General features: G+C 46.6%; 12 protein-coding genes and 1 non-coding gene across 27 annotated transcripts; 6 read left to right on the top strand and 7 right to left on the bottom strand.

The window, feature by feature from the left end:
- Positions 1-17,006: 17,006 nt before the first annotated feature.
- On the top strand, positions 17,007-21,020 carry mylpf (myosin light chain, phosphorylatable, fast skeletal muscle). The gene is made up of 7 exons (NM_203827.1): positions 17,007-17,045; positions 18,278-18,373; positions 19,155-19,230; positions 19,621-19,725; positions 19,878-19,956; positions 20,478-20,526; positions 20,627-21,020. Exons 1-7 carry the CDS (start codon positions 17,043-17,045, stop codon positions 20,729-20,731), a joined length of 513 nt encoding a protein of 170 aa, NP_989158.1. The 5' UTR covers positions 17,007-17,042; the 3' UTR covers positions 20,732-21,020.
- Positions 21,021-24,373: 3,353 nt separating this feature from the next.
- qprt (quinolinate phosphoribosyltransferase) lies at positions 24,374-31,655 on the bottom strand. Of its 2 annotated transcripts, XM_002940590.4 has the most exons (6): positions 31,049-31,655; positions 30,432-30,545; positions 29,038-29,336; positions 28,494-28,768; positions 27,859-27,990; positions 24,374-25,216 (listed from the first exon to the last, which is right to left on the bottom strand). In XM_002940590.4, the coding sequence occupies exons 3-6, from the start codon at positions 29,321-29,323 to the stop codon at positions 25,001-25,003; spliced, it is 909 nt and encodes a 302-aa protein (XP_002940636.2). In that variant the 5' UTR covers positions 29,324-29,336; positions 30,432-30,545; positions 31,049-31,655; the 3' UTR covers positions 24,374-25,000. The 2 variants fall into 2 exon arrangements, with proteins under 2 accessions (XP_002940636.2, XP_004918164.2); XM_004918107.4 differs by lacking the exon at positions 30,432-30,545 and having other exon boundaries at positions 31,049-31,175.
- A 543-nt stretch (positions 31,656-32,198) lies between these two features.
- dctpp1 (dCTP pyrophosphatase 1) lies at positions 32,199-36,234 on the top strand. 3 transcript variants are annotated; one of them, NM_001007936.2, is given in 4 exon segments: positions 32,199-32,238; positions 33,599-33,684; positions 34,497-34,607; positions 35,210-36,234. In NM_001007936.2, coding segments are annotated over 4 exon segments (459 nt in total). In that variant the 5' UTR covers positions 32,199-32,226; the 3' UTR covers positions 35,460-36,234.
- Positions 36,235-43,899: 7,665 nt separating this feature from the next.
- Positions 43,900-82,832, top strand: itgal (integrin subunit alpha L). 2 transcript variants are annotated; one of them, XM_031893535.1, is made up of 30 exons: positions 43,900-44,274; positions 44,352-44,469; positions 48,217-48,299; positions 51,339-51,403; positions 55,108-55,222; positions 57,637-57,770; positions 57,977-58,122; positions 59,075-59,222; positions 61,229-61,373; positions 61,500-61,567; positions 61,672-61,798; positions 63,890-64,038; positions 64,648-64,785; positions 64,858-65,061; positions 65,965-66,086; positions 66,178-66,323; positions 66,486-66,640; positions 66,721-66,834; positions 67,576-67,640; positions 67,823-67,964; positions 68,038-68,130; positions 69,460-69,539; positions 70,260-70,337; positions 70,756-70,828; positions 71,928-72,035; positions 72,120-72,194; positions 72,266-72,346; positions 73,327-73,422; positions 77,900-78,010; positions 81,760-82,832. In XM_031893535.1, the coding sequence occupies exons 1-30, from the start codon at positions 44,028-44,030 to the stop codon at positions 81,880-81,882; spliced, it is 3,549 nt and encodes a 1,182-aa protein (XP_031749395.1). In that variant the 5' UTR covers positions 43,900-44,027; the 3' UTR covers positions 81,883-82,832. The 2 variants fall into 2 exon arrangements, with proteins under 2 accessions (XP_031749395.1, XP_031749396.1); XM_031893536.1 differs by having other exon boundaries at positions 72,120-72,170.
- Positions 82,833-83,472: 640 nt separating this feature from the next.
- LOC116407616 (coiled-coil domain-containing protein 42-like 1) lies at positions 83,473-92,605 on the top strand. Its single transcript, XM_031893291.1, has 7 exons — positions 83,473-83,575; positions 85,989-86,085; positions 86,738-86,842; positions 88,405-88,605; positions 88,689-88,889; positions 90,136-90,294; positions 92,423-92,605. The coding sequence occupies exons 1-7, from the start codon at positions 83,517-83,519 to the stop codon at positions 92,546-92,548; spliced, it is 948 nt and encodes a 315-aa protein (XP_031749151.1). The 5' UTR covers positions 83,473-83,516; the 3' UTR covers positions 92,549-92,605.
- A 576-nt stretch (positions 92,606-93,181) lies between these two features.
- rnf40 (ring finger protein 40, E3 ubiquitin protein ligase) lies at positions 93,182-111,116 on the bottom strand. 3 transcript variants are annotated; one of them, XM_004918105.4, is made up of 20 exons: positions 111,013-111,116; positions 103,756-103,985; positions 102,755-102,922; positions 101,952-102,120; positions 101,113-101,334; positions 100,785-100,903; positions 99,915-100,061; positions 99,147-99,221; positions 98,868-98,987; positions 98,578-98,757; positions 97,723-97,858; positions 97,500-97,621; positions 96,819-97,174; positions 96,474-96,591; positions 96,162-96,311; positions 95,373-95,585; positions 94,994-95,119; positions 94,733-94,873; positions 94,547-94,648; positions 93,182-94,290 (listed from the first exon to the last, which is right to left on the bottom strand). In XM_004918105.4, the coding sequence occupies exons 2-20, from the start codon at positions 103,885-103,887 to the stop codon at positions 94,114-94,116; spliced, it is 2,973 nt and encodes a 990-aa protein (XP_004918162.1). In that variant the 5' UTR covers positions 103,888-103,985; positions 111,013-111,116; the 3' UTR covers positions 93,182-94,113. The 3 variants fall into 3 exon arrangements, with proteins under 3 accessions (XP_004918162.1, XP_004918163.1, XP_002940628.1); XM_004918106.4 differs by having other exon boundaries at positions 97,509-97,621; positions 101,113-101,337; XM_002940582.5 differs by having other exon boundaries at positions 101,113-101,337.
- Positions 111,117-111,233: 117 nt separating this feature from the next.
- ccdc189 (coiled-coil domain containing 189) lies at positions 111,234-118,626 on the top strand. The gene is made up of 10 exons (XM_002940583.5): positions 111,234-111,395; positions 111,542-111,573; positions 114,835-114,900; positions 115,169-115,338; positions 115,480-115,550; positions 115,654-115,770; positions 116,301-116,370; positions 116,801-116,875; positions 117,195-117,269; positions 118,415-118,626. The coding sequence occupies exons 1-10, from the start codon at positions 111,345-111,347 to the stop codon at positions 118,594-118,596; spliced, it is 909 nt and encodes a 302-aa protein (XP_002940629.2). The 5' UTR covers positions 111,234-111,344; the 3' UTR covers positions 118,597-118,626.
- Positions 118,627-118,772: 146 nt separating this feature from the next.
- On the bottom strand, positions 118,773-128,831 carry phkg2 (phosphorylase kinase, gamma 2 (testis)). 2 transcript variants are annotated; one of them, NM_001078819.1, is given in 10 exon segments: positions 118,773-119,053; positions 120,005-120,667; positions 121,295-121,420; positions 122,243-122,396; positions 122,519-122,638; positions 122,764-122,927; positions 123,645-123,710; positions 124,168-124,222; positions 124,304-124,479; positions 128,556-128,789. In NM_001078819.1, coding segments are annotated over 6 exon segments (651 nt in total). In that variant the 5' UTR covers positions 128,651-128,789; the 3' UTR covers positions 118,773-119,053; positions 120,005-120,667; positions 121,295-121,420; positions 122,243-122,396; positions 122,519-122,543.
- Positions 128,832-133,083: 4,252 nt separating this feature from the next.
- On the bottom strand, positions 133,084-140,485 carry tmem265 (transmembrane protein 265). The gene is made up of 3 exons (XM_031893596.1): positions 139,980-140,485; positions 136,261-136,494; positions 133,084-135,285 (listed from the first exon to the last, which is right to left on the bottom strand). The coding sequence occupies exons 1-3, from the start codon at positions 140,001-140,003 to the stop codon at positions 135,133-135,135; spliced, it is 411 nt and encodes a 136-aa protein (XP_031749456.1). The 5' UTR covers positions 140,004-140,485; the 3' UTR covers positions 133,084-135,132.
- A 4,598-nt stretch (positions 140,486-145,083) lies between these two features.
- On the bottom strand, positions 145,084-183,700 carry srcap. 2 transcript variants are annotated; one of them, XR_209044.4, is made up of 33 exons: positions 183,451-183,700; positions 172,494-172,692; positions 172,205-172,402; positions 171,039-171,224; positions 169,952-170,092; positions 168,012-168,237; positions 167,430-167,629; positions 167,226-167,292; positions 166,307-166,396; positions 165,730-165,834; positions 165,404-165,588; positions 164,868-165,045; positions 164,659-164,795; positions 164,350-164,519; positions 164,059-164,251; positions 163,187-163,323; positions 160,827-161,013; positions 160,411-160,580; positions 160,132-160,334; positions 159,852-160,001; positions 159,584-159,748; positions 158,133-158,384; positions 156,445-156,615; positions 152,194-156,344; positions 151,804-152,075; positions 151,094-151,296; positions 149,894-150,063; positions 149,477-149,673; positions 148,342-148,456; positions 148,104-148,229; positions 147,800-147,961; positions 147,630-147,713; positions 145,084-147,544 (listed from the first exon to the last, which is right to left on the bottom strand). It is a non-coding gene; the product is annotated as a Snf2-related CREBBP activator protein (transcript). The 2 variants fall into 2 exon arrangements; XR_004220383.1 differs by lacking the exon at positions 158,133-158,384.
- A 16,362-nt stretch (positions 183,701-200,062) lies between these two features.
- fbrs (fibrosin) lies at positions 200,063-217,937 on the bottom strand. 7 transcript variants are annotated; one of them, NM_001126586.3, is given in 20 exon segments: positions 200,063-200,981; positions 201,092-201,272; positions 201,516-201,599; positions 202,501-202,569; positions 202,923-203,043; positions 205,962-206,033; positions 206,517-206,540; positions 207,095-207,160; positions 207,239-207,334; positions 207,890-207,934; positions 208,142-208,323; positions 208,687-208,928; positions 209,028-209,274; positions 209,440-209,488; positions 210,150-210,179; positions 210,470-210,505; positions 211,051-211,125; positions 214,458-214,628; positions 215,958-216,985; positions 217,228-217,786. In NM_001126586.3, coding segments are annotated over 19 exon segments (2,685 nt in total). In that variant the 5' UTR covers positions 216,216-216,985; positions 217,228-217,786; the 3' UTR covers positions 200,063-200,344.
- Positions 217,938-218,284: 347 nt separating this feature from the next.
- erich1 (glutamate rich 1) lies at positions 218,285-219,392 on the top strand. The gene has a single exon (NM_001126542.1). It carries the CDS (start codon positions 218,395-218,397, stop codon positions 219,307-219,309), a length of 915 nt encoding a protein of 304 aa, NP_001120014.1. The 5' UTR covers positions 218,285-218,394; the 3' UTR covers positions 219,310-219,392.
- A 6,632-nt stretch (positions 219,393-226,024) lies between these two features.
- prr14 (proline rich 14) lies at positions 226,025-234,616 on the bottom strand. The gene is made up of 9 exons (XM_002940585.5): positions 234,476-234,616; positions 232,252-232,453; positions 231,370-231,407; positions 231,190-231,257; positions 230,037-231,105; positions 228,546-228,678; positions 228,286-228,401; positions 227,161-227,232; positions 226,025-226,764 (listed from the first exon to the last, which is right to left on the bottom strand). Exons 1-9 carry the CDS (start codon positions 234,526-234,528, stop codon positions 226,503-226,505), a joined length of 2,013 nt encoding a protein of 670 aa, XP_002940631.2. The 5' UTR covers positions 234,529-234,616; the 3' UTR covers positions 226,025-226,502.
- Between the last annotated feature and the right edge of the window lie 2,231 nt (positions 234,617-236,847).

Consider the following 236,847-nt stretch of genomic DNA (forward strand, 5'->3'; position numbering starts at 1 on the left):
TTCCTTGGGCCGGGTTGGAGCTGCAGAGTGCCATTGAGCCCTATGGGAGACTTTCCTTGGGCCGGGTTGGAGCTGCAGAGTGCCATTGAGCCCTATGGGAGACTTTCCTTGGGCCGGGTTGGAGCTGCAGAGTGCCATTGAGTCCTATGGGACCAGCACTGTATATGATTCATAATTGCCTACAAGATTAGAGTTTTTTCATTTATTCAATATGTCTCCTTTCAGTACAAAAATGCAGTGTCTAAACCACCATTCTGCAATGGCCATTATACTGAATCATAGGCCTATATGTAGAATGGCCAAGGTCAATATAGTTCCCTGTTGTGTCATTGCAAAGTGCAACTGCTGCACAAGGTATTTTAGTAACTATCAGCCTGAGTAGTAGTAACAATGCATGTGGTAAGAAAGCTATAAAGCTAGGAATGCTGGGAATTTCCCATATTTGTGTTGACTTCAATGAGCTGGAGCTACCACATTGGTTGCCCTGAAGAGTGTAGCCAGGTTGTCATGAAGAATGCTGTACTTCTGTGTAGTACATAAGGGCATATGAAATATAAATACAGTATAAAAACAGCCCTCCCTTTATATCACACATATTTCTCTGGCTGCAGCTAATTAAATATGAGCCTGAAGCACCCACATGACTTTTCATTGCTGCTGTGCCGAAGCACCAACATCAGAGGAATCTCAAATATTAGCCTGCACTTCCCCAGGTCCTGAGGTAGGGGGCGCTATTGGTGAATGCCTGCTGTGCCTTTTTACAGGGCTGCAATAATGTACCGTTGCACTGAACCTATTTGTGGCCCTTATAAATCCCAATATACATACATAAAGAAAAAGAAAAATATATTTTATTTCATATTTCTTTTCTAGGTCCCGTACTCTACTGGTTGCTATAGCCAGTGTCTCTAGCAACCAGAAAGCAGTTTAATCCTTCGATTTTGACTACGTGTAATCACCGGCCTGCAACTCTGTAGCCAGGGTGAGCGAGACAAGAGCTGAAGGCAGACAAAATAGAGACCTGCACGGATGAATGAGACCGATGACTTCAGGCAGTGACACGCTGAGGAATGCATTAGAAAGCATCAGACAGGCAAATGGAAAAGAAAAAAAACATTGTGGACCTGAAATGGCAAACGGGAGAGGCAAGTTTAAAAAAAGAAATAAAAATACCGGAAAAATTCTCTGTTAATTATAAAGTAAAAGTAGCAGGGATTCATAGAAATCCATTTAGTCTGCAGCATGCATTTGTGCTTATAACCAATCAGCCTTGCAGCATGTGGATGTGTTGCTTGGCCGGCGTTAAAGCACTGAGGTAGGGCTCCTTCTCCCCTTACATAGCACCCAGTATTCTCCTATAAATAGCTTCCTGCTGGAAATGCATTGTGCAGCCTGGGCTGAAATCCCTGCATTCCCTTATTAGGCACATTTCATAAATCTGATTTTTTTTTTTACACTGGGCCTTGGGAAGCGATGCAAGGGGATGCTGGGACTGCAGCACAGCCAGTGCCATTATCTGTGCATCTAATCATGTGACAGATTGTCACACAGGCAAAAACCTCTGGAGCGTTAGTCACATTAGGAGTACTAAGGGCTTATTTACTAATCCCATGGGTGCAACTGCAAGAGCCCTAAGTGGCACAAAATGTCACCCCATCTACTCAGCATTTGCCCCCATGTGATTTTTTTGCCCCAGATTAAAAACTTGGAAGCAGGGGTGGATTGGCGCCTGTCAGCAGGCAGTAAGTATAGGGCTCCCTAGCACCCATTAGTGCTCCCTAAGTTGTATGGGTTTGGGGGAGGGGGGCATCCAAGACCTTATGTATGCAGGGCTGGGGAACACAGGCAGCATTCTATTTCTATTTGTGAGAAAGGCTGGGTCTCTGTGCTTCGTTCTGGAGGGCAAATGTGCATCTCTGTGGGTGATAAGTACATGGTAGGGTGCAAAGTGCAAAACAACATGGGGCTTTTACTAAACTTTGCACCCTGACTTACTTGTTGTAAATTAGGCCCCTAAGTCTCAGGGCACATTAGGAGTATTAGTTTCTGGTCTCATTAGGAGTATTAGTCTCTGCTCTGCTCATATATTATTAGTCTCTGGCCACATTAGGAGTATTAGTCTCTGGCCACATTAGGAGTATTAGTCTCTGGCCACATTAGGAGTATTAGTCTCTGGCCACATTAGGAGTATTAGTCTCTGGCCACATTAGGAGTATTAGTCTCTGGCCACGTTAGGAGTATTAAACTCTGGCCACGTTAGGAGTATTAAACTCTGGCCACATTAGGAGTATTAGTCTCTGGCCACATTTGAGGTATTAGTCTCTGGCCACATTAGGAGTATTAGTCTCTGGCCACATTAGGAGTATTAGTCTCTGGCCACATTAGAAGTATTAGTCTCTGCTCATATTAAGAGTATTAGTTTCTGGTCACATTAGAAGTGTTAAACTCTGGCCACATTGGGAGTATTAGTCTCTGGTCAAATTAAGAGTATTAGTTTCTGGTCACATTAGGAGTATTACATTCTGGCCACATTAGGAGTATTAGTCTCTGGCCACATTAGGAGTATTAAACTCTGGCCACATTAGTAGTATTAGTCTCTGGCCACATTAGGAGTATTAATCTCTGGCCTCATTAGGAGTATTAATCTCTGGCTACATTAGGAGTAATAATCTCTGGCCACATTAGGAGCTTTAGTCTCTGCTCATATTAAGAGTATTAAACTCTGGCCACATTAGGAGTATTAGTCTCTGATCACATTAGGAGTATTAAACTAAGTATTAAATTAAGTCTACTAAAAAAATAATTTAAAAATTAATTAAACCCAATAGAATTGTCTGCCTCCAATAAGGATTATTTCTTAGTTTGGCTCAAGTACAAGGTACATTGTTTTGGGAGTCAGAACCAGCTGTGCAGAGAATATAAACAGCCACTACCAGTTCCATTTGCACATACAGTAACATATACAGGAACGTGTATAATGAATATATATGGAGTAGCTGCTTAGACTTTCATTTTCTTTGATTATGCAGAAAACCAGTTTGTGGGTGGAGCCTCCTATAACGGCACCGGCCTCCCCAACCTCAGTCCTGATTTTAGCGTACTCTGGCTTTCCTTCCCATGTATAGCATTTCATAACTGCTTCAGCATTGTGCATATAAATACCCCTAAAACAGCTGGCTCTGTGCTCAGAAGCTCAAGTGACAGTCTGCCGGGCGAATCTGCTGGGCCTGCCACCTCCAAGCTATTTCTGATCCTCCTACTGCTTATTTACTGTGTATCCCTGTCCACTAGAGGTCCAGTTTACTGCCTTTCAACTACAACTCCCAGCATTCCCCATCAGCCACGAGGGGGAAGCAGTTGAAGGCTGATTAATGATGCTTGGAGCTGGGGGAATCCTAGGAGTTTCTCCAAATAGCATAATTATTTGCTATTGCTTGATAAGCTGCTCTAGATACACCCCCCAATCTGTATCAAGCCACGCCCATTTTATGGCAAGTCCCACCCCTTTGTGGGTGTTTGCAAATAATACATATTGCTAGAATATATCCGTCCAGATTTGGTTGTTAATACATTTGTGCCAATAGGGGATTTGCACTGGTGATACATGCACCTCGGTACCTAAGTACATGTTAAAGGGGACCTGTTACTCTCAAAATGAATTCCAAAATCTTTTCTATCATGTTAGTTGAGCAAAATAAACGTTACTTACACCATATAAACGATTTCATTTTTTTCCCCTTCTGTCTTGGAATTTACAGTCACAGCCAGCAGGCCGGCACTATTTTGTGAACCCTGTTATTAAGCTTTGTATTCCCCCATAATCTTATATCTAGGTGATATCTAGGAAGTGCCGAATGGAAAGTGAAAGTAATTGTAATTAAAAATCTGAGCTGTCAATCATATATTGCCTGTGGCATAGAGGCGGGGCAGGCAATATATGATTGACAGCTCAGATTTTTAAATACATTTATAACAGCTTTTTATGTGTGGGTGATAGTTCCCCTTTAAGTACCTAGGCCCCTGCAAAATCTATGACCTGCACCCAAGCCTAACCTGCATCTAGGGACCCACAACCCACAGGCCTTGTACCCTCTTTCCTCAACCCGAAACCTATTGATGACATCACATTGGGGGAGGGGCAAGCCACTGACAGGAAAACTACAGAAAAGGGGGAAGGCTCACTGGTCAAGCAACACCAGCAGCTGGGCCCACCACCTGGCCAAATACTCTAGAACAGGGTTGGGCAAACTTTTTGGCTCAGGGGCCAACAGACGGGCCGGGTCAGGCAAGCGTTACGCGTGATGAGACTTGCGGAGTCGGCGGGCCGGATTAAAAAGCTGAACAGGCCAGATGTGGCCCGCGGGCCGTAGTTTGCCCACCCCTGCTCTACGACAACCATGTTTTGTGACCCAAACCCGCTAGAGCGGCGGATATTGGATACACCTGTGGGTCGCCAGTTTGCACCACAATCTGTGCCTACAAATCAAGCCCCAGAATATCCCACAGCTCCCAGCTGTCCTCTTCCTGTCACATGACCAGAAATGGAGCTTGTATTACTGCAAACTAGAATTACCACATATTTTCTAGAAAAAAGAAATGACCACCCTTCCTATATTTTAATCTTTCTTCCCTAATAATAAGTATCATTTGTACCGGCCAGGCCAATAGAATATCAGTAAAACTTGCTACCAATCAGAGCAGAGTTTAGATATGTTTATATATTGCTGCTTTCCCTCCTGTATGTTATTACAGCAATATAGGAACCGCAGAATTGTATATTCACTTCCTGCTACTTTGTACTGTACAGACTGTTGTAACTGTCCCCTTGCAACAGAAGCACAAGGAATACAGCTGCCCACGCGCAAAAACCACACTATTTGAAAAGTTCAAGAATTAAATAATAAATGCAATGAATGGAGCCCTACAAGTTGGGGGCGGGAGGCCTTCCCACACCCCTCTCTAATCAAGCGCTAATTAACACAGCTTTTTCATCAGTGCCCCATGCAGGGTGCAAAGTGCAAAAACATGGCCATTTGCTGCCTTTTTGTAATGTGTGCACACTGCATGGGGCATTGCAGACGAGACCTGTGTAGGGGCACTAACAACAGGCCTGCCCGACCAATATCTGGCCTGAAATCGGGAAGATATCAATCGGGCAGGTTAAAAAATGTAGTCGGATCAACGAGCCGATGCGGTCCCCGAACCAACTGTGCCTATTACCGGCGTACTAATTAGATTGTGTGGCCCCAGGGCCAAACGACCAAATTAGCCTGAATTCGCCCAATATCGCCCACCCGTAGGTGGGGATATAGGGAGAAGATCCGCTCGCTTGGCAACTTCGCCAAGCGAGCAGATCTTAACATGAATGGCCACCTTAACTCACTAGTCATTAAGAGGTCTCTGCAGATTTGTAAGGGGAGGACTGAACCAATGGGCCTATGCAGTTGGAGTGCTGGCCCAGTGGGACCTTTAGACTTGCTCAGTCTGTGACACCGGTGTAACTACCTAGAAGGCATGGGTTGCAACTGCTCCAGGTCCGTACCCTAATGGGGCCCAGCAGTGGTGGCGAATGGATATCGTATGGAGCCCAGTTTCAAATTTTGCCCTCTGGCCCATGGATGTATAGCTCCATTACTGGTCTGTGAGGTTGTTGTTGTCCATACATGGGCCAATAAGTTGCAGATTCAGTCTGAATTGGCCGAGTCAGCAGCCCAAGCCAAACGTACACGGCCAATTTTAGTCATACATCCCAAATTTGGCCTAAATATGCCTTTAGGCTTGGCAAGTGGAACGGATAGAGGATTTATATGGTCGAAAAGCCATGTTTGTGTACTAACCAGACTATATGGGGTATCCCAGTGATGCCACAAACATTAACAAGTTGGCAGGGTCTTGACCAACAGGAAGCCATATTCTCTGCACCTCCTATTCACTGGTGCGCACCTAATAACTGTCTTATTTTGCACCACAAAACACCAGTTTTTATTTTATAAATTGACTAACGCAGTGACAATGAGACAGGAAACCTTGCTTGTCCTTAATATGCACTCTATTTATAAACTGGTGTATTTTGCCTTACATAGACAGGCTACTACAAGTAGAAACAGGAAAGCTATAACCAAATTAAGGAGCAAGACCTCAGGGGACTGAATATGTGTCCTTTAGGTTTTGTTGTTGTCTTACAGCTGTTGATAAACTACAACTCCCAGCATCCCCACTTGCAAAGAGTTGTAGTTCAGTTGGTTACATTTGATAGAAATGCTCCTCCCCCATGCCAAACGTATTAGTGCCTACTCTAAGAGCACCCCTGTGTTTAAGCAATGGCACAGTACAATGCACTTCAGGAGTCACAGGAGGTGCTGGAACAGCTGACGGGGAGGGAAGGTGACAGCTGAGATGGTTCCACAGAGCTAAGACACTGACAGAAATACTCCAAGGGAAAATATTGAACGTAACCCCCCACCAGAGCTGAACACACACATACATGCAGGGGGCTATGTATAGACTAGCCATAATTTCAGAATTGCAGTTCCAGTCCCACCTCTCTATGAATGGAATCCCCGAATACTTGTTATTGCTGCCCCTGGAATTGTCCCATTCTTTCCATGACTAGTGTATGTGCCTATAGTAACAGCAGGGATAATAGCCTCTGGGAAGGGACTGGGGCTGTGGGATAGCAGGTATAGTAGGGAGAGATGGTGCCTATAGTAGCAGTGGGGGGGGGCATAATAGCCTCTGGGAAGGGACTGGGGCTGTGGGATAGCAGGTATAGTAGGGAGAGATGGTGCCTATAGTAGCAGTGGGGGCATAATAGCCTCTGGAAGGGACTGGGGCTGTGGGATAGCAGGTATAGTAGGGAGAGATGGTGTCTATAGTAGCAGTGGGGGGGATAATAGCCTCTGGGAAGGGACTGGGGCTGTGGGATAGCAGGTATAGTAGGGGGAGATGGTGCCTATAGTAGCAGTGGGGGGATAATAGCCTCTGGGAACGGACTGGGGCTGTGGGATAGCAGGTATAGTAGGGAGAGATGGTGCCTATAGTAACAGCAGGGATAATAGCCTCTGGGAAGGGACTGGGGCTGTGGGATAGCAGGTATAGTAGGGAGAGATGGTGCCTATAGTAGCAGTGGGGGATAGTAGCCTCTGGGAAGGGACTGGGGCTGTGGGATAGCAGGTATAGTAGGGAGAGATGGTGCCTATAGTAGCAGTGGGGGGATAATAGCCTCTGGGAAGGGACTGGGGCTGTGGGATAGCAGGTATAGTAGGGAGAGATGGTGCCTATAGTAGCAGTGGGGGGATAATAGCCTCTGGGAAGAGACTGGGGCTGTGGGATAGCAGGTATAGTAGGGAGAGATGGTGCCTATAGTAGCAGTGGGGGGATAATAGCCTCTGGGAAGGGACTGGGGCTGTGGGATAGCAGGTATAGTAGGGAGAGATGGTGCCTATAGTAGCAGTGGGGGGATAATAGCTACTAAGGAAGGCCAGACAATCCTGCTCACCTTGGGCACATTCCCAGTGCTTACTATGTACAGTACAGTATGGGCAGAATCCCAGTCATGTGGCTGCAGGGATTTGGGTGCAGTAAGTACAAACAGGCCCAATTCTGGGTTATTTTTGGCTTTACAGCAGTAAAGTTATGCAGGTCTGGAATGAGATTCAAAATAAGCCGTGAGGTACAGAGGCCCAATAAATAGTGACTGTGGCACCTTACAGCAGTTGGCATTCACCAGAGGGGGGTGGGAGTTTATCTTTAGATAAAATACAATAGACAATTCTTCATTTTTTATTTTGTATATTTTATTTGCCTTCCTCTTCTGTTTCTTTCATTTTGTGGGGTCACTGAACCCCAACAGCCATAAAACAATTGCTCCTATTTTTATTACAGTCTCTCATTCAAATGGCTGGCTGGTTGTCAGGGTAACTTGGACCCTAGCAACCAAATAGCTGTTAAAATTACAAACTGAAAAACTGCTGAACAAAAAGCTAAATTATTCAAAAACAATGAACAATAAAAGATTAAGACCAATTGCAAATAGTCTCTACATCATGCTAAATTATAAATCAGTTTCTGTAAGGCAGAAAATAAGTGATTTGCCACCATGGGTTACTGGGGGCACAGGGAGTAACTATAGAGCACAACCTTCCTGCATTGTTCCCTTTCTGCAACTCTAGTCCCTCCCCTGATGCTGACATAAGCACTCCCTATGACATCATAGAGCTTCATGCTGATGCAAAGGCAAAGCCTTAGTAAGTGAGAGATGATTAGTGAGGGGGGGAGGGGCCCCAGTGCTGCTCCCATTCATGCTCCATCCCATGTCTGGTATCTGACTGCCACCCGCCAATCTGACACTCACTTAGCTGAGTCTGAGTAATGCGCCTCTGGCTCCTCCTACATTCAGCCGTTAACCCCTCATCTACTATAAACTGCCTTGCTCTGTCTCACTATCTATCTGTCAATTATCTATCTATCTATCTATCTATCATCTATTATCTATCTATCTCCCTCTCTATCTCTCTATCTATCTATGTAACTATCTATCAATCATCTATCTATCTCTCTATCATATATCTATGTAACTATCAATCGTCTGTCTATCTCTCTATCATATATCTATGTAACTATCAATCGTCTGTCTATCTCTCTATCCATCTCTCTATCATCTATCTACCTATCTATCATCTTTCTTCTTCCTATTTGTCTCTATCTATCTATCTATCTATCATCTATGTAACTATCAATTGTGTATCATCTATCTATCTATCTATCTATCTATCATCTATCTATTGATCTCTATCATTTATCTATGTATCTATGTATCTATGTATCTATCTATCTATCTATCTATCTATCTATCTATCATCTTTCTTCTTCCTATTTGTCTCTATCTATCTATTTATGCATCTCTATCATCTATCTATCTATCTATCTATCTATCTATCTTTCCTCTTCCTATTTGTCTCTTTCCTCCTATTTTCCTGCACTGGCATTAAATTCTCTGTGAATATAACAAATAACTGCCCAGTTTACAGAATAAATAAAATGCACAATATATTGTATATCACTGCACTGTTACTGTTATATGAAAGCAAGTAATGCTGTGCCGTATTGGCTTCATGCGCTGGCTGCTGGGAGCTCCGAGTACATATAAATGCAGCTATGTTTACTGTATGACATGGCCAGAATTGGCACTGCCCAGGCATTAACTGGATTGGCTGGCTATCTCTGGCCAAAGCTTCAAATGCAAAATAGAATTCACCCAGTGACAGAGGCCACACTGAGAGTGCTCGCTATAGGGTTATTATACTTACTGTATCACTAGCACAGAGTATGTTTGCTATACTCACTATAGCTGGGAGCCTGTTCATTATACATAATTACAACTGTAATCATCACTATAATCATCTCATGTTATTATAAAAAACAGTTCATATATTATACTTTTTCTATTTTTCTTTTTCTAGAATGATATGTAAGCATGCTCATTATACTTATTCCTTACTAGTAGGAGGAGTGAGCCTGCTCATTATATCCATTACTAGTAGGAGCAGTAAATGTGCTCATTATACTTATTCCTTACTAGTAGGAGCAGTGAGCCTGCTCATTATACGTATTCCTTACTAGTAGGAGCAGTGAGCCTGCTCATTATACGTATTCCTTACTAGTAGGAGCAGTGAGCCTGCTCATTATACTTATTCCTTACTAGTAGGAGCAGTGAGCCTGCTCATTATACTTATTCCTTACTAGTAGGAGCAGTGAGCCTGCTCATTATACTTATTCCTTACTAGTAGGAGCAGTGAGCCTGCTCATTATACTTATTCTCTACTAGTAGGAGCAGTGAGCCTGTTCATTATACTTATTCTCTACTAGTAGGAGCAGTGAGCCTGCTCATTATACTTATTCTCTACTAGTAGGAGCAGTGAGCCTGTTCATTATACTTATTCTCTACTAGTAGGAGCAGTGAGCCTGTTCATTATACTTATTCCTTACTAGTAGGAGCAGTGAGCCTGCTCATTATACTTATTCCTTACTAGTAGGAGCAGTAAGTGTGCTCATTATACTTATTCTTTACTATAAGCAGCAGTTAGCCTGCTCATTATACTTATTCCTTACTATAAGCAGCAGTTAGCCTGCTCATTATACTTATTCCTTACTAGTAGCAGCAGTGAGCCTGCTCATTATACTTATTCCTTACTAGTAGGAGCAGTAAGTGTGCTCATTATACTTATTCCTTACTAGTAGGAGCAGTAAGTGTGCTCATTATACTTATTCCTTACTAGTAGCAGCAGTTAGCCTGCTCATTATACTTATTCCTTACTATAAGCAGCAGTTAGCCTGCTCATTATACTTATTCCTTACTAGTAGCAGCAGTTAGCCTGCTCATTATACTTATTCCTTACTATAAGCAGCAGTTAGCCTGCTCATTATACTTATTCCTTACTAGTAGCAGCAGTTAGCCTGCTCATTATACTTATTCCTTACTATAAGCAGCAGTTAGCCTGCTCATTATACTTATTCCTTACTAGTAGCAGCAGTGAGCCTGCTCATTATACTTATTCCTTACTAGTAGGAGCAGTTAGCGTGCTCATTATACTTATTCAGTTACTAGAGAGAGCAGTGAGCTGGGCATCCCATGACCATACAGGTGCCATATTTTATCACTAACTATTCCTTCTAATGACAGTTGTACCTCTCATGCACACACAGCACATACAGAGCTAATAAAGCCCCTGAGAATCAGCGCACAAATAGAATAGGGAGTCGAAAAGGTAAATAAGGAAGAAACCATCATATGAGGAGAAGATTCTTTTATTTTAATAGGAATAGCAGCTACCAGGGGCCCTGGGACATATCCATTTTACATTTTTTGAGCTCAAAACATCTTCTTCATTGTTTTGTTTGTGGAACTTAGTGTGCACCGGGCATTGGAGAGGGGGGAGTGAATAGGAGGAGTGTGTGAAAGGAGGGAAATGGGGGGCAGAAGGGGTTTAAAGTGATAGACACAAGCACAAGGGAAGAGGAGAACAGTGAATGGCATCAGGGGAGAAGAGAAATGGCCGAAAGGGTGTGAAATGAGCACAAGGAGAGAGAAGGGGAAGGTGAAGGGAGAGGAAGGCCCCACAGGAGAGGGGGAAGGAAAGCAGGAAATGGTGCAAGGGTAGTTTCAGACAGGAAGAAGAAAGTCTTGCGCATGGGGACACCAGGAAATGGGGAAAGAAATAGAACTGCACAAGGGGAGAAGGGAGAGGAAAGGGAATGGACCAAGAGAAAAACAGAAGGGGGAGAAGGATATGGAAGGGGGGTGATATGCATGAGACTGGGACATTGGAGGGGGGAAATAAAGGTACATTTGCAAAAATTGGGAGGGGGAGTAAGGGCAAAGGGCAAGTCAGGGAGAGAGGAGGAAGAAAACATAAAGAGTGGAGAAAAGGGGGAGTATGAATGTCACATAGAGAGATACAAGAGGAGAGCACAAGGGAAAGGGAGAGGGGAAAGGTGAGAAATAAAACAATTATAAAATAAAAATATAAAAAAGTTAGAGAGAAAGGTACTGTACATGGGGGAAATATGAAGAAAAAGGAAGAGAAAAGAGAATCAAAAGGAAATCAGAAAACTGATTTTATTGGTGTCGCATTTACTCCCTATTTCATCCAAAATGTGATTCATGTGAGAATATCTGATTGGTTAGTGGCCCGTAGCAAACTCCGCCCATGTAATTACATATTCCCGCCTCGTAGGTTTATGAAAATATATCAGCTATATCTGAGCTCAGGCCCCAGAAACATTATTTAATTAATACTTGGCCAAAAGATTATATTATGTTATGCCAAACTGGAATATACATATCAGTAAATATTGCCCTTTTACATCCTTTCCCTTGAGCCGCCATTTAGTGATGGGCTGTGTGCTCCCTCAGAGATCAGCTGACAGGAAGTGATGCAGCTCTAACTGTAGTGTGGGAGCAAAAGGCAGAACTCTGTCCATTGATTGGCTGATGGGGCCTAGCATGTATGTGTGCCTTGGCTTGTTTGTGTGCACTGTGACTCCTATGATCCCAGGGGCAGTTTTCTATTTAGGATTACCCAATGGCACATACTACAAAAAAAAGTATATTTGTATGAAAATGGTTTAGATAAAGCAGGGCAAATATATTTTTTTATAGGCCTACATGGTTTGAGTGTATAGTTTTCCTTTAAAGGAGAAGGAAAGGCAGAAAAAGAGGATCGTTGGGTCATACATACCCAGGGCCAGTGCATTTTTCTGCTAATGGCAGCACCAACCCAGGGTCTGACACTTTGGGACCCCCAGTGATTAGACCTTTCCTTCTTCTTTAATGAAAGAGGCAAATGTTCCCTGCTGTACAAACCTTTATACAGACCCTGGATAGAAGTACAAAGGGCACTAATGGGGTTTTCAAAATAGGCCCTGGTAGGCCCAGAGATAGTGAGTGTCTATGGCATCTTACAGCAGCCCCTCTGGCATTGGCCCAAACCCATAGATTGCCAGTCCGGGCCTGGCTACAGGTGCCAAAGCATTCCCCTTAGTGCTAGCTCAAAGAGCATGCCCAGCAGTATATACACAGTGTTGTAACACACAAGAGCCACAGATACCTTTAAAATATCTTTATCAACAATACTTTGTGATGTCATCAGTTGTAACTGGTGCCTAGTTATGTCATCAGTCGTAACTGGTGCCTAGTTATGTCATCAGTTGTAACTGGTGCCTAGTGATGTCATCAGTCTTAACTGGTGCCTAGTAATGTCATCAGTCGTAACTGGTGCCTAGTGATGTCATCAGTCGTAACTGGTGTCTAGTGATGTCATCAGTCGTAACTGGTGTCTAGTGATGTCATCAGTTGTAACTGAAGCCTAGTAATATCATCAGTTGTAACTGGTGCCTAGTGATCTCATCAGTCGTACCTGGTGCCTAGTGACGTCATGAGTCGTACCTGGTGCCTAGTGATGTCATCAGTCGTAACTGGTGTCTAGTGATGTCATCAGTTGTAACTGAAGCCTAGTAATATCATCAGTTGTAACTGGTGCTTAGTGATCTCATCAGTCGTACCTGGTGCCTAGTGACGTCATGAGTCGTACCTGGTGCCTAGTGATGTCATGAGTCATAACTGGTACCTAGTGATGTTATCAGTCGAAACTTGCGCCTAGTGATGTCATGAGACGTAACTGGTGCCTAGTGATGTCACTTGTGCCACATTAGTCATCGGAACTTGTATAAGAAAAAATATAATATACCCTTTGTGTATATGTGCCCCCATTTCCAACCTTGTGCCTTTATATGGTCATGTGACGTCTGCGGCTTATATTATCCTTATCTTTTACAGCAGGAGGTACATTATTCTCTAAATAAGCAGAATGACAAGGGCCATAATGTGTACCCCACTGTATGTAGGGGTGCTGCACAAACAGAATGGCCTGCTATCTACATTTAGATACATACATAGCTATAGAAATACAAAGTTGTACATTGTAAACTACAATTCCCAGCATCCCCTGAAAGCCAAAATCTGTTGGGGGTCGCTGGTATTGGCGGTCTACAACAGCTGAAGTTTGATAGTAAAATGTTTTTTTAGTATTAGGACTTTGTTTCCCAGCTCCCACCTGTCCTTACTGTGCCAGTCACCCCCTCCGCTACTGCCAGCAGCCCTCCCCTACTCACAGGCAGATATTTACCAACCCACAGCTAAATACTCAGGCTCGTTTAACCTACATTGTGCTGATATTATTATTATTATTATTAGCAGCAGCAGAGCACAGGAAAGTCAGTATTAGACCCCAAAGAGATGGCCACTCTGTGCTCTCCCCCATATTTAAGTTTTCTAAGGGCTGCCTCTTGCAATAAAATGGCTCCTCTAATGCCAACATATACTTCTACTATACTGCTACTATAGGCACCATCTCTCCCTACTATACCTGCTATCCCACAGCCCCAGTCCCTTCCCAGAGGCTATTATCCCACTGCTACTATAGGCACCATCTCTCCCTACTATACCTGCTATCCCACAGCCCCAGTCCCTTCCCAGAGGCTATTATCCCCCACTGCTACTATAGGCACCATCTCTCCCTACTATACCTGCTATCCCACAGCCCCAGTCCCTTCCCAGAGGCTATTATCCCCCCACTGCTACTATAGGCACCATCTCTCCCTACTATACCTGCTATCCCACAGCCCCAGTCCCTTCCCAGAGGCTATTATCCCCCCACTGCTACTATAGGCACCATCTCTCCCTACTATACCTGCTATCCCACAGCCCCAGTCCCTTCCCAGAGGCTATTATCCCCCCACTGCTACTATAGGCACCATCTCTCCCTACTATACCTGCTATCCCACAGCCCCAGTCCCTTCCCAGAGGCTATTATCCCACTGCTACTATAAGCACCGTCTCTCCCTACTATACCTGCTATCCCACAGCCCCAGTCCCTTCCCAGAGGCTATTATCCCCCTACTGCTACTATAGGCACCATCTCTCCCTACTATACCTGCTATCCCACAGCCCCAGTCCCTTCCCAGAGGCTATTATCCCCCCACTGCTACTATAGGCACCATCTCTCCCTACTATACCTGCTATCCCACAGCCCCAGTCCCTTCCCAGAGGCTATTATCCCCCTACTGCTACTATAGGCACCATCTCTCCCTACTATACCTGCTATCCCACAGCCCCAGTCCCTTCCCAGAGGCTATTATCCCCCCACTGCTACTATAGGCACCATCTCTCCCTACTATACCTGCTATCCCACAGCCCCAGTCCCTTCCCAGAGGCTATTATCCCACTGCTACTATAGGCACCGTCTCTCCCTACTATACCTGCTATCCCACAGCCCCAGTCCCTTCCCAGAGGCTATTATCCCCCTACTGCTACTATAGGCACCATCTCTCCCTACTATACCTGCTATCCCACAGCCCCAGTCCCTTCCCAGAGGCTATTATCCCCCCACTGCTACTATAGGCACCATCTCTCCCTACTATACCTGCTATCCCACAGCCCCAGTCCCTTCCCAGAGGCTATTATCCCTACTGCTACTATAGGCACCATCTCTCCCTACTATACCTGCTATCCCACAGCCACAGTCCCTTCCCAGAGGCTATTATCCCACTGCTACTATAGGCACCATCTCTCCCTACTATACCTGCTATCCCACAGCCCCAGTCCCTTCCCAGAGGCTATTATCCACACTGCTACTATAGGCACCATCTCTCCCTACTATACCTGCTATCCCACAGCCACAGTCCCTTCCCAGAGGCTATTATCCACACTGCTACTATAGGCACCATCTCTCCCTACTATACCTGCTATCCCACAGCCACAGTCCCTTCCCAGAGGCTATTATCCCACTGCTACTATAGGCACCATCTCTCCCTACTATACCTGCTATCCCACAGCCCCAGTCCCTTCCCAGAGGCTATTATCCCCCCACTGCTACTATAGGCACCATCTCTCCCTACTATACCTGCTATCCCACAGCCACAGTCCCTTCCCAGAGGCTATTATCCCTCTGCTACTATAGGCACCATCTCTCCCTACTATACCTGCTATCCCACAGCCCCAGTCCCTTCCCAGAGGCTATTATCCCCCACTGCTACTATAGGCACCATCTCTCCCTACTATACCTGCTATCCCACAGCCCAGGTCCCTTCCCAGAGGCTATTATCCCCCCACTGCTACTATAGGCACCATCTCTCCCTACTATACCTGCTATCCAACAGCCCCAGTCCCTTCCCAGAGGCTATTATCCCCCCACTGCTACTATAGGCACCATCTCTCCCTACTATACCTGCTATCCTACAGCCCCAGTCCCTTCCCAGAGGCTATTATCCCCCCACTGCTACTATAGGCACCATCTCTCCCTACTATACCTGCTATCCCACAGCCCCAGTCCCTTCCCAGAGGCTATTATCCCCCCACTGCTACTATAGGCACCATCTCTCCCTACTATACCTGCTATCCCACAGCCCCAGTCCCTTCCCAGAGGCTATTATCCCCCCACTGCTACTATAGGCACCATCTCTCCCTACTATACCTGCTATCCCACAGCCCCAGTCCCTTCCCAGAGGCTATTATCCCACTGCTACTATAGGCACCATCTCTCCCTACTATACCTGCTATCCCACAGCCCCAGTCCCTTCCCAGAGGCTATTATCCCACTGCTACTATAGGCACCATCTCTCCCTACTATACCTGCTATCCCACAGCCCCAGTCCCTTCCCAGAGGCTATTATCCCACTGCTACTATAGGCACCATCTCTCCCTACTATACCTGCTATCCCACAGACACAGTCCCTACTACAAAATGCAGTTTGCTGTTTGCACAGTAAAACATATATCTTTGCTGCACTATTAGACTTTCCCACGGTCTTTCAACCTACATCTATTGCTCTTTTGGCCCTCCAAGCAATGGAGGAAGGTGAAATATTTGTTTGCGGAGACTACAAATTAAATACTTTGTATTAGAGAACATATAGAATCTTCATTATTTTTTTATTTTTGCCCCCAGTTTTGCAGGGCCTCGGAGTTGTGCCCTGGCGTTTAGCTCCCTAGGACAGTTGTATACAGTTCAATTAACTTGCCTTTTGGGTGTTTATACTCTTATGTGCATAACACACCTTCTCTGATTGCTGTGACAGCTACTCAGCCCCCCTTAGTTCTCTGTCGTTTATCAGACACCCTCGGTCTAATTAATTTCCCCTTTATTCTCATCTCCCCTCCACCCTTTCTCCCCCTCCTCCTTCTCTAGCCCCCCACTTGCCTATCAGCTCTCCACATCCCAGTCCAGCAGCTGTTCCCTTCTCTCCTTGTGTGTCCAAGAAAGGAATCAGAAGACGCCTTGAGAATCCACATCTATTTTGGTCAGGACAATTTTGTCCCCGGTTCCTCCCATCTCCTCCCTTCTCCTTGCAGCCAAAGTTGAGGATGAGGCTAAAGTTAGAAGCTACGTCTTGATGCGGAGGGGTATATAATCCCACCCTGTGGACCTTCTTCCTATGTCACTCTCTCCTTCTGATCAGGACAAGCACCAAGCTCAACCGAGGACATGGTGAGTGCTAGGGGGTCGTAGCTCTTAGACTGCTCCATTGGCCCCAGCATGTGAGGATGGCAGTGTCTGGATCCTGAGAGGATGGGGAACCTTATCATTGCAACTGGATTATAAGAGGGAAGAGTAAAAAGAAAGGAGTGAACAAGTGGTTGAAAGATGGGAGAGATGAAGAAGAACTTATATTTGTAACTCCTTTGCTTTAACTAGTAAGTGGGTAGAGCTCAGTGGGCGCCCAGCTCTTCTTCTCTGCATAGTAGAACTCCTCCATAAAGATGCCACCTATGGTGTTTAGCCACTTTTCAGCAGCTAAAAAATGGCTCTCATTGTTTCCAATGCAGTAAGTCTCATGGCTTGGAACTTATATTGATTACTATAACAGAAGCTTCCTCCGTAGAAATCAGTAGCAATGCTTGCTCAGTAGATGGTCTACTGGTGCCTACTGAGTAGAAAGCAAGCAATATGGAAGCTTTTGTGCACATTATGCAGAGAAAGACTAAGCTGTAAGCTCATTTAGCTGTGTCCACATACTAATTATAAGTGCTGCATGTTTCTCATTAGCAAAAAGGAATTGTGATAATGGGGATAAGTGGGGGTCAAAGAGGGGAAAAGATACAAAAATTTATTCCACCTTCTGGCTGTAGGATGCATTAGAGAAATGTAACCTCGTTGCAAAAGTGGAATAACTGGGGGCCCATCTGTGTATGTATAAGAACCAGCAAGCAAGGGAGAGGGGAAAGAAGCGGGCAGAGGGGGGTAAGAGAATGGGAAAGCCAGATTAAGTGTTCAGGGAATCACATTGGGTGAAGAGAATAAATTGCTACTCTGCAGCCCAATTCCATTGCATGATCTCTATAGCATTTTCTATGTTGGATAAATATGTTTCCAAGTGGACTGTGCCCTGTATTGGCATAGAATTCTGCTGTGATGCCTGTACCCTACTGTATCTGAGAATATTCTGTACATCTAGCTGTGCAGGTTCTATCTCTAGAACCCTTACAGGGCATTTACTGTGCACCTGGTTACATCACTTATCCCAAATGCTGTATATTTATATATTATTAGAAGTAATCCAGATGATCCAGGAAGCTCACCCCATTGTCCAAAATTGAAGAGTTTAAAACCAAACCAATTCCTCCAGTTAATATTATAGTTACAATGACCCCTACATATGTCCCCTAATACCCACCCCCCCCCACTTGCCTCCGCTTATGTCCTCTCTCCCCCAACCACAGGCACCAGCAAAGAAGGCCAAGAGAAAGGCAGCAGAAGGTGGATCTTCCAATGTGTTGTCCATGTTTGACCAAACCCAGATCCAGGAGTTCAAGGAGGTGAGTGAACTATGGGAGTGCGGTTACTTCTCATATACAGAATTGTAAGGGTGAGGCTACTATTATACACTATAGGAGTAGTCTTACCCATGATGCACAGTACTATAAGAGTAGTGTTACCTATTATACAAGGTAATGCATAAGTAAGCTTACCTACACTGCACATTACTCTAGGAGTGGGGTTATCTATGATATACATTACTACAGATGTAGGGTACTATACACTATTAGGTTTACCCATAATGCACAGTATTGAAGCAGTAGGGTTACTTCTATATAGTAGGATAATGGTAGCTTTACAAGAAGGGTGGTGCACAGTAGGGTTACCTTACATAGTAGAGTACAAATACAGAATAGTAGGGTTTCCAACACAGCACTACATGAGTAGGGTTACCTTGCCAAACAGCCATGCCTGGCCTCATTCCCTTGCAGTTGTCCTGTATAAGGAGAAAAAAAAACATGTAATTCCTTGTGACTGCTGGTTCTCTCCAGGGGATCCTTCCCATTCAGCAGAACATGAGAGAGATGGAGACAGGTGTGGGCTGGGTGAGGGGGTGCGACCAGAGCCAAATATAGAACCACCATGGGCAGATGGGCTCTCAGTATGAAAGGCAAAGACAGGGACCCCCCCACTATCTTGTCATGGGGGATAGGAACAAGGGGATGGGGGAAAATACTAGAATATTTGCAAGGAATAAAGGGTTATTCCAGCATTGGGTTTGCAAGGTGCTTTATGCTCAGTTTCTTATGTCCCATGTCCTTCTCTCCGCCTCATCCACAGGCTTTCACAGTGATTGATCAGAACAGAGACGGCATCATTGACAAGGAAGACCTGAGGGACACATTCGCAGCTATGGGTGAGCATTTCCCAGCAACATAACATTCAAGTGAAGGCTAAAACCTTACTATAACCGTAAATCAACGGTTCTGTGCACTTATGGACCTTTACTCTCCAGTTATAGACAATACCAATATGTGCTCCCTATAAACACTCAGAAAATATTGGGCTGCGACAATTCATGCGACTTGTTGGCAATGATTAAGTCTAAGAACCAAACCCAAATTTTCAAAAATATATTCCATTCTAGTCAATAGTGCGGAATCCCTTGCAAATGTCCAGGTTCCGCACCTTGTAGACCTTCCTCAACCATTGCTCGCAGGTTCTTGAGGATCTAGAGAGGCAGGTGTTCCCGGTCCCCCATTCCTTCCCTTACTTATGTAGGTTCCCATCTCTTCCCCATCTCCAGGCCGCCTGAACGTGAAGAATGAAGAGTTGGAAGAGATGGTCAAAGAGGCATCTGGCCCCATCAACTTCACCGTCTTCCTGACCATGTTCGGCGAGAAGCTCAAGGGTAAGGGACAGGGTCTTGTAAGATCTTATTTCACCTAAACAGCACCCCCTCTAAATAGTCCTCTGTGGCACAGTCTGCCCCCTACTCCCATAGCATCATTTTCCCAAACTTCAAGCTTCAAAGCTAAGTCTCTATCTAATTTTTCGTTCTAGGTGCTGATCCCGAAGACGTTATCACTGGGGCATTCAAGGTGCTTGATCCTGAGGCCAAAGGATCCATCAAGAAGCAGTTGTAAGTACCCCTTCACATTGCTACCACACACCCCCTTCCAATTACCCCCTATGTTCCATAGGTATATTATAATCACCCCCACCCCTGCCCCAGTTTCCTCTGTAGACTCTCTATATACTTCCCATCCTAAGATGACTTCTGGCTTCTTCCCAAATCACTAGGAGGCAATGTAGTCCTTCTGTTGGGCGAACCTTTCTTAATATCTAGTAACCACAACCATATTTTGGTTTTCATACAGCAGACAGCATGAATATACTATAACTATACATCTGTAGGGGGACCTGCAAACTAATACCTAGTAGTCATGTCAGAAGGGGCCTCATGTATTCCATTTGCACTGGAGTTTCTGATGGTGGCCCTGTTCCTGCTTCCTTGGGCCCTTCCATGTATTTCATAATAGGGGGGGCATTATTCCCTGTAGAATGCTTCCCTCTACTCTGTAGACCTCAGTTTATTCCACCTAATTCTGCCCCAACTCACAAACCACTTACTGATCTCTTTACTTATCTTTTTTATTCCAGCCTTGAGGAACTCCTTACCACACAGTGTGACAGATTCACCCCAGAGGAGGTGAGGGTCGATGCTAAATACCCTGGCAGGGTTTGGTGGGCTTCTATGCTAAGGGTATCAGTCCTTTCCTGACTAATCTTTTTTTCTCTTTGGCTGACAGATCAAGAACATGTGGACAGCGTTCCCCCCTGATGTTGCTGGCAACGTAGACTACAAGAACATCTGCTATGTCATCACCCACGGAGAGGACAAAGACCAGGAATAAACAGGCCCAGTCTTGCCCTCCTGATGGAGGGGGTGCGCCATCACGCCCAGCACCAACCTTGCTGTATATTGCGTCTTATTTTATAAACTCATCCCATCAGAGACACAACTGTAATTTATTTCTTCTAGGGGTGGTCTGAAAGGGGACCCCTCTCTGTTGTTCTTGTCCCCTTTCTCGCTGTCCCTTTCCCTCCTCTTTTACCCTCCCTCACATTTCGCTCTTTGATGTCTTAAACTGGAACTCTGGAGCCCTCAAGGGAAGAACAATAAAGTCAACTTTTTATTCAAAACAGTGATGGAATTTATTTGTATTTCATTATGTGCCCCAAAATGGGCCTCCTTACCCCCACTTAATACCCTGGACACCATAGAGTAGCACTGTCTGGTTTCACCACCCCTCCCTCTGGTTTAAAATGGTATGGCTCTTGTTGGTCCTTCTATAGACATTGGGTTAGGGGGACCCAGGTTACATCTCAGTGGGCCCAGTTATTATTAATTCATAGGCCATACCAATATGTCACCTATAGCGGGTCCAAAAGAGAGCCAAATGGGTAAAGGATACAACACTAGGGGGAAAAGGTTTACTGGTATCCCAATGTTAGTAATGTTACAAATTCCATACGGAACATGGTGGTTATACAACAGACTCCATAACCCCAATGATAAATCATATAGAACTTTCACATTCACATATAGATTCACATATAGAACATTCACATCATCACATTCACAGCAAACTGAATCAGTATAATAAATGGCTACGTAAGCGCAATACACAGTACTTTCAGTTCCATTGAGGGTTAATGCCTGCATGCCTCTAGGATGTATGGGAAAACAGCCAAGACATTTATACATTTATACATTAAATGGGATCATATTGATCCCCACGGCCGGCACTGTCCCTCCCCTCTGCGGAAACTAAAAGCTGACGTAATCCCTCGGGACCATCATTGGCACCAAGCAGCCCAGACTCCTGACAAATTGCCACTTTCTTTCCTCTAAGTGCCAGCCACAAGTAGTGCAATGTATTACTCATGTCTGTAGCACTGGAACTGCACTTTGTTCTTGGCACAGGGGGTTCATTTTGGACAGTGTCGGACTGGGACCCCAGGGGCCCACCAGAAATCCTAGACCATGGGCCCACTCTCCAGTTTTCATCCACTTCTTACTCAGTCTTTATATTTTTCTTTATATACTATAATCTATTCTTCTGTATATTTAGTTGTTTTGTTCCCATAGAGAAATAGGGAATGCCTATAAATTAGACCAAATGGCTAGAAGCAGGAGGGCCTACTGACACCTGGGCCCACCGGGAGTTTTCCTGCTATCCCTGTGGGCCAGTCCAACACCGATTTTGGATCACGATCCACAGGGAAGGTAGGGCGAAATCTGGGGGCTCTGGGGACGGTCATGGGAGGGGTCCCAATCACTTGTTTATTGTGGCCCCAAGATTTCTGATGGTGGCCCTGGAGAGCAGTACCATGAATAGTCTGGACTGGGAGTCACAATAGGTTGTGGCATTCCAAGAGCACAGAAGCCCCCCAGTAGCCCAATAAATAGTGAGTGTCTATGGCACCTTACAGCAGCCCCTCTGGCATTAGCCACAACCCACAGGTTGCCAGTCCGGGCCTGGTCATGAAATCATGGGCATTTTTTTCAGCTGAAAGCCTGTACAGCAAACCCACCACAAAGGTAACAAATAACAAGAGCAGGATAATTGCCAATGCCCAGGATATACATGAGCCAAGCCGATGCATCCCATAATGCAAAATGCTGATATAAAGAATTATTAATTATTCCGCTGGGTTTTATGGCAGACAGCGGCGGATTAAGAGCGAGGAGACTGGGGTGGTTACGATTAGGAGGGCCCCGGGGGGCCAGGAAGGAGTGTATCGCCAAGGGCTCGGGCGAATATCACGGCTTTCTTGACTTCACTTTAGGGCTTACTTCCCCTTCAAGTGGTAAAATGTACTGTTACTGGAAACCACTTCAGAGGTTCAGTACAGTGTGGTCAGCTGCCATTGCTTAAATTCCTTACGGGGAGACTCGTATCTGTCATCAAGCTGTCGCTTTCCTTCAGTTTAATATCCGTGCCTCCTCAGCCCCCTCTCTACTGCCAACTCAGATTAGCGCTGCTACAACATGTCCGTGCAGAGTCTTTAAAGGGCAACGAAAGGTTAAATTACAGGAAGGGCATAGCAATAGCTAATGTGTTCCCCAGTGATCTGCCCCTTGGGCTATAGTGGGGTGACTGTTACCCCAATGTTTCTATATATCTGTAACCTTGTTATGGGCTAAGGGGGCCCAGCCTGAAGGCCAGTTAGGGGGGGGATTTGGGGTGAGTGCTTATTTGTGCCCTGGGTACCCCTGGAACTATAGCAGGGTGACTGTTACCCCAATGTTTCTATATATCTGTAACCTTGTTATGGGCTAAGGGGGCCCAGTCTGAAGGCCAGTTAGGGGGGGATTTGGGGTGAGTGCTTATTTGTGCCCTGGGTACCCCTGGAACTATAGCAGGGTGACTGTTACCCCAATGTTTCTATATATCTGTAACCTTGTTATGGGCTAAGGGGGCCCAGCCTGAAGGCCAGTTAGGGGGGATTTGGGGTGAGTGCTTATTTGTGCCCTGGGTACCCCTGGAACTATAGCAGGGTGACTGTTACCCCAATGTTTCTATATATCTGTAACCTTGTTATGGGCTAAGGGGGCCCAGCCTGAAGGCCAGTTAGGGGGGGATTTGGGGTGAGTGCTTATTTGTGCCCTGGGTACCCCTGGAACTATAGCAGGGTGACTGTTACCCCAATGTTTCTATATATCTGTAACCTTGTTATGGGCTAAGGGGGCCCAGTCTGAAGGCCAGTTAGGGGGGGATTTGGGGTGAGTGCTTATTTGTGCCCTGGGTACCCCTGGAACTATAGCGGGGTGACTGTTACCCCAATGTTTCTATATATCTGTAACCTTGTTATGGGCTAAGGGGGCCCAGCCTGAAGGCCAGTTAGGGGGGGATTTGGGGTGAGTGCTTATTTGTGCCCTGGGTACCCCTGGAACTATAGCGGGGTGACTGTTACCCCAATGTTTCTATATATCTGTAACCTTGTTATGGGCTAAGGGGGCCCAGCCTGAAGGCCAGTTAGGGGGGGATTTGTGGTGAGTGCCTATTTGTGCCCTGGGTACCCCTGGAACTATAGCAGGGTGACTGTTACCGCAATGTTTGTATATATCTGTAACCTTGTTATGGGTTAAGGGGGCCCAGCCTGAAGGCCAGTTAGGGGGGGATTTGGGGTGAGTGCTTATTTGTGCCCTGGGTACCCCTGGAACTATAGCAGGGTGACTGTTACCCCAATGTTTCTATATATCTGTAACCTTGTTATGGGCTAAGGGGGCCCAGCTTGAAGGCCAGTTAGGGGGGATTTGGGGTGAGTGCTTGTGCCCTGGGTACCCCTGGAACTATAGCAGGGTAACTGTTACCCCAATGTTTCTATATATCTGTAACCTTGTTATGGGCTAAGGGGGCCCAGCCTGAAGGCCAGTTAGGGGGGATTTGGGGTGAGTGCTTATTTGTGCCCTGGGTACCCCTGGAACTATAGCAGGGTGACTGTTACCCCAATGTTTCTATATATCTGTAATAATACATTAAAACACATTACTTTTGCAGTGACATCTTTAGTATCTACAAAGCAACAAGAAAATAACATATGATAAGTTCAAAGCATAAACAGGTAGTTGCTCCAGTCAGCAGCACAGTGGCTAGAGTCTGTAGCTCAGTGGCTATAGTCTATGGTTCAGTGGCTAGAGCCTGTGGCTCAGTGACTAGGGTCAGTGGCTAGAGTCTGTGGCACAGTGACTAGAGTCAGTAGGTCAGTGGCTAGAGTCTGTGGCTCAGTGGCTAGAGTCAGTAGGTCAGTGGCTAGAGTCTGTAGCTCAGTGGCTATAGTCTATGGTTCAGTGGCTAGAGCCTGTGGCTCAGTGACTAGGGTCAGTGGCTAGAATCTGTGGCTCAGTGGCTAGAGTCAGTAGGACAGTGGCTAGAGTCTGCGGCTCAGTGGCTAGAGTCAGTAGGTCAGTGGCTAGAGTCTGTGGCTCAGTGGCTAGAGTCAGTAGGTCAGTGGCTAGAGTCTGTGGCACAGTGGCTAGAGTCAGTAGGTCAGTGGCTAGAGTCTGTGGCACAGTGACTAGAGTCAGTAGGTCAGTGGCTAGAGTCTGTGGCACAGTGACTAGAGTCAGTAGGTCAGTGGCTAGAGTCTGTGGCACAGTGGCTAGAGTCAGTATGTCAGTGGCCCAAGTCTGTGGCTTTCCTACGGAGACCATGGCTGAGTTTTAGAGAGAAGTCTATGCTGGGTGATCCCTGAGTGAGGCATCCCATAGACACCATGTCCACATGAGCCCCCAGAAACTGTTGCAAGTTGGTAAATGTGACACCCCCACTGGCCTCTATCACAACGGATGGATAACTGGATTTGACGGCAAGTGCAGCAGCATGGAGGGCCTGCAGGAGAGAGAGAGAGAGAGAACATGAGACACTGAGAGACGTTAAGGAAAAGGGACATTATGATCAAACATGAGCCTTATTTATCTGCATCTTTGTGTTTTATTATTATGGGAGCCCCTCCCACAACTCATAAATACATGGGGGAGGCCAAAGGCTTTTGGAGATTTTGGAGGAGCTGGGATCAATGCAATGGCCTAGGTCAGGTTTTGGAAACCCTACATGGTGTAGATCACCTTTAAATCAACTTTCAGTATTTGTAACTTCAATAGCTATCTGGTTGCTGGGGTTCACTTTACCCTAGCAACCAGGTAGTGATTTGTGTGAGAGACTGGAAGGTGAATAGTAGGGGGCCAGAAAAGATAGAAAGATAAGTAATAAAGAGTAACAATAACAATAATGTTGTAGCCTCACCCAGCAATCAGACAGCAATTCAAACTGCAAGTCAGAAAGAGGCAGAAAAGAAAAAATAAAGACCAACTGAAAAGAATAGGACATTGAAAAATATACTAATATACTGGGGTTGTTCACCTTTGTGTTAATCATAAGTATGATGTAGAGAGTAATATTCTGAGACAATTTGCAATTGGTCTTCCTTGTTTTTTATTATTGGTAGTTTTTTTTAATTATTTCAGTTTCTGTTCTGCAGCTCTCCAGTTTGGAGTTTCAGCAACTATCTGGTTGCTGGGGTCCAAATTACCTTAGCAACCAGGGAGTGGTTTGAATGAGAGACAGGTATATGAATAGGAGGGGGATTGAACAGAAAAATAAGCAATAAAAAGTAACAATAACAATATAACTGGAGCATCACAGAGCAATCGCTTTTGGCTGCCGGGGTCAGTGACCCCCATTTGAAATCTGCAAAGAGTTAGAAGACTGCATATGATTTAAAAACTATGAAAAAGAAATAATAGAGACCAACTGAAAATCTGCTAAGAATTGGCCATTCTATAACATACTAAAATGTAACTTGAATTTTTACCTCACCTTGTCCATTAAATAAAGCGATATTGTCCCAATCTCCCCCCACCAGTAACGACTTGTGACCCCCCTCTACTTAAGGAGGAGCTTATTTCCTTGTGCAGAAGTGAAGCCTTTTTTTAGCCCAAATGTTGACTCATGTGCTGTAACGTCTCAGGGTACCAAATGGCCGACAGTAAAACAGAGACCTGCACTGTGGCTTTTAACCCTGGAGATGTCCTGACATGAGTTTTCCCAGCTGTTTATTTCAGCCACTTGTGTCTCACGTGTGAGGTGTAAATTGCACAACTTTATGCCTATAGAAAAATGCGTACTTACCCTTTAAAATGACCACAAACCATGTATAAAATAAACACCTGTGCAAGAAGGAAACACATATATGTGGCTGGGGGGCTAGGATAAGGGGATACAAACTTTCCCTAAAAATGTATAGCTCCTTTACGCCCCCTAGCTCTCCAAAATGGGTATGCCCACCTACTGAGACTGGAGAACAGGAAAACTGTGTTTGAGGGGCTGCAGCTCCATCTGGGGAAATTCAAAGCCTTCAAACAAATAATTAGGAAATTGTTCAGAGTGCTCTTCTAAACACTTTTGCAAGTGACATGAATTATTTTGTTTTCTAGTTTTCAAGATATGACCAGTTTTTACACAGTGAATATAATGAATTTGAAAGAAAACAACAGAGCCATTTGCTGTTCATTTTGGCAGCCTGTACACAGTCGGCAGAAAATTAAGTTAGTGAGGAAAGAAAGGTCATGTGATGATGCTCTGCTTAGAACTGATCAGATACTGTATATGTCAAATGGTACCTCTCTGCTAGGGTTGCCAACTGGCCAGTATTTAACCGGCCTAGCCAGTAAATCACCAGATCACAAATTTACCAGCAATATACTAGTCGGTAAATTTGTAATGGCCTATAAATTCCTCCCTTCCCTGACCATCTTCACTGCTGACCACCCTTAGGGTGAAGACACATGGAGCTACTAGTAGCCGCTACTTGTCGTGGCTACTAAAATAGACAATGCTGATCATTTACTGATAATTGTCTCTACGTGTGTTTTAGCAGAGGCAATTCTCAGTATTGTCTATGGCAGGGGATTTTCTGTTGTTTAGTAGCCGTGACAAGTAGTTGCTACTAATTAGCTCCATGTGTCTTCGCTCTTATAGCTATGGGCCCACCTCTGCTTCCCCTATAACCCTGCACAGTCTGTCCATTTCCCTGCCCATTTCCCTGCCCATTTCCCAGCCCCATCCACCTTTCCCTTGCACCAAAGCTCCGCCCCAAATATGTCATGGTCCACCCCCCAACCCAAAGGCCGGTATTAGTCAGTGGCAACCCTACTTTCTTCTCACTTACTTTGTTTTCCAAGCAGAGAAACTTCACCTATCTTACTAACTTAATTTTCTGCTGACTGTTGACGTTTGGCCAAAGAGACCAGTAGGTGTAGTTTCAAATTCATTATATCAGTCAGGTAGGCCATCATAATGGCCCAATATAGGGGCCAATAAGCTATTGACTCTCGTCTAAAGCGGCTGAGTTGACACCTGTACCTTGCTGAATGTGAGTGCAACCTCTAGTGGAGAGTCTGCAGACCTGCAGCTGAACGAAACCCCCAATTCCCATCATTCTGAGATAAGTATAATTAAGAGCTACGCGGTACCTCGGGGGGCAGGTTATCGAGCATGACAATATCTGCTCCTGCTGCGGCCGCATCTAACGCTTCCTCCAGGGATCTGCATTCAACTTCCACCTTCAACGTTTTCCCAGCCAGAGCGCGAACACCATCAAGGGCCTGAGGGTCAGAAGAAGACTGTTTGTATGAACGCATATCTTACAATTTAAAGGGGACCTGTCACCCACATATTAAAATCTGTATTATAAAAGACCTTTAAAAATGAAAACCAAAGTTTTTTTTAATGAAATCATCCATACCTGTTATAAATGTATTTCAAAATCTGAGCTGTCAATCATATATTGCCTGCCCCGCCTCTATACCTGCAGCATAGAGGCGGGGCAGGCAATATATGATTGTCAGATATCACCTAGATGGAAAATGTATAAGATTTTGGGATAATACAAAGCTTCACAAAATGGCGCCGACCTGCTGGCTGTGACTGTAAATTCCAGGACTGAAGGGAAAAACATTATATAGTTTATTTGGTGTAAGTAAAGCTTATTTTGCTCACCTAACATGATAGAAAAGGATTTGGGATTATTTTTTAGGGTGACAGGTCCCCTTTAAGTGCATGGACCATAAGGTTGAATTTGACTATGATTTGCAAGCTATTTCTTCACCTCTTTGACTCCTCCCATGGCCCAGACGTGGTTGTCCTTTAGCATGACCAGATCAGTGGTCCCATATCTGTGAGTGCCAGCTCCTCCCACCAACAGTCCATACTTCTCAGGCAGGCGGAACCCTGGCGTAGTTTTCCTTGTGCCGGTGACCAGCCCTGGCCACCCTGTGGCTTTTGCTTTCCGTGACGCCTCCCTTGCCAGAGTAGCCACTCCGCTGATGCGAGACAGAGCATTCAGGGCAGGGCGTTCCGCCAGCAGTAAATCATTCACGCGACCTGGAATAAATGGAACAACTTGGTGAGCTTTGCACAACCCGCAGCTCCTTTACACTTTCTGTTGGTCTGAACTTTCAGGCTGGTCATGTTCTTGGTGTTACTGTTCCTTTAAGTCAGACTAGTGCTGTGACCCATAGTACTGTTGTAATTTTCTAACTTGTAGCAGACTGATAAAAAACTAATTTCTGATTGGCTGCATCTAGCAACGTAACTATTACAAATGAACCCCTAAGTCAGTCAGTTAGCCCCCGGCCCAAGTGTAAAGTCACCTTTGACAGTAGCCACCCTGGTGACTGGTTCCAACCATTCTCCATCTCTGTGCTCCCATTGGACAGTGCACCCAGCTTCCTCACATACTGCTTGGAAAAATGGCCCCCCTGCCAGCACGCCTGCAGATTTGCACAGTAGCACGGCCTCTTCCTGTCCACCCTGATTACGGCGGGAAGCTGCCCAGCCCGCAATATCTAACCAGGGTGCGTCCTCGGCCAACCAGTCACGAGCAAACTGCTGCAGGCGGGGTTGGGGTAAAAGAGTGGTAAGATCATGGCAGTCCATCGTTGTAGTTACTCTACAGCAGAAGGGGAGAGAAATAACGTCAATTTCCAACATAATGTTTTCTCTGTAGGACTTTTGTGAAAAACTCTTAGTGCAAACTCCATTCCATTGCCACCCTAATGCATACACCTACCCACACATGCCAGCATGGTGCTTATGAATTCCAGGCGTCTTTTGCCCATAGCCTTTTATGCCCCAACCATGCCCCATTACCCCCCAGGCTGCTAGGCCAGGGCCCTTATTGTGCTCCAAGCTCTGCCCAATGCTGCCTGTTTTTGACATCATTTGTGAGGGTTTCAGATCTTATATAGCCCACTGGGCACCTAGCCCAAAGTTCCAGGGAGATTAGTTGCCACGTGACAAATCTTCCTTGTCGCGGGCGACTAATCTCCCGAAATGCCATCCCACCGGCTGGAATGTAAGTCGCCAGTGGGATGGCATACGCGGCGCCGAAGTTTCCTCTCAAGGCAACTTTGGCGATTTCGGCAAATCGACGTGCCGCGTATGCCATCCCACCAGCAATTTACATCCGGTGGGATGGCATTTCGGGGAGATTAGTTGCCGGCGACTAATCTCCCCGTCTGTCATGGCCCTTATAGAGGACAACCAAGTCTATAAGAGCTATAACTGCATGCAGAACTGCCTATTTCCCATGGTCAGATGTAGAAAAGTAGGGCTGGAATAAATCCACCGCACAGCAATTGCTTCAAGTGTGTGCAAAGGTGGCCTTACACTGTGCCATCTGCTCTTTTGGTGAGGTCCAAATGAGCGGATCTTCTCCCAATATGCCCACGTACGATGGGTGATATCGGGCTAATTCGATCGTTTGGCCTCCTATGGTCAAATGATTCAATTAAAATGACGGCTGTCATAATAAGGACCGTATCAAAGAGGCAATGCGGTCCCCGATCCAACAAGTAAATCAAACCTGCCCAATTTTAGGTCAGGTAGGCCTGTTGGGGGGTTCCCTCAGATTGGAGGGTGCAGGACCCACCGGGGCTTCTGCCTCAAGGGCCCCTGGCCCTCGCCGCCTTTACCCCCCTCCCACCCGCAGAGGCCACCAACACCCTCCAACCCCCTACCCTGAGTGCTCCAAAAAGAAACTTACCAGCGGCGTGTCGGGGGGAAGGAGACAGTGGATCGCGGGAGCACGGAGAGATAAACTACCGAATCGGTCTGAAGGACCCAAACCGGCAGCAGAAATCTACCTGTGTATGGCCACCTTAAGAAATAATAATATACCAATCAACAGAGTGGGTTAATTATAAATACAGATTCAAGACTTTGCCCCAGAATCACACCACCCCTACCTTTATGCACTATCTCCCAGCACAGAAATGTTCCCATTAAGCTGGCCATACACGTGGCAATCCGACGATGTTTCGTACGACCATCGGTCGCACGAAACATCGTCAGATCCGCCACACACCATTCAGGGCTGAATCGGCAGGTAAGGAGGTAGAAACAATAGGATTTCTACCTCCTTCTGCCGATTCAGCTCTGAAGGGAGAATTTTGGTCAGGCGCCTTCTATGGCGCCCGATCAAAATTTTCTAACCTGGCCGATCGACGAGCCGACCGATTTCAGCAGCTTCCTGCGACATCGGTCGGCTCGCTGACATACCATACACGCACCGATTATCGTACGAAACGAGGTTTCGTACGATAATATCGGTGCGTGTATGGCCACCTTTACTCCTAAAAAGCCCCCAAAATGTTCTCTTACCTGTGTGACTTGTTGTTGTGCTTCTTTCCCTCACAATCACTGCTGTATTTCTAACCCGCTAGTCCCTGTTATCAGAGAGCACACAGACCATTGCGCAATCCCCCAGAGGGGTCAGAGTTCAGAGGTGACTTGCCACTAAGCTCATACACAATATAAAAGGTCATGTTTACACCGTTGAACTGGGAAAGCAAGTTCCGCTGCTGGTTTTTATTTGATATACTGATTTGTTTTATTTAATATAAAAATGGAAAACTTTTTTTAAAGGAGAAGTAAACCCATAGTTCTATTATATTTTCTATTGTTGTAGAAAATATGCTTGAAATGCAGTAAAAGCAATAATCTAAAGCCGCTCTCTATTCCCCACATACCAGCATTCTCCAATGGCAAGAAGTCTTTGTGACAAAGGGTCCCCAGTGGGACACCGCCAACATTAACCTTACAATTAGGTTTGATTTAAATCATATAAATCTCCCTGTTATCAGCCATTTCTGAAACATTGGGGTAACTATATTGGGTGTTGTTGGGGTAAGCTGGGGAAACCATACAGTTACCACATACTCCAGAAAAAAAGATACCGGCCTATATTTTTCCCATGTTCAACCAATAATTAACATGGGCATCAACCATTATTTTTCCCAGCTGAGCCAGCAAAATACCAGCATGGCAACCCTTCCATAGCAACGTGCTCCTGTCCCAACAAAATACATCTATTTAACCTGCATGGTATTGGGAAAGCCAAGCAATTACTGTTGTGGGATGTGGGTCCCTGAAATAGAGGAGCTGCGATTCTTATAGTGATGGCGGATCCCAGAATTCTCTGGGTCAGTGAGGAGTTTTTTGGGTGACATTTTATGACAGGGAGGAATTGCATGATGTGGAAAATGAGCTATAATATCGTTATGGTGTCTGGCTTTATCATAGGGACAATCTTACTGTACTGATAACTAGAACTGTTAAACAGAAATTGTTTACACAACAGTAGTAAAATGAGAAAATTGTGCTTTATTTCCCCCTGACTGGAGCGCCCACTAGGAAAGCCGCCGCTTGATTGGAGCAGAAGCACTGTGTGAGAGACGAGCTCTAATTGGCGCACACTGTGGCGCGCTATGCGCTGATTGGTGAGGGGGAGAATATTTGAGCCCGCCCCCCCAACAGGAAGAGACTGGCGATACACGTGTATGAGGATGGAGGTGACTGATCATGATTAGATGCTGTGTATTTTGCGATTTAGTAGGTGGGACGGGCTTTGCCTTCATATCATAGGATCTCATCGCTTGAGGTCTGTTACATAATAATAATAAGGCTGCTAGTAGTCTGGCCGGGAAAACTACAACTCCCAGTGTCCTGTAATGTAATGTAATGTTTGATGAGCAGGCAGTATATAATATATAACATATGCTATTATTAACCTTTTCAAGGCTGGGCTATTTTCACTGAACTCGCCTCCCCCATTCTTTATAAACAGCAAATTGTTCAGAGCTCCCTGTTTTTGTTTTAACTAAAACTCTTCTATCTCTAATGGCAATGGCACACAGGGAGAGTAGTCGAAGCGGCACGTATGCCTTCCCATGGGTGACTTACTTTATTTCCAGCGGGAAGGTGTTTGGGTGCCCGCCGTATCTGAGATTTAACTACAGGCGACTGATCTCCCCATGTGCTGTTGCCCTAAGCAGCAACCTCTCAGCAGCTCGTTATTGGGATCTTCTACAGCAAGACACACAGAGCTACTAGTAGCAGCTACTTGTCGTGGCTACTAAAATAGACAATGCTGATCATTTACTGATAATTTTGTCTGTGTTTTTTGGCAATTCTCAGTATTGTCTATGGCAGGGGATTTTCTGCAGTTTAGTAGCCATGAAAAAGTAGCTGCTACCAGTAGCTCTGTGTGTCTTCACCCTTGTTTGTTTCACAGGCCTTTAAATTTAGATCCTGCATGGAGGGTCCTTTAATCTTTAGTTTCATGCTGTAAACCTTATTTAGTGAATTTCGTGCATATTATAAATATCTAGCCGTTACATTAGGGAATCAGACTTGCAATCTTCTTACCAACCCACCTTTGCAGTCGGGGTATGTTGGGAGTTGTATCTGAAGCACTGGATCTCTTTGGTTGGAGCAAGCGAATGGGAAGTATGGCACAGGGGTTGGGTCCGTGCTGTGTTGGACGGAGTTGCCAGCGGCCTATCAGAAAACCTTGGACCATAGGCCCACTCTAAACTAGTATTCCTCCAAGTCTCTCTTCTTCCATCTTTTTCCCCATACAGAAATAGGGAATGACTATGCAATTTGCCAAATAGTTAGAAGCAGTGGGCCCCACAGGCGGGGAGAGCTGGGCCCCACAGGCGGGGAGAGCTGGGCCCCACAGGCGGGGAGAGCTGGGCCCCACAGGCAGTTTTCCTGGTGGGCCATACTGCTCCTCTCATTGCACTAAATTGTTGGGGATGAGCCTGTTGTGCATTATCTCGCCATGTTGCCCTGACACTGCTTAGATTCCCATTTGGCCACCTTTCATCTTTACTCCGCTGTAACCACTGTTTCCTTTCCTGCTCGTAGGGGATTCCAACAGAGAACAACCACGGCCCTGCCAGAGACTCCACTACAGAATTCCGCTTCAGTAGCTCCCCGACCATGGAAGACATGTAAGAACGGGAGGGATTATTATGGCCGGGAGGGAGGCTTTGTTGTTATGTTACACTACTTACAATAACTATAAATGTTTGGTCATATTGTGTGGCTTTTACAGAATAAGCAGATGGCAGTCTTGTTTGTTCATGTTTAAAGGAAAGGTAAACCTTCAGAACAAATAAATGAAATGGCTCAGAGCCTTTTCTGAGCACTTTTGCAATGTACATTTTTTTTTTTTTTCAAGTTTCTAAGAGATTATCAGTATTTACACCGTTAATATAATGTGTTTTAAAATAGCACCACCCTCTGGTCATTTTTAAAGAAAATGTTTTGTGATGCTGACTGGAGAATTGGCAGGAGTCTCTTTGCTCCCTAACTATATTTTACTGCTGTACAGTTGGCTGCAACCAACAGGTGGCGCTGTTTCAAATTCATATTGGTGTAAAAACTGCAAATCTTCAACTAGAAGAAATTGTGTAAATTGCAAAAGTTCTCAAACGAAGTTAATATGAAGTGCAGTTCACCTTTAAATTAACTTTTAGTATCCTGTACAGACTATTTTGAGACCATTTATAGTTGGTCTTTTTTTTTTTTAATTGGCGGTTTTTGAATTATCTCAATTTTGTTCAGTGGCTCTCCAGTTTGGAATTTCAGCAGCTATCTGGTTGCTAGGCTTCAATTTAACCTAGCAACCAGGCAGAGGTTTGAAAGAGACAGGGATATGAATAGAGGAGGGCCTAAATAAAAAGATAAGTAATAAGTAACAAATAGACTTGGACTGTGTCTGGCACATTCTAATCCTTTGTGCCTTTCCTCCCACGCGCAGCCGCCGGCTCCAGGCCCAGTTTACAGCAGAGAGAGACTGGAACCAGTTCCACCAGCCGAGGAACCTCTTGCTCGCTTTGGTCGGAGAAGTAGGAGAGGTGGCCGAGCTTTTGTAAGTATAATTGCCCATACGCCCCCCTGTTGGCAGAACAAAAGAGCAAAGACCACCTGACTAGGCACTATTTGGACTATTTAGGTTCAAGCCTCCCTGATGCCATAACAAGTGTAGAGCTAAAGAGTTCCAGTAGTATATTTTGGGGTATAAACTCTAAATACATTGAATTAAGTCTAAAACAACTGGACTTTTCTGAGTTTTTCTTGAAAACGTTTCACCACTCATCCGAGTGGCTTCTTCAGTTCAAATGACTGGTATTACCGGGGAATTCCCTACCAGTCATTTGAACTGAAGAAGCCACTGGGATGAGTGGTGAAACGTTGTCATGAAGAAAAAACTCAGTTTTAGACTTAATTCTACTAGATACTGTATAACATGACCTGGATGAATGAGAATCTTCATAGACATATTCTAGATACATTACGTTCTCAAATACGTTCTCACCTCAAATCTCATTTTAATTGGTCTTTAGCAATCAGCTGTGCTTCTGGGGTTTCACCTGTGCACTGCAGTGGGATTATTTTACTATGTTCCCTGCTGTTAGTGGCAGAGGCCCAGCTTTCCCCACTCATTTCACTCTGTGACCTCTTGTGTTGCAGCCAATGGAAGGGAGAAGTGGCCGAAGGTCTCCCCGGATGGACCCCGTCCCAGCGGGAAGCCCTGTCTCATGAACTCAGTGATGTCCTGATTTATCTCCTGGAGCTGGCGGAGAAATGCCATGTGGATCTGCCACAGGCGGCCCTTGCCAAAATGGAACTGAATGCCAAGAAATACCCAGCGGGACGCGTGCAGGGCAGCGCCAAAAAATATACAGAGTACAGCACTGAGGATGGCGAGCAGGGACATTAACTGCCTGGGAATATGCTGGGCATATGACGAAGGTGGTTGGGGGTGAGGGATACCCCTAAGGACTGTGGCACTAGAAGCTCCGCTGTACACTGGCACTTCCACAGCTATAGTAGTGCAACGACTGTAGGGTGGCTCTTTTTATTATGGTGGGTGGGGATATATAGGGAGGGGGAAATCGCAATGGCCGCCTCTTAATCTGTTCTTACTTTAACCTCGTTTTAGAGTTGGACTTTTATTATTGACAAGTTTTTATTTTTGTGACACCCAATCGGATCGCTCTCATTGTGTTTAAAATGTTTTTTTTTTTTTTTTTTTTTTATACTTGCAAATCTTGTTTCTAACCTTGGATCCCCCATATGTTACTGAGCCACAACTCCTAGTGTTAAGCTATTGATGTGTACTGGGAGTTTTAGTCCAGTAACCTCTATGGAGCCAAGGATAAACAGACCAGCCCTGCCAGATGGGAGGCAAATGCTTGCTGTTGCCCGTGCCAGTAAGGAATGGGTTAAAGTGGCCTGTCGACAGGGTGGATTTTATTGCCCTGTCCTGTTTTTGCTTCTGACTTGCCCAACTAAAGATTTTCCCATGGACGTCGGAAATCCTGTTGGTTTAAATGTATGTAACGTTTTTGATGCTTTGCATCTTCACATTTCACTTTTATGTTTTGAGCATCAAATGCGTTGGAAATCCAGCAGTTTTTGTTGATCTCGGTGACGCGTGGGTGCAGCCGGTAACCTTGACTTCAGTGCTTTATTAAATGCATCTGTTGGAAGCAGTTCTGTTCTTGTGTATTCAATGGGGTCTGTCCTTATGGATGCAAAAAAAGTGGGTGGAATGATGGGATGGGGGGGCACAAAACATAAGAGAGGCTTGGTTTGTAAAACCCTGTCTTTTGGCTATGCCCCGCCCATTTAGTGAATGAACAGTTCCTATACCCCCACTGACATGGAATTTTCCATGGGTTTATTTACGTAATTGCCCAATCTAGAATTAAAAAACTTTCTATTTTCAAAATTTTTTTTACTGCAATTGCCAGCCACCAGGTGGCGTTCTTGTTACATGTAATGCTTTTAACCTTGTAACCTGTGCCTTTCTATCCTTTTGTGTAGCTTATAAACTAAAGTAGTATTTCTGAAGCAAATGTACTAGTCTTACCAGTGAAGGGCAATCCTTTTAAAGGAGACATATAGGATAAATGGGGGGGACCGTATCTGTAAAAATGGCCCCTTTATTGGAGCTCCCTATAGATCCCTGTCCTGTTTGAAATGAGGGGTGGGCGTGTCCTAACAGTCCCTGCCAGAAGCAGAGTAGGAGAGGGATAGCCAATCACAGGCCTGCAGTCACACAAGCTAAGACAGGCTTCAGTTCCCGATCGGGTCAGCCTAGCTGCTGATTGGTTCCTATCCTACAGTGCAATTTGCTGAGTGCCACTGGCCCCCCTGCATAGCCTGGGAAAGGAGGCAGCAGGAAGTGGGACAGGTGGGCGGGGCTAGTGGAGTTTTGGGGGAATTTCTCAATAAATAAGGTATAGCAGACAAGGCGGTCCGGGCCCCCCCCCCTGCGCCCCACCAGGGCTGCTGGTTCCCACACATGCCCTCCAGTCTAGCAGCCAATGAAAAGATGACGCTGCTGGTTTCCATAGAAACTCTGCTCCAGCTGTGCACTCTGCTGTTGAAATATGATGTTCTTTAATAAACCTGACATTACAGTGCTCAATTCAATCAGTACTTTGTAATCAGTCAGTTCTGCCTGTGTAAGCCTGCATTTTTAATTGCGCACATGCACTGTTTGCAGATGAAGATGTAATGGTGCTGGCAAACAGAGGGGACATATGCAATATGAATGGGTGTGGTTTGGATGGGGTAGAGGTGTCTGAGTTATATACAGGGTTGGAAAATACAGGGTTTATGTGGCTTTTAAGCTCCACCCCTTTCACAAAATGGCTCCCTTCCAGCTTGGGACCCATGACAGCAGTACCTTCCCCCAATAAAAGGTCTGAATGGTGGTTTCATGATCCAGAAAAAAAGTGATTCCAGAGAGAGTTAAGGTGCCCATACACCTTCAGATCTCGCCAAGCGAGCGGATCTTCTCCCGATATCCCCCACCTACGGGTGGCCGATATCGGGAGAATCCAGGCTAATTCGATCATTTGGCCCTGGGGTATAGGCAAAGTCGGTCCGGGGACTGCAACGAGCCAATGCGGTCCCCCGATCCAACTAGATTTTTTCACTTGCCCGATCGATATCTGGCCAATTATCTGTCGGACAGGCCCATCGGTAGTGCCCATACACGGGCCGATTAGCTATTGAATCGGTCTAAGGGACCCATATCGGCAGCTAGAATCAGCCTGTGTATGGGGACCTTTAGGAAACATAAGCAAAGAGCTGATTGGTTGCTGTGGGCAACATCGCCTCCAATGTAAGCAAATACACCCTCTTGTGTATGGGCTGCTCTCTTTCCCATGTCTGTTTTGCAGGGGCCCAGAGATAACAATGCAACTCGAAGAGCCCTTTTTTTTATTTGGGTTAAACCCGTGCCCCCAGGTGGCCATCTGAAGGAGATCAGGCCAACTGGCCTCATTTACCATACCTAGCCAGTGAGCCAAAGCCCCCAGTTAATAATAGTCCATTCCATAGATACCGGTTATTTAAAGCTAAACTACCTTAATAGGAACAGCCTGCTGTCTTTTTTTTTATTTTGTTCCCACCCATCAGATTCTGAGAAGATGCCTGGGAACGGAACCTTGTACTTGCTGCTTTAGCAACCTATAAAGATATATATCTGCTGCAATAGGTTATATTAAGCTTTAGGGAACTCTGTTGGGGGGGGGGGGCTTTGCATTTGAATCAACAGGAACTAAGAGAATCATAAATTTATCAGGAACCGTATATTCGGCATGGAACTGCTGCTTATTGTATTGCTCCACTTTTGAAAGAAAAACATGACACTCGTAAGAACCATTTCCCGGCCCTCGCACTGACAGGCAGCCCCTCCCCCTACCTTGTTCTACTGTGAAGCAATGGACTCTGGGATGAAATTCTCTGCTTTCTATACTGGGTAGTACCCAGAAGTCATCACTTCACAGTATAAAAAGGTGAGGGGGGGATTGCATAACAAGGGTGTGGCTGTACTGGTTCCTGCGAGCACAGGCAGACTATCATGGCTTCCTTTCGGTCTGTGGAATCGGGTATGTCTACTGGGCAGTTTATCCAGATCCAGGTTGACCTGCTTTGTTTTGTGTCATCGGCAAACACCAGAACTTTGCTAACAATGCCGCCCCCCCAAAGTCATTACAGGGTGGTTGCAATTAGCCTTAACACTGTTTTATTATTACAGAGAAAAGGGAATCATTTAACCATGAAATAAACCCAATAGGGCTGTTCTGCCCCAATAAGGGGTAATTATATCTTAGTTGGGATCAAGTACAGGTACTGTTTTATTATTACAGAGAAAAGGGAATCATTTAACCATTAAATAAACCCAATAGGGCTGTTCTGCCCCCAATAAGGGGTAATTATATCTTAGTTGGGATCAAGTACAGGTACTGTTTTATTATTACAGAGAAAAGGGAATCATTTAACCATTAAATAAACCCAATAGGGCTGTTCTGCCCCCAATAAGGGGTAATTATATCTTAGTTGGGATCAAGTACAGGTACTGTTTTATTATTACAGAGAAAAAGGAAATAATTTCTAAAAATTAGAATAATTTGTTTAAAATGGAGTCTATGGGAGATGGCCATTCCGTAATTCAGAACTTTCTGGATAACAGTTTTCTGGATAATGGATCCTATACCTGTATTATTGTTACTTTTTATTCCTTATCTTCTAGTTCTGTCCCTCTCCTATTTATATTTCAGTCTTCATTTATATCACTGCCTGGTTGCCAAGGTAAACAAGACCCTAGCAACCAGAGAGCAGCTGAAATTCCAAACTGGAGAGCTGCCGTACAATAATTCTGCCTCAGAATATTAATGTTTGTCATACTCAATGTTAATGTAAAGGTGAACAACCCCTTTAATGAACAAATGACATAAAAATGGACTCAGTGCAGAACCCTGTGACACTCCACTAAGAACTCTACTCCAAGTAGAGAATGTACAATTGACAACAACCCTCTGTACACAATGCCACTGTATCAAAACCCAAATAAATCTATTGCACCCCCTCTATCCAACTTCCGACTTGCAACTCATTATAAAAAGCAATAAATGCTTAAAACAAACCTTCATATAGTTTCCCACTACAGATGTCAGACTTACAGGCCTATAATTTCCTGACTGAGATCGTTATCCCTTTCCAATAAGGTATTTTACATCAGAAAACTGTTGTTTGTTTCATTTTAAGGTCAAATATCCTCCTGTAGTCTATTTATTAACTGCCAGTGCTGTTTTTGAAGCGATGTTAGTATATATATATTTTTTTTTTTTAAGAACATGAATATTTTCTATTTTATTTTTTAGTGTATAGAAAATCAAAATATGATTTTATTCTTAAAAATGTTATCCTATGTTCTTTGTATTTTGTAATTTTATTTCATTAAAATTTCCCCAAGTTCCTGTAATATCATTGGTAAACTCAGCTGTTTTGACCTGACATTCTGCTGACAGTGTGTAAAAGGAACTTCTGTGGTATATTGGTTAAGTCCAGTTCCTGATGGTTAAGCTTCAAAAGGCAGCCCCCCTCGTCAGTGTAGTTAGTTCTTGGTTTACCACTCTGCATTGAGCAAGACCAGGGCTGCCATCAGAAATCATGTGGCCCCTCACAACAAAATTTTCTGGGCCCTCCCTCCTCCCAAGGCCCCCCCCCCCATGGTCCCTCACCCAGTTACCCCACCCATCAGTACAAATGACACACATACATTGGTAGCCAGGGCCCCCCTAAAAAATTGGTAGCCAAGGGCCCCCTAAAACATTGGTGGCCAGGGGTTACATTTTGCATTGGTGCCAGGGCAGGGACCCCCTAAAACATTGCTGGTCCACCCCCAGTGTCTTCATACTATGGCCACCTCCCCGCTCCCCCCTACATCCTCCAGCTCCCCCCAGCATTCTCCAGCTCCCCCCCAGCATCCTCCCCAGCATCCTCCAGCTCCCCCCAGCATTCTCCCCAGCATGCTCCAGCTCCCCCCACCATTCTTCCCAGCATCCTCCAGCTCCACCAGCATCCTCCAGCTCCCCCTAGCATCCTCCAGCTCTCCCCCAGCATCCTCCAGCTCCCCCCAGCATCCTCCAGCTCTCCCCAGCATCCTCCGGCTCCCCCCAGCATCCACCCCAGCATCCTCCAGCTCCCCCCCAGCATCCTCCCCAGCATCATCCAGCTCCTCCCCCAGCATCCTCCAGCTCCCTCCAGCATTCTCCCCAGCATCCTCCAGCTCCCCCCACCATTCTCCCCAGCATCCTCCAGCTCCCCCAGCATCCACCCCAGCATCCTCCAGCTCCCCCCCAGCATCATCCAGCTCCTCTCCCACCATCCTCCAGCTCCCCCCACCATTCTCCCCAGCATCCTCCAGCTCCCCCCAGCATCCACCCCAGCATCCTCCAGCTCCCCCCCAGCATCCTCCCCAGCATCATCCAGCTCCTCTCCCACCATCCTCCAGCTCCCCCCAGCATCCTCCCCAGCATCCTCCAGCTCCCCCCAGCATTCTCCCCAGCATCCTCCAGCTCCACCATCATCCTCCAGCTCCCCAGCATCCTTCAGCTCCCCCCCAACATCCTCCAGCTCCCTTTTTCCCTCCATCCCTCCGGGTGTGTCCTCTTGCTATGTCCCCCGACTCCCCACTACATGCACATTTTTTTAGGGTTGCGCCCCGTGTGTAGTGATGTCACACTTACGCACAGGGCGCAACCAATAGAATTATCCGCTGACCACCAATGACAGGGCCCGTAATTCTTTAAAGGGGGCCCGAGCAAAAAAACTGTATCACAGCCGGGCCCCCTTTAAAGCGAGGATTTACAATAGAACATTAAGAGGAAGCTGATCGAGGACCACATCCATTTGTTGTTGAGGCTCCCAATTCGATGGCGCCTGTGCCCGCTGTTGTAATTCAATTTAATTAGCCCAAAGGATTTAATAAGCCCAATATTGCCCACTATTAGTTGGGCCCAAGAGGCCCGAAGGTGAAATTCATGAGTCACAAAGGGAAGATTGTGGGGGGGTGTTGCATTAGCATGGGTGGATAGGGGGCATATGCAGGTTCTTATTGGTTGGGTTCATCTCCTAGGTGGCCTGAGGGTCTAGTGGGCTAATGATTAGGGCACCCTGGGAGGGAGGAGCTTAGTAGCATGGGGTCCCACTACTACTGATGACGGCTCTCTCTGACGTTCCTGGGACAGTCACAAAAGATGTTTTACTAATAGTGAGAATAAATAGCAGTAATGAGTTGCTCGTGCTATTGAGATGTGCTGTCTTTTAGCAGCTGAGCTTTTCTGGAGCAGCACTTGAGGGTTTACACCTCAGCCCAGAGCCCCGGTACCGCTCTATACTACTAGCTGGCTGCCCCGCCCTACAGAAGTGTTACCCTCAAGTGGTTCTACACTATCCCCACCCTGGCAGCTGATAGGATGGAGAGGAAATACCCCATACGATACTCCGTTTAGCACAAATACACTGTGGGCAAAGTGATTAGTGAGATATATATTCCATTTGTACTGAGCACAATGTTTCTATCAATTATACATGTTGGAGAATAACACTCTTCGGGTCTTCAGGAAAAGACTGGGGCCACACCGCGGATCCCTTATTCTGTATAAATAGTAGCCCAATACATGACTCTTGGGCAGGGAGCTATCAGTAATCAGGGTTGTGGGCCAATACAACAAGTAAATGGGGCCCCAATGGCAAGAAAATGCCTCTAGCACGCAAAGCCATGCCCCTAGTCCAATCCTTCACCCATGATCCCCCCAAACCCTGCCCACTACCATGCAAGCCCCACCTTTCAAGTTCACTTTTCCATCTTTGAGTCCTGTCCTACCATGGGGCCCCTGACTGCAACTCCCCCTGTACCCCCTGACCGTGGCCCTGCTCTTGAGTTTCGATACCCACACTTGGGTGTTATAAAGAGACTTCTTAGCAAACTTCCAGGAGAACATGCATCTACCCTAAGTCAACGCTCTTCATAGTGATGTATGGGTTGACCTGCAATCTGCAGGACCCACTGGTTTACCCTTAGGTCAGATGGGTTAGGGTTGAAATCTGGGCAACCATTGCGGGTTGGGTGCGGGCCAGACTGGGGTAATACACATGCAGAGTGGAAAGACGCAGGTACAGCTTAGGTGTGGGACCTACATGGCAACATTTCATGGGTTAGGTTGCTGCGTGTTAGGGTCGGTGTGGGTTGAGTTTTTCCCTGAACCCCACATCACTACCACTTGAGTCTTTCTGTTGTTACCACCCTTGGTGGAGTCAAAGCCATCCCACTCTGCCTATTCCTTATTAACAGGTCCCCTTGTCCAAACTTGGGATTTCTTCGAGGCCTCCAGCTTCAGGGCACACCTTTCCTTAGACCTAACTGGGGGCTACAACCCCAGGCTCTGGAGTGTATTCCTTCTATTAAACCCTGGCCAGTCAACTCCCATTATTCCCCCCGCCATCAAAAACTCCACCCCTAACATCATCAGTCCTGGCCCTGACCTCCCCCAGGCCGCCCAAGTCTTGATGGTCTCCAGGTAAAAGTTGGCAACCCTATAGCTCCTGCAGTTTTGGGTTTTCCTAATGGAGAGGGACTATTGTGTTTTTTCAGCCCAAATTAACTATGTAACTACCATTGTACTATTGATGATGAAGGTGAGTGTCCCAGAGAGGAATAATCACTACTTTGTTACTAGTCTGTGCGTTTGGTTTTCTGACATGGTTGGGTAAATATACAAGGTCAGACTTGCACAGCTGGATACTGGGGATACCCCCTTGCATGTTAGTGTAAGCTTCACTGTAGACAGGGACGGATGCAGTGTCGGACTGCCAAGGGCCCACCAGAAACCCCTCTTCTCTGTTCATTCACTTTCTTTAATCTCTTAATTACTTCTTTTTTACATACTATTATCTATCCTTTCCTCCATTTCTTTTGTTTCTTCTCATATAGAAGTAAGTAATGGCCATGGTACAGGCATACAAAGCAAATGGCTGGGTGAGCAGGAGGGCCCAACGACCCCTGGGCCCAACGGGAGTTTTCCTGGTATCCTGGTGGGCCATTCCGACACTGACCGGATGTGTATAATAAATAACACAATATACAAATAAAGCCAGGTACAAACAAGGTTATTTCCCTTCTTTCCCCTGTGGATCTGAACTCATGGACATAAAATGAAATTATCGGAATGGGGCGAAGCTTAACGTTAATGTATATGTGTCTCCCCGCCTCCCCCAGGGCTGCACGTGGGCTTACACTTCTTTCTGACTCACTTTCCATCCTGTTCCTCTCGTTAATCTCAGAAACACATAGAATGACCGTCTCGCTGCTGCTTTGCTTATTGTGGATCCGCTCACCTCATTGCTAACTGGGAACTTTTATATTTAAACTTCTTTATTCTTTTTAATTTTCCGCTTCCATTTCTTTACCCTTGGGTCTCTATACATGCTGAGCGCTGCTCTACTGCTGCTGTCTCACTCACACTTCTGCTCTCCATCCCACACACCCACCAACGCTCTCTCACACTTACGGTACTGTATCTGCCCCCCCCCCCCATCAACCTGTTTCCTTCCTCTGTTGCAAACCACAAACTTTATGCCCTGTTTGTGCTCTCAGGCTGATCACCTTTCTCACTGGGTCTCTCTCGCTGGCAGAATGAGGCATCTTCTCTTGGGACTTGCTCTGCTCCAAGGTACTTACCCACACATCTCCCCCTTTACTTTCATCTCGCCTCTCATGTGCCTCACTATTGAATTTGGCTTTTTGTAGAGTTATGCGTCTGCCTGGGATATAACCTTGCAACGTCTGCTGAGAAGGAGTTCTCTGGCCAGTCCAGCGGGCAGTTTGGGTACAGAGTGAGACAGTTCCACACAACCCAAGGAGAGAGGTGAGAAATGAATTGTTGTAGAAGTTTGGAGGCTAAGGTCATTATGGGGGTGCTGGTGTAAATGGCTGAACCTTAACTGGTGCAGAATGAATTAAGACTAAATGGAGCTCTAAGTAGAATAGGTATTTGTGGACACAGTTAAAACAATATATTGTCATGGTGGATACCCTGCTGGTTCAAGCCCACAGCATTGCTGCAGCCTAAGGGAAGAGACTCACTAACATCGTTATTTGCCTTCCCTCAGTCAAATACTAGACTTGATCCTGTGCCGCCAGTAATGAAACAAAAGCCAAATATATGCTTCACAGTGCTCCTTCATCTGGTGCTACGTCTGGGCTGAGATGCAAAATTTACTCCTGGCATTTCAAGAACACAATGTCCCCAACAGCCCCCAATAAAACAAAGGGGTCTACTGCTGCTTAAAGTAGCCCATGGGACATTCCCCAGGCTTTCCAGGTTGCCAGTCTAGGCCTGGTTGCTGTAACTTGGTTCACTGCCACTGTTGGGGTTCCCTTGGAGTTATGGGGCCCTTAGCAGGTCCTGAACCAGTAAGGCTGGAAAGGGCTATGGGTGAAAACTAAACAGTAACCCAAAAAGTTTAATCCTAGTCCTGGAGGACCCCAGGGCAGGTTTAGGCAACATAGGGGATGTGCTTGGGCACAACATGGGGCAGATTGGATGCCTGTGCCTCCTGGCCTTCTCCTAAAAATGATCCTATACATGTTTCTCCTTGCCATTCCATCAACCTCCCCACACATAATTAGAGGCCAGATAACCCCAAAATGCTTGAGTTTTTGGTCTGAACTTTTGTGTAGACCAGTGGTTGTCAGAATTTTCAAAACCTGTGGGGGTCAGGCACCCCTTAGTCTACATCAAGGTTACAAGCACAGCCAACCCTAGTTTAAAGAATATCCAGGGCAGCACAAGGGTTTTGGCCAAAGTCTTCCTCTGTCAACTGGATTATCAGGGGTATCTAAAAAGGTATGGGGGGGGTTTCGCAGTTTGGGAACCACTGATATAGATTAAGATTAAAACTTTGGAATGGTGTAAGGCAGGGGTCCCCAAACTTTTTAACCCGTGAGCAACATTAAAATATAAAAAAAGTTGGGGAGCAACACAAGCATGAATAAAGTTCCTGGGGGTGCCCAAAAAAGGCTGTCATTGGTTATTTTGTAGCCCCTATTTGGATTAGCAGCCTACAGGAGACTCTGTTTGGTGGTACCCATAGTCATTATGCCTCCAAGTTAGAAATTCAAGAATGAAGACCTGCTTTGAGGCCACTGGGAGCAACATCAAAGGGGGTGGTGTGCAACATGTTGGCCCCGAGCCACTGGTTGGGGATCACTAGTGTAAGGAAAACATGGGTGAAAGTGAAAGAGTATATATTGAGTATACCATAGGGTGGTGGCTGCCTGACTATTTTTGACTTTAGCCCACCTTGGAGGTCCAACCTTTGTTCAGCGACCCCCTTAGCTCAGTAAAAACATTGCTCTATCAAATGTTCATAGATAGTTCCCTGAATATATAGGACAGATAAGTGCCCAAACTCCAATTTTCACCCTTAGTGGCATTCTAGCTGAGCATTCAGGGGTATTTTGAAGAGAAAATAGGCATTATCTCCATATCTCACCTTAAATTAACTCCACGCTCCCCACCACTCATCTGCTGCTTTGACTGCTGCTCCAGGGGGTTCACTAGAGGGTTCCATACTTTGGAAAGAACTGCGGGAGAATGATATGATACAGATTGGATTTAATTGGATTGCGTTGCATGTTGGAAGCTGACTAAGCAGTAGGGGTAGAATGTACTGTGGCACTAATGGAAAAGAAGGAAGTTTGGGTTTTGAGAGAAGAGATTTATAGATATATTTCATGGGCACAGGGGAAGTAGTGAGGGGTTGGGGCTCTAAAGAACATGTGACCACAAGCCACCGGTTCCTCTGCATCTGGAAGGTGAGGGGCTTAGGGTTGAGACTTCTGTGTGGTTGTGGGTTCTTACTTGGGTGGGTATTCTTCTTCCAAATAGCATGTTATTTGTGTACCCATGTACTCACCTTAGTGGGGTTGGTACCTTATAAATATACAAACGGTTCTAATACATGTGCTCCAGCTGGTGTCAATCATTTTGTTGCCAAACTGCAGTTTTTTGTCAGATTTCCTTTGTGGTCAACTGTAAATCACAAGTTGTTTTCAAGCCAAGCGATCAGATAGGAAGAGGAATCTCTTTGGTTGTGTTTCTTGCGGGCTGGTGTTGTGTAGGCCGCACCAAGCGTAGGCAAGTAGCATTTTGCGGGATTGGAACAAACAATTCTTTCCACTTGTAATGAAGAGGTTTAATCAGTAAAGCAAGGCTGTGTAGGCTATGATACAACTGTGGCAAAGCCACTCTTCATGTTTGGTGGGTAGTGTGCCAAGCAGGCAAGTTTTGCTCATCACTCACTGTGAAATGCCAATGCACAATACCACATGTAGTGGTTGAGGGATATGGGTAGATAAAGGGGTGTGACTGCTTAAGGGCTATAAGAAGTGTTGGCATTGGCCAACTGGAAATGCACAAAGTAACGAATAAGCCCTTTATATAGCATCTTATGTGATCTATAAGTGCTCCTCAACTGGAGAAATGCACAAAGTAACGAATAAGTCCTTTATATAGCGCCTTACGTGATCTATAAGTGCTCCTCAACTGGAGAAATGCACAAAGTAACGAATAAGTCCTTTATATAGCATCTTATGTGATCTATACGTGCTCCTCAACTGGAGAAATGCACAAAGTAACGAATAAGTCCTTTATATAGCATCTTATGTGATCTATAAGTGCTCCTCAACTGGAGAAATGCACAAAGTAACGAATAAGCCCTTTATATAGCGCCTTACATGATCTATAAGTGCTCCTCAACTGGAGAAATGCACAAAGTAAGGAATAAGTCCTTTATATAGCATCTTATGTGATCTATAAGTGCTCCTCAACCGGAGAAATGCACAAAGTAAGGAATAAGTCCTTTATATAGCGCCTTATGTGATCTATAAGTGCTCCTCAACTGGAGAAATGCACAAAGTAAGGAATAAGTCCTTTATATAGCATCTTATGTGATCTATAAGTGCTCCTCAACTGGAGAAATGCACAAAGTAACGAATAAGCCCTTTATATAGCGCCTTACGTGATCTATAAGTGCTCCTCAACTGGAGAAATGCACAAAGTAACGAATAAGTCCCTCTATATAGTGCCTTATGTGATCTATAAGTGCTCTTCAACTGAAGAAATGCACAAAGTAACAAATAAGTCCTTTATATAGCGTCTTACGTGATCTATAAGTGCTCCTCAACTGGAGAAATGCACAAAGTAGCGAATAAGTCCTTTATATAGCGCCTTACTGGGGTGGGGGGTCCCCAGGGTGGCAGTCCCAGTAGGCCCTGGACATCCCAGTCTGACGCTGCAGAGAAAACACAATTAAACATACAATGGGATGAGTTCTTTACTCACCATTGGATATGAGTATGTTCTAGAAACAAAAAAAATCAGAAGAAAGTTCTGAAGGTGAGCGGTTTTAAACAAACAGATAAGAGGATTCAGAACAAAGTGTGGAGGTTGTGCAGGAGAAACATCTCCCGGAGGGAGTAGTTGCAGGTAACTCCATGTGTCAGAAGTTATCATTTTCTTGGTCTCCTGGGGTATCCCCCTAACAGAGGTCTTCTCCATGTGGTTCTCCCTTGTACCTACAATTCCATAATGTGCTTTTTATCTCTACAGGATCCTAGTGGGAGATCCAGGGTCAGGACAGATATACGCCTGTGATGTCGATAGTGAATCATGTGATGTCATCATAGGGGCCAGTGAGTAGATCTGGATCATACTTACTAATGCCAATTATGTATTAATGGCTGACAAATTGTATAAAGGTGCTGTATTGTATTCAAACTATGTATGTAATTATGAGAATGGTAATAGAAAGTTATATCCTTCGGAATCATAGGTTTTTGGCTACTCTTCTGAGCTGGTTTCCATTGGACGTTGGAATATTCGCTCTCAGTCAGCTTTGCAATTCATCCCACAATTGCATTGAGGCAGCCCAGTCAGTCAGTTTTTCAACTGCCATCTTAGCAAACCCATTCTGTAAGGGCCCACGTCCTGCTGAGACACGAAAGGGTCTTTCCCAACCTGAGTTTGTTCTCACTGGAACCAGGGGCCCTATCCAACCATGAAAAACAGCCCCATAGAATTATTCCATCTCCTAGGCAGGTAGGGTTCTTCAAGCACCCCCAAACCCAGGCTCATCCACAAACTGCCAGTCGCTTAAATGCCATTCAGCAATTCCTGAGGCATCCAACACTGCCAGCTTTTTAAAGGTGGCCATACACGTGAAGATCCGCTCACTTGGTGATGTTGCCAAGCGAGCAGATCTTCTCCCGATACCCCCACCTACGGGTGGGTGATATCAAGAGAATCCAGGCTAATTCGATCGTTTGGCCCTGGGGACAAACAATCGAATTATAATGACGGGTATAGGCAAAGTCGGTCCAGGGACCGCATCAATGAGCCGATGTGGTCTCCGATCCGACTAGATTTTCTAACCTGCTCGATTGAGATCTGGCCGATTCCAGGCCAGATATCGGTCGGGCAGGCCCGTCGGTAGTGCCCATACACAGGCTGATTAGCTGCTGAATTGGTCTAAGGGACCGATATCGGCAGCTAGAATCGGCCCGTGTATGGGGACCTTTAGATAAATGGCTTTAGATGGGCTTTCCATATACATTTGGACTTATAGTGTGCAGATATTTTGTGCCATGAGGTGTATTTTGGCCTTCAGGTCATCTTCTGGGATCTTTTATGTCTGCAATAGAAAATGTTCTCATCCTTGTGTTTAAAGTAACAATATGAACCTCCTTTATTCAGTAGTTTGTGTTAACTGGTCTATTGGCTAGTCTATATCGGCTGCTATGGGGCCCTTCACAACTTATAACATCTCTGCTACCAGTGGCAACTTGTAGTGATGGGTAAGTCTACCTGAAATCTGTTGGACCTGTGTTTACCGGCAGGTGGGGTGGGTTTGGGCCAACAAAGTGCTCCAGGTGCCTGCGGTAGGCTTTTCTTTCCACCTCTGGGCACATCAGCGCACATATTTTAACTACCTTTGGTGTAGGGTTGCCTTCCGGATTTGGCCCGGACAGCCCAGATTTCAGAAGGGCATTCCAGGCCAAAACTGCCTGCCTGCGGTTTTCCTAATGTATAAAGGTGGCCATACACGTGGCGAGGTCGCCAAGCAAGCGGATCTTCTCCCGATATTCCCAACTACGGGTGGGCGATATCAGGCAAATTTAGGCTAATTCAATCGTTTGGCCCTGGTAAGGTTGCCACCTTTCCCCCTGCCGAAAGCCGGGCAGGGCGGTGGGCATCGACATTACAGCGATGCAATGGAGCCGTGATGTCATGGGGTGGGGCTATGACATAGCCATCGGCAATTGGCCAATTGCTGCATTAATCTAGGAAAGGCCTGTCTGGTTTTAAGGTGGCCATACACAGGCCGATTGTAGCTGTCGATATCAGTCCCTTGGACCAATTCGGCAGCTTATCGGGCCGCGTGGGGGCAGCAACGAGGGGCCTGCCCGACCGATATCTGGCCTGAAATTGCCCAGATATCGATTGGGCAGGTTAAAAGATTCAGTCGGATCAGGGACCGCATCGGCTCGTTGATGCGGTCCCAAACTGACTGCGCCACCAGGGCCAAGCGACCGAATTAGCCTAAATTCCCTCGATATTCCATGGATGGCTACCTTAAATCTTTTAACCTGCCCGTGCACTTGTTTCATTTTGGGTGTATTTTCCCTTTAGCCATTTGAGTAAAGTATGAGAAAATTGATAGCACACAAAAATAACCTGAGTGTGTCCAAACGGTAAAGGAAACCTCAAAGGGCCTGTGGTTTGAACTTTTGTGTTAAATAAAAAAAGGTGTGAACATTTACTAATGTACAGCCCCATTAACCACAGGGCAGATCAGCAGAAATAATACCAAATACGCTGTATAATTCAGAGTGATCCCCAACCAGTAGCTCAGGGGCACCATGTTGCTCCCCAACCCCTTGGATGTTGCTCTCAGTGCCCCCAAACCAGGGAGTTATTTTTGAATTCCTGACTCAGGGGCAAGTTTTGGTTGAATAAAAACAAGATTTCCTACCAAATAAAGCCCCTGTAAGCTGATAGGGTGCATAGAGGCTGCCTAATAGCCAATCACAGCCCTTATTTGGCTCCTCCATGAACTTTTATGGTGCTTGACTGTGGCTCCCGAGTAAGAAATGTTGGGGATCCCTGCCTTATCAGCTCTGTCAGGAGTAAGGCATGGGGCTCCACATTATGGAAAGACAAGGAAAAGCCCATGTCCCAGGCATTCTGGATAATAGATCCCATATGATATAATCATATAATAATGTGATAATGATATAACAGAACCCATGTGATCCCATGTGAGTTTGTTGCTAGAAAACTCTTATATCAACTTGTATTAAGCCTTCTAGGCACCCCATGATGCAGCACTTCTGCGTTCTAACTCTCTTCATTGAGTGAGTGATTATTATGGAAGGGTGAAGCTGGTCGATAGGACATTGTCCACTGGCTCCATCAAACTACTTCCTAGGGTTCAGAGAGCCCAGTTAAATATAATAGGAAAACCCCAGTCAACTCCTTCAGTCTAAGCCCTATCCATAACATCTCTATGGGAATGAGAGACAGCCCGGAACAGCAAGCTCCGACAGTCAGGGTTCTGTACCTCGTTAGGATTGGATTCTCATGATAATAAGGATGTATGGGATTAACAAATTGACCGAGGTTCTTAGCATTCACAGATGCCAGTGCAGTTAATCTTTCATCTTCCCTCCTAGACAAAACGGATGCCTCCAACCTTGGTCTGACATTGGAAGTAGATCCATCCCACAACAAAAGTATTGTGAGTATGATCCATCTTGCAGAAAAAGTATTGAATGTTTCCCCCTAAGACAAGCACTCAATTTTCCCAGGCCTCACCACCACAAATGGTCCTGCTTGAACTTCAAATGTGGCCTATTGCCCATAGCACCTTACCCCTATTCTCCCAGTAACCACCTCAAAAGAGAAAGAAAGTCATTTTGGCACAATAGCCACGATAGTGCTACCTAGAACGCTATATTTATTCTGCAGGAAGCCCTAGAAGCTCCCTCTGTTTGTCTAAGATAGCAGCTGGCATTTTAGCTCGGTCTCAGTAGCTTCAGTGCTGCAGCTCTGGCTGCTGGTAGCTCAGATTACACAGCACAGTTGGGAGGGGGAGAGAGATGAGGTGGGAGGGGGAGCAGGAGGAGGGAGGGGGATGAGGTGGGAGGGGGAGCAGGAGAAGGGAGGTGGAGAGCGAGGGAGTAGAGAGCTGCGCAGACTCGTTCCGTGCCCTGAAGGATTTTTCTGAGAGAAGGAAGTCTGACACAGAAGAACATGTGCACACAAAAGAAGAAAATAAATCCTGTGTTTCTTTTGATAGAGGACTCGGTGCTTATGGCTGTGTTTCTGCTAAAGCTCACTTAGCTTTTACCTTTCCTTCTCCTTGCAGCATCAGGTTGCTAAGTTCTAAGATAGGAACTGCTCACTTCTCAGCATGTCAAAGACCACACGTACAGACACAGGACTCGCAGGAGCAGGAAGTCATGTTTATAGCAGCAGCCAGAAGTAAAACCACAGATATGTGTCACAGCTTATTGTGCAGCAAAGGTGACACAATTATAAGTAGAACTCCTTTTATTAGCGAGAACATCATATATCATGGAATGTCTGCAGGAACCCATAGGGGTGCAAAGAGTTTCCATGATCTCTTGGCAATTTGTACTAAACTGTCACATTATACATGGTTCTAGAAGCTGAATTCAAAGCAAACATCAACCATTCTAGCCCTTGTACCCCTAGTGCAAATATCAACACCCAAGCGCACAGGCCAAGCTCACTGAGTGATACCAGGGACTCTGCTGCCACTGTCATTCAGAAAGGGCAAAGTAAACTGTAGGCAAAACCACATAATATATTACAGGTATAGGACCAGTTATCCAGAATGCTCGGGACCTGGGGTTTTCCGGATAAGGGGTCTTTCCGTAATTTGGATCTCCATTCCTTAAGTCTACTAAAAACTTAATAAAACATTAATTTAACCCAATAGGGCTGTTCTGCCCCCTATAAGGGGTAATTATATCTTAGTTGGGATCAAGTACAGGTACTGTTTTATTATTACAGAGAAAAAGGAATCATTTAACCATTAAATAAACCCAATAGGGCTGTTCTGCCCCCAATAAGGGGTAATTATATCTTAGTTGGGATCAAGTACAGGTACTGTTTTATTATTACAGAGAAAAGGGAATCATTTAACCATGAAATAAACCCAATAGGGCTGTTCTGCCCCCAATAAGGGGTAATTATATCTTAGTTGGGATCAAGTACAGGTACTGTTTTATTATTACAGAGAAAAGGGAATCATTTAACCATTAAATAAACCCAATAGGGCTGTTCTGCCCCCAATAAGGGGTAATTATATCTTAGTTGGGATCAAGTACAGGTACTGTTTTATTATTACAGAGAAAAGGGAATCATTTAACCATGAAATAAACCCAATAGGGCTGTTCTGCCCCCAATAAGGGGTAATTATATCTTAGTTGGGATCAAGTACAGGTACTGTTTTATTATTACAGAGAAAAGGGAATCATTTTTAAGAATTAGAATTATTTGCTTATAATGGAGTCTATGGGAGATGGCCATTCCGTAATTCAGAACTTTCTGGAGAACAGGTTTCCGGATAAGGGATCCCATACCTGTATGAGATTTTTGTTTTCAACATTGACAACAAGACCCTAACCGTATTTTCCCTGATGTGGTTGGAGGTTGCCCTGTGCGGATCTTGGTCTGAGGATTATTAAACAAAGTGAATATTGAGACGGCAACGCTGGGGCCAAAGCGCTGGTTAAACATTGGCTGCGTCAGGAACTGAGCGAATACAAGTGGTCTCCACCAGTAGATGTAACTTCCCACCACTAGATTTTCTAAACCGACAGAGGTTTTGTAACCATAACCATGCAAACCCCAGTATAGAGCTCTGAAAATCTGTTTTCATTACAAAGCAATGGGGGAGGCAACGCTCGGTGATCTATTCACATAAAAACCACCCTGCAACCAATGAAAACCCACCTTTCCAATATCACAAAGAATGGGTATCCCTCATTTGTATCAAGGTTCTATTGCCTATTTAAGTCCCCTGTTAGGGTTCAGGATATTGCCAGAACCCCCATTAGCCAATGATAGGGTAACGGATATATAAACCCATTGATATATTAGTACTTGTATCCTTGGATGTAAGAATATCAAGGACAGTAAATAAGTGTTCACTCAGTCAACCTGTAGGACCTTCAGTTTCCCAGATAATCTAGGGGAGAAAAATCAATATTTGCCCCTAAGTCACCCTGATTGGTCATCAGGCTCAACCTGATTGGTTGCTGCTCAAGAACCCACCAGGGGGGCAGATCCAGACCAGCCTTCCAATAACATTATGGCAAGCAATATAAGCAATAAGGAAAGATTATGATAGAAGGTCAAGGTAGGAGCAGTAGGGTTAGATGGATACAGTAGGGGAAAATTTTCATCATTAGGTCAACATGGAGATAGAAAGGCAAGATGGAGACAGTAGGACAAGATGGAGACAGTAGGACAAGATGGAGACAGTAGGACAAGATGGAGACAGTAGGACAAGATGGAGACAGTAGGACAAGATGGAGACAGTAGGGCAAGATGGAGACAGTAGGACAAGATGGAGACAGTTGGACAAGATGGAGGCAGTAGGACAAGATGGAGACAGTAGGACAAGATGGAGGCAGTAGGACAAGATGGAGTCAGTAGGACAAGATGGAGACAGTAGGACAAGATGGAGACAGTAGGGCAAGATGGAGACAGTAGGACAAGATGGTGGCAGTAGGGCAAGATGGAGACAGTAGGACAAGATGGTGATGTAAGGGAATCTGCATTATAGGAAGATGGCAACATTAGAGGAGAATTACGCAGTAGATGGCAAAGTAAGGTCATCCACTGTGTGCAAAGAAAAGGCATGTCAGAAAATATCCACAATATAATAATAATGTACCCCCTACTGTAAATGATAAGGATATTAGCAGTCACTGAGGGGTTCTGTGCCCATATAAAGGCACAAGGCTGCAGGCTGAGTTATACAGGGAACTCTGAGTATCACTCATGTATTATAAGGGATAATGTACCCCCTACTGTAAATGATAAGGATATTAGCAGTCACTGAGGGGTTCTGTGCCCATATAAAGGCACAAGGCTGCAAGCTGAGTTATACAGGGAGCTCTGAGTATCACTCATGTATATAAGGGATAATGTACCCCCTACTGTAAATGATAAGGATATTAGCAGTCACTGAGGGGTTCTGTGCCCATATAAAGGCACAAGGCTGCAGGCTGAGTTATACAGGGAACTCTGAGTATCACTCATGTATTATAAGGGATAATGTACCCCCTACTGTAAATGATAAGGATATTAGCAGTCACTGAGGGGCTCTGTGCCCATATAAAGGCACAAGGCTGCAGGCAGTTTCAATATATATATTTATGAAAAATATCTTATTAACCCCTATAGGTGTGTGGTCCTGGCAAACCCAGAGATTGTTACCAGACGCCCTACACGAATGGGGAATGTTACATGATTGACTCCAGTCTGGCCACATCCAAAGAACTCAACCCCGGCCACCAAGGTAGGATACAGGTTTCCAAGAACTTTCCCTGACTGCTTGGGGTTCTTCATAATTCTGTCTCCTTCACTGTCAGACAAGGGATGGCCAAACCTCAGCCAAACTGTCAGCTGGATTGTGACTGGCTGATGCAGTTCCAATAAACCACCGCTCCTCTGGCTTCAGCTACACCAGCCAAGGTTAATGAAACCATTCTCTTGCGCAGAATAACATTGTGCAACAGCTTTTAGACTTCCTCTTGTATCGGTTGTGAAAATAGAAGTTCCCCATGGGTTACTTAAGGCAGCAAAGAGAAATCAGACAGAGTCTGCCATGTTTCCATTGTGCTTCAACAGTTGACCCCAAAAAGTTATAGGGTAGGGCTGGATGGGCATTGGCCTGGACCTGAGATCTCTGTGTTTCTTTGATTATTCTGTGCTTGGGGGCCACATTGGGCCATGAAATGTTGGGGGCCAGTGGAGCAATAGAAAGAGAGGTGAAAAGGCGGGGTTACACCATTAGTCCCATGGAGAGAGGCAGGGGCTATTTGGCCACCCCGCCCTGGAACCCTGTGCCGGCTGCCAACACCTTGTGTAGGGGCCCCACCAAAATGGTCCCAATTGGGCCCCACAGTTTTTAAGACCGGCCTCCCATAGAAAGCCCTTTATTCCAATGTACTTTTTAACTTATACATTTGCATCAGCCATTCAGCTACAGTTCCAATAATATATGGAAAATATCAGGATTATCTGTAAGAACAAACAGACATTCCTCCCAAATTTTAAGAAGTGCCCTTCATGCTGGGTGGCCCCAGTCAGTGAGACCCTTCCCCACAGTTTGGTACGTTGTTTAGTGACTCCCTACCCAGGGTCTTGGCATTGAGGGAGTAAATAATGTCCCAAACTGTGGGTGGTCATAGGCCTTAGGGCAGGGATCCTCAAACTACGGCCCATGGGCCAGATCCGGCCCCCCAAGGTAATTTACCCAGCCCCCACTGTGTCCCCACCCCTGGCTACTACCTGTCTGCAGACGCAGCAGGGAGCAGGGAGCCAGAGGGCACAGCGGAGAGTGGGGGAACAGGGAGCTGCAGGGCACAGCAGGGAGCTGAGGACACAGTGGGGGAGCAGGGAGCCGGAGGACACATTGAGGGAGCAGAGAGCCAGAGCACACAGCGGGGAGTGGGGGAACAGGGAGCCGGAGGGCACAGCAGGGAGCCAAGGGGCACAGCAGGGAGCTGAGGACACAGTGGGGGAGCAGGGAGCCGGAGGACACATTGGGGGAGCAGAGAGCCAGAGGACACAGCGGGGAGTGGGGGAACAGGGAGCCGGAGGGCACAGCAGGGAGCCGGAGGGCACAGCAGGGAGCCGGAGGACACAGTGGGGGAGCAGAGAGCCAGAGCACACAGCAGGGAGCAGGGGAACAGGGAGCCGGAGGGCACAGTGGGGGAGCAGGGAGCCGGAGGGCACAGTGGGGGAGCAGGGAGCCGGAGGACACAGTGGGGGAGCAGAGAGCCAGAGCACACAGCAGGGAGCAGGGAGCCGGAGGGCACAGTGGGGGAGCAGAGAGCCAGAGCACACAGCAGGGAGCAGGGGAACAGGGAGCCGGAGGGCACAGTGGGGGAGCAGGGAGCCGGAGGGCACAGTGGGGGAGCAGGGAGCCGGAGGGCACAGTGGGGGAGCAGGGAGCCGGAGGACACAGTGGAGGAGCAGGGAGCCGGAGGGCACAGTGGGGAGCAGGGAGCCAGAGGACACAGTGGGGGAGCAGAGAGCCAGAGCACACAGCAGGGAGCAGGGGAACAGGGAGCCAGAGGGCACAGTGGGGGAGCAGGGAGCCGGAGGACACAGTGGAGGAGCAGGGAGCCGGAGGGCACAGTGGGGAGCAGGGAGCCAGAGGACGCATCGGGGGAGCAGAGAGCCAGAGCACACAGCAGGGAGCAGGGAAACAGGGAGCTGGAGGGCACAGTGGGGATCAGGGAACCGGAGGGCACATCAGGGAGCAGGGAGCTGGAGGATGCAGCGGGGGGCAGGGAGCTGGAGGATGCAGCGGGGAGCAGGGAGCTGGAGGATGCAGCGGGGGGCAGGGAGCTGGAGGACACAGCGGGGAGCAAGGAGCCGTAGTTTTTGGATGCAGGGAGAGGGCAATAGTTTGAGGACGCAGGAGGGGGGCGTAGTTTGAGGACTACAGTCCGGCCCCCCAACAGTCTGAAGGACGATGAACTGGCCCCATGTTTAAAAAGTTTGAGGATCCCTGCCCTAGGATCTAGGACTCATGTGCATGTTACATAATTAAGTTACATAGTTAAGTTGGATAAAAGACCGAAGTCCATCAAGTTCAACCCTTCCAATGGTGCAGTATTATTTACATACCAGGAATAGGTAACTGCTAAGTAGTTGCTATGGATTTTCAGCTTGTGAATAACCCCATTAATGTTCTTGCAGATTGCCAGAAAGCCGAGGTGGATCTGTGCTTCATGGTAGATGGTTCCAGCAGCATGGGGGAGATAGAGGTCAATATCGTAAAGGAATTCATGAAAAACGTTATAAAGAGCCTGGAGAATGAAACCAGTGTGCATGTAAGTTCCCCTAGGGCCAGTTAGGGTGAGATGCATTGTGGGTACTTACGGTATTTAGGATAATTCACACACCGGACTGGAATTGGAAGGAGTTTTGGGCGGATGCCTACTTGCTTCCTGGTTACTTTAGAATTACACCACCCCCTTGGGACCCACGTGTCCCTCCAAAGTCCCCTAATCATTATTGACATTCTTTTTTTTTACAGTTTGCCGCCATCCAGTTCTCAACACACCCAAAGACAGAATTTACATTCGCTGATTTCCAGAAAGATCGGAATCCTGATGTTCTTCTGGCTAATTATAGGCTTTTGAAGGGCTTCACCAATACCTACAAGGCCATTCAGTACACACTGTAAGTACATACGGGGTTAATGGAACCCCAGCAGCATTGCTTTTAGCACTGGTTACATTGGGTAATCCTAAATAGAAAACTGCCATTTTAAGAATTAAGGGCCGCCCCCTGGGATCATAGGATTCACAGTGCACACAAACAAGCCAAGGCACACATACATGCTAGGCCCCATCAGCCAATGAATGGACAGAGTTCTGCCTTTTGCTCCCACACTACAGTTAGAGCTGCATCACTTCCTGTCAGCTGATCTCTGAGGGAGCACACAGCCCATCACTAAATGGCGGCTCAAGGGAAAGGATGTAAACGGGCAATATTTACTGATATATATATTCCAGTTTGGTGAGATTCTTTAATGGGTCAATATAAACTATCTGTTGGTTAAATATTCATTCTGGGGGTATAGTTTCCCTTTAAAGGAGAAGGAAAGGCTTAATAAAGAGTTAATCCCAAGCTGCAGGCATACCTTCAGTTCTCTCAATAGTGCCCTTAAGTCTCCCCATATTTCACCCGTTCAGATGATAAGAAGCCAAACAGCTGTGTAAAGAAAGTTCCCATAATGCCTCACTCCTGCATCGAGACCCAGACCAGTGAACATGCTCAGTTAGTTAGACTATGAGTCAGCTTCCTGCTGATTGGCTCAGATCCACATTCCTAGGGGGGGGGGAGTAAGTTCTTAGCATTCTTGGGGGAGAGGGGAGAGAGGAGAGAGCTGCATGTCTCTGGCAGAGGAAAACAGACATAAGAAATCTTTTGACAGTTACTGTGAGTGCTTATGGCTGTATTTACATAGACCTTTCTGATAAAGCTTAGTTTTTACCTTTCTTCTCCTTTGAAGACTATAGGGGCATTATTGAATTTATATATAATTGAATGTATAAATCTGGACAACGGTTAGACCAAACTTGGGAAAATAAGTGACATGTGAATATCTTCTTATGTGCCATCCCTACAGAGACCATATATTTACAGAACAAAATGGCTCCCGGCCCAGCGCTAAGAAGGTTCTCGTGATTCTCGCAGATGGTGAAAGCACAGACGATGACACTACAAAGGCAATAGAGAAGGCCGATAAGGCTCGAGTGTCTCGCTACATCATTGGGGTGACAAAGCCTACTGGATACATTTCCTTGTCTTTATCCATTTGTGTCTCTCTTATGGGGTTGCATAAAAGGTGCAAACTCTGGGCAGGTCTAGTAACCTACAGCAACCAGTCAGATTTTATATTTCAGACAACTGCAGTAAGTGCTACATGCTATGGGTTACCCGGCCTAGGGAAGCGTTGCACGTTTTATTATTGCACCCCACTAATATGTGAGTCTCACTGTGTCTTTTTAGCAATTCACTCTTAGTGTGTAATGCTTTTCTATCACTGTGTTGTTGTGTGATGTCTATACACTGGTCAAACTGGTTCTGGTTCTGCTCTACTTACTGTCATATAATAAGGCATTCTCCAGCATCACTATTCTGCACAACCCTCCTCCCTTCCTCAGGCACCAGTGTATGATATCATGCACATTCTATTCTGCCATTGGCAGCAAATGTCTTTGGTGACTTCATCCCATGGTGCCTTCTACTTTCACCCAATCTTTTATAGGTGCTCCACCAGACCTTCCACACCTTCAGTTTTAAAAATGTTCCAGGGCCCCTTAAGAACCCTCAGAGACACTCTAACCCTAAGGCTGTTGCTCAAGTGATGTGCAGAAACAAAGCCACCAGGCCATTACACTAATTTTTCTATACCAACATATTCTTGGTCCCCAAAATTCACCCAGTTTTAGACTAAGCTAAACTAGTTTCTCCAGGTTTCCATGTTCAAAGTGAAATCTTTCTGCTCGGTCACTGGCAATGTGGACGTTTTTGGAACCCATCACCCCTTGGCCACCACCCCTACTATTCTGGCGTTTACCTAGACATAGCACAAGATCTTGTTCATCATTCTGCAGGAACAGGTTTCAAGCAATCCAGACATTGGAACCTTCATTCAGGCAGCTCAACATTGACCCATACGGCAGGGGTTTCCTTCCATAAGTGGTTTCGGACTGTACATCAGGAGATTGTGTTGCCTTCAGAGAGACTTCCATGGATAAAGTCAATATTTTCAAGTTTTCTTCACAATACAATCTTTCCAACCTTTCATCTTCAACAAGGCTTTTTTAATAAATAGGCAAAGGGACATTTCCCCAGCACACACCATCAGACCTTTCACCTGACTGAAACATCTGCTTTCTATCAGAATTATGTTGTGCCAAAGAATCTTTCTAGTAAAGTGCTGGTATATAAAGTGGAGACGTTTTTTTCTTGCAAGATACCCATCTTGTGGTTACGTTTTACTTATTTCAATAGCTATTGGTCGAAAATGCACCTGGGTCACATGTGGACTTCATTAAGCATAGACCATTTCTTCATGACATGCTTTATTATATTCAGGTTCACCTTCTTGAGGGCCATATAGTCAGAACTTCTTTAGGGCTGTGCGGTTCCACCATGACAAACTATTGACCTGAGCCCACTGGTACCAGGCAAAGAACAATAGCAAATCCAAGTATCATTACCAGATCTATAAGAGAAACCACCCATCTCACTCATACCCATACAGGAAAGAAGACTCTATACGCTTCCACGTCTCACTCCACTTGAGTTCATCCTGGGCATTACATGAGTTTTACAGATCCATCTATGGCTTACTGACTCTTACTTGTGCTTCTTTCTGACCCCCATGTACCACACAGTTCAATTTATGAATTATTCCTCTCTCTCTCTCTCTCTCTCTCTCACTCTCAAACACAACTTTTGTTGTCTCTTTACCTCATTTGTGTCTGATTTGTGTCACATGTACATGTCCCATAGACCCAACAGAAAATATAGAGTAGGTAGGTGATACCTTTTATTGCCTAACTTAGTAAATTATAAAATGTGTATACAATCACTTAAGCAGGGACCTAAGTTGTCCAAAAGCCTCTACTAAGTTACTCTATATTCTCTGGTTTGATCTATGGCTAACATCGTACAATACTCTGCCAACTGGTTGAACACCAAGTTTTGTTGTGTCCCCCAAGTCTCCATGATTCTCTGGTTTATGTTTCTTGTCTCTTGGATCATCTTACAGGTAGGTCAGAATTTTAAAACCGAAGACTTGGAAGCATTTGTTTCCTGGCCTGCAAAGGAACACACAAGGACCATTGAGAAATTTGATGCACAGCAACTGACTATACTCTTTGCGGAACTGCAGCGCAAGATTCTTTCTATTGAAGGTGAGAGACTTCATGGCACCTAAGAGACTGCAGTTTACAGGGGAAGGCCATAATGCTCAGGGGGAAATGCTGAGAGGCTGCATTGAGTTTATATAATATAAATATTATCATTTGTCATGCCCTTAGGTGCAGGTCAGGGGACGAAATTTAAGCGGGAATTTTCATCCGCCGGTCTCAGCTCTGCGGTGCTCCAGGTGAGAGGAGCGATCTGGGGAGGTCTGGAGAGCCAGAAGCCCACTGTCCTTAGATTAGACAGTGAAACAATCAAGGTAGCACCTCATTGGCTTATCTCTTGCAGGACATGGTCATGCTGGGTGATCCTGGAGTCTATGGGTGGTCTGGAGGATTGCTGGAACTCGAACTCTCTCACAAAGAACTATTCATCAACATGAGCCAAGAAGATGGCAGACATTTTGGATACCTGGGTAACAGATCAATGCAGTTAAAGACACAACACATGGACCTTCCCAAATAATTACTCTAGAGCCATAGGGTCTGTAGTGTAATGCATAGCATATCCATTGAGATTAACCTACACCAGCATCTTGAAGCTCTCTGCAAGCGTATAAAGTGTCCTTCTTAGGCATTTGGAATAAATAAGTAGATTATGGCCTTTGCAAACATCACCTAAGAACTGGTATAGCACTCATGTAGGGATCCCCAACCTTTCTTACTCGTGAGCCACATTCAAATATAAAAAGACTCGGAGAGCAACACAAGCACCATAAAAGTTCATGGAGGAGCCAAATAAGGGCTGTGATTGGCTATTAGGCAGCCTCTATGCACCCTATCAGCTTACAGGGGCTTTATTTGGTAGGAAATCTTGTTTTTATTCAACCAAAACTTGCCCCCAAGTCAGGAATTCAAAAATAACTCCCTGGTTTGGGGGCACTGAGAGCAACATCCAAGGGGTTGAGGAGCAACATGTTGCCCCCGAGTCACTGGTTGGGGATCACTGATCTAATGCAACACAGAGAAAAAGGCAGCTTTGATTAGCCATGTTTAAGGTAAACAATAGATATAGGGAAAACACAGAAAAGTAAGACTAGCTGGAACCAGGTGCCAAAGAACAAAGCAAAATGTAGTCAACTAAGAGCCAATGCAGAGGTCGAGGCAGGAGTCAGAGGTTCAAGAGAAAAAGTCAGGCTGAGGTTGATGCAGGAGTCAGAGGTTCAAGAGAAAAAGTCAGGCTGAGGTTGATGCAGGAGTCAGAGGTTCAAGAGAAAAAGTCAGGCTGAGGTTGATGCAGGAGTCAGAGGTTCAAGAGAAAAAGTCAGGCTGAGGTTGATGCAGGAGTCAGAGGTTCAAGAGAAAAAGTCAGGCTGAGGTTGATGCAGGAGTCAGAGGTTCAAGAGGAAAAGTCAGGCTGAGGTTGATGCAGGAGTCAGAGGTTCAAGAGCAAAAGTCAGGCTGAGGTTGATGCAGGAGTCAGAGGTTCAAGAGAAAAAGTCAGGCTGAGGTTGATGCAGGAGTCAGAGGTTCAAGAGAAAAAGTCAGGCTGAGGTTGATGCAGGAGTCAGAGGTTCAAGAGCAAAAGTCAGGCTGAGGTTGATGCAGGAGTCAGAGGTTCAAGAGAAAAAGTCAGGCTGAGGTTGATGCAGGAGTCAGAGGTTCAAGAGCAAAAGTCAGGCTGAGGTTGATGCAGGAGTCAGAGGTTCAAGAGAAAAAGTCAGGCTGAGGTTGATGCAGGAGTCAGAGGTTCAAGAGAAAAAGTCAGGCTGAGGTTGATGCAGGAGTCAGAGGTTCAAGAGAAAAAGTCAGGCTGAGGTTGATGCAGGAGTCAGAGGTTCAAGAGGAAAAGTCAGGCTGAGGTTGAGGCAGGAGTCAGAGGTTCAAGAGCAAAAGTCAGGCTAAGGTTGAGGCAGGAGTCAGAGGTTCAAGAGAAAAAGTCAGGCTGAGGTTGAGGCAGGAGTCAGAGGTTCAAGAGAAAAAGTCAGGCTGAGGTTGAGGCGAGCATCAAAGGTTTAGTCAGGCAAAGATCATAGCAGGCAGAAGGTAGCAAAGGTCAAACATTCTGGGTCACAATAGGAGAAAACAACTGAAGGAACGGTGGGAGTCACTGCAGAGACCATAACTACTGATCTAGGCTCGTCTGCCTCATGCGCCAATAGTGCAAACACAGGAACTTGTAGTGACTTAACATAGAACTGATGCATAAGCAAACCTGTGTCTGCCTGTGGATTTGGATGCAAGAATAAAAACGCGGAAAGAGGCGTTCAGGTCTTGTAAGATATTTGGTAGACCCCAGACGAAGGTTCTCAGATCAACCCACTGTTTAGGCAAATACATTGACGGCAGTAGTAAGCTGTAACCCTAACATTAATGAGGTCATATTCCATAGCTCCCATACAGACAAACTAATACACCAGCTGTATTAAGACTATTTCAATGAAGGACAACATAATAGTTCAGTACATGAAAAGCCCATAACATGGAGATGGAAAGGAAGATGCAAGAGACAACCCCCTAGAAGTTAAATATTTCCATTACAATAATGTGCTATTCTCTCAATACAGGTTACTCTGTGAAATTCCTACGAGCACCGGGGAGAGTTTTCTGCGTGGCAGGGGCCCCCAGATACCAATACCATGGACAGGTGACATTACTAGAGAAATCCATGAGTGAGACAGGATGGGAGGAGATAGATGGAGTGTATGGAGAACAGGTGAGAGCCTTCTCTCGATAGTAAAGATTAATTATGTAAATTTCACCTCTGAGCTCCATGACCTGTATGAAAGATGGTTATGAATAGGGTTGCCACGTCATGGAGGCGGGCTGTGCCATCATGGGGGCAGTGTAATGACACAGCGATTGGCGATTGGCCAATTGACGTCAATCTTTTGAGAATCCTGTCTGGTTTTCCAAACTGGGAAGGCAGGTAGTTTTGGCCAGACAGTTGGGAACCCTAGTTATGGAACTCCAAGGTGACTTAGAATATCCTTCTACTTTACAGGGGGTCCACTATTTACTATATAGCGCTATTAGTCAAGATTCTACTGTAAAACTGTACCAAAAATGTATAGTCTTCCAGATTCAGTGACAAAATAGGGACCTCTGTTCTTTACATTTTTTTCTTGTTGAAGCTCTTTTCTTATTGAGTTTCCTACTTACTTGCACCACAAATGGTTGTCCATGACCATCTTCCATCTTCTCTCTTTTTCTTCTATGGTACCTTAGAACCTTTTCTCAGTTTCTGGCCGGCTGCATATCCAGACTAATTCTTTTGTACTTGTATTTTTCCTACTAACTCCAAACTCTTTCTTTTCTTCCCCAGTTAGGATCATACTTTGGCGCAGAAATAGCCGTCTCTGACCTTGACCAAGATGGCTTCTCCGACCTTGTGTTGATCTCAGCCCCTCACTACCAGGAAGAGAGAAGGGGAGGGCGTGTGTATGTCTATATCTTCACAAATGTGAGTAAGGCTCAGATTAAGCTTTTCCCATCTGTTAAGGAGTTTTTGACTAACTGGCTTTTGTTGTACTAGGGTTCCCTCCAAAGCTCTGGCATTCTCCTTGGGGATGTCGGCCACCCATTTGCACAGTTCGGTGCCGCCGTGTCAGCAATGGGAGACCTGGATGGAGATGGTCTCTGCGAGGTGGCAGTGGGAGCACCATATGAGACTGAAGGCAGAGGAGCAGTCTATATATTCAAAGGCAAAAACACTGGGATTCAAAAAGCATACATCCAGGTACAAGCTTGTAATACATTCTCATGGGTCTCACTTATTCATTTGATTGTGTATAAGGAATGTATACTAGGATATGTCATAGGGGGAAAGGGAGAAGCTCATTAGAATTATATTGAGGCGCTCTTCTACCACATGGTAAGGTGTCCCTATAAAGAGAGTTTATGCTCAAGGTACATATGGACAGTCTAGCTCAGGGGTCCTCAAACTTTTCAAGCAAGGGGCCAGTTCATGGTCCCTCAGACTGTTGGGGGGCCGGACTATAGTCCCCCCCCACTCCCCACTGCATCCTCTCTCTTCCAGCTCCCCCCACACCGTCCGTCCTCCCTCTCCCCCCTCCCACTTCCTTCCAGCTCCCCCCCCACTCCGTCCGTTCTCCCTCCCTCTCCCAGCTCCCCACTCTCCATTGAGTCCACTCTCTTCCAGCACCCCCTTCTGCTCCCACTCCGTCCGTCCTCCTCTTCCAGTTCCCCCCGCTCCGTCTGTCCTCCCTCCCTCTTCCAGCTCCCCCTGCTCCATCTGTCCTCCCTCCCTCTTCCAGCTCCCCCTGCTCCGTCTGTCCTCCCTCTCCCAGCTCCTCCCTCTTCCAGTTTTCCCCCCTGCTCCGTCCTCCCTCCCTCTCCCAGCTCCTCCCTCTTCCAGCTCACCCCCCTGCTCTGTCCTCCCTCTTCCAGCTTTCCCCCGCTCCATCCGTCCTCCCTCTCCCAGCTCCCCCCTCCCACTCCCCGCTGAGTCCTCTCTCTCCACTGCCAGGGGTGAGGACACAGCGGGTGCAAATTAGCCTAGGGGGCCGGATTCGGCCTGCGGGCCATAGTTTGAGGATCCCTGGTCTAGCTACTTATGATTGCTTTAAGAAAGACCAGGACTCCATTCCTTACACCTCTCTTGGTCTAATTTTATCCTCAGCGATTGGTGGCTCCTCCAGGGAAAAGAGGCTTTGGTTTGTCCATCGACGGTGTGCTCGACATGACGAGGGATGGCCTTATAGATCTCGCCGTCGGATCATGGAATAATGTCACCCTCCACAGGTTAGAGGGAACCATTTAGCCAGTCACATTGTGTATTAAGTATAAACTTGAGACCAAGTAGACTTATCCTTTTTTCAATTATATCACTCAGGTCCAAACCACTTTTCAATGTAACGGTGAAGATGACATTTGACCCTCCAGAAATCCCCACCCGTCATTTGGAAAGTACCAAGTGTGAGAGCAAAGTGACGCTGCAGGCTTGTGTGCACCTCACAAGACTTACACCTCAATATACAAGTGAGAACATGACTTAGGCCTACACATACTTGGATGATGATTAGCATCTTCTAGTCTGCACAAAATGATGATCCTAGTTCAGTTTATGATTGGACTCATTGGGCAATCGGTTCATTGAAGAAATGAAAGTTCTAACAAATTGCTTTACTGTCTCTAATGCAGACCCCGTGAGTGTTTCTCTTGAGTGCGATCTTTCTCTGGAAGTGGGGCGCGTCTTGAGTCGGGTCTCTTTCGAGAGCCAAGATAGAGAAGTCAATACAACGTTTAGTTTGAAAAGCGAAGGTTGGCAATGCCAGAATTTCACCCTCTTCCTAACAGTGAGTTCATTTGTAGAGGGCAAGCAGCCTCGGAGCCATGGTGGCTAGTTGCCTCTCCCATATTTTTATCTGTGTTACAGGACTGTTCCATGGAAGATATCAGCCCAGTTCAAGTGCTTATGAATGTCTCTCAGATAGAAGACGGCTCTCAATGGGTTTTATCACAATTCAGCAACCTTAAAGATGTTTCCCAGGTGTGTATGATGCTCCACAAAGCACATTGGGAAAAAATGTTGAACTCCTGTGCTCCATCTTCTCAATGGTAGGAATACCCAAAAACTAAATGTGTCTAGGCTGAACCATTTGGGGTCCCCAACCTTTGTTACTTGGCTTTCTTACTAGGCTTGGAGAGCAACACAAGTTCATGGGGCCTCTATGCACCCTATCAGCTTACAGGGGCTTTAATTGGTAGGAAATCTTGTTTTTATTCAACCAAAACTTGCCCCCAAGTCAGGAATTCAAAAATAACTCCCTGGTTTGGGGGCACTGAGAGCAACATCCAAGGGGTTGAGGAGCAACATGTTGCCCCTGAGCCACTGGTTGGGGATCACTGATTTACAATATACAGGGCTACCCTCATAATGACACCCAGAAATCTACAGGTATCTGTAGGAGTGCTCATCTTGGGGTCATTCAAATACAAATAGTGGTGCCTGACAGTGTTGCAAGTTGCAAAGGTGGGCAAAGTACAGTCTGCTCATAACTTGTACTTGGTATCCACTTTCTTTATGGTCTTGTAGCCTTTGTGTCTAGTCTCAGGCAAATATAGTTCCTGGACCTTAAAAGCCAGAAGAAAACGTTTAGGTGGTAACAAATGATCTCTCTCTCTCAGTTGAACTGAAGAAGCTGCTCGGATGAGTAGTGAAACGTCTACAATGATTACTTAACAAGTCCAGTTGCTTTAGATTTATTTATACTAGATATCTCTCTCTCAGCTCCCCCTTCAGGTATGCGGCGGCAGTGACGTCTGCACTCCCAATCTCGTTGTGCGCTTCCATAGGTATGTACCTGTAGTCTAGCTCTGAGCGTGGGACTATAGGCAGTCTAATGAGACAGACATGATTTAGGCACAAATAATAGGACATATGCTTTCATTTATATATATATATTATGTACCAAACAGGAACTATACATAAATAAGTATATTTCACTGTTTCTCACTCTTTTTCCTTTCTGCAACAGTGTCAAGCCATTGGTTGTACAGAAAGTTGATTTATATTCATTGCAACTGCAGTTGCAGAACTTGGGCGAGATTGCTCTCGGGGTCAGCCTCAACATCACCTGTCCACCTGGACTGTCCTACAGCAAGAGTAACGTCACCGAGGTAGCAAAACTCTGAGTAGGGACTGGTGTTTAATTCATAGTTATATGGAACTAACATAACTTGTATTATCTAGTCTTCAAGGAGGACCCTTTTGAGTTGCAAGGAGTCTGAGGCACAAAATCTAATCTGTAACTTTAGCCCATCTTCAATGAAATACAAAGAATGGGTAAGATGGATATATAAAAATGATATGGGGGGTTGTAAGAAGAAGGACCTGAGGGATAGACAGAAAACAGAGATATAGTGGAGCAAGGAGAGTTGAAGGTTTAATGGAGAAGATGGAAATCAGAGATGAGACAACAAGAGAGAAAGACTGGGGCGTAGCATTGGGGATGCATCCACTCTATGGTTTTACTGGTGTAAACCCAGTACAGGTATAGGACCCATTATCCAGAATGCTCGGGACCAAGGGTATTCCGGATAAGGGGTCTTTCCGTAATTTGGATCTCAATACCTTAAGTCTACTAAAAAAGCAATAAAACATTAATTAAACCCAATAGGATTGTTTTGCATCCAATAAGGATTAATTATAGCTTAGTTGGAATCAGTTACAAGGTTCTGTTTTATTTCTACATAGAAAAAGGAAATCAGTTTTAAAATTCTGAATTATTTGATTAAAATGGAGTCTATGGGAGACAGGCATTCCGTAATTCGGAGCTTTCTGGATAACGGGTTTCCGGATAAGGGGTCCGATACCTGATATTACAGGTCTCCCTTGCAACTTCTTGGGACTTATGAGGAGTGTATGCTGATTGTAAGCTGTGGACTTAAGGTAGCCATACACGGGCCAATTGTACCTGCCAATATCGGTCCCTTATCGGCCTGTGTAGGCAAAGCAACGATGGGCCTGCCCGACCGACATCTGGCCTGAAATCGGGCAGATCTTGATTGGCCAGGTTAAAAAATTTAGTCGGATCGGGGACCGCATCGGCTCGTTGATGCAGTCCCCGAACCGACTGTGCCCATTACCGTCCTTATAATTCGATTGTTTTGCCCCAGGACCAAATAACTGTATTAGCCTAAATTCGCTCGATATCACCCACCTGTAGGAGGGGATATCGGAAGAAGATCCGCTCGCTTGGTGACCTCGCCAAGCAAGCGGATCTTAATGTGTATGGGGACCTTTACTTGTGATAACAAAAAGTATTGGGGTAGAAAGGTCTCAGGGACCAGGAAAGGTTGGGGGTTGCTTTATTTGCAGATGATCAGGTAAACAGGAGAATGAGGCTTGGATAATTGAAGACAATTGAGCAGTAGGCAGTAGGCAGTTGAGGAACAGCCACAAGAAAGGATTAAAGAGTTACCTTTCTGTAAATAGAAAAGGCATTAATGGTGACAACAATCCCATCAATTTGAAGAAGCAAAGCTTGTAGGTAACAATGATAGTATTTCAGCAGAGACAAGAGGTTTATTGTTCTTGGCTTTTACACATTAATAGGGAGGCTTTGACTCTACAACAGGGCGTCTTTCTGATGGCCAAGTATTTATTTTCCAGGTTAAGATTCAGATTATGTTTCATATTATCACCAGCGTGCCCTGGCCAAGTCAAATACAGATTGAAGCAACTGCAATGAGGTGAGGTGTCATTTGGTACAAACAAATACAACCCTGATTAGGAAAAACAACAAATAAACAGCTTTTGGCTTCTACACAAGCATTGGCAACTGATTATGTCTATTACTCCCACAACCATCCCTTCCAACGGTGATACAAAACATATAGGTTCATTTACAAAGATCAGGGCAGGGTGCAAAGTGCCTTGTTTTTGGCTATTTGTGATACTAGAATGGAACACAAAGGACCAAGCCTTCCTTTGATAATAGAGACCTGCTTTCCCCAGTAACGTATTCATAGGGGCCATATGGGCATCCTAGCTCCCATGGCACACGTTGGGTAGCACCAAAGGTGTTTCAGGAATAGTTCTAAGGACTCTCATAAGAGATCTCCAGGCTGGCTCCCACAGTTATTGCCCTGGCAAGGTTTTCGTCAGTTCTTTTAATAGTTGTAAAGGATATTTGCCATAAAGCAACAATCCACAGACTTGTGACCTCCAAAATTCCAAACAGCTGAGGCCATGAGTGCCTATTTACTATATCCTCCATTGTAGAAGAGAGGTCTGAGGGTCCATGAAAGAATATTCAAAACAAGATGGAGATATCTATCAAAAGACTAAAACATTTCCGTTTTCTCAGTGACATGCCCATATGCCATATGGATAGAGGGGGGGACATTTTCTAACCAAAGCCTCTAGTCTGAGAAGGTTTCTCATTTGCTCCTATAACTTCTGTTCCCCAGTAATAACCAGGAAAATGAGACCTCAAACAGCAGCACAACCATTCAAGTCCTGTATCCAATTGATATCTTCACTAAAAGGTATGTACAACCTGGCTATGGTGCGATTTGGGGGATATCAAAGAAATGGGTATGTCATAGCCCTTAAGGTGCAGAGTCTCCCTCTGGGACACCTCTATTACAGGTCCCTCATCCCAACCCTCATCCCAACACCCTAACCACACAGAGGAGTGCAATATGAATGTACTGGGAGAACAACAAAGTACCATGTACAGAACCCAGGGGCCCCAAAAGTCTTTTTTAACCTGGGGGAGGGCACAATCTAGGGACAATATGAGCCTAGTATTTAACAGGGAGAAACTTGGTCAGTTTTTGGCCAATATTGCATTGCAATCAGAAGGGTAGATATAGTGAAAGAGAAAAAGATAATAGGGGGATACACAGAGCAACAAGAATTCTCATTGGAGGATGTATTTATTGGTATATATTTTCATTGCAGTCTGGACAATTCCACAAAATATGTAGAATTCACCACACATGACCAAAGCATCAATGTGACCCACCACTACCAGGTAACAGTCTGGAACAGTCTTGTGTAAACACAAGCAGAGAGCTGGTAACCGTTGAGGGGACCTCCCAGCCACAGAACATTCCCCCTAATTCTCTCTCGTGTACATCACAGCAGTGCACAGGCCTCCCATGCTGCCTCACTGTAGACCCCATAGGTTCTTTCTAACCTACTTCTGAACCCTACTGTCTCTAACTACACACCCCCGGGGTCCTCGTCAGGGCCACAGGCTGCCTTTGCCGGAGGGAAAGCTAGAACCCAAACCTCCTAGCTAGTCCTACCAAGGTGCAGCCTCCCATCTGCTCTGGCTGTAAAGTCTGCCCTGCCTTTAGATATTGGCAAAAATGGAAATTCCTGGCCCCTGCATATCCTTATATAGGCTCCTCTGGGAGACATCCCCTAAAGGCCTTGAGCTCAAGGGTTGGTGCCACCAACTATTTGCAATGAAATATAGTGATGTTTCATCTCCTTACAGATCAATGGTGTAAATATGAAGGGACATAGAAGAATGACATTTTCACATGAATTTAATAGTGGGAAAAGAATATACATGAAAGGTTTTAGGAAATTTGTGGTTCTAAAATGGATCTTGATAGACCCATCAAGGGGGTAGCTAGAACAGGACAATGCTCTGTATACTACTGTTTAGAACAAAGGAGCCCTAACCTTTTATACCCCGGAGCTACTTTTAATTGTAGATGGGGAGCCCCCTCACTTGCCTATCTGCCCCAACTCAACGGCACCATCTTCCACTCCACTTCCGATCACCCAGGAACTTGGGTACAGCCAGAGCAGATTCAGAGCCAGATTTCCCCATTGTCTCTTGCATAATACACAGGTCCTAAAATATCTTAATGTGAAAAAGAACAACTGTTAAAGAAACGTGCATTAAATATACAAGTGTGTTCAACCTACATCACTTTGGACCCACGTCTATGCATTCTTTGGTTTGTAGAAACATCCCAGGATATACCTCGATCTACCCAATACCTTGATCTCCCCGAGCCACAGCCAGTCAGCTCTTAGTCATGTCTCTGATCCAATAGTGTTCCTTATAGCCTTCTAGCATTGACATTTTCTTGTCTGAATTCTGCTTTGCCCAGATCCAGAACTTACAGCTCAGTAACGTCCCAACCAAGGTGACCATTTCTGTGGTGACGCCAGGACAGCTGCCCCATGGCCTACGGTGGGACGTAAAAAGTGTCTCCGTGGTGAGTGCAAAGTTATTGAGTTTCACTTTAATCTTCACAATGAAACCTTAATGGGTTTTGAAACTCTGTGACCTTCTACCTCAGGGCCAGGATATTGTTTGTGATCCCAAGACTCCAAACTGGACAACTTCAAAGGTTCCACAATCTGCCTCAGATAAGGTGATATATTATTCTCCAGTGACAGAGACGGCCTTGAGCAACACAGTGTCTCATACTTATATCATCCACAGATATTTGAGTGTGAGGTGGGAAATCTGACCTCTATCGGCATACGAGTCATGGGAAAGCTAAACATTACTCAACCATGGAAGGTAATGGAACAACTGTGCTACTGCCTGTCCCAGGCCTTATATTATTATCACAGGTCAATAGCAAATTAGTGGGAAAACTTGACAGCAGATGCTTTTAAGGTCCTTAAGTTGACACCTAAAGTTCCCCATACACATGAAGATTTGCTCGCTTAGCGAGGTCGCCAAGTGAGCGGATCTTCACCCGATAGCCCCACTTACGGGTGGGCGATATCAGGGAACATGTAGGTGCCAAACAATCGAATTCTAATGGCGGCAATGGGGCAGTCGGTTCGGGGACCGCATCAACGAGCTGATGCGGTGCCCAATCCGACTGAATTTTCTAACCTGGCAGATCAATATCTGGCCAATTTCCCCCTGGGAAAGGGTCCTGACCCACAGGTTGAGAACTGCTGATCTAGAACTTCAGAGACAGATCTAAAGGTCTGGTCATAGTTAAAGTGCCCAGGGGTCTTCTTTATCAAGGCCAGCTCTTTGCAGTCAACTTAAATTTGGTTCTCTCATTGAGTTTAAAAACTTGCCCTTATGGCACAACATGGGTCTCAGTAACAATCACCACGATCCAAGAAATCTGGCCTTTCTGCGTATATTAGCAGAGGAAGCCCCACTGAGGGAATCTCCTGTGTGCTGGTTCTATTCACAGTATCTGGAGTTGAGAGTGACGTTGGTTACCTGTAGTGCCTGAAATGCGTTGCTAGACAGTCTAGATCAGCGGTTCTCAACCTGTGGGTCGAAACAACCCTTTCACAGGGGTCGCCTAAGACCCCCGAAAAACACATATTTCCAGTGGAATAATTTTATGGTTGGGGGTCACCACAACATGAGGAACTGTATTAAAGGGTCGCGGCATTAGGAAGGTTGAGAACCACTGGTCTAGATGTTACCGCTTTGATACATGATTGGAATAATGCAGGAGAGCAAACAGGGAAAACAAAATAGTATAACAACAATTTTCTAATATTAGCTCTCTGTGTTATCCTTAGGTACCCACTACTGTGAGTGTGAACAGTTCCGTGGCCGTCCAGTACAATATGAGTGTGTTTCACAGTAAAATGGGTGAGACCTTCCACAGATCACAGGTACATAGGGGCTTGTTAGGAGACGGGCACAGGGCAAATAAAAATGGTTGGTTCTCTCTAGTTTATGTGCCTTGGCAGAGTAGAAAAATGTCCCTTTGTTTAATAGCACTCACCCCAAATCCCCCCCTAACTGGCCTTCAGGCTGGGCCCCCTTAGCCCATAACAAGGTTACAGATATATAGAAACATTGGGGTAACAGTCACCCCGCTATAGTTCCAGGGGTACCCAGGGCACAAATAAGCACTCACCCCAAATCCCCCCCTAACTGGCCTTCAGGCTGGGCCCCCTTAGCCCATAACAAGGTTACAGATATATAGAAACATTGGGGTAACAGTCACCCTGCTATAGTTCCAGGGGTACCCAGGGCACAAATAAGCACTCACCCCAAATCCCCCCCCTAACTGGCCTTCAGGCTGGGCCCCCTTAGCTCATAACAAGGTTACAGATATATAGAAACATTGGGGTAACAGTCACCCTGCTATAGTTCCAGGGGTACCCAGGGCACAAATAAGCACTCACCCCAAATCCCCCCCTAACTGGCCTTCAGGCTGGGCCCCCTTAGCCCATAACAAGGTTAAGGATATATAGAAACATTGGGGTAACAGTCACCCTGCTATAGTTCCAGGGGTACCCAGGGCACAAATAAGCACTCACCCCAAATCCCCCCCTAACTGGCCTTCAGGCTGGGCCCCCTTAGCCCATAATAAGGTTACAGATATATAGAAACATTGGGGTAACAGTCACCCTGCTATAGTTCCAGGGGTACCCAGGGCACAAATAAGCACTCACCCCAAATCCCCCCCTAACTGGACTTCAGGCTGGGCCCCCTTAGCCCATAATAAGGTTACAGATATATAGAAACATTGGGGTAACAGTCACCCTGCTATAGTTCCAGGGGTACCCAGGGTACAAATAAGCACTCACCCCAAATCCCCCCCTAACTGGCCTTCAGGCTGGGCCCCCTTAGCCCATAACAAGGTTACAGATATATAGAAACATTGGGGTAACAGTCACCCCGCTATAGTTCCAGGGGTACCCAGGGCACAAATAAGCACTCACCCCAAATCCCCCCTAACTGGCCTTCAGGCTGGGCCCCCTTAGCCCATAACAAGGTTACAGATATATAGAAACATTGGGGTAACAGTCACCCTGCTATAGTTCCAGGGGTACCCAGGGCACAAATAAGCACTCACCCCAAATCCCCCCCTAACTGGCCTTCAGGCTGGGCCCCCTTAGCCCATAACAAGGTTACAGATATATAGAAACATTGGGGTAACAGTCACCCTGCTATAGTTCCAGGGGTACCCAGGGCACAAATAAGCACTCACCCCAAATCCCCCCCCTAACTGGCCTTCAGGCTGGGCCCCCTTAGCCCATTATAAGGTTACAGATATATAGAAACATTGGGGTAACAGTCACCCTGCTATAGTTCCAGGGGTACCCAGGGCACAAATAAGCACTCACCCCAAATCCCCCCCTAACTGGCCTTCAGGCTGGGCCCCCTTAGCCCATAATAAGGTTACAGATATATAGAAACATTGGGGTAACAGTCACCCTGCTATAGTTCCAGGGGTACCCAGGGCACAAATAAGCACTCACCCCAAATCCCCCCTAACTGGCCTTCAGGCTGGGCCCCCTTAGCCCATAATAAGGTTACAGATATATAGAAACATTGGGGTAACAGTCACCCTGCTATAGTTCCAGGGGTACCCAGGGAACAAATAAGCACTCACCCCCAAATCCCCCCCTAACTGGCCTTCAGGCTGGGCCCCCTTAGCCCATTATAAGGTTACAGATATATAGAAACATTGGGGTAACAGTCACCCTGCTATAGTTCCAGGGGTACCCAGGGCACAAATAAGCACTCACCCCCAAATCCCCCCCTAACTGGCCTTCAGGCTGGGCCCCCTTAGCCCATTATAAGGTTACAGATATATAGAAACATTGGGGTAACAGTCACCCTGCTATAGTTCCAGGGGGACCCAGGGCACAAATAAGCACTCACCCCAAATCCCCCCCTAACTGGCCTTCAGGCTGGGCCCCCTTAGCCCATAACAAGGTTACAGATATATAGAAACATTGGGGTAACAGTCACCCCGCTATAGTTCCAGGGGTACCCAGGGCACAAATAAGCACTCACCCCAAATCCCCCCCTAACTGGCCTTCAGGCTGGGCCCCCTTAGCCCATAATAAGGTTACAGATATATAGAAACATTGGGGTAACAGTCACCCTGCTATAGTTCCAGGGGTACCCAGGGTACAAATAAGCACTCACCCCAAATCCCCCCCTAACTGGCCTTCAGGCTGGGCCCCCTTAGCCCATAACAAGGTTACAGATATATAGAAACATTGGGGTAACAGTCACCCCGCTATAGTTCCAGGGGTACCCAGGGCACAAATAAGCACTCACCCCAAATCCCCCCCTAACTGGCCTTCAGGCTGGGCCCCCTTAGCCCATAACAAGGTTACAGATATATAGAAACATTGGGGTAACAGTCACCCCGCTATAGTTCCAGGGGTACCCAGGGCACAAATAAGCACTCACCCCAAATCCCCCCCTAACTGGCCTTCAGGCTGGGCCCCCTTAGCCCATAACAAGGTTACAGATATATAGAAACATTGGGGTAACAGTCACCCCGCTATAGTTCCAGGGGGACCCAGGGCACAAATAAGCACTCACCCCAAATCCCCCCCTAACTGGCCTTCAGGCTGGGCCCCCTTAGCCCATAACAAGGTTACAGATATATAGAAACATTGGGGTAACAGTCACCCCGCTATAGTTCCAGGGGTACCCAGGGCACAAATAAGCACTCACCCCAAATCCCCCCTAACTGGCCTTCAGGCTGGGCCCCCTTAGCCCATAATAAGGTTACAGATATATAGAAACATTGGGGTAACAGTCACCCTGCTATAGTTCCAGGGGTACCCAGGGCACAAATAAGCACTCACCCCAAATCCCCCCTAACTGGCCTTCAGGCTGGGCCCCCTTAGCCCATAATAAGGTTACAGATATATAGAAACATTGGGGTAACAGTCACCCTGCTATAGTTCCAGGGGTACCCAGGGCACAAATAAGCACTCACCCCAAATCCCCCCCTAACTGGCCTTCAGGCTGGGCCCCCTTAGCCCATAACAAGGTTACAGATATATAGAAACATTGGGGTAACAGTCACCCTGCTATAGTTCCAGGGGTACCCAGGGCACAAATAAGCACTCACCCCAAATCCCCCCTAACTGGCCTTCAGGCTGGGCCCCCTTAGCCCATAATAAGGTTACAGATATATAGAAACATTGGGGTAACAGTCACCCTGCTATAGTTCCAGGGGTACCCAGGGCACAAATAAGCACTCACCCCAAATCCCCCCCTAACTGGCCTTCAGGCTGGGCCCCCTTAGCCCATTATAAGGTTACAGATATATAGAAACATTGGGGTAACAGTCACCCTGCTATAGTTCCAGGGGTACCCAGGGCACAAATAAGCACTCACCCCAAATCCCCCCCTAACTGGCCTTCAGGCTGGGCCCCCTTAGCCCATAATAAGGTTACAGATATATAGAAACATTGGGGTAACAGTCACCCCGCTATAGTTCCAGGGGTACCCAGGGCACAAATAAGCACTCACCCCAAATCCCCCCTAACTGGCCTTCAGGCTGGGCCCCCTTAGCCCATAATAAGGTTACAGATATATAGAAACATTGGGGTAACAGTCACCCCGCTATAGTTCCAGGGGTACCCAGGGAACAAATAAGCACTCACCCCAAATCCCCCCTAACTGGCCTTCAGGCTGGGCCCCCTTAGCCCATAACAAGGTTACAGATATATAGAAACATTGGGGTAACAGTCACCCTGCTATAGTTCCAGGGGTACCCAGGGCACAAATAAGCACTCACCCCAAATCCCCCCCTAACTGGCCTTCAGGCTGGGCCCCCTTAGCCCATAACAAGGTTACAGATATATAGAAACATTGGGGTAACAGTCACCCTGCTATAGTTCCAGGGGTACCCAGGGCACAAATAAGCACTCACCCCAAATCCCCCCCTAACTGGCCTTCAGGCTGGGCCCCCTTAGCCCATAATAAGGTTACAGATATATAGAAACATTGGGGTAACAGTCACCCTGCTATAGTTCCAGGGGTACCCAGGGCACAAATAAGCACTCACCCCAAATCCCCCCCTAACTGGCCTTCAGGCTGGGCCCCCTTAGCCCATAACAAGGTTACAGATATATAGAAACATTGGGGTAACAGTCACCCTGCTATAGTTCCAGGGGGACCCAGGGCACGAATAAGCACTCACCCCAAATCCCCCCCTAACTGGCCTTCAGGCTGGGCCCCCTTAGCCCATAACAAGGTTACAGAGAAGGAATGTTCTGTGCAGAAAGGGGGGGGGGCAATTATGAAAATGACTCACAGTTTTTGTTCTAATGTTGGTAATGGTGGAACTTGGGCCTTATACTGTATCTGATGCCTTTTATCTAGATAATCACCCTAGTGGGACTCGTGGTGCTTCCTAACCAGCTTCCCTACACCATTGGGGGCAGTATTGGGGGAGTAGTCGCACTTATTATCATCATTGTCATTCTGTACAAGGTAAGGGGGGACGGGGGGGACGGGGGGCTCGGGGGTTTTGCATTATTACACTCTGTATAGTAAGGATGCTTTGCAGTAGGTGTGGGTTTGACTTTTCAGTGGAACAAGTCAAGTATATAGTGGTTTGGCCCTTCTGCAGGCGCTTACATACAGAACTGGCTGAGAAATGCTCTGCAAGCCATAGATTAATGTTATGGTGGGAACATAGATATATTGGGTGGCAATAAAGATAGTGAGGGGAATATCATCTGAAACAGAGAGCCTGATGGGTAAAGTCATTATAAGGGTATTGTATCTACAGATGGGACAGTAGGGATGGAGTAGGGATGGAGTAGGGATAGAGGAGTAGGGATGGAGTAGGGATGGAGTAGGGATGGAGTAGGGATGGAGTAGGGATAGAGGAGTAGGGATGGAGTAGGGATGGAGTAGGGATAGAGGAGTAGGGATAGAGGAGTAGGGATGGAGTAGGGATAGAGGAGTAGGGATGGAGTAGGGATGGAGTAGGGATGGAGTAGGGATGGAGTAGGGATGGAGATCAGGTACTCTGGTGGGAGGGAGTGTGTGTGAGGAGTGAGTGTGTGTGTGTGTGAGTGAGGAGTGAGTGTGTGAGTGAGGAGTGAGTGTGTGAGTGTGTGAGTGAGGAGTGAGTGTGTGAGTGTGTGAGTGAGGAGTGAGTGTGTGTGTGTGTGTGTGTGTGAGTGAGGAGTGAGTGTGTGTGTGTGTGTGTGTGTGAGTGAGGAGTGAGTGTGTGAGTGAGGAGTGAGTGAGTGTGTGAGTGAGGAGTGAGTGTGTGAGTGAGGAGTGAGTGTGTGAGTGAGGAGTGTGTGAGTGAGGAGTGAGTGTGTGAGTGAGGAGTGAGTGTGTGAGTGAGGAGTGAGGAGTGAGGAGTGAGTGAGTGTGTGTGTGTGTGTGTGTGTGTGTGTGTGTGTGTGAGTGAGGAGTGAGTGAGTGTGTGAGTGAGGAGTGAGTGTGTGAGTGAGGAGTGAGTGAGTGAGTGTGTGAGTGAGGAGTGAGTGAGTGAGTGAGGAGTGAGTGTGTGAGGAGTGAGTGAGGAGTGAGTGTGTGAGTGAGGAGTGAGTGAGGAGTGAGTGAGGAGTGAGTGTGTGAGTGAGAAGTGAGTGTGAGTGAGGAGTGAGTGTGTGAGTGAGGAGTGAGTGTGTGAGTGAGGAGTGAGGAGTGAGTGAGGAGTGAGTGTGTGAGTGAGGAGTGAGTGAGGAGTGAGTGTGTGAGTGAGTGTGTGAGTGAGGAGTGAGTGAGTGTGGCAGCAGGCTCACATGTGTGTGACAGTTATTTAGTAGATCTGGGCCACCAGTCCGGTTTGAGACACAGCCCAGTAATGAGAGTAGCTCCCCCTGCTGTGAGTGCTGTATGGTCTCTGCACATAAAGTCCCCTATAATATGCAGCTCCCCGGCAGCCCAGTAACAGCTCCCCTCCCAGTGAGTCTCCCAGTTGCACTTCTGTAGGCGGGGGGGATAACTTGAAGATTAACTTACCTGCTGGGAGTGTAACTCAGGTGCTGGGAGTGTAACTCAGGTGCTGGAGTGTAACTCAGGTGCTGGGAGTGTAACTCAGGTGCTGGAGTGTAACTCAGGTGCTGGGAGTGTAACTCAGGTGCTGGGAGTGTAACTCAGGTGCTGGGAGTGTAACTCAGGTGCTGGGAGTGTAACTCAGGTGCTGGGAGTGTAACTCAGGTGCTGGGAGTGTAACTCAGGTGCTGGGAGTGTAACTCAGGTGCTGGGAGTGTAACTCAGGTGCTGGGAGTGTAACTCAGGTGCTGGGAGTGTAACTCGGGTGCTGGGAGTGTAACTCAGGTGCTGGGAGTGTAACTCAGGTGCTGGGAGTGTAACTCGGGTGCTGGGAGTGTAACTCGGGTGCTGGGAGTGTAACTCAGGCGCTGGGAGTGTAACTCGGGTGCTGGGAGTGTAACTCAGGTGCTGGAGTGTAACTCAGGTGCTGGAGTGTAACTCGGGTGCTGGGAGTGTAACTCGGGTGCTGGGAGTGTAACTCGGGTGCTGGGAGTGTAACTCGGGTGCTGGAGTGTAACTCGGGTGCTGGGAGTGTAACTCAGGTGCTGGAGTGTAACTCAGGTGCTGGGAGTGTAACTCAGGTGCTGGGAGTGTAACTCAGGTGCTGGGAGTGTAACTCAGGTGCTGGGAGTGTAACTCAGGTGCTGGAGTGTAACTCAGGTGCTGGGAGTGTAACTCAGGTGCTGGGAGTGTAACTCGGGTGCTGGGAGTGTAACTCGGGTGCTGGGAGTGTAACTCGGGTGCTGGGAGTGTAACTCGGGTGCTGGGAGTGTAACTCGGGTGCTGGAGTGTAACTCAGGTGCTGGGAGTGTAACTCAGGTGCTGGGAGTGTAACTCGGGTGCTGGGAGTGTAACTCGGGTGCTGGGAGTGTAACTCGGGTGCTGGGAGTGTAACTCGGGTGCTGGGAGTATAACTCGGGTGCTGGGAGTGTAACTCGGGTGCTGGAGTGTAACTCAGGTGCTGGGAGTGTAACTCGGGTGCTGGGAGTGTAACTCAGGTGCTGGGAGTGTAACTCGGGTGCTGGAGTGTAACTCAGGTGCTGGGAGTGTAACTCGGGTGCTGGAGTGTAACTCAGGTGCTGGGAGTGTAACTCAGGTGCTGGGAGTGTAACTCAGGTGCTGGGAGTGTAACTCGGGTGCTGGGAGTGTAACTCGGATGCTGGGAGTGTAACTCGGGTGCTGGGAGTGTAACTCAGGTGCTGGAGTGTAACTCAGGTGCTGGGAGTGTAACTAGGGTGCTGGGAGTGTAACTAGGGTGCTGGGAGTGTAACTCATGTGCTGGGAGTGTAACTCAGGTGCTGGGAGTGTAACTCGGGTGCTGGGAGTGTAACTAGGGTGCTGGGAGTGTAACTCAGGTGCTGGGAGTGTAACTCAGGTGCTGGGAGTGTAACTCGGGTGCTGGGAGTGTAACTCAGGTGCTGGGAGTGTAACTCAGGTGCTGAAGAACATTAAGGCACAACACATTGCTGATATGAGAGAGACTGGTATTGGTGCAGACGGGAGTAGGCCGATAAGGGAAAGATGATATGAGAGAGAGACTGGTATTGGTGCAGACGGGAATAGGCCGATAAGGGAAAGATGATATGAGAGAGAGACTGGTATTGGTGCAGACGGGAATAGGCCGATAAGGGAAAGATGATATGAGAGAGAGACTGGTATTGGTGCAGACGGGAATAGGCCGATAAGGGAAAGATGATATGAGAGAGAGGCTGGTATTGGTGCAGACGGGAGTAGGCCGATAAGGGAAAGATGATATGAGAGAGAGGCTGGTATTGGTGCAGACGGGAGTAGGCCGATAAGGGAAAGATGATATGAGAGAGAGGCTGGTATAGGTGCAGACGGGAGTAGGCCGATAAGGGAAAGATGATATGAGAGAGAGGCTGGTATTGGTGCAGACGGGAGTAGGCCGATAAGGGAAAGATGATATGAGAGAGAGGCTGGTATTGGTGCAGACGGGAGTAGGCCGATAACGGAAAGATGATATGAGAGAGAGGCTGGTATTGGTGCAGACGGGAGTAGGCCGATAAGGGAAAGATGATATGAGAGAGAGGCTGGTATTGGTGCAGACGGGAATAGGCCGATAAGGGAAAGATGATATGAGAGAGAGGCTGGTATTGGTGGAGACGGGAGTAGGCCGATAAGGGAAAGATGGGAAACTAAAACATCGAGGCTTCTCTATGCCCTGCCCTCTGTCCTGAATTGTTTCCCTACTGTACCCACAGTGCGGCTTCTTTAAAAGCTACAAGGAACGGATGCAGGAGAATAATGCAGACGGCACAGACTGCACAGAAGCTGAGGGAGAACCCCAGGAGTCCCTTACCTCACAGACTGCTCTCCAGGATTAACGTCCACTACTGCCACCCCAGGCTGACACTTGCACTGGCATTACAGTACCACCACTCACCACTAGGGGCAAATATACCCAAAACATTCACAGAAAGCATGGATGTTAGGGCTGTTATATGTTCCTTTGGCGCCCCCTACTTGCAAACTACAGCCATTAGAAGATGGTGAATGTCACAATCCTACTTGAAGGCTCATAAAGCCCCAACCCAATATTATTTGGCCTGGACACTCACCATCTTCCCCACTTGTGCCACTTACTCCTCACCCCGGCTCTCATTACCCCGGTTTGCTTGGCCCCCTGATATCACTGTGCCCCCCAACTGTGCCCAAGGCACCCCTAGTTCTGGCCCTGGTTTGATGGCTCCCACATTGCTGAGGAGAAGGGGTCAGAACAAACAGATATAAATATCCGGCAATACAAAGCCCACGGGCAGCCATATTTCTCCCACATAGATGGCTCATTGCGAAGGCTCTGACCTGCTTGACGGTGGGAAGGATGATGGGAATGGCGGCGGTACAACTGACTGGTGGGAAGGATGATGGGAATGGCGGCGGTACAACTGGCTGGTGGGAAGGATGATGGGAATGGCGGCGGTACAACTGACTGGTGGGAAGGATGATGGGAATGGCGGCGGTACAACTGACTGGTGGGAAGGATGATGGGAATGGCGGCGGTACAACTGGCTGGTGGGAAGGATGATGGGAATGGCGGCGGTACAACTGACTGGTGGGAAGGATGATGGGAATGGCGGCGGTACAACTGGCTGGTGGGAAGGATGATGGGAATGGCGGCGGTACAACTGGCGGAGTAAATAATAATAAAGGAGACAGAATAGAATCTTAGTGTAAATATTAGGAAATTAAGAATTCTTGTTTTGCTGGGTGTGACACCATTTTTATTTTTTGTAAATGTTTTTTTTAATTAAAAAAATAACTTTTTTTAAAGATACACGTGTATTATTATTTTCCTCCCGCAGTCAATCCTTGTTTGTCTCTATCTATCTATCTATCTATCTATCTATCTATCTATCTATCTATCTATCTATCATCTATCTATCTATCTATAGGTATCTATCTATCTATCTATCTATCATCTATCTATCATCTATCTATCTACTTGTATCTATCTATCTATCTATCTATCATCTATCTATCTATCATCTATCTATCTATCTATCTATCTATCTATCTATCTATCTATCTATCTATAGGTATCTATCTATCTATCTATCTATCTATCTATCTATCATCTATCTATCTATCTATCTATCTATCTATCTATCTATCTATCTATAGGTATCTATAGGTATCTATCTATCTATCTATCTATCTATCATCTATCTATCATCTATCTATCTATCTATCTATCTATCTATCTATCTATCTATCTTTCTATACGTAGGTATCTATCTATGTATCATCTATCTATCTCTCTCTCTATCTATATATAATCTTGTTCTATCTATCCACCTCTACTGTCAAGACCCGCTTAAAGAAACCAGTAGGAACCAGTTACTGATTGGTAGGCTGGAATCCCCCACATGATTGGCCAGTAGAGCTTACTCTCCGCTGTATAGACACCTTCTCACCTAGTGACAGTTGGAGGGAACCATTCCCAGAGCCAAAGAGCAGGATGGGCCAAGCAGAGTATTTCAGCCGCCGGCATGGGAAGGGGACGCCCAGTCTACTTGGGTATGTGCCCAAAGCACCCCAACTTACCCTTCCATTGTAGTGATTTCAGGTGCCCTGGGCCGGGCCTTACTTGTACATAGGAGCCGGCACTGGGCCGGGCCTTACTTGTACATAGGAGCCGGCCCTGGGCTGGGCCTTACTTGTACATAGGAGCCGGCACTGGGCTGGGCCTTACTTGTACATAGGGGCTGGCACTGGGCCGGGCCTTACTTGTACATAGGGGCTGGCACTGGGCTGGGCCTTACTTGTACATAGGAGCCGGCCCTGGGCTGGGCCTTACTTGTACATAGGAGCCGGCACTGGGCCGGGCCTTACTTGTACATAGGGGCTGGCACTGGGCCGGGCCTTACTTGTACATAGGAGCCGGCACTGGGCCGGGCCTTACTTGTACATAGGGGCCGGCACTGGGCTGGGCCTTACTTGTACATAGGGGCCGGCACTGGGCTGGGCCTTACTTGTACATAGGAGCCGGCACTGGGCTGGGCCTTACTTGTACATAGGAGCCGGCACTGGGCTGGGCCTTACTTGTACATAGGAGCCGGCACTGGGCTGGGCCTTACTTGTACATAGGAGCCGGCACTGGGCTGGGCCTTACTTGTACATAGGAGCCGGCACTGGGCTGGGCCTTACTTGTACATAGGAGCCGGCACTGGGCTGGGCCTTACTTGTACATAGGAGCCAGGCTGGGCCTTACTTGTACATAGGAGCTGGCACTGGGCTGGGCCTTACTTGTACATAGGAGCCAGGCTGGGCCTTACTTGTACATAGGGGCCGGCACTGGGCTGGGCCTTACTTGTACATAGGAGCCGGCACTGGGCTGGGCCTTACTTGTACATAGAGGCTGGCACTGGGCTGGGCCTTACTTGTACATAGGAGCCGGCACTGGGCTGGGCCTTACTTGTACATAGGAGCCGGCACTGGGCTGGGCCTTACTTGTACATAGGAGCCGGCACTGGGCTGGGCCTTATTTGTACATAGGGGCTGGCACTGGGCTGGGCCTTACTTGTACATAGGGGCTGGCACTGGGCTGGGCCTTACTTGTACATAGGGGCTGGCACTGGGCTGGGCCTTACTTGTACATAGGGGCTGGCACTGGGCTGGGCCTTACTTGTACATAGAGGCTGGCACTGGGCTGGGCCTTACTTGTACATAGGGGCTGGCACTGGGCTGGGCCTTACTTGTACATAGGAGCCGGCACTGGGCTGGGCCTTACTTGTACATAGAGGCTGGCACTGGGCTGGGCCTTACTTGTACATAGAGGCTGGCACTGGGCTGGGCCTTACTTGTACATAGGGGCTGGCACTGGGCTGGGCCTTACTTGTACATAGAGGCTGGCACTGGGCTGGGCCTTACTTGTACATAGGGGCTGGCACTGGGCTGGGCCTTACTTGTACATAGGGGCTGGCACTGGGCTGGGCCTTACTTGTACATAGAGGCTGGCACTGGGCTGGGCCTTACTTGTACATAGGGGCTGGCACTGGGCTGGGCCTTACTTGTACATAGGAGCCGGCACTGGGCCGGGCCTTACTTGTACATAGGAGCTGGCACTGGGCTGGGCCTTACTTGTACATAGAGGCTGGCACTGGGCTGGGCCTTACTTGTACATAGAGGCTGGCACTGGGCTGGGCCTTACTTGTACATAGGGGCTGGCACTGGGCTGGGCCTTACTTGTACATAGGGGCTGGCACTGGGCTGGGCCTTACTTGTACATAGAGGCTGGCACTGGGCTGGGCCTTACTTGTACATAGAGGCTGGCACTGGGCTGGGCCTTACTTGTACATAGAGGCTGGCACTGGGCTGGGCCTTACTTGTACATAGAGGCTGGCACTGGGCTGGGCCTTACTTGTACATAGGGGCTGGCACTGGGCTGGGCCTTACTTGTACATAGAGGCTGGCACTGGGCTGGGCCTTACTTGTACATAGAGGCTGGCACTGGGCTGGGCCTTACTTGTACATAGAGGCTGGCACTGGGCTGGGCCTTACTTGTACATAGGGGCTGGCACTGGGCTGGGCCTTACTTGTACATAGAGGCTGGCACTGGGCTGGGCCTTACTTGTACATAGGGGCTGGCACTGGGCCTTACTTGTACATAGGAGCCGGCACTGGGCCGGGCCTTACTTGTACATAGGAGCCGGCACTGGGCTGGGCCTTACTTGTACATAGGAGCTGGCACTGGGCTGGGCCTTACTTGTACATAGGAGCCGGCACTGGGCTGGGCCTTACTTGTACATAGAGGCTGGCACTGGGCCGGGCCTTACTTGTACATAGAGGCTGGCACTGGGTTGGCTGCAGTCCCTTACGGTAAGGGTGGAACAGCCGTTGTACAATATCAGATATGCGGCCTAAGGTAGCACAAAAGCCTGGAGCTGAATGGCTGATGATGGGGAACATGTGCTTCCACCCTACTCTACAGGGAATGCCCAATCAGGCAGGTACAGCGACTCCCACTTCCTTTTCGACTCCTGGAGAGAAATCAAGAAATTCAGAAGATGCTGGAGGAAGGAAGAGAGGTGAGAGACAGCCCCAAGCACCATCCTCCGGCCTTTAGTGGCATATCCACAGGCAGTGGCTCTCAGTTTATGGGCAAACTTACCAGCCAACCGTGAAGATTTAGGTCAGACCAGTGGTTCCCGACCTCCCTAATGCCGCGACCCTTTAATACAATTCCTCATGTTGTGGTGACCCCCCACCATAAAATTATTCCTAAGACCATCGGAAATATGTGTTTTCCAATGGCCTTAGGCGACCCAAAGGGTTCCCGACCCACAGGTTGAGAGGTGCTGGGTTAGACAGTCACAAAAGGGCATGGCTTGCCCAAAATCAGGCACAGGTGGTACGGGCATGACTGGAGTGTGGTCTAAAATGTCCCAACTGTTGGTTGGGGCCTCCTTACATCATAACAAGGTTACAGACATAGGAAAACATTGTCCTATCAGTAACCCTGCTATAGTTCCAGCAATACCTTGGAAAGCAGCTAAGCATTCACCCAAATCTATAGCAACCAAAGGCTACATAGGGGTCCTAATATATTGCTACTATTGTACAGTCTGTATTGTGAGACTATATACCTGTAGGAATAAGATGTCCCCAGAATTGTGATGACCCCATTGAAATTTAGGGATACTTTAGGGGTACAATTCACCGACATGTTTCTATTCTCAGGAGTATCACAGAGCAATGGAGGGTGCAGCGCTGGAATGGGAGAAGTTGCAGGAGAAAGAAGCAGAGATAAGAGCTAGCCTGGAGGCATACAGGGAGTCTATTGCGGTGAGAGCCTCTATGCATTGAAGAAAGAATAAGAAAGTAGACACCACACCACTGTGCCTTATACTATTGGGGCTTAACATAAGTTATATACGTTATTTGTGGTACAACCTTGTCAGATTCAAGCTTAACTGCCACAACGTTTTGGATAGACCAGGGGTCCACAACCTTTCCACAGTCAAATGTAAAAAGACTTGGGGAGCAACACAAGCACCATAAAAGTTCATGGAGGAGCCAAATAAGGGCTGTGATTGGCTATTAGGCAGCCTCTATGCACCCTATCAGCTTACAGGGGCTTTATTTGGTAGGAAATCTTGTTTTTATTCAACCAAAACTTGCCCCCAAGTCAGGAATTCAAAAATAACTCCCTGGTTTGGGGGCACTGAGAGCAACATCCAAGGGGTTGGGGAGCAACATGGTGCCCCTGAGCCACTGGTTGGGGATCACTGGGATAGACCAATGACTTGGGCCAATGCCGACAACAGTAGCGACCCTCTCAAGATCTTGATATTGAAAACATCATTATAAATGTAATTACTGTATTTCAAGAGCTTAGGTAGCAGGGGAAATGCCCAGGATGGTGCCCTACATACCCCAAATACTGCCCCTGGCACTGGAAAGATAATTACGGAATCATCCACAGAAGCCGCCACTCATCATGGCATAAATTTAGCTGCTGAACCAACAGGCTGTGTTCATTCAGACCTTCTCTTTTAAAAATGGGGATGCACCAAATCCATTATTTTTGAGTTATGTCTAAAGGTGGCCATACACGCTAAGATCCGTTCGTCTGGCGAGGTCACTAAGCGAGCGGATCTTCTCCCGATATCCCCACCTACGGGTGAGCAATATCGGTCTAATTCAGGCTAATTCAGTCATTTGGCCCTGGGGCAAAACCATCAATTAGAACAATGGGTATAGGAGCAGTTGGTTCGGGGAGCACATCAACGAGCCAATGCGGTCCCCGATCCGACTACATTTTTAAACCTGCCCAATTGATTTTGGTCGGGCAGGCCTATCATTAGTGCCCCTACACGGGCCAATAAGCTGCCAAATTGGTCTAAGGGACCCATATTGGCAGCTAGAACCGCCCTGTGTATGGGGACCCGAGATTTTAGTGTCGGATACCTCAGCTCCCTGGAGTTCAGAAGAAAAGTGAGGTATCTCAGATACTTCATAAGAATAGAATAATCTGGGGCTTACTGCATCAGACTTCTTTAGACTTGCCCAGGCCCAGTGAGATTAATGCAATAACAAAACCCCCCAATCAGTGTGCTCGGAACCCCCAGCTTAAAAGAGGGCAGCCCAAGAACAAGGTATGCAGAGAATCATGGGGTGGTTGCTAATGGGGATAGTGAAGGTTTGACCCCAAGTGGACTACTAACCCTTCAATCATATTTCACCTTCCACTTTCCTCCTTAAGCAAATATAGAATGTTCTTGCTAAGGCTGCTAACTGTATCATTACGCCTCATACATTAGAGTAGTCTATCTACAGGCCTTCCTAAAATACCTTCTTTTTAAGCAAACTTTACTTTATTCATCCCGGGTACGGTGATTCTGCAGAAGGACAATAAGACACGAGAGAGGGCTCTCCGGGAAGCGGCAAAGGCACGGAGGAGGCGCGCCCAGTATGATCTGGAGCTGAAGGCCTTACAGGAGCAATGTGAGGAACTGCATAAGAAAAGGACAAAGACAAAAGCACAAGTCCAAAAATATGAAAAGTTCTACCGTTATCTGGAGAAAGTGGTGAAGGCTTCAGAAAAGGTTAGTGCCAAACGTGGGTCAGAAACAGGAGAAAGTGCTTCATGGGCGGTGGCCACTAAACGGCTTGTTCTTTCTCATTTTAGTTCCAAGACATCCCTGACCTCATGAGTCGGTTCCATACTCTGGTTAATTATCTGCCCCAGGAGGAACAGAAGAGCCAAGAGTCAAGAAGCCAACGTAGTCACTGCATGGAGGAGAAGAGCGACTCGATAGTGCAGCTCAGCAATGAGATTCACCGCCTGTATATTCGGCTGGAAAAGGCCAAGAAGAAAAGGAGAGAGTCGGTACGATCTTGGGGCATAACTACTGACTGAGCAGGCCATGCAGCTATTGGGGGACCCTGGAGCTATGGGGGGGAGAGAAAGTGGTTTCTATATCTGTGTATGAAACATTTCTACAGAAACATTTCTAGAGTTTAGAGGGGCCCCTAAAATGTATTTGCTATGGGGCCCAGTAACTTCTAGGTAAACTTCACGGAAATATGCTACACTGGTGGGTTTACGTTTGGGGTAAATTGAGCATTGTCAAGGAGAGATTTGTGAGGGACGTCTCCTGTATAAAAGGTTCAGCTTTCTCTTGGTAAAATTGATGGGAAATGAAGTTGGTTGGGTGGGTGAGGTCCTTGAGAACTTGGCTTTTTTGAGGTCGTAGTAAAGGTAAGGTAACTATGCCGACAAGGACCTGGGTGGAACTGCATAAAACTTGAATGTACTCGAGTCCTTCCTGGACACAGTGTGATTTGTACCCTTGTACTTCTTTCTCTTTCTTTGTTAATAGAAAACTTTTTGTTAGAAAAACTGAAAAGTAAAATCTAGTAAAAAAAAAAAAAAAAACATGCCAACAAGGTCACGTTGGTGGACAAGATATTGAATGGTGGAAGCTCATTGGAGCGTATGAATATTTGTGTTGTGCATCTCTGGGTGCAACAGATGTTCTGACGGGGAGATCCCTATGGGGGGCAAAGCATATTCTGGTGAAGATCACTGGGGGCAACACAGTTTGGATTGAGCTCCCAGCATGGTGGAACATGGTGACTGATATGTGTTGGTGGGACACCGGTGGATAGAAGAGTTTTTATTGGGGAGATCAGGTGGTAGAACCTATGTTTTTGGGTTGGTTAGACCAATGGTGTTACTTGGAGGGACCACTGGGCAGAAAAGCATTTTGACAAAGCCATTGGGACATGACAATCATTCCTGTTGATAAGATCTCCAGATGGACTGGGGTTTGACGTGAGTGGCATTTCCCATTAGAACAGGGTTTTAGTTAATTAAGATCAAGGGGTTATGTAATATCAGGAGCAACATTTGCTACAGTTCCTTGACTGGACAGGTTTTAGAGGGGGGTCTGCACATCTCTCTCGACTCCACTTGGGGGCAAGTTATGATACAAGTAGCTCCGTGGGGCATGTGATCCTCTGATACAAACGTGAGATGTTGAGGTCAATGCTTTCCCTCGCCCCATACTGTACTTTGTACCACCATTGGCAGCCCATTCATTTGTTCCTCCAATGCTCTGCTGCTGCTGTAGGAGTTGCGTTGGAATCAGTTGCTGAAGATGGCCGCTAGGAAGAACCTGCTGCTGGGAACAATCCAGGCCGCGGTGCTAGATATTTGCCAGACTACCAGTAGCCAGGGGCTGGGGAGCAAGAGCTTTGGGGAAGAGGACATTGTGGAGCAGCTGGAAACCGTACGTAAATACTATTCAACATACACATAATCGGATGTCGGATTTTGTCGTTCAACCTATCTTGGTGGTCCAACCTTTGGTCGGGGTTCCCCCTGGCTCATAACAAGGTCACAGATATAGGAAAATAGTCATGAATTAGCCATTGAGACATAGTTCCAAGACTATCCAGACAGTTACTACATTTCCCACCATTCCCCTAGTTTGGGAACAAAAAGGGCGGGGCTTCCAACTGTGGCCACCAGTTACTATGTTTCCCACCATTCCTCTAGTTTGGGAACAAAAAGGGTGGGGCCTCCAACTGTGGCCACCAGTTACTACGTTTACCGCCATTTCCCTAAGTTTGGGAACAAAAAGGGCGGGGCCTCCAACTGTGGCCACCAGTTACTACGTTTACCGCCATTCCCCTAAGTTTGGGGGGGAAAGGGCGGGGCCTCCAACTGTGGCCACCAGTTACTACGTTTCCCACCATTCCTCTAGTTTGGGAACAAAAAGGGCGGGGCCTCCAACTGTGGCCACCAGTTACTACATTTCCCACCATTCCCCTAGTTTGGGAACAAAAAGGGCGGGGCTTCCAACTGTGGCCACCAGTTACTACGTTTCCCACCATTCCTCTAGTTTGGGAACAAAAAGGGCGGGGCTTCCAACTGTGGCCACCAGTTACTATGTTTCCCACCATTCCTCTAGTTTGGGAACAAAAAGGGCGGGCTTTCCAACTGTGGCCACCTGACTGCTTCTGCCTAATGACAGTGCATTTATGGGCACTCTGGTCCTGGAGAGAGAGCAAGTCAAGCAGTCAGAGATCACGTCAAGGGATAGATGGACAGATCCATGCCATGGGAGAGGGATTTATAAATAGAACCAACACTTGCAACTGGTGAACTACAACTACCAGCATCCCACAACAGCCTGTGGCAAGCTGACCTTGTTCCCCAATAGTTTAACAGCTTCAGGTAGAAATAAAACCTTTATTCAGATGATAGTGTCCCTTTAATAGGAAAGGATTGTTTTCTATACAGCGCTGACAGGTTCTGTTGCCCTTTACACAGTTTGTTCACCTTTCCCATCAGTCCCTGCCCCAGTGGAGCTCACAGACTAAGGCCCATATTGTGCGCGCTGCGATTGGTTTTCATCAGGAGCCAATCAGTGTGCCTGTATGGTTTTGGAATGTGGTAGGAAACCAAAGTATACGGAGGAATCCTGGTCCCCTGGGCTTGGGTGGATAGGAGGATTGTTTTGCCCCCAATAAGGGGTAATTATATCTTAGTTGGGATCAAGTACAGGTACTGTTTTATTATTACAGAGAAAAGGGAATCATTTAACCATTAAATAAACCCAATAGGACTGTTCTGCCCCAATAAGGGGTAATTATATCTTAGTTGGGATCAAGTACAGGTACTGTTTTATTATTACAGAGAAAAGGGAATCATTTAACCATTAAATAACCCAATAGGGCTGTTCTGCCCCCAATAAGGGGTAATTATATCTTAGTTGGGATCAAGTACAGGTACTGTTTTATTATTACAGAGAAAAGGGAATCATTTAACCATGAAATAAACCCAATAGGGCTGTTCTGTCCCCAATAAGGGGTAATTATATCTTAGTTGGGATCAAGTACAGGTACTGTTTTATTATTACAGAGAAAAGGGAATCATTTAACCATGAAATAAACCCAATAGGGCTGTTCTGCCCCAATAAGGGGTAATTATATCTTAGTTGGGATCAAGTACAGGTACTGTTTTATTATTACAGTGAAAAGGGAATCATTTAACCATTAAATAAACCCAATAGGGCTGTTCTGCCCCAATAAGGGGTAATTATATCTTAGTTGGGATCAAGTACAGGTACTGTTTTATTATTACAGAGAAAAGGGAATCATTTAACCATGAAATAAACCCAATAGGGCTGTTCTGTCCCCAATAAGGGGTAATTATATCTTAGTTGGGATCAAGTACAGGCACTGTTTTATTATTAGAGAAAAAAAGGAATCGGTTTTAAAATTCTGTATTAATTGATTAAAATGGAGTCTATGGGAGACAGGCTTTCTGTAATTCGGAGCTTTCTGGATAATGGCTTTCCGGATAAGGGAACCCATACCTGTACTAATAAACACTATTCCTCTCTGTTACAGATTAGGGAAGACATTAAAGACCTCACCGATATTTGGGAAAAACTGAGTCTAAATGAGAAGCTAATGGTACCAATCTGCGTCCCCCACCATCCCGCGGATAATACGCCAGGGGACCCGCCTTCTTAGTAGGAGGGGCCTAGGATTAAATAAAACTGGAATAAAAATAGCATTTCTGTGCCATAACGCTGGTCTTTTCTTGAGCAAACAGGGGCTTAGAGAAATAACATTTAGGGATACAGTCTGTGTGACTGGGGCAGAAACGGGGGATACAAAATAAGTTTCTATTTAAGGCCTTTCTTATACAGAGGCTCTGCATTGGCAGGGACAGGAGACTAAGGCTAACGCCACACAGATCGGGTTCTAGAACTATGGGTAAACGCGGTTTATGTCCCAGAATCAGCCCCACGTGGCCGCAGCCTTATAGGACACTACATCACATACACGAGACAAAAAGGCCACTGTTCTGGAATAAATAGGCAGGGGAGAAGGTATTCAGACCTAGACATAATGAGTCGGGGGCTACAGGGCATATTTCTCTATACACAACGTAACTAGACAGGGCAGGAATGGAGGCCGGCGCTGTAGCCTGTGGCAACCAACACTGCAGCTGGAGCCTAAACTGCATGGCCCTGACACTGTTCTAAACTGGGCAAGTAATAAAGGGCAACTAAACACTTTCTGGGGAAAAAGACATTTGTGCTACTTACAGTTTGCGGTGGGATGTATCAGCCAAGAGATAACACAAAATCAGCTAGTGGCATTTATCTTAACGAGTGGCTTTATTCTATGGAAGCCTAAGGCAAACGATCGCCGCCCAGCAGAACAGGTAAGTAGTGGTACTGCAAATGACATTCAGGCTTTTAGACTCCAGGGTTACGGCACGCAGTGCATTACTGAGCCAGAGGCCGCTGCAGTCACATGAAAAGACTGCCAGCTTTCACTCCCCATTGACTTAAATAAGATACAGACGGAAATACAAGTGTGGGCCTGAAAACATGGCCATGTCCCTGCTGTCACCAGTAACCCATTTAAGTCAGCGGGAGCAGGGGCAGGTTGCTATGGGCTCGTCAGCTGGCTGATATACGCATAGTGTGCCATGAACCCCACAGTCATATTAACTTTTAGTACCATGTAGACAATGGCAGTCTACATCATACTAGAAAGGTGAACTTCCCCTTTAAATAAAATAGTTCCGCAGGCATGACGTCGGAGGCTTATATTATAGGAACGGGCTGCCTGGTTGGGAACATAGGGCTTCTTCTGTCATTCAAGGCTGTAAACAAGAAAAGCACGGCACCGAGCAGTTGTGTTCCACATGCCCCAGCGGCTGGGCGCTACTGTGTGATATAAAAAAAAAAAAGTGCAATCTCTTAGATCCAGTCGCACCGATCCAGTCGCACAAATTCACAACACTGAAGGTTCCGCCAAACAGCTTGGTCCTACGGGTCTCTTTATTGTCCACTCTGAACAGACATTACTTGCCCACTTCTCCCCCTCTCCCCATTCATGGGGATCCTTGTCCAACCCCTTAAAATGAGGGTGACTGAGGAGTACATCCCAGCCATTGGTGGGATTGCCAGATACTGGGGCATCAGTTTGTTTGGGTAACCAATCACGGACTTCCATCACATTACGGTCCAAACGGATGCACCTTGTGCCAATGTTAATCGCAGAGCCTACCGCGTCGCCCCTTAATTGATGTAAATCCGGTGAAAGTCGTGGGCTCCGAAGGCTGCGTTGCACTTGGGGCACTTGCGCTGCCGGGACTCGTATCGGGTCTTCACGCACTCGAAGCAGAAGACGTGAAAGCACTTGGTGAGGACGGCGTCCTTTTTCCGAGTGTTACAGCAAGGGCAAGTGAGTCGGGCCTGGAAGTGCCGAAGGGGTGGGAAGTACAGAGGAAGGGAGAGAAGGAGAAAGTGTCAGTACCCAGAACACATTGCAAAGCATTTCTTTCTAACCACCACATTATTGCTATAGCCTCTTCCTGTCTGTAGAGCTGACCCGGAGCCATTACAAACCCAGGGCCATTCGCTCTTTGCGGATTTTATTCCAACTTGATGTTCTCAAAGCAACTAATAAATAGTCTTAAGTGCCCTGCCCGACCCACTGCCCCTTACTTACCCTGTACTCTTTAATCTCTTCCTGTAGGATTTGGTCAGCATCTGCATAAACCTCCATCTTCTTCTGCTTTTCCAGTTTCCTTCGCAGCCGAGATACATCCTCCTGTAAAGGCACAAACCCCTGAATAAGTGAAACACACCCAATGGGCCGGATAATAAGGCACTCTCTGTGGGTCAAGCTTCTTACCTGAGCTCTTTTGAGACTAAAGGACTCCTTTTCTTTAGCGCTTCGGTTCTCACATACAAAGTTCTGGGTATCCCTAAGCGTTTCCCCTACATGCTCCATTTGCACTTTCAGGTCTTCGGCGAGCTGGGCTGCCTCGACTGCCTAGAAAGCAACATAAATGTATATAGTTATAATGGCGCAATACGATGAGCTCTTGTTTAGCAGAGGAATCAGAAGCATCAGCAATGAGCATAATTATAAATTATAATTCAGGTCGCTTACCTTCCTCTTGTTCAGTTCCAGTGACTGTGTTCTAAGAGTGACTTCCTTCTCAATGGAAGTCAAAGACGTGTGTAAGAGGCGCTCTCTCTCCTCCAGTTTCTGTACCTGTAACAGCTGAGCATCCACCTGAGACACACACAGCAACAGTGTTACATAATAATAATAACACACACCTTTTGGCACCAAGCAGTAGCGATGTAAAGTGAACAGTATGGCAAAAGGCTCCCTCTAGTGGCCAAAGATCCATTAACCCACTTTAAATGACCCATAGAGAACAAAGAAATGGGAAAAGTACCACAGACCCCCACTGACAGCAAAACCCAAATACAGAAAGTATTGGTTCCTTTCTTGACCCATTTTGCATGTAGCAAGTACCTACCTGGGCTTTCAGCCCTTGCACTTGCTCAGCCAGCTCCTCCTTCTCTTCCCTCAGGAGTTTGTGTATCTGGTTGGATTTGATCCTCTCGGACATCAGTTTGAAGTTGGCGTCGTCCTTCTCACGGAGCTGCTGCATCAGACGAATATTCTGTTCTTGCATGTCCTCAAACGCCTGGCCCGTCACGTCCATCTCTGACAGTAAGGCCTCCTCCTCCTGCGTTTAGAAATGAAATAGGCAGGGTTAATATTTATTTCTACCAGGAATTCCATAGGCCAAATGACATAGGGAACAGGGCCAGGGTGGAGTTAATTGCTCTGTTTAGACAGCATCAAGAGCCCTTTGGCGCTTAGGAGCAGGAATCCAGCACTGTGGGACTAACACAAAGGGGCTCATTCATCAACGATAGGCAAATCTGCCTGTGGGCAGTAACCCATGGCAACCAAACTGTTGTATTTATTGTTTTTTCTGTAGCTGGCTAAAAAAAAAGTCATTCACATAAATGTCCCTATGGGTTAAAGTCCATAGGCAAATTTACCCAGTACTGATAAATGAGCCCCAAGGTGGGCAGACTTAGGTCTTGGCCCTGTTGTCCGTGGCTGCCTGGAAGTATCCCTTGTGCTTATCCTTACACTTCCTTGCTGTATGAAACACATTAAAATAGCAAAGCAGAGTTAAATTGTGACACAATTACTATGTGTCTTTACTCCTAGTGGGAGCAGCCTTTTACCCCCAGTGTTCCTGAGTCTGCTAAGTTGTCTGTATTTCCTAAACAGCCCCTTTGTCTCTTACCTGTTTGGTGGCAGTCAGTTTCCTCTGTAAATGGTCTATTTGTTCCTCAGCCATCTTAATTTTCCTCAGTGCTTCTTCATCTGCAAGTTTCTTCCTCTCCCTCTTGTCTTTCTCCTCAAGAGCTTGCACCCGCGTGCGCTGCTCCTCCATCTGCAATAGAAAGGCAGAAACAGGCACAGAGTGCATGATATAATCCCTTCTATAATACATGTACACAATCAGAATGCAAGAACCTGCACCAATCAGAAACACGTAGATAACCAACAGTGCAACCATCAGCCACGCATGTATTTGTAGGTCAGAGAGACGCACCTCGGCCTTGGTCTTTCTCTCCGCTGCCATCAGCTGCACCTTGTCTCTCTGCTCTTTGGGGGCAGATTTGTACATATCGAGCAGCAGCTTCATCTCTTTCTGGCTCTCCTGGGCCTTCCTGAAAAGGAACATGAACAGTCATGTGAATGGGGTGGGAGGCAGTGTGTTAAATGTAAAGGGTTGATAAATTTGGCTGGTTGGATTGCAACAGTTTATAAACAGAAGCAGGGAAGCAGACAACTGATTATGTGAATAATCCAATGGGAAGGACTGAATGGAAAGCAGGCAGCAGTTGGCGGGGGGAATCGGCAATGTGCAATAACTGGGAAGGAAAAGTTCTCTTACTTGAGCTCTGCCCGGAGCTGTTTCAGAATGTCGCAGTCTTTCCTTTTGCTCTCATCTGTTTTCTGCTTGTCTTTCTCACGCTCCCTTTCCTTTTCCTTGTCTCTTTCCCGATCTTTGTCTCGCTCCCGTTCCGCCTCCCTCTCCCGGGCTTTGGTCCGCTCTGCTGCCTCTTTCTTTTGCTCTTCCTCCTCCTTTTTTACTTCAGGGGTAGTGGGAGTCTCAGGCTCTCGTGGCACGACTGCAAGGGGTTCTTTCTTCACTTCTACTTCTTCCTCTTTGACAGTAACGGGGGTCGTTGGTTCCGATCCTGAAGATCCAGGCTGAGGACAGGGTGGTCCGCCGATTTGAAAACGCAGCTGGGAAAGCAAGGGGCGATAAAGCGGGAACCATAAGAGGGGCAAATCATCAGTTACAAAGTATAAAAGAAGAAAGGTTGCTGTAATAATACAGTCAGGGACTCACTTTCCCATGATCTGAAAACGCAAACTTATATCTGTGGAATGTTCAGCTCTCAAGCTGATCTTGGTTCCCTAGACAAACCCTTGAAATAAAACTGTTGCTTTATAGCCATTTTTTCAGCACGTGCCCATTCCAGTATCAAACAGCGGAACAGGTTCTAGGCCCCGGGCAGTTTCCATTCATGCCAGCTGCAATAGGTCACTCTGGGGAAGCCCCTCTCACCTTGCTCACCTCTGCCTGGGAATCTCGCACCTTGCGCTTGTATCTTTGCACATCTCCCTTCAGTTGGTGGTTGTGGTTTTGGAGGCTTCCAATGAGATGCCGCATCTCCCTATTAATAGGACCTGATAAAGGCAAGGATACCGAATGTGAGCAAACATTGGGGCCATGTGCTGTGTCCTGTGGTTACCATCATGTTCCGCTACATGACACGCTTTGCTCTTACCTGCTTGCTCATTGGCTGCCAGGTTCTGCTCAAACTCTATCCTCAGCATTTCATATTCTTTGCGCACCTGGGCGAGCGTATCCTCCAACTGGATCACTTCAGTGCGCAGTTTCTTTTGTACAGACAGCTCCTCGCTCTGAAACAAAAACAAGAACTGACTGCATCTGATAGGGTGGATACAACATAAGCAATGTCCTCCAAGCACAGAGTGGTCTCTGCCTTTATTTAAATGATCCATCTGACTACTATGCTTCTCTCCAACCTAAAAATTGCTACCTTAGAAACCCAGAATGTGGATTTATAAGGTAGAGTTTATTATTATTATTTATATTGTGCCATTATTTAACGCAGAACTTTTAGTAAAGGGGTACAACAAGACCAAACGGTTAACATATATTGGATTATTGATTGGAGACAATAGGGAGAGGGCCCTGCACGCAAGAGCTTACATTCTAAGAGGGAGAGTGTTTAAGTGAGTTCATGTTGATTGGTAAAGTGACAGTAAGTGCAGAGAAAGAGGTGAACACCATTGGATAGTGAGTGTGTGAGCAACAAGTAGGGGTGCTCAGTGGGTAATCAAGTTGCTGAGCGCTTAGGTTATAGGCTTGAATGAAAAGGTGAGTTTTAAGAAAGCCTGGAGGCTGACAGTGTTTTATGGGACAGGGCAGAGCGTTTCAGTGGAGGAGGAAGGTAATGAGTGAGGAGGAGACAAGCAGGTCATGTTTATCGTTCAGAATCCCTTTACAGAATCAGGAATAATGTTACCCTTTAAAAGGAAAAGGCTACAGACTGGAATCCCTTTCCTTGCTCTAAGCCTGCATAGTGCGCCAAGCCCTGGGCCCCCTTGTGCCATACCTCCATGCGTTCAATCTGTCTCAGGTGGCTGTTCTTGGTGCTTAACAGCAGCGCTCGGGCCTCATCCAACTGGGTCTTTACTTGCAGAGACTCATTGTACAGGAGAGAGAATTGAGACTGCAAGCAGCGGAAATCCTGCGTGTTTCGTACCGCTTCCTCAGGCAATGTCCGCAGGTCCAGCTAGGGTAGACCACGAACCGGCAAGAAAAAGCAATGGAAGGATGAGCAAGAGTAAATACCAAATACATGATATTATGCCTTGGGCTCAAGTCACAGAGTTTACTATTTACCTTTAGCTTCTCCTTTAGCCTGACAGCTGCCTGTAGTTCATTCTGCAGTTTTTCCAGCTCGGAAATCCGACTGTTTGCAAGTTCCTGGTTCTGATCGAGTTCTGCATTCAACATTTCAAACTAGGAAAGGTTTAATTAACGGAGATAATTAGGGAATGTCACTGATTAATAATCAGAAGAAAGATGAATACTATATCAGAGGGGGTAGTTCAAGATCTTAGAATGCTGACCCAAAGGAAAAGGTGAGTTAGGGCAAGGAGAGAATTCAATCTAAGTTACCTTTTGCATACTTAGGGTAGTCTGTCCTCCCTGGAAACTTCCAGAACTTCCAGAGATGTGGTATCCAGAATTTAGCTAGTGAGAGAGACAAATAAGCAACTTTGCATTCAAATACGACCTGTGTGCTCACAAACTAACTGAACATTTATGTCCCATGTGGCCCCCCTAAAGTCACTGACTAATTAAGACGTCAGAAAGCTGAAAGCAGGAAGTAGTGTTCTGGCTATTTTGTTAGACAACTGCTCACTCCAGCCCTTATAGATTCAATTTTTGCCTAACTATATTACAAATATTTCTATACATTTTATCCAGTTTCATTTTTACAGTGAACTGTTCCTTTAAATTAAAAACTGTGGAAGAGCCAATCTGCAGAACATAAAGTGTGTATATAATTCAATATATATGTGTTAAAAAGACTATGCCAATCCTATGCAATTTTATTTGGCAATGCACACACAGTTCCACAGTACAAGTCATAGTATTAGGGTAATGGCCAATTGGGCATGCAGCGATCTGTGTGTTTAAGCCCCAAAGCACCCAAAACCACTCTTTGTTAACTTGCATTGTAATGGCTTTAGCAAATGCATAGCTGCCAGAAAATGCATTGGTTATCTGACCAGCAAAAAGTATTGAGCATATATATTCAATAGTGATGCTAATGTGTATCTGTACTGTTCATCCTTACGTGTGCTACAATGCAGACTTCATGCCTCAGTGACCCAGTTCAGAAGCAGACAGAATGCTGTTGGGGTATATTTCCATTCCTACCTGCTCCAGGGCCTCTGCCAGATGACGGTTTAGCTTCTGTTCATGCTTGCGTAATTTCTCAATGTCCCACTGCAGGTCCTCAATGGTCCTCTCCATCTCGGACACCTTGGTCTCTGTTGAAGTTGCACGGTCCTGGAGCTCATGATGCTAAAAGATAATTGAAGGTTTACAACATGATAATGCAGGTTACATATAAAGCAGTAGTTACAACACTGCTCCAAGTCCTGCCAAGTGGGCCCAAAGCAGTGGGTACAGCCTGAGGACCTGTTTGAGGGTGAATACTTATTTACTGACTTGAGCATATAAATAACCATAATGTGTTTTGAGGCCCATTTAAAATGTTGGCAACAAAGAGATGCCTATGCCAAAGCAGCTCTCTGTGGATTAAAGTGGATTATAATATGCTAGCCCACCTCACTGCCGTGTAAAGACTGTGCATCCCATTAGCTACACCAGTGTCGGACTGGGAACTCAGGGGCCCACAAGAAAACCTTAGACCCTAGGTCTTCAAAGTATATTTCCTCCTTTCCCCACCCAACCTCTTTATTCTCCTAGTCTCTTTTATTTACAGTATCTATTCTTCCATCTATTTCTCCTCTTCCTTCCCATTCAAAAATAGGAAATGACCATGAAACAGGCCAAATGCTCAGGAGCAGGAGGGCCCACTTACACCTGGGCCCACCGGGAGTTTTCCTGGTATCCTGGTGGGCCAGTCCAACACTAAACTACACAAACACACAGACTGACTTTCCAAATGGGGGACAAGCAACCTATGCCCCAAAGATGCGCTGATAAGCAAATTGTCACCTATTAAAAATCAGTTATTGTATTATCAGGTCTCTCCCCTCTACAACGGCCTTGCACCCCTACCTGCAGGGAGAGTCGGTGATGCTTCTCCTGTAGCACAGTAGCGAGGTCCTGCAGCCTACGGTTCTCAGTGATAAGTTCTTTGTTCAGTTTTTTAGGCGATTCCCCCAAGTGATCGAAATCTGCCAAATGAAAAATTGGTGCCTGGAGTCAAAGAGCTGATCTTAACGCACAGGTGAGCAACCTATAGCCTTCTAGGATCCCACCAATAGCCTCCAGTTGTTGCTGGATTTTGTGGTCCAACATCATCAATAAACGTATTGGGTGAATGTAAAAAGCAGGTTAATTTTTACTACTACTGACCCTAATGGCCCATTTCTCGCCCCCTTACCGCCTTTGTGGATTCGGTCACATAGCTCTTCCGTTCGGCAGTGGAGCTTGTTAGAAGTTTCCAGAACACAGGATACAGCCTTCTTGCTAAACTCCATGCGTTCTTGAAGCTTCAGCTCAATCTCCTCTTTGGTACAGTGGGCTAATGTGGCTAAGAAGGTCAAAGAAGATTCTGGCAACGCTCCGGTAGAGAAAGGAGGAGCGGGGGGAGGTTCCGGGGAAGCTGCTGGAATTAAAAAAAAAATTATGGGAAGAAACAGCCACACAGAGGGATAAAAGTTAAACAGCCAAGTGCATAAAGGTAAAGAAGGGATAAGCTGCTTCTCTACTCTCTATTGAGATGATTAATTAAGCAGCAGAAAGAGTAGGGGAATTTTATAAACATGGCGCTCTATTAAAGGGGTTAAGTATGGTGTAGAGAGAAATAATCTGAGACAATTTGCAATTGGTCTTCATTTTTTATTATTTGTAGTTTTTTGTTTTTTTTAATTATTTCCATTTTTGTTCAGCAGCTCTCCAGCATCGAGTTTCAGCGGCTACTTGGTTGCTAGGATTCAAATTATCTTAGCAACCAGGGTGTGGTTTTAATGAAAGACTGATATATGAATAGGAGAGGACCTGAATAGAAAATAAGTTATATAAAGTAACAATAACAATAAAATTGTAGCCTCACAGAGCAATAGTTTTTCAGCTGCCGGGGTCAGTGACCCCCATCTGAAGAGGCAAATAATTCAAATGTATGAAAAACAAATAATGAAGACTAACTGAAAAGTTGCTTAGAATTGTCTTTCCAATCAAGCTTTTATTTCCCGATATAGTCAATTCTAACATTCCACTTACCTTTGATTTCTTGGGTTGGTGGGGGCTGTGAGCCCTCTGCACTCTCGTCTGTTTCCATGGCAGTCTCCTTGGCACTCTCTGGTTCCTCGGTAGCAGCGCTAGGCGCAGCACTCTGCTTACTTGGCTCGGAATCATAACGCTTTAGCAGCACGTGAACATCCTCATCCAGCTGCCAGAACAAACCAAAAAACCAAAGATGAGAGGTGGAAAACCAAAGAGGGAGCACAGGAAAGAAAAGCTTGGGTGCGTTTAGGGCAGGGGTTGGGAATCTTATTGGCCGAGAGAGCCATAAACACCACATATTTTAAAATGTAATTCCGTGAGAGCCATACAATGGCCGACGGGAACTAGGCCGAAGGCCGCGGATGCTGCGGGGCAAGGTAGGGTGGGTGTCATCTTTAGCTGTTCAATATGGCTTGTTAGTGGTATAACTAGAGGGCTACCTAGCACAGCGCACAGTTGGCTTCTCTTTGTAGAGACATATTGGCCACATTTTATTTTCAATTCAAGCGTGACAGGCTTCTGCTCCAATGTCCCTCTCAGTTCCCTGGACCCTGGTTCAAGTGCAACCCGGTAAGGATGCCGGTGCCGGACGCGGAGGAGGGCGTGGCCTGCGCTTGGCAGATAGAAGATGTGTTCTAAGGCATAGAACACGTCTTCTATCCGCTAAGCGCAGGCCACGCCCCACATTATTTTTTTTATTTTAGATTTGGCAGGGAGTCAGATGCAGCCATCAAAAGAGCCACATCTGGCTCCCGAGCCGTAGGTTCCCTACCCCTGGTTTAGGGTCTCCCAAAACCCACCTTGCTCCAATAACGGTTCACAATGAGCAAAGTAGCGTCGTCAGTAGCCTGTCTTTTCTCCAGCTTCTCGATCTTCTCCCGGAGTTCATCTTCAAAGCCCTGCCTCTGCTCCAGGCGTTCCGCCAGTTTCTTGTTCTTGAACTGCAGGACTTTCATATCCATCTCCTCCTGCAGGGATAATGTATGGGATTGGGAGATCAGCATTGCAATTAACCCAGTTGGGAGTATACTGATGTAGAGTGCACTATTCTGAGACAATTTGCAATTGGTGTTCATTTTTTATTACTGGTAGTTTTTTTTAATTATTTTACTTTTTGTTCTGCAGCTCTCCAGTTTGGAATTTCTGCAGCTGTCTTGTTGCTAGGGTCCAATTTACCTTAGTAACTATAGAGTGGTTTGAAAGAGTGACTGATTCATGAGGGGCTGAACAGACAGATAAGTAATAAAAATTAACAATAAACTGTAGCCTCACAGAGGATTTGTTTTTTGGCTGCCAGGGTCAGTGACCCATATTTGAAAGCTGGAAAGAGGCAGAAGTAGAAGGCAAATAATTCAATAGCTATAAAAGATAAAAAATGAAGACCAATTGAAAAGTTGTTTAGAACTGGCCATTCTATAACACATTAAACGTTAACTTAAAGGTGAACATCCCCTGTAAAACTAGACCTGTGGCAGTATAATATCTATGCCTCATAATGAAGTCCCTGCCCCACAGATGATTCCTGTTTAGGGCATGATGAACTCTCTGCTTGATGTGCCCTAAACCAATGGCTTAATAATATCAAGGTCCCATAATGCCCTTCTGTACCCTCATATTCCCACAGTACAGGATTTATGTAATGATGTTGGCGACATGTATCACTACGTCATAAATATTAACTAAAATATAATTCTACTTAACTTTACATCCCAGCACCAATATCGGTATAAGAAACTTAGATTTTCTTTTGATTCTAATATTCTATTATTTAAAGAAAAAAATAAAACTGGCAGGTACTTACTGTTGAGGAGATGCCCCCTAGTCGTATGGGCTCAATTAAAGTAGTGGGCGTCTTGGCTTCAAGATTTGGTTTCTTTTCTGAAGGGCCAGAGCCATTGTCGCTCGAGGCTCGCTTACTTCCGGCCCCTGACATGATGGCGGTCAGATATCGGACACTACTGGACGACTCTTAGTACCACAGACGGTGCCAGTGTCTTGCTACTGAAATGCCTGCCGATGGCCTCTTCACCTCTGCCAAACAGAGAGCGATTTGTAAGGATCAATTTGACAATTTGAGCAAGTAGGCAAGTATACCTTCATCCTCTCATCTCCAAATCTATGTGCCCCTTATAGCCATCTCCCTCTCCCCTGTATGTGCCCCTTATAGCCATCTCCCTCTCCCCTGTATGTGCCCCTTATAGCCATCTCCCTCTCCCCTGTATGTGCCCCTTATAGCCATCTCCCTCTCCCCTGTATGTGCCCCTTATAGCCATCTCCCTCTCCCCTGTATGTGCCCCTTATAGCCATCTCCCTCTCCCCTGTATGTGCCCCTTATAAACATCTCCTTCTGCCCTGTATGTGCCCCTTATAGCCATCTCCCTCTCCCCTGTATGTGCCCCTTATAGCCATCTCCTTCTGCCCTGTATGTGCCCCTTATAGCCATCTCCCTCTCCCCTGTATGTGCCCCTTATAGCCATCTCCCTCTCCCCTGTATGTGTCCCTTATAGCCATCTCCCTCTCCCCTGTATGTGCCCCTTATAGCCATCTCCCTCTCCCCTGTATGTGCCCCTTATAGCCATCTCCCTCTCCCCTGTATGTGCCCCTTATAGCCATCTCCCTCTCCCCTGTATGTGCCCCTTATAGCCATCTCCCTCTCCCCTGTATGTGCCCCTTATAGCCATCTCCCTCTCCCCTGTATGTGCCCCTTATAGCCATCTCCCTCCCCTGTATGTGCCCCTTAGCATCTCCCTCTCCCCTGTATGTGCCCCTTATAGCCATCTCCCTCTCCCCTGTATGTGCCCCTTATAGCCATCTCCCTCTCCCCTGTATGTGCCCCTTATAACATCTCCTTCTGCCCTGTATGTGCCCCTTATAGCCATCTCCCTCTCCCCTGTATGTGCCCCTTATAGCCATCTCCTTCTGCCCTGTATGTGCCCCTTATAGCCATCTCCCTCTCCCCTGTATGTGCCCCTTATAGCCATCTCCCTCTCCCTGTATGTGTCCCTTATAGCCATCTCCCTCTCCCCTGTATGTGCCCCTTATAGCCATCTCCCTCTCCCCTGTATGTGCCCCTTATAGCCATCTCCCTCTCCCCTGTATGTGCCCCTTATAGCCATCTCCCTCTCCCCTGTATGTGCCCCTTATAGCCATCTCCCTCTCCCCTTATGTGCCCCTTATAAACATCTCCCTCTGCCCTGTATGTGCCCCTTATAGCCATCTCCCTCTCCCCTGTATGTGCCCCTTGTAGCCATCTCCCTGTCCCCTGTATGTGCCCCTTATAGCCATCTCCCTCTCCCCTGTATGTGCCCCTTATAGCCATCTCCCTCTCCCCTGTATGTGCCCCTTATAGCCATCTCCCTCTCCCCTGTATGTGCCCCTTATAGCCATCTCCCTCTCCCCTGTATGTGCCCCTTATAAACATCTCCTTCTGCCCTGTATGTGCCCCTTATAGCCATCTCCCTCTCCCCTGTATGTGCCCCTTATAGCCATCTCCCTCTCCCCTGTATGTGCCCCTTATAGCCATCTCCCTCTCCCCTGTATGTGCCCCTTATAGCCATCTCCCTCTCCCCTGTATGTGCCCCTTATAGCCATCTCCCTCTCCCCTGTATGTGCCCCTTATAGCCATCTCCCTCTCCCCTGTATGTGCCCCTTATAGCCATCTCCCTCTCCCCTGTATGTGCCCCTTATAAACATCTCCCTCTCCCCTGTATGTGCCCCTTATAAACATCTCCCTCTCCCCTGTATGTGCCCCTTATAGCCATCTCCTTCTGCCCTGTATGTGCCCCTTATAGCCATCTCCCTCTCCCCTGTATGTGCCCCTTATAAATGTCTCCTTCTGCCCATCTACCACCCTCGCAAAATCTCTGATGTTTATGCCTCCCTCTCTGCTCTTTAAGGTGGACACACGGAGCTACTTAGTAGTAGCTACTTGTCAGAGTTACTAAACACCAGAAAATCTCCTGCCATAGACAATACTGAGAATTGCCTCTGCTAAAACACACACAGAGACAATTATCAGTAAATGATGAGCATTGTCTATTTTAGTAGCTGCTACTAGTAGCTCCGTGTGTCTTCACCCTTAGTGTTTTCCCGTCTCACCCTCCTTAGTGTTTTTCCTTCTCCACTTTTCCTTCCTTTCTCCCATTCCATATCACTGCCTAATTCCTGTCTGCATTTGTCTGCCTCACTCTCTCCTCTCCATCTCACTGCTTTTCACCTGTCTCCCTTCTCCACCTGTCTCCCACTCAGTGTTTCTCCCTTCTCCACCCCTCTCCCACTCAGTGTTTCTTCCTTCTCCACCTGTCTCCCTCTCCCACTCAGTGTTTCTCCCTTCTCCACCTGTCTCCCTCTCCCACTCAGTGTTTCTCCCTTCTCCACCTGTCTCCCACTCAGTGTTTCTCCCTTCTCCACCTGTCTCCCACTCAGTGTTTCTCCCTTCTCCACCTCTGTCTCCCTCTCCCACTCAGTGTTTCTTCCTTCTCCACCTCGGTCTCCCTCTCCCACTCAGTGTTTCTTCCTTCTCCACCTCTGTCTCCCTCTCCCACTCAGTGTTTCTCCCTTCTCCACCTGTCTCCCTCTCCCACTCAGTGTTTCTCCCTTCTCCACCTCTGTCTCCCTCTCCCACTCAGTGTTTCTCCCTTCTCCACCTGTCTCCCACTCAGTGTTTCTCCCTTCTCCACCTCTGTCTCCCTCTCCCACTCAGTGTTTCTTCCTTCTCCACCTCGGTCTCCCTCTCCCACTCAGTGTTTCTTCCTTCTCCACCTCTGTCTCCCTCTCCCACTCAGTGTTTCTCCCTTCTCCACCTGTCTCCCTCTCCCACTCAGTGTTTCTCCCTTCTCCACCTCTGTCTCCCTCTCCCACTCAGTGTTTCTTCCTTCTCCGCCTGTCTCCCTCTCCCACTCAGTGTTTCTTCCTTCTCCACCTGTCTCCCTCTCCCACTCAGTGTTTCTCCCTTCTCCACCTCTGTCTCCCTCTCCCACTCAGTGTTTCTCCCTTCTCCACCTGTCTCCCACTCAGTGTTTCTTCTTTCTCCACCTGTCTCCCTCTCCCACTCAGTGTTTCTCCCTTCTCCACCTCTGTCTCCCTCTCCCACTCAGTGTTTCTTCCTTCTCCACCTGTCTCCCTCTCCCACTCAGTGTTTCTCCCTTATCCACCTGTCTCCCACTCAGTGTTTCTTCCTTCTCCACCTGTCTCCCTCTCCCACTCAGTGTTTCTCCCTTCTCCACCTGTCTCCCTCTCCCACTCAGTGTTTCTTCCTTCTCCACCTCTGTCTCCCTCTCCCACTCAGTGTTTCTTCCTTCTCCACCTCGGTCTCCCTCTCCCACTCAGTGTTTCTCCCTTCTCCACCTGTCTCCCTCTCCCACTCAGTGTTTCTCCCTTCTCCACCTCTGTCTCCCTCTCCCACTCAGTGTTTCTTCCTTCTCCACCTGTCTCCCTCTCCCACTCAGTGTTTCTTCCTTCTCCACCTGTCTCCCTCTCCCACTCAGTGTTTCTCCCTTCTCCACCTCTGTCTCCCTCTCCCACTCAGTGTTTCTCCCTTCTCCACCTCTGTCTCCCTCTCCCACTCAGTGTTTCTCCCTTCTCCACCTGTCTCCCTCTCCCACTCAGTGTTTCTCCCTTCTCCACCTCTGTCTCCCTCTCCCACTCAGTGTTTCTCCCTTCTCCACCTGTCTCCCTCTCCCACTCAGTGTTTCTTCCTTCTCCACCTGTCTCCCTCTCCCACTCAGTGTTTCTCCCTTCTCCACCTGTCTCCCACTCAGTGTTTCTCCCTTCTCCACCTCTGTCTCCCACTCAGTGTTTCTCCCTTCTCCACCTGTCTCCCACTCAGTGTTTCTCCCTTCTCCACCTCTGTCTCCCTCTCCCACTCAGTGTTTCTTCCTTCTCCACCTCTGTCTCCCTCTCCCACTCAGTGTTTCTCCCTTCTCCACCTGTCTCCCTCTCCCACTCAGTGTTTCTCCCTTCTCCACCTGTCTCCCTCTCCCACTCAGTGTTTCTTCCTTCTCCACCTCTGTCTCCCTCTCCCACTCAGTGTTTCTCCCTTCTCCACCTGTCTCCCACTCAGTGTTTCTCCCTTCTCCACCTGTCTCCCACTCAGTGTTTCTTCCTTCTCCACCTCTGTCTCCCTCTCCCACTCAGTGTTTCTTCCTTCTCCACCTCTGTCTCCCTCTCCCACTCAGTGTTTCTCCCTTCTCCACCTGTCTCCCTCTCCCACTCAGTGTTTCTCCCTTCTCCACCTGTCTCCCTCTCCCACTCAGTGTTTCTTCCTTCTCCACCTGTCTCCCACTCAGTGTTTCTCCCTTCTCCACCTGTCTCCCACTCAGTGTTTCTTCCTTCTCCACCTCTGTCTCCCTCTCCCACTCAGTGTTTCTCCCTTCTCCACCTGTCTCCCTCTCCCACTCAGTGTTTCTCCCTTCTCCACCTGTCTCCCTCTCCCACTCAGTGTTTCTCCCTTCTCCACCTGTCTCCCTCTCCCACTCAGTGTTTCTCCCTTCTCCACCTGTCTCCCACTCAGTGTTTCTCCCTTCTCCACCTGTCTCCCACTCAGTGTTTCTTCCTTCTCCACCTCTGTCTCCCTCTCCCACTCAGTGTTTCTCCCTTCTCCACCTGTCTCCCTCTCCCACTCAGTGTTTCTCCCTTCTCCACTTGTCTCCCTCTCCCACTCAGTGTTTCTTCCTTCTCCACCTCTGTCTCCCTCTCCCACTCAGTGTTTCTTCCTTCTCCACCTCTGTCTCCCTCTCCCACTCAGTGTTTCTTCCTTCTCCACCTCTGTCTCCCTCTCCCACTCAGTGTTTCTTCCTTCTCCACCTGTGTCTCCTTCTCAATTTCTCTTCATTAATATCACTGCCCCATTCATGTCTGCATTTCTCTGCCTCCTTCTTCACCTTTTGGCCTCCCTTTCTGCCTCCTCTTCATCTATCTGTCACCCCTCAATCTCTCTTCCTCCCCCTCTGACTCCCTATCTCTTCGCCTCTTTCCTCTCCATCCCAAAGCTTTCTCCCCTCTGTCACTTCCTCCACATTTCTGATTTTTTTGCTTTTTCCAGTTATTTGCCCATCACTCTCTGCCTCGCTGTCTCCCGTGAACCCCTCTTACATCTCTACAATCTCTCATCTTCTCACTTTCCTCTGCATCTCTCCATACTTATTCCTGCCTACCTTCTCATACCATGTATTCACCCGTCTTCATATCCCCACCTGTATCTGATTTCCATTCTCTACTTATGTATTATGCTTCATATCTATATCTGCCTCCCTGCCCTGCCCATGTATTCCCCTGCATCTCTCCATATCTATATCTGCCCTCCTGCCCCTGTATTCCCCTGCATCTCTCCATATCTATATCTGCCCCCCTGCCCATGTATTCCCCTGCATCTCTCCATATCTATATCTGCCTCCCTGCCCCTGTATTCCCCTGCATCTCTCCATATCTATATCTGCCCCCCTGCCCCTGTATTCCCCTGCATCTCTCCATATCTATATCTGCCTCCCTGCCCCTGTATTCCCCTGCATCTCTCCATATCTATATCTGCCCCCCTGCCCCTGTATTCCCCTGCATCTCTCCATATCTATATCTGCCCCCCTGCCCATGTATTCCCCTGCATCTCTCCATATCTATATCTGCCCCCTTGCCCCTGTATTCCCCTGCATCTCTCCATATCTATATCTGCCCCCCTGCCCATGTATTCCCCTGCATCTCTCCATATCTATATCTGCCTCCCTGCCCATGTATATTCCCCCTGCATCTCTCCATATCTATATCTGCCCCCCTGCCCATGTATTCCCCTGCATCTCTCCATATCTATATCTGCCCCCCTGCCCCTGTATTCCCCTGCATCTCTCCATATCTATATCTGCCCCCCTGCCCATGTATTCCCCTGCATCTCTCCATATCTATATCTGCCTCCCTGCCCATGTATATTCCCCTGCATCTCTCCATATCTATATCTGCCCCCTTGCCCATGTATTCCCCTGCATCTCTCCATATCTATATCTGCCCCCCTGCCCATGTATTCCCCTGCATCTCTCCATATCTATATCTGCCCCCCTTGCCCATGTATTCCCCTGCAGCCCCCCTGCCCATGTATTCCCCTGCATCTCTCCATATCTATATCTGCCCCCCTGCCCATGTATTCCCCTGCATCTCTCCATATCTGCCCCCCTGCCCATATATTCCCCTGCATCTCTCCATATCTATATCTGCCCCCCTGCCCATGTATTCCCCTGCATCTCTCCATATCTATATCTGCCCCCCTGCCCATGTATTCCCCTGCATGTCTCAATATGCCCATGTATACCTCTGCCTCCCTCTCACACTACATCTCAATGTGCAGCTGCCGGAGGGCTGCAGGGAGTTGAACAGCCGGAGGGCTGCAGGGAGTTGAACAGCCGGAGGGCTGCAGGGAGTTGAACAGCCGGAGGGCTGCAGGGAGTTGAACAGCCGGGGGGCTGCAGGGAGTTGAACAGCCGGAGGGCTGCAGGGAGTTGAACAGCCGGAGGGCTGCAGGGAGTTGAACAGCCGGAGGGCTGCAGGGAGTTGAACAGCCGGAGGGCTGCAGGGAGTTGAACAGCCGGAGGGCTGCAGGGAGTTGAACAGCCGGAGGGCTGCAGGGAGTTGAACAGCCGGAGGGCTGCAGGGAGTTGAACAGCCGGAGGGCTGCAGGGAGTTGAACAGCCGGAGGGCTGCAGGGAGTTGAACAGCCGGAGGGCTGCAGGGAGTTGAACAGCCGGAGGGCTGCAGGGAGATGAACAGCCGGAGGGCTGCAGGGAGATGATGTATATATATATTCACTAGATTATTCCACATTATAATATGCCCCTTATTTTATCTCTGTGACTATAAGACGGACAGGCGAGTGAGTGTCCCACAGAGAGCCTACCTTCCCTGCTGCCGCCCCTAGTATCAGCCTATATAGCGCCTCCCTCACAGCCCGGGCTCAGCAGACTCCCTGCTACCTCAGTTATGACTCTGTCTCTCTGCCCCCCTCACTCCCATTCTGCATTAGCTACTAATTCCCCTGCCTATTTCATTCTATCAATTCCTATATTTGCTCCCATCTTACCCTCGCCGCCATCTTCCTCCCAGAAATCCCGGATGTGACCAACCTCCCTTCACACATGCGCAAATCGCGCAGTCAAGACTTTCGTCACTACAGGAAAGCCAAATGACAGGTCCCGCCCCCCAATAGTCTGCGGAAATCCTATGGGCGCGGAGAGCTGCTAATCACATAAAGCGCTTCTTTCATTGGCTCAGTGATCCGTGAGCCCGACTGTAGTACCTAAAGATATTTGCCAGTTCTTGAAGGGGTGGAGTCTATGGCGAAAGGGAAGGCCATTGGTCAGCGGCCGGTCGTCTTGGAGATGGGACGCTGCGGAGAGTGAAAAGGTTAAAATAATGTCCGGGGAGATCGGATACCGGAGACCCGGAACCGAGGTGCTACTGTCGGTAAGTCTGTCAGACCAATCAGCTCTTTGCTTACAGCTCATTCAATTAGATTGAGTACGCATGACATATACTTACACACACAGAAATATAATGTAATATATAATAATATATATAATTATGACTGCTTCCTTTGTTTGTCATTTCAGATAAAAAGAAGAAAACCACAAATCTGCCTCTGGTAAAAGTCACCCCCCCCCCCCCCCCCCCCCCCACTTACTCCTCTTCCTCCTCCTTAAAGCAATACTGCTATGGGGAAAATGGGACCAAAACCCCATCAATTAATAGAGCTTCTCCGGCAGAATCCTGCATTGTAATCTGTTTTTCCCATGGGGCTAGCCATATTCTTCATTTCCCAGGGTGCCACAGCCATGTGACCTGTGCTCTGATAAACTTCAGTCTCACTTTACTGCTGCGCTGCAAGTTGGAGTGATATCCCCCCCCCTCACCCCCAGCAGCTGATCAGCAGAACAATGGGAAGGGAGCAAGATAGCAGCTCCCAGTAGGTATCAGAATAGCACTCAATAGTAAGAAATCCAAGTCCGGCTTGGGACTCCTCCAGTTACATGGGAGTAGGAGAAACAATAGGTTAGCTGAAAGCAGTTCTAATGTGTAGCGCTGGCTGAAAGCTCAGACTCAGGCACAATGCACTGAGATGGCGCCTACACACCAATATTACAGCTACAAATACATTTGTTGGTTCCAGAATAAAAGTTTAGAGGGAATTATTTGATGTAACAGTTTTATTTAGAAATGAAAAAGTACCCAATAAAAATCATTACAGTATCCCTTTAATCAGCTTCATCCTCACACCCCCTCCCTGCCCTTACACCCTTCTCAGCCATACACCTCCTTACTGATAGCACCCACACCCTTACACACCCACACCCTTACACACCCACACCCTTACACACCTGCACCCTTACACACCCACACCCTTACACACCCACACCCTTACACACCCACACCCTTACACACCTGCACCCTTACACACCCACACCCTTACACACCTGCACCCTTAAGGTGGTTATACACGTTTGGCGAGCGGACCTTCTCCCGATATCCCCACCTACGGGTGGGGGATATCGGGTGAATTTAGGCTAATTCGGTCGTTTGGCCCTGAGGACAAAGAATCGAATTAGAGCACCGGTAATAGGCACAGTCGTTTCAGGGACCGCATCAACGAGCCGATGCCGTCCCCGATCCAACTAAATTTTCTAACCTGCCCGATCGATATCTGCCCAATTTCAGGCCAGATATCGGTCGGGCAGGCCAGGAGTTTGTGTCCCTACACAGGCTGATAAGCTGCTGAATTGTCTAAGGGACCGATATCGTCAGCTACAATCAGCCTGTGTATGGGGACCTTTACAATCCCGCACCCTGACACACCCTCACACACCCTCACACACCCGCACCCTCACACACCCCCACCCTCACACACCCGCACCCTCACACACCCCACCCTCACACACCCACACACACCCCCACCCTCACACACCCGCACCCTCACACACCCCCACCCTCACACACCCCCACCCTCACACACCCGCACCCTCACACACCCCCACCCTCACGCACCCTCACACACCCCCACCCTCACACACCCGCACCCTCACACACCCCCACCCTCACTACACCCGCACCCTCACACACCCGCACCCTCACACACCCTCACACACCCGCACCCTCACACACCCGCACCCTCACACACCCGCACCCTCACACACCCGCACCCTCACACACCCTCACACACCCGCACCCTCACACACCCGCACCCTCACACACCCGCACCCTCACACACCCGCACCCCTCACACACCCCCACCCCTCACACACCCGCACCCTCACACACCCCCACCCTCACACACCCGTACCCTCACACACCCGCACCCTCACACACCCGCACCCTCACCACACCCGCACCTCACACACACCCGCACCCTCACACACCCCCACCCTCACACACCCCCACCCTCACACACCCCCACCCTCACACACCGCACCCTCACACACCCGCACCCTCACACACCCTCACACACCCGCTCCCTGACACCGCACCCGACACACCCGCACCCTCACACACCCGCACCCTCACACACCCACCCTCACACACCCCCACCCTCACACACCCGCACCCTCACACACCCCACCCTCACACACCCTCACACAACCCACACCCTCACACACCCGCACCCTCACACACACCGCTCCCTGACACCGCACCCTGACACACCCGCACCCTGACACACCGCACCCTCACACACACCGCTCCCTGACACACCGCACCCTCACCCTCACCCTGACACACCCGCACCCCATCACACCCACCCACCCTCCACCCTACCCGCACCCTCACACACCCACCCTCACACACCCTCACACACCCCCACCCTCACACCCCCACCCTCACACACCCCACCCTCACACACCCTCACACACCCTCACACCACCCGCACCCTCACACACCCACAACACACCGACCCTCACACACCCGCACCCTCACACACCCCCACCCTCACACACCCTCCACACCCGCACCCTCACACACCCCGCTCCCTGACACCGCACCCTCACACACCCGCTCCCTGACACACCGCACCCTCACCCTCACCCTGACACACCCGCACCCTCACACACCCACACCCCCACCCTCACACACCCCACCCTCACACACCCCCACCCTCACACACCCGCACCCTCACACACCCCCACCCTCACACAACCGCTCCCTGACACACCGCACCCTCACACACCCGCACCCTGACACCGCACCCTGACACACCCGCACCCTGACACACCCGCACCCTCACACACCCGCACCCTGACACACCGCACCCTCACACACCCGCACCCTGACACACCCGCACCCTCACACACCCGCACCCTGACACACCCGCACCCTCACACACCCCACCCTCACACACCCTCACACACCCGCTCCCTGACACCGCACCCTGACACACCCGCACCTGACACACCCGCACCCCACAACACCCGCACCCTGACACACCGCACCCTCACACACCCGCACCCTGACACACCCGCACCCTCACACACCCCACCCTCACACACCCCCACCCTCACACACCGCACCCTGACACACCCGCACCCTCACACACCGCACCCTCACACACCCGCACCCTGACACACCCTCACACACCCGCACCCTCACCACCCGCACCCTGACACACCCTCACACACCCGCACCCTCACACACCCGCACCCCTGACACACCCTGACACACCCGCACCCTGACACACCCGCACCCTCACACACCCGCACCCTGACACACCCGCACCCTCACACACCGCACCCTCACACACCCGCACCCTGACACACCCTCACACACCCGCACCCTCACACTCCTTACAGCCTTAGCACCTTACCAGGTAATAGCACAAACCCCCCCAAGACCATGGTTTCTTCCTCCCTTTTTGCTACAGGAGGGATCTCTCGCTGCACGATGTAGAGACCTTGGAGAAAGCAAAGGGTGCCGATGACATTCACAGGTAAATGATTGTAGATTTCCCTTTGCCTGAGCCAGCACTAAGCACAGCTGCTTCTCTCTCTTTGCCCTACTGAGCCTCACCAGTACTCTTTTCTAAATACAATACTGCCTGTGGCAAATGCACATATTAACCCTTGTTTGCACACAGTTTTATGAGAAAAGCACCTTGTGGTTTGTGTGGTACATTCCCATGGGATACTTTGCCTGCTTCTGATTGGTCAACTGAGCTCTATCCCTGCATCTAATGGCAATTGTATTCCTATGCGCAGGGCTCTCTCCCATATACTGCATCTGGACTGTGATGCATCCGACCCCCGGGCCTCAGTGATACTGGACCTGTACTATTATACTGTGAGGTTCTGCCAGGACTGTGGGTTTAACAGAGAGCAGACCTCCTGTCTCTTCTCCATTGTAAAGGAAACCCACGCCGCCTGTACTGGTAGGCTGAACAGCACCTTGACATTCTTTGTTATTTTTCCTTTGTTAGGTGCCCACCTTTGGGTGCTGTTATACCCTTATTATACCTACATTTTCTCCTCGCCTATTTGTGCATCACTTAACCCTCTCGTTTCCATTACAGATACCCCTTTGAGTAACATCGACGCATGTTACCAATACTTCAAGGAATTACTTCTGTGCCACTCTGTCCATGTGAGTGTGTGCCAACCTCCACATAGCACCCATGGGTGTCACCATTTTAGCCAGTGCTAATAATTAGCAGCCCTTATATCCCTCTCTGCCATTATTTTCCCAGCGGCCTCCATTCAGCCTGGAACTCTTCACACAGCAGCAGATTCTCCAGATATCCAGTTACATGATGAACACTTACTTCCGCCACTTCAAACTCTATAAATACGTCTTTACACCCCAGGTACTCATTCCCACCTTTATAGAGCTTTTAGTATGATGTAGAGAGTAATATTCTGAGACAAGTTGCAATTGGTCTTAATTTTTTTATTGTTTTTAGTTTTTTAGTTATTTCATTTTCAGTTCAGCAGCTCTCCAGTTTGGAGTGTCAGCAGTTATTTGGTTGCTAGGATCAAAGTTACCTTAGCAACCAGGGAGTTGTTTGGATGAGAGGCTGGTATATGAATAGGAGAATAGAAAAGAAAGTTACAAAAAGTAACAATAACAATAAAACTGGAGCCTCGCAGGGCTATAGTTTTTGGCTGCCGGGGTCAGTGACCCCCATTTAAAAACTGCAAAGAATTGGAAGAAGGCAAATAATTAAAAAACTATAACAACTAAATAATGGAGACCAATTGAAAAGTTGCATAGAATAGGTCATTCCATAACATACTAAAAGGTAGCTGATAGGGGAACCACCCCTTTAATATAGCAGTCAGTGTGTGCATACAGGATGGTTGTGCCAAGGCTTGATCTGCTCTCCCCCTTCTGTAGGTGCATCTGGATCTCTCCATCTTATATGAAGGAATGGCAGAGGCAGAAGTGGCATCAGATAGAGAGCAAGGTAAGTGCTCTGTGGGCAGCAGGTGGTGCCAGGGTACATTAGGGGGTGGATTGATTACATGGGGCAATAAGGTGTTTCATTAGAAACCTTGCCATTGCTAGGTACTGTTAATAGGAATGAATTCTGTAACAACAGTGCCGCCTACTGGTCACTTTCTGAACAGGAACGGTCAGGAGAAAGACAGAGGGCTGAACTGATTTTTTTTTTAACTTTTTAAGCAAAAGAACAAGAAGTTATCTGAGGTTTCTAATGTTTTGTCCAACCTGGAGAATATCAGACTCCATTACTTATCCTTGAAAGGCCAGATTTACTGAGGTTGTTAGAAGAGAGAATTAGCTGAATATCAGTGTTCGGTATCTGGCCCATTTTGGATCACTGGATTTATGGTAGAGAAAACTTGAGAACGTGGTTCCTTCCTTCTTTCTTGCAGAGTCTCCAAGGCCTGACATTAGCAGCGAGGCGACGGCCTTAGAAGAAAAGGGAGAATGCAGTGTAGCAGTGAACGGTGAGTGTAAGCAGAGGTGATAGGTAATAAGGTAGGTCTCTATAGGTGGCCATACATGGGTCGATTCAGCAGCTTATCTGTCCGTGTATGGGGCTCTAGAATGGGCTTACCCGACCAATATCTGACTGATATCCTAGGGCCAAACAGATTACAGTGATGAGGATAAAGGCCATTGGGGCGAGGGCCATATCGACAAGCCAATCTGACCATTTTCCCTAGGATATCAGTCCAATATCCCCCACCTCAAGGAGATCATATGGGGGCAAGATCGATGTTTGGGCTTTAGGGGCCGTTAGAACTGACACTCATATTTCTGCAGGCTCTACGCAACCTGATGAAGGGAGCAAGGAGTTGGATTTGGAGGAAGGGAAACAGCCCGGAGCAGACAGTGAGAGTAAGTGCCAGTAACACATGAAAATGGACATAAACGGATATTAGAGGTCAGAAACAGAAGCTTTAAAGGGCTTGTGAGTTAACTTTTAATTGGCTATAAACGGCAAACACTTAGCAACTTTTCAACTGGTCTTCCTTTTTTTTTTTTTTTTTTTTAAAGTTTCCGAATTATTTGACGACGACTTCTGCTTCTTTCCTGCTCTCAGCCAAAAATCTATTGCTCTGTGAGGCTACAATTTTATTGTTATTGTTCCTTTTTATGGCTTATCTTTCTATTCAGCCCCCCTAGAATATATATTCCAATCTCATTCAAGCCACAGCCTGGTTGCTAAGGTAAATTGGACAGTAACCAGGTAGCCGCTGATATTCCAGACTAGAGAGCTGCTGTACAAAAGCTAAATTGTTCAAAAACCCACAACAAATAAAAAATTAAGACCAATTGCAAGTTGTCACAGAAAATCATTCTCTACATTATACTAAAAAAGTTCAAAAAGTCAAAGGTGAACTAACCCTTTGAGTGCTAAATCCAGTCTTGTTCAGGACATGTATGGCCACTTTAAAGGGGTTGTTCACCTTTGAGTTAACTCTTAGTATGCTGTAGAGAGTAATATTCAAGGACAGTTTGCAGTTGGTCTTCATTTGTTATTATTGGTAGTTTTTTTTTAATTATTTCAGTGTTTGTTCAGCAGCTCTCCAGTTTGGAGTTTTAGCAGCTGTCTGGTTGCTAGGGTCCACGTTACCTTAGCAACCAGAGAGTGGTTAGAATGAGAGACAGGAATATAAATAGGGGAGGGACTGAATAGAAAAATAAGTAATAAAAAGTAACAATTACCAATAAAACTGGAGCCTCACAGAGCAATGGTTTTTTGGCTGCCGGGGTCAGTGACCCCCATTTGAAAGCTGCAAAGAGTTGGAAGAAGGCGGCAAATAATTCAAAAACTATAAAAAAATAAATAATGAAGAACAATTGAAAAGTTGCTTAGAATTAGCCGTTCTATAACATACTACAAGTTAATGTAAAGGTGAACTACGCCTTTATGAATAAGCTGACAATAAATGATATAGCTGTAAGTATGATGGTGTGGGAAGGGGCCAGGCTGGAAAGTACAGGCAATGGCTATATAATATCTGCACATTTATCCTCAGCCCCACTACGTCACTACATAGAACAGAGCCTGGGTAAGGAGGTGGAACGGCTGCGCAGTGAGGTGGATAGGAAGCTGAGACTGAATGAAGAGCTGATGCAGGAGAGGCTGGGGGAGCCGCAGGATGCCAGAGCCAAATCTCCTGGGCAACGGAACAAAAGGGTCTCCATAAAGGGGAAATAAGGGTTAATAAATCATCTTGATGGACAGAAATCCAGTGCATTCATTGGGATACATGCTAAGCTCTGCTTGTACCAAATAGGGGTGCAGAGGGGTTCCTAGCTTCCTTGGGCCACTAAATAATCTAAACTCTCACAAGGTATAGGAATGTCCCAACACAGACACCGTACAAATTGTGCTTTAGTTTTACTCTCTTCACCACACCAGGAAAAAAGCACCTTTATTTACAAATAAAAGACATCTCTGCAATAATTTTAAAATATTAAATATAAAAAGACCAGTTTAGGGGTCTGTATTTGTTCCCATGTTCTCTTCTGTTCTGTACACAGTTCTTACCCCCCCCCGCCCTCCTCGTAACCATTTTGTATCATAAGAGTCCCCTTTCCTTGGTTCTTGAAACAATGGTCTCAGTGGTTTGGATTCATGGTGAATGGGCCCTACATTTGGTTCTGCTAGTGATCTCTAGGGATCATCATCGGTTCCCTAGGGATCTTTAGGGATTACCATTGGTTCCCTTGTTCTGCTAGTGATCTCTAGGGATTATCATTGGTTCCCTTGTTCTGCTAGTGATCTCTTGGGATTATCATTGGTTCCCTTGTTCTGATATTGATCTCTAGGGATTATCATTGGTTCCCTTGTTCTGATGTTGATCTCTAGGGATTATCATTGGTTCCCTTGTTCTGCAAGTGATCTCTAGGGATTACCATTGGTTCCCTTGTTCTGCTAGTGATCTCTAGGGATTACCATTGGTTCCCTTGTTCTGCTAGTGATCTCTAGGGATTACCATTGGTTCCCTTGTTCTGCTAGTGATCTCTAGGGATTACCATTGGTTCCCTTGTTCTGCTAGAGATCTCTAGGGATTACCATTGGTTCCCTTGTTCTGGTAGTGATCTCTAGGGATTACCATTGGTTCCCTTGTTCTGATAGTGATCTCTAGGGATTACCATTGGTTCCCTTGTTCTGCTAGTGATCTCTAGGGATTACCATTGGTTCCCTTGTTCTGCTAGAGATCTCTAGGGATTACCATTGGTTCCCTTGTTCTGCTAGAGATCTCTAGGGATTACCATTGGTTCCCTTGTTCTGGTAGTGATCTCTAGGGATTACCATTGGTTCCCTTGTTCTGATAGTGATCTCTAGGGATTACCATTGGTTCCCTTGTTCTGCTAGAGATCTCTAGGGATTACCATTGGTTCCCTTGTTCTGGTAGTGATCTCTAGGGATTACCATTGGTTCCCTTGTTCTGATAGTGATCTCTAGGGATTACCATTGGTTCCCTTGTTCTGCTAGAGATCTCTAGGGATTACCATTGGTTCCCTTGTTCTGCTAGAGATCTCTAGGGATTACCATTGGTTCCCTTGTTCTGGTAGTGATCTCTAGGGATTACCATTGGTTCACTTGTTCTGATAGACATCTCTAGGGATTATCATCGGTTCCCTTGTTCTGCTAGTGATCTCTAGGGATTACCATTGGTTCCCTTGTTCTGCTAGTGATCTCTAGGGATTATCATCAGTTCCCTTGTTCTGCTAGTGATCTCTAGGGATTACCATTGGTTCCCTTGTTCTGCTAGTGATCTCTAGGGATTATCATTGGTTCCCTTGTTCTGCTAGTGATCTCTAGGGAATATCATACAGTGAGTGAGCAGATCTTGGATTGATTTGTTCCCATGCCGTTTATGAGGTCATTTGATGCAATTCAGAACCGTTGTCTCTCTACTATTTGTTCCAGTTATAATGATTGGCTCCTCAGGGTTGTACGGACTATTCACTCCCCATCCCGCTTCTTTGTGCGTGTCCATATCAGCTGGGTACTCTGCTCACATCTCTAAGTCCCGATCATCATCATCCCCCATAGCCAATAACAGGGCTTTGGGCTGGTTCTGAAACAAAGCTGCCCGGTTCTGTCTTTCCCCCTTCTTCACCCAGTGCCCATAAATGCGGAAAGCGCAGGCGTCGATCAGTCTCCGAACGCCTTTAATTCCGTACGGGTCCCTCATCAGCAGCTGAGTTGTTACAGGACGGGCCCGCCGCCACCGTACCAGGATACGGACACACGCCAGCGCCGCCCACGCTGCGATCTACACGAGAAACAGGAAAAGTCAAGCTGGGACAAAGGAGAAAAGGATACACAATGCTGCTCCTTTTAAAGGGAAAGCAAACCGTTATTGTATTCTGAGCTTTGTAATGGTTAAAGGGGTGGTTTACCATTACATTGACTTTTAGTATGTTATAGAATGTCCTATTCTTAGCGAATTTGCAATTGGTCTTCATTATAGTTTTTAAATTACTTGCCTTCCACTTCTACGCCTTTTTATCTTTCTCTGACCCCCAACAGCCAGAAACTATTGCTTTGTGCACACAATTTTATTATTATTATTATTGTTAATTTTTATTATTATATCTTTCTGTTCAGGCCCTTTCCTATTCATATTCCAGTCTCTCATTGAAACCACTGCCTGGTTGCTAAGGTAAACAAAACCCTAGCAACCAGATAGTTGCTGAAATTCCAAACTGGAGCGCTGTTTAAACAAAATCTTAACCGAAAAAACACAAAATATAAACAAATGAAGACCAACTGCAAATTGTCTTAGAATGTCACAGTCTACATCGTACTAAAAGTTAATTTAAAAGGTGAACAACTCCTTTAAAAGACGCCAGTTGGAGCCTACATTCCACTGTGTGCAGCTAAAGATCTGGATACGAACCCGGAAGCGATAAGATGGTTTCACCGGAGTATCCTGGTCTCTCTGGTGGCTCTGGAAGAAAGGGTGCTGGAGAGCCTGCTCGGCTGTGAGGCGCTTCTCGGGACAGACCTCCAATAAACGACAGATCTGCAAGGCAGGATAAATGGGTAAGAGAGCAGACACAAAAAGCTACAGACTATGATAAAACAAGGCAAATATAGGAATAAAGAAAGAATGAGGGATTCAAGAAAGAAGGCCGGAATATAAGGGAACAATTCAGTGTAAAAACAGTTAAATAGACTGTGCAAAATAAATCTAGTTAGCCAAAAATGTAATCTATAAAGGCTGGAGGGAATGGATGTCTAACATAATAGCCAGAACACTACTTCCTGCTTTCAGCTCTCTAAAGGTGGCCATACACCTACACCTACGGGTGGGCGATATTGGGCAAATGTAGGCTAATTCAATCGTTTGGCCCTAGGGCCAGATATCGGTTGGGCAGGCCTGTCGTTCCTGCCCCTACATGGGCTGATAAGCTGCCGAAACGGTCTAAGGGACCGATATCGGCAGCTACAATCGGCCCGTGTATGGGGACCTTAAGCTGTTAGCAGTCAGTAACCAATCAGTTAACTGGGGGGGGGGGCATATGGGACATAACTGTTCAGTTAGTTTGCCTTTGAATCTGACCTGTGAACTCACAGACTAACTAAACCGTTATGTCCCATATGGCCACCCCCTAAAGTTACTGACTAACTAAGAGGCTAGAGAGCTGAAAGGTAGTAGTGTTCTGGCTATTATGTTAGACATCTGCTCACTCCAGCCTTTATAGATGACATTTTTGCCTAACTATATTACCAATAAATTTTATTTTGCGCAGTCTGTCTGTTTTATCCAGTTTCATTTTCACACCGACCTGTTCCTTGAAGGGGAGTACAAAAAAAAGGAATCCAATGGAAGCCTTGGTTTTACCAGATCTTTAACTGTGGAAGATCGGTCGTCCCATTCCGGAGAACCAAACTGGAATCTACCGTCCATAATCATGCGGAGCATCAGCATCTGTTTCCGGTGCCAGAAAGGGGGCGATCCAGCCAGCAGGGTGAACATAATCACTCCACATGCCCAGCTGTGGAACAGAGACATCAGGGTGAGGTAGGAACACAGCACTCATAGAGTTAACTAGCACCCCCGGAGAAACATGTATATAGACGAAGAAAGACAGACCATTCCGCTAGCCCACCTACATACCCCCACTGTCTGCTCAGCACCCAACTCACAGATCGACTTCTCTGCCGTATCCTGGGTGGGTCTCATCCATTGAACATTTTAAAATCTCCGGAGCCAAATACCCAGGTGTCCCACAAAGCTCTAAGGGATGAAGGAGAGAGAAAGGCAGGGGGTTAGACAAGCATGAATAAATAAAGTGACAGCAGCCCATTAAGGGGAGGTTGGTGAGACTGCTAGAAAGGAACGGAGACTGGCACGAGAGTCACCTCGGAGCTTCTCAGTAGGCTTTAGGATGCAGCTAAAGCCAAAGTCGGAGAGTTTGATATTCAGGCAGTCGTCCATGAGAATGTTCTCGGGCTTGAGATCCCTGTGCACTATGTTGTTGGAGTGCAGGTAAGTGACTGCTTCCAGGAGAGACCTCATGATACACCTGCAAGCCAGGAAAGGAACAGAGCAGGTAAGGAGAGGGCACTGCCCATTAAACTGCAGCTCTGGTATTAAAGGCAACATTGTTAGGCAGGCAAGAAGGTGGCAAGTAGAGAAAGGGCAGCGAAAGAAGCAACTGCCCCAGGGCTGTGGAGTCGGAAGCAATTTTGGTTCCCTGGAGTTGGAGTCGGTTCAACTGAGGAGTTGAAGGATTTATGCACGGACTCAAGGGCTGTGGAGTCGGATTTGTGGAGATGGAAGTAATTTTGGGTACCTGGGTCAGAATTTGTGGTGCCATAAACTGAGAAGTCAGCGTTGAAGGATTTATGTACCAACTCCACGGAGCTGACTGCCCCCCGCCACAAAGAGAATACAAAGATATACTGTAAAATATTTTAGTATATGCCCAGCCTGTACCCCTCCAGCTCCAAAGGGCAAACAGGAGCATGCTGGGCATTGCTAATTTCTGTCATTTTTTTCCCCCTCTGATGGTGGTCCATGGAGTAAATAATAAAGATAAGACACAACCAAGCAGAGGTTGGAGAATTTAGGGCAGGTGGAGGAAAAGTAAGCATCGCTGGGGTCACCAAATGAAAGAATATTAGGGGCCACAGGGGTTGCTGCACACACGGGGTGCTGTCGATATTGGGAACATGGGTGAGTGGAAAGAGACAGTAAAAGAAAGAAGCAGCAAAGGCAGGGAGAGTCCAGTGCCAGTTACCTAGTCTCTTTCTCACTGAGCGTCACTTTCTCCGTCAGGTAATCAAATAGTTCCCCCCTTTTCATCCTGAAAAAAACATAACATTACAGGGCACATCTACAAGGGCACATCAAATGGGGCACATCTGACAAGGGCACATCCCCAGGCACCCTGGCACGGGTAGGAGCACACCGCAAACACATCCCTCTCTCCATCACATTTCCATGAGTCTGCATTCCGCGTGTACTGGGATTATATCAAGAGGAAATGATAGAACCTGGTGTTAACGGCACTGGAAATAATCCGGATAATCCATGCAGGCACTACAGCCTGACGGATCATTCCGGCCACGGAGAGACAGTTGTCAGCCGGTGGAGCATGTGCTGAATTTAAAGGGCTATACCTAAATAAACAGCTTGCTGGTACCGTGTAGAAACCAGGGGGCAATCTCCATTCACTCTGTCCCTATATATTCTTTCATACACCAACCCTCGGACCAGGCAACTGCTCCCCAAATTCAGCCCGAAGCAAGGGTCATACTTACAAGTCAAACACCAGGAATATAAATGTGGAGGATTCGTAGGAGTCGATCAGCGAGACTGCAAGAGAGCATGACAGGAAGTGCTTAGGGACGAACATTGGCTGAGCTCAGTGATTGGAGGAGACGGAAGGGTGCTTACTGATAGACGGGTGGTTAGAGACATGGTGGAGAATCTCCATCTCTTTGGCAGTAGAGAGGCGCACCTCCTTGAGCTGCTCAGGACTCAGTCTCTCCGGGGTTACCTCAATAATCTTCACTGCATACTGCCGGCCTGTCTCTCGGTGAATACATCGACGCACCGTGCTCGAAACCCCCCTGGAACAAAAAAACCAGCTTAAATGAGGGTAAGAGAGGAGATGGCAAACGTTATGGGAGGAGACCAAAAGCACTATCCTTCAGCTTTCCCTTACTGTATTATACTGTACCATGATCCTTTAGGTCAGAAAATACTGTAATTAAGCATGCATACGGTCTGGCCAATGAGGAAGCCCCATGCTTGCTGGGTAAAGTCCTGTACTGGGTGCTTCAGTCGTTTTGCTCACGGGCCTACGTACTGGATACCTGTCCCTTTCCGACAAACATTTATATAAAAGAGGACATGTAACAGGGTGCTATGGCGACCACCCAGGGTGGTAAGGAGAAGATCATGAGCACCTATGGGTGCCAAGTGAGAGCAGTCACAGCTTTGTGTGGGGGTATTTGCTTGGGACAAGATTCAAAGCAACTATTGGAATGAGAGGAATAAAGGAGTTGTTCGCCTTTGTGTTAACTATTAGTATGAGTATAGAGCGTAATATTCTGAGAAAATCTGCAATTTGTCTTCATTTTCATTATTTGTGTTTTTTTTTTTTTAGTTATTTCATTTTTTGTTCGGCAGCTCTGCAGTTTGGAGTTTCAGCAGCTATTTGGTTGCTAGGGTCCAAATTACCTTAGTGACCAGGGAGTGGTTTGAATGAGAGAATGGTAAATGAATAGGAGAGGGACTGAATAGACAAACACATTTAAAAAAAAGTAACAATAACAATAAAACTGTAGCCTTTTCAAGCAATAGTTTTTGGCTGCCGGGGTCAGTGACCCCCATTTTGAAGAAAATTTAGCAAGGAGCTAATAACCAAGGTTAGATAACTATAAATGGATTGGGTGCTGGGCTGCTCGGCTATGTTTGGCAGAATGACTGAGCGCCGCCGGGGCAGCCAAAGAGAGGAACCTAAAGAATGTCAGAGGGGAGGGGAAACTCACTGTAAAGCCGGCAGCTTATTGGCTGGTGTGTGGGGCATGTCTGAGAAACCACTGGACTGGGGGCTTTATAGGTATGATCTGAACGTTAGTCCGGGGCCCCACAACTGGCTCAGCACATAGTTGCCCAAATCAAACGAAAATTCACTTTTAGGCAACTGCCATACAAGCAGAGCTCAGGGTGTACAGCGAGCTTAAACCAGCAGGTACTGGCCCAGGGGAAGGTCGGGGATTGTTGATACAGAGCTCAGAGCGTCAACACAAGTCCCATTTGTTTTGCTCATGAACAAAGAGTACATAAGTGTATATTGCCCCTTCAGCACATTCCCCTATTGTAGTCTAAGCAGCTGTTATCTGCTAAGTAAAGTGGCCCCTAGAGCCCTGCTGCCCCCCTGCACATCTGGCTGCACTCGTATTTTAGAAATAAGGAAAAATTTCATAAGAGATATACAACAACCGCTTAATATACCTTTGCACAGTAGCCTGATGGTATACAGAGGGTTCTCTCTGCCAGTGGAAAATAGCCCCAAGGTTATGAGGGGGGAGGTATAGGATGGGGCCCCTGTAGGAATGGGGCCAGTAATGGTCTATGAAAGGAAAGGTATGGAAATGGTGCCAGCAATGTACACTAAGGGGAAAGGCATGGGAAGGTGACTGTGAGTAATGACTGGAAAGGAAAATATACAGAGGGGGTATCTAAGGGCAAGGGCAGAAAGAGACTCTAAAGGGGGAAACACGGAATGAATTCCAGTATGCACTGATGCCTGATGGAATGGAGTAAGTAATGGGCTCTAAAGGTACACAAAGGCCCCTATGTAGGGATGGGGGCAGTAATGGAGACTAAAGGGAAAGGTATAGGAGGGGCCCCTATAGGGGGGGTAAGGAACAAATTCCTGTAGGGATGGGGGCAGTAATGGACACTAAAGGGAAAGGTATAGGAGGGGCCCCTATGGGGGGGGGGGGGGGTAAGGCAATGATTCCTGTAGGGATGGGGGCAGTAATGGAGACTAAAGGGAAAGGTATAGGAGGGGCCCCTATGGGGGGGGGTAAGGCGCTGATTCCTGTAGGGATGGGGGCAGTAATGGACACTAAGGGAAAGGTATAGGAGGGGCCGCTATGGGGGGGGGTAAGGCGCTGATTCCTGTAGGGATGGGGGCAGTAATGGACACTAAGGGAAAGGTATAGGAGGGGCCCCTATGGGGGGGGGGGGGTAAGGAGCTGATTCCTGTAGGGATGGGGGCAGTAATGGACACTAAGGGAAAGGTATAGGAGGGGCCGCTATGGGGGGGGGGGGGGGGTAAGGAGCTGATTCCTGTAGGGAGGGGGGCAGTAATGGAGACTAAAGGGAAAGGTATAGGAGGGGCCCCTATGGGGGGGGGGGGTAAGGAGCTGATTCCTGTAGGGATGGGGGCAGTAATGGACACTAAAGGGAAAGGTATAGGAGGGGCCCCTATGGGGGGGGGGGGGGTAAGGCGCTGATTCCTGTAGGGATGGGGGCAGTAATGGACACTAAGGGAAAGGTATAGGAGGGGCCGCTATGGGGGGGGGGGTAAGGCGCTGATTCCTGTAGGGATGGGGGCAGTAATGGACACTAAGGGAAAGGTATAGGAGGGGCCCCTATGGGGGGGGGGGTAAGGAGCTGATTCCTGTAGGGATGGGGGCAGTAATGGACACTAAGGGAAAGGTATAGGAGGGGCCGCTATGGGGGGGGGGGGGGGGTAAGGAGCTGATTCCTGTAGGGATGGGGGCAGTAATGGAGACTAAAGGGAAAGGTATAGGAGGGGCCCCTATGGGGGGGGGGGGGTAAGGAGCTGATTCCTGTAGGGATGGGGGCAGTAATGGACACTAAAGGGAAAGGTATAGGAGGGGCCCCTATGGGGGGGGGGGGGGTAAGGAGCTGATTCCTGTAGGGATGGGGGCAGTAATGGACACTAAGGGAAAGGTATAGGAGGGGCCCCTATGGGGGGGTAAGGAGCTGATTCCTGTAGGGATGGGGGCAGTAATGGACACTAAGGGAAAGGTATAGGAGGGGCCCCTATGGGGGGGGGGGGGGGTAAGGCGCTGATTCCTGTAGGGATGGGGGCAGTAATGGACACTAAGGGAAAGGTATAGGAGGGGCCCCTATGGGGGGGGGGGGGGGGGGGGGTAAGGCACTGATTCCTGTAGGGATGGGGGCAGTAATGGAGACTAAAGGGAAAGGTATAGGAGGGGCCCCTATGGGGGGGGGGGGGGGGGTAAGGAGCTGATTCCTGTAGGGATGGGGGCAGTAATGGACACTAAGGGAAAGGTATAGGAGGGGCCCCTATGGGGGGGGGGGGGTAAGGCACTGATTCCTGTAGGGATGGGGGCAGTAATGGAGACTAAAGGGAAAGGTATAGGAGGGGCCCCTATGGGGGGGGGGGTAAGGAGCTGATTCCTGTAGGGATGGGGGCAGTAATGGAGACTAAAGGGAAAGGTATAGGAGGGGCCCTATGGGGGGGGGTAAGGAGCTGATTCCTGTAGGGATGGGGGCAGTAATGGAGACTAAAGGGAAAGGTATAGAAGGGGCCCCTAGGGGGGGGGGGGTAAGGCACTGATTCCTGTAGGGATGGGGGCAGTAATGGGGACTAAGGGAAAGGTATAGGAGGGGCCCCTGGGGGGGGGGGGGTAAGGAGCTGATTCCTGTAGGGATGGGGGCAGTAATGGAGACTAAAGGGAAAGGTATAGGAGGGGCCCCTATGGGGGGGGGTAAGGCGCTGATTCCTGTAGGGATGGGGGCAGTAATGGACACTAAGGGAAAGGTATAGGAGGGGCCGCTATGGGGGGGGGGTAAGGCGCTGATTCCTGTAGGGATGGGGGCAGTAATGGACACTAAGGGAAAGGTATAGGAGGGGCCCCTATGGGGGGGGGGGTAAGGCACTGATTCCTGTAGGGATGGGGGCAGATGATTCCTATGGGGATCAGTACATAAAGAGCCGGTTATATTACATAATATAGGGGGGGGGGGCTCTACTGTTTCAGACCAGGGGGAACCCAGTGTGACACATAACAGTGCATTGTGGGTAGAAGCCATAGCGCGCCCCCCCCCCCCCCCGTTACAGACAGAGAGAGAGAGAGACGGCTGAGCAGTCACGTAGGGATCCCTAGAGTGCAGATGAGCCAATGACAGGCCGTACCTCCCGATGATCTCCTTGGGATCATATTTCTGGTAGAATTCCTTGGCACCGGCCCAGTCCGGGAGCTCATCCCTCGCCTCGGCATCCCGCGTCATGCTGCCCGGCCGCAATCCCCGCACAATCCCCGCACTCTCTCCCCGCAGCTCCGGAACCCACTCCGTGCGGAATCAGCAGCAACTGTACGGACAAACACCATCCCACCGCTGTCCGGCAATAACCGGAAGTGACGCGTCCTTCTATCTCCGCCCACTCCAGGTTTGCGAGGGTCAGGCTAGGACACGTGATGCAAGCTCCCGTGTTACCAGGTAACGCTTTCATCTGCCCCAGACCTGCTCCTATTGGTCAACGAACGCTTGAAGGGCGTGTCTACCGTATCCACCAAGGAATTCCGGGCGCCATGATTGTAGCGGGCATGCTGTCATTGCGGGTTTGGGAAAATGGAATTCATTGATTCTAAAGAGGCTGTAATGTGAAGTCTAGTTGCAAAGAAAGGGACAGAAGGTTGGTCCCTGCTCTTGAAAGTGTTAACTATTGTCATACAGTGAGCCAATACTTCCCATAGCAGAGCTGTCTACTCCCTCTATTTTATTGGGAGTTACTAGATTAGGCTCCGCCCCCTATCACCTTTATTCAGTCTCCTGAATTGTCACAATTTCTCACTTGTGCATTGCCCCCACCTAATGGTTTATAATTTAGTGGTGAGCGCAACTTTCCCTTTTTTGCTATAAATCAAAATGACATCATAGGCGGCAGTCTGTGTGGCCCATTGGCAAGCTGAGGGGCATTGAATCATTTTGGAGGGCCAGATTTGGTAAATTTATTTTTAAAAATGGCTGACGTGTTGTCTCACACACATTTTAGCCCCCCCTTGCACACACAGACCTGCTCCCCACTTTCTATTATGTGCCCCCATATTCATTTTTAGCCTGTTATTGAAAAGACCCCAAATTACCTCAGATAAAGGAATTGTCGGGTAGAGCTGAGAGTAAAATCGGAAGGGTTCTTAGTGGTACAGGGCCGCCATGAGAAAACACAGGGCCCCTCACAACAACATTTTCTCCCCCCCAGCATCCTCCAGCTCCCCCCAGCATCCTCCAGCTCCCCCCAGCATCATCCAGCCCCCCCCAGCATCCTTCAGCTCCCCCCAGCATCCTCCTGCTCCCCCCAGCATCCTCCAGCTCCCCCCAGCATCATCCAGCCCCCCCCAGCATCCTTCAGCTCCCCCCAGCATCCTTCAGCTCCCCTCCCAGCATCCTCCAGCTCCCCCCCAAGCATCCTCCAGCTTCCCCCCTCCAAGCATCTTTAAGCTCCCCCCCAGCATCCTCTTACTTCTTGCTGCTCCCCAAAGCATCCTCAAGCTCCCCCCCCCCAGCGACTTACTGCGGCTTCCTCCAGCTGCATCCTGCTCCCCACTGCATCTGCACAATTTTAGAAAGTTGTGCCCCGTGTGTACTGATGTTTCACGTACGCACGGGGCCCGTAATTCTTTAAAGGGGGCCTGGGCCAAAAAACTGTATCACGGCCGGGCCCCCTTTAAAGCAATGATCGTCTGGGCCTGGGACAACTGTCCCCCCTGTGCCCCCCTGATGGCGGCCCTGTAGTGGTAGTTAATGTGGCCACATCCCACCTCCAGTCTGCCCCTTTCTCCCCTTCCCAGCTCCCACTGACTCACCCAGTCCCTTCCCAATTCAGCTCCCTCTTGTGCCCTAGGCAGCTGGCTCTGCTGCCAACCCCCATAGTAGGGTGAAAAGGGGTATAATCAAAAATACACCTCAGCCTTCTTCTTACTGTCTTAATGAAGTTAGGAAGGGTAGGGATTGGGAAAGGTACCAGTCTGCCTCCCCCCACTCGCCCCTCATGAATACAGGGCTGCCAAACCATAAGGTAGATGTGCAGAGGCCTGTAGGGGTTCAGCAAAGTGCAGGACAGGGGCGAAACTGGGCAAAAAACATGACAGTATTTGCACTTGCCCCTGCCCCGCACTTGGTAAATAAGTCCTTTGCACTCTGTATAAACTCACTTGTAGGGCTATAAGCTCAGTCACCCCTGGGTGGCACCAACATCTCATGAACATCCCTCATTGTACCGAGTCCCTTATAGGAAATATACAGAGTTAATTTCACTTTCTGTTTCCTATATACAGTAGCAGCGCTGTTTCTGCCTGATTGTAAGTCTGATATCATGTCAGGCGGTTGCACATAGCGACTGCCTACAAGCAGCTGTAGATAAAAACCCTATAAATCTATATATATCTTTCATTAGGCAACAGTGTTTGGGTGGAGTTCCCCTTTACCTGCTCCATATTCAGACTACAAACTCTTCTATTCAGCCAGTGGGAACTGAAAGTGTAGAGAAGGGGAATGAGTAACACCATGTGACTACATCTCACTTGGGTCGAGTCCTGTCACCTATTACCATTAATTGGGACCCATGGGGTAGAGTCCTGCATGGAACCAATATTTGAGACCCAGGCCGGACCCACAACCTGCATTTTTACTCACTTTGACCCACTACCTGACCCGCAACTGCCTAATCCGCAACCCTGATTCACGACCCACTGACCACCATTAAACAGGAGCTGCTACTGCTGCAAAGTGACATCATCAGAAGTGGGCGGGGTAGAAAAAAACCTAAAGGTAATATAATATAATATAGGAAATATGGATAAGACCCACAACCCGCATCTGATAAGCTTGCATCTTGCTTTTCTTGCAGGTAACCCTCGGGTAACTGACCCGCTGCAGGACTCTACCCTCGGGTGACTGATGGAGTAAGAGCAGTTGGTTGGGAGTTGCTTTGTCTCAATAGATTTTTGGACACCCGTGTTAAAATATTAACCACCATATTAGTCCTTAATGGCTCCTTCGTTAAAGGAACAGTAACACCAAAACATGAAAGCGTACAAAAATCATAAATATATTAAGCACTATTGCCCTGCACTGGTAAACATTGGGTTTCAAAGCAGATAACAGATAAGCTCTCTAGATTCCCATTGTATTCTACAGAGCTTATCTGTTATCTGCTATGTAACCTGTACCTTTTCAACTTTTTCCAGCTTGAATGGCTGCCCCCGGGGCTACACAGCAGCTCTGTTGTAGGGTTCCTGAACCAAACACACAACTTTTACCAGTGCAGGGCAACAGTACATTATATTCCAATTACTTTAAAGCAGTTTAATTTTTTTTTTTAGTTTCTTTAATGAAGGAGCTATTAACATGTGATGCTGAAAACCTATTAAATGCCATTCTCTCTGTGCCCTTCCTCTGCTCTTCTCTACTCTTCCTCCTGTGTTTCAATGCAAGAAACATGGATCTACACACATAGGACATTATTTATATCCTTATTATTTATATAACAACCGACCATTCTGCTTTGCACTGTAGGATGCGACTCCCACCAACCAGGCACCATAACAAGGCAACTGCTTCCCTTTCCATATTCGGGGCAATCCTAGGCCATAAACAGTGGCGCGGAGAAGGATAAACCCATTGCACAACAACTCATAAAAAGCTTCAGCAGCAGCATCTGTCTGGGTCAGGAAAATTAGCTAGGTGTGAAGTGTGGGTGTGTTTGGCACAACTATCTAATAACACTGGCACGGCAAGCTGCTAAATGTCACCCACATACAAATGGCTAATGGTACAAGCTGGGCGTATGAATCCTCTTTATATAAAGGCACATCTTTCTGTAATCTGGATCTCCATAAGTCTGCTAAAAATCATCTAAATATTGAATAAACCCAATAGGCTTGTTTTGCCCCCAATAAGGGGTAATTATATCTTAGTTGGGATCAAGTACAGGTACTGTTTTATTATTACAGAGAAAAGGGAATCATTTAACCATGAAATAAACCCAATAGGGCTGTTCTGCCCCAATAAGGGGTAATTATATCTTAGTTGGGATCAAGTACAGGTACTGTTTTATTATTACAGAGAAAAGGGAATCATTTAACCATGAAATAAACCCAATAGGGCTGTTCTGCCCCAATAAGGGGTAATTATATCTTAGTTGGGATCAAGTACAGGTACTGTTTTATTATTACAGAGAAAAGGGAATCATTTAACCATTAAATAAACCCAATAGGGCTGTTCTGCCCCCAATAAGGGGTAATTATATCTTAGTTGGGATCAAGTACAGGTACTGTTTTATTATTACAGAGAAAAGGGAATCATTTATCCATTAAATAAACCCAATAGGGCTGTTCTGCCCCAATAAGGGGTAATTATATCTTAGTTGGGATCAAGTACAGGTACTGTTTTATTATTACAGAGAAAAGGGAATCATTTAACCATGAAATAAACCCAATAGGGCTGTTCTGCCCCAATAAGGGGTAATTATATCTTAGTTGGGATCAAGTACAGGTACTGTTTTATTATTACAGAGAAAAGGGAATCATTTAACCATTAAATAAACCCAATAGGGCTGTTCTGCCCCAATAAGGGGTAATTATATCTTAGTTGGGATCAAGTACAGGTACTGTTTTACTGCTGGGGACTGGACAGGCACCAATGATACGCACCAATGACAATTTAGCAAAAAAGATATGCTTTATATCAAAATAATAAAATATACACACATATACTGTATATACATATATTTTTTTTACAGACAGACATGAGTAGGTGTATGGTTATGTGCAGACTGTGATTTTTTTTGTTTTAACCATGGAAATGTACATTTAGAAAAAAAATAAAAATTTAGTAAAAAAAAAAACTACAAAAAAATCGTGTTTTTTTTTAAAAAAAAAGGCAGCATTAAGCCGGCCATACACGCACCGATTATATCATATGAAACCTTGTGAAGGCGCCCAAGCAAAATCCATGCTCAGGGCTGAATCGGCAGAAGGAGGTAGAATTCCTATTGTTTCTACCTCCATATCAGACGATTCAGCCCTAAGCATATATCTCCCATATTGCGCGGGGGGGGGGGGAAATTACCCAATACAAATAAACACTACTGAACAAACGCCCAGCAGACTCACACACTCTCTCACACACATACACACACGCCTAGCACACACACAGCAAACATATATGCATGTACTCCCGCACAGTTATAAATACACACACCCTTAAGGGCATTGGAATGAAGTTCCTTCCAGGTCTAGTAACCCATAGCGACCAATCAGATATATGCTTTCAAACAGCAGGCTTGTAAATGCTTGCTGCTGATTGGTTGCTATGGGTTACTAGCACCCAGGCAAATTTTGCACTTCTTATTACAAGTGCAAGCAACATGGCAGGCCTGGCCTGGCATTTCAAGTACACAGAGGCCCAAACAGCCCCCCTATGAGCCCAATAAATAGTGAGTGACTATGGCATCTTACAGCAGCCCCTCTGGCATTTGCCAGAACCCACAGATTGCCAGTCTGGGCCTGGAACATAGCCCCTGCTTTGATTACATCAAGGCAGGGCTGAGCCCAAGGCGTTTATAACCAGGGTCGGACTGGGGGGTGAAGGGCCCAACGCAGCTCCCGCCCCAGGGGCCCTGCAGGTGCCCCCGCCGGCCGCATCCCCTAACTCCCCCCCCCCCCGAGGGGCCCCCACCAACGTCCTCCACCGAGCATGCGTAAATGTAACACATCAGGGGAGGAACGGTCGGGCAGGGGGAGTGCCAGCAAGGGTTGGGTCTGGGGGCCGCCGGGGCCCACTGGGATTTTTCCTGGTGTCCCGGCGGCCCAGCCCAACCCTGTTTCTAATGCACATGACCAAAACACAAATCCCCCAAATAACATCAGATCATCCAACATTCTCCCTATCAGCTGCTCCTAGAGGATGCTGGGAATTGTAGTTTTACAGGAGCTGGAGGGGATACCCTTTTATTTACATCCTTCCTTCATTAAAAAATATAGCCATATAAACTCCCGAATGTATGTAAAAATATAAAATACAAATTATTTGTACACAGTTATATACACTAGTTCTAAAGTTATATACATGCACATATGGGGGGGATTGACTAAAACTCGTTTTTTTCTGGGAGGGGGGGGTTTCAAACTAATTTCCATGAATTGCAGAAAACCGCGTAAAAAAAAACATAAAAAAAACCCCAAGAGAAAGAAAGACCTTCCAGCTGTAAAAGAGACATCTCCCATTGACTTCTACATGATCTCGACAGGTTGTAGATGGCGCGTTTTCGGATTCTGAATTGCCGCGGTTTTGTTGAGTAATAAATCTGGGTTTTCTGAGTCAAAAAAACCCTAACCGAAAAAAATCGAGTTTTTGTTAACACCCCCATAGTTTGTAGAGTTGAGTAGAAGGCCTGCAGCCCAGCCACTTGCTCCATTGTGACGTCACCATTTCCCCAAACCTTATACATACAACAAAGCATATTACATACTTTAAAGCCAGAAACTGGCAATATTGACAAGTGCTACAAATTGCAACATTCTGCCATTCTCCCAATGTGCCCCCAAGGAGCCTTCAGTTGCCACATTTTTGAAACCGTATTGGGCAGGCCGGCAATGTGTGGTTCTGTGAAGTTCATAGTTCCCTTTCTGATATACACGTATCTCTATATACACGCAAGCATAGTTTAAATAGATAAGAAGTTAATAAATAGGCGGCTCGTCGGTGGTTCATTCAGCCACGGCCAGTAGATAGGACAACAAGATGAGCAGAAGAGGCAAAAGCATGAGGGTTCCCACACATAGGCTGATGCTGAGGGCAGAAAGGCATCGAGATCTTCTAGAGAGATGTCTTTTCTGCTGCTGGTCTCCTTCACGTTCTGCCTGAAAATGGAGGATAAGATGATAGGTCAAAAATTGAGACTCCAAACCCATGCCTGGCCTAAGGACCTGCCTAAGGACTGAAGGTGGCCATGGACCACTTGAGTAGGGAGAAGATGAAGGTGAACATGGCCTGCTGGCCACACAAGCAGGTCTAATGACTAGAGCAGTGGCCAGATTTGCCAGTAAAGTCATAGGTCTGGACTTAATAGTCAACCAAATGTCCAGATCACTAGATGATGGATCTACCAATCAGAACCTGTTTCATTCCGGAATACTGAGAATTTCATTGGACATGTTTGGCCAACAAACAAGCAACCTTCAGATTAGTATCCTGGAATGCTCTCTGGGAAGCACAACGGCGCCTTCAGAAACTGGGCAACCTAACTCATTCCTGGCCTAAGGACTGAAGGTGGCCATGGACCTCTTGAGTAGGGAGAAGATAAAAAAGAATATGGCTACCAGAGAAGTAAGAGTGAACATGGCCTGCTGGCCACACAAGCAGGTCTAATGACTAGAGCAGTGGCCAAGTCATAGGTATGGACTTTTAATAGTCAACCAAATGTCCAGGTCACTAGATGATGGCTCTACCAATCAGAACCTGTTTAATTCTGGAATACTGAGCATTTCATTGGACATTTTTGACCTTCAGATTAGTATCCTGGAATGCTCTGGGAAGCACAATGGCGCCTTTAGAAACTGGGCAACCAGGGAAACAGAAGTTACTCCGTGTCCAATGTCCTGATTTTTGCAAGATTATCAGTGCACGAGCCCCCTGCATAATGGACCTTTTATCTGTAAGCCAAAACAGTCACAACTGAGGGTGGAGGGGTTTGTTTATACAGGGCTCATTATCTCTAGTTAAGCTAATTCATCTAATTACAGGGGGGTAAGCATGAACGCAAAACTATTCTGATGATGTTCCTCTGCTTAGAGAATGAAGAGTCCTTTCCATGGAAAGGAAACATGAGAACCTACCTTGACAGCCAGGAGTAAGGCTTTGATGCCCACACAGGAGTAGCCACACACAATGCTTATGATTGCCAGGCGACGCGGGCTGCAGGAGAATTTTAGCCGGTTGTGATTGGGCCGTCTTGAAGAGGAGGTCCCTGAGTTTTTGTGATTGAGTTGGGGCCCATCCACAATGGAGACGCGCACCTCATTACTCGCTGATCCATTTGTCAAGGGCTGCTCAACAGAGAGCAACGAGGTCTGCAAAAGCCAAGAGTTCAGACTGTCAGTATTTGGGCAACTGAAGGGCTTAGTTATGGGCTTGGGAATGAAAGGATTAGGGCTACACAAAAATATAGCACAGTGTATAGCAAAACACAACCTTAAAGGGGAACTCCACCCAAACACAACTTGAGCTTTTTGAAAAGTAAACATAATTTCATGCAACTTTGCAATATACATCAATTAAAAAGATATGCAGCCTTGTTATGATTCGTTATGTAATAATATGGTTTGGAACAGTTCCCTAAGCCCCGCCCCTATTCCCCTGCTGATCTGGCTACTTTGTGGCTCAAATAAAATGTAACAGTAGTCGCCTGCCTTCAGCCTGCATCCTCCCAATCCCACAATGATGTCAATAAGGAAAGGAACACTGCAATGCATTGTGGGTTATGTAGTTCCTGCACGTTGTCTATAAGCTGTAGAGAAGTTGTTACAATTGGTGACATCAGTGTTTTAGTCCCTCCTCCCCTGCCAGGGTTTCAACTGATGCAGAAAGAGAAGTACTGTTTTTCAGCTGGATTTCAGCAAATAAAAAAGGGTATTTATACTTTTTGAAAGAACAGATTACAGTGATAGATATATTAGGTGTTGTGTGGGGCCCTTTAACAAATGTTGGTTCAGAAGCCGGGGTTCCCTTTTAAGGGCACTGGCTAACCATTCAACAACTGAGGGTGGAGGGGTTTGTTTATACAGGGCTCATTATCTCTAGTTATGCTAGTTCATCTAATTACTGGCAAGTAAGCATGCTGTCTGTAAGCTGTGGAGAAGCTGTTACAATTTATAACATCAGTGTTTTAGTCCCTCCTCCCCTGCCAGGGTTTCAAATGATGCAGAAAGAGAAGTACTGTTTTGCAGCTGGATTTAGATATATAAAAATGGTATTTATACTTTTTGAAAGAACAGATTACAGTGATAGGCATATTAGGTGGTGTGTGGGGCCCTTTAACAAATTTTGGTTCAGAAGCCAGCAAAACATTCACAGCTGGGGGTGGCGGGGTTTGTTTATACAGGGCTTGTTATCTCCAGTTATGCCAGTTCATCTAATTACTGGCGAGTAAGTATGAAAACAAAACAATTCTCCTTTACTGCTACACAATAATCTGAATTCCGAGAATGCATGTTTTGGTATTTCTAATAAAAATATGGGGCAGAAGTGAATACAAATTAAATAAACCTATGGGGGGTAGGGAAATAAAGGGACGCTGGTATCCCTTTAAAGGGACAGTAAAGTTATTTTTATCAAGCCTCAATGTGACATTGAGAGAACTTTCCGTGAGCGCTTCCAGGGGCGAGCAGAACAAAAGACGCCGGTTTGATAAGAGGGAGATGCACGGATAGTTCCAAATATCTTCTGGTATAGTAACTACGGACATTTTGGAAGCCAAAGCGCCTGTTTAAGTGTGGGTGCCTTAAGGGCAAAGACACACTGGGCTACTAGTAGCGGCTACTTTTTCACGGCTACTAAACGCCAGAAAATCCCCTGCCATAGACAATACTAAGAATTGCCTCTGCTAAAACACACGTAGAGACAATTATCGGTAAATGATCAGCATTGTCTGTTTTAGTAGCTGCTACTAGTAGCTCTGTGTGTCTTCACCCATATGCTTTTCCCTGTATAATGTCACTATTCAGACAAGGAGACAGATCGGTTAATAAAGGCTCAGGTTTAGAAGATAAAAATAATAAAGGCAACACGAGGGCTCAGGTTTCTGTCCCTGTTCTAACAGTTACCACGGTAACAGACTCCCATCACTCAAGTCATAGCTTCTGTATCATCACATTGTGAGCCCCCCCAATTTTGCCCCTGTCTCTAACACTGCACGTGGAGGCCCCCTAAACGCTTACGGCACCCAGTAGGGCGTATTCCTTCCTCTCTAGTCACTCCTTCACCGGGATTATTTCCTTTATTCTCATAGTTTTTCTGCCCCAGTCTGTCAACTCCTTCCCTAATGGACCACCTTTTACCCTTTTTTTCCAGGGGGGGGGACACTGCACCCTAAAAACACTCCCTCCCTTTGAGATAATATAGGAACTAGGGTCTATTGGGCCCTGGCGGCCTAGGCCCAACCCTTGCCGGCCCTCCCCCTGCCCGACCGTTCCTCTGCCCACTCCTCCTCTGCACCCCAATCAGGCAGGAGGGGATATAGGGGGTCAATCAGGCGGGGGGGGGGGGTCAGTGTGGCTCCCCAATACCATGGGGTGGCTCTTGTTCAGAATTGGTGATGCTCCAGCCAAGAGAAAGGGGGAAGAAATATCATAGCGAGGGGAAACCCATGTGGAAGTGAAAGCACACACCCCGGGGGGACATCGGCGGGAGCCTCGGTGGGCCCTGCACCCCTCAGTCCGACCCTGTATGGGAATGACCTGGTTTCTCTACTCTATCATGAGCGTCCCACCCTGTCCCTCACATTTAGATTCTCCAAACCCCCTGGGGGGGTAGATTGTGTGTCTCTGTGTCTTGCCCTGAAGACCAATTAGGGTGAGATTTGGAGATAATGCGACTCATGAAAGCTCAGCAGGAAAGTCAGTTAAAGTGAGGCTTTGGGTTGAACTAATTGCTAGCCTAGATATTCTGGGAACTACGGCTGATACAGGCTTGTCTCACACATCTGTAACCCCATTGTGAGTTGAGGGAAAGGGGGCTCCGGCTAAACGTTGGACCTCATAGGTGGAGCCTGAACCTGAGAATACGATTGCCACCCAGCCAGTGTTAGGGAGAATGCATAAAAATATAGGAAGGACTATATTTTTTTCCAGAAAAGGTGGCAACCCTACCTGAGAAACTCAGGAGTCTTCTTATTGAAGACCATGTCTCCCTTTCTTCTGAGCTAAAGACCTGTTTATATATGGTTCCTTTCCTCCCCAGAGCAGGCTGCCCCTTTCTCACATTATGATCTGGGCCCTTTTTCACATTGACAGGGCCACTCTTGTCTTTGGGTCTGTTTCCTCCATCTCCTCCCTGGTGGTTTAGGTGGTCCCACCCCATGTATTATATCTGTCTTTATATTTGATATGGTTCCTCTCCTCCCCAGAGCAGGCTGCCCCTTTCTCACATTATGATCTGGGCCCCTTTATACCTGACATTGACAGGGCCACTCTTGTCTTTGGGTCTGTTTCCTCCATCTCCTCCCTGGTGGTTTAGGTGGTCCCACCCCATGTATTATATCTGTCTTTATATTTGATATGGTTCCTCTCCTCCCCAGAGCAGGCTGCCCCTTTCTCACATTATGATCTGTACCCCTTTTCACCTGACATTGACAGGGCCACTCTTGTCTTTGGGTCTTTTCCCTCCATCTCCTCCCTGGTGGTTTAGGTGGTCCCCCATCTGTTCACCATCATCTCCTTTTTGTGCCCTACTTTTATCATCTGCACCTAGGTTCCAACCAATCATTGCCCTCCGAGGCTAAATTAATATATATCTCCCATGAAGTTACCCCCTTTCATCTCCTCTTTTGCCCCCTTACCTGTGGCTCTTGCACGTCTGTCATCTTTCCTCCGCAAGCGATTGCATTCCAATGGTCAGTCTTCCGCTCTCATAGTGCATAAAGGTGCGGCCCCACAGCTCTGACAGAAGAAAGAAGGTAGGGCCACTCCTGAGGGGGGGGCGGAGTCTGCAGAGGTTTCATCTCGGTGACCTAGCCAGGCAGGAATGGAATTCCGTCATTAGGTGTGTATGAGAAGGAACTATTTCTGACTCACTATGCTTGGAATGACAATACTTCTATTTATTCTTCCCCAGTCTAGCCCACTAAATGTATGATTTATACACCAATGTTGATGAAATATTGCTCAAGCTCTGACCAGGGAACAAAACCCAACAATAAATTATGCTGACAGAAGCGGAACTATGGAATTTTCTGCCAGAAGGGACAGAGTAGTAAATTCCTGTAAATAACCTCATTATCAGAAAAGGGATCTAAATGACTACAGAGATTAACAACTAAATTAAAAAAGGAGTTGATTCCCACTTTTAACATTAGACGCCCTAGTGTTTTATTCATCAGAGATGCAGGCTCCATTTATTTATTCCAGAATGAGCACATTTGGTGGTGTAGGGAGGTGGCGTGCTATAGAAGCTATTCAGAAAAAGAATCTAAACAGCTACAGAGATTAGCAACTAAATTAAAAAAGGAGTTGATTCCCACTTTTAACATTAGACGCCCTAGTGTTTTATTCATCAGAGATGCAGGCTCCATTTATTTATTCCAGAATGAGCACATTTGGTGGTGTAGGGAGGCGTCGTGCTTTAGAAGCTATTTGGTGGGCTTGGGCTACCAGTGTGGCTTTAGGATTTTGGAACTAACGTTGGCCCAACATGGCACCTCTACAGCTAACGTTGCTCAGTGGAATCAGCAATTATAAGCAATAATATAAACATAGTAGGGCGCCTTCTCATGATGGACCTACAAGTCAAGGTTTCTTATTAACTATCATGGTGGCAATAAGGCCCTTCAAGATGGTGGTTGTTTGACCTTTTTGGTTCAAGTTCTCCAAGCTTTGGTCAGGCCCCCACTTAGCCCTTAATATGGTTACAAATATTGGGGACTTTACGACTAGGATAGCAAGTGAAGGTTTCTTATTAACTATCATGGTGGCAATAAGGCCCTTCAAGATGGGGGTTGTTTGACCTTTTTGGTTCAAGTTCTCCAAGCTTTGGTCAGGCCCCCCACTTAGCCCTTACAAATATTGGGGACTTTACGACTAGCAAATACATGTTTACCAGAAATCTGAAGAAGGTCTAAATGACCCTCAGGCTAGGCTTTCAGGGGTATTTAGGAGAGAAGTATGACCAGTGAAGATCTTTAACTCCACGGCTGCTGCTTGTGGCTCCATATCTAAGCCTTGGCAACCCTCCCCCTCAAGTCAGAGGCACTGCACATGCTCAGTGTGTTATGGACGGTTCTAGGTGACCTCTAGCCATCGCAGGTCTAGGGTGAGGATGTGGGACATCAGTAGACAAATTTGGAGGCATGGAACCCCCATAAGGGCGCTTCACCCTTGCCAGAAATGGATCCTTAGCAATGAGCATTTGATCCACTCTGCAGCCGGTAGGGATCCCAATACAATGTGCGCACACAATAAGGACGGGAGGATCACGCACACCCCCGGCCTTATCTTTATGGTTCTGGCTGTGTAAATCTTCCCACCCCAGTTTGATCCCAGAGCAGATAGGAGATGGGGAAGGCGATAGGTAACGCTCAGATCAGGGAAGTACCGACTGGAGGCCATGTATATATATAATTCAACTGGCTACTGGAGGCAGATAAGAGCAGCCTGGGGCAGATGTAGGCTTAGCAGTGTAGCACCCAATTGCACCACGTGTGCAAGCTTGGATACTGTGCACCCATCCGGCTGCAGCTACACCTTCCTGCCACCCACTCTTTCTGCAGCTGGACGACGTTTTCTATCCGGCACCTTAGGCGCTCCCAGCAAACTGGTTTTCAGCCCCTGAGGGCAAAGAGGGAAAAGGTGTTAAAATGTAATTGGTGGGCAGATATCATCTTCCCCTGTATCGGGTAACAGCCAGGTCATGGGTGGCTTCTGCTGCTTCTTACAGAGGTTTCTCCAAACTTAGGGGGCTGTTCCTGCTGAATTGTGCTTAGTACAGGGGAATCCCTATGCTGCCATAGTTTTATGTTATCTCTCTGTACAGGCTATGAGCAAACTTAGGGGGCTGTTCCTGCTGAATTGTGCTTAGTACAGGGGAATACCTATGCTGCCATAGTTTTATGTTATCTCTCTGTACAGGCTATGAGCAAACTTAGGGGGCTGTTCCTGCTGAATTGTGCTTAGTACAGGGGAATCCCTATGCTGCCATAGTTTTATGGTATCTCTCTGTACAGGCTATGAGCAAACTTAGGGGGCTGTTCCTGCTGAATTGTGCTTAGTACAGGGGAATCCCTATGTGCCATAGTTTTATGGTATCTCTCTGTACAGGCTATGAGCAAACTTAGGGGGCTGTTCCTGCTGAATGTGGCTGAACTCTCAACACCCTACAGCAGCTACAGTCCTCCTTCAGTCGCTGTTATAGAAACTCTCTTCCGCATTGCTCATTATCACAGCCTGACTCATGAACAGGTTCACTGGAACGCAGGTGATTTCCTATTAACTCCCACAATTCCGACTCTGCACAACAGACTCCCCAACCCACACCCATTAATGGGGAACTCCAGGCTAACTGTAATTCTAAGCAACTCTCCTATTTATTCTGTCTAGCTAACTGATCCCATCTAATCCCCACTGTAAGCAGCAGTCCTGCCCTGCTTTATGGCTGAGATTCTAGCTATCTGTATAACAGAGCATTCTGTCACAGTGGCACAGATCCTATCTGATCCCCCCATTGTAAGCAGCAGTCCTGCCCTGCTTTATGGCTGAGATTCTAGCTATCTGTATAACAGCATTCTGTCACAGTGGCACAGACCCTATCTGATCCCCATTGTAAGCAGCAGTCCTGCCCTGCTTTATGGCTGAGATTCTAGCTATCTGTATAACAGAGCATTCTGTCACAGTGGCACAGATCCTATCTGATCCCCCCATTGTAAGCAGCAGTCCTGCCCTGCTTTATGGCTGAGATTCTAGCTATCTGTATAACAGAGCATTCTGTCACAGTGGCACAGATCCTATCTGATCCCCCCCCATTGTAAGCAGCAGTCCTGCCCTGCTTTATGGCTGAGATTCTAGCTATCTGTATAACAGAGCATTCTGTCACAGTGGCACAGATCCTACCTGAAACCTATTTCTGAAGTTCATATGGTTAATGCTTTACTGTACCTCTAAAGGGAAACTAAAACCCCAAATAGGTCCTTGCTGTCTGGCCCACCCCTCCCATACCAAGAGGAAAGGGGAGATAAAATAACTATACAAGGAATATTCACATGTTGGTGTTTGAATTGGAGCGTTCGTGGGTGTCACATGTGCAGGCTACTGGATTACCGATTGGCTGCACCCATGTCAGCATTGTGCCTTGCATAGCAGTATGGACGTTGCAACCAAATCAATTGTGTACCACCTACAGCTGTATGGATAAACTGCACCTGAATGATTAGAGTGCCACCTACAGGTGCATAGCTATGTTGCGCCCATACTAGTAAATCCATTGAAGAATAACCATTGAGGTAGGGGGCAATCTGCCAGTGTTACGGCACCCTATGTGCCCCTTGAGCTCGTTCTGCGCAGCTCAGTATAATCAATGGGCAGTAAGCTGCCCTAAAGAAACCCCATAGTTCTGAGCAGTGAATAATATACAAGTTGTAGTGAGTCATGTGACAGAAATGACATCACTAAGCTCCGCTTATAAGGATATAATTTACAGTTTGGTCCCCTAGGGAAATGACCAAACTGTATATTATATGGAACATTAGGGATGCAGTCACATGACCAGCCCTGGCACCGATCTATGTTGGCTCTGTGCCGCTCTGGACATGGCCCTAGGCTGCTAGACTCTCAGATAGGTGTAGTTCTGCTACATCTGCTCCCAACCCAAAAGCTAAAGTACCAAGCTCTCCCACAAACCCCACATGATACAGACAAGCAGTGGATGAGAGAATACTTACATGGCAGCTCCCAGCACAAACAGAGAGAAATGAAACTGCTGGGGGGTTACGGTAATGTTTGGGGGAGGAGCCTGCCCAGTAGGGTGTAATGGGCGGGACAGTATCATTAGTAAAGGGCAGGGAGTGGGCCGGGAATGTATCCATTCTGCAAGGGGGGGGGGGTCCACACTTCTTTTGTATTTTTTTTTAATTATTTTCATTTTTGTTCAGCTGCTCTCTAGTTTGGAGTTTCACCAGATATCTGGTTGCTAGGGTTAAAATTAACTTAGCAACCAGGCAGTGGTTTGAATGAGTGATTGATATATGAATAGGAGAGTGCCTGAATAGACAAATTATAAAAAGTAACAATAAAACTGTAACCTCACAGAGCAATAGCTATTGGCTGCCGGGGTCAGTGACCCCCATTTGAAAGCTGCAAAGAGTTTGAAGAAGACGGCATATGATTAAAAAACTATAATAAATAATGAAGACCAATTGAAAAGCTGCTTAGAACTGGCCATTCTATAACATAAGTTAAATTAAGGGTGAACCATCCCTTTAACATCGTACCATGGCACTAGTCACAAGCTTGGGAGACTATAAGCTGAGAACTGAATAAGGGAGGTGCCACTAGGGGGCATCCAACTGGCTGAGAGAGATGGGCAATTGCTACCCCCACTAAGTATCATGGCTAAGGGGCAAGATTTTTGCTTTGACTTCCATTATCCCGAGCAGAACTGGAAATACGGGTTGGAATCTGACACACGGGGGGCTGTTACACCTTCAGTAACAAAGGTAGGTGGGGGGGATCATAGCTTTATCCTTTTAACCTGACAGAAAATCCATATACTGAGTGACTAGTGACAATACAGTCTGCTCTGAATTATAACAACGTATAACAGCACTATGATCACTCGTGTCAGACTTGCCGGCCCCACAATGCATCAGAAATGCTCACGCTTCCTTAGGCTCTAATTCAAAGGGGAAGAAAACCCTAAAAACAACATCTTGCCCGATAAAAGAAAAAATAATTCCACACATTTTACTCAACACTTTATTTTCATTAAAGTACAGGGACTTGTGTAGAAACATGCCCAAACATCCATTCCCCGGGGGCCCACAGGCCCAGGACCTAGAGCCCTGAGACAGACAAAGCTCCAGAAACGTGGGGCTGTCTGTCTGTCTAATACTTACAGGGCTCAGCACCCCCAGAATCCCAGCAACTCCCCCTGATAACTCAACGTGTGAAACCGCTTAATAACAAATCTGACTCCAGCTTCTCTTCTTGGCCTCTCGAGCCTCTTTGCATAGATTTCGGTTATGTCTCAGTAATGGGGCGGTAGCTGTGCCGAGCACACTCTCCGGGCAGTCACTCTGTGTTGCAGCACATTTGGGGCAGTCATTAGGTTTTTTTTTTTGTTTTTTTTAGTGCTCTCGGGCAGATAGAAGTCTCTCGCCTGACCCTCCAAGTCTTTGCAAGGGGAGGCTCCCCACCTGGGGTAAAACACAGCCAAATGTTCTGGGAGAAACGCTCACGTCTTAGCTTTTCTGCCTCTGTGGCTGCTGGGAGAGTTGGGGAGTGAGGGAGGGGGGCGGGAGGAGCGAGTGTTACTGGCAGGAGGGGCTGTGATTGAGCTGCGCAAAATGCGTTGTTCCGCAGGTGGGCAGCGACGCTTTCTGCCGCTGCCAGACTGTCTGTCACTAGAACTGCCATGGGGGGACGAGGAAGGGGGACTAGGTGAGTTTATATTGGGAGCTTTCCGCCTTTTGCCAGGTCTATCTTGGAGGTGGGGAGAGCAGGGTGAACGTCCTCTGAGGGATTTCCCAGCAGAATTTGGGTTTGGAGTGGTTACGTGGGGGGACTGCAAACGTGTCTGGGCGCTGCGGGTGAGAGGAGTCCGTACAGTTTCCCCCTCATCGTCTGAGGAGTTATCTGTATAGGCAGAAGCTGTGTGCTCCTCGTCCTTCTTGGCCGAAGGCGAGGCTTGTTTCTTCTTCCTCCCCACAGGCAGCTTTGTGTGGTGGGGGCTGGCGTATCTGTCAGGAGAGCCGTCCCTTTTATCATTGTGCAAGTTTGGACTCTGTACCACTTTTGGAGTACTCTGGGACTTAGGGGGGCGGCCACGTTTCCGCTTGGGAGGGGTTAAAGGTCCATCGCCACCGCTGCTGCTCGTCCCCTCAACACACCCACCCGCCTGTGGAATGTTGGGAGAAGCCATGGGAATGACGGGATGAGGAGTGGGTTCGAGCACGTTGGATTTCGTTCCGCTCGTGTCCTTACTGTCGGACTGGAGAGAAACAGCGGTGGGACTTGCCCCTGCGCTGCCAGTGGGAGACAGCAGCTCCGGTGTGGGCTCGGCAGAAGATAAAGAGGCAACTGGAGAAGTTGGTAGCACTTCTCTCTTTTTGGGTGGCCGTCCCCTTTTCCTCTTTTCAACAGAGGGAGCACTTTCAATTTCAGAGTTCAATTTTGTGCACGGCACGGGGCTGCCAGCTACGACGGCCGCCTTAGTGGATGGCGCCAGTTCAGAACTAGGTCCCAGGGGTGAAAGGCCTGTGTCGCCATGTTTTTCCAACAGCGAAACATCCAAATCAGAAGCCACTTCCGACAGGGAACTTCCTGTAGCCACTGCCTGAGCTGGAGACGATTCTATTTTTGGCTTTGGTGGTCTTCCCCTTTTTCTCTTTGGCGGGGGACTGCCGGCCTCAGATGTATCATCTGACTGTAGAGAAGGAGGGGGGCTATTTTGAGGATCACCAGGGCTCAGGGGACCTTTGTCACCTTTTGGGCGATTCTGGCGGCGTGCAACAGGCGGCCGCTCCTGCACTACGGTGACCAGACGGCCAGGTAGCCGCCTCAGGACCTTTTCAGTCGGGGAGGTGTCCCCCGCTGCAGCCATAAGAATTTCACAGTCGGCAGTGACTTTCCTGCGCGGTGTGCGGGGAGTGCTGCTTTCCCTATCCTGGTTGGCACCACTGGGAGTGCTGTGCATGATGGTGTCAGGTTTTGGCACAAGTTGTCTTTCACTGTCCGATTCGGCAGGCTGTTCTGTATGCTCTTCCTTCACAGAACATGACAACTGCGGAGAGGCCTCTGGTGGGGGAGAAGCGGTGGGCGGTAATGGGGATACAGGACATGGCTGCTGGGATGGACTGCTGGCGGTGGTGGCCTCCTGCTTATTTGGAGAATCATTCAAGTCTGGGACTGCAGTCTCTGTCTGGGAGATTATTGGTGCACTGTCTTCCAAGGTTTCTTGGTCAGGAGATGAAGTTTCGGGCAAGGCTGGGCTGTCTGTGATGTCTGCCCCATCTGCCGTTCTGGCTCCGCGCAACCGCTCGCTCATACGGACCCCTACTCTTTCCCCTGGTGGTCTGCTGGAAGGTGGGGCCCGGACCTTGCGCATCTTTCTACCCTCTTCCTCCCATGAGTCGTCCGGGCAAGGGCCAATGTCTTCTTTGGCCAGGAAAAGGTCTTTCCGCGCAGCTTCTACTTGCTCCTGAAGTACAAAAGAGCAGGGCATTATGGGCATTCAGCAATAAGGGAACAGGGTACGAGTGAGATGAAACAGGCAGACTCCTTACCTCAGCTTGTTTCAGCTCCTCCCGACTTATGTCTTCCAGCGAAGCTTCCAGAAAATACATGGCATAGCGTTCAATTGGAGTCAGCTATGGAAAAGGAAAGGAGACTGTAAAGCAGAGTCTGCTGGCAGAGAGACAGAGGGTAAAATATAAATGCCGCCCCTAGACGTTACCTGCTCAACCAAGGCGTTTATTTCTTGCTCGGCCCGACTCTGTTCTTCCTCCTCTGGTTCCAAAGGAGCATTCTCATTAAACTCTGCAAGATCGGCAACCTGCTCAGCACGAACCAGCGAGGCGGCTAAGGTGTCCTCCTCATCCTCCGCTCTACAGAGGGCCTGCAGGGCAAAGTGTTGCATGGGATTATTTATAAACCTATGTAAGCATGTCACTGTTCACCATAGAGACACTTAAATAATCTGCACTGGTATATAATTCAGTATTCTATGTTCTTAATTGCAATGAAATCTGAAGTGTTACCTGTTCCAGAATGTTTGCATTTTGTGTTGTGCTCCCATCATCCGCTGTGCGCTCAGGAGATGCAGAGCCTGCCTCCGCCTCCTTCCGTGTGGCCTCTTCCATATCAAACAGCTCTCGGATTGTTTGCTGGAAAGACAAGGGCACAACCACTAAACAAAGAGGCAATGACAAAGGCCACTACAGCTTCAGTTCTCTTTATATTCATCTAAGGGAAACCCCATTGGGTGGTGCCAAGTACCTGTTTGAAGTAGGCTGTAGTGAAATTTCCTCCCTCGATAGCCATATCCCCCAACATGCGCTTCTGCTGAGCTTTCTTCAAGATGTTCTCCTCCACAGTGCGCTCGCTGACCAATCTAGAACGGAGGCAGGGAGTTAGAGCAAGCATAGGCTTTGGGGAGTGGGAACAGAAAGAAGGGAGGGAAGATTAAGGAGATGGAGAGAAGGGAGCGAAGGTGACTGGGCCAAGCATAAAAAGGAGAGCATGTAAAGGAGTTGCGGAACCTAAAAGCAGAAGGCAGAACACTTGACATGCAAAAAGAGGGGACTACTCCAGCTTTACACCTAGAACTTTTCTTTTGCCTTCAGGATGTTGGACCCACAGGTCTCCAAAAAAGACCTACCAAAAATAGCCCCAGGGCCATTACTGGGCACAGAACTTCGTGTTCCAGAAATGTTAGTCCCTGACAAAGGATTGCACAATGGGGAGGCCATTGTTTTCTTATTCAGTACACAGATAAGATCACCCAGATCACATCCTATACCCTGGGGGGTCACTGTTTTCTCTCCAGTACACAGATATGGTCACCCAGATGACTACCTGCACCCTGTGGGGGGCCAGTTTCCTCTCCAGAAGAGATAAGGCCACCCCAGATCACTACCCGTACCCTGTGGGGGGCCCAGGGATTGTGGCTGGGGAGACTTGCAACAGAGCAGTATGTAGAATGTTCTGCTCAGCCCACACCACCCACATGTCTTGTTCTGGGCACAGGAGAAGCATCAGCACCCATCTGGGAGGGGTGTATGAGAAGGAAGGGACGCAGGCAGGGAAGCCATGACATGTGCAACAATTGAGCAAGCTAAGCAAGTATGAAGGGGAAGTAAAAGTAGGCTAAATGTTGGACACAACCAGGCAGAGGGAAATAACAATGATTAATTTGCGGCAGGGATGTGGAATAAAGTGCTCATGTGTGTTCTCTCTGAAAGGCTATACACAGGATGAAAGCCTGCGACAGCATCCCGAGAGATTCTTCCTCTGAGACCAATCACTTGGCTTCTGCACAAGGAGCGGAAGCTGTGAAACTGACCGGTCTGGATAATGGCGAAGGTATAAATGGCGTGCACGCTAGGACTGTAGATATATTGTTTCTCCTTACCTGTATATGTGCACATCACGGGTCTGCCCGATTCGGTGACAGCGATCCTGGGCCTGGGCATCCATAGTGGGATTCCAGTCGCTGTCATAGAAGATGACTGTATCAGCACCTGTCAGATTGATCCCAACGCCCCCACTGCGAGTTGACAGGATGAAACAGAAGATCCGACGATCCATATTAAAACGCTCCATCAAAACCTGGAAAGAAAAATGGCATGATGGGAAAACTGTAGAGCTATTTCTGGATCATCAAGAAATGATTCAATCATAATGTAAAGAAATGAATGTGTGAAAGCAAGGCCTGAGTTTGGGGAAAGAGCTCACAAGCAGAGAGGTGCAATAGAGATTTAGAAATCAATGGCTTTCCAACAGGTGCCATAGGATCAAGAGAAACAAATGCCTTTGCCCCCCAACTTACCTGTCTTTGCTCAACGCGCGTTGACCCGTCGAGTCGCAGGTAAATGTGCCCGTGGTAATTAAGAAACTGCTCTAAAACATCCAACATTCGGGTCATCTGTGTAAATAAAAGGACCCGGTGTCCCCCGGTCTTTAACTGGCGCAGCAAACGATCGAGTGTTTGGAGCTTGCCTAGAATTGCAAGAAAAGAATTTTCAATGTATTCTCATATGCAGAAGAGGTCGAATGGATCACTGGCCCTGGATTCCCTTTGCCTGTACAGGTATCGGACCCCTTATCCGGAAACCCGTTATCCAGAAAGTTCCGAATTACGGAAAGCCCGTCTTCCATAGACTCCATTTTAATCAAATAATTCAGAATTTTAAAACTGATTTCCTTTTTCTCTGTAGTAATAAAGCAGTACTTTGTAATTGATCCCAACTAAGATATAATTACCCCTTATTGGGGGCAGAACAGCCCTATTGGGTTTATTTAATGGTTAAATGATTCCCTTTTCTCTGTAATAATAAAACAGTACCTGTACTTGATCCCAACTAAGATATAATTACCCCTTATTGGGGGCAGAACAGCCCTATTGGGTTTATTTAATGGTTAAATGATTCCCTTTTCTCTGTAATAATAAAACAGTACCTGTACTTGATCCCAACTAAGATATAATTACCCCTTATTGGGGGCAGAACAGCCCTATTGGGTTTATTTCATGGTTAAATGATTCCCTTTTCTCTGTAATAATAAAACAGTACCTGTACTTGATCCCAACTAAGATATAATTACCCCTTATTGGGGCAGAACAGCCCTATTGGGTTTATTTAATGGTTAAAGGATTCCCTTTTCTCTGTAATAATAAAACAGTACCTGTACTTGATCTCAACTAAGATATAATTACCCCTTACTGGGGGCAAATCAATTCTATTGGGTTTAATTAATGTTTTATTAAGTTTTTAGTAGACTTAAGGTATGGAGATCCAAATTACGGAAAAGACCCCTTATCTGGAATATCCTTGGTCCTGAGCATTCTGGATAACGGGTCCTATACCTGTATTATGTATTGGAACTGTAAGAGATGGATTGGTGAGAAGGAGATAGTGAAAAAAAACCCAGTAAGGGCAAGGGGGAGGTGGCACTGAGTGGGTCAAAACTGCAGCCAAAATTAAGTGCCATGGTCTGGGCCAAGCCCACGTGCCAAGGTTCATCTACTCACCACAGTCATACTGAATGAGCCGTAAATCTGGGAACTGGGTCCTCATGTTGGACACAATGCGGTGTAAACAGCGGGAATGAGGCGTTAATTCTCTACGCATTGACTCCCTGAAAATGGACTCCTGAAGCAGCATGGATGGTGGTGGGTGGGAAGTGTGCAGGGTGATCTGTGGGGCCTCCACGGGAGGCATAGCGACAATAAACCTAAAAACAAAAGGAGCAGGGACTCAGGAGACTGTAAGAAAGGCAATGCTAAACACTTGGTAACACAGAACCAGTGCCACCGCCAAAGCATCGGAGACTGGGAGGGGTTAACAGGCTCATTTCTCCTATGGCTACCCAATATTTAGGTTTAACCTATAAAGCACTTTATCTGCAATACAATGAGGACAGCACTGTGCACTGTAGAACACCAGCAGCCAGGCAGACCTGAAGGGCAGCTGCAGTTTACTGTTAGACCCTGGGTAAGGGGGACAGCTCCACACACTGGCAGATATTGTATATGTATATTGCCGGCTACATTATTCTATATGGCTAGGAGAGGGAGTAAGATTTCCCCCGAGCACTATCAGAAAAGGCAAGGCAAAAGAAACTGCTTTAAGGAGTAGTAGTTCCTAGCACAGGCTACAGATTTGTCATTTTCCAAAAGACAGCGATGCTAAACCCTCAGCCATAAGTATAGACCAACAGGAGCAGTTCTAGAGATCTTACCTTTCTATGACGGGGTCAAGTTGGCCGAGGCGCTGCTCTGGGGTGAGAATGCACTTGCTCAAGGCATCTGCTTGTAGCCAGTAATTGTGCAGGTTGTGGGGACCGAGGGAGTTGTTAGGGAAGCCCAAGTGGCAGTCAGTATTGCGTAGGGTGCAGAAGTGAAGGACTTCGGTGCCGTAAATGGGAGTTAGCATACTGCGCCTTTCATTCAGACAGAAGAGTCTATCCAGTCTTTCCATTTTGTGTTTGCGACGGCGATTTTCCAGGGGCTCCTGGAGGGGGGGAAACAGGAAGTGGCCATGTACCATTAGGTCTTTAGATATCCATTGTAGCCTAAATGGCATACCATCAAGTACCAACATAACCCTGTACTGTTTCCTTTTAACTCACCAGATAGAAAGGTGACCGTGGTAGTGGAGGCAGCTGCCGGCGTAGTCTTGGGGTGGACAGCAGAGGGGGATTTGTTGGACGGGGGGCATCTCCATCTAGCATTAAATCAGAATCGGAAGTAGTGCTGAGAGTCACGCTCACCGATGATGGGCCGTCAATTGACAGGGATAAAGGAGGCTCTGGGACAGTTACAGGTGAAGGACCACTTAGACTTAAAGGAGCAGAAAGGGGGGAAACTAGTGATGACACTGGAGCTGAAACGCAGGAAGTAACAACTGGCAAAGAGGTAGAAGATGTAGCAGAGGTGCCTAAAGACAAAGATGCAGTGGTGATAGCAGTGAAGGCAGCTGAAGAGGCAGAAACACAGTTAGAGGGCACGTATGCAGTAGGGGCAGAAAGAGACTGCGTGGTGGGTATAGCGGAGGATGAACAAGGCAGGGGTGCCTGGAAGGATGGCAAGAGAGATGCAGGAGGAGCAGATACACTGGCTGCCAAGGTGGGCAGAGGAACACTGGCATAAGCAGCCAAAGGGGGCAGTGGCGCAGAGACCCGTGAGGCTAGTGCTGGAATAGGGGTCGGTGCCGAGGCAGCTAGCAAAGGCATGTGGGCAGGAGCAGAGGATAATGGCAAGGGTAACTGGGCACAAGCTCCCAGTGCAGGAACAGAGGCTGCAAATGAGGGGACAGGGGAACTTACGGAGGCTGTGGGAAGGTATGCAGAGGCTGCCACTGAAAGGGAAGCTGAGGCTACCAATGGAGACACAGGAGCAGATGCAGTTGTGAGCAATGGTAGAGATGCAGATGTTTTCATTACTTGCCCAGAGGAATATGATGGTGAAGGACAAAGTGGTAAAAGACTGGGGGGCAGGGAAGGGGAGGTCAGAGGAACAGAGACCTGGACCGAGTTAGGCAGAACTGCTGGTGCAGCCAAAGAGACTTGGGCAGCAGCTGGAGCAGCAAGTGGAACTGCAACCTGGGCTGGAGAAGCAACAGTAACCTTAGCAGGAGCGGCTAATGAAATGGGAACCTGGGCTTGGGCGGCAACTGGATCCTGGGCAGATCCCAAAGGAGCTAAAGTAACAGAAGCCTGGCCAGGGGCAGGGGCGGCCAAAGAAACTGGGACCTGGGACATAACAGCCAGAGAGATCTGCTCTGGAACCAGGTTAGCTAAAAGACCTGGTGACTGGGCTGTGGACGCTTGGGCAGGAGTGAAGGAAGCCTGGGTCAGGGCAGCCAGAGGGGTCTGGGAAGGAGCTGGAGCAGCCAAAGGCACAGGGGTCTGGGAAACAGCTGGAGGGGCCAATAGGGCCTTGGCAGCACCAACTGGGAGAGCCTGGGTAGAAGCGGCAGCCGGGGCGAACAAGGGAGCCTGGGTAGGAGCAGCAGCCGGGGCAGACAAGGGAGCCTGGGTAGGAGCAGCAGCCGGGGCAGACAAGGGAGCCTGGGTAGGAGCTGCAGCCGGGGCAGACAAGGGAGCCTGGGTAGGAGCTGCAGCCGGGGCAGACAAGGGAGCCTGGGTAGGAGCTGCAGCCGGGGCAGACAAGGGAGCCTGGGTAGGAGCTGCAGCCGGGGCAGACAAGGGAGCCTGGGTAGGAGCTGCAGCCGGGGCAGACAAGGGAGCCTGGGTAGGAGCTGCAGCCGGGGCAGACAAGGGAGCCTGGGTAGGAGCTGCAGCCGGGGCAGACAAGGGAGCCTGGGTAGGAGCTGCAGCCGGGGCAGACAAGGGAGCCTGGGTAGAAGCTGCAGCCGGGGCAAACAAGGGAGCCTGGGTAGGAGCTGCAGCCGGGGCGGGCAATGCAGCCTGGGTAGGAGCTGCAGCCGGGGCGGGCAATGCAGCCTGGGTAGGAGCTGCAGCCGGGGCGGGCAATGCAGCCTGGGTAGGAGCTGCAGCCGGGGCGGGCAATGCAGCCTGGGTAGGAGCTGCAGCCGGGGCGGGCAATGCAGCCTGGGTAGGAGCTGCAGCCGGGGCAGGCAATGCAGCCTGGGTAGGAGCTGCAGCCGGGGCGGGCAATGCAGCCTGCGTAGGAGCTGCAGCCGGGGCGGGCAATGCAGCCTGCGTAGGAGCGGCAGCCGGGGCAGGCAAAGGAGCCTGGGTAGGAGGGGCAGCCGGGGCAGGCAAAGGAGCCTGGGTAGGAGCGGCAGCCGGGGCGGGCAAGGGAGCCTTGGTAGGAGCGGCAGCCGGGGCGGGCAAGGGAGCCTTGGTAGGAGCGGCAGCCAGGGCGGCCAAGGGAGCCTGGGTAGAAGCGGCAGGCAGGGCGGCCAAGGGAGCCTGGGTAGGAGCGGCAGCCAAGGTAGGAGTGGCAGCTGGAGCGGCCAAGAGAGCCTGGGTAGGAGCGGCAGTTGGGGAGGCCAAGGGAGCCTGGGTAGGAGCGGCAGCCAGGGTAGGAGTGGCAGCCGGGGCGGTAAAGGGAGCCTGGGTAGGAGCGTCAGCCAGGGTGGACAAGGGAGCCTGGGTAGGAGCGGCAGCCAAGGGAGCCGGGGTAGGAGTGGCAGCCAAGGGAGCCTGGGTAGGAGTGGCAGCTGGAGCGGCCAAGGGAGCCTGGGTAGGAGCGGCAGTTAGGGAGGCCAAGGGAGCCTGGGTAGGAGCAGCTGCCAACGGAGCCTTGGTAGGAGTGGCAGCCGGGATGGCAAAGGGAGCCTGGGTAGGAGCGGCTGCCAGGGGGGCCAAGGGAGCCTGGGTAGGAGCGGCTGCCAGGGTGGCCAAAGGAGCCTGGGTGGGAGCAGCTGCCAGGGTGGCCAAAGGAGCCTGGGTGGGAGCGGCAGCCTGGCAACGAGTGGCAGCCAAGGGAGCCTGGCAACGAGCGGCAGCCAAGGGAGCCTGAGCTGCAACAACAGGGGCAACCAAAGGAGCCTGGGTAGGAGCAGCAGCTGGGGCAGCCAAGGGAGCCTGGGAATGAGCAGCAGCAGCCAGAGCAGGCAGTTGAGTAGATGCCTCAAGTGAAGGCAAGGGGGCATTTGCAAAAGCTAGGGGCAATGACAAGGGAGCAGAGGAAGAAAGAGAAAACAAAGGAGAAGGAACAGAAGTTGCAGCAATCAAGGAAAGATTGCCAGAGGCAGAAGCCACCAATGGAGAAAGAGGCACAGGGACACTAGAGGATAATGTTGATATGGGGATGGATACAGATGCATTTAGCATGGGCAACTGAGCAGTAGCATTAGCGGTATGAGAGGACAAAGACAAAGTAGTATTAGTAGATATGGAGGGAGCAGGAAGAGTGTTTGAAGCTGAAACTGGAGATGGATTGGCTGGTACCTGCGGGACAAACGAAGAGGGTGCAGGACTAGCAGTGGGATGAGGGTACAGGATAGGCGTTGCACTGCTATTTGCAGAGGTCAGTGGGGACAATGCCAGGAGAGAGACTGGGCTACTTATGAAACGTGCAGGCACAGGGTTAAAGTTGGAAGCAGTGGAGGAGACAGAATTGGTAAGAAGTGCAGGAACCAAGCTGAAGTTGTATGTCGGAGGTACCAATTTAGGAGTATTAATATTATGATTGAGATTGGACAGTACAGGTGGGGAAGGAGGGTTATGAGCCATGTTGTTAAGCAGTGGGCTGACACAGAACCCAGGATCCGAGCTTGTGCCAGGCATGCAGAGAGTAGGCAGTAAGGGAGGTGGTGTCTGGGAAGCAGCAGAATCCAAAGGTTCTCTCGCTACAGGACTTTGGGGAAGGACCACTGTGCTGGAGCCAATCACATTTCCATTAGCAACAGATTGTGCAGCCTGAACATCATTAGAGACTATTCCCAAGGCAGAGTTTGTATCAGCGTTTGGAATTTTCTGTAAGACCGGACACAGGTTAGAATCTGGCATTACTGCTTGACAAGGGGAACTGGGTGGGAGGAGAGTGTTTTGTAGAGGACAGTTTGGTAACGCAGGGCTCTGCGTGTGTCTTGGTGGGGAAGAGCGATGGTTTGTAAGCTGAAGTGCAGCAGAGGTCCCTGTGGCCAGTAGGCGAAGGGCCACGCCCGGCACACCTTGGGGAGCAACAGGGGTGACAGAACTCTCTGCATTGGGGGGCATTGAATGGTTATGGATAGGTGGCAGAGGGGTTGGAACTGGGGATTGAAGTCTTGAAGCCACTGCAGGACTGGAGACCATCAGCAGGGGGCTGGTGGCGAGTGTGAGAGGAGAAGATGCAACCACAGACGCTGAAAGAAAGAAATAAAAGGTTTACAAAAAAAATCCAAAAACCATTTATCTAGCAAAGCATGACTAATTTATTCTTTAATACATTTAAAGTTACTGTACCTGCTTTCTCCCCAGAACCTACTCTTGCACCCGCAGGCTCGGGGACTGCCCCAGGTAAAACCCTCAGGAAAGGGTGAGACGGGGTTTGTGGCAAGCGCCCAGGTTGGGCCAGACGAGGTGCAGTTGCAGAAACATCGCGGGTCGCTTGCCTAACCACAATTTTTACTACACCTGATGGAAAAAGAAAGCAGAGACAATTAGAACAAAGGCCTGCAAAGACTGTAGAGGACCACTAGAGGAGAAAGACTATTATAGAATGAGGGAAACTCTGTACTGATCTGTTATGCGGAAACCCATTATCCAGAAAGCTCCAAATTACGGAAAGCCTGTCTCCCATAGACTCCATTTTAATAAAAATTCAGATTTTTAAAATGGATTTCCTTTTCTCTGTAATAATAAAACAGTACCTTGTACTTGATCCCAACTAAGATATAATTACCCCTTATTGGGGGCAGAACAGCCCTATTGGGTTTATTTAATGGTTAAATGATTCCCTTTTCTCTGTAATAATAAAACAGTACCTGTACTTGATCCCAACTAAGATATAATTACCCCTTATTGGGGCAGAACAGCCCTATTGGGTTTATTTAATGGTTAAATGATTCCCTTTTCTCTGTAATAATAAAACAGTACCTGTACTTGATCCCAACTAAGATATAATTACCCCTTATTGGGGGCAAAACTATCCTATTGGGTTTATTTAATGGTTAAATGATTCCCTTTTCTCTGTAATAATAAAACAGTACCTGTACTTGATCCCAACTAAGATACAATTAATCCTTACTGGAGGAAAAACAATCCTATTGGGTTTACGGTTTAATTTACTGGAGATCCACATTATGGAAAGACCCGTTATCCGGAATACCCTTGGTCCTGAGCATTCTGGATAATGTGTCCTATACTTGTATAAATATATATTCGGAAAGGTCCAAGGTGGGGACCGGAACATCGGCCTGTTTTCTTTTTAATAATGTTGATTAAAAGTTAATTTTTCTGTATATTAAAGCCCCAGCATGTGCGGTACTCTTTATATCTTATAGGTCTTTATATTTAACTTTAAACACCTTTTCATTTGGTCTACATTATTTATTTTTCATAGTTTTTCAATTATTTGCCTTCTCCTAACTCTTTGCAGCTTTAGGGGTCACTGACCCCAACAGCCAAAAATACTAGTGCTCTGTGAAGCTACTTTTATTGTTACTTTTTATAAAACTTCTATCCAGGTCCACTCCTATTCATATAACAGTCATTTAAACCACTAACTGGTTGCCAAGGTGTTTGGACTCTAGCAACCAAATTACAGATTTAAAGGGGTGCTCATCACCATAGGAAACAATGAGGAAAGTGAGGGGAAGCATTGAAGCAAGGCAATTTAGAAGCAAATCTGGAATATTTGTTTATACTGCCTCCAAAGGGAAAATAACCCACAGCTGTCCTGTAGCAACAGGGTGTTCCCATTAGAGAAGTAACGATATACATATGCCAAAACCAATCAGACTGGTTCCCGGTTGGTAGCCTTTGCACAAATGTACAAGCCAATGGCTACTACAGCATGGTTCTGTACAGAGGGAGAAAGTCTAATTGTTTTTTATATACATCAATCCTTTGCAATATTTCATTCAGTTAAACCTTGTATGGTTAATCAAAAAAATTGGGAGGGGGGCAGGAGTCTATGTAGGCAAACTTACCCTGCCCAGAGGGAGTGCCAGGCGGAGGGGGTACAGGAAGGTTGGCACCTGTGATTAGAGAATGAGGAAGAGATTGCAGGGAGACCGTCTGAACCCCAAGCTGAGCGGTACCTGCTCCCTGCACAAACTGTGGAGAAGCAGAGGGAGCAGGGGCTGCGGTTTGCTGCGCCAAAGCCTGGATGAGAGCAAGCTGGGCGGGCTGGCTTAGCAAGTGGTGCTGCCCACCAGAAGACACCAAATGAAGGACATTTCCTGTGACAGACACAAGTCAGAAATAGAATCAGAAATAGTAAGCAGCAGACAGGATGACAGAGCAATGAAATCAAACCTTTAAACAGAAAGGTAAGGCACAGGAGAAAGGCTGATTAGAAAGCATGGATGAGGGGGATAAAAAAAACAAAAAACAAATGGGACTGAATGGGTGTTAATGTGACAGCTAGGTGGCTCATCAGCTCAGTCCTGGCCCACTATACAGGTCAGTTTTGAACAGAACTTAAGTTGCCAGCTATGTTGTGAATGAAATATCCAGACATAACGTGATTTGAGAAGCTTCTGTAAGCATGCCCAGCAAAAAGTTTTGATTTAAAGGGATACTGTCATGATTTTTATGGGGTACTTTATTTCTAAATGACACTGTTTACATGCAAATAATTCCCTCTGCCATTTAACATTTCATTCTTGAACCAACAAATGTATTTCTTAACTGTAATATTGGTGTGTAGGCGCCATCTCATTGTGCCCGAGTCTGAGCTTTCAGCCAGCGCTACACATTAGAACTGCTTTCAGCTAACCTATTGTTTCTCCTACTCCCATGTAACTGGAGGAGTCCCAAGCCGGACTTGGATTTCTTACTATTGAGTGCTATTCTGATACCTACTGGGAGCTGCTATCTTGCTCCCTTCCCATTGTTCTGCTGATCGGCTGCTGGGAGGGGGGGGATATCACTCCAACTTGCAGCGCAGCAGTAAAGTGTGACTGAAGTTTATCAGAGCACAAGTCACGTGGCTGTGGCACCCTGGGAAATTAAGAATATGGCTAGCCCCATTTGAACTTACAAAATTAAATATAAAAAAATCTGTGTTTTTAAAAAACAGATAACAATGCAGGATTCTGCTGGAGAAGCTCTATTTACTAATGGGTTTTGAAAAAAAACCTGCTTTCCTACGACAGTATTGCTTTAAGCATGGGAACCACCTATGAGTCCAAAAGCATCTGGAAAAATGTACGTTCTGAGCAAGAGGAAGCTATAAAATAGAATAATACAAAATCAGTCAGGGCCAGAAAAGACAAATAATGACTGCACTTGATGAGATTCAACAGCTCAATGACAGGAACAGAGCGAAAGCTCATTATAGCCGAACCTGATCAAGCGTAAGTATACCTTAATGAAAGGTAAGTATGCTAGTCAAATAAGCAAGCAGGAGCCATGCTAGAGAAAAAGCACTACTCACCTTGCAGTGGGCGGGGCTGACCCATACCCAACTGTCGAACTTGGGCACCACTCAAGGTGAGCTTGGCACCTTGCAGCTGCAGAGTTACAGGTTTAGTGACCGCCGGAGCTTGCAGGGGACGTGAACTCACTGACGCGAGCTGAGACAGGCTAATAACTTCCCCTGCTACAAAGGGAATACATATCTTGTTAGGCATTTCAACTGGTTCAGAGATTCATACAAGTCTAGCTTTGCACAGCACAGCAATTGTGATTCAGATATGACTTACAAGGTAGCCTGGCCTGCATGTCGGGCGTTAGGATTAACCTTTGTTGGGCACCAATTCCAGACGGGGAACTCTGAACAGACGGTGGCCTTATTGTACCAGGAGCAATGGCAGGCACTGGCCCTGCAGGTACCTGAACCAATGGAGGGGTTGCTGTAGAAAATAAATGGTGGAGATAAGTACAAAGATGGGAAAAGTAGTAAGGATAATGAGTAAGGTTTGGGGGGGGAAAAAAAACAATCAATAAATGTTCTCCAACCATGCTTTGGCTGCCACTGCTTACCCTGAGCCGGTGGTGCTGGCATAGACGGTTCTACAGCTCCTGTTGATGAAGACGAGGAGCTGGGAGCAGGTGTTGTGTGCGGAGCAGAAGGCAAAGGAGGGTTAGCAGTACAGGGGGGCAGATCCAAAGGTTTCTGCATTTGCCGAGAACTATTCACAATGACGACGCTCCTTGGGTCCGTTTTAGGAACAGGCTGAACCATCCTGAGGAATGGAATCAGGGTTAACATGCTGTGCAAGAAAAAAAAAAAAGTAAAGTGTATAGGATAAAAACGTGTACCTGTTAACCTTCATACGAAGAGGGCGGAGTCGTGGAGGGGGTTCAGGAGAATCTGCAATCTCTTGGATTAGAGCACGAGGGGGTTTATACTGTGGCAGAGCGACTTCACTCCCATATCGGCAGACCCGTCCTTCCATGTTAATCAGGTCGAACATGGACATGTCCACGTGCTGGGAGGAAGAGTAGAATGAGGACAACAGCTTCACCTAGCCTGTACCCCTAGATGGCCTGTACCCCCAGACATACTGGCTGCCTGATCAAATTATAACCATAACTGTAATGCCCCCCACCACCACTTTCCAAATGGCAACCCATAGCGCATCTTTGCAGTCACGCAGAGATTTTCCAGCCTCTCACAACACAACCGCAGGTCTATCACCACTCACAACTCTAAATGCCCCGGGCCCTGTACCTGCCTGGAGCGGGTGACGATGCAGAGCTTGCAGAACCAGGGAAGGTACAATGTAGCAAATGGTGCTTGTAATAAAAGGAGAGTGGATTGGGCGTGGATCAAACAAGTTGGGATGGTTGCATACTTTGCGCAGTTGCATTAGGATGTTGATCACACTCATGAAATGCCCACTAGCCAGTGTTTCCTTTGTCCTGCAAAAGAAGAAAGTTGTTGTAAATCATCTGTCAGCGGCATCCTGTGCATTTACATGTGCGGAATGTAGGAGTAATCATTTATTTATGAGTTTTTTTCTTTTTTTGGCCACCTACACAAATAGAGTGGAGTGCAGCGAGCAGGATGCTAACTGGTTTGGCGCCAAATTATTGCATCTTCTGGTGCAGAAAATAGCCTCCGCCCTCTGTGTGCAGCACTTCCTCCCACCCCTAGCTAAATCGGCACGAACAAAGGCTGCCCGTCAGTCCCTTTTCCCCCTCGATCTGCAGAGAGTAGGGAAGGCGGGGAGCTTAGTGTGTAAGAATAACCTTTCTAATGTTTTATTTACCAGTAGGTCCTTCCAACGGACACGAGGGCACCCACTCCGTTTAGAAGAAGGGAGGATCCATTTAAATATTCGGAAAGGATTTTTTACAGTGAGAGCTGTGAGGTTGTGGGATTCCCATCAGTCGTACTGGCTGATACATTATATAACTAAGAAGGGGCTGGATGGATTCTTAGCAAGTGAGAGAATACAGGGGTATGGGAGAGAGCTCTCAGTACAAGTTGCCCCAGGGACTGGTCCGATTGCCATCTTGGAGTCAGGAAGGCATTTTTTCCCCTCTGCAGCAAATTAGAGAGGCTTCAGATGGGTTTTTTTTGCCTTCCTCTGGATCAACTAGTAGTTAGGCAGGTTATATATAGGCATTATGGTTGAACTTGATGGACGTATGTCTTTTTTCAACCCAACTTACTATGTTACTATGTAGTGGAAAAGCGGACATCGCACCCCTGTTATAGGTAACCCTAATGCAGGGGGTGGAGGAAGAAGGGAATCAGTAAGTGCTCCCTAGTAGGGGGGGTAGGGCATAGAGTAAGGGAATCAGGAGGGCTGTACTCACTGTGCTGGTGAGACCTACACCGGCCAGAGCTTCTGTACTCCTAGTATTAGGAGACAGGCATCTATCTGGGTGGTTAATCCGGCCTAGAAAGGACCTTGCTTTAGAAACCCCGGTAGGTACTCCTGCGGTGGGGGTTAACTGCAGGGATTCCCTGTCTAGGTGTCTGCTTATCCGCAGCCAATGTCACGTTTTAATTTACCCAAACATAGCTGCTTACCACCTCAATAAAAGAACAATGTCCCTCTGGCTGTGACACAGCAGTACAAGAAAACACACTGCATCATTGTACAGAGAACTTTCTATAGCACCAGCTACCAAATTCCAGCCTACAGTGTAAGGCAAGAATCTGTTATTTTAGTGCATACCTATGCTGATAACTTGCTAAAGCGATAACTAACAAAACTGTATGCTGCTTTCTTGTTCTTAAAGACCTGAACCCTGAAAAGGAAAGGTTGCTAAGTTGGACTGCAGGTCACTTCAGTTTTCTTACCTTCTCTGGCAAGCTCAGGCAAATTAGAGAGGCTTCAGATGGGGTTTTTTGCCTTCCTCTGGATCAACTAGTAGTTAGGCAGGTTATATATAGGCATTATGGTTGAACTTGATGGACGTATGTCTTTTTTCAACCCAAATTACTATGTTACTATGTAGTGGAAAAGCGGACATCGCACCCCTGTTATAGGTAACCCTAATGCAGGGGGTGGAGGAAGAAGGGAATCAGTAAGTGCTCCCCAGTAGGGGGGGCAGGGCATAGAGTAAGGGAATCAGGAGGGCTGTACTCACTGTGCTGGTGAGACCTACACCGGCCACAGCTTCTGTACTCCTAGTATTAGGAGACAGGCATCTATCTGGGTGGTTAATCCGGCCTAGAAAGGACCTTGCTTTAGAAACCCCGGTAAGGTACTCCTGCGGTGGGGGTTAACTGCAGGGATTCCCTGTCCAGGTGTCTGCTTATCCGCAGTCCTTGCAGTGGGTCTCACTGGAGACCATAACATCCAGCCTCTTGGGAACAGGACACTTAAAAAAACTGAAGAGCAGAGGGTGGAGCTAAGGGGTAAAGCAGGACAAGTCCTGTCACACCCACTTTGCTGGTACTTCAAGCGTCCTGCCTCCTGGAGGGTGGAGTTTTACCATCCAGGAGGCAGGACGCTTGAAGTGTCCCCCGGAGATGGCAGAGAAATGAATACTGCTTTTTGTATGCATAAGAATGACGGGCTGCTGGATTCTGTGGCAGGACAACATAGGGTACTAATAGTATCTGTCCCATACTTACGCTGCTTGTGACATGAAATCATCGTACAGAAACCGTTGGCGCTTGGATAAACGACAGTAGATGACATGCTCGTACTTTTTAGGCATCTGTTTCTCCACATCAAGTTTAATCCTACGCAATAGGAATGGGCGCAATACCTAGGAAGAGACAAGAAACCATTGATTTATAATTGCTAGTATTTAGGCCATACCTTCTGCCGACTGCTGCTATGCATTTTATTAACACTATGACGTTGCAATCGGAAGCAATAAAAGAAAGCTGTGGCCAGCAGAGTTAAGCGAAACAAATACAAACCATTTGCCATAAACCCAATAACAGGGAGGTTAGTTTAAGGACAAGTCAACCCAAAATCATTTTTTTTTTTTTTTTTTTGCCTGATTAAAAAAAAAATTTTTTTAAAGCAACTTTGCAATATACATTCAATACAAATTTGTAGTGATTTTTTACTTATTTGTATATATAATTGCTATTAAAAACAGTGTTTGTCTGTCCTTTTCTATTCCCTGCCCTGGGGGCTCTGGCATTTGAAACAATGTAACACAAGGCAGTAGAATGACAGACGTGTCTTTCTGGAGGAGACTGAGCTTTGCAACATTGTTTAAAAAGTAACAACCAGGAGTTCACCAAATGCTGCTTTCAGTAGCAATTACACTTACAAATAACTTTTAAAAGCACTGAAATTTTTTTAATAAATTCCTATTGGAATTATGTTTTCTTTTATTAGGCAAAAACTTATTTTTGGGGTTGACATGTCCATGTGCTTAAACTAGAAACGTATACATTTATCTGGTTTCCAACATGTAACCCTTCCTTCCCCCAGTCACAAAATATTACCAGTATCTCTACTAAATGAGCACCATTCCCTTTCTCACCTTGTGCAGCCTGCGCACCAGGCCCTCATTGTACTCCTGGCTGCCCTCAATCATGCCAGTCAAGGGGTTTGAGAACCATTCCTTAAACTCACGGTGAGACTGGAAGACGTGAGGCATCAGGAAGTGCATGAGTGACCAAAGCTCCATGAGAGAATTCTGCAGTGGAGTCCCAGTGAGCAGCAGTCGCCTCTGACTAGGAGGGAGATTTAGTTAATAAATCCAAAAGCACGCTGACATGGTCAAATGGGGTGGGTTATATATGCTTAAACGCATTATCAAACACTGTCTCACCTGTTAAAATTCAGCAGGCTCTGCCAACGCTGCGACTTGAAATTCTTGATGTTCTGAGCCTCATCCAGGATGAGGTATATCCAGTTTTTTCTGCGGAAGGCCTGGTGATCTTGTAGCACCAACTGATAAGATGTGATGCACACGTGGAAAGCGTTGAATTTTGTCCAGCCCTGGGGGGTGACAGACCGGTCAGGCCTCGAAATCCCAAAATGTGACTCTTCTAAAAAGAGCAGGTCCAGGGCATATGTACACAAAATATGTATTCAATGATACAGAACTATATGCGAGGGCTGCCTACCGTTTCCTCACCTGTCTCTTAAGCTTGCGTTCTTTTTGGGACCCATAATAGGTGAGAATCTTAAAGCTGGGACACCACCGTTTGAATTCCATTTCCCAGTTAAGGATAACACTTGTTGGCACAATGATCAGATGAGGTCCCCAGTTACCTGTGGAAATAGGGCTCCTGTGATTAAACAGTTCCTTCCATTTTATGTACATACTACAGACAAATCACTGACCTTTATCACATGCTAGGTGAGCCAGCAAGGATATTGTCTGAATGGTTTTTCCGAGACCCATTTCATCTGCCAGGATTCCATTTAGTTTTTTTTCATACATGGTAACTAGCCACTCGAGCCCAATGTGCTGGTACTCCCTTAGCTCTCCTCGAAGGAGGAAGGGAACTGGTGTCTTCACCTAAAATGGAAAATGCGAGGTTTTATTTTGGAAAGAAAATTGAAAGGAGTAAACTGTTGGCTTGAGAGTTACTTTTAACCATTTAGTGCCTGCTCTCCTACTGCAACGTCCTTATCCCAAGGTACCCCCACAGGCACAACATAAATATAAACTGGATGAGCAGGACATGGATGTTGCAGCTATCTTAAACCATACACACACACAAACACACACACACACACACACAAAAGCTTATATAAAAGAGATGGGAAAGCACTGGTTAAGCCAAATTCAGCACACAGTTATGTACGCTTACAAAAACAGCATGCCAAAAGCAAGAACTGATCCCATAAAAGGGTTATATTAATACTCTTAATACCTGAGTAGTTGCAAGTGTATACCCTTTGGGTTGAAAAGACTCAGCTGTTGCTGCAATATCAGTTATTTCTTTTTTAGGTTCAGGTATCTCCTGAAGCAATGAATCTGTATTGGAGCTGTCCTCTGGCTTCACAAGAAATTCAACCCCTTCGGAATCAGAGTCAGAATTCTCACATTGAGAAGAGTCTAGGGGGGAAAAAATTATATATCAAAGCAGATGAGGTAAAACGTTATCTTGCCCTGTACACAGTACCCTTGCACTGAACACACAATGTGTTAATCTCCAGGCAGAGAAACAAGAAAACAAAATAAAAGATAATCCCTTACCAGATGATTGGTCAGATAGCTGGCTTTCTTCACTTGGATCAACATTCTCCTCATTGGTCTGTACCCCTGAGTACTTTTGCAGGAGTTCCTCTAAAGACATCTCTCCTGTTGAAACATTTAAATACAGTGAGTTCAAGATATTCAAGACAAGCTGAATTATAGCTTCTTGCACGTCAGCTTTTGACAGCTAAATTGAAACAGGGCTGACCTCATCTCTTCCCAACTACAGACTTAACTTTGGCTTCAAGCTTCTGGCCCTCTCTCCCGAACCAGCCAGTGTCACATTTTAATTTACCCAAACATAGCCGCTTACCGCCTCAATAAAAGAACAATGTCCCTCTGGCTGTGACACAGCAGTACGAGAAAACACACTGCATCGTTGTACAGAGAACTTTCTATAGCACCAGCTACCAAATTCCAGCCTACAGTGCAAGGCAAGAACCTGTTATTTTAGTGCATACCTATGCTGATAACTTGCTAACAAAGCATTCACTGGCAAAACCGTATGCTGCTTTCTTGTTCTTTAATAGCTGAACCCTGAAAAGGAAAGCTTGCAAGGTCACCTCAGTTTTCTTACCTTCTTTGGCAAGCTCAGACAGTTCCTCTGCATGATCCTGCTGGCCCTCTAGCGCTTCTTCTGCTTCAATTGTCTCCTCCTCATCTTCACCTACAGTCAAAAAGTCACTTATATCATTAGCCAATGTGTCTAACTGTTAAAACACAGAGGGCTGGAAACCGAATAAACACATATGGATGGGTAACTCAGCCCAAATGTACAGTCAAGCTTTTTTTTAACTTGCCAAAATACATTAAAGATTTTAAATGTTTTGTTAAACATTATTTGTAAATGTAATTGCTATTAAAAGCAAAATGTGTTGCAGCACTTCTGGCTCTTGAAAGAATGTTGCCGCTAAAAGACCTAGAGGAGAACTGGCACAGAATAGAAAGCAATGTAGCTATGTTAAATACATTTACATATAACTTTAAAGGACAAGTCAATCCAAAATATAATTTTTTGCCTAATAAAGGAAAACAAAATCTTAAGCAACTTTGCAATATACATTCATTACAAATTTGCAATAGTTTCGGATTAATTTGTATATATAATTGCTATTAGAAACAGCGTTTGCCAGTCCTTTCCTATTCCCTGCCCTGGGGGCTCTGGCAATTGAAACAATGTAACACAAGGCAGCATTATGACAGACCTGGAGGAGACTGAGCTTTGCAACATTGTTTAAAAAGTAACACCCAGGAGTTCAGCAAATTCTGCTTTCAGAAGCAATTACATTTACACATAACTTTTAAAGCACTAAAAAGGTATAATAAATCGTAATGGAAAGTTGCATAGAATTATGTTTTCTTTTATTAGGCAAAAAAATGTTTTGGCGTTCTTAAAAACCACAGAAAAATGTAAATGAATAAATTGGAATTAGATTTTCTTTCATTATGTAAAACAGTTTTGAGTCGAGGACACAAGCAAATAGGGAGTAAATTACCTTCTTCCTCGTTAGCAGTGAACTCGTCATCTTCCTCCTCAAAGACTTTGGGCGACTGAGGGGAATCCTTTACCACCAAGATGAGATCAGGCACAAGAATTTACAAAAAAGGAAAAGACAAAAAAAAAAAAAAGAGATTCAGTCAGTACTAACACATTATGAACTTATATCTCTTATCGAAAAGGGCGAATTGTGGGTAAATACCTGTACGTCCTGATCTGGATCCACATCTTGGAGAAAATTGGGCCCTAAACTCTGGAGCAATTCCTCCAAAGGAAGTTCACTCTCCTTTTTCAAAAGCTCTATCTCCAGCCTCTGGCTCTCAGCATCATTCCCATCCTGACGCTCCTCTATTTCTATGGTCTCTTCATCATCTTCCTCATCATGAGGCAAGAAATCCCCATCTGCAAGCACAGTAATCAAATGGTTTTTTTTTGTTACCTTAACTCAAAATATAAGATTCAAATAACTATTAATCCCAAAGGGAAATTGCTTATGCTCGGTTACAGGTGCTCACAGTTATCTAAGAAAAGTAGTGTGTATCTGTCAGTGTTAGAGATTAAAAAGTCAATATGCCACTGTGTTTATGGAACAATCTCTAGCACTAGCTAGTAAATCCGAGGCCAATAGCAAAGTTCTGTTATGGGTGCAAATCCCTGCTCCCATGACCAATTTCAAATTCAAATGCACCATCCAAAGTGGCTCTAAAAATCAATTTACTAAACAGCACCAACATCATAAATTGAGCATTTACAGTATTATTCCCTTGCACAATGAAATACATACCATAATTTTGGTAGACAGATGGAGTGGGACTGGTCCTTAAAGAACCTCCCTGGGAAGATCCAATGCAGGAGGAGCTCGACTTGCTGACAGGGAGCAACGTCTCATTTAAACTCTGGCTGAGGAGGTCTGAATATTTTTCCGTCTGACCCACAATGAAATCCAGTTGCAGGTCAAGGGCCTTTTTCCGCTTCTCCTCTAGCCGAGACTGTTGCTTAAACTGAACAACCTGAGAGAAAGATGATATTGTTCAAAATGTGCTACCCTATATATTGACCACGGGATAGTCTGTTCACCACATTTATTATCTGTAAGACAAGCCTCTCACACTCTAAAAGGGCAGGGAAAATAAAAAGGTCCTCAAATTGCTTCAAGGGACAGTGGTACCTAACAAGTTCAGGTGCCAACTGTGCTGACCAAAGGGAAAGAAATAAAAAGCCAGTGGCTGGCAGCAGTGGTAAAGCCAGGAAGTAGTGGCAGCCAAGCTCTACTTCAGTTTCTATCCAGTCTATTGTTCCTGCACATATGCAGCTTTACGCCCTAAAGATATCCCTGTATGCCCCCACCCAACAGTCCAGACACGGCTAACTTCCAGGCACGGCATGTCAAGATGGATGGTAAAAGGCAAAGGCATTTTTGCCCTTTTTTATAGTTATGTATTAATATTTTAAGGACAATGGAAAAATAGGGGGGAAAAAAAGTATGCCCAGGTAAGCGTAAGTTGAGCAGCTTAACCCATCTGCAAAGATTTGGTTAGGAGGGTAACATCCAGTGTTAAGGCCCTGTAGGAGGGATATACATAATAACTGATCCAAAATATACACAAATGGATATTCCTATATAAAGTGTGATATTTTTGAATTCCTGGCTTGGAGGCAAGTTTTGGTTGCATGAAAACCAGGTGTACTGACAAACAAAACCTCCTTTAGGGGCTGCCAATGATGATTTAAAGTGCATAAACCGGTCTCTGGAAACGTATTAAGGTCAACTGGATTGTCTTTAGAGAGGGCATTGGGTTCCCTGAATCACAGCAGAAGCACAAGTCATCAATCAGTTGTAAGGCCAAAAACAAAGTCTGGAACCAAATACAATCCACTGAGAAGTGCAACAACCATCTAGAATGTTAGGCTTTATTTGCTCAAAGGAAGGAAGGTGGCTGGTATTCCATCTAGCTTTCTGAAATGATGCACCGTGTATCAAGTACAACATAGGGAGCTGGGCAATTTAATGCATTAACACTTTTTTCCATTCCCTTCAGCAGCCTGTATAGGTTGATGCCGACTGCACTGGATGATTGGTTAGCTAGCACCCTGGCCATGGTATTCACACCTCTAGAATAAGCAAGGTTCTATTTGAGTCAAACCAGGGGCATCCACTGAAACACAAAGCTTTAGCATATTCAAAAATGTCTATGACTGCCCTTCCTATGACTTTGTTGGTCCCTTTTACCTTACTATATATAGCAAACAAAAGGATTTAGTCACATATGCAAAATGTGTTTTATTTTCGGTCACCAAAACAGAGTATTACCTTGTGTCCCCCTGTGTGACTTAACTGCAACAAATGCAGTCAGTGTTGTAAGGGAATATGCTCTAGCACCAGCTACCAAATCCAAGCCTACAGAGGCAGACAGGGACTTGTTTAGAGTGCGTACAATTTCCCCTTGAATATATAGTATACATGAACACATTATATGCACACAATACACTATATGACTTTTCTGATACAGTGGCTGTGACATAATTGGCACATATCAAGTCTTTACTGTAGGCTCTAGCATACTGCATGTATTGGTAACAAAAATGACTAATACCCACATATGCAAGTAAAACCCATCAAAACTTTGATGATTGTAAGTACTGACACTTACAAATGCCCACAATTAAGCTGCTTCAATCAGACTATTCTTGTTCCTTACATCCGGAAATTCCAGACTGACTCACCTTTTCGACGTTACTCCAGAACTGGCGCACCTCCTTTGCAATGGTGGTGGCAATACGCCTAAGCTTGGCCTGCTCTTCCCGGCGTGCCCTTTCCTCTTTCTGCTTCAGCTCCTCGTGGTGACGAACAACCATCCGTACCAGCTGCGTGAAAGAAATACCCTATTTAGTCCAGAAAGTATAAAAAGTACTAATATATGGGACATGCTGAATAGAGAAAATAGTCTCTACATATATGGGAGGGTGAGGCACATGAATAAGAGGGGTACAGTCACAGGAGCTACAGCCAAAATGTATGGATGCTGCAGGTCTCCGCGCTGCTGTGAACCTTAAGGGTAAACACAGAGCTACTAGTAGCAGCTACTTTTTCATGGCTACTTAACTCCAGAAAATACCCTGCCATAGACAATACTGAGAATTGCCTTTGTTAAACCACACATAGCGACAATTATCAGTAAACGATCAGCATCGTCTATTTTAGTAGGCACAACATGTAGCTGCTACTAGTAGCTCTGTGTGTCTTCACCCTAACTGCTGTGGTACCTTATGTGTTCCTCTGTGTGTGACATAACAGCAACAAATGGCAGTCAGTATTGTCAAGAGAATATATTCTAGCACCAGCTACCAAATCCAAGCCTACTGAGGCAGGCAGGGACTTGTTTAAAGTGCGTACAGTTCCCTTTTTATATAGACAGTATACATATATATATATTTAGACATCATATGCACATAAATGCACTAAAATTCTGAGACAGTGGCCGTGACATAGCTAGCACATAAAAGGTCAAAAGTTACTAGTGAAGGCTTTATCTAGTGCATATACTGGTAACAAACCCTAATAACTATTTAGAGTTACAGATACATCTCAACATGCAAGCAAAAACATCAAGATGTACTTAACAGTTAATACCTTTTTCCAGCCATCTTTTACTTTTCTGACACCTACAAATGGCCACAATCAAGATTCTTCATAAACTATTCTCCTTCCTTATATCTAGATATTCCACACTAACTAGCCTTCTCCACGTTACTCTATAAACGGTTGCCACAGGTAACCTTACAGGTTTGATTACATTATGAAGGCCCTCACCTTTCTAGCAACCCCCCTTTTCCAGCGGCGTTCTTGTGCAAAGTCTGCAGAAAGCCACTGCATCTCTTCGCACAGGTAATCCCACTGCACTTTGGGACGGGTTGGCTCAGGAACCTTGGAAAGACGACGTGGAGTCCAAAACCCCTCCTTGCGCAGCTCGGCAATTCGGTTCTCAATTTCTGCTTCCTGAAGAGAGATATTTGGTCTCAAGTAGGGGAATCTCGACTCTCAGTCATTGATAGTTTAACATTAAGTAGAATAAACAAAAACCCTTCTGTAATATATTTTGTGCTAACAAATCATCTACAGAAATTAAGCCCCCAACCCTCATGCAATGATTAACACCCGTATCTACTGTATGGGCACACAGCAACAGTAATTCCAAACATCTGTTAAATAGTTCTAAATGTAAAAATCAGTCTGCTATGTCCAATAAAGAGACTAAATCAATTGCATTGAACAAAATTAGCAAAATACTCCTGTTTATTTGTAACAGTTTGGTTCTCAAAAGCAGATAAAGCAGTTTATGGCAACTTCTCTGTTCAGCAGAGACACATAATAAATGACCCTCAGTTGAGCTTATGTTGAAGGTGCATAAACAATGTCTAAAGCTCCCCTTTTTTTCTTTTAACACAGACATACATGAGTACACATTGCTCTGAAAACATGACTGTGCAATGGCTGTGCTTGCTGGGACATCTTATTCCATTATGAAATGGTGTATTCTGTGACTTGAAGTCCCTCTGTTTTGCAGAGAATCTATACACAGCCTACTATGGAAAGGGACTACAAGTACCAGAATCCATTACTTCACACCAGAACAAAATGTGGGAGGGGATGCATTACACATTTCTGATGTCACGGAGTGGGCAGGGCAAAGCAGATGTGCATATATAAATATCCACTCCTGTAGGCAGAAGTGGGGTACAGTTAGGGCGGGAAGGGCTGTAGGAAGAGCTTGGTCCAAAAACGCCTGTGACCCAAGGAACTTATGTGCGTGTCGGCACATCACTTAACGAGTTTGTATTAGCCGCAAGGTATATGACAATATTAAAATCCTAAAGTAACAGCAAAACTGCACTTCCATATAAAGCAGAGAACTGTGGGGAAACAGACCAAGCGGCTGCACAGCTCCCTCACACTGCAAATCCAGAAGAGAAACTTACATGTTTGGCTTGTTCAGCAATCTCTGGTTGACTGTCCCATTTTTGCCCCCCACTGTTATCCTGTTGGGAACCATCCATCCCATCATAAGTGGGGGAGCCACAAGCTGTGTCCCCCATTTCACCAGAGAGGTCAAAGGGGGACAGCTCTGCACTGGAGCCAGGAGACACAGGGTTACTGCCCGTCATTTTGTCTGATGCCTGGAAGAGAAGAAAGCAAACACTCAGTGGCATTCCCTATGGGAAACATTAGCAGCACAGACGCTACACTCCTGAGAGAAGCACTGCATACCTGCAGCTGGTGTCGGGCAGGACAGGGCTGCATAGCAATACTTGCAGGTGACTCCACTCTCTGGCTGTTGTCCTGTGAGGCCGTAGAGCTTGTGGCTTGATTAAGTGCATGCTGGGATGCTGCCTCATTCTGAGCCAGGCCGTCCAGTCTCCAGTCCAGAGCGCCAGGCCAGTCACACTCACTGCAGTTTAACTTCTCACTGTCAGGAAGAGAAATACATTGTCAAGAAAACCCTTTAAGAACAAGCAAATATAGCCAAGGGGCCTAAGAATTATATTGGTTCAATTCAGTCCAATGCAGGTGAATAAACGGGTCACACAAAAGTTTGTTCTACAATCATGCCACAAAAGCAAGTCTCATTGGTCGTACCTGACTTCGGGCATGGCCTCAAAATCCAAGGGAAATCTCCAAAATGGCTAGTAATGCGTGCAAAATATATCTTTAGCAAAAACAAAGTTTAATATGGGCGTCTGATTGCACAGATATTTCTGCAACTCCTGATAGGCAATGCTCTGCAGAGAACACTTACATCATAGAAAAGTTGGCCTGAACATAAAACCCTAACTATGGGCAATCTGCCATATTCCAGAGATATTCTGCAGAGTTCAACAGAACAATCCAGTGGTTCCAGAGGGGCTCGGTATAAAGGTCCAGTAAAGCTGAATGTTTAGTTCCACTGCTCCATACCAATACCCCTATGAAAACTGAAGATGGGTGACATTTGTGAACAGGGATACACAATACCCATTTGTTTCTGAATTTGCCCAAATACTGAGTTCTCCACAAAAGATTTGGCTTTAAAATACTGAACCCATAATGGAACCCTTATTCATATATTTTATTATGAGCAAAATAAATATTTGCCTAAGCGGGCCAAAAAAATAAAGCTATCAGCAGTCTACTGCTTTAAAGTCACATGAGGATTCAGATTTGGTTTGGCTGAACATTAAAGGGGTAGTTAATCTTGAAATTCATATTCACTTTTTGATTAGCTTCACTCCAGTTTGGAAATTCAGCAGCTGTCTGGTTGCTAGAGACTAAGCAACCCTAGCAACAAGGCAGTGAAAGACAGAATAGGAGTGGGACTGAACAGAAGGATAAGTAATAAAAAGACATATAAAAGTGTAGCTGCACAGAGCAATAAAAATAATGTAATTAAATAAGACCAATGCAAAAGGTTCTAAGAATAAGTCATTCTGTAACATTCTTAAACCTAAAATAGGAGGTTACGGCCAACATTTTCTGCAAATAATCAATGAATAAAGTAAATGAGAGCAAAAGACTTCATATGGCGTGATCATGGCCAAGCATTTTTATGGCACATCAGAGTTCCTGGAAATCTAGGTGCCCAGAACAATCTACACTCAGAAAAGGCATGTCTAATACTAAAGCAAGAAGATTCTGTCGACATTTACAAACTTTAAAAGGGACATAAGTACAGCGCTGCGGAATATATTGGCGCTTTATAAATAAATGTTAATAATAATAATAAAAACAGTAGAGTAGGCTGGTACTGAACTTACCACTATACAGTGTAGGGTGACCAGATCACTTAAACTCAAGGGACACTGGAAAAAATCCAGCTAGTGGGGCTGAACTGATTTCCCTGCAACGTGTATTTATTAGACATGTCCTGGAATTTTCAAGTGATCTGATCACCCTAATTCAGAGGTCTGCACAGAGGTCTACCTGTTCTGCTGGTCCCCTGATCAAGGCAGGCAGCTTGTAATAATAAAAACTGGAAAGCCAATAATCCATCTGAGCCAATCAACAAAGCCATAAGAGTACCCCCACTTAGGCTAGAAATAGCCATGAAATATTTCTTGTCTAAAACCACTAATGGTCACTGCATCCCTCTAAGGCCCACAATGTTACAATAAGGTTCAGATATAAATAGTTGCTGTTTTATTTTGACACTGTTGCCATCTTTTTTGCTACACATGGATCCACTGTGCTCGGAATGCAACGTTATAGTCAATCAAGTTGAGCAGTTTTGCTGAGCATTAGAAGACTTTATGGAAGCATCTCTTTGTATAATTCTACTTTATACAGGTAGCACATTCCGGATGTACCTACACAGGGCATGAAGCCTATGAGCTTCACAGAACATTATGTAAACAAGGGGGCCCCAACCTTTCTTACTCGGGAGCCACAGTCAGATGTTAAAAGACTTGGAGCAACACAAGCACCATAACAGTTCATGGAGGAGCCAAATAAGGGCTGTGATTGGCTATTAGGGGCCTCTATGCACACTATCGGCTTACAGGGGCTTTATTTGGTAGGAAATCTTGTTTTTATTCGACCAAAACTTGCCCCCAAGTCAGGAATTCAAAAATAACTACCTGGTTTGGGGGCACTGAAAGCAGCATCCAAGGGGTTGGGGAGCAACATGTTGTCCCCGAGCCACTGGTTGGGGACTTAAACCATTGTGCAATGCCAACTGCTAGGATGATGACACACTGGGTTACTAGTAGCAGCTACTTTTTCAAGGCTACTAAACTCCAGAAAATACCCTACTATAGACAATACTGAGAATTGCCTCTTCTAACACAGAGACAATAATCAGTAAATGATCAGCATTGTCTTTTTTTAGTAGACAAGTAGCTGCTACTAGTAGCTCCGTGTGTCTTCACTTTTAGGCTCTGTAGGCATCCCAACCTGATCTGAATCAGGCAAAGATTTATAATCAATATCTAATCTTATGTATCCATGCTAAGCGGGGATGGGATGATCCAGGCAAGGGGCTGGATCAAGGACCAGCAGACCAGGTACAAGCATAAGCTGGCTGTTAAAGGAGCAGTAACACCAAAAAATAAAAGGGTCTTATTTGTGTGTGTTTAAATATAATGTGCAGGTACCCTGGACTAAAAGAATTCCCATAATTCCCAGGAGCTTTTCCATTTTACTTGCAAGCTCCCTGAAATAAGTCAGACGAGCACAAACCCCAGGCAACCACAAATTATTAGTCCATTGGTTGCCCCAATACCCACCTCTGCCAGGGGCTCTTAACCATAGTACTGCCTGTGCCCCCTCCTGAAATATGAATAGGAGAGGGGCTGAATAGTAAGATAAGTAATAAAAAGTAACAAAACTAATATTTGTAAGTGCGCAGAGCAATAGTTTTTGGCGGTTGGGGTGAGTGAACCCCTTTTGAAAGCCGGAAAAATGAGGATGTGGGAGGCAAATAGTTTGCAATTGGTCTTCATTATTATTATTTTTTTTTTTTTTTACAGATTTCCAAGTTGCGAGGAATAGGGCATTCTATAACAGACAAAAAGTTAATATAAAAGTGTATGCATGTAAACACTTCCACTGCTCCATCTGTGGCATCTTCCCCTTTAATCAGGAGAAAGGGCACATGTGCTTCACATTACGCCACTACTCCCAGCAAAAGGGACACCACCACTGATACATGCAAAGTTGAGAGTTTGCTCTCCACAATAACAGCCCACCTAACCTGCCTTACACAATCTCCTCTTCCTTTAGAATGACTTGGAGCAGTGCTTTTTGGACTCTCGGCATCACCCTTTCCATTGCCCCCCCCTCCTTGTAACATTAACATGGTTGCAAAAAAAATGAAAAGTTACTGTTATTGTCCAAAGTATATGTAAGGCTGCAGAAAAGAGTCCGCCCATAGATTAAACCCTAACTGACCTTAAAGAAGGAAAGGCATTTTACTGCCAAGAGATTAGCAACAATAGTGCCAGCTAGAACATTATATTTATTCTGCAGGTATCTTTAATATACCTGAGTAACCAGCACTAGAAGCTCCCTCTGTTTAAGATTACAGCTGCCATTTTAGCTTGGTTTCCATAGCTTCCTGCTGCAGCTCTAGTTGGTAGCATAGATCACATATTCTAAAGGGAGGGGGAGTAAATTCTTATGGGAGGGGAGAGAGGAGAGAGCTGTGCAGGCTCTACCCCCGGGAATGAAGGATTTTTCCCAAAGAGGAAGTCTGATATTGAAGAACATGTTGACAAAAAAAGGAGACAAGAAATCCTGTGTTTCTTTTGATAGAGGACTCAGTGCAGCGTTTCTGTGAGTGCTTATGGCTGTATTTACATAGACCTTTCTAGTGCTGGGCGGTATACCGGTTTAACCGGTATACCGGTTTTTGAAAAAAAAACGATATGATTTTTGAACATACCGCTATACCGGTATGCGCGCCTCCTGCAGTTTTTATCCAATTACATCCGGGTTGCGCCCGTGCGCACGTGACGTCGGCGCGCACGCGACGTCGCTAGGACGCATCGCTGGAGCTGGAGGAACCACAAGTTGGGTAAGTTGGGCTGGGGCTGGTGCTGGGGGGGTTGTGGCTGGTGCTGGGGTTGGGGGGGTTGTGGCTGGTGCTGGGGGGGTTGTGGCTGGGGCTGGGGGGGTTGTGGCTGGGGCTGGGGGGGTTGTGGCTGGTGCTGGGGGGGGTTGTGGCTGGTGCTGGGGTTGGGGGGGTTGTGGCTGGGGCTGGGGGGGTTGTGGCTGGGGCTGTTGTGGCTGGGGCTGGGGCTGTTGTGGCTGGGGCTGGGGCTGTTGTGGCTGGGGCTGGGGGGGTTGTGGCTGGGGCTGGGGGGGTTGTGGCTGGTGCTGGGGTTGGGGGGGTTGTGGCTGGGGCTGGGGGGGTTGTGGCTGGTGCTGGGGGGGTTGTGGCTGGTGCTGGGGCTGGGGGGGTTGGGGCTGGGGGGGTTGTGGCTGGTGCTGGGGGGGTTGTGGCTGGGGGGGTTGTGGCTGGGGTTGGGGGGGCTGTGGGGGTTGGGGGGGGTTGTGGCTGGGGGGGTTGGGGGGGCCACCAATATTTATTATTTATTTTTTATTTTTTATTTATATACCGTCAAATACCGTGATACCGATATAATTTTGAAAAATACCGTGATATAAATTTTTGGTCATACCGCCCAGCTCTAGACCTTTCTGATAAAGCTTACTCAGTTTTTACCATTCCTTCTCCTTTAAGCTGCCCATACATGTACAGATTTTAGCCTTCTTCCGAAGAATGCTCGGATATCGATCGTACGATCAAATAAAACAATTTAAAACTAACATTTAGGCTGAAATTGCAGAATAAAGCCTTAAAAATACCAAATTGGAGGATAATCTGGATATGAAAGAGTTGGCAGACACCAATCATACGAAAGTGACTTCCTGGAAATGCATTGTAGGCCCCCCACGGATATCGGCAGATACACAGTACCTGCACAGATTTTATTATCTGACCAAAATTTTATAACCTGCCTGACCGACTAAACAACCGATCACCATGGTACGAAAATGATCAAGACAATAATTCTGAGCCCACACACGGTGCAATAACTGCACAAAACTAACTATGTTTGTTCGATTGTATTGCGTGTATTTAGGCTGGGTAATCCGGGCACTAAATGGCTATGTGCTGAAACATAAAAAAGTATCGCCCAAGTCACAGATAACCCATAATAAGAATGCTGGAAGGTGAAAGTACACACAAGATGGCCAAATCCTACTCCCACCAATTTTACTTGTGCTGAAGTTTGCCATCAAGTAAAAGGGATAGTTCCCCTTTAAACTAATTATTTAGCTTTTTTTGTTCAGCAGCTCTCCAGTTTGGAATTTCAGCAGCTATCTGGTTGCTAGGGTTCAATTTAACCTTGCAACCAGGCAGTAGTACAAAGTTACAACAATATAACTGTAGCCTTACAGAGCAAACGTTTTTTTGGCTGCTGTGGTCAGTAACCCCCATTTGAAAGCTGGAAGGAGTCAATAAAGGAATGCAAATAAACTATAAAAAATAAAATAAAAATGGAGAACAGGCCATTCGATAACATACGTAAGTGTTAAACTGAAGGTGAACCACCCCTTTAAGATAACTTTTACAGATCAGAGGATAGCCATTCTTTTTTATCAATGTCTATGAAGATTCTCATTCATCCAGGTCATGATATACAGTATCTAGAAGAATGAAGTCTAATTCAACTGGTCTTTATGTTGTTTTAACAGTTATTTCTTTTCTGACTCTTTCCAGATTTTTAACAGGGGTCACTGACCCCAGCAGCCAAAAAACTATTGGCTACGGTTTTACTGTTCATTTTTGTTCATTGTTTTTCTGTCCAATACAATGCAACAAGCGAGCGCAGGCTTGGAAGGAACCCGCACAATGACATCAGTAACCAGGGGATCAGGGCCATCATGGAATAGGAGTCTGCCCTTATATAGACACATAATGCACGTTTCTTGGTATTTCTGCACTCTGTCTCACTGATACCCAGCCCAGGTAGGAATAGGAAGCCAGATGGGGGCAATCCATGTAGGTAGGTTTATGGATGGAGAAAGTAAATGTCACTCCCTGTGCGTGAGTTCCAGCTGAACTGCACAAATAATATTTTACTGAATAGAATGACTTTTAATTAGGGGCCACTGATGCCTGAGGCGGACAAATTCAATATAAGGACACCCAATATCAGAACCAAGGCCATTGACCAGGGGTCCCCAACCTTTCTTACTCGGGAGCCACAGTCAAACGTAAAAAGACTTGAAAAGCAACACAAGCACCATAAAAGTTCATGGAGGAGCCAAATAAGGGCTGTGATTGGCTATTAGGGGCCTCTATGCACCCTATCAGCTTACAGGGGGCTTTATTTGGTAGGAAATCTTGTTTTTATTAACCAAAACTTGCCCCCGAGTCAGGAATTTTAAAATAACTCCCTGGTTTGGGGGCACTGAGAGCAACATCCAAGGGGTTGGGGAGCAACATGTTGCCCCTGAGCCACTGGTTGGGGATCACCAAAGAAAAGGTATAATCACTGTGGGGGGGGGTGCCAAAATGGAACCCCCCAGTGATTGTAATCGCTTACCTTATACCCCAGGTTGGTTAGAAGAAAACCGCACCAGCCTGGAGTAGCTGCGAGGGAACAATCCTCTTCCTTCTCACGTCTATCTCCGGAATCACGGGGCTGGCGTACGTGCAGAAGAGTGAAAAAGATGGCTTTTTTTGTTAAAAGTTCATCTTTTCACTCTACTGCGCAAGTGGCGCAAAGACAGGAGGAAGAGGACGGGTCTCTCGCAGCTACCCTGGGCCGTGTGGTTTTCTCCTTGTACATTTCCTTCTCCTTTAATTATAAACTGTATTAAACTAGTTGTCTTGCCATTCAGGGCTCAGTCAATTTAAAGGGAAAATATACAATATAAGCTCACAATGTGATACACCCCTCTCCCATGAGAGCACAAGGCAGACTATCATGGTTTCCTTGGAATCAGGTATTTGTATGTAAAATATATATAGTCTGATTCAGCTGGTCTTTTTTTTTTTTTAGTTTTTTTTTTTCTGACTTTTTCCTGATTTTTAAAACAGGAGTCACTGACCCCAGCAGCCAAAAATCTACTGGCTCTGTGAGGCTACGGTTTTACTGTTGCTGTTATATTTTGTTCACTGTTTTTTATCCAACACATTGCAACAAGCGGAATCAGGTATGTGTGCGTAAAATACATTTTAATATATATTATATATGTGAATGCTGTTGGCCTTACAGCCAATCAGATCACAGCTGGCACAAAACAGTGTCGGACTTGTAACAGACCTCAATGGGTGCAAGTTCTCTGGCAGCAAATTAAAGATTCAGATTAAAAAGCCTTACATAATAGGGCAAACACTGAGGTTCCCTATAGATATGTTATTGTTTATTTAAAAATGGAGGTGAGAAGAAATGTAATGTAAAGGGACCGAGACGGAACCTGGGGAAAACTGCCCACAAACAAACATGCCAGGGGAGAAGACCGCAAAAGCCTTAACCTATGGAGGTAGGTGTGAAAAACATACAAGGGGTAGGTGGGTACTGACAAGAACCATGTGATTCCCAACATACAGGGAAGGGGGGGTAGTATCTGGTCCATGCTGCAGGCAAGCAGAGCTTGTAAACAATAACAGATAATTAACTGGTCAGTGGCTCTTATTCGCTCTCTATAGTAATAAACTATAAGGTACAGCAACGCCAAGATGTAAAGGGCCAATGTACGCAAAGCCATAGCATCACACTGTGTATATGATCACTGTGCACTGTGGCCCTTAATAACACATAACTCCCAGCCACAAGGTGAGAGTTACAGTATATTACAGAGGGAAGGGCCTGCACAGTGAGGGGTTTCAGGGACAGGGGTAGGGTGCAAAGAAGGAAACTGGCATACAGGCAGAAGGGCAAGGGAGCAGGTATTTAGGTAGTGAGTGGAATTAAGGTAGGGAGAAGCAAAGAAGGTGGCAATTAGGTAGGGAGGTGGCATTAAGGTAGAGTAAAAGTAAATGCTTGTCAGCTGGCATTTAGGTAGGGAGTGAAATGCAAGGTAGCCAGCAAGTACATAGCAACGGAGCTAGAAGTTAGATAGGTAGGAAGATGCTAGAGTGTCGGCATTTAGGTAGGTAGGGAGAAGCAAGGGAGCCGGCAATTAGGTAGAAATGGAGATTCAAGGGAGCAGGCATTTAGGCAGGGAGGGAAATGCAAGGGAGTCGGCATTTAGGTAGGGTGGGAAATGCAAGGGAGCCGGCATTTAGGTAGGGAGGGAAATGCAAGAGAGCTGGCATTTAGGTAGGGAGGGAAATGCAAAAGAGCCGGCATTTAGGTTGGTAAGGAGGGAGATGCAAGGGAGCCAGAATTTAGGTTGGTAGGGAGGGAGATGCAAGGAAGCCGGCATTTAGGTTGGAAGGGAGATGCAAGGGAGCCGGCATTTAGGTAGGGAGGGAGGGAAATGCAAGAGAGCTGGCATTTAGGTAGGGAGGGAGATGCAAGGAAGCCAGCATTTAGGTTGGCAGGGAGGGAAATGCAAGGGAGCAGGCATTTAGGTTGGCAGGGAGGGAAATGCAAGGGAGCCGGCATTTAGGTTGGTAGGGAGATGCAAGGGAGCCGGCATTTAGGTTGGTAGGGAGGGAAATACAAGGGAGCCGGCATTTAGGTTGGCAGGGAGGGAGATGCAAGGGAGCCGGCATTTAGGTTGGTAGGGAGATGCAAGGGAGCCGGCATTTAGGTTGGTAGGGAGATGCAAGGGAGCCGGCATTTAGGTTGGTAGGGAGATGCAAGGGAGCCGGCATTTAGGTTGGTAGGGAGATGCAAGGGAGCCGGCATTTAGGTTAGTAGGGAGATGCAAGGGAGCCGGCATTTAGGTTGGCAGGGAGGGAGATGCAAGGGAGCCGGCATTTAGGTTGGTAGGGAGATGCAAGGGAGCCTGCATTTAGGTTGGTTGGGAGGGAAATACAAGGGAGCCGGCATTTAGGTTGGCAGGGAGGGAGATGCAAGGGAGCCGGCATTTAGGTTGGTAGGGAGATGCAAGGGAGCCGGCATTTAGGTTGGTAGGGAGATGCAAGGGAGCCGGCATTTAGGTTAATAGGGAGATGCAAGGGAGCCGGCATTTAGGTTAATAGGGAGATGCAAGGGAGCCGGCATTTAGGTTGGTAGGGAGGGAAATACAAGGGAGCCGGCATTTAGGTTGGCAGGGAGGGAGATGCAAGGGAGCCGGCATTTAGGTAGGTAGGGAGATGCAAGGGAGCCGGCATTTAGGTAGGTAGGGAGATGCAAGGGAGCCGGCATTTGGGTTGGCAGGGAGGGAGATGCAAGGGAGCTGGCATTTAGGTTGGCAGGGAGGGAGATGCAAGGGAGCCGGCATTTAGGTTGGTAGGGAGATGCAAGGGAGCCTGCATTTAGGTTGGTAGGGAGATGCAAGGGAGCCGGCATTTAGGTTAATAGGGAGATGCAAGGGAGCCGGCATTTAGGTTGGTAGGGAGGGAAATACAAGGGAGCCGGCATTTAGGTTGGCAGGGAGGGAGATGCAAGGGAGCCGGCATTTAGGTAGGTAGGGAGATGCAAGGGAGCCGGCATTTAGGTAGGTAGGGAGATGCAAGGGAGCCGGCATTTGGGTTGGCAGGGAGGGAGATGCAAGGGAGCTGGCATTTAGGTTGGCAGGGAGGGAGATGCAAGGGAGCCGGCATTTAGGTAGGTAGGGAGATGCAAGGGAGCCGGCATTTAGGTAGGTAGGGAGATGCAAGGGAGCCGGCATTTGGGTTGGCAGGGAGGGAGATGCAAGGGAGCCGGCATTTAGGTTGGCAGGGAGGGAGATGCAAGGGAGCCGGCATTTAGGTAGGTAGGGAGATGCAAGGGAGCCGGCATTTAGGTTGGTAGGCAGGGAGATGCAAGGGAGCCGGCATTTAGGTTGGTAGGGAGATGCAAGGGAGCTGGCATTTAGGTTGGTAGGGAGATGCAAGGGAGCTGGCATTTAGGTTGGTAGGGAGATGCAAGGGAGACGGCATTTAGGTAGGGAGGGAGATGCAAGGGAGCCGGCATTTAGGTTGGTAGGGAGGGAAATACAAGGGAGCCGGCATTTAGGTAGGTAGGGAGATGCAAGGGAGCCGGCATTTAGGTAGGTAGGGAGATGCAAGGGAGCCGGCATTTGGGTTGGCAGGGAGGGAGATGCAAGGGAGCTGGCATTTAGGTTGGCAGGGAGGGAGATGCAAGGGAGCCGGCATTTAGGTAGGTAGGGAGATGCAAGGGAGCCGGCATTTAGGTTGGTAGGCAGGGAGATGCAAGGGAGCCGGCATTTAGGTTGGTAGGGAGATGCAAGGGAGCTGGCATTTAGGTTGGTAGGGAGATGCAAGGGAGCTGGCATTTAGGTTGGTAGGGAGATGCAAGGGAGACGGCATTTAGGTAGGGAGGGAGATGCAAGGGAGCCGGCATTTAGTGAGAGAGGGAAATGTAAAAGAACAGGCAGGAAGGGAGCCGGCATTTAGTGAGAGAAGGAGATGTAGGAGAAGTGGCAGCAGGAAGGGAGCCGGCACGCAGAGAGGGAGAGAAGGAGCCGCACAGAGAGAGAGATGGGGGGGGGAATGAAGGCAGAACCCTTGTGAGATTACAGGGAAACAGCCGGCGTACAGAAGGGCAATGCCCGGCGCACAGAGGGAAATGACCCGGCACTGGGCAGGCAGTTCGCGGCCGCCATCTTGTCTGGGACTCACCTGAGCGGCGGCGGCTCCTCCTCTCTGGTCTCCGGGAGCTGTCACCAAACACAATCCGCAGCCATCCGAGGCACGCCAGCCGATAGCAGCCGCCCCCGCTAGCTCCGAGCTCCGAGGCCTCTGTGAGGGAGGGATCCGGTGAGTATTCCCCGGCAAGCGAGCTGCAAGGCGGGAAAATTCTGTAAGAAAATAGCGGGACGGGAGCCGGCGCTCTCTGCGCAAAATGGCGACGGGGGCGGGGAAAGTGCGTAGAACAAGGGGGCGGGGTTGCGTCATATCCATATTGGGCGGGGATACGTAGCCATTTGAACGACTTGGTTCCTTTCTTATGTGGAGAGAATGAACACAAGTCTTGTCTTTAATCAAACAAACAAATAAATAAATAATAACATTAATTACATTGTACAGAGTCTGCGTTCAAATGTGGGTGTGAGTGAATTTGGGCTTCTTTTTGCGACTGCCCCAGTTCGCCCATCTGCAGCGGTATCACTAAAGGCTTAAGGTGCTTCACCTTTACATTAACTTAATGGTCAATTCCAAACAACTCTTCAGTTGGTCTTCATTATTTATTTTGTATAGTTTTTGAATTATTTGCCGCGGGTCACTGTCCCCGGCAACCAAAAAACTATTTCTCTTTGACACTACGATTTGTATTACTTATCTTTCAATTCAGATCTATTCCAGTATCTCCTTGCAACTTTACATTGGCGATACCCTGGTTGCTAAGGTACTTTGGACCCTAGCAACCCGAGAACTGCTGAAATGTCTAACCGGAGAGTTGCTGAACAAAAAAATAACATAGTAAGTTAGGTTGAAAAAAGACCTACGGCCATCACGTTCAACCATAATGCCTATATACACTCACCAAAAGGTTTATTAGGAACACCTGTTCAATTTCTCATTAATGCAATTATCTAATCAATCACATGGCAGTTGCTTCAATACATTTAGGGGTCCTGGTCAAGACAATCTCCTGAACTCCAAACTGAATGTCAGAATGGGAAAGAATTGATTTAAGCAATTTTGAGCGTGGCATGGTTGTTGGTGCCAGACGGGCCGTATTTCACAATCTGCTCAGTTACTGGGATTTTCACGCACAACCATTTCTAGGGTTTACAAAAAATGGTGTGAAAATGGAAAAACTTCCAGAATGCGGGAGTCCTGTGGGCGAAAATGCCTTGTTGATGCTAGAGGTCAGAGGAGAATGGGCCGACTGATTCAAGCTGATAGAAGAGCAACTTTGACTGAAATAACCACTCGTTACAACCGAGGTAGCAGCAAAGCATTTGTGAAGCCACAACACGCACAACCTTGAGGCGGATGGGCTACAACAGCAGAAGACCCCACTGGGTACCACTCATCTCCACTACAAATAGGAAAAAGAGGCTACAATTTGCACAAGCTCACCAAAATTGGACAGTTGAAGACTGGAAAAATGTTGCCTGGTCTGGTGAGTCTCGATTTCTGTTGAGACATTCAAATGGTAGAGTCAGAATTTGGCCTAAACAGAATGAGAACATGGATCCATCATGCCTTGTTACCACTGTGCAGGCTGGTGGTGGTGTAATGGTGTGGGGGATGTTTTCTTGGCACACTTTAGGCCCCTTAGTGCCAATTGGGCATCGTTTGAATGCCACGGCCTACCTGAGCATTGTTTCTGACCATGTCCATCCCTTTATGACCACCATGTACCAATCCTCTGATGGCTTCTTCCAGCAGGATAATGCACCATGTCACAAAGCTCGAATCATTTCAAATTGGTTTCTTGAACATGACAATGAGTTCACTGTACTAAAATGGCCCACACAGTCACCAGATCTCAACCCAATAGAGCATCTGGGATGTGGTGGAACGGGAGCTTCGTGCCCTGGATGTGCATCCCACAAATCTCCCTCAACTGCAAGATGCTATCCTATCAATATGGGCCAACATTTCTAAAGAATGCTTTCAGCACCTTGTTAAATCAATGCCATGTAGAATTAAGGCAGTTCTGAAGGCGAAAGGGGATCAAACACCGTATTAGTATGGTGTTCCTAATAATCCTTTTGGTGTGTGTATAACCTGCTTAACTGCTAGTTGATCCAGAGGAAGGCAAAAACCCCATCTGAAGCCTCTCTAATTTGCCCCAGAGGGGAAAAAACTCATTCTTGACTCCAAGATGACAATGGGACCAGTCCCTGGGGCAACTTGTACTAAGAGCTATCTCCCATACCCCTGTATTCCCTCACTTGTACTGAGAGCTATCTCCCCTACCCCTGTATTCCCTCACTTGTACTGAGAGCTATCCCCCCTACCCCTGTATTCCCTCACTTGTACTGAGAGCTATCTCCCATACCCCTGTATTCCCTCACTTGTACTGAGAGCTATCTCCCCTACCCCTGTATTCCCTCACTTGTACTGAGAGCTATCTCCCATACCCCTGTATTCCCTCACTTGTACTGAGAGCTATCTCCCCTACCCCTGTATTCCCTCACTTGTACTGAGAGCTATCTCCCATACCCCTGTATTCCCTCACTTGTACTGAGAGCTATCTCCCCTACCCCTGTATTCCCTCACTTGTACTGAGAGCTATCCCCCCTACCCCTGTATTCCCTCACTTGTACTGAGAGCTATCTCCCCCTACCCCTGTATTCCCTCACTTGTACTGAGAGCTATCTCCCCTACCCCTGTATTCCCTCACTTGTACTGAGAGCTATCTCCCATACCCCTGTATTCCCTCACTTGTACTGAGAGCTATCTCCCATACCCCTGTATTCCCTCACTTGTACTGAGAGCTATCTCCCCTACCCCTGTATTCCCTCACTTGTACTGAGAGCTATCTCCCCCTACCCCTGTATTCCCTCACTTGTACTGAGAGCTATCCCCCCTACCCCTGTATTCCCTCACTTGTTCTGAGAGCTATCTCCCCCTACCCCTGTATTCCCTCACTTGTACTGAGAGCTATCTCCCCTACCCCTGTATTCCCTCACTTGTACTGAGAGCTATCTCCCATACCCCTGTATTCCCTCACTTGTACTGAGAGCTATCCCCCCTACCCCTGTATTCCCTCACTTGTACTGAGAGCTATCTCCCCTACCCCTGTATTCCCTCACTTGTACTGAGAGCTATCTCCCCTACCCCTGTATTCCCTCACTTGTACTGAGAGCTATCTCCCCTACCCCTGTATTACCTCACTTGTACTGAGAGCTATCCCCCCTACCTCTGTATTCCCTCACTTGTACTGAGAGCTATCTCCCATACCCCTGTATTCCCTCACTTGTACTGAGAGCTATCCCCCCTACCCCTGTATTCCCTCACTTGTACTGAGAGCTATCTCCCCCTACCCCTGTATTCCCTCACTTGTACTGAGAGCTATCTTCCCTACCCCTGTATTCCCTCACTTGTACTGAGAGCTATCCCCCCTACCCCTGTATTCCCTCACTTGTACTGAGAGCTATCTCCCCTACCCCTGTATTCCCTCACTTGTACTGAGAGCTATCCCCCTACCCCTGTATTCCCTCACTTGTTCTGAGAGCTATCTCCCATAACCCTGTATTCCCTCACTTTTACTGAGAGCTATCCCCCCTACCCCTGTATTCCCTCACTTGTTCTGAGAGCTATCCCCCCTACCCCTGTATTCCCTCACTTGTACTGAGAGCTATCCCCCCTACCCCTGTATTCCCTCACTTGTACTGAGAGCTATCCCCCCTACCCCTGTATTCCCTCACTTGTTCTGAGAGCTATCTCCCATAACCCTGTATTCCCTCACTTGTACTGAGAGCTATCCCCCCTACCCCTGTATTCCCTCACTTGTTCTGAGAGCTATCTCCCCTACCCCTGTATTCCCTCACTTGTACTGAGAGCTATCTCCCCTACCCCTGTATTCCCTCACTTGTACTGAGAGCTATCTCCCCTACCCCTGTATTCCCTCACTTGTACTGAGAGCTATCCCCCTACCCCTGTATTCCCTCACTTGTTCTGAGAGCTATCTCCCATAACCCTGTATTCCCTCACTTGTACTGAGAGCTATCCCCCCTACCCCTGTATTCCCTCACTTGTTCTGAGAGCTATCCCCCCTACCCCTGTATTCCCTCACTTGTACTGAGAGCTATCCCCCCTACCCCTGTATTCCCTCACTTGTTCTGAGAGCTATCTCCCATAACCCTGTATTCCCTCACTTGTACTGAGAGCTATCCCCCCTACCCCTGTATTCCCTCACTTGTTCTGAGAGCTATCTCCCCTACCCCTGTATTCCCTCACTTGTACTGAGAGCTATCTCCCCTACCCCTGTATTCCCTCACTTGTACTGAGAGCTATCTCCCATACCCCTGTATTCCCTCACTTGTACTGAGAGCTATCTCCCATACCCCTGTATTCCCTCACTTGTACTGAGAGCTATCTCCCCTACCCCTGTATTCCCTCACTTGTACTGAGAGCTATCTCCCCTACCCCTGTATTCCCTCACTTGTACTGAGAGCTATCCCCCCTACCCCTGTATTCCCTCACTTTTACTGAGAGCTATCCCCCCTACCCCTGTATTCCCTCACTTGTTCTGAGAGCTATCCCCCCTACCCCTGTATTCCCTCACTTGTACTGAGAGCTATCCCCCCTACCCCTGTATTCTCTCACTTGTACTGAGAGCTATCTCCCATACCCCTGTATTCCCTCACTTGTTCTGAGAGCTATCTCCCATAACCCTGTATTCCCTCACTTGTACTGAGAGCTATCCCCCCTACCCCTGTATTCCCTCACTTGTACTGAGAGCTATCTCCCCTACCCCTGTATTCCCTCACTTGTACTGAGAGCTATCCCCCCTACCCCTGTATTCCCTCACTTGTACTGAGAGCTATCTCCCCTACCCCTGTATTCCCTCACTTGTACTGAGAGCTATCTCCCCTACCCCTGTATTCCCTCACTTGTACTGAGAGCTATCTCCCCTACCCCTGTATTCCCTCACTTGTACTGAGAGCTATCTCCCATACCCCTGTATTCCCTCACTTGTACTGAGAGCTATCTCCCCTACCCCTGTATTCCCTCACTTGTACTGAGAGCTATCTCCCATACCCCTGTATTCCCTCACTTGTACTGAGAGCTATCTCCCATACCCCTGTATTCCCTCACTTGTACTGAGAGCTATCTCCCCTACCCCTGTATTCCCTCACTTGTACTGAGAGCTATCCCCCCTACCCCTGTATTCCCTCACTTGTACTGAGAGCTATCTCCCCTACCCCTGTATTCCCTCACTTGTACTGAGAGCTATCCCCCCTACCCCTGTATTCCCTCACTTGTACTGAGAGATATCCCCCCTACCCCTGTATTCCCTCACTTGTACTGAGAGCTATCTCCCCTACCCCTGTATTCCCTCACTTGTACTGAGAGCTATCTCCCCTACCCCTGTATTCCCTCACTTGTACTGAGAGCTATCTCCCATACCCCTGTATTCCCTCACTTGTACTGAGAGCTATCCCCCTACCCCTGTATTCCCTCACTTGTACTGAGAGCTATCTCCCATACCCCTGTATTCCCTCACTTGTACTGAGAGCTATCTCCCATACCCCTGTATTCCCTCACTTGTACTGAGAGCTATCCCCCCTACCCCTGTATTCCCTCACTTGTACTGAGAGCTATCCCCCCTACCCCTGTATTCCCTCACTTGCTAAGAATCCATCCAGCCCCTTCTTAAAGCTATATAATGTATCAGCCAGCACAAATGATAATAAAATAATTAAAAATACACAAATAAGAAAAAATGACGACCAATTGTAAATTTTCGCAGAATATCACTTTCTACATCATACTAAAAGTTAAACAAACCCTTTAAGGGCCCTGTGGGTACAGTATTAATATGTGCCCCCCCCCCCCCTCCTGCGCCATTAGCTTTTATTTTGCATTATTACGAAAAAATAGGGTTGAAAAGTGCTGATATTTTTGGTCAAGATTGTGGCTCATTAGGCCCAAAATGCTCTATGAGATTCAGCAGATGTAGAGAGAAACTGGGGCTGTGTTCACTGAGGCTGGAAAAGCTAGTTCAGGTGTTGGGGACTGAGGCGTTATTACATGTGGAAGGGGATAGGGGATGAATGAGCTCCATGTCCAGCAAGCAGGAAAGTTTGAGTGAAATTTGTAATTTATTTTCTTACACTGTGTGCATTGAAAAGTGCCTGTGCATGGCTGTTCTGCCCCAATAAGGGGTAAATATATCTTAGTTGGGATCAAGTACAGGTACTGTTTTATTATTACAGAGAAAAGGGAATCATTTAACCATGAAATAAACCCAATAGGGCTGTTCTGCCCCAATAAGGGGTAATTATATCTTAGTTGGGATCAAGTACAGGTACTGTTTTATTATTACAGAGAAAAGGGAATCATTTAACCATGAAATAAACCCAATAGGGCTGTTCTGCCCCCAATAAGGGGTAATTATATCTTAGTTGGGATCAAGTACAGGTACTGTTTTATTATTACAGAGAAAAGGGAATCATTTAACCATGAAATAAACCCAATAGGGCTGTTCTGCCCCAATAAGGGGTAAATATATCTTAGTTGGGATCAAGTACAGGTACTGTTTTATTATTACAGAGAAAAGGGAATCATTTAACCATGAAATAAACCCAATAGGGCTGTTCTGCCCCCAATAAGGGGTAATTATATCTTAGTTGGGATCAAGTACAGGTACTGTTTTATTATTACAGAGAAAAGGGAATCATTTAACCATGAAATAAACCCAGTAGGGCTGTTCTGCCCCCAATAAGGGGTAATTATATCTTAGTTGGGATCAAGTAAAGGTACTGTTTTATTATTACCTCACTTGTACTGAGAGCTATCCCCCTACCCCTGTATTCCCTCACTTGTACTGAGAGCTATCCCCCCTACCCCTGTATTCCCTCACTTGTTCTGAGAGCTATCCCCCCTACCCCTGTATTCCCTCACTTGTACTGAGAGCTATCCCCCCTACCCCTGTATTCCCTCACTTGTTCTGAGAGCTATCTCCCATAACCCTGTATTCCCTCACTTGTACTGAGAGCTATCCCCCCTACCCCTGTATTCCCTCACTTGTTCTGAGAGCTATCTCCCATACCCTGTATTCCCTCACTTGTACTGAGTGCTATCTCCCCCTACCCCTGTATTCCCTCACTTGTACTGAGAGCTATCCCCCCTACCCCTGTATTCTCTCACTTGTACTGAGAGCTATCTCCCATACCCCTGTATTCCCTCACTTGTTCTGAGAGCTATCTCCCATAACCCTGTATTCCCTCACTTGTACTGAGAGCTATCCCCCCTACCCCTGTATTCCCTCACTTGTACTTAGAGCTATCTCCCCTACCCCTGTATTCCCTCACTTGTACTGAGAGCTATCTCCCCTACCCCTGTATTCCCTCACTTGTACTGAGAGCTATCTCCCCTACCCCTGTATTCCCTCACTTGTACTGAGAGCTATCTCCCCTACCCCTGTATTCCCTCACTTGTACTGAGAGCTATCTCCCCTACCCCTGTATTCCCTCACTTGTACTGAGAGCTATCCCCCCTACCCCTGTATTCCCTCACTTGTACTGAGAGCTATCTCCCATACCCCTGTATTCCCTCACTTGTACTGAGAGCTATCCCCCCTACCCCTGTATTCCCTCACTTGTACTGAGAGCTATCCCCCCTACCCCTGTATTCCCTCACTTGTACTAAGAGCTATCTCCCCTACCCCTGTATTCCCTCACTTGTACTGAGAGCTATCTCCCCTACCCCTGTATTCCCTCACTTGTACTGAGAGCTATCTCCCCTACCCCTGTATTCCCTCACTTGTACTGAGAGCTATCTCCCCTACCCCTGTATTCCCTCACTTGTACTGAGAGCTATCCCCCCTACCCCTGTATTCCCTCACTTGTACTGAGAGCTATCTCCCCTACCCCTGTATTCCCTCACTTGTACTGAGAGCTATCCCCCCTACCCCTGTATTCCCTCACTTGTACTGAGAGCTATCCCCCCTACCCCTGTATTCCCTCACTTGTACTGAGAGCTATCTCCCCTACCCCTGTATTCCCTCACTTGTACTGAGAGCTATCCCCCCTACCCCTGTATTCCCTCACTTGTACTGAGAGCTATCTCCCCTACCCCTGTATTCCCTCACTTGTACTGAGAGCTATCTCCCATACCCCTGTATTCCCTCACTTGTACTGAGAGCTATCCCCCCTACCCCTGTATTCCCTCACTTGTACTGAGAGCTATCTCCCATACCCCTGTATTCCCTCACTTGTACTGAGAGCTATCCCCCCTACCCCTGTATTCCCTCACTTGTACTGAGAGCTATCTCCCATACCCCTGTATTCCCTCACTTGTACTGAGAGCTATCCCCCCTACCCCTGTATTCCCTCACTTGTACTGAGAGCTATCTCCCATACCCCTGTATTCCCTCACTTGTACTGAGAGCTATCCCCCCTACCCCTGTATTCCCTCACTTGTACTGAGAGCTATCCCCCCTACCCCTGTATTCCCTCACTTGTACTGAGAGCTATCTCCCCTACCCCTGTATTCCCTCACTTGTACTGAGAGCTATCTCCCATACCCCTGTATTCCCTCACTTGTACTGAGAGCTATCCCCCCTACCCCTGTATTCCCTCACTTGTACTGAGAGCTATCTCCCCTACCCCTGTATTCCCTCACTTGTACTGAGAGCTATCCCCCCTACCCCTGTATTCCCTCACTTGCTAAGAATCCATCCAGCCCCTTCTTAAAGCTATATAATGTATCAGCCAGCACAAATGATAATAAAATAATTAAAAATACACAAATAAGAAAAAATGACGACCAATTGTAAATTTTCGCAGAATATCACTTTCTACATCATACTAAAAGTTAAACAAACCCTTTAAGGGCCCTGTGGGTACAGTATTAATATGTGCCCCCCCCCCCCTCCTGCGCCATTAGCTTTTATTTTGCATTATTACGAAAAAATAGGGTTGAAAAGTGCTGATATTTTTGGTCAAGATTGTGGCTCATTAGGCCCAAAATGCTCTATGAGATTCAGCAGATGTAGAGAGAAACTGGGGCTGTGTTCACTGAGGCTGGAAAAGCTAGTTCAGGTGTTGGGGACTGAGGCGTTATTACATGTGGAAGGGGATAGGGGATGAATGAGCTCCATGTCCAGCAAGCAGGAAAGTTTGAGTGAAATTTGTAATTTATTTTCTTACACTGTGTGCATTGAAAAGTGCCTGTGCATGGCTGTTCTGCCCCAATAAGGGGTAAATATATCTTAGTTGGGATCAAGTACAGGTACTGTTTTATTATTACAGAGAAAAGGGAATCATTTAACCATGAAATAAACCCAATAGGGCTGTTCTGCCCCCAATAAGGGGTAATTATATCTTAGTTGGGATCAAGTACAGGTACTGTTTTATTATTACAGAGAAAAGGGAATCATTTAACCATGAAATAAACTCAATAGGGCTGTTCTGCCCCCAATAAGGGGTAATTATATCTTAGTTGGGATCAAGTACAGGTACTGTTTTATTATTACAGAGAAAAGGGAATCATTTAACCATGAAATAAACCCAATAGGGCTGTTCTGCCCCAATAAGGGGTAATTATATCTTAGTTGGGATCAAGTAAAGGTACTGTTTTATTATTACAGAGAAAAGGGAATCATTTAACCATTAAATAAACCCAATAGGACTGTTCTGCCCCAATAAGGGGTAATTATATCTTAGTTGGGATCAAGTACAGGTACTGTTTTATTATTACAGAGAAAAAGGAAATCATTTTCAAATATTAGAATTATTTGCTTATAATGGAGTCTATGGAAAACAGCCTTTCTGTAATTCGGAACTTTCTGGATAACAGGTTTCCAGGTAACGGATCCCATACCTGTATATATTTATATACACATATATACACATCATCATATTATCCATTCACATACATGTTTGCCACCTTTTAAGAAATCTAAGAAAAGGAGCGAGATCATGCTGGAAGCGGGCTGATGACAGGGACCCGGCAGAACACCGGGAAAAAAACCCGATGGGCCCTGGCCCCGATGATCCAAGCTTGTATGTATATATATCTTTATTTATAAAGTGCTACTTATCTACCCAGCGCTGTACAGTAGAATACAGTAATACAAATAGAGGGTTATTAAGATAATAATAGATAAATACAAAGTATAACAATAAATACAAATAAATAAAAGATACTGTTGCAATAAGATAAGAGTCAAAGAAACAAGAGGATGGAGGTCTCTGCCCAGTAGAGCTTACAAGCTTGCTTCTGGGCCACCCCAGCTCCCCTGCCCAGGCCTTTCCACCACTCCCCTGTCTCCCTGCTCCCCAGGAGTTAAATGGGATGCGGTGTTGGGGGGCAGATGTCAGGGGGAGGGCTCTGGGTTCACAGCCCCAGTGGGTCTCTACGCTCCAATCCAACCTTGCCCCATGCTGTAAGCGGGGTGGGACAGTGTCATGAAGTGGTGGAGAGATAATGTTGACGGGTAGACTGTTGAAGTAGTTTCTGAGGTATCAGAACAGAAAGGTAAGATTTAGCAGGAATCCAATGGAACAAGATGGTATTACAATTTACCAACAAGTATATTACTGGTAAATTTATAATAGCTGCCCCAGCCTTGTCTGCCATTTTACCAGCTACCAGCAGGGTAGCAACTAAGTGTTCACCCAATGTCTAACACTAATTTGCCCTCAAGCTGCGGTTTCTGGTGTATCTAGATCAGCCAATAGCCTTACCCTAAATAGCCTCCAACCCACCCCCCGGATTATGTTATGCCACACTCCCAACAGATATGTTCTGCCCTACTTTGATGGAATGTTCAGTGTACCTGTGGGAGTGGCAAAGAGGGTCCCCTGGGAAAAAGCCTGACATTACATGCAGGGAAACAGGCCGATGGGAAAAGGAAAAGCAATGATTAAGTACCCACTACACTTTAGGAGTGTTGCTGTGATAGGGCCATTTAAAGGAAAATGATACCTCCTATTGCATAAAACAGTCCATATGGAAAAGCCTGCTTCATCTAAATTAGCCATTTTTATAAGAACTTTTTTTAAGTAGTATTCAAAGGGGACCTGTCACCCTTAAGGTGCCCATACACAGGCCGATTGTAGCTGCCGATATGGGTCCCTTGGACTGATTCAGCAGCTAATTGGCCTCTGTAGGGGCACAAACGACGGCCATACCCGACTGTTATCTGGCCTGAAATTGGGCAGATATCGAGCGGGCAGGTTAAAAGATTCAGTCGGATCGGGGACCGCGTCGGTTTGTTGATGCGGTCCCTGAACCAACTGCCTCATTGCCGCCATTATAATTTGATCGTTTGGCCCCAGGGCCAAACAATCGAATTAGCTTACATGTTCCCCGATATCTCCCACCCATAGGTGGGTATATCGGGTGAAGTTCCAGTCTCTAGGCGACCTCGCCAAGCGAGCGAATCTTCCTGTGTATGGCCACCTTAAGAAATAATTCCAAATCCTTTTGAATCAGGTTAGTAGAGCAAAATAAACTTTACTTACACTATTTCAATTATTGAATTTATGTTCCCTTCAGTCTTGGGATTGGTAGTCACAGCAATCAGGCCGGCGCCATTTTGTGAACACTGTTATTAAGGCAAAGCTTTGTTTCACCCCGAAATCTTATCCATTTGCCATCTAGGTGATGTATAGGAAGTGCTGAATGTTAAAGTTAAAGTAATTGTTATTGATAATCTGAGCTGTCAATCATATATTGGCTGCCGCAGGCATAGAGACGGGCAGGAAATATATGACTGAAAGCTCAGCTTTTTAAATACATTTATAACAGGTATAGAATTTAGGTTTCAATTTTGGGATAAAACATTACATTATGGCCTACGGAGATCAGATTTTGTAGGATTTTACAAAATCTTGTGCTGTTGCATGACAAGATCTGACCCACAAAACATACTTTTTTGTGATTACAAACAATAGGCAAAAAGTTTTTTTTTGTTATTTCTTGAGCTTAAAGGACATGAAACCCCACACACAAAAATTTTAACCCCCAGCCACTTTGAAATCTTTTAATACCTCTTCCCCTCTTGTATCGGTTATTGGTTGCTTTATATGTTACTCCTTGTAGATTGTAAGCTCTTTTGGGCAGGGCTCTCTTCCCCTCTTGTATCGGTTATTGATTGCTTTATATGTTACTCCTTGTAGAGTGTAAGCTCTTTTGGGCAGGGCTCCCTTCCCCTCTTGTATCGGTTATTGATTGCTTTATATGTTATTCTGTAAGCCCAATGTATGAAACCCACTTATTGTACAGCGCTGCGTGATATGTTGGCGCTTTATAAATAAATGTTAATAATAATAATAATACCTCCCACTCTGGTTGTTCAAAGGTTAATAGTAAGGCTGCAGCATCCCCTTAATTACTTAGATTTCCTTCTCCTCCTGTAACTCACTCGGCCCCCTCCCTCAGGAATTTACTTTGGCTGTTGGCTCCTGGGCATGCTCAGTTCTTCTCAGCTCAGATTAAACACGCCCTCCATTCTAGAAGCCAGTGACAAAATGGCATTGCTGGTTCCCATAGAAACTCAGCTCTGTCTCCTATTTTTTTACTCCTAACTAGCTCTCCTGAGCTTAGCTTAATCATTACAGGGCTTAAACAAAGCAGAACTTTTATCAGATAGTTCTGCCTGTGTAAGCCTGCATTCTTGATGAAATGTATGCTGAATAAGGGTCTTTGTGGTCTTTTCTGCTGTTTGCAGATTTAAATGTAACTGATGTGTCAGAGGAAAAATGGCGCTGGGTGAAAGCTGCCATTTGATTTAGGAAAATGTGATGGTGCTGGCAAACGGAGGGGGATATATGCAGTACAAATGATGCCATATGGGTGGGGGAGACGTGTCCAATGTATATACAGTGTAGGAACATGTAGGCTTTACATTTTCAGGGAAACTGAAGCTACTCCATTGTTTGGTCCTTGTAAGGAAGATAAGTAGATTACCAGCACACACATAATCCCCCTTCTGTTTATCTCTGTCTCACAAGGACCAAACCATGGAGTAGCTTCAGTTTCCCTCAGGTAAGAAACATTTTTGTTTTTTTGTGAGTAAAACAAGAGGCAAAGCGTATGTTCAGCACAAACTCCATTCATTACACTCATGTTAAACAAGGAGGGGATACTGCCCTGTGATCCGTTTAGACTGTAAGCAGTGCATAATAGGTACATAACCTATTTCTATTCAATATATTCACCCACATATTGTACAAAGCCACTTAATATCGTGCCGCTTTATAAATTCAAATTAATCACTTTGGTTCAGTAGCTCTCTGGTTGCTAGGGTCCAATTGCCCCTTGCAGTATTATAGAGGTGCTGAACCCGAAGCTTTGAACTATAAACCTGAAATCAAAGGGATGAAGCAAACCGCAAAGATGCAAATGGAATGGTCTAGGCAAAGCAGGGTGTAGCGTACAAAAATTTGAATTTAAAAATCAGGAATGTTGGAAGGAATTGCGAAATATACCACACCCCATAAACCCATGCACGCTAGCAGCTCATGTTTACAGTCTCCATCACAATCTTATAACAATAGGGACAGCCTATAGGGACAGGTTCAAGTTAACTTTTATTATGTTGTAGAATGGCCAATTCTTAGCTGCTTTTCAATTGGTCTTCTTTTTTTAAATTTCTTATAGTTTTTCAACTATTTGCCTTTTTCTTCTGAGACTTTTCAGCTTTCAAATGGGGGATCACTGATCCCCAACAGCCAAAAACTATTGCTCAGTCAGACTACAATTGTATTTCTATTGCTACTTTTTATTACGGGAGGAGGGTGTAATTCTTCCCCTTTACAGAGCGCTGGTAAGGCCCCATCTAGAATATGCTGTTCAGTTTTGGTCTCCAGTGCTCAAATGGGACATTATTGAGTTAGAGAGGGTCCAGAGAAGGGCAGCTAAGCTGGTAAAGGGTATGGAAAGTCTCAGCTCAACTGGCCAAGTTGGGAGGCGCTTAAGAGGTGACATGATAACCATGTATAAATATATAAGGGGATCATATAATAACCTCTCTAATGTTTTATTTACCAGTAGGTCCTTCCAACGGACACGAGGGCACCCATTCCATTTAGAAGAAGGGAGGTTCTGTCGGAATATTCGGAAAGGATTTGTTACAGTGAGAGTTGTGAAGTTGTGGGATTCCCTCCCCAAATCAGTCATACTGGCTGATACATTATATAGCTTTAAGAAGGGGTTGGATGGGTATTTAGCAAGTGAGGGAATACAGGGGTAGGGGAGATAGCTCTCAGTACAAGTGAGGGAATACAGGGGTAGGGGAGATAGCTCTCAGTACAAGTGAGGGAATACAGGGGTAGGGAGGATAGCTCTCAGTACAAGTGAGGGAATACAGGGTTATGGGAGATAGCTCTCAGTACAAGTGAGGGAATACAGGGGTAGGGGGGATAGCTCTCAGTACAAGTGAGGGAATACAGGGGTAGGGGAGATAGCTCTCAGTACAAGTGAGGGAATACAGGGTTATGGGAGATAGCTCTCAGTACAAGTGAGGGAATACAGGGGTATGGGAGATAGCTCTCAGTACAAGTGAGGGAATACAGGGGTAGGGGAGATAGCTCTCAGTACAAGTGAGGGAATACAGGGGTAGGGGGGGATAGCTCTCAGTACAAGTGAGGGAATACAGGGGTAGGGGAGATAACTCTCAGTACAAGTGAGGGAATACAGGGGTAGGGGGGATAGCTCTCAGTACAAGTGAGGGAATACAGGGGTATGGGAGATAGCTCTTAGTACAAGTGAGGGAATACAGGGGTATGGGAGATAGCTCTCAGTACAAGTGAGGGAATACAGGGGTAGGGGGAGATAGCTCTCAGTACAAGTGAGGGAATACAGGGGTAGGGGAGATAGCTCTCAGTACAAGTGAGGGAATACAGGGTTATGGGAGATAGCTCTCAGTACAAGTGAGGGAATACAGGGGTAGGGGAGATAGCTCTCAGTACAAGTGAGGGAATACAGGGGTAGGGGGAGATAGCTCTCAGTACAAGTGAGGGAATACAGGGGTAGGGGAGATAGCTCTCAGTACAAGTGAGGGAATACAGGGTTATGGGAGATAGCTCTCAGTACAAGTGAGGGAATACAGGGTTATGGGAGATAGCTCTTAGTACAAGTGAGGGAATACAGGGTTATGGGAGATAGCTCTTAGTACAAGTTGCCCCAGGGACTGGTCCGATTGCCATCTTGGAGTCAGGAAGGAATTTTTTCCCCTCTGTGGAAAATTAGAGAGGCTTCAGAAGGGGGTTTTTGCCTTCCTCTGGATCAACTAGCAGTTAAGGTGGCCATACACTTTAAGATCCGTTCACTTGGCGAGGTCGCTAACTCGATCGCAAATGCAGGCTAACTCAATCGTTTGGCCCCGGCGCTAATGGGCACAGGCGGTTCAGGGACTGCATGAACGAGCCGATGCGGTCCCCGATCCGACTAAATTTTTTAACCTGCCCGATCGATATCTGCCCGATTTCAGCATAAAAGACCACAAAGACCCTTATTCAGCATACATTTCATCAAAAATGCAGGCTAAAGGTGGCCATATATGTAAAGATCTGCTCACCTGGCGAGGTCTTCTCCTGATATCCCCACCTACAGGTGGGCGATATCGGGGGAATTTAGGCTAATTCAGTTGTTTGGCCCTGAGGCCAAACGATCGAATTATAACGACTGTAATGGACACAGTCAGTTCAGGGATCGCATCAACGAGCCTGAATATCCGACTGAATATCTGCCCGATTTCAGGCCAGATATCGGTCGGGCATGCCCCTCGTTGCTGCCCCTCCACGGGCCGATAAGCTGCTGAATCGGTCTAAGGGACCAATATCGGCAGCTACAATCGGCCTGTGTATGGCCACCTTTAGGCAGGTTATATATATAGGCATTATGGTTGAACGTGATGGACGTATGTCTTTTTTTTTCATCCTAACTTACTATGTATATTTCTATCCAGTTTCTCATTCAAACCACTACCTAGTTGCAAGCAAATATGAACCCTAGCAACTAGACAGCTGCTGAAATTCCAAACTGGAAAGCTGCTGAATAAAAAGCTAAATAACTCAAAAACCACAAAAAAAATAAAGAGTGAAGACCATGCAAATTGCAAAATCGTCTTAAAATATTAAGCTCTACATCATACTAAAAGTTAATTTTAAGGTGAACAACCTCTTTAGAGGGAACACAGTTCCTCCTCTGCAGACTTAAATACATGAGTGGGAGAGGCCATATTTCAGCCACAGCTGCAGGAAGATGCAGGGAGTTGTAATTCCACAGATTCAGTACCAGTACCTCCATTTATCCTTAAGGAGTTCTTTTCAAACTTGGAAGAATGCTTACAAATCACATTTGCGATCAATACCACATACCCCAAAATTCACACTGAGGGTGGCTCTACATTGCTACCAGTTATCCTGGGAAACTATTTCTAATCTGCAGGGGGTCACCTGGGCCCCATAGGCAGTGGACCCTGCCAATATGTAGAATAGTGGCCCCTATTAAAAAAAAATTATCCTGTAAACAGTTACCAGTTATCCAAACGCCCCTTGTCTATGCAACAAAAACCCATTGGAACTTGTGATTGCATTTGGCTGTCTCTCTCTCTGGACCCACTATTGGAATTACTTTCAAACCCATGAGGCAGTCAGGGGAATAAAGAGAGGTTTTATTGATGTAACAGACAGAGCGATCTGCACTTTGACAGCACAATGTGGTGCAAGGTCACTCGGCTCTGCAACTGGCCCACACACACTGAATCCTGGAAGGGATTAAGGAGGGGATAGCACAGTGCTTAAAATCACATTATAACCATAAAAATGTACAAAAGCCCAGGGTTAGGGTGGGGGATAGGTCAAGGTTGGGAGGGCATCAGGGTGTAATATATAAATATTTACAAGACACCCCCTCCTAGATGAAGATGAAAGTTCTATCTTGAGTCTCTCTCTTTGTACAGGTCCCTGTGGTGGGGAGACCCCGGTCGTGAGGTGGAGATGAGAGGGGGTGGGGCACTCAGCAAGTTAATGGGAGGAGTCTTGCTGAGCAGCCCAGAGGCGGGGTGAGGGTAGAGAGCACCGAGCATGGACGCTGCTGAAGGCTGCATGGCGGCATGATGAGGGGGCAAGCCATACATGTGGGCACGTTCAAAGTCCTCTCGCAAGATATGCGCCCGCTCCTCTCTTTCGTAAAGGCGGGGGGACACTGAAGGAAGACGGAGGGGCTGGGGATCCACTCTTCGGTAGACATCTCTCCAGGGCTCCAATGCGTGAGGAAACTGCTCACCCAGGAAGGGGCCACGAAGCCTCTCAAAGGGGGGAGACGGATGGGACAAGTGTAGCCCAGGCACAGGAGAGCGCCCCACTTCAAATGTCAGCACCTCGGGTTCCTCCTTCACCTTCACCTTGGAGTGATCAGGCGTCAGGCGAGGCTTGATGTCAGAACTGCTTCCATGCCTTGCTGCCATGTACGGAGAGACTGTACGCGACGGCCCACGCTCCTCCCCACCAGGGAGGCGCTGGCTGGAGGTCAGAGGGGAGATATGTGGTGCCAGGCGGCAGAAAAGATCCCTGTGTGAAAAGACACACACACAAAAAAAAAAAAAGTTACCAATGTTGTCCATACACTTAAAAATAGCACCACTTAAACTTACTACACACTAATATACAGCTGCCCTTACCGATCCTTCTCATTCTTCATCAGTGGCACAGAATGTGCATCCAGATCAGGCTTGGCACAAATCTGAGGCGGTGCTGTCGGAAAAGATGGAGGTGTGCGGTGGAGCCGATTCCATGGGTCATGGGGGTTGGGAAAGCCCTGAATTGCAGGGCCATCCTTCCGGTTAAACATTGTGGGAGGATCTGAGAAAGGAAAGAAGGAGAATATTACATTGTGCAGAAGAGGTTAGACTTAAAGTGGCGACGCCTTAAGAGTCACTGGTTAATGGGCCCAAAGATATTGTCCAGACTGGCCATTCGCATAATATGAAAGAGCCACCAATCCACTCCTTCAAAAACAGAAGCTCTTGAACCTGCAGACCTACCAGTGCCTCATATGGACTGTATATGCAGAGAGCAGTCCCTATATAAAGGTATGTTACTTACTGTACGATGGGTTCCCTAGTCCTCCAAATGCACCATTATTAAGGGCAGCCAGAGGAGAAAACCCAGACGTCCTTATGAATGGATCTGTAAAAAAAATTACAGAGAAAAACATGGCATAGAGGTTAGTATGTGAGGTCAAATTATGGAGTAAATAAAAATGAGAGAAAAGGATCAACGGGTAAAGTTCGAGCAACTTTCGCTGGTACCTAACAGACAACAGGTTTACAAGGAGAAGTAAAGGGTGAAAAGCTTTAAGTTAATTTATGATCAATAAAAAGACTTTTGTAATATAAATCCACTACTACTTGCTTCTATTGCAATGTTAAATTTAGACCCTGTTATAAATTTTACAATTGACTTCTTCTTGGAAGACTAAAGGGACAGTTAACCTTAAAATTAAATTAAATTATAGACGGGAATAATTTGAGCTCTGCAGCTGCCCTTGGCATCTGAGGTCGCTGACCCTGGCAACCAGAAAGTAGATTGAACCAGTCTGCCATTAATACCACTGCCTGGTTTCTAGATACACGGGCACCCTAACAACCAAATCATATCTTAACTATAAAAGATCTTTGGACAACAGTATTATAGACCTGTTCAGCTGGTCATACCCTCAGTTATTTCATGCCACACCCATAGGCTGACATCAACTCTATATTCTGCCTTCCTTTCAGTCAGTGCTGTCCAATTTATTACATGTAGCAGGTCGATTATTTCTCATACAGCATGTTCGTGTTGGATTAAATTAAAATGATGTCATACAGTAACATCTATTGAGCCTTTAAGAAGAATGGGGGCCACAGAAACTCATTTGGGGGTCACAACTGGCCCATAGGCCTTCAGTTTTTGTTCTGTTTTTATTTATAATGCCTTGGCAGGGATTTTATTAAATAAAACTACAAGAAGTAACAAGAGACAATTAGAGTATCAGTATCAGGGAGAGTATGGGATTATCAGAGACCAAGGTTGTGCACTTTAAACTCACCCACAGGTCCAGAAGGGGGAAGAAAGGGGGCTGCAGCTTGAGGAGAGACCTGAAAATGTCCAGGGGAGCCTAAGAAAGGAGCATAAGACATAGTGCATTGACAAACAAGTAGAAAAATAGGGTTTGGGAAAAGAAGATGGGCCGCCGAGCATGGCCACTCTAGTGCTTAGAGTAAAAAAAGGAGAGATTAAGGGGAAAAGGGAAGAAAAGAAACAGTTTATATACAAAGTGAATATGAAGAAAAGAAACAGAGAATCACACAAAGTGTATTTGTTGAGGGCAAAAATACAGGAGTTACACCAAAGAGACAGAGATAATAACAGTTGCATACAGAAAACATTGTCATAACCCCCCCACCCCAAGAAGACAGAAAAACAAAATATCTAAAATTATAAACATATGTGCACACAATAGCCCATTACCGGTGAAGAGGGAAGAGGTTCGTGCCAGTTCATGTGAGGATGGCAGAGAACTGAGTCCTGCAGGGAGACAGGAGAGGAGATCACTCCGGAAGGGTGGCTTGTGGGGAGTGCCATGTGCGAGCTGTGACAGAGAGAGGTGAGAGGATAAGAGGTGGGGGGAACCCTTTGAGTGATGTGATAAGCATAGGCAAAAGGGGAAATTTAAACAGGTACTCTTTTACACAAACTCCTACTGGAAGAAGAGGTGATTTGGTCACATTCTACCAGTTAAAACATGTAGAGTGTGACTCATTAGCTCCCAGTGCAATGGCTTCTTTAAAATGAACCTATTTACTGCACCTAATAGCACAGAGAGGTCTCTCTGTGCTATCAGGTGCAGTAAATACAGGTCCTTTTCAAAAAATTAGCATATTGTGATAAAGTTCATTATTTTCTGTAATGTACTGATAAACATTAGACTTTCATATATTTTAGATTCATTACACACAACTGAAGTAGTCCAAGCCTTTTCTTGTTTTAATATTGATGATTGTGGCATACAGCTCATGAAAACCCAAAATTCCTATCTCAAAAAATTAGCATATCATGAAAAGGTTCTCTAAACGAGCTATTAACCTAATCATCTGAATCAACTAATTAACTCTAAAAACCTTAAGGGCTCTGGCACACGGGGGAGATTAGTCGCCCGCGATTAACTCCCTGTTCGCGGGCGACTAATCTCCCCGAGTTGCCTACCCCTGCCATCCCACCGGCGAACATGTAAGTCGCCGGCGGGATGGCAGACGCGGCGGGGCGATTTCCGGAAATCGCCGAAAAAGACTCGCGAGCCTAAAAAGATTCCTGAGGCTTTTAGAAACTCCCAGCCTGGTTCATTACTCAAAACCGCAATCATGGGTAAGACTGCCAACCTGACTGCTGTCCAGAAGGCCATCATTGACACCCTCAAGCAAGAGGGTAAGACACAGAAAGAAATTTCTGAACGAATAGGCTGTTCCCAGAGTGCTGTATCAAGGCACCTCAGTGGGAAGTCTGTGGGAAGGAAAAAGTGTGGCAGAAAACGCTGCACAACGAGAAGAGGTGACTGGGCCCTGAGGAAGATTGTGGAGAAGGACCGATTCCTGACCTTGGGGGACCTGCGGAAGCAGTGGACTGAGTCTGGAGTAGAAACATCCAGAGCCACCATGTACAGGCGTGTGCAGGAAATGGGCTACAGGTGCCGCATTCCCCAGGTCAAGCCACTTTTGAACCAGAAACAGCGGCAGAAGTGCCTGACCTGGGCTACAGAGAAGCAGCACTGGACTGTTGATCAGTGGTCCAAAGTATGTCATTCGGAAATCAAGGTGCCAGAGTCTGGAGGAAGACTGGGGAGAGGGAAATACCAAAATGCCTGAAGTCCAGTGTCAAGTACCCACAGTCAGTGATGGTCTGGGGTGCCATGTCAGCTGCTGGTGTTGGTCCACTGTGTTTTATCAAGGGCAGGGTCAATGCAGCTAGCTATCAGGAGATTTTGGAGCACTTCATGCTTCCATCTGCTGAAAAGCTTTATGGAGATGAAGATTTCATTTTTCAGCACAACCTGGCACCTGCTCACAGTGCCAAAACCACTGGTAAATGGTTTACTGACCATGGTATTACTGTGCTCAATTGGCCTGCCAACTCTCCTGACCTGAACCCCATAGAGAATCTGTGGGATATGACCTGAACCCCATAGAGAATCTGTGGGATATTGTGAAGAGAAAGTTGAGAGACACAAGAGCCAACACTCTGGATGAGCTTAAGGCCGCTATTGAAGCATCCTGGGCCTCCATAACACCTGAGCAGTGCCACAGGCTGATTGCCTCCATGCCACGCCACATTGAAGCAGTCATTTCTGCAAAAGGATTCCCGACCAAGTATTGAGTGCATAACTGAACATAATTATTTGAAGGTTGACTTTTTTTGTATTAAAAACACTTTTCTTTTATTGGTCGGATGAAATATGCTAATTTTTTGAGATAGGAATTTTGGGTTTTCATGAGCTGTATGCCACAATCATCAATATTAAAACAAGAAAAGGCTTGAACTACTTCAGTTGTGTGTAATGAATCTAAAATATATGAAAGTCTAATGTTTATCAGTACATTACAGAAAATAATGAACTTTATCACAATATGCTAATTTTTTGAAAAGGACCTGGAGGTTCATTTTAAAGAAGCCATTGCACTGGGAGCTAAGGAGTCATACAGCTTAAAGGAAAATTATACCCCCAAACAATGTAGGGCTCTATTAAAATATATCACATAAACCAGCTCATATGTAAAACCCTGCTTCATCTAAATAAACCATTTTCATAAAAATATACTTATTTAGTAGTATGTGCCATTGGGTAATCCTAAATAGAAAACTGCCATTTTAAGAATTAAGGGCCGCCCCCTGGGATCATAGGAGTCACAGTGCACACAAACAAGCCAAGGCACACATACATGCTAGGCCCCATCAGCCAATGAATGGACAGAGTTCTGCCTTTTGCTCCCCACACTACTTCCGGTTACAGTTAGAGCTGCATCACTTCCTGTCAGCTGATCTCTGAGGGAGCACACAGCCCATCACTAAATTGCGGCTCAAGGGAAAGGATGCAATATTTATTGATATATATTCCAGTTTGGTGAGATTCTTTAATAGGTCACTTAACATAATATAAACTATCTGTTGGTTAAGTATTTATTCTACGGGTATAGTTTATCTTTAATAAAAAGACATATTAGCAGCAGATACTGAAGACATTATATAAAATAAACTACAAGAATAGGAGCAGGATATTTTATGGTTGGTTTACACAACCTACTTTAGTCAGATTTGGTCAGACCAACAACCAGTGTTATCAGATTGTACTACAGTGGGAATTGGAAATCCTACCCACTAATTGATTCAAGATGCAAGTGCAAAGTAGAATGTAAGTGCTACTAAAGCTGTGCAGTCCATCCAAGCCCCTGAGTGACTGACGGAGAGCATCAGTTTAATAAGCATACTGTTGTTGCGAGACGTTAGGAATACAGTTACCTTAATTCTCTCCTGGTGCCGCAGGATCATGTAAGCCAGACGAACATGCATTGCACACCAGCGCCCCGACCTCTGTAAAAAACCGTCACAAATATATGTATTAGGAAAAAACATCTGTCATGCATCTGATCAGTAGACAGCATATTCATCCCAACACTTTCTTTTTGGTGCTTTTAACGGTTGCAGATTTGCACCTTGCTCCTTTCGCTATATAAATATAAATAAGGCATCATATAGGCATCAATAAGGCATCATATTACTTTTAAGAGATTCCCTTATGAAGGCATTATTGTCACTGGCAAAGCCAATCTGCATTTTAAAATATACTCAAAACATGGCTGTCTAACCTACGACTTGGGTGCGCACTGTGGCCCACAAAGAGGTTTCTATAGTCCTAGAGCATTTCCAAGTTTATGTATAGGACTTAGTATTCTGTAAATTCTGCATCTCACTGTGTTTTATTAAGAAGTGAAGCTTTTATATCATTAGCTTGAACTGCTTAGAATGCACATAACAAAATGCAAGGCAACATTACATATAAGCATTGATACTTACCCTCGGCCTAAACTGATCTGTGAGCTTTAAAGAAAAAAACAAATTAGATGCAAATCTGAAAATTTACTCTAGTAATTAAGCCTATTTTATAAACTATGCACAACTTAAAGGACAAGTCAACCCAGAATATCATTTTACCTAATAAAAGCAACTTTGCAATATCCATTCATTACAAATTTGTAGTGGTTTTTGGATCATTTGTATATATAATTGCTATGAAACGCAAAGTTTGTCTGTCCTTTTCTATTCCCTGCCCCGGTGGCTCTGGCATTTGAAACAATGTAACACGAGGCAGCAACCTGACAGACCTGACTCGCTGGAGGAGACTGACCTTTGCAACATTGTTTAAAAAGTAACAACCAGAAGTTCAGCAAATGCTGCTTTCAATAGCAATTACATTTACAAATAACTTTTAAAGCACTTGTTGCTTAGAATTATGTTTTCTTTTATTGGGAAAAAAAATATTTTGGGGGTTGTTAGATAATAAGTATGAAAGCTCAAGTAAGGACAATTCTTCTCAGCAATTTCATAACCTGTGCTAAGTCCTCCACAACTCTACATGTATCCAGAGAGCTTACCTGAGGAGCTTTATGAGGCAAAGAGGGGGGCACAGAGCATCTTGAGGCCAGCTCAGAACTTGTGCTCTGCAAGGAAAGGAGAAGTTCAGAAATCAAGACGCATGGGGCAATAAACTGCAACCCTTTTTACTTTATTTTACTCACCTTGGGCTGAAATGCCCCCTGCAGGGAGCCAAAGGAGACACTAGGAGGTAGAACAGGGGGGAGTGCAGTGATAACTGGTGAAAAGGGCTGGAAAAACTGTAGGGAAAGAGAAAAATTAAAGACGACAAGTTGCAGTAAAATGGGAAACAAAAATAAAGTGGCCATGAATGTAGCTGTGAGGGTCTAAGGGTAATGACAGATGGAGTAGTGGAAAAGCAGCATCCAAAGTAGAGAGAGTACAAAACAAGAGAGTCATTGAGAGGCAAGATGAGCTCAGAGCACAGCACTGGAGTAGAGGTAACTCAGAGGAGGGGCTATGCTGGGTAGTCATAAGTACCAATGTCCCCATATTCTCAGCAGTATCTGCATGTAGTACAACAGCAGCAAAATGCCACAGGTAGGGCAGCCCTGATATTTTGTGCCATTGCTGAAATCTCCAATTGCATACATGGATGCCGACCCTGCCCGACACCCTCTAAAACAATTTTGCTTGGATAACAAAAAAAATCATAATATGGGTATAAAGGAGCTGAGAGGGGCTATGGACAAAGGAAACAAGCTGGTACAGCAGAGAGACAAATAGCAAATTGATGTAAAAAGAGACAAAAACAAGGAGAAACAGGATAATGGAGGCAACACATTAATACTCACATTCTGCCTGTACAGACTTTCAATTTTACCCGGATACTTCTCAAACTGCAATGAGAGGGAGAGAGAAGAGGCCGACTGTTAAATGAAGAATTCCATTTGTAATTGGCTTGGGCAGGAGGTGCAAGAAAGATGGGAGGCTGCATGACTACTGAGGTAAAGCAGGGTGAGCAAGTAGGTAAAGACTGGCAAGGTACGGGAGTATAAGCCAAGACTTCAGAATAGTATGATTATAGAGCAATGATTCTGACTTACAGTAGCTGATGCCACAGCAGGAGGGAAGGGAGTGAAGTGCTGGTGCGTGTGCTGGTGCGTATGTTGGTGGTTGTGCTGGTGGAATTGGTACATGGGTCTGACAGCCGCACTCAGCTCCGCTCCAGCTCCAGGTGCAGCCACGAACCGGGAACCCATTTCCTGACCAATCACGTTGTGTTCTGCTGGGAGAAGTTTGATAAGTAACCACATTAGGAAATTCTGTTACCTATTACAGACCAAACATTTAATACCACTGGCAGTAGCTTCTGAATTTCCAATTGCTGTACAGCCTGCTCTTATCCTCTGCTTGTCTAATCCATGTCAACAAACAGATTTTTAAAATGATTACTTTGCTTATCTATTTGATTCCAAACAGATTCTTTTCTGATTGCAGATTTAGGCACCCCCAAGAGGCAGCTTTTGGGTCAGTTTAGTTGGCACTGCGCTTCAAAATAGTCCTGTGTGCAGCAGGCAACTTACAAAACTTTATATCACGGAGACCCCTTCCCCTCCCCTTCCACAATTAGCTCCATTTAAATACTCACCAGATAGCACAGTAGTGACAGCAGAAGCTGGGTGCCCAGTAACCTGCAGAAGTGGAGGTGGGGGAGGAAGGGCTGGGGCAGGAGCAGGGGCAAATAAGCTCAAGTGATGATGGGTCTGAGGGCGCAAAGCAGAGGAGAAACCCTGTGGAGCAGAATGGCCCGGCAAAGAACGGGATGGTGTTGGGGGGCGCGGAGACATCCGGGGAACTGACAACGGTTTGGTGAAGGTGCATCTGCTGGAACTGAAAGAGAAGTTATCGCAGTGAGGACTACAAGAAGGCATAAAGTCATTTTTCTTGTAAAACACAATCAGCAGCCATGCCTATCTTCCATTGCCTTACCTGTTCATGCCTAGATCCAAACCAACAGTAGGTGCAGGCACTGCAGGTGCAGGCTGTGCTTTGGGAGTCGTACTGGGTGGGGGCTTAGGTGGGGGGAGGGGCGTGCGTGGGGGTAAGGGAGTTGGGCACAGCTGGGGTAGCAAAGGCTCACACTCCGGCTCTTGGCTCCTCTCACAACTTCTGCCCAATCCAGAAATCTCACAGAGAACAGATAGCTTGGGACGCCCCCCAGAGAGCGACACAGAAGCTGAAAAGAGAACGTTTCAGTTACTATATGGAAAAAAGGGTCAAAGAGAAACTTCAAAGAAAACTGATAAATAGTGGTGAGGCAAATACAGCAGCCAAAAAAGGACAGAGAGATAATACGGATTATATGAGGGTAAGAAGCAACTAGACAGGCAGCCATTTGTACCTGTGCTCGTAGAAATAGTAAATGACAGGGCCAGATCATCTCTGGGAGTCTGCAAAACAAACAAAGACAAAATAAAGAGATTAAGGGGCCCAGTCTGAAGGCCAGTTAGGGGGAGATTTGGGGTGAGTGCTTATTTGTGTCCTGGGTACCCCTAGAACTATAGCAGGGTGACTGTTACCCCAATGTTTCTATATATCTGTAACCTTGTTATGGGCTAAGGGGGCCCAGCCTGAAGGCCAGTTAGGGGGGGGGATTTGGGGTGAGTGCTTATTTGTGCCCTGGGTACCCCTGGAACTATAGCAGGGTGACTGTTACCCCAATGTTTCTATATATCTGTAACCTTGTTATGGGCTAAGGGGGCCCAGCCTGAAGGCCAGTTAGGGGGGATTTGGGGTGAGTGCTTATTTGTGCCCTGGGTACCCCTGGAACTATAGGATCCTACTTTACAAGTGTCCCTGCTGCAACCAAGTGTGCAGCTCATAGGCAGTATATTCAACTCGACAAACGAACTGTTTAGCACATGCATTTGCAGGGGATACTTGGGTAAATGGATCCAACACAGCAGTGCAGTTCTCTTAAAGGAAGCACCCCTGGTTGGTTAGCAATTTGACCATCTAGGGGGTATCTAACATATTGGCACCCCCACAGGTTTTATTCTCTCTCACTATTTAGGGGCACTGTGGCATGAAGAGAACATAACATGCACTTACTTGCTCATCACAGCTACTCTCTGCATCACACTGAAAAATACAAAGATATATGTTAGGACAGGGCATAAAAAAAAGACACACAGATCGTTTCAAAGGGGGAATATAATGGTATCAATAAAGGGCAATTGAAGATTGGGGGTGCGAAGGGAGGAAAAATGAAAAGAGAGCAAAATGAAAACAGAAAGAACAATAAAGGCAAGAGAACAGGTTGAAGGCACTGTTTTTGGCAAAGGAAAGTAGACCACAAAGGATCATTTAGGGGTGAGTAAGCAGAACGCAGACACACACAAAAAGTCAAACGAACATGAAGCTGCACTCACAATATAGCCAGTATCCAGACAGCAGTGGAGACAGTCCTGCACATAAATGACACATAAGATTAAAAATAACACATTTTGCCCAAATATCTACCGGGGAAACAAAATAATCACAAATATGCATGCATTCCAATGAATACCCAATCACTTTTTTGGGAAGAACTTCTCTACAGTTGTCCTTACCCTTCCCGGGATAAACGTCATCCCTGCAAATTCAGCCATTAGTCTAGGCAGACTAACATGCAAACAAGAGAGGGGGCACCTAAACAATGAAGGTGATGAAAGGAAGAGAACGGATCTATTATGTTTCTATCTCATCCATGGCTCTAAACTGTTTTGGTCCTTACCATTGGTAACAGACTATTACCCCCACATAGATGTATATCACTAGAGGCCAAAGCGTTTGGGTCCCAATATAAGACCCTTAGAAGATCAGCTTCCAAGGATAAGCCAGATCCGCCGTGGATAATCCCATAAGTCTGGCCTCAGTGTAATAAATGCAAACAGGATTTTGACCATACACCTATGGGATCTGAAGATGTTTCAGGTTCCAATAATCTGAAGGTTTTTATAATAACGCTCACCTGACTTATGACCCCCGGGGGGCCTACATGCTGCGCACATCCTTCCTGAGCATTATGTGCTGGCCAGTTTCTCTTCTGTAAAGACAAAATGCCTCTTATTGACATGTTGACCTTCATCATGAATGCACAGCTGCCTTCCCTCTGCATGTAAGCACTCATTTGGCTGCGTGCTCAGTGCTAATGTCACAGCAAGCAAAGCATTCACTATACTCATGTCTATTCAATCTTATTCTTGCTGACCACAATTTACTTTAATGGGGACTGTCCCTGTCTACGTGGTGCAGGGAAACATGGTTCCATGAACATGGGTTGCCAGTAAATGGGCAGAGGAAAGGACAGTATAGTGCAGTCAGGATGCATCTGCCCAGTATAGCATTAGCCTAAAACTTCAGTTCTGAGTAATACATGCTACCACCTGTTCCTTAAGCTGGCCATACACGTGGCGATCTCACGATGTTTCGTACGACCGTCGGTCGCACGAAACATCGTCAGATCCGCCACACACCATTCAGGGCTGAATCGGCAGGTAAGGAGGTAGAAACAATAGGATTTCTACCTCCTTCTGCCGATTCAGCTCTGAAGGGAGAATTTTGGTCAGGCGCCTTCTATGGCGCCCGATCAAAATTTTCTAACTTGGCCGATCAGCGAGCCGACCGATTTCAGCAGCTTCCTGCGATATCGGTCGGCTCGCTGACATGCCATACACGCACCGATTATCGTACGAAACGAGGTTTCGTACGATAATATCGGTGCGTGTATGGCCACCTTTAATGCTCTAACTCCCTAGTCTGAGTTTCCTTTGTAAAAGCAGCCATCCAACTCCCCTTGAACCAATACCACATTCTCCCTTATAATGACTGCCACCTGGTTTCCTCTGCCCCGGCCAAATCTCAGTAGGGCATCTGTGAAGTCACATCCTTCCTAGAATTCCTTTGCCTTTGATTATTTATTTTATTACTATATTTCCATAAACAAATTAAAACATGTAAATAGATCAGACACACGCGGCAGCAATGGAAAACATCTTACCAGTTTATCTTTCCACCATTGTTTTGCCCCTGTATACGGGCCATCGTTTCTACTCACAACATTGATTTCTCCCACTAAATGTTTACTCTTTCTTCTTCCTCTGGGATTACTAATTAACACCGCACACACTTATCTGTCAGCACATTTAGGATGACAGTTTGGAAACAGACAGACAAGGCTCTCTGCATCCTGTTTAGCGCTCTGCTCCTGCCGCGGGAAAACCCAAATTATACGGGTCATTGAAAATAAAATGACTGAAGTCTGAACGTGGGTGAATTCTTTGGCAAACATTGGGTGCTCTATGTGGCTAATGGGTATACGCATGAGAGAACAACTGAGGGTCCGTCAGGCAGGCCCAACTGAATGCTTACCATTTGTTTTTCCTCCAGTCCCCTGAGCACATCTAATAAACGCCCTGAGGCTCAAAGCTTCTTTAAGTGGCGATGCTCAATCATTCAGTAATCAGGGGGCTACTGGGCAGTGACACAAAAAACCAAATACTGGATTCGGTGCATCCCTAATTACTATTTTGATTCGGCCAAAACCCCAAATACCGGACTGAATCCGAATCCTAATTTATATCTTGTCCAAATCCTGAACCCGAATCCTGGATTTGGTGCAACCCTAGTAATAATTCTAATGGAACACGTGGCAATTCTATAAAAGGTCAAATCCCTAATACTTATTGGTCAACTGGCACTTAGTGCTCAAAATGCTCCAACTGCTAACAATATTGTGTGCGTACCAGAACCATTATAGTTCTATTTCTTGTAATTAACAATATAAGCACCACTGATGTTGGCCACACAAGAGCCCGGCTCCCTGATATAACAGCGGTCCCAAAATAAGACAAATTTAAACACTGGTCGAAGTTGGAAGAACATATGGATGCGCAAAATGCACTGAGCCAGCACAATGTATCGCAGGCTGTTAAGATGAATTTCTCTTGTCCTTGCAAATCTGGGTTGGCCAATGAACGGATATGGCCTAATTTCTTGACAATTATTATCCCACACAAACATATTAAACAATGGTGCCATTGGTTGCCAGGGTTGGCAACCTAACCATTTACACCGACGCCCTTAACAGCTCACTAAACAGAGTACTTAAGTATATATAGTTTATATAGTATGTTTGTGTACCAGATGCACCTTCCTGACACCAAATATGATACTTCCACTATTAACCCCTGAAAAGAGTGCCCAGCATTTCCACACACACATCAAAGAGTATATTAACAGTACTATAACGCAAATTAGGTCTCTTCCACACACCCCAAACTCTACTTTGCAGTTTTAGCCTTGTTCCTAGTTCCTTCTCTCTTCCCATGTTCCTCCTACTGTGTAATAATCAGAAGGTATGGGTGTGTGATATGACAAGACAACAGCAGGGAAAACTCCCTAGGATTTTCATAGCCTGTATAGAGATATTGCATAAATCAGTGCCAGCACAGACAGTCCCTCTTTCCCAAGCACAGTTGCAGAAACAGCCCCCTGGGTTTGCTCTGAGCCAGTGCAAGTGAAACCAAGCCCTAAATAATCTTTCTGCCATTACTGAGACTGCTTCAATTCACATACTGCACCCCTTGCCCAAATACAGCAGTCATATGGTATGTCTGTTACATATTACAACCTATTTCTATTATTTCCTGGTCCCTGCATCCCCATTCCAGGTATCCTGTACCATCTGACCCCAATGCCATTGTGCACAAAGCTGTCACTATACCTTGCACTTACATGTCCCTGGTATGCAGAGGAAGAAGCAAGCCAGGTGAGATGGACACAGGTAAGGACTGGAGACAGGGGCTGCTCTATTGCTGTATATATTGAAACAAACTACAATGGACATAACTTGTTCTAGGCCCTTTTGACTAATCAAAATAAATTAAAGGGGTTGTTCACCTTCTAAACAACATGAACATCAGTTTGTGTTTTCAGACCTTTTTTACATTAGTGGATACATTCCTGATACAGATAGTAGTTGCCAATATGTCACAGATGCAGCTGAGAAATGTAGCAAACTGTAACAGTTCAGAGCATGCACCTACATTACTGAGCTGCCAGACTGAAACGCAAAGGTAACAGGAACATTAACATTCAGATTTCAATTTCATTTAGTATGAAATAACAACCCCTTCAATATGTATTAAGGACTATACAATAAAGTATGTGGAGAGACCCTTGCAGTTGCCCACAGCAACCAAGCAGCAATAAGTATTTATCAGCCAAAAGCAAACGTTGGGCACTGGGGGCCCAATATCATTATGTAAAGGTACTAAAAAAAACCCTTTTGCAAATTTAAATTGCCCCGTTGCCTTGCATTCCAAGGCAACCAGAGACAACAAACATCATGCCAATATTATGGCAACCCCCACACACCTGATCTTTAAGGCCTTTGCAATCCCTTGGGCCCTTGTATGCGGCAACTCTGTTCTCGGGGCCACTGGCACCTGGATCCTCCGAGCTGGCTTCGTCGCTTCTTTTTCTTTTCCCGGGAGGTCGTTTTCTGTATGGCTCCTCGTGGGGTGCAGAGTTTGCCGAGAAATCCCTCTGAAATGAGCAGCGAGTGAATACACGTTACTTCCTTAGCATGCCCTGTTTAACTGTACCCCACAATTGGCTCTATGCTTCCATAACTGCTCTGACAAAGTACTTTTCTATATGCCATAATTGGTAGTACAGATCCAATTAATACAAATAATATTTTGCATATTGCTACCTTAAGCATCATTTCTCTTCCCATACATTTCAACCAGGTCTTAAATGACTGTGACCTGCATCTTTCTTGCATGATCTACACCCCGATCAATATAAGGAACACCCAGTAATTATTATCCTGGCATATTCCCCAGCACTTTACAAGGATTATACATTATTCCAACACATCCCACACTGGCTAATACAGGGCACCTCTCTATAAGCAGATTTTTGGTGTTGAACTTTACCTAAAGGGGTTGTTCACCTTCAGATTAATTTCCCGCTGTTTTAAAATGGCCTATTCGTAGCAACTTTCAATTAGTCTTCATTTTTTTTTTTGATAGTTTTTTAATTATTTGCCTTCCGCTTTTGGCTCTTTCCAGGTTTCAAATGGGGGGGTGCACTGACCCCAGCAGTCAAATCTATTGCTCTGTGAGCCTGCAATTTTATTATTACTCTTTTTTTTTTATTTATCTACCTATTTAGACCCTTCTCTATTCTCATTCCTGTCTCCCTTTTAAACCACTGCCTGGTTACTAGGTTAAATTAGACCCCTAGCAAACAGATAGTAAGCGGTGAGCTGGTCAACAAACAAGCTGAATAATTCAAAAACTGCAAATGGTAAAACATGAGGACCAGTTGCAAATTGTACCATAAAGGTGCACTTTACATCATATTATCATATATATCATTTAAAGGAGAACAACTCCTTTATGGGTTTTTTCACCCTTTAGTATATGGGGTCCAGGTGCTCAAACCTCAAAAATCCTTCAGCGCACAGGAAAAACTCCAAAGCAAAATACCTCAAAAATAAGAAAAAACAAGACTGGCACTAAAAAAAAAATGCACATTTGTGTATATATGTAACATGTACCCATTCACCTTTTCTGAGAAATGTTATTTAATTGGTGGATAAATGGGGTTCTGCGATTGGTTATTTAATCTTGATTGTTTTAACCTTAAATACTGTTGCTTCAAAAGACTCTTCAGCCTATGATTAAGTGCCCACTTTAGGTACGAAACGCGTCAGGCTGTTTATGTTTGAGATATTTTTTCTTTGAATAAAACAAATATTTTAATTGCACCACTTCTGGTTAATTGGCCCAGTTTTTTCTAGTGCCAGGCTTGTTCTGAGGTATTCAACCACTCTACGGTGCCTCGGTACCCAAATCCCCAGCTCACCTGCATAGCCTCCAGGCTCCCATAGCTGCTGATACAAAATCCATCGATCAAATCGTCTTCTTTAAAATTGACATTGTCGGCACCCCTTCTCTTCCTCCTCTTGCGCTGAGGGCGGGGCCAAAGCTCAGGGGCAGGGCTTGTTGAAGAAGAAGAATTAGCAGGGGAAGGTCCTCGTTGTCGGTCTCTCTGAGCTTTGGAGCGCCTTCTTTGGACACGATGCCCAGGCCTGGCTCCAGATATATGGGACGGAGCCTCCATGTGGCTCTTTGTAGGCTTATCCACCAGGGTAAAGCATAGCGAACCAGCAACAACCCCTGTACTACAGCCTGACTGGCAAAGATCTACTTCTATATACCCTGCTATCTGTGAAAACGTTAAACGCTAAAGACTATATAGGCCCCAGTTACATAAAACTTAGACTGTGGGGATAACTGCTACAAGCCTGAACTGCTACAAGCCAACTGGTGACTCCAGAAAGCTTGGCTACAAAGATGCCTGAGAAAGAAATAAATGACTGGCGACCCAGAGGGGCCTGAGGAAGTTGGGAATCGGTTGATTACAAAGGGTTAATGCTAAACACAGCAAGTCTTTGCATAAGAGTCAAAAAGGGAGGGGTGCCCAACAGGGTCCCTATGGGGGATGCACAGTGTCAGGCTTAGATGCAGTAAGTAACCCTGAGAAGTCTGACTGAGGCAACTGCAGGAGCCCCCCTGTGTGACTGATTGGATTAATAAAGAGGAAACAAGAGAAATGTCTATGTGATGGAAAGGCTGGAATGTCTATGTGTGTGTAGGGGGGTCCCTTGCCTCTATTGAGTCTCTTCCCCTCTAACAGTCACCTCCCTGCTTTCCTCTCTCCATGACCACTCTCTGGCCTCCACTCCCTATGTCTCTGGCCTCCACTCCCTATGTCTCTGGCCTCCACTCCCTATGTCTCTGGCCTCCACTCCCTATGTCTCTGGCCTCCACTCCCTATGTCTCTGGCCTCCACTCCCTATGTCTCTGGCCTCCACTCCCTATGTCTCTGGCCTTCACTCCCTATGTCTCTGGCCTTCACTCCCTATGTCTCTGGCCTTCACTCCCTATGTCTCTGGCCTTCACTCCCTATGTCTCTGGCCTTCACTCCCTATGTCTCTGGCCTTCACTCCCTATGTCTCTGGCCTTCACTCCCTATGTCTCTGGCCTCCACTCCCTATGTCTCTGGCCTCCACTCCCTATGTCTCTGGCCTCCACTCCCTATGTCTCTGGCCTCCACTCCCTATGTCTCTGGCCTCCACTCCCTATGTCTCTGGCCTTCACTCCCTATGTCTCTGGCCTTCACTCCCTATGTCTCTGGCCTTCACTCCCTATGTCTCTGGCCTTCAGTTTGCCTTCTATTCAGTCTTTCCTGAGCCTCTGAGTCTGTCTCTCCTGGGCATGCCTCTCAGTCAGTATATCCCTGAATTGTCTCTCAATGTCTCTTTGCTATTTCATGCTTTAGTGAATGTCTCCCCTTTGCCTTCTCTGGGCCTCTCCCTACTGCTCAGTGGGCCCCTGCCTGGCCGTGTGTGGGTAGGAGTCTCTGCCCTAGCCCTCAGTGTACCTCCCCTTTACCTGCCTCTCCGTGTTGTGGCAAAGGGCTGCTGTCTGGCCTTCCTGCCCGCTCCCAATCCGTCCCTGTGCGGCCGCCCCGCTTTCTTCTCTCAGTGTCTGGCCGTCTCGCATCCCCACCTCGCCGTCCCTTCTGTGTCCTTCCTTCTCCCCTTGTGTCTCCGCGGCAACACTTCTCGCTTTCTCCTCGCCCCTCACTCCATATTCTAATAGCTCTCACTGCCCCTTCCCTTCCTTGCTCCCTCCCTTATTAGCCCCTTACCCTTGGCCGCCCCCACACGACCTGGTTCATCGGTCTCTTGGCCAGCTTTCCTCAAGCCCTTCCCTTTGTCTCTATCGCTCTCCTTTCCCCTTTGTTTCCCCCCCTGTCCCGGTTCGCTCCCGGTCTCCGGTCTTTCCCTTTCTCCTCAGACCCCGCCCTCCGTACGCCAGTCCGGCGCGATGACGACAAGCCAGTACGTGCTGCGCCGTGCGTAAAGGGTAGTTCCCGTCTCCATAGTCAGTAAGGGTGTTAGCGTCATGTGACTGTGCAGGGGGTGTGGCCACACGTTTACGTCAGCGGCCTAATGTAGCTGAATGCGCTTTTCCTACATATTCACTGAAGACCCAAGCGCCTCCTCTAGCCCAGGGCGCATGTAATTGTTATTGTTGATTGCGTTTTGACCCCGGTAGCGTTCCTTATATAATTGCTGGACTACAACTCCCAGTATCCTCAGGCGCAGCTTGCATTTGTTTCACATAATGGCTTAGTAGGCTAAGAGAACAGCTTCATTCAAGCTTCTGGTACATTGAAGAGGTGACTGGGGATACACATTTAAAGTGTTTGGGGAGGCTGTGGAAGCCTTAGGATGTCCTCCAACAGGAGAAATGTCTTTGTTTCCAATGTTCTGAAACGACTGTACCCTGAGGAAGACATTTCAGGGTGCACTCCCAGGGTGCATGGTGCAAAGCCTCCCCCAGAGAGCAAGGCCAAGGCTGCTTCCAGCCAGGAAGACACTGTACAAGTTCAGGTTGTGTTCCCACCAGAGGAATTGTTAAAAGCCCCCAAGGTTTACACGGTGCTTCCACCTCCAGAAGGCTATGTAGCAAGTTCTCAGCATGAGAGCAAATGTTCATCACCATCATCCTCAAATGATGAAGATACCAGAGACGAAGACTTGAATACAACACGTAAAAGGCGCAGAAGGAAGAAAAACAAGAAATCTAGCAATTTGTTAAACCCTGAAATGGAGAGGAATTCCACTCAGGCCGAGACACCTTGGCTTGCATCTGATCGGAGCGCCATTAGCAAAAGCAAGAAAAGAAAGCTGCAGAGAAAGCGCCAGAAGGAACGCACCAAGGCCACTAGAACGGATGGTACAGATCCACCAAGTAAAGGTGATTCCGAAGGAGTTGATAAAGTGAAAGACACCGGTGGGGCAGCTTCAGAAGAAGATCAAAGAGACAAGGCCAAGGATCTAATGGAATTCCTTCAGGAAACACAAGAAATTTATCTCATGGATAGATGTGCAGATTCGGCCGTGTCCATTCATGGTATCCTGGACATTTTAGGCCGGATGGAGGCCGGTGACTTTCCATCATCAGATGTGACTCTCTTACATCAAGTCAAGACTCTCTTGCTTCTGCAGGACACCGACAGGTCAGAAGAGGCTTTGGACAACTTCAAAGCAAGTTCCTCTCTGCCCGCTGATCAGAGATTAGCCATCTATTCTCTGTTCCGTTACTGGATTATCCATATTTTGCCCTTGAGAAGAAAAGAATAGACTTTTTAAAAAAGACTTTTTAGAATAAAAATATCTGTGTTCGTTAATGAAGAAAATGCCAATAAAAGAACATTCATTCATAATTATGAGTTACAGTGCCCCTAAATAGCGACACAAGCAGCTTACTTTTTGGACCTTCCCTCTGCATGAGGTACCCCATGATCTTAAAAATGCACATTTTAAGCCTAAGGACTATCCCCATCTCCTCTACCAACACTAGCCAACATCTAAAGTCATACAGCCTCGACTTTAGCCTCTATACATTCATCCTTGTAGAGAGCTGAGGAGTATGTGGGCTCCTTATCAATTTATAATGTTCCATGGCCTGGTGTTCTTTCTTTGGTGTTGCTAGAACATTTAATATTAAATACCACTGGAAGATTAGATTCCTATATACAAGCAGGAATTAACTGCAGATTTGGTCAGTCTTTACTGATACCTCTATCAGGGATGGGCCAAGCCAACTGGGTGCCGTAGGCAACCTGGTTGGCCACCCCCCCCTCTGCACCTTCCCCTCCTCGCATGTGCTTTGGCGCGCATGCACAGTTCCCATGGGGGGCCATGGGTCATTGCCCCCACCGCGTAATGATAGGCGGCGGGGGCAATGACAAAGGAGCGCGGACTAGGGGTCCTACCCCTAGTTCCGGCCCTGACCTCTGTATTGGCCCAGGATGATCCCTTCTGTTATTCTGGGACCCTCATGATTGATGGTGGCCATACAGGGGCCGATTCTAGCTGCCGATATCGGCCCCTTAGACCGAATTAGCCTGATATCGCCCACCCATAGTTGGGGATATCGGGAGAAGGTCCGCTCACTTGGGGACCTCACCAAGTGAGCGGATCTTAGCGTGTATGGCCACCTTTAGAAACAAACACATTTTCCAGTTTATGGCCAACTTAACTCAAGTTTACACTTGCCTAAATATTTTGAAATTATTTTTTTGCTGTGTAGTGAAGAACAAATACCCCAGACTTGGAGATAGATGTCTATGCTACTCTGGTAACATGGTTAATGGTGGATTAATAGTATTGAATTTGGGATGGTCTAATAGGTCTGTTAGGGGTAAGCACTGCCCTAGAGATTTATCCTGGAAGTTCCCCCCTTCCCATTGTACAAACCATCTGTCATTGTATTAAACCCATGACTTCTGGACGTTCTGCAGCTAGAAGTTATCAGGCCCCTAGCCAAACTGGGTTTGGGCTCCTTCATTCTCCAAACCCCTTAGGAAGATGAAGTTTGTGGGGGTCATTTATAAAATTTGTGCAGTGCATAATTATTCACACAGTGAACATATCTGCCCTCCCCGTGTTTATATTGATAAAGCTGGACTGGCTGAAAAAAAATCTGCTAAACTGATTTTGCAAATTGCAAATTTATATTTGCCAGAATGGGTCAGCGGATCCCTGTTGGTACATCCTGGCATAGGAAGTGTTAATATTAAAACTCGTTGCAGTTGTGACAAACTCAGACAGTAAGATGGTTATATTCACAACCTTGGGCCACTTCCTGCTCAACATTTGCGCTGATAATTTTGTTACGAAGTTATTTTAGGTGACATCCAACCAACAATGGACACATTCTGTGTAATTATACTAGAACCAGCAATGCTTCAGTTGCAACATAACTCCCCATAGCACACCCGCTCCTCTCCAGAACTCGAGGGTCATGGAATAATGCACCCCTATAAGGTGAAGCAGGTCGGCACCTGCGTAGCACTGCTTGATGATGTCACTGAGCCGAGGCAGCTGATGATGTCATTATAATAATTCGAGTGGCATTAGGGGTAAAAAGGAATGTCTTGCCCCTCGACTCCCAATAGTAGATGGAGCTGCTTTGATGGATTTATGGACAGTAAAAGTGTGTGAGTGCATTCCATGGAGTGGAGTGATTCACAGCCCCCTAAGGCGCCCATCTGTCAGTTCTGCTTTATATCCCAGCTGTGGTCCAATTAGAGCAGGGGAGGCCTGTGCCTTCTGTAGCGAAGGCTAAACATGGGAGCTAATTGCATCCCATACCTGCAGTTAAGCTAGAATTCTGGGAAAAAAAACAGTATTGGGGCAAAAGAAAAAACCTCAGGGCATTTTGAAATGGACAATTGCACTTTTCACTGTGTTTATAAATGAACCCTATGGAGTAACCCCTGTTCCCACCTGTTCTTGGCTGCCCTGCAGGCATGTACTACCCATTCTTTAGCAAGGCAAATGCCTGCCCTGTAGCACTGAGAACAGCCACACTTACTAGGGGCTGACTGAATGATAATGGGGGATTCCAAAGAATGAGATGCAGCTTCCTGCTGGGAAGGATACTGCTGTTAAAAACTAGAAGTTCTGGTCTTGGGGCAATGGCACGTGATTTGGGCATTCTTGGAATACTCTGCAATTCCAGAGCTAATTGAACCTACCGGTGTGGTCACAGGTCAGATAATTGTCAGTCAACAATGCTGAGTGACAATCAACTGACTCACAAGTGCCCACCAACTGAACTGGAAACTGCTTGGCCCCTTAGGTATCTCTTTGCCACCCCTGCCGCCCAAGAGCAAGTCCCCACCATAACCCATGGGCTCACTTCTTCCACCATAGCATTGTCTGTGAGTGCTGGAGTATGGATTCTGATCTGAGTTTTTCCCTCGTTGGGGTACATATAGGGGCAATGGTTAGCACTGAGGTCCTAGGTTCGAATCCAGCAGCAGTTCCCATGTCTGTGTGGATTTCCCAACACTCCAAACAAATACAAGCAGGTTTATTGGCTTATTGGCTAATAAAACTTTGTGTGTGAATGCAGAGTTGAACTGGGGTGTGCTGGGCCCATCGGGGCTGCTGCCCCACACCCCCAAGGAGCCACTTGCTGCCCACCCAACCCCATCCCCCCTGGGCTTCGGTACAATCGAGAAATCAGAATGGGAGTCGGCAGGGCCCACCGGGTTTTTCCCTGTGTAAATGTAATAGGGACCTTGTCTTGTAAGCTCCACCGGGGCAGGGACTGATATGAGTGATGTGTAATAATAAAGCTCTGTGGAATATGTTGATGTTGCAAGTATAAATAGGAAAGTTGCATAGAATTCCATGCTATCGCATTAGGCAAAACTATATTAGGGGGTTTACATCCCCTTTAATCCTTGGCTCATATGAGATGATGGCTTATCTGTACCATCTAGTTGCTGGCCTTGAAATACAGATGACAGGACAGATGTTCATTAGTGGAAGCCCTTGGGGGTGGCAGCTGAGAGACAAGGAGCAATTTTTGTTCGGGGGCAGAAAGGGCAGACATGGCTCAACACTTCACACCACAACACAAAGGATCTTGACCAACTGGCAATCTGGGCAGCTAAGTGGCAGATGAGATTTAATGTGGATAAATGTAAGGTCATGCACCTGGGATGTAAAAACATGCAAGCCCCGTATACCCTTAATGGGACTGCACTAGGCAAATCCATAATGGAGAAGGACCTTGGAGTCCTTGTAGATAATAAACTTGGCTGTAGCAAGCAATGCCAGGCAGCAGCTGCAAGGGCAAACAAGGTTTTGAGCTGTATTAAAAGGGGTATAGATTCACGGGAGGAGGGGGTTATTCTTCCCCTTTACAGAGCGCTGGTAAGGCCCCATCTAGAATATGCTGTTCAGTTTTGGTCTCCAGTGCTCAAACGGGACATTACTGAGTTAGAGAGGGTCCAGAGAAGGGCAACTAAGCTGGTAAAGGGTATGGAAAGTCTCAGTTATGAAGAAAGACTGGCCAAGTTGGGTCTGTTTACACTGGAGAAGAGACGCTTAAGAGGTGACATGATAACTATGTATAAATATATAAAGGGATCATATAATAACCTTTCTAATGTTTTATTTACCAGTAGGTCCTTCCAACGGACACGAGGGCACCCACTCCGTTTAGAAGAAGGGAGGTTCCATTTAAACATTCGGAAAGGATTTTTTTCAGTGAGAGCTGTGAAGTTGTGGAATTCCCTCCCCGAATCAGTCGTGCTGGCTGATACATTATATAACTTTAAGAAGGGGCTGGATGGATTCTTAGCAAGTGAGGGAATACAGGGTTATGGGAGATAGCTCTTAGTACTAGTTGATCCAGGGACTGGTCCGATTGCCATCTTGGAGTCAGGAAGGAATTTTTTCCCCTCTGTGGCAAATTAGAGAGGCTTCAGATGGGGTTTTTTTTGCCTTCCTCTGGATCAACTAGTAGTTAGGCAGGTTAGGTATAGGCATTATGGTTGAACTTGATGGACGTGTGTCTTTTTTCAACCCAACTTACTATGTTACTATGTTACTATGTTAAGATCTTTGTTTACAGTAGTAGCACAATTTTTTTTTCCATATATCATGTTTTAGGGTCGAATCAAATTAAAATAATGATGTCATACAATAAAATCTATGAAGCCTCTGAGCAGACTGGGGGCCATAAACATCCTTTTGAGGGCCACATCAGGCCTCCAGTTGGACAGCTCTGGTCTACAGTATTGTGATAACCTCTGTATATCTAGCTAAGCATTATACCCCTAGCAGTCTTATTATGGAGCGATACATTCAACACTTGCGACTGAGAAGCTCAAAATGAGTAATGGCGTTCGGAATGGGTCAGGGCTGAAAGTAGGGGTACACAGAATAGGTGGCTGCCGGTTGAGAGGGATCAGCAGAGGATAACTTGGCCCGACACTGGAAAAGGTTGATGTAACCCCCTGGACCCCATCAAATAGTTATAATGAATATTAATACCCAACACACAGGAACCATGAATGCAGATAGGTTATGTTCCTATTTTCAGATCCATTGATACATAACGGTTTTCTTTAAATGTGATGGCTCACTGCCGAGCTCTAGTTTCAGGAAGCAACATCAATATAGGAATTATTTATAAAGAGCATAACCCATGGGACCCATAGCTGGGCAGCTAAACACAAGCCTAACCTATTAATACACAATGCAAGGCTTCCAGTAGAACGGTGTAAAGGTCACTGGCATTGGAGCAGCTGAGGAGGCCCAGTTTCAGTAGGATAGGGGACGCCCTCAACAAATGTCGGCCATCGAGAATTGGTTTGATTAGATGAGAAAGGAAGAACTTGATTGGCCTACACTGAGCCCCAAATGGACACCTGTAGGATGAATTGGAACAGGGAATGTGACCCAGTAATTGATCCCTAACATCATTGGCCACATCGTGTATGTGAGGCCTGGGGAACAGAGGTGAAGAACCTGACACGGATTAAATTGCCACCAAAACTATAGTGTGCTGGAGGTTAAAATGGATTTTCTTGCCCCACTACTATTATGTAAGGAGATGTAAGAATCCTCTGTTTTATTTTTGACACCTATTAGATTTAAAAGGGTAGCTCAACTTAAATTAACTTTTAGTATCATTATAGAGAGTGACATGAAGACAAATTGTGAATTGTCTCAGTATTTAGCTTTGTGTTCGGCAGCTATCTACTCTGGTATTTCAGCAGCTATCGAGTTGCTAGGTTGTAACTTACCCCAGCAACCAGGCAGAGGTTTGAATGAAAGACAGGAATATGAATAGGAAAGGTTCTGGACCCTGGAGTGAAAGATGAGAGAAAGCTGGAAAGAGTTCTAAGAAGGCAGTAAATAATTTAAAGACCAACTGAAAGTTGGTAAGAATTTTGCCAATCTATATTAAGACAAAAATTGAACTTAAAGGTGAACTACCCCTTTAACCCTGTGCTGTGTTCAGTTTTCCATGCAGTAGGTATTTTTCCATTATACTGCAAGATTAAATTATATCAGTAATTACTCACAGTTGTGGGACTGTAAAAATCCCTTGGATGGACCCCAAATGAACAGGGCAATCTAAAGGCCCCCATACACGGGCCGATAGAAGCTGCCAATATCTGCCCGTGTAGAGGCAGAAACGAGCGGGCTGGCCGACCGATATCTGGCCTGAAATTGGCCAGCTATCGGTCGGCCAGGTTAGAAAATCCAGTCGGATCGGGGACCGCATCGGCTCGTTGATGCGGTCCCCGAACAGACTGCCCCATTGCCGCCTACATAATCCCCAGGGCCAAACGATCGGATAATTTTTTTTTTTTTTTTTTAACTTCAAGCTCCCCAATATCGCCCACCCGTAGGTGGGGCTATCTTGGGAAGATCCGCTCGCTTGGCGCCAAGAGAGCGGATCTTACCATGTATGGGGACCTTTAGCCAAAGTGAGTAGCCAATGCTTGCTGTCTCAGGACTGTGCATCACCAATAGAATATTCCATAATGCCAATGAGAATACGGTGATGTTTAAAGCACTATTCTATATTTCTATACACGGAAGTGTATTTACCCTATCATTTGTTTTTTAACAGGCGCTGGTCCAGGGGTGTCCAACCAAAGGACATCTAGTATTCTATTAGGGACGCACCGGTTAGAATCCAAGAGTCTGGTCGAACCGAATACAAAAAAATCACGTGATTACATGAACACGGAAGTAAAAAAAAAAAAAAAAACCTTCTGTAGCCTAATTTTCATATGCCAATTAGAATTTGGATTTAGTTTGGTATTCAGACAAATTTTTCAAAAAGGTTTCGGGATTGGGCCAAACCCAAAAATAATGGATTCTGTGCATCCCTAGTATTTATTACAGAAGTGCTACCAGAGGCTGTACACTAGGCTTACCTGTAGAACTATAGAGATGGAGTAGCTATGGTGGCACCTATGGACCCTACCAGGATTCCCGCTGCCGGTACAAAGGAAGGAAGGACGCACACACATCAATATGTGATAGTGTGTTATTTTTCTATTTCTTAATACTGTAATTTTGTAACTACGGAACACCCAAAAAGCTCAGAGGAGCTACAATGCCAGAGGAACGCTGGGCTCTTCGTGCTTCTGTGTGCTCTTCAACCTTCAGTATACTTTATTTATACATAGAAAATGTATGCTTTATCTTGTAACAAAGATCCAGAAAGTCTATATACAAAGGCATAGGGGTGTGCAAAGGCAAGGATTTGCTGAAGACTGGACGGAGTGGAGCTGCAGGAGGTGGCTTTCCTTGGAAGGAAGTGGGTATAGCCGTATCTCCAACAGTTTGACGGAACAGTATAATGGCAATGATCGAGTGCACTTGGACCTGAGCAGAGAGGTTTTCTGGGCTGGGCAACAGTGAGGTAAGTAGTAGTGTTTTTCTTTTCCTAAACTTGACCTACAGTATTGAGTCATTATGTAGTCAGGGGGTTTCCAGAGCTGCTGCCCTCAGCTCATTTCTTCCTCTTCCTGAAGTGCAACCTCCAGTTGGCTCAGCTTGTGCTGCAGTAACACATCAATGTTAACTTTCTCTCCCTCTGTGTTTGGGGCTCCTCGACGCCCCCTGCCCCCACCTCTCCCTTTCCTCTTGCGCTTACGAGGGGCAACTGTACAGTCCCGAAATACAATGACGCGTTTCAATGGACGGTGACTTGTCAAAACAAGGTTTCCCCCCTTCATGATCGGTTCCTCAAATATGGTCTCGAATGTCCTGTAGGAAAAAACAGACATGGGGAAATACATGAGGTGAACGGAAGAGGATTTCATTGGATGCCTTGCAGACACAATGATATTCCTGCCAACCATATTTCTCTTATTTACCCCAAGAAGAATCTCTTTCTGATGCCAGATATTCCTAGAAGACCCCTCTCAGCCCATAGCAATCTCTCCCTGTTATTTACACAATCCATGCCAGCAACCTGGCCAAATTCTCACCAGTCAAACCCACCTATTATTACCCCCCACTGACCTCTTCTGAGTCAGTTAATGGTACCCCTTGCCTTAGTTGTGTCACATCCCTTTTGCTGACTGACCATTTGGACTCATGGTTTCTTACACCGCCCCTTCCACTTATCCCCCACCCCCTTTTAACATTATACCCTCTGACCTTTTCTCTGTAGGCGTACGGTAATTTTTATTTGTGTAGATCTCTTCCAGGCTGAATTCTTCCTTCTGTAACCTGCAGGTGAAGAAAGTTATCACATTGTGTTTAATCTTCTATTTAGGTTGGGGAAAGGGCCATAGCATATTGCATTATACAGAGGTGGATGCCAACAGACAGGCTTTTATTATAATATAGGTATAAGGGACATGGGGCATATTCTCCGATAGTGTTATTTGGCCCTGTATGCGATAAACCTACAGGAAAGTGAGGTTAAAGAAATACTGTCATGGGAAAACATGTTTACAGAGGAGAATCCTGCATTGCAATCTGTTTTTAAAAAAAAACAGATCGTTTTATATTTAATTTAGAAAGTTCACATGGGGCTAGCCATATTCTTCATTTCCCAGAATGCCACAGCCATGTGACCTGTGCTCTGATAAACTTCAGTCACACTTAACTGCTGAGCTGCAAGTTGGAGTGATATCCTCCCCTCACCCACAGCAGTCGATCAGCAGAACAATGGGAAGGGAGCAAGATAGCAGCTCCCAGTAGGTATCAGAATAGCACTCAATAGTAAGAAATCCAAGTCCGGCTTGGGACTCCTCCAGTTACATGGGAGTAGGAGAAACAATAGGTTAGCTGAAAGCAGTTCTAATGTGTAGCGCTGGCTAAAAGCTCAGACTCAGGCACAATGCACTGAGATGGCGTCTACACACCAATATAACAGCTAAAAAAATACATTTGTTGGTTCAAGAATAACATTTTATATGGTAGAATGAATGATTTTTTATATAAACAATGCCTTTAGAAATAAAAAAAAACAAAAAAAAAAAAACCAAGACAGTATCCCTTTAAAGAGACTAAGGGGTAATGTGATAAAAGGCACTAAGTTTACCCAGGAGCAGTAACCCATAGCAACCAATCAGCAGGTAGAATTTACGGCTCACCTGTTTAAAAGCAAACACTTATTGGTTGCTATGGGTTACTGCTCCTGGGCAAACTTAGTGCATTTTATTACATATGGGGGTGGTTGTGATAAGGTATTGTGTTCTATTTCTGTGCTGCCTCTCATGACAGGGAAGGTTCCAAATGTATCAGAAATGCATTGTACATTGTAATGCCTCTCACCTTATACGCTTGGGAAGACCCATTGGCGTTAACTTCCCTTCTTGCCTCATGGGTCTTTTTCGGATCCGGAAGTTGGAGACTTTTCCGGCTTTGGCACCTTTCCAGCTTTCTGGGTCCTAAGGTCAAACAATCAAAATTGCCTCATAGTCCCTAAAAATATAAATAAGGCTTTTCCCATATCCCCTGAATAAAGATAAACCCCCGATGCTCACAACATGCAGTCTTCCTCAGAATACTCAGGCACTGTTGCCTGGACTTACCTTGAGCTCAGAATCAGACAGAGAAGCTTCTGTTTGTGATTCGCTTCTGCTGTGAGCTGGGCTGGTGAAGAGTTTTTCCAACCCACTTTCGCCCCTGCTGGGACTGTGAAGGGAGTGCTGGCTGTGTAAAGAACTGGATGGGGACACACACAAAAAACAGCAAAAGGGGTAAAAGGGTTAGAGGAAGGTGGGGCTAAAACACTGAAAGAATATGTCTGATGGAACACAATAACAATAAGGCCATGGAGGTTAATACACAGAGAACAGACAGACAGATATAGAAGTGCGTGCAAAAGCAAAGGCAGTATGACGAGAGAATCTTCCCAATGTGCACCACACAGTCTAATGCCCTTAAGGTGGCCATACACGTAACGATCCGCTTGAGCGTGCGGATCTTCTCCCGATATCCCCACCTACGGGTGGGCGATATCGGGGGGGGGGGGGGGAATTTAGGCTAATTCGGTCGTTTGGCCCTGGTGCCAAACAATCAAATTATAACGACTGTTAAGGGCGCAGTTGGTTCGGGGACCGCATCAAGGAGCCGATGCGGTCCCCGATCCGACTGAATCTTTTAACCTGGCCGATCGATATCTGGCCAATTTCAGGCCAGATATCGGTCGGGCAGGCCAGTCGTTGCTGCCCCTACACGGCCCGATAAGCTACCGAATCAGTCCAAGGGACGACCGATATCGGCAGCTACAATTGGCCCGTGTATGGCCACCTTTATTAATGGCTGGGATTTTATCTAGTCCTGTGAACATCCAATAACTGACTACAAAGTCATTCTATCCTTATTCACTTAGACCTGAGCCATAGATTTTAAAGGTCTCAGTAGCCTGAGAATAAAGGTATACTAATGCACTGATTTGTTAAGCTAGATGCCTAAGAATTATTGCACTGTGTACCTATTGGGCTTGTGATTGGACACATTTCTATGAACACCACTATACTGAAACAAGGAGAATAATTAGATGTCACCATCTAGCTCACCAGTAATAATCGTATTACTGTCCCATCAGGATGTCTATTGGGGGAGGTGCTGAAACAAGTGGTATCCCTAATCTTTATGTCTTCACCCATCACTGGGGAAAGATGTAAAGTATAGCGAGGGCAGTGAACACGATACAGCAGTTACGGCACTGATATGGCCATGATAATATATGAAGTGAGACCACGCTTAGTTGCCACCTGAAGCACATACACAGCCAAGAGCTGAGGATGAACATGCATCATGGGAAGGCCACAGTCAAATATACACTTCGGTTTGGGGACAGATGCAGGCAAGGAATAGAGGGTATCCAAACCATAGAGAGAGCAGCAGCACAGATAGAGAGGCAGGTTAAAGACACACCCAGAAGACAGAAGCCACAACGATGTGAAGCTGGAGTGTTAGTTCATCAGTTTTTGTTCTCAGCACCTAAAATGAGAAATACACAGACAGTCTGGAGAGAATATAACACAGTACAAGGTACAGATAGCTGGGTGACTTACTGTTCTGGACTGTGTTGGGCCATCAGGTGGCCAAGATGGTATCGTTTCCCCATACTGGCCGAGTGGCTCAGAAGAAAAGGGTGCATTTCCTTCTTCAGGCAAGAAAAAGACAAGGGGGGAAGCGGCCAGTCTCTGTATTCATCCACTGTGCCTAAACTATGCCTTCTTATCCGGGGTCTGGAGGCTGCTTTGCGCTGTGCATAGGCGTGCGGGCAGGTGGAGAACTTTCTGCTGTCTTCCGCGGTGCCCAGACTGTGACTCCTGCCACGAGGAACAGATGGGCAATGGGGATGCAGCGCAGCAGCGGGGGACAGAGAGGGACAAGAAACCCAACGCTGAAGTGGGGGGCGACAAAGTGTTGGCACTGCACTGGAAACAGCAATTTTAAGCTGAATGTTCATGCTATTTTCAGGCACTGGGTTAGCTGTATCCTTGCTGCAATCCTCGACAGAGATCCCTGAGTCTATTTCTGCAGCCTCCTCCAAAGGGTTTCCTAAGAACTTGTCACCTTCTTTGGTTTCACTGTGGTCAGACTCATGACCTCCTAGAAAGTCAGCCTTTTCACTCTCATGCCCTCCATGAGGTCCTTGGTCACCCTCATAACTGTCATGCCCTCCTAGAGGTTCTGCTACATGAGCTTTAGAACACTCAAGCCCTCCTGAAGGTCCTTGCTGTTCCTCCATTTTATCTGTCAGACACAGAGATACCAAACCCATGCCCCTTGGACTTAAATCTGCTACTGGTACCGGAGACTCCTTTTCAGTTGCTCTCTGCTCATCACTACCCTGGGCTAATGCTTCATCTTCCACTGTTTCCTCCTCCATCTGTTCGGTGTTGGTGTCCCTACGGCCCTTGATTGGACTGAGAAATATCTCAGCAAAGCTTTCCAGTTTAGAACGCACATTGTGCAGAAGAGGAACAAGCCTCCAGCTTGGTAACTTAGAGGACGGTTCTGAGGGAGGTGGTAGATGTAAAGAATGGGAGTGGACCTGTGGAGGAGGAGTGGAGGTGCCTGGGACAGAGGGGAAACATGAAGGTGGAGTATGGAATGTGGACTCGTCGGATCCATCTGTGTTAAGGAAAAAAAAATATTAGACACCAAACATAGTTTTTCTCAAGATCTAATGCTTCTTGCACAATCTCCACCACTCACCCACGTTGTCTTCTGCTCCATCTGGCCTTAATCTGCCGCACAGGGGCCACTCCTCACTACAGGATGCCCTGAAATGAAAGATGTCAGGAGTATGCATAAGAGCTTCAGCAAGAAAAAAAGTGAGGGACAGATTTCTCTGGTCAAGTCCAGAAATATTATCACCATAAGATGGGGTTCTACCTGTCAGATTGCTGAGACCTCAGGTGTAGAGACTCCACCTATAAAGAGAGAACAAAATAAGCAAACACATCCAACCCTCTCCCAGGTATATACAGATTAAAGCTTGACACCTACCCCTGCTAAAAGGAATAATGTCATGGGAAAACATATATATTTTTTTAAAAAAACACATCAGTTAATAGAGCTTCTCCAGCAGAATCCTGCATTGTAATTTGTTTTTCCCATGGGGCTAGCCATATTCTTCATTTCCCAGGGTGCCACAGCCATGTGACTTGTGCTCTGATAAACTTCAGTCACACTTTACTGCTGCGCTGCAAGTTGGAGTGATATCCCCTCCCTCCCAGCAGCCGATAAGCAGAGCAATGGGAAGGGAGCAAGATAGCAACTCCCAGTAGGTATCACAATAGCACTCAATAGTAAGAAATCCAAGTCCGGCTTGGGACTCCTCCAGTTACATGGGAGTACTAGAAACAATAGGTTAGCTGAAAGCAGTTCTAATGTGTAGCGCTGGCTCCTTCTGAAAGCTCAGACTCAGGCACAATGCACTGAGATGGCACCTACACATCAATATTACAGCTAAAAAATACATTTTTTGGTTCAAGAATAAGATTTAAAAGGGGACAAACTATCAGGAACCAAATTGTGAAGGAGTGAAGAGAACCAGTTACCAAGCTACATCTTGTAACAGGCAGTAAAATAGGGTTTAGGATAGGAATTAGCGAACCTGGGCAAACTGCGTGTCTTTTTAGTTATGTTACCCTGTTAGTATATTGAACATCATTACGTATAAGTATGTAATAACTCCCTCCAATCAAGGGATTGCCCAGTATAAACTAGATATTCAAAAAGGCGGTTTGCTTCCTGTGAAGCCACGTTCCTCACCTCCTGGGGGGCATCCCTAAGCCCTGGTCTGACAATCTTCTTGTGTTCTCTTTCAAGAGGCGACACAGAGGGACAGGCCCTGTGCACTCTCTTGCCTCCGGTTCCATGCTCTGTTAGATTCTCATGGGTGAGGCTGACCTCGGGCTTAAGCGCTGACCTTTGTAGGGACGGTAACGTGCTGGAAGAATTTTCAGGGGAAGGACTGGAGAGAAAGGGAAATAAAAGATTAGATGGTTAGGATGCCAAGGAAATGTCTGTGCCCCCATTGCTTCTTTTATCACCCCCTTAATCACGCTACTGAAGATTTTACATTAATTTCTATTGCTAAATCTTCCTCTCTTTTCTAGCTTGGATGAATGCCCTTCCATCCCAACATACAGTATAAAAACAAAATATTTGCTCTGTGAATGACGTTGCCCCTAAGATGGCCATACCCTTAAACCCATTTAGATCACCCACAATTGCTAAATCAGATCATACTGCAGGCCTATGGGGACCCATCAAGTGAGGACCATAATGCCAATGAGGTGCTCATTGACAGGATTTTTAAACTGGCCAGTTATCAGTCGATAGCCCACTAGGAGGCCCCCCATTTACATTTTATAGAGGTGCCTACATGATCTGTAAGGGTTATGTTGGCAGATTTTAATGGCCGGTGTATGGCCACCTTTTCTCCTATTCTCCTTTCTCTCAGAGGGCCACTATTTTTGCTCTTTGCTCTAATTCGCTACTATATACGAGCTGCAACCCTTTCCTTCCAGACTACCACCTACACTTGCTGGGTCTTCTCTTGCCCTTGGTGAATGTCTTCCCCGCAAGTTATAGGACAGTCCTTTACAGTCCCTTGTGCTTGTGCTAATCCATGCATTCTCTCAGTGCTATATTGCTGCCCCAAACCCTCTCCTAATTCCAGTGACCAATGTTTTTCATCTTGCCCCAGTTCTTCCTTTCTATTTCCTGATCTACTGACCTGCTCTCTCCTATTCTCTTGCTCAGCCAGTGATTCTTTCCCATGACAACTTTTTGCTCCTATGTATTTCTTTTTCCAACCCTCTGTCACTTTCTCTCTTCTCACTGGTTCCACTATGGTTCTCATGCACCCTGATTACAATCCTTGTGCCTTCTCCTCTGCCTCCCACTGCCCACCTGCCTTATTTAAATGGCAGCCCTCTCTTTTTCCCATTAGGTAAATTCCTGTCTCACGACTGTATTATTATTAACATTTATTTATAAAGCGCCAACACATTCCGCAGCGCTGTACAATAAGACTGTATCTGTATATACTGCTACCCAATTCCTGCAAAGTAACTAACAGATATATTTTACAATCAAATGTTTCTGTTCATCTGGCATCTACATTTAAACTATTTCTACCAGTACCAGGTTAGGGCAATGGCAGCTTTGGGTGCTAGAAGTCACATTTTTGGCAGCTCACCGTAGGCTTTGCTGTAAATCACCTGACCAAGTGCCAGGTTAGGTGATTGAATGTTAGCATGGGGCTGCCTCAAGGTGTCACGTTTCTGGGTACTTTTATATGGCGGATAGATGGCCTCCTCCAAACCCGCTGTGCAACTCTGCATTTGGAGATTGAATACAAGGGACATGTAGGTGCTGATGAGGTTAAAGCACCAGAAGCAGTCCCATGTTCCACTGCCCTAACATTATATATAAACATGTACACAACCTCGAATTCTAAAGAGGTGTATGGCCCTTTAAAGACTTTCTAGTTGGCATTTAGGCACAGAGACATGACAGTAAGTGGCAGTTCCCTACTCATGGCCAATTCCCCCTGAGGAAGATATTGATTTTTCAGAGTAGGGCTCAGAATAGGGGCCCTAAGATGAGGCCACAGAAGCACTTACCAATAACATTACACGTTTTTTTTTATATATATATATAGGTTTCAAAATATTTTTGATATATATAATCAATATATAAGTATATATATATACACAAGTATAATGTAAGTTTCAGTATGTACAGCAGGGATAGCCGTACTGTAACCTTCTAGTTGTTGGACTACTGGGAATGCTGGGAGTTGTAGTGTAAATGTGGGCGCTGCAGACTAGCCGTAGATGTCTCAACCTAAGGATCTGTCAATTACAACTCCCAGCATCCCCCGACAGGCTAAGGTGGTCACAGAGAGTGTCAGTGGCGTATGCGGTTCCATTGGGCGGGGCGTATGCAGTCCCATTGGGCGGGGCCCATCCCTGTCAGAGCTCACCGGTACACTAAGGCTCTCCTCCGGTGATGCCGCCCCGACTTCTCACACTTCATGACCTCTGACCTCACCACCTCGCCCCACCACGCCGCTCTATATGATGTCACAGCCACTCCCGGAATCCCTGCGGTTCATTTCCGGCTACTAGTTATCTATTTCCGGCCGCTTCCCCTTACAAACTACATGTCCCAGCGTGCACCGCGCCATGCCCGCCCCTTGTGCCACTCGCAGCCAATGAGCGTTAGACACAGAGGCACACGCTTCCCAGGTAACAACATAAGTGTAGGGGAGCAAAGAGTAGGATGTGGGGGGGGAAGCAAAGTCTGTTCTTGTAGGGGGAGCCGGTTCTGGGGTTTACTTGGACAGGAGATTTAGAGGTCTTGTTACTAAAGGGGTTCAACCAATGGCTGCTCATTCTTTATTGGTCTTTTAGACAGTGTTGGACTGGGAACCCAGGGGCCACCAGGAAACCTTAGACCCTAGGCCACTTTCCAAACTATTTTTCCTCCTTTCCCCACCCAACCTCTTTATTCCCCTAGTCTCTTTTATTTACATGCTAGCATCTATTCTTCCATCTATTTCTACTCTTCCTTCCCATTCAGAAATAGGGAATGACCATGAAACAGGCCAAATAGTCAGGAGCAGGAGGGCCCACTTACACCTGGGCCCACCGGGAGTTTTCCTGGTATCCTGGTGGGCCAATTCCACACTGCTTTTAGGTATTGCTTAAAGGGGAACTTCACCACGCATAAGTGCATTATTTCATTCACTTTTTCCATGTAGGTTCATTACACGGTTTAATTGGTTTTAAAGTTATGTGTCAGTGTAATTGCTTTATAAAAGCAGTGTCTGGCTGGCTGCTTATATTCTTTGCACCTCTGGTTGTGACTCCTGAAACAATAAAACAGAAGCCAGCTGATCAGCAGAGCCCCCCCTGTTACATTGTTTCAAGCGTCAGAGAAACAGAAAGGGACGTAGAAGCAGTACGTAGGCTGCCATTTGTGACTTGAAGCGTGGATTCTCACGTAATAGCCATAGGCCACTCACACTCTGAGCTGATCTGAGGAGGAGATCCCGCGGTATCATTACAATATGCCAGAAAGGCCCTTCACTGGTGCAGCCAGGGGACTCTATATAGACCAGGGGTGGGCAAACTTTTGGGCTCACAAGCCACATTTACTTACCCCCGGGCCGGACCGGACCAGGGCGGGCAGGGCCAGGCCAGCGTTAAGCCCTCCTTTGTCTCTTTAATTCCGGCCCACCAATGACACTATGGGGCTGATTTACTTACCCACGAACGGGTCGAATGGAGTCCGATTGCGTTTTTTTCGTAATGATCGGTACTTTGCGATTTTTTCGTATGTTTTGCAATTTTTCGGATTCTTTACGAATTTTTCGGATCCAATACGATTTTTGCGTAAAAACGCGAGTTTTTCGTATCCATTACGAAAGTTGCGTAAAAAGTTGCGCATTTTGCGTAGCGTTAAAACTTACGCGAAAAGTTGCGCATTTTTCGTAGCGTTAAAACTTAGAAAAAAAAAGAATCCGAAAAAATCGCAAAACATACGAAAAAGTCGCAAAATGTTCGTTTTCAAGTCGGAACTTTTCCAATTCGGGTCGGATTCGTGGGTTAGTAAATCAGCCCCTAAGTCTCGCGTGATGAGACTTGGCGTCGTCGGCGGGCCAGATTAAAAAGGCCTAGGGGCCGGATGTGGCCCGCGGGCCGTAGTTTGCCCACCCCTGATATAGACCAAGGATCCCCAACCTTTCTTAAGCTGATGCCACACGTGGCGTTTTTCCGCTGCGTTTTTTCTCAGCCTAAAAACACCGCACAAGCCACACGTAGCAAATCCTATTTCCATGGAGCTAATAGTGCGAAATAGTAAAAAACGCTGCGTATTTCCGCTAGGTCTGGTATCTGCCTTTGTGTATACATAGGAATAGCTTGCTGTGCAAATACTGGCGTATTTCAGCCAATGCTTGAAAAATCCTTGCTAAGGTGTTTTCTAGCGTATTTCTGCATTGTGTGGTTTGCTTCAAGTCTTTTCAAGTTATTTCTATGGATGATGATATTGGGCGTTTTTCAGCCGCTGAGAGAATTAGAAAATACGCAGCATAAAATCGCCTCGTGTGGCATCAGCCTTACTTGTGAGCCACAGTCAAATGTAAAAAGACTTGGAGAGCAACACAAGCACCATAAAAGTTCATGGAGGAGCCAAATAAGGGCTGTGATTGGCTATTAGGCAGCCTCTATGCACCCTATCAGCTTACAGGGGCTTTATTTGGTAGTAAAACTTGTTTTTATTCAACCAAAACTTGCCCCCAAGTCAGGAATTCAAAAATAACTTCCTGGTTTGGGGGCACTGAGAGCAACA

The sequence above is a fragment of the Xenopus tropicalis genome, chromosome 9, assembly GCF_000004195.4.
Source record: "Xenopus tropicalis strain Nigerian chromosome 9, UCB_Xtro_10.0, whole genome shotgun sequence".
Taxonomy (NCBI): Eukaryota; Metazoa; Chordata; class Amphibia; order Anura; family Pipidae; genus Xenopus; species Xenopus tropicalis.

What these genes read in the sequence shown, in the direction of transcription:
- mylpf (NM_203827.1), top strand. An exon ending in GGATCCATCAAGAAGCAGTT is followed by an intron (nt 19,957 to 20,477) that starts GTAAGTACCCCT and finishes TTTTTATTCCAG; the next exon opens with CCTTGAGGAACTCCTTACCA. An exon ending in ACAGATTCACCCCAGAGGAG is followed by an intron (nt 20,527 to 20,626) that starts GTGAGGGTCGAT and finishes TTTGGCTGACAG; the next exon opens with ATCAAGAACATGTGGACAGC.
- qprt (XM_002940590.4), bottom strand. Translation starts at nt 29,323, where the DNA reads ATGGACTGCCATGATCTTACCACTCTTTTACCCCAACCCCGCCTGCAG. An exon ending in CAGGGTGGCTACTGTCAAAG is followed by an intron (nt 28,769 to 29,037) that starts GTGACTTTACAC and finishes CATTTATTCCAG; the next exon opens with GTCGCGTGAATGATTTACTG. An exon ending in TCGATAACCTGCCCCCCGAG is followed by an intron (nt 25,217 to 27,858) that starts GTACCGCGTAGC and finishes TCTCTCCTGCAG; the next exon opens with GCCCTCCATGCTGCTGCACT.
- dctpp1 (XM_012970323.3), top strand. Translation starts at nt 32,249, where the DNA reads ATGATTAGATGCTGTGTATTTTGCGATTTA. An exon ending in GCTGTGTATTTTGCGATTTA is followed by an intron (nt 32,279 to 33,598) that starts GTAGGTGGGACG and finishes TCCTGCTCGTAG; the next exon opens with GGGATTCCAACAGAGAACAA. An exon ending in TCCCCGACCATGGAAGACAT is followed by an intron (nt 33,685 to 34,496) that starts GTAAGAACGGGA and finishes TCCCACGCGCAG; the next exon opens with CCGCCGGCTCCAGGCCCAGT.
- itgal (XM_031893535.1), top strand. Translation starts at nt 44,028, where the DNA reads ATGCTGAGCGCTGCTCTACTGCTGCTGTCTCACTCACACTTCTGCTCT. An exon ending in TGATGTCATCATAGGGGCCA is followed by an intron (nt 48,300 to 51,338) that starts GTGAGTAGATCT and finishes CTTCCCTCCTAG; the next exon opens with ACAAAACGGATGCCTCCAAC. An exon ending in ATGTGACCCACCACTACCAG is followed by an intron (nt 70,829 to 71,927) that starts GTAACAGTCTGG and finishes TGCTTTGCCCAG; the next exon opens with ATCCAGAACTTACAGCTCAG.
- LOC116407616 (XM_031893291.1), top strand. Translation starts at nt 83,517, where the DNA reads ATGGGCCAAGCAGAGTATTTCAGCCGCCGGCATGGGAAGGGGACGCCC. An exon ending in GGGACGCCCAGTCTACTTGG is followed by an intron (nt 83,576 to 85,988) that starts GTATGTGCCCAA and finishes CCTACTCTACAG; the next exon opens with GGAATGCCCAATCAGGCAGG. An exon ending in CATACAGGGAGTCTATTGCG is followed by an intron (nt 86,843 to 88,404) that starts GTGAGAGCCTCT and finishes GTGATTCTGCAG; the next exon opens with AAGGACAATAAGACACGAGA.
- rnf40 (XM_002940582.5), bottom strand. Translation starts at nt 103,887, where the DNA reads ATGTCAGGGGCCGGAAGTAAGCGAGCCTCGAGCGACAATGGCTCTGGC. An exon ending in ACCAACCCAAGAAATCAAAG is followed by an intron (nt 101,338 to 101,951) that starts GTAAGTGGAATG and finishes TTTTAATTCCAG; the next exon opens with CAGCTTCCCCGGAACCTCCC. An exon ending in TGCAAGGGCTGAAAGCCCAG is followed by an intron (nt 95,120 to 95,372) that starts GTAGGTACTTGC and finishes TGTGTGTCTCAG; the next exon opens with GTGGATGCTCAGCTGTTACA.
- ccdc189 (XM_002940583.5), top strand. Translation starts at nt 111,345, where the DNA reads ATGTCCGGGGAGATCGGATACCGGAGACCCGGAACCGAGGTGCTACTG. An exon ending in GGCATCAGATAGAGAGCAAG is followed by an intron (nt 116,371 to 116,800) that starts GTAAGTGCTCTG and finishes TCTTTCTTGCAG; the next exon opens with AGTCTCCAAGGCCTGACATT. An exon ending in ATGCAGTGTAGCAGTGAACG is followed by an intron (nt 116,876 to 117,194) that starts GTGAGTGTAAGC and finishes ATATTTCTGCAG; the next exon opens with GCTCTACGCAACCTGATGAA.
- phkg2 (XM_012970538.3), bottom strand. Translation starts at nt 128,650, where the DNA reads ATGACGCGGGATGCCGAGGCGAGGGATGAGCTCCCGGACTGGGCCGGT. An exon ending in CTCTAACCACCCGTCTATCA is followed by an intron (nt 124,223 to 124,303) that starts GTAAGCACCCTT and finishes GCTCTCTTGCAG; the next exon opens with TCTCGCTGATCGACTCCTAC. An exon ending in TACGGCAGAGAAGTCGATCT is followed by an intron (nt 122,397 to 122,547) that starts GTGAGTTGGGTG and finishes TCTGTTCCACAG; the next exon opens with CTGGGCATGTGGAGTGATTA.
- tmem265 (XM_031893596.1), bottom strand. Translation starts at nt 140,003, where the DNA reads ATGACAGACGTGCAAGAGCCACAG. An exon ending in CAGACGTGCAAGAGCCACAG is followed by an intron (nt 136,495 to 139,979) that starts GTAAGGGGGCAA and finishes TGGCTTTTGCAG; the next exon opens with ACCTCGTTGCTCTCTGTTGA. An exon ending in CCTTACTCCTGGCTGTCAAG is followed by an intron (nt 135,286 to 136,260) that starts GTAGGTTCTCAT and finishes CTCCATTTTCAG; the next exon opens with GCAGAACGTGAAGGAGACCA.
- fbrs (XM_031892500.1), bottom strand. Translation starts at nt 216,215, where the DNA reads ATGGAGGCTCCGTCCCATATATCTGGAGCCAGGCCTGGGCATCGTGTC. An exon ending in TGTCACTACTGTGCTATCTG is followed by an intron (nt 208,324 to 208,686) that starts GTGAGTATTTAA and finishes AACTTCTCCCAG; the next exon opens with CAGAACACAACGTGATTGGT. An exon ending in CTGCTGTGGCATCAGCTACT is followed by an intron (nt 207,935 to 208,141) that starts GTAAGTCAGAAT and finishes CTCTCATTGCAG; the next exon opens with TTTGAGAAGTATCCGGGTAA.
- erich1 (NM_001126542.1), top strand. Translation starts at nt 218,395, where the DNA reads ATGTCCTCCAACAGGAGAAATGTCTTTGTTTCCAATGTTCTGAAACGA.
- prr14 (XM_002940585.5), bottom strand. Translation starts at nt 234,528, where the DNA reads ATGAAGTGTGAGAAGTCGGGGCGGCATCACCGGAGGAGAGCCTTAGTG. An exon ending in TGTCTGATTCTGAGCTCAAG is followed by an intron (nt 228,402 to 228,545) that starts GTAAGTCCAGGC and finishes GTTTGACCTTAG; the next exon opens with GACCCAGAAAGCTGGAAAGG. An exon ending in GGTCTTCCCAAGCGTATAAG is followed by an intron (nt 227,233 to 228,285) that starts GTGAGAGGCATT and finishes CTTCACCTGCAG; the next exon opens with GTTACAGAAGGAAGAATTCA.